The sequence below is a fragment of the Cololabis saira genome, chromosome 15, assembly GCF_033807715.1.
Source record: "Cololabis saira isolate AMF1-May2022 chromosome 15, fColSai1.1, whole genome shotgun sequence".
Classification (NCBI taxonomy): Eukaryota; Metazoa; Chordata; class Actinopteri; order Beloniformes; family Belonidae; genus Cololabis; species Cololabis saira.
The window spans coordinates 7,166,025-7,411,304 of record NC_084601.1 but is presented as its reverse complement, the minus strand read 5'-3'; the positions used below and the strand labels follow the sequence as shown (position 1 = coordinate 7,411,304).

Sequence of the window (245,280 nt, the reverse complement as noted above, 5' to 3'; positions counted from 1 at the left end):
GGGTGGGCCAAGCCCTTTGTGCCCCGTACGGGCCCTTACTGCTTATGTTGCTGCCACCGCGCCTGTGCGACGGTCGGAGCAGCTTTTTATCTGTCATGGTGGCCCTAACAGGGGGCGCGCTATTTCTAGACAGCGCCTGTCCCACTGGGTGGTGGACACCATCGAGCACGCCTACAGGGCCAGTGGCCGCCCCTTACCAGTGGGGGTGAGGTGCCACTCGACCAGAAGCGTCGCAGCTTCTTGGGCTGCCCTGAAGGGGGTGCCTCTGGAGGACATCTGCGCAGCAGCTTCGTGGACGTCGCCGGACACGTTCTCCAGGTTTTACCGGATCAATGTCGCCACTCCCCAACCATTGGGCGTGGTTCTACTCCCGGGTCCTTCTGCCCCTGATCAGTGAGGTATGTGACCGGGATTCTATGTGACATTGTTGGTATTCGTCATCCAGTGCTTACAGCACCGCCTGGCGGTCAGTAGGGACGAAATAGAACGAAAGTTACGCCTGTAACTACGGTTCTATGAGTCCCGGATGACCGCCAGGCCTGCCGGTCACTCCGAATCCTCGTGCTCTCGCGAGAAGATTCTAGGAGCCGATCCCATGCTTGACCCCGGAAGATATACCCCTTCCGGGGGTCATGCAGGGGTCACGGGTGACGTGACATTGTTGGTATTGTACTCGACATGCGCATGCGCGAGGGGAGATATCCAGTGCTTACAGCACCGCCTGGCGGTCATCCGGGACTCATAGAACCGTAGTTACAGGCGTAACTTTCGTTTTACTGCTATTTCAACATTTAGAGTCATCACCAGAAAAATAACACCAGAAAAATAACTTATTTGACAATTTTCACCTGTTTCAAGTAAATTTTCATTTGAAGTAGAAAAATCTGCCAGTGGAACAAGATTTATCTTCTCATTACAAGCAAAAAATGTTGTTCCACTGGCAGATTTTTCTATTTATTTCAAGTGAAAATCTACTTGAAACAGGTGAAAATTGTTTTTTCCAGTGATGAGTCTTGTTTTAAGTGTAATGAGATTTTTTGACTAAAAATTAGACATTTTAACTAGAAATAAGACAAATATTATTGTTAAGATTGTGAGTTTTTGCAGTGATCCATTTTACTTATCCTGTGAAGGACAGAGTCATATTGATAAGTTCAGAAAACTGTTTTTTATTGTTCTGTTTTTATGTATTTGATGTAAGCCCAGTGGATATTTAAAGCTTACAGAAGGCTGCATTTAACTGCTGCTATGTCATTCCTGCAGTATTTCTGCAGGTGTTTTGGTCACTGCCATCATTTGTAATATATTATATTATTTGTAATCAGCACAAATTATCTGTCCCCATATGATAAAATCCAACATCCCCCCTGATTATTTTTTACAACTCGAGTACTGTTTATAGGTCAGTAATTATCAGAAAGACATAATGTTTTTGTATCTTTATTCTCACACTCTGCAGGACTACATCAGATCTGGAAAACTTCCAGAATCACATCCTCATGCAGGGAAGCGGTTCTCCTAAACTCCAGCAGTGAATCACACGCAGACTCTCCCAGCACCAAACAAGGATGGACACAAGATGCTACTGCTACTACTCATTGTATTTATTTACAGTAACTTCTTACACTGTTTCATAGTTCACTTTTTACTATCAGTTCATTATTTTCAGTTTATTTCTCTACTGCTTTATTTACAATTGTTTACTTTATTCACAGTAATTTATCCTGTCATACAGTTGTTCATTACTGCTACTGTGATACAGATTACTTATTGTTTATAATAATTTATAGGATAACTGCTGTCACTATGCAAACGACAAAGTTCAAGAATTTTTCTATTTTCTGAAAGGTGTGTAAATAAAAGTCTGTCTTGTTTTGCACAAATGTCTTTATTTTAAACACACACAAAAACAACTGTACAGGAAAAAATGGAACAAAAGAAACAATATCAAAATATTTGCAGTAATCCTCATAAAGGGTCCATTCTACAGAAGACTTAGAACCCTGAAACCAGTGTACTGTCCCATTGGGTCTGGAACGGTGTCTCTTATTTTACAAACACAGCAGGTTGCTATTACCACTGTGTTGCAGTGGTATTACTAGTGGTATTATTATTATTATTATTATTAGAGTGGTATTACCACTGTGTTGCAGTGGTATTACTAGTGGTATTATTATTATTATTATTATTATTATTATTATTATTATTATTATTATTATTATTATTAGAGTGGTATTACCACTGTGTTGCAGTGGTATTACTAGTGGTATTATTATTATTATTATTATTATTATTATTATTATTAGAGTGGTATTACCACTGTGTTGCAGTGGTATTACTAGTGGTATTATTATTATTATTATTATTATTATTATTAGAGTGGTATTACCACTGTGTTGCAGTGGTATTACTAGTGGTAATAATAATAATAATAATAATAATAATAATAATAATAATATTAATATTATTATTTGAGTGGTATTACCACTCTGTTGCAGTGGTATTACTAGTGGTATTATTATTATTATTATTATGGGCATGCCAAGTAGTGGCATGACCATATTGCATTCGTCCAGAATGGCCCAAAGGGCAATGTTGCTAGCAAAATGCTAACAAGCTAAAGCAATGCTAGATGCCAAAAACGCTTATTGCTCGGCAGAACTTTATCGTAGAGACATCGTTCAAACACTCAACCACTCGGCCCGATTGGCCCTAACGGACCGTACAAACCTCATTATGCCAATTATTACATTTTTTTTTTTTAAATATTTTTTATCCCTGATTTTTTACCATTTCATCACCCAGTGCTCCTACCTAAGTGACAGTCCTGGGCATTGCTCCCTCTACCAACCCCGGGAGTTCCTGCACTGAGGTCAGGTCTCCTTCTTAACCTGAGGAGTGAGCAGGCCGCATCTTTTCACCAGACAGGGTGGGGCTTCTCCGGCCGAAGGATCACGTTATTCTGGCCGCATCCTCCCCACCCCATCTGGCGCCCCGGTTGGCCAGAGGGGGCAGTAGAGCCCAGGACTGTTGCATGTTTTTGTGAGGGTAGGGTTTTTGTAAGATTAGCTACTCAGGGGAACACAGGGAGAACATGCAAACTCCACACTGAAAGGCCCTTTCACCAACCCCACCCAGGGTGAGGGTTGAGGGTTCCAACCCCACCAGGGTGAGGGTTGAGGGTTCCAACCCCCCCCAGGGTGAGGGTTCCAACCCCCCCCCAGGGTGAGGGTCCAACCCCACCCAGGGTGAGAGTTGAGGGTTCCAACCCCACCAGGGTGAGGGTTCCAACCCCACCCAGGGTGAGGGTTGGAACCCCACCCAGGGTGAGGGTTGAGGGTTCCAACCCCACCAGGGTGAGGGTTCCAACCCCACCAGGGTGAAGGTTCCAACCCCACCAGGGAGAAGGTTCCAACCCCACCCAGGGTGAGGGTTGAGGGTTCCAACCCCACCAGGGTGAGGGTTTAGTTTAGTTTTAGTTTATTGTTTTGCACAGTTTTTAAAAAAAATATACAGGAAATATCAATGATAAACACTTTAGGTGCAGGAAGAGGCAAAAAACCCAATGGGCTTATTTGAAGCCTCCACCGAAGATATTAAAATTTCATGTCAAGATTAACATACAAAAAACAGAAAGTATAACTACAAAAAAGTGATGGCAAACTAATAATGCAATATATAAATAATAAAGAATAAAGACAAAAAATAAGTGTGTGTGAGTGTGCATGGGATATTGTTTTTACAACTTATATTATATTGATTCCTGAGCAAATAAGACTGTACATGTCACTATGAGTGAAACACAAAAAAACAAAAAAACAAAAAGAACATGGATACATAAACAACAATACATTGGGAAAACAGTTACAAAACAGCAGTCAAGTGGTCCTTCAAACGTCTTTTGTAATATTTCAGAGAGGACGAGCTCTTTGCCAAGTGGGAAAAATGGGGTTCCAACCCCACCAGGGTGAGGGTTGAGGGTTCCAACCCCACCAGGGTGAGGGTTGAGGGTTCCAACCCCACCAGGGTGAAGGTTGAGGATTCCAACCCCACCAGGGTGAGGGTTCCAACCCCACCCGGGTGAAGGTTCCAACCCCACCAGGGTGAGGGTTGAGGGTTCCAACCCCACCAGGGTGAAGGTTCCAACCCCACCAGGGTGAGGGTTCCAACCCCACCAGGGTGAGGGTTGAGGGTTCCAACCCCACCAGGGTGAAGGTTCCAACCCCACCAGGGTGAGGGTTCCAACCCCACCAGGGTGAGGGTTGAGGGTTCCAACCCCACCAGGGTGAAGGTTCCAACCCCACCAGGGTGAGGGTTCCAACCCCACCAGGGTGAAGGTTGAGGGTTCCAACCCCACCAGGGTGAAGGTTCCAACCCCACCAGGGTGAGGGTTGAGGGTTCCAACCCCACCAGGGTGAAGGTTGAGGATTCCAACCCCACCAGGGTGAGGGTTCCAACCCCACCCGGGTGAAGGTTCCAACCCCACCAGGGTGAGGGTTGAGGGTTCCAACCCCACCAGGGTGAAGGTTCCAACCCCACCAGGGTGAGGGTTCCAACCCCACCAGGGTGAGGGTTGAGGGTTCCAACCCCACCAGGGTGAAGGTTCCAACCCCACCAGGGTGAGGGTTCCAACCCCACCAGGGTGAGGGTTGAGGGTTCCAACCCCACCAGGGTGAAGGTTCCAACCCCACCAGGGTGAGGGTTCCAACCCCACCAGGGTGAAGGTTCCAACCCCACCAGGGTGAGGGTTCCAACCCCACCAGGGTGAAGGTTGAGGGTTCCAACCCCACCAGGGTGAAGGTTCCAACCCCACCAGGGTGAGGGTTCCAACCCCACCCAGGGTGAGGGTTCCAACCCCACCAGGGTGAAGGTTCCAACCCCACCAGGGTGAAGGTCCCAACCCCACCCAGGGTGAGGGTTCCAACCCCACCAGGGTGAGGGTTCCAACCCCCCCCAGGGTGAGGGTTCCAACCCCATCAGGGTGAGGGTTCCAACCCCACCAGGGTGAGGGTTCCAACCCCCCCCAGGGTGAGGGTTCCAACCCCACCAGGGTGAGGGTTGAGGGTTCCAACCCCACCAGGGTGAAGGTTCCAACCCCACCAGGGTGAGGGTTCCAATCCCACCAGGGTGAGGGTTGAGGGTTCCAACCCCACCAGGGTGAGGGTTCCAACCCCACCCAGGGTGAGGGTTGAGGGTTCCAACCCCACCAGGGTGAAGGTTCCAACCCCACCAGGGTGAGGGTTGAGGGTTCCAACCCCACCAGGGTGAGGGTTCCAACCCCACCCAGGGTGAGGGTTGAGGGTTCCAACCCCACCAGGGTGAAGGTTCAACCCCACCAGGGTGAGGGTTGAGGGTTCCAACCCCACCAGGGTGAAGGTTCCAACCCCACCAGGGTGAAGGTCCCAACCCCACCAGGGTGAGGGTTGAGGGTTCCAACCCCACCAGGGTGAAGGTTCAACCCCACCAGGTTGAGGGTTCCAACCCCACCAGGGTGAAGGTTCCAATCCCACCAGGGTGAAGGTCCCAACCCCACCAGGGTGAGGGTTGAGGGTTCCAACCCCACCCAGGGGGAAGGTTCAACCCCACCGTGCCCCCCAATTATTACAGTTTTTGCGATATTTACCTTTCTTTTTTTTTAATTTCCATTTGAATTTGGACACTGGTTGCTAGGCAACAGGTTATCGCAGAGACATCGTACAAATGCCCCCCCCCGACCCAGCAGCATGTACCAGTACCAGAACTAACATGCCCCCCCCCCCCGACCCAGCAGCATGTACCAGTACCAGAACTAACATGTCCCCCCCCCGACCCAGCAGCATGTACCAGTACCAGAACTAACATGTCCCCCCCGACCCAGCAGCATGTACCAGTACCAGAACTAACATGTCCCCCCCGACTCAGCAGCATGTACCAGTACCAGAACTAACATGCCCCCCCCCCGACCCAGCAGCATGTACCAGTACCAGAACTAACATGCCCCCCCCCGACCCAGCAGCATGTACCAGTACCAGAACTAACATGCCCCCCCCCCCGACCCAGCAGCATGTACCAGTACCAGAACTAACATGTCCCCCCCCGACCCAGCAGCATGTACCAGTACCAGAACTAACATGTCCCCCCCCCCGACCCAGCAGCATGTACCAGTACCAGAACTAACATGCCCCCCCCCGACCCAGCAGCATGTACCAGTACCAGAACTAACATGCCCCCCCCGACCCAGCAGCATGTACCAGTACCAGAACTAACATGCCCCCCCCCCCCCCCCCCGACCCAGCAGCATGTACCAGTACCAGAACTAACATGCCCCCCCCCCCGACCCTGGGACTGTTGCAGGACCATGCTTACTGGTTGCATTACTGACTGCAATGCCCAAAGGCAATTTGCTGGATACAATTCACACCTACTGGGTTGATTGTGGGGTGTTGATGCTGGTGCAGCAGTACTGGGAATGCTCTTTGAGGGTTTAACAGTGGCTGGTGGAGTAATGTGGAAGCCATCTTCACTACAAACCACTCTTATCCCGTCATACGTTGAAGTAGTACACATAGTCCAGCTCCTCGCCAACTGGGAAAGGGGGGACAGAGGATGTAGACCAGAGGATTAAGAGCAGTAAGGCCGAATGTACTGCCAATATTACATGAGACAAAAAAAAAGTACCTGTGGAAACACCTTCAACCTCCAGGAATGCATCCTCCAGAGAGGTTTCACTGACTGCAACAACTCCAACCCCAGCAGGAACCTCATCTTCATAGCTGTCATAGTCAATATCTTCATCTGTAGAATGGTGAATATTCCCCACTAAGTGCATTTCAGTGGGGCGACATCCATACCAAGAATTATCTTTCACCAAAATACATTCAATTTTCCCGAGTTGATCTTCATAAGACGTTTGCCTGACTCCAACCCCTCCAGCTCCTTTAGAAATGTCCTCTTCATACTTATCGCAGTCAGTGTCACCTGCAGGACAGCAGTGGACAACTACGGTCAAAACTCACCACAAGTATCAAGTGGAACGTCTGTGTGGCTTAGTGACGCTAATACTCCCGTCAAACCTGTAAGCTTCAAATGTAACTTTTTGGTTCTGAAAAATAAACAATTGACCCTAATATTTGTGTTAGATCATACAGCCTAAATAATCTTTTCATGTTTTAAAAGAATCTGCATGTATGATTGAGAGTCCATATTTGTTAGAGCCAATTTATATTGTTGTGCTTTCCATTGAATAACAGGGGTATGTGAATTGTAGTGCCATGTTTGCATTGTAGGTGGTGTATGGAGCCAGGGAATACGTTTATAAAGGTGTGGCTGATCACGGGCAGGTGTGCCGGTGAGCACAGTTTTCTGACCGTTTCACTTTGGCTTAGCATGGTTGCAGTTGGTCTTACAGTTTTACTGATCTCATGCAAGTTATGCAATATAAGTACATGTAGTTCGTTGGTGAAAAAGGAGCTTCTGTGTACCAATAAATACCCCTTTTAGAGAATCACAAAGGATGTTTATGGACACTCATTCAAACAACTGACATGCTGCCCAAGGAGACGTGTCATCTGTTTAAGGTCAATCAGCAGTGGCTTGTAGGAATTGTTTGGGTCAAATCAATTCAAGTCACAACAATATTTGAAATAAAAACAACATTAACATTGTGAAGTCAGTGTGACAGTAACATTTATGTTTGTTCCTCATTCACAAAACTTCTGCACATGGTCAGAGGAGGGTTTCTGTTTGAAACTGAAAAGTTCAATACCACTGATATTTTCATGAATGATGAAATTTCACTCTGGTCAGTTTCTGCACAAATCTGTTTAGCTCACATTTCATGAATGGGGCCCAATGCATGTAATAGGAAGTACAACTCATGGAATATGAATGAATTATACTTTTTGATATGGTCAGAGTGGTGTAAGATATCCTAACCTGAAACAAATAGTTATGATAGTGGACTCTAATGTATTGTATTGACTATGATAGTCTATGACAGACTTTGTGCTGTTCTACCTGGTCCCTTGCAGTCGATGGCCCAGTGTCCGGTCCCTTCACATTTGTAGCAGGTGTCACCATGACGACTGAGCTGAGATTGAGATTATTTCTTAAATCCTCTCGTGACTTACATCCAGAGTAGCTTTAAGTATGCAAACAGGACGATCCAGCTGTACCATTTTCATTTTGGTTTTGAACAATAATTTCTGAGAAATAGCGATGAAACAGTGTGTTTGTGACTAATTGTACGTTCAGATGATGACAAACTCCATCGGTTCAGAAAACATACCTGTTTGCGTAGCGCCATCCCTCTCAGGGCATAACCTTTGACATGTGATTTCTTCTTCAGATTTATCTTCACAAAGTTCCCCTCTGAATTTTTGATAAAAAATAAACATTTGAGGGCAGCAGCACAGAAGTTGTCATGTAAAGCATGCATGCACAGTAACAGACCTCCTTTGATTCAAGGACCTTCTGGGTTGAATTAAAATCAGCTGGGACTGTTGCAGGACCAGGATCACTGGTTTCTGCTTATCTGCTGCTTTTCCCTTTGGCTTGTTTCAAACAGCGGGACTCTTATACAGGACTGTCTCAGAAAATTAGAATATTGTGATAAAGTCCTTTATTTTCTGTAATGCAAAAATGTCATACATTCTGGATTAATTACAAATCAACTGAAATATTGCAAGCGTTGTATTATTTTAATATTGCTGATCATGGCTTACAGTTTAAGAAAACTCAAATATCCTATCTCAGAAAAATTAGAATATTCTGGGAATCATAATCTTAAACTATTGCGCATGAGTTGTAAAGGTAACACAGGGAAGAAAAAGAAAACAAAGCATATCTTTCCTGTGTTCTTCAGTGTCTTTGGTTAAATATCTTAGTTCAACATTCATCTTTTCAAAGAGGGCAGCGTGTCAACCAGGAGGTTTCCTGTGTCTGAGATGGTGACTAGGGATCCGCCTGGGTAGCAAGTGTTGGCAATCTCCATCCAGGGAGAGAGGAGGACAGACATTTTTAGGGGCTGTTCATCAGCCCATGCAGAGCCTTCTGCATCTGCTAAACACAAATACCAGTCTGGGATGCAGCACACCCAGACACCAATCAGTAAGGGCTCACTACACCTTTTTATAACCTGAGGGAGCTTTTGTCCTTTGTATCGAGGCGTTAACAAAGAATGTGAGATCATAATACATGTGGAATCATATACACTAGATTTCTTTCCCCCTCTTTTTAATCAATATATTTTCTAAATGTACTGTTAGGGCTGTTGTCTCACAAATGCTGAACGCGGTTAGCAGGATTGGTGCAGGATTTGACCAGCTCTGCAGTTTAATTAAAATATTTCTACATAAATATATTTGTAATTGTGTGCAAGCAGTGGCATATCTGATTTTATCAAGTAATCTTTAGGAGCATTTAAGGCAACCTGAATTAATTTAGAGAAAGTCTCTTTTTCTCCCAGAGAAAGAACCCTGCACAGATCCAGAATCCGTGCAGGGTTTTTTCTAATTAAATTATCTAAATCCAAAATTGTCCATTTCTGATCAGAGTGCTTATCATGCATATATTAAGAGTGGTTCTGTGTGGCACCGTTTTTCTGCCCTTCATCACTGAAGCTTTGATTACATTTGGTACCTGCTTATCAAGTTACTTTTTATCAGAATCAGAATCAGCTTTATTGGCCAGGTTCGAACATTGTCCAACAAGGAATTTGACTCCGGTAATTTCGCTCTTAGTATTAAAAATAGACAAACAAATAAACAATAAACAAATGTGGTATTTCTATGTACAGTATAAACATTGCAGCAGTTTGAGGTAGTGAGAATAAGTATAACCTATTTTAACAGACAAAATTATACAAAAAAATACAAGAAAAAAATTATACAAAAGATACAAAGTGAGAGGTGAAGCAGAGTGAGGCAGACATGATTATTAAAGAGAGAGATTATCTTATTTTTAATAGTCAAATTATTGTGACCTTCTGCTTTCTGATTAAAAGTGCACTGCATTTCAGCTACTCTGAAAAAATACATAAATTAATTAAATGGGACACAACAGTGTAACGAATAAAAATACTTTATTGTTGGAAGCACATATAAAAATGGAGGCCGTGGAGGTCAAATTGTATCAGAATTATTACAGCTTTGATAGCAAGGATTGACATAATTTGAATTTGCATTTTTTATGATGATACATCAGTTCATTTCAACTGTGACACCTCATGGAAGTAGGCACCTACCACCTTGGTTCCCTGAAAGTAGTTTGATCTGAAAAAGAAAAGATGAAAAGGTTATTTATGACTGAAAACCTTCACATAAACTTATATCTGCACTTTAAGCTTAGCGAACTAACAAAAAACGCAATGTAGTTTCTTCTTCCTTCACCTACATATTTCTCTTTCTGTATACATTTAAAAAGAAGTAAACAGTATATTGACAAACTTGTTGATCTTTTCATTCTGGGAGTGAGCTCCATCATCAGAGGCCCCTAGAGGGAGCAGCATGCTGTTACCACCTGTGGCCTCCTCAAAGGTCATGGTCACAGGGATGCTCCCACCCTCACGCGTCATGTCAGGCTCAACACCATGGACTAAAACACAGGAGACCAAACATGTTGTATTATCATATATTTCACCATTTTAGAAGATGATTAACTACTAAAAAAGAAAGATTAATAATTTATATATATATATATATATATATATATATATATATATATATATAACAACATGATTCTTTTTTTTTGACAAGTTCACTACCTTTGACTACCCTTATTTTGTTACCATTTCAACCAATTGTTTTGGGGATTTATTTTTTGTGGTTACCTAACCTAAAGGCCTTTTTTCAATCATTAGCTGATCTTTGAAAGGCTAATTAGTTGCTTCAAGATGTAAACAACGTTTTGTTGTCATGGCTACTGATCATTACAAATGTTCCAGAACCAGTAGAAATCTTCCAGGCATATCATCATAATATATATATCATAATTTAAATTCAACTCAAAATACTTTATCAATCCCAGAAGGGAAAGTGATTAAATTGATTAAAGCTAATCAGAACGGGGGGGGGATGCATAAGATACGAAGAAAGACAAACTGACCGAACCACAGCAATAAATTCTTTCCATGGGAAATAAATGCTATTTCATCACTCCGTCTCACCTGTCTTCGTAGCCTTTCGACCAGCTATATAGTGAGGGTGGTTGAAGTCAGCGACCCAAGCTTTGTTTCCATGACCCATTTCCAGTGTCAGTTTGTTGGGGCTTTCAAGTTCATCAAACTTCTTGTGTAAATAATCCTTAACCTTCACAGTTAAAGAGAAAAAACTTAGGTGAGAGCACCAACAAGGCGTTTTTCTAAACAAAATACAATGTCAGTTGTTATTAACAACTGACAACAAAAGAAGTTATAAAAATAAAAGCCAGCAACGGACTTTATATGGCCTGTATTCTATCCAACAGCTTTTATTGTATTGCTATCTAAAACTACAGTTGGTTGGATCGTAATATGCAAGCAATATATGTAAAACAATAAATTACTTAATTACTTAAATTACCCCTACTTGAACCACAACCTTACTGTGGTGGAGGGGTTTGTGTTGCCTGAGTGATCCTAGGAGGTATGTTGTCGGGGTATTACGCCCCTGGTAGGGTCTCCCATGGCAAACATGACTTGGTGAAGGGACAGACTAAGAGTGGTTCACAAGCTTATCATGGCAAAGAGAAGATCAGGGACCGTTACGTCACCCGGATCGTCACCCGGATCGGCTTCACCGGGGCCCCTCCCTGGAGCCAGGCCTGGCGTTGGCGACGTGGGTCCGCCTTCCCGTAGGCCCAGCACCCGCAGGAAGGACCGTGACAAGCCGGTGCCATGTGGGCCGGGTAGAAGTCTTGGTGAGGTCCCTCGACAACCTAATCCCTGGACCAAAACCCTCTCAGTGGGGACATGGAATGTCACCTCGCTGGGGGGGAAGGAGCCAGAGCTTGTGCAGGAGGTTGAGAGATACCGGCTAGAGATAGTCGGGCTCACCTTCACACATAGCTTGGGCTCTGGAACCCAGCTCCTTGAAAGGGGCTGGACCCTCCTCTACTCTGGAGTTGCCCAGGGTGAGAGGCGGCGGGCTTGTTTATAGCCCCTCAGCTCAGTCGCCATGTGTTGGAGTTCTCCCCGGTGAACGAGAGGGTCGCTTCCCTGCGCCTTCGGGTCGGGAAACGGTCTCTCACTGTTGTTTGTGCCTACTGGCCTAACAGCAGTGCGGAGTACCCGGCCTTCTTGGAGTCCCTGGGAGGAGTACTTGATGGCGCTCCAACTGGGGACTCCATTGTTCTACTGGCGGACTTCAACGCTCACGTGGGCAATGACAGTGATACCTGGAAAGGCGTGATTGGGAGGAACGGCCTCCCCGATCTGAACCCGAGCGGTGTTTTGTTGTTGGACTTCTGTGCTAGTCACAGTTTGTCCATCACGAACACCATGTTCAAGCATAAGGGTGTCCATCAGTGCACGTGGCACCAGGACACCCTAGGCCGGAGGTCAATGATCGACTTTGTCGTCGTTTCATCTGACGTTCGGCCGCATGTCTTGGACACTCGGGTGAAGAGAGGGGCTGAGCTGTCAGCTGATCACCACCTGGTGGTGAGTTGGATGTGCTGGTGGAGGAGGAGGTTGGACAGACCGGGCAGACCCAAACGGATTGTGAGGGTCTGTTGGGAACGTCTGGCTGAGCCCTCTGTCAGGGACATCTTCAACTCTCACCTCCGAGAGAGCTTCTCTCAGATCCCGGGGGAGGCGGAGGACATTGAGTCCGAGTGGACCATGTTCTCTGCCTCCATTGTCGACGCGGCGGCTCGAAGTTGTGGTACAAGGTCTCCGGTGCCTGTCCTGGCGGCAATCCTAGAACCCGGTGGTGGACACCGGGAGTACAGGATGCCGTCAGGAGTCCTACCGAGCTTTGTTAGCCTGTGGGACTCCTGACGCAGTAGATGGGTACCGGCAGGCCAAGCGAGCCACAGCTCGGGCAGTCCTGGAGGCAAAAACCCAGATCTGGGAGGAGTTAGGTGAGGCCATAGAAGAAGACTTTCAGTCAGCCTCGAGGAAATTCTGGCGGACCGTTCGGCGCCTCAGAAGGGGGAAGCAGTACTCTGCCGGCACCGTTTATGGTGCGGGTGGGGAGCTGTTGACCTCGATTGGGGACATCGTTGGACAGTGGAAGGAATACTTTGAGGATCTCCTCAACCCGACTGACATGCCTTCCCTTGAGGAAGCAGAGTGTGTGTACCTCAAGTCTCTGGATGTCGTAGGGCTGTCTTGGTTGACACACCTCTGCAACATCGCATGGAGGAAGGGGACAGTGCCGCTGGAGTGGCAAACCGGGGTGGTGGTCCCTCTTTTTAAAAAAGGGGGACTGGAGAGTGTGTTCCAACTATAGGGGGATCACACTTCTCAGCCTCCCCGGGAAAGTACGCCAGGGTACTGGAGAGGAGAATACGGCCAATAGTTGAAACTCGGATTCAGGACGAACAATGCGGTTTTCGTTCCGGTCGTGGAACACTGGACCAGCTCTACACCCTCCGCAGGGTGCTCGAGGGTTCATGGGAATTTGCCCAACCAGTCTACATGTGCTTTGTGGATCTGGTGAAGGCATTTGACCGTGTTCCTCGTGCCATTCTGTGGGGGGGTGCTCAGTGAGTATGGAGTCCGGGGCCCTCTACTGAGGGCTATCCGGTCTCTATATGATCGGAGCAGGAGTTTGGTTCGCATTGCCGGCAGTAAGTCAGACTTGTTCCCGGTGGATGTTGGACTCCGGCAGGGCCGCCCTTTGTCACCGGTCCTGTTCATAATTTTTATGGACAGGATTTCTAGGCGTAGCCAGGGTCCGGAGGGGATCCGGTTTGGGAACCTCAGGATTTCATCTCTGCTTTTATCGGATGATGTTGTCCTGTTGGCTTCATCGGACCGGGACCTTCAGCATGTGCTGGGGCGGTTTGTGGCCGAGTGCGACACGGCAGGGATGAGAATCAGCACCTCCAAGACCGAGGCCATGGTTCTCCATCGGGAAAGGGTGGCGTGCCTTCTCCAGGTGGGTGGAGAAGTCCTGCCTCAGGTGGAGGAGTTCAAGTATCTCGGGGTCTTGTTCACGAGTGAGTTCATTAGTGATGGAGCGTGAGATTTACAGACGGATCGGTGCAGCATCCGCAGTTATGCAGTCGGTGTACCGGACCGTCGTGGTGAAGAATGAGCAGAGTCGAAAGGCGAAGCTCTCGAGTTACCGGTCAATCTACGCACCTACTCTCACCTATGGTCATGAACTTTATGTAGTGACCCGAAAGGACAAGATCGCGGATACAAGCGGCTGAGATGAGTTTCCTCGGCAGGGTGGCTGGACGCTCCCTTTAGAGATAGGGTGAGAAGTTCGGTCACCCGGGGGGAGCTCGGAGTCGAGCCGCTGCTCCTTCACATTGAGAGGAGTCAGTTGAGGTGGCTTGGGCATCTGTATTGGATCCTCCTGGATGCCTCCCTAGGGAGGTATTCCAGGCATGTTCCACCGGGAGGAGACCCCGGGGAAGACCCAGGACACGCTGGAGAGACTATGTCTCTCCGCTGGCCTGGGAACACCTTGGACTCCCCCCGGAAGAGCTGGAGGAAGAGCTGGAGGAAGAGCTGGAGGAAGTGTCTGGGGTGAAGGAAGTCTGGGCATCCCTGTTGAGACTGCTGCCCCCGCGACCCGGAAACGGATAAGCGGCGGAAAATGGATGGAATAAATTACTTTTTTTTCAACACAACCCAAAATCTAATTACTCCAGGTAGGGGTTTTTTGTATGATTAAATGTACTTCTTTTTTAATACATCTATGACTGCATTGTTTGTTGTGAAAAAGGTGACAGGCATTGCAAAAGATGTTTATAACTCCATGTCTTTTGGAAGCTGAAAAGGTCCCAGTGCTTCAGCTCAGTGGGCCACCCAGTTATAGTATATAAACAGGAACCAAATACCCACACATTGCTATAGTTGTGGCAGCTAGCACTGGTATTTTATTTTGGAAGTTTGCTATTAAGGTTGTCAATACAATATTCATCCAGAGAACGGTGTAACCCCCCCCCCCCCCCCCCCCCTCGAACATCCGCCACACTGGGGTCATAGTCAATGTAATGTTACCTGTTTTTCCACCAAATCAGGGTCCATGTCAGGTACAAGGCGGATGGAGAACTTTCCATTGACCTTGCGGGGGATAACAGTCTTGGCTCCTGCTTCAGAAAAGGCCCCTGCAATACCATGAAGAGAAAGAGCTGGGTACCTCCAGCGGTGCATGAGGATTTGCTCCTACAGCAGATACAAAGTACAACGGTTAGTGACTCAGATGATACAACACTTTCTTTTTAAACCAGTGAACATTAAAAGTAACAAGTAATTTCCTTGCCTTTGTATCATGCAATGGCTTTTTAACTCCCACATCTTTGCAGAATACACCCAAGTCAAAATCCATGTTCTCATACAGCTTCTCCTCCTCTTTTGTCAGTTTGGCCACATTGTCGTACATCCCAGGGACCAAAATCTTTCCCTTCTTATCAAGCAGGGAACCTATGAAAAAGTGCATATATTGGTAAGAAATACAAATTGGTAATGAAACTCCTTCCAACACCAGACTTGGATTAGCTTATCATGATGTAGCACAGTCATGAGCATCACTTACCCATAAGTGCAATGAGGTCAGTCATAGCCTCATGAACCCCGCCACCAAACGTGCCTGAGTGTAGGTCACTCCTACAGCCCTCCACCTTTAAGTTAAAAATGAAAATGGCTTTTTCACATCTTGTAATCAAATAGTCTCATAATATACCACACAAGACATTGTCCTGCAACTGTTTAGAGCATCACAGTAGAACTCCACCTCAATCTGGAAATAGCAGATTCCTCTCAGACCGTAAGTGATGCAAGGTTTGGTCTTGCCCAGCCAGAAATTGTCAGAGATGCAGACATAGTCGACGCCTTTTAAAAATTTGTCTTTTTGAGAAAGCACAAGTTCTTCCAGGCCCTCAGATGCAGACTCCTCCATCCCTTCGAAGCAGAACTTTAGGTTTATGGGAATTTCCTGCAACATAGAGATAGACATGTGAAAATAATACTCTTGCACATAATCATAAACTCAGTCGTACCTGATCTTACATGTGATTGGCTTACACGATAGGGTAGAAGAGCTGTTAGGGTTGGGTTTGTTTTTTTTCCCAGAGTGTGAGTTTCAGAGTTTCAAATCGAAAAGCAGCGAGAGAACGCTGCCAAAAATCACATGATCGCTGTGTGGACGAAACTTGAAGGGGGAATGTTGCAGAGTTACAAAGTTTTCAGATCTCATATTAAGAGGTTTACATTTTTTTTTTGCAAACATAATGTGGTGGGAGAACAGTGCCACATTTGAAACTGAAAATGTAAGCTTGAAAAACAGCAAGGGTGCAACAAGAGATTTGGATCTCTGAAACTGTGAAGCTGAAACTCTGTAATATAGATGTTGAACTTGTACAAAATTTACAAAATTATGTTTGCAGAGATTCAAATCATTTTTCAGACTTTCAAAACTTTATTTCAGATTTTATATGTTCAAACACTGCAAGCTTGCAACTGCAAAACTGCAAACACAAGCTTTCAACACCTTTTCTTTCAGTTTCAGATTATGGCAGTATTCTCACCTCATACAGAATTACCTCTAAAAAGATAATTTTATGATTTCTTTCAGCAAATAGTAATAAATCATGCTTTAATGGCAAAGAAGCAAAACAGAAGCAAGAACTGTACCTGTTTAATCTTCTGATGGGCCTCAATGCAGTTTAACCAGGCCAATATTGGACCCTTATCATCAGTAGCTCCTCTTCCATACAGCTTGCCTGCAAATAATCAAATCAAATAATACATTCTTCTCATGTTTTGTTCAAAAACAAGATAGTGTCACAAACATGAAAATATTTTTTTTTCAGTCATCTACATTTCCAAATGGGAATAACTAGCGTGATTAGATTAGTTCATGTTCACAAAGAAAAGTTGGAGGCAGATATAATCAGTGCTGACCTAGCATAAAAATCATAAGAGGAAGTAACTACAAAATTGTTTGTCAGCTGACTGTCTCCAGATATCATGTGAGAAATGTATCAGTGCCAGTATTAGTGAACCTCAAGCTTTAAATGATTTGAGCTGCCATTGTGTAATTATTTCAAATGTCTTACATAAACTGAATTGCAAGTGTCTCTTAAAAGCAAAGTCTGCAGATAGGACAAAACAGCTGTATCCTAAAAAGGGCTGGATTTGGAAATATAAAGCAAGAGGTGATATGATAGTAGGTATGATGACTATTGCTACTCAGAAAGTCCCTAAGGGATTGCTATACCGGGACATAAAGGTTTGGACGCGTGAACTAAATACACATGAATTCTGTCACATTTTAACAGTGTTTATTCCAATATAAAATCCAAAAACGTGTGCATGGCTACACGGTCACAAACTGTGTGCTCATCCGGGTCTCAGTCACCTGCAATCAATCTCACCTGCACCCGTGAGCTCACCTAAATTCTCTCTTGCACCCATACACCACCTAGCCTTCAACAAATGACAACAACAAATAAACAACAAACAATCAATAATCAAACATATATAATGGCTGCAACACACCGGCTCCTTATTGTTCAATGGCTAGACATAATTCCAATCAAACAAACAAACCATTATATAGCAATATAGACAATATTGTTCATGTTTATTAAGTTTATAGTCCATGTTTTAGTCGAATATGAATTCTGCTCTAAGTTCATTATGAAGCCTCCTTAAAGTTCAATTAGGATAAGAACGGTGTGGAAACCTTCGTCATCCAATGTCTGCTGCTGCAGAACTGAGGTAAGTATCTTTCTGATCATTCTGATGATCCTTTCCCACACTCCTCTGTGGTTAGATGTCACTGGTGGATTGAAGCTCCATTTGATTTCATCATTTAGAAAAGCTTTCTAGATTTTACTGTGGTTCAAAGCAGCATGAGCCTCTCTCAACTCCCTCTCTGCTCCAACAAAATGTGTTCCATTGTCTGATCTCAGGTGTGAAACTTGACCCTGTCTACACACAAATATGCGTATTGCATTGATGCACGAATCTGTATCCAATGAATAGGCATTTTCCTTTTTCTCTTTTTTACCTTGTCTGCACACATATTAAAATTATTAATACCATGCTGGTAAAAACCTAAGGCATATATATGTGCATTGTTACTATATTTAATATACACACACACACACACATATATATATACACATATACATATATATATATATATATATATACATATATATATATATATATATATATATACATATATATATATATATATATATATATATATATATATATATATATATATACACACACACACACATACATACATACACACATACATATTCAAACCCAGTGTTTTTTTTTTGTTTTTGTTTTTTTTGGGGGGGGGGGGGGTGACATCCGCTGCTAAACCAGGAAGCGAGAACACAGAGGCACACGTCGAGCACTGGAAAACCACAAACGAAACACGAAACCGACACAGAACCGGCCAAAACACGAGCAGCAACCGTCCCAAATCTCGAGAACAATCACAATCTGAGCTAAGCTACCGCGATTAACTAACCCCAAAAACTACAGAGCAAGCATGCAGGTGAACAAGCTGATGTGTATGTGTGCGTGTATGTACAGTATATGTCTGTGTGGCTATGTGTGGCTGTGTGTGTATATGCATATGTCTGTGTGTGTGTGTGTGTGTGTGTGTGTGTGTGTGTGTGTGTGTGTGTGTGTGTGTGTGTGTGTGTGTGTGTGTGTGTGTGTATGTATGTCTATGTGTGTGTATGTGCGTGTATATGTATATGTCAGGCATTTTCCAAATGAACAGCCCTGCTTGACATGAATGTAAAGATGACACAATAACGTTTCACCAAGCTGCATCCTCATTTCACCTCAACAGGTCCAAAATAATCCACTCCAACATTACTGAATGGAGGAAGGTCTATGGGCTCAAATTAATTCAATTTCAATTCAATTCTATTTATATAACGTCTAATACAACAGATGTTATCTCTAGACGCTTTCCAGAGATCCAGAACATGAATATAAACATAAACATAAACCCCCGAGCAATTATTATATAAACAATGGCAGGTAAAAACTCCCATAGTGGGAGAAAAGCCTTAAGCCAAACAGTGGCAAGAAAAACTCCCCTTTAGGAGGGAAGAAACCTTGAGCAGGACCAGGCTCATAAGGGGGGACCCTCCTGCCGAAGGCCGGACTGGGGGAGTCAGGGACGTCAGCAGCACACAGCAGGCAGGTGGAAGCAGCAGCGTAGTGCCGAAAAACAATATATATCCCCCCTCACAAAAATAGAGACATTTTTTTATCAACAAAACAAATTAAAAAAATTCAAATAACAAAATAACATATTTGAACCATTTTTCAGACAATAAAATAACAATAACAATAAAATGTAATGTAATGTGTAAAGATGTAAAATATGCTTTGTTAATGAGAGAATACGTTTCTTATTTTTGTGAGGGGGGATATATATTGTTTTTCGGCACTACCTTGTTCTCTATAGCTGATATAACATGAATTACTCCTATGTGGGATCTTATTTTTGCCGTCTGAGAAAATTAAATATATTATATTTGGTGCCTAACTGTTTCCCAAGTATATTAGTGCGTGTGTGAATGAATAAATGAGACGCAAAACGTAAATTTCTTTGTAGAAAGGCGCTTTATGAAAATAAGTCCATTTACTTGTATTAGTTTGCAGCCCAGTCTTGCCACATCCAATATGGCGGCGACGTCAGTAGGCGATGCAATGATCTGATTGGCTCTCCAGAAACCCTTTGAAACCCGTGCCAAAGATCGCTGATTGGCTCTTAGTTTTGGCACGTCAAAACACTGCCATAACTCGTAGTTGTAAAAAAAGTTTGTAGCTTTTGAAAAAAAGTTTGTAGCTTTTGTAAAAATAGTTTGTAGCTTTGTAAAAAAAGTTTGTAGCTTTGTAAAACGTTTGTAGCTTTGTATCTAGAAGTACAAATATGTTTTGCAAGTACAAATATTTTTTGCACACGCACAAAATATGTCTACAAGTACAAATATTTTTTTCACACGCATAAAATATTTTTACAAGTAAAAATATTTTTTGCAAGTACAAATATTTTTTGCACACACACAAAATATTTCTACAAGTACAAAGTTTATTTACAGATACAAAATACTTATGGCATTAATTTGAGCCCATAAAGGTCAAGAAAAACTCTTTCTTTAGGCAAACCTGCCATTTTTTTGCTCAGTTTTCCCCTTTGCTCTTTCCTCCACAGTTTGAGATGACCTTTTTTCACTGTAGCGTTAGCATTTGTAATCCAATAGTTTCAATGCAATGCAGAGAGAATGTGGTTTCTGCCAGCATGACCCAGCTGATCATGGATGTGTTTCAGGATCAACGAAGACACATGCTGCTCCTTGTGGAGAAGACTGGATGTTTGGTGCTTTCAGGCATTGCTGCTTTACTCAATCGTCCTCCAACTCTGAGCAGCCCATCCTGCAGAATAGGATCAAACTTATAAATAGTGCTCTCTCTTTTCACTGCAGACCTGCCAGATGTCAATGCTTCAATTTCACTGTGAAACTTTTCCTGCTGACTGAAACGAATGATGGTTGTTTCTACTGCATTAAGATCATCAACAGACAAGTTCTGTCCACCCAGTGTACTTTTCAGCTGTTGCATTTCATGCTTCACATCAATTTGAGTATCTCCATTTTCCAGCAAAAGCTTCCTATTCTGACTCAACTCCAGTAGAGTCCTCCTCAACTTCATAAAGTTGAACCTTTTAGCTTCTTCCAATCGGAAAAATACAACATCAACTGATGAGTGGGATTTGTGATGTCTTTCACTACAACTCAAAATCCAATATGTTTTCTGAGAAATTCTGGTCCTTCAATCCATCCGTTTGGATTCAGCAGATGTTCCGCCCTCAGTCCCCTTGAGGCATCATCTGCTGGATTTTGTGCAGTATGGATATACCTCCACTGTGAGACATCTGATAATTCTCTCATGGTAGATATTCTATTGGCAACATCCATCCATTATCTATACCCGCTTTATCCTTTGCAGGGTCACGGGGGTCTGCTGGAGCCCATCCCAGCTATTTTCAGGCGAGAAGCAGGGGTTATACCCTGGAGAGGTCGCCAGTCCAATGCAGGGCCACATATACAGATAAACAACCAGACACACGTACGGGCAATGTAGAATCACCAATTAACCTAGTTAATGTTAACCTAGTCCATGTCTTTGGACTGTGGGAGGAAACCGGAGTACCCGGAGGAAACCCACACAAGCACGGGGAGACCATGCAAACTCCACACAGAAAGACCCTGCTGGGCCTGGGAGTCGAACCGGGGACCTTCTTGCTGTGAGGCAACAGTGCTAACCACCAAGCCACCGTGCTGCTATTGGCAACAAAGATGTGAAATTGTTTGTCCTCATTTCTGATGTACTTGAGGACTGAGGTACTGTCTGTCCAAAATACAGACTTCTCCAGTTTAAGTTGCAGCTCAGCTTGAAGCATCCTATCAACTCGGACTGCAAGAACAGCAGCTGTGAGCTCCAAGCGGAGTATTGTCATCTGCTTCAAGGCGTCATTCTAGCCTTGCCAAGCACAAAAGCAACATGAATACTCCCTCCATTTTGCATCCTGATGTAACTGACGGTACCATAGGCTGGCATCAGCAAAGTGATGTAGTTGAACACTTGTTGGCTGTTCAAAGTCCTTTTGTTTAAAGCATTGACTGACCTTAAAGTCTGTCATCCTTTCAAGGTCAGCCAACCACTTTCTCCACTGTAGTTGGAAAGCTTGAGGTACAAGACCAACCCAGGGATATTTCAGGCGACAAAGCTCCTGCAACATCACCTTTGCCACAAGTGTTAGTGGTGCCAAAAATCCCAATGGATCATATACAGGGCTGACAACTTGACAAAATTCCCCGTCTGGTGTACGGTTGCTCTTTGACTGCCAGTCTGAACTTGAACATATCAGTCTCGACACACCACTGTAAGCCAAGAACCCTCTCCAATGGCAATTTGTCTCTGTCAAGATCCAGCTCACACATTTTTTTTTTTACCTATGCTCCTCTGATATGGCATGCAACACTCCAAGGCTGTTGCTGGTCCATTTCGTCAACTTAAAACCTCCTTTTTTGCATACAGCCATGAGGTTCTTAACCATGAGCCCAGCCTCCTCCTCCGTAGGCAAGCTTTTAAGCAGGTCATCAACATAAGAATTGTGATTCACTATGCTTATCACCTCCTCAGGAAAACTGTGCCTCTTCTTTTCTGCTGTTTTACGAAGAGCGTAGCACGCACAACTGGGTGAAGATACAGCACCAAAGAGGTGAACTGTCATGCGGAATTCCAACAGCTCTTGAGTTAGATTCAGATTCAGATTCAGCTTTATTTGTCCTTTGCAAGGAAACTTGTTTTCACCCCCGTACGCCACACACAACCTCAAGATACATAAATACATACATTTCATCACCCACCCATACACATTAAACAGGAACACACATTTAGCGACGCAATCTAATTAGTTCTGTTATAGCAGAGGGGACGAAGCTTCGGCTGAACTTGACCCTCTTCCAGGTCAGGGACCTGTACCGGCGGCCAGATGGAAGCAGCACAAAGTACGGGTTTAGGGGGTGACTGGGGTCCTGGGTGATGGTGAGTGCTCTGCGTGTTATGGCTATGGTGTTGAGGTCAGAGAGGATGGGGGTGGGGAGGCCAATGATTTTGGCAGCTCTGTGAGTGATTTGTGTCAGTCTTTTTGTGTTGGGGGATGACAACATGTTGAAGAAACAGGAGGAGCAGTAGAGGAGGATGGGCTGAATTATGCTCTTGTACAGTAACAGTAGGAGGTGGGGGGCCACTGAGAGGGCTCTCAGTTTTCTGATGGCAGAAAGTCTTTGTTGGCTGCGTTTATGGATGTCGTGGATGTGTGATTCAAAGGTGAGTTTATTGTCTATAATGAGTCCCAGGTATCTGAAAGTATCTATCACCTCTACGGCTTCTCCGTTGATGCTGATGGGGTTGTGGGTGGGGAGGGGGGTTGACTTGCTTGTGCTGGGGGAGGTGATGACCAGTTCTTTGGTTTTGGACACATTGAGGTGCAGATGGTTGTCAGAGCACCACTGTGTGAGGTGAGAAATGGAGTTCTGGTATTCTGTGAGTGAAGTGTCTAAAAGTCCAACTACGACAGTGTCATCTGAGTATTTGAGATATGTGTTTGTGGGTGAGGGGCTGATGCAGTCATTAGTGTAGAGGGTAAACAGGAACGGGCTCAGCACACAGCCCTGTGGGGAACCGGTGTTGGTGATGGCGTATGATGATGTCACGCTGCCCACTCTGGTGGATTGTGGTCTGTTGCTGAGAAAACTGTGAACCCAGTGGATGAGGAGTGATGGGATGTTCAGGTGATGGAGTTTCCTGATCATCAGGTGGCGCTGGACGGTGTTGAAGGCGGAGCTGAAGTCGATGAAGAGAAGTCTGGCGAAATTACCGGGGGTTTCAAGGTGTTGGAGGAGTGAATGAAGGAGGCATGCCACAGCATCCTCTGTTCCCCTCCTCACTTTGTATGCAAACTGGCATGGATCCAAGTGTTGTTCAATAGATGGGAGGATGATGTCAAGAACCAGTTTCTCCAGGCATTTCATCGGAATTGAGGTTAGTGCGACTGGACGGTAGTGGTTGGGCTCTGAGGGGCGGGGTTTCTTGGGCACTGGGATGATGGATGTTTTCCACAGGGTAAGTACTGTGGCCGTCCTGTAGGACTCCGAGAAGAGGGAGTGCATGATGGGGGCGAGCTCCGTGGCACACTCCTTCAGCACCCGCCCCTGGATGCCGTCTGGCCCTGGGGCCTTGCCAGGTTTACATCGGCCCAGCTGCCGACGTACATCCTCCACCCTAAAAGGAGCTTGATGCACTGGCTCCGAGAGGGGGAGGGTCTCCAGCAGCGCTTCACACTCCTCTGAACAGTCCATGGTGTCGAAACGGGAATAAAAAGTGTTCAATGACTCAGCAAATGTTGTAGGGTCATTTATTGCAGCTGACTTGGGTCGTGGGTCCAGGCCCGTGAGTGTTCTCACCTTCTGGAAAGCTTGCCGGGTGTTCATGGAGCTGAATTCTAGTTCCAGTTTTTCTTTGTATCTGAGTTTTGCTTTGTAGATTTCATTCTTTATCTGTCGTGTTATGAGTTTAACTGAAACCCAGTCCTGTTGTTGAAATGCCTTCTGCTTTTCCTTAAACTGGTGCTTGATATGTGGTGTAATCCAGGGTTTTGAATTTGGATATTTCTTGAAGACCTTTACTGGAATTGTTGTGGAAATGCAAAATTGAATGTAGTCCGTGATGACAGAGAGCCTTTCATCCAGGCTCCCACCAGAAAAGACGTCCCAATCTGTGCAGGCCAAGGAACCCTGCAGCTGTGTGATGCTGTCCTCCGACCATTGGGGGGCGCTGTATGTCTTGGGCATGAGCCTCTTCAGTTCGCCCGCAGTGTTCCTTTCTTATGATGGCGTACCCCATGATGGAGAATATACCATACTTTGCCATCAGGTTGCTTCAGTTGATGTTGTGGCAGTCTCTCGACATATCCCTTGCTAATAATATCCTCAAGGAAAGATTTATATTGACAACGGAAGGCTTGATCCCTCAGAAACCTTTTTTTCAGCCCACAGCTGTAGCGGAGCCAGAAGGGGGGCGAGCGCCCCGGGGCCCACAAGCTCATAGGGCCCAATGAGAGGGCCCCGTTTTGTGTGATACGTTCATATATAATCGTAAATTGTAGGCTATAATTACGATAAAATGTGCATTGTGCGGCCAGTGTAGGCTAATTCGTACTTTACAACTATCCTGAACGCATCGGGCCGTGAGCTGATTGGCTGTAAAGCCTGATTTATGGTTCCGCATTAAATCGACGCAGAGCCTACGCCGTAGGGTACGACGAAGCCTACGGCGTAGGGTATGCGGCGATGCGCAACGTACGTGCGCATTGCCACGTATCCTACGCCATAGGCGCTGCGTTGGTGTAACGCGGAACCATAAATCAGCCTTAACAGTTACAGCCAATTTGTCGACTCGCCAAATTTGCGAAGAGTCGACTGCCATTGGTGAGTCAGTGTAACCTTCATAAATAATTTCTTTATCAGAATGTTGTGGTAGCTTCGACCACCTGCCTATTTGAATGAGCTTTGTGTTGTTGTCAACTAGACCGCAGAGTCTATTCTCTGTTATAGAGCTCAGAAATTATGTTATAGACCGCTGTGTCTATGTCTATCTATATAGATTGTGTAATTTTAGACCAGTTATGTTTTTTTTTGTATTTAAGCTGTATCAAAGATGGAACTGAGTCAGTCCGTGACTATCTGAGTTTTCAGCGCCATGTGATTGACAGCTATCAGGCCTGTTTGTGTGTGTGTGTGTGTGTGTGTGTGTGTGTGTGTGTGTGTGTGTGTGTGTGTGTGTGTGTGTTCTTCTGAACAAGTTTGTGACTTTACTCTGCTTTCTGCAGCATAGGCCTATAGACTTGCTTGGCTCAATAAAATTGAGAATAAATGTTTGATGGGTAGGATGAGGTGTTGTTGAACGTTAAAATGACTATCATAAAGGGCCCATCGAGAATGATCCACCCCCTCTGTACTGAGACCCACGCTCCGCCACTGGCCCACGGATGCGTTGTTCAGCAACACTGAGGTTATTTGGAAGCACCAGCATCAGTCCTATATAGAAGCTTCATCATGTAATGCTGATCCTGCAGCTTGACTGAGCTAGCAATAATATCCATAAACCTCCTTTCTTTTCTGGACATTTCTTCTTGCTTTCATCTGAGGTTCTCTCATTAAAATCATGATTATGCTGAGTAATAAGCAGCTCTCCACTGCTTCCTTGAAGAGGTCCATTTATTACCCATCCCAACAGGGTTTTAATGGCATAAGGACCTTCTCCAACACTACTTCTTCATCTGAGATAATATTACAAGTGGACACAGGCATTTTCTTCCGAGTTAGGACTTCTGGAAGGTAATAGAATTGTTTGTCACAAAAAGAAGCAATCTCCAAGCCTCGGAGAATAAAGCTTGGGACTCTCTGGTCTAGAGCCATTGTAGGCAATTGAACTGTAGTTCTCCTTACATTCATTTTCAACTTCCTCATCAAGCTTTCAGAGCAAAAGGTTGATGTGCTTCCTAGATCCAAAAACACATACAGGTATGTGTAAATGATTTTATCACCTTTAGAGGCCTCTACATGCACTGGGAGGATACTAAGAATGCCATCACTGCTACCAGGTCCTGTATGTCCACAAGTAGAGACAAGAGTATTGTCCACCAAATTTTCCTGGAATGCGTCTGTGTCTGTGTGCTTTTCTTTATTACTGATGTGAAGAACACTAGGATGCTTTTGGCTGCAAACTTTGCAAGTCATGCTCTCGCAGTCTTTGCTCATATGCCCACTGCATAAGCAACCGAAACAGATGCCTTTCTCCTTCAGAAAGCGAATCTTTTGAGTATATGTCTTCTTCCCCAGCAGCGGGCATTGTTCCAACCCATGATTACAAGAGCAATACAAACACAACTTTGATTTTGTAGACTGACCCCTTTGTCTCTTGCCTTTGATGTTCACTGCCATGTTTTGAGCTGTTTTCTGATCAGCTGTTACAACAGTTGTGGCAAAACTATTTCCCCTGATCTTTGTTCTTGCCTGTAATTTGTTTTTGTCCCCAATATGGCTTGATTTTCCATAGTTACTGTCTTGCAAATCTCCAAAGATGGGATCAAATGCAATTTTTACTTGTCTTTCAATGAAATTTACAATGTCCAGAAAACAAGTTCTATGCTGATTGCACTCCAGTAATTCACTTGTTCTTGCTCGCCATTTTTCCTTCAACTTGTAAGGAAGCTTTTGGATTACAGCTCGCATATTTGATGGCATATCAAGCTCCTTGATGTATTCCAACTCTTCCATTGCGTTGCAGCACTCACGCAGACAGAGTGAATAAGCTTGCAGACCTTTGACATCTTCAGCCTTTACTGAAGGCCATCCAAGCACCTTTTCCACATATGCAGCAGTGACCTTTAACTCATTTCCAAAATGCTCTTGCAGCAACTCCATTGGTGCTGTGGCTGCCCTCTTGTGTACTGCTGAAGGAAGTACAGGCAATCTCCCTTGCTGTTGGTCTTGTCTCCCACACAGTGCTGAAAAGCTCTGATGAATGTTCTGTAGGAAAGAGGATCTCCATCAAAAACTGGAATTTCTTGGAAGTGCACAGCTCTGTTATCTGGTTTTGTTTGTGTAATAGACTATAGAAATGACTGTCCTGGACATAAGATGATGGTATATACAGACTTGAATCCAACAGTTGTGATGCTGCTCCATGTGCTTGAAATTCTGATGAATGAATATTGGTTACTGCTTTAGGTACTTGTTGACATGGTTGTGAAAGAGCTTGCACATTTTTTTGTTTTAAAGACAAGTCACTCTTTTTCCTTGCAGCCTCTGGTAAGGGATTCAAATCTTTGGCATCAGGATTTAAAGGTGTATATTTTTTCTTAGGTCTTGCACCTTTCCTCATATGTAATTCCATCCCACTTGTTCCTGTACTTCGTCCATGGTTGCTCATTTGACACTGCTAGTTTAGCAGTGGAAGCTGCAATTTCTGTGTCAAGTTCAAGCTGTTCCTTTTTCCTCCGCTCAGCTTGCTTTTCCAAATCATGTTTTTTCTGCAAAGCAGCAGCACGGATCTCAAGTGCAGTGTTCTCTGCTTCAGCTTGAATGCGTTTGGACGAGATAACAGATGAACGACCACTCTTTGAGCCTTCTTTTTTTAAGAAAATATGGCTCAATAATTTCAGGGAATCTGCTAAGCCAAAATGAAGATAGTGTACTATTAAGAAGGGAACTGGTAACAGAAACTTTGAAATAAATCAAATCACGTCTTGTCTTACATCTCGAGTAAACACTGGCCAGGGCTTTCAACACAGCTGTTCTGTTGGAACAGTCTCACTTTTAAGGTCATGTTACTGAAAATGTCAGACCAGAAATAAAAGTTGTTCTGCTCTTACCATCCTTTTCCACCAGGGTGAAAGGCTCCGTGTCCCAGCCGTCTTCAATGTGGGCTGGCATGACATCAAGATGACCATAAAAGCACACAGTTTTCTTCTTGGGGTCTGAGCCCAGACACCCCAGGAGAATTGGAGGGTAGGGGATCTCTCCTCCAGAAGGAAGCTGCAAGAAAAAAAAAAAAAAAAAATCATTTCAGTGAAGATTTGTGTAAAATATAAGTGCACAAACAGGAAATAAAGTTTACAAACTAATAGATTTTCTCTAACCTTCTGTTTGCCATTGTCCATAAACTGTACTGTCCCCCCCAGCTTCTCAATGACTTTGGCTGCCAGTTCCAACATCTTCTTGATCTCCCCACGTTTCTCGGGCCATGCAGACACGCTCTGGACACTCACCCATTCTGCAAGGCGCTGGAAAAGAACAAATTAATTTTATATACAGAGAAAATGCCTTTTGCAAACATGCAGTGGTTATCTCTTGTTAGTTATCTGTGTACAACGTAATTGCTACAATAGACAGAAGAGCACATTAATAAGATCCTGAAGTAAATAAAGATTAAGTGTCTCTCAAAATGATCATACCTCCACATACAGGTCGTGGTGTTCATCCACATACTTGAAAAGTGCTGGAAGATGAGACATTTTTGCCAACAGCAGGAGCTGAGGGTTTTAGAGGCAGAATGGTGAGTGTGGCAGTGCTTTACTGTCTTATCTGGCTGAGAAACCCCACCCTCCGGAAAAACTGCTCACTGCTGCTGTACGTCTCCTTTCACATGCACAATTGCACAAACTGCAAATTTGTCAGACTTTGTATTATGCCATTTCTCACTTCTCCCTTTACAACTACATTGCCATGATCAATATTTGTGAGAATATGTGCGAATGAGAGAATATATGCACCATGTAAATGCCACCTTTACCAGTGTTGTGCCACAGAGGGGCACTGTTCCAGTTATCAAGAGTTAAAAATAATTTTATTCAACAATTATTAATAAAGTAGACTATTTATCAAATTGAATTATCAAGATGATTTAATCCTCGTGGGGCACCACCTGGCTTTAACCAGGAAAAATGATTACTTTTGACAGCAGAAATCAGTCTCAGAGATTATGGATTATTCCACCAGAACAGTAAGGGCTGTTATTACTGGTGAATAATGTTGAAGGCATTTACAGTTCGGCTCTAGCTCTGTCAAACAGCCACTGTGACCAGAATTTGTATAAAACAACACAAACAACTTCTCATTAAAATCAAATCAGTATTTACTCACATCCAGGTGCCAAGCAGATGGAAACGCGACACCATTGAATAAATACTGATGGCAACTACGTTAAAACATAAAACACTGATTAACAAGAAAAACAACAAAAATGAAACTGCATGAATGAAAAGAAATCGAAAATAATACGTGATACAAAACGATCATCTCTGTTTCAAGACAACGTGGCCAGCCAAAGATGGCTGCGGTATTTAAAGATGGCGGGGCTCTGTGGTATTTAAAGATGGCAGCGCCCTCGCCACGCCACATACAATTAGACCGGATGACGAACACGGCGTTTAAAATGTGAATAACTGGCGGAAAATGGCGCCACACAATAAACAAACACAATAATGATGATAGTGCACAGTAATACGAACAGTAACTTCTCTCTACTACAAATCCTCTCCCAGAGTGATGCAGAAAAACTAGTTCATGCGTTTGTATCTTCTAGACTGGATGACTGTAATGTGTTGTTAGCAGGATGTCCAAGTAATTTGCTGAATAGGCTCCAGCTGATCCAGAATGCAGCAGCACGAGTGCTGACAGGAATCAGCAGGAGAGACCACTTCTCTCCAGTGTTAGCGTTGCACCATTGGCTACCTGTAAAATTCTGAATCCAATTTAAAATTTTATTACTTGCATATAAAGCCCAAAACGGCTCAGCTCCGCAGTATTTACAAGACCTAATAGTGCCTTATGTTCCTGGCAGGGCTCTCCGCTCTCAGAGTGCAGGTTTACTTGTAGTTCCTAGAGTATCTAAATGTAGATTTGGAGGGCAGGCGTTCTGCTATCAAGCACCATTACTATGGAACCAACTTCCAATCTGGGTTAGGCTGGCTGACACCACCTCCACCTTTAAAACTAAACTTAAAACCTTTCTGTTTAGTAAAGCCTATAGTTAGTGTTTAGTAAACCTCTAGCTGGTGTTGGTAAATCTCTAGGTAGTGTAAACTCTAGTGTGTTAGAGTCAGTAGTCATAGTTGCAGCTATAGAACAAGACTATAATAGTTAGTCTCAAATATAGCTTTGCGGTAGATATGCTGCTATAGGCCTATGCTGCAGGGGGGCATCGACATGATCCGCTGGGCGGTGCCTCTCATCCTTCTCCTCTCCCCTTCCTCTCTTTTCCATTTCCATTTTAATTTATTATAAATATCTCATAGCTATCGTTTTTATCCATCGCTCCTGTAGTTTCTTGTGCCGGCCCCCCTTTTTTCCTCTTTTGTGCATGTTTGCAGGCCGGAGCCTCGGGAGCTGCGTTCTGCCCTGCGGTCCCGGCCCCCCCCATCCCCGGTCATCACGTTGCTGCTTCCACCTGCCTAGGTGGATGTCTGCTGTGTGCTGCTGACGTCCCGTCCCCCCCGGTCATCCCGTTGCTGCTTCCGCCTGCCTGCGCTCCCCCCCCCCCTCTGGTCATCCCGCTGCTGCTTCCACATGCCTGCTGTGTGCTGCTGACGTCTCCGACTCCCCCAGTCTGGCCTTCGACAGGAGGGCCACCCCTTATGATCGAGGTCCTGCTCAAGGTTTCTTCCCTCCTAAAGGGGAGTTTTTCTTGCCACTGTTTGGCTTAAGGCTTTTCTCCCACTATGGGAGTTTTTAACTGCCATTGTTTATGTAATAATTGCTCAGGGGTTTATGTTTATGTTCATGTTCTGGATCTCTGGAAAGCGTCTAGAGACTACATCTGTTGTATTAGACGCTATATAAATAAAATTGAACTTCATTAAATACAAATTTAGCTCTGAACCGCTCTAGATTACACTGATCCCCAGAACACATAAAACCTCATGCCTCCCGGGCTCCGGATCTGGGCTGCGGGCTCTGTCGACAGCGGGTCATTCAGAGTCTCTCGGTTCCCGGCTCCTTCCCCTGAAACGAAACGGGACAGCGGTGGGGAGCCGCCTCGGGCCGGGCCGTGCTTTCGGATCGAACGGAGCCTTCTCATTTTCAAAATGCAGCAGCCAGAATTTTAAAGTCCCTTCACTGGCTCCAGTGTCCGTTTTAGAGTGGATTTTAAAATTTTAATTATTACTTTTAAGGCTCGTATGGGGCTAGCTCCTGATTACATAGCTGACCTCCTGACCCCATACGAGCCTGAACGCACCCTGAGATCCTCTGGTGGGTCATTCCTGGCCATTCCTTGGTCCAACTTAAAGACCAAGGGTGACCGGGCCTTTTCTGTTTTAGCCCCTCGCTTATGGAATGACCTGCCGGAGGAGATCAGGGTAGCTAACACACTGTCTTCTTTTAAGTCACTTTTAAAAACTCACTATTTTAGACTTGCGTTTAACTGATTGTATTATTTGTCTGATTTTATCTCTCAATTGTGTCTTAATATTGTACCAATTGTTTGTTTCCTGTTTTTAATTGCATGTAAAGCACTTTATGACTTGTTTTGGAAAAGTGCTCTTTAAATAAAAAGGTATTATTATTCTCACGTGCTTCTAGGCGCTGCAGGGGCCAGTCACTTGTCTGCCGTCGGTCGCCGAAGTGCGGGCGTCACGGATCCAGGAAATGCAGCTCATAGCTGAGGCGAGACGCCGGCCGGCCGTCCTCGAGACGTCCCGATTCCTGATATAAACAGAAAACTCAGAGCGGGGAAAGGGGGTTTCAGTCAGAGCTTTTAGTCGCAGTGGGCTCCCATCTTATGGCTGGTGAGTGCGTGGGCACCACAGGCTCAGATGGCGGGATGCTTCTCGCTGGGTCTGAGAAACTTAGAAAGGAGAAAGTTTGTGGGAGATCGGGGCCGCAGCTTCAGCGTGCGGATCCCCCGGGCCAGTCCCGATGCGGGCGCGCCTTGGACCCCCCCCCCCCCCAGAAGAAGACGTGGTCCTGACGAGCTGGACAAACTGACCAGCTGAGACGATGAAGACACACACACACACACACACACACACACACACACACACACACACACACGTTTTTGGGGTTGGTTAGTCGCGGTGGATTGGCTCAGATTGTGATTCGATCTCGAGACTTGGGACGGTTGCCGCTCGTGTTTCTGCCGGTTCCGTGCCTGTTTTCATGTCTGTTCTTTTTTTGCCGATTTCCAGTGCTCGACGTGCACCTCCATGTGTGTTCTCGCGTCCTGGATTGGCGGCGGATGTCACCCCCCCGCCTCCCAAAAAAAAAAAAAAAAAAAAAGGGGTCTGTATGTGTATGCATATGTATCTATATTAATGATAAATATATTAACATTGCACATATATATGCCTTAGGTTCTTACCAGCATGATATTAACCATTAATATGTGTGCAGACACAAAAAAAAAACAATTTTGACTCAATGTTCTTCCAGCGAAGATGAATTTAAGTGATGCATTCTTTAGAGAAAAAAAAAAAACTGGTTTCCTATAATTTGTGAATCCATTAATCATTTTAGGCAATAATGGGGTGCAAGTGTTCACAACAACATTTGAGCACTACTGTTCAGAAAGGACCCAAATCAGAAAAATCAAATATTAAACAAAACACCACACACACCCCAACAACAACACACACCCCTAAAAGACACATGGAAATGGACTGACTGACAGTAATAATGCATTTTAAAAAGTTCATTTTATTTTTTCAGTCCATTATTCTTATCCAGTGTGTTTGGCTGCAATTCTGGTACCTAGAAGGAGAGTTTTGATTAAGACAATTGAGGGGGGGGTAAAAAAAGAAAAAGAAAAAAAAAAAAAAGCAGTACTACATGTGCAACGCAATAAAGATTAAAGACTCACTTTTCCATCAAAGCACCGTTCTTCACACATCTTTTCTGATGGCCTACAAACTTCTACTGAGCACATGAAATTGATCTGAAAAAGATTATTGATTACAACATACTGGTACCTCTCGTCAATGCCCAAGTCTCAAAGTTTGCTGTATCTTCAGATGTGGAATAAGCAGCAACCACCACCATAATCAACATTTGCTTCATCCATTTAAAAAAAAAGGTAATATAAAGATTTACAGCTACTCACTTCTTCATTGAGATACAAACTTGTCTTTTGATCCATGAAGTGAAACGCATTCACAACAAAGCGTCTTTGATGATTATTTGGTGTGCCTTTGACTTTAAGGACGGCTACAGTGGGATCATTAGGATTGGCACACCTGGAAACAAAAAGGAATAGTGGTAAGATCGTACCTGAACAATGATGCAATTGATTCAAGCAGCAATGCTTACCCTTCATAAACAAGCACCAGAGCATTTGATGCAGAGTCAGGGTAGGCCAAGCAGTAGTTAACCAGAATTACTGCATCTGGTGCAGGAGAATTCAAAATCAACTCAAGGTACACAGGATGGCCAAGGAGGACCCGCAAGGGTTGATGGTGTGTGGGAAAGTAACTTGAATATGTATGATCTATTGGAGGATCATGTAGAAAGATTTTAGAGCAAGATCTGTAGACTCTCAGTCCAGCCAAACTGATCAATACAGTTCTTACACCAACTGATATTGTACATAAATAAACCACCTGACCTTTGGCAAGTCTCAACTCAACACCATAAGGACTGTTGGAGATTATTGCTGGTGGCATTTTGGTAATTGAGGTCCTTGGATTAGCGTAAGTAGTCTTGACCATGTAGCCAACACTGGCCATTGATTGCTGAGTAATGCCATGCTTCTTGTATCGACACTCGATCAAGAACCTACAGAACACATGAATCAGTTGGTCACAGCATACAGTTAAAAAAAAAGTAATTCAACCACTATTGCAACCATAAAAGGCACGTTTGCTTAAAGGAGTTTGCGTATGAAGACCTTACACCAACCTGATTGGATCAGTTCTGGTAATTAGGCCATATTTCAAGTTCAGAACATGGACAGCGGTGTGCACCTCAATCAGATGGATCTTGACTTCACCAATATCCTATAAAGAAAAACTCCACTTGCATCAGGCTGCAGTTGTATGTATGCCGTGCAACTGGTGTGACCCAATAATTAAAATAAATAAAAAAGGCAATAAAGTATAACGTGGTGGTGAGGGGGGGGGCAAAACTCACATATGAACGAGCTCCGCAGTCTCTGAATTTGATCTTAAAGATGGCAACCTTGTCATTTACAATGGCAGGTTTGCAAAGTGGCTTCCCGGGAATAACAAGTGTTTTCGGGTCTACAGGAATGGATGCACTACTGTTGCGAATGGCAAAAACAAAGTGTTGATCTACAGTGCATTCTGGAGACAAAAACAATTAAATGGATTATTCACTATTAGAGAACACCTTAAAATGATTGATTTATACTATATCACCTTAAAAACAAAAGTCTCACCATCCAGTTGGTAGTAGCAGGCAGGTTTATATAAATCTGCACAGCATCCTCTTTTCTTACAGTTTGAGGCAGATATTCCTAGGTGACCACAGGGTAGCCGCTCTCTAGTGTGAACCGCACAATCTAGGGTATTTTTTTTTTTTAAGAAAAAAATAAAAGTTAGTTTACTAATGAAATACCCAAAGGCGATTTGCTGGATACAATTCACACCTACTGGGTTGATTGTGTGGTGTTGATGCTGGTGCAGCGGTACTGGGAATGCTCTTTAGCATTCCCAGCATAGAGGGTTTAACAGTGGCTGGTTTGCCAGTCGTCAGTGGTGCAGTGGTTCTAGGAGCACACTTTGTGGGTTTGGGAGTGGCTACAGTTGGAGTGATGGGTAATTTGTTGCAGTTTGTGTCTGTGGAAAAGGCACGAGGAAACAGGCCAGAGTCAAACTTCATACTTTCCACACAAAATACAGTAAACTCTCGGGCACGGCCAAAGACGTCAACTGACAACTGCAGACTATATATCTGGGGAAGAGAGAGAAAGAGAGAAAAATCCTGTCATGAATTCTAGATAAAATAATCCATGATGGTAAAACAACATTCATGCAGGCAGATGCAATATTTTTTCTGCAACCTACATCTTCAGTGTCTTCTCTCACATTGCAGCCTGTGAACGGTATCGTCAAGGTGTTGTTGGCATGATTCACATGATAGCCACAGTACTTGTGTGCATCCATGACAGAAATATTCTTCAAACCTTTTGGGGTGGGAAGCCAGGAAAAAAATAAATAGAGGCACATCTTAGAAATCGGACATTAAGAAAATGTAAAAAGAAAAATCAATTTAAAGTTCAATACCCACAACTTGGACCTCGGTTAACAGGCCTGGTGGCAGAGTAATGTGGAAGCCATCTTCACTACAAACCACTCTTATCCCGTCATACGTTGAAGTAGTACACATAGTCCAGCTCCTTGGGGGGACGTCTACAAACAATACCTGGAATCCACTTGCTGTAGCATCAGGCCAGTGTTTTGTATCAGACTCTACTTCGCCCACCTGGTCAGTCATTTCAATGGTTCCAACACCTTTTGTATCTGGATTTTTATCTTCATAGTCATCATAGTCAAATTCGCCAACTGGGAAGGGGGGGACAGAGGATGTAGACCAGAGGATTAAGAGCAGTAAGGCCCAAATATACTGCCAATTTTACATGAGACAAAAAAGAAGTACCTGTGGAAACACCTTCAACCTCCAGGAATGCATCCTCCGGAGAGGTTTCACTGACTGCAACAACTCCAACCCCAGCAGGAACCTCATCTTCATAGCTGTCATATTCAATATCTTCATCTGGAGTAGAAGGGTGAATATTCCCCACTAAGTGCATTTCAGTGGGGCGACATCCATACCAAGGATGAGATTTCACCAAAATACCTTCAATTTTCCCGAGTTGATCTTCATAAGAGGTTTGCCTGACTCCAACCCCTCCAGCTCCTTTAGAAATGTCATCTTCATACTTATCGCAGTCAGTGTCACCTGCAGGACAGCAGTGGACGACTACGGTCAAAACTCACCACAAGTATCAAGTGGAACGTCTGTGTGGCTTAGTGACGCTAATACTCCCGTCAAACCTGTAAGCTTCAAATGTAACTTTTTGGTTAATTGACCCCAATATCTGTGTTAGATCATACAGCCTAAATAACCTTTGCGTGTTCCAGTGAGCAGCCAGTTTAACTCCCCTCAATTTGCTGTTGGTGACCTTAATACAGACATTGACTGGCAATGGGTGTAGAGATGGATTAAGGTCAAGGACACCCTGTCCTTTCAAAAGTTACTGCTTAATCTTGAACCTCTTAAAAATGACAGATCCTTAACCGCTTTAATGAGCCCGTCGCAATTTTACTGTAACAGCCGTGTGTACTATAATCCAGTCAAATTTATACCTTGGAGGAAGAAAAAAAAAAAGCCAGGTTGTGTGGGCATTACTTTGTAAACCCTTGATGGATTGATGGACATCATTCGTGATATTTTACCCCAGGAAGTGATACAATCATAGGTTAGATTTTTCCAGGGCTTTTAGCCCCAAATCCAAATTCAGATACTGAATATTAATGTGAAACGGCTTCAAAAAACATCATACAAGGGTATTGCCGGCAGTTGAGGACATCCAAGGATTAGCCCAGACCTTTTTATGAGTTCAGGGACCATCCCCAAAGTCTTTTTGTGCAAGATCTCCAATTGTTGTATATTCATATATTGCTCATTGTACAACCCTACAGACATGTTAATCACACGATTCAGGCCACCAACACCAAGTTTGTTTCCAGATGTCTACAATAACATTTAAAAAAAAAAAAAAAAAATCTAATGTTGCATTTTTTGTATTAAGCAAGTCTGACAAACATGTCCAACAGAGTTCACTACCCAGTCTGCTGCAGTTTCCCCCTCATCACCTGCTTGTTTCTCTTTGCATCAGTAGGTACTGCCACTCTCCATTCAGCTGAATGCTACCACAGACAACTCATACATACATACATACTCAACATATTATGACATTTAATGTATATTTTAAACAGGCCTTGAATGTCTTAAAAACAATCTAAAGCTTGTTTTTTCTACATGAATCAGAAATTCAGCCTGTGGGCCCTGTCTCTAGTTTTACCACTTCTAAAGCCTTTTTCTGTGCTTCATTTTAAGGGCGGGGGGGGCTATGATAATGAGGGTCTGTGCTGATTGGCTGCTTGAATGACGTGTAGGAGGGGAGGAGAATAAGCCTCGCTCCGGCCAGAGCAGCCGGCTGCGTTGTACACAAAACGTGTCCCATGCAAGAAGCTTCTGCGACAAAATCAATTCCATGGCTTTATTTTTTTTGTATTAGACTGTCCTAACTTGCCGCGAGTTTAACAGTTTCAGTGTGGACGGAGAGCGTCCGATGTCACGCAGCTCGACGCGATAGTCGGACGCTCTCATTCAGTTACACGCTGTAAACGGATCTTAAAGGTATTGTGACATCATTTTTAACATGCTTTTAACACTATTAAAAGTCTTGGCCAACATCCCTTAAATGTGTCTAAAAGAGTGTAACAAGAAAAACTTCACTCTAGTACTCCATTCTGTCCTTTTTATGACAGTGTTTTTTTGCACCGTGAAAAACGGGTCCTTTTCCCCCTTTCCTGTCAATCATTGCGCCGCTCCTCCTCCAAACCTCTTCCAACCAACCGCTACACACTTCTGCCAGCGTCTCCACACACACGCGCGCACACCAAACCACAAACACCGACACACACAGCCCAGACAGGGCGACTACAGCCCGGGGATGAAGTCCAACCGGGACCAGAGGACCGGGACCGCAGCTCCCCGCGAGCAATACGCTCACAGCGGCGTCGGAGAGTTAAGCCGGGAGCGACAGGCGAAGCATGCACGGAAAAGCAGCAGGGCGAAGCAGACAGTCCACAGCAAACAATCACAAAAATAAAAGGCATGTAAATAAAGTGTCCCCTTATCTTAAGTCCAGTCAGTGGCCACGGGTCTTCTTAGCAGTTTTCCTCCGGTGATTAAAACAAAAGGGGCTCTAAACAGCTCCGTGTTAAGCCTGATTTATGGTTCCGCGTTAAATCGACGCCTACGCCGTAGGCGTCGGCGTACGGTGCGCGTCGCCGCGTAACCCTACGCCGTAGTTACTGCGTCGGTGTAACGCGGAACCATAAATCGGCCTTTATGATGCGCTGGAGAAGAGAGGAGGCAGGGAGCTGGGTGGAGGGGGCGGTGATTTAGCGGATCGTTACGTAACGATCCGCCACGAAACCAGGTGCGCCGTTTTTGCACAGTTATGCGGAAAATCCCAGAAAGCACACAATACACTGAATGTTAAAAGTTCGTTGTTTTTTGGGTTGTTGATGTCAAGACACCCAACACAAAAAAAGAAATCAAGAAAAATGTGTTTTTCATGTCACAATACCTTTAAAGCCTGATCAGCCTTTAGTCAGCTCGTCTTCACAGAGGAAGATTTCTCATCATTTCTTATGTTACAAGACAGATGAATCATGTTAACTGTAAATACATGAAATAACTGTTTTTCCTTTCTTTTTTGTTGTTTTGTTTTATTTTTTCCCCCTTTACACTGTTGTTCTACTACTCCTCAAGTGTGCTTTATATCCTGTAAACCTATGGGTGGGGGGGTGGGAATGGTGGACTCACTCAATGTTTCAGCTCAACAATGCACTTTAACATTTTGGGGATGAATGTGCAAATTGAAGTCATGCATATGTTCTGTACTTTTCATCACTGTGGGATAAATGTAAAAAAAAACAATAAAACATCTTTACAAAAAAATAAAATGAAAAAGAAAAGGGACAGCAGAAGGTGGAGAGAGGTTAAGTGAACTTGAATAGTATATATATATATATATATATATATATATATATATATATATATATATATATATATATAGTAAACATTTGCAAAGAAACTCAACTATTAGCAACGCAACTGATACAATAAATTAAAAATACTTTGCAAAATGCTATAGACAGTCTCTACGGAAGAGTATTAGGGCCAGGCAGAAGAAAAATAGAGGTTTCGAGGTCGATAATGTTAAGTACAGTTTCGAGAAAAAAGTCGAAATGTGGGGAAAAAAGTCGAAATGTCGAGAATAATTATTTGAAATTAGTTGAAATGTTGATAAAAAACGCAAATTTCGACTTTATTCTTGAAGTAAGGAGAGAGTTAAGTGAACACAAACATAAAACCTATAAAAAGATCCCCAGACAGCTCGCAGCAGTGTTACCTCCCGTGAAAGTGTCCGGTCCCCCCCACTGGCCAGTGGAGTAAAACCTGAGAAGGTCACTGTGGTTGATCCGCACCCAGGATCCCTGGACCTGGACCGGCACCAGCAGCATTACAGTCCCGCTCAGGACGAGCAGCAGCTCGGCCTGCAGGAGAGCCATGGGTCCGGAGAGAAGCGGCCACGGCTGCACAACCGCGGCTATAAAGACTGATTTATGGTTCCGCGTTAAATCGACGGCGTACCCTACGGCGTAGGCTCTGCGTTGGTGTAACGCGGAACCACAAATCAGACTTAAACACGCAGCCTCCCGTCAGCGCAGCAGGGGATCAATCAGGCTGATTAGTTGCACCTGCTGGCAGCAAATTTGTTAAAAGTAATGTATGTACACATAAGCTCTGGAGAGGTCAGCTTTCTCTGATGACAGAAAATATTTTACATTGTCAGTACCTCCAACCAGTACTCGAGTTGTAAAAAAAAATCAGGGGGGATGGTGGATTTTATCATATGGGGACAGATAATTTGTGCTGATTACAAATAATATAATATATTACAAATAATAGCACTGACCAAAACACCTGCAGAAATACTGCAGGAATGACATAGCAGCAGTTAAATGCAGCCTTCTGTAAGCTTTAAATATCCACTGGGCTTACATCAAATACATCAAAACACAACAATAAAAACTGTTTTCTGAACTTATCAATATGACTCTGTCCTTCACAGGATAAGTAAAATGGATCACTGCAAAAACTCAAAATCTTAACAAGAATATTTGTCTTATTTCTAGTTAAAATGTCTCATTTTAGTAAAAATCTCATTACACTTAAAACAAGACTCATCACTGGAAAAAACAACAATTTTCACCTGTTTCAAGTAGATTTTCACTTAAAATAAGTAGAAAAAATCTGCCAGTGGAACAAGATTTTTTTGCTTGTAATAAGAAGATAAATCTTGTCCCACTGGCAGATTTTTCTACTTATTTCAAGTGAAAATGTACTTGAAACAGATGAAAATGGACAAATAAGTTATTTTTCTGGTGATGACTCTAAATGTTGAAATAGCAGTAAAACCACATTCATTGATGAAATGACATAAGGGATGGAAAGGGGGGATGGCAGTTTTACAGGGGGGATGATTCTGACCTTTTTTATTTCAGGAGGGATGCCATCCCCCCTCATCCCCATTACTGCCTCCAACCATTGTTGCACATGTTAAATTTTGCACATTTTGTTAAGTCAATATTTTGTCCAAAGAGGATTAAACTTGAAACTTTTTTGACACTTTATACTGTGACTGTTTTGGAAGGTTGTTTTTTTCCAAGATTAAAGGAGCTTGAGGCAGGATTTATGAAAAAAATCCATATAGGCTACATTTTAAGTTTTCTAGTAATAATGTCAGATGAAGCGTTCCAAACCTAAAAGAATGAGCCCTCTAGTGTATCTCTCCTTTGCCTTGAACAGGCTGTGTGCTGCAAAATGTGCTGCAATTCGGTCCCGAATTTCCCGCGCTGGGCTGCGGATGTGACGTCACATGACGCTGCATGCACGTTCTCCCCGTTCTCCCGTGCCGGCTTCACTGTTGGCTGCAGTACCCCCAACGGCCGTCGTGGTGAAGGGTGGCGCTAGAGAGTCTCATTTCTTAAAAGGAGCCTCAAGCTCCTTTAAAGTATGAACATTTTCAATCACATTTGTATGTTTCCACTCCTGTGTGTTCTGTGTTGTGATTAGTAGGTTTATTTTTCCTTGAAAATGTGTGTGTTTGCTTGTGCATGTGCGCATGCATCTGTGTGTGCGCACACTTCATGCCCCCTGTATAAGTCAGTGCCCCACTGGTGCCACCCCTGTCAAAAAAGTCTGGATATGTTCCTGCCTGCTGCCTGGTTGCTTTGGCACCTCCAGACATGTTTCCTAGGCCACTTTAAATCTTGTGGTGACACACCAAAACTAAAGGCCAACATTTCAGAGTTGTGTTCTACTGTCGCAGTAAAAGACACAGAAAACTGCCAGACTTAAAGGAGCTGTCTGTAAGAAATGTCCAAAACTGGTACTGCAGTCACTTTCAAAATATTGTTGAGCGGCGTGTACTCTCCCCCTCCTCCCCCCGACCAGAGGTTGCCAGGTAGGCTGCAGAATGCAGCAGGAACGTAGGCTGCCATGGCTGCGATAATTAGAGCCGAGCTGGCAACCCGGATGCCGAAACAATCCTGACTTGGTGATTGGGAGATAGGTGGAGGGTGGAGCTTCAGAAACAATAGTGACTTGGTGATTGGGAGATAGGTGGAGGGTGGAGCTTCAGCCCAAAACAAAAAATGACAACAACATCAGTTGTGGGCTGCAACTCCTCTTTTTAAACTGGAATATCCTGGCTTGAGTGATGTTGTCAGTGACATAAGTATTTGAAATGAACATGATTTTTAAATGTCTGTTGACATATCGGGGTCATTTTATGATTAGTTTTATTATTGCTCTTACATACAGCTCCTTTAAGTAAACACCTGCTGATATACTCTGGTTTATTGTGTTATATATTTAATGTCACTAATAGTCTAATGTGCAGACTAATAACTGTAGCTACAGTTAACATTTTGAATTGCACAACACTTGTGTTTTATTTTGCAATTATATTTGGCAAAAGGTGTACATTTATTGCAAACAAAACAGTGGGGGGGGTGCTCATCAGGACTTTACCAACAGAGAGGTGGTGTGTGTGTGTGTGTGTGTGTGTGTGTGTGTGTGTGTGTGTGTGTGTGTGTGTGTCTCTTGCCTGCTAGCTGGTTTTGCATTTGTGATTAAATGCATAACTAAATGCAACTAACCGAGCAAGAAATGTTATTATGTAGCCTAAATACAAGTTATACCTTCGAGTTAATTATTACCAGCTAAAAGCCAGATTGCTTTAAAAAACACATCCATTCCTTATTAGAGCATAGATTTCTACATGGTTTTAATTACCATCACTTGATCAAGTCTTAAGCCACACTTGTGTTTCTTTAAAGAGTTAGTACTGCTGTATCTGCTCTTACTAGCTAATTTTGGTGGTTGTATAATTTTTAATCTTATGCTTGTCAATAAGCGACACATATGATTAAAATAAAATATGGTAAATAGGAATTTAAATGGATATTCTGTAATACAAAATGTATCTACACCATTTATTTCTGGTACTGATACAAAAAAAATTCTGGTTCAAAAGAACATAAGTGATAAATCCAATCCTTTTACAATAATAGAAATGCACAAGACAACATCTTTCTGTGATAAGACTTTAATGCATATCACAAGTTCACAAACACTCATGTATTCGTAAGACAAATTAAACTTACTTTACTTTTAATAGTTATCATTTATAACAAAAAAATCTTTCCTTAATTGTGTCCTCTATAGCAAATAAAATAAAGTATAGAATGCTGTGTGTTTAGCAGTCACTCAAAAGGAAAAAAAGAGATCACTTGTAGGAATTTGCTTTATGTTTGGGTAAAAAGTTGAAATTCTTCGGTACGGGTCCAAGCACCATTTCACTGAAAAGATGATACCACACATGTTATATTAGAAATAAAATAGAAATGCTTTCATTTAGCCTCTACAGGCCATCAGGTCACCCACCTTTTCGTTTCATCTCACTCCCACCTCTGGGGTGTACATTCTTTTCACTTTAAAAAAAAAAAAACTATTTATGTTAAGCATAGGATAAAAAGTTGAACTCGGATTTCTAGGAAGTATTTTCACAATCGTTATTTTAATAGCGGGACTCTTTCCAGCGGCGCCTGTGTAAAGGAGCGCGGTTTAAGATTAAGATTCCCAGAATATTCAAATTTTTTGAGATAGGATATTTGAGTTTTCTTAAACTGTAAGCCATGATATGCAATATTAAAATAATAAAAGGCTTGCAATATTTCAGTTGATTTGTAATTAATCCAGAATGTATGACATTATTTTTTTTTTAATTTTTTTTTTAAAATTGCATTACAGAAAATAAAGAACTTTATCACAATATTCTAATTTTCTGAGATAGTCCTGTAGGTGTAGTTAAGTAAGTAGATCAAATCCATTTAACTGACAGGGCCATGATTGTTATTAATTTAATTTCAATCAAGATATGCTGAAATAGCCCCAAATAAATATATTTTACATGTATTATACATAATGGTTTTATATTAACTTGAGGTTAGGTATATTACTTATCATGGTCGTGACATTAATGGAATAGTGTTGCATAGAGATGTCTAAGGAGAATGATAAAAACGAAATCACATTATGGGCACTTTTTATTATTTCACTTTAGTTTATAATTCATCTTCATTGTGGCATCATATAACACTGTTTTTAGTCATTTTTGTGCACTTTTCAGCTCATTATATTGTATTTTTCTACATATTTGGGAAGACAAGGTGTATCCACATGGGATTACGTCAGGTTTGTTTACGTCAGTGGCCGCTGTTATTGGTCCAGCGCGACCACGTGACGCAGCCGCAGCGCTCCTCGACACAGGCGCCGCTGGAAAGAGTCCCGCTATTAAAATAACGATTGTGAAAATACTTCCTAGAAATCCGAGTTCAACTTTTTATCCTATGCTTAACATAAATAGTTATTTTTTTTAAAGTGAAAAGAATGTACACACCAGAGGTGGGAGCGAGATCCTCTTTCTAAAGACATTTACGTGGTTGACCTGACGGCCTACTAGCTGCAGATACATTTCCTAGAGCCAGTTTTGTGCTCACCTTATCCTGACCCAGTCTGCAACATTTTGACTGGCCATCAGCGACTCTAAGTAGGTCCGGCCCATGTAGTAGGGAGGTCTCTCGTTGATCTTCTGGGGCACTCGCTCCAACAGGCCCACGGGAATATATCTAGAGAGAGAGACAAGTCGGGAAAAAGAGCAATGCTCAATTTCTATTTAGTTTGAAAGCCGGATCGTGTTTGTTGGATCACCAGACTTTTGTAAAAGGTTTAAATAAATAAAAAATCCCCCCTGTTACGAAGACTCACATGGTGGGAGTGGAACCTGAGATGCATGCGAGGCAGTCAAATATTTTGACATGCAGTCTAAGCTCATCTGATGCCACGCACATTCTCGTATTTCACTCAAGCTACTGAGCTGTGAATATTACTTACAGTACTCCCAACAGAAAGGTTGTAACATTTGGAGGACCGTGATGTCGCCCACCTGCACATGAAGGAGAGCCACTCCAGCAAGAAGTTGCGGGTTTTCTCCACGCCCCGAGTGTCGGAGCCCCAGTGCTCCAAGCCAAAGTTAGTGAAATCTTTGAGCATGTCCAGTCGCTCACTGGACGAGATGTCCCAGTGTCTGCTTTCCTTTATCTCAGTGAAGATCCAGGGCTTGATGAGAGCACCCCTGGAGACATCAGAGCAGACCCCAAAAACTGAAGCTCAAACGGCAGAAAATTCAGTGTTTTTCTGATGAGGTTTCTGTTTGGATTTACTTTCCTGACATGTATGAAAAAAATAAATAACATAAATTTAAAATGTATTATGGACGCTATAAGAAGGAGGGTTTTGTTTTTGTTTTACACTGTACTGGTAACACATTTGACTGTGTGTGAGCTCCAAATGTATGTGTCACAATCTTTTATCCCTGGCTACAGCTGTACTTGTAAAATGTTTCCATTGTTTCTTCTTTACAGTGTGTAAATAAATCAAACCTTGCAATCATGATGCCAGAAACACTAGTCTCTCTCGCTTTCATCGCATCCTCATAAGAAAGAATGTCTCCATTACCTAAAAACAAAACAAAAAGTCATCTAAGTTTACGTCTTTCGCAGTAAATCATTGTCCAACAACATTTGAATGGTTTTACAGTCCGTTACACTGAATCCACGGAGTTCGTTGTACAGGACTGTCTCAGAAAATTTGAATATTGTGATAAAGTCCTTTATTTTCCTGTAATGCAAAAATGTCATACGTTCTGGATTCATTACAAATCAACTGAAATATTGCAAGCCTTTTATTATTTTAATATTGCTGATAATGGCTTACAGCTTAAGAAAACTCAAATATCCTATCTCAAAAAATTTGAATATTCTGGGAATCTTAATCTTAAACTGTAAACCATAATCAGCAATATTAAAATAATAAAAGGCTTGCAATATTTCAGTTGATTTATAATGAATCCAGAATGTATGACTTTTTTTTTTTTTTTTTTTTTTTTTTAAATTGCATTACAGAAAATAAAGAACTTTATCACAATATTCTAATTTTCTAAGACAGTCCTGTATATTGTGGTATTTAACTTATCTACGTTACACAAAGTTAATATGGCAACAAATACACATACCAAAAAGTGGGACAGGACTAGCCAGCTTGGCGCACGTGTCAATATAGTCCCAGTCAGCCGACTTGGTGTAGCGCTGCTCCCTGGACCTGCCGTGCAACTGGAAGGAAACAAAAATCAGTACCATTATTGAAACTGATTCATTTTTATGGCAATAAAAATGACACCATAAAGTAGGACAAAAAAAACCAAAAAAACTAAACATGACTGAAACAGGAGCTTGTAAAAGCATCTTATGACTGGACATTATAGAGATTAACTGTAAGAAAGGGTTACATCCCCACAGAATGTGGCTATTTCACCTTTCAGCTTTCAAACCCAGACTAAGTGTGATTTCTCTTATAATGTTTTTCCAAAATAAGATTTTCAACAAAAACAGTAATTTAATACCCATCTCCCCTTGCATGCTACTACTTACAGTGATCATAGAGACATCCCAGGTTTTCATCTCTGGTATGAGCTTGTGTGCCAAGTTAGACTTCTCTTGAACGCCGGTGCGGATCTTCACCGTTAAAGGAACATCAAGGACCTGCAGGAAAACACCCACTTTTGACCTGTTTCAACATTAATGTACACACAATCCATCAATATCAGAGCTAAACTGTTCTCACTGTTAACATTCGCTTTGAATCACCACTTGTTGCATTTCCTCATTAACACAAAACTGGTTATAAATGATTAAAACATTGACGCAACCCTCACACACATGGAATTTAATGCAGGTAAGTCATACTCACGTAATTCATTCCTTTTACGATCTGTTCAAATTTTCTGGTTCGCCCCATTAAACCACAACCTCCACCCTGATAATGAGAAACAAACAAAAATCATTTGTCGAAGAGTTTTATATTCACGTTTCTTAGTTCCTGTCATCCTGACTCATCATACTGTACTATCAAATACAAATTACCAACTTCTGTCCCTTTAGTTCACTTCTACTAATAAACACACTCTCAAGGACTACTTAAAAAAAAAAAGCTTGAAACTTTCATTATAGGCTAAAAGACAACATGTATGTTTTTTTTTTTTAATCCTAATGTGTGCTCTATATCACCAGGAAGAAAGCAACTTATTGTGCTGATATTTAATATGGTAGTTTATAACTAACTAACTGAGCATTAATATGAACCAAATGTTACAGGACTGTCTCAGAAAATTACAATATTGTGATTAAGCCTTTTATTATTTTAATATTGCTGATCATGGCTTACAGCTTAAGAAAACTCAAATATCCTATCTCAAAAAATTTGAATATTCTGGGAATCTTAAAATGTAAACCATAATCATCAATATTAAAATAATAAAAGGCTTGCAATATTTCAGTTGATTTGTAATGAATTCAGAATGTATGACTTTTTTTTTTTTTTTTTTTTTTTTTTAAATTGCATTACAGAAAATAAAGAACTTGATCACAATATTCTAATTTTCTGAGACAGTCCTGTATTAATAAGGATTTGGAAATATTTCACACTGCAGCTTGTGTGTATAAAGTTTCAACAAAATCTACAACAGTTTAACATTTACCTTCCTGTAAACAAGATCGATGGGACATCCAGAATTGATGTCCACAAAATCAACTTCAGTGTAGCGATTGATGAGCTCTGCACACCGCGTCATCGTATCGGGGAAACATCCCTCAACCTGAACACAACATTCAGACGTCAAAACCGGGACCAGCTTCATTCTTACACAAAAACTTCTTACAGAAACAGACGCTGTAAAAGTCTACTTGATGTGTTGAGGAAAAAAAAAAAAAAAAAAAAAGAGTGAAATATCTAAGATCGGATCACCTGGACACCAAAAATATCTTCACTCTCGTGTCTCTTTAGGAGCGCCCACTCCGACTGCTGGCCCTGCAGCAGGTTGGTGCACATGGCCATCTCCCCACAGGTGATGTCTGCACCAAAGCGCTTACAGACGCGTCGAAAAGGCAGGTTTCCACACTGACGAAACAAAACGCCATGTCAGGTCTGAACCACATTTTTTAAAGTTAACGTTCAACTTCTACACATTTCAAATATACAGGACTGTCTCAGAAAATTAGAATATTGCGATAAAGTTCTTTATTTTCTGTAATGCAATTAAAAAAAACAAAAATGTCCTACATTCTGGATTCATTACAAATCAACTGAAATATTGCAAGCCTTTTATTATTTTAATATTGCTGATTATGGCTTACATCTTAAGATTAAGATTCCCACAATATTCAAATTTTTTGAGATAGGATATTTGAGTTTTCTTAAGCTGTAAGCCATGATCAGCAATATTAAAATAATAAAAAGGCTTGCAATATTTCCGTTGATTTGTAATGAATCCAGAATGTATGACATTTTTGTTTTTGTAATTGCATTACAGAAAATCACAATATTTCTAATTTTTTGAGACAGTCCTGTACATATTTCCTTATTTTGGTACTTACAGTCGTCAAGGGAGCGAGGTAGAGCTTGTCTCGGAAGTCGACCTTAAATGTAAAGAAATGAATGTTAATCCTGCACAATTCTAATATATTATTAGTGAGTCTGACACGCTTGGAGCTGATTTGTACATTTATTTAATCAAAAAAATGATTAAAAACAGATTTATTGCCATGAAAGTCAAGGGGTTTGGGAGGGAAGAGCTGAAAATGATAAAGATATACCTGCTTCTTTTCACAAGAGCGTAACTTGATGACATCTTCATCAGTTAAAGGGCCCATAGTCTTCACGACAGGCTGTTTATCTGGATTTCCCTGCAAACCGTCACAGTGCAAACATTTAAAAAAAATACTTGCATATAATATCCTAAAACAAAAATATATATATTACTGACGTGACTAGTGGAAGGACTGAGTAAAGACTCGTACCTGGGATTCAGTAGAAATATCCTGCTTTTCCCCTTTTGGATGTGCAGATACTTCATCTGTACAAGCGTCACCTGAATCAACCACAGAACTGAATGATAATCACCAAATGTAATTTGGCTCAAAGCTTATATTCACATAGATAATATAATCCAAATATATCCCTGGTGTCTGAAAAGTCAAACGTATGAAGCTAACAGATAATACACGGCTGACGTCACATTGTATTAAATTTTGAGTAAATATTTATTCACACAACACATTTTGAGATTCAGCTTAAGCCAAGACACGGCTTCGTATGCAGGGAATCCACCCATGAACCTTTAGGACCTCTTTCTATATACAAGCTCTAAGACTAACGTATAAATTAAAGTTAAGGGAACACTTTCACTGCACCTACCATTTCCGTGCTGCTCTTTTTTGTCTTTGTTTTTCGAAAGTGTTTTCAGATACTCTTCTGACTTTTTGAAGGCTACCGAACGCTTCCTCAGACTGTTCTGAAGGTCCCTGTCCAAGTTGTTCTTCACCACAGTCCTGCCTTTGCAGGCGTCGACCAGATCTGCCTTCTCCATGGTTTTGAAGTCGGGCGTAGTGTGAGCCTTGGCAAAGCGGCAGGTCAGACCATATCCACACTTTCCAAATGTGTCGTAGATGTAACAGCGTTCCCCGATGTCAGGAAGCTTAGAGGCCATGTACTCCGCAACATCATGGGAAAAGCGGCACTTGTCTCCAAAGCTGCATTCCTTGTCCTACATGGATGAGAAAGTCATGATAATAATATATTAATCGTATTGTATGTAGTTGTTTTTTTTGTAAGGATGGTTTAAGTTTCATACCTTCACGACTGAGAGACACAGGCGTTGGTCATCATAACTGGCCGGCTTTTTGTGTGGCCTTGACTTATTCTGCCCACGAAGTTGTTTACTGTCTGATTTCCCATCTTCAGTGTCAAGTTTGATTTTTTTTGGTTGATGTTCCTCAACAGATGTCCCAGTAGTCTCATCGACTTGGTCTCTTTTGGAGCCCTGCCACTCTGAGTCTATATACTTGTGAAATTTCTCTTTGGTGGTAAAGAATCTGGAAATACAAGAGTTATTTTAATAATATTTACCAGAGGTGGAAGTTTTCCTGTTTGGCCTCTAGGAAAGTATAAACTGGATTCATTCAGGGAAATGGTATTCTTGATCATTTTCTTTCCATAAAAGACAACTGTTACGTCCAACAGGAACAAGTCTTTCTTCTTCAATAATGGGTTTGAATTTCCACCCACATTTTCTAGACTATGTCTCTTACAATCCCTGATTCTATCATGGTCAATAAGTACAAAACACACATCAACCAATTAGACCAACATTGTTATGGCATCTTCGTGCAAACCTGTTGGAAAATAAATTTTGCACAAGTGCAGCAAGATAATGTGTGAGATAAATTCTGTGTGTCAAACAGAAAAGGACAACCATAAACACTATGCAATTCAACCTTTTCCAAGAATTTGTGTCTCTTAAAAGGCCCTTTCCCAAAGTCTCCCCAATTCCACTGCAGGAACCTTGTTGTAATCCAAGTGCTTAATGAAGACTGGTGAACCAGGCTAGTAATGGTGATCAATGTTAACTGCAGTTACTGAACTAACATCCACCAGTGTGCAGGGTAACGTAAATGACTTACTCTGGTTTGAGGGAAGCTTCTCCCTTTACGGCCACATCCGTCCCTTTCTCGGTTGTTTCCACCACCGTTGTTTCCTCCACCACCGCTTCCATCACACCTTCACAATCTTTTCTCAAATCCTTTACCTGAAACATGTATGATAAACATACATTTTCAACAAAGTTACAGGTTAAGAGCAAGACTGGAATCAATCTCACATTATCAAAAGATTAAACTTATTGCCAAATATAGGACACTTGTACAGTACTCTGGTCTTTTCTTTCAAAAGCACCTCCGACTTTACTGTATCTTAGAGGGAATTTTTTTTTAGACTTTCCAGTACTAATGTGACAATTTTTCCCAAAATTTCCTGACAAATTCTGTTTAGTTTTTTTTCTCCCACATGCAAAACATATGAAAAAGTGCAATACAGCACGTGACGTTATTAACAATTGTTTACAAGTGCAGCTTTTCAGAATCAGAATCATTTTTATTGGCCAAGTTTGAACATTGTCCAACAGGGAATTTGACTCCGGTTGTTTTGCTCGCTGTACCCAGATTTAAAAGTAGCAAACAGTAAAGTAAATAAACAAATGTAGGCACTTATTGTGTATATATGTATTGTGTATATATACAATTAGAGAACTGGAAGGTGCAGCAGTATGAGGTAGAAAAATGACGGCTCTAAATAAAATAACATATGTACAATTTATTTTTATTTTTTTTAAGTGACAGGTGCAGCAGAATGAGGCAGACATGATTGTTGCCGGAAGGTGCATTGTTACAGAATGTGATAGTTATTATAATTAATGCTATTATTGTTATTGCAAGGTGATTGGTTTCTCTGAAACTCTATTAATTGTGAGAGTTCATCAGAGCAACAGCTTGGGGGAAAAAACCTTTCCACCCAAAGCAGTTAATTCATGAAAATAAATAAATAAATTGAGGAAGGAGCAAAAAAGCTCCTGGGTAAAGTCCTATTTTGAAGTTCACTTCAGAGCTTTATCTTGACCACTTCAGACAAAGGTATTCAGATTCAACATTCAATCAATGATATAATACAGGACTGTCTCAGAAAATTAGAATATTGTGATTTTCTGTAATGCAATTACAAAAACAAAAATTCATTGGATTCATTACAAATCAACTGAAATATTGCAAGCCTTTTATTATTTTAATATTAATGATCATGGCTTACAGTTTAAGAAAACTCAAATATCCTATCTAAAAAAAATAGAATATTCTAGGAATCTTAATCTGTAAGCCATAATCAGCAGTATTAAAATAATAAAAGGCTTTATCACAATATTCAAATTTTCTGAGACAGTCCTGTATGTAAAAGTATATCAGCCTAAAAGTGCCAGGTTTTTAACTCTTATTGTTAATACTTTAAGTGCATTCCATCATGATATTTAGACTAGACTTTCAGTTCTATAGAATTTGGCATCAAGACTTCCTACTAATGTTTGTTGTATATAATGGAACTATTTCCTGAAACTGAATGAAAAAACATGAAAGTGTCGTTTGCTCAGACACTGAAAGTCTCACCGTTTCTGTGCAGCTAAACTCTACTCATTCTGCAGCCTATTCAGCTTCAAAAGCACAACTATGTACTGTAAGGTCAAACGTTGATACGAGGCAACTTACTTACACGTTTTCTTTCCGTAAACTGAAGTTAAACAGCTACTGAAACATGGCTAGCCCTGCTAAAAGCAAAACAAAAACACTAAACTAATAACGTAAAAGCACCGAAGGCCCTGGCTTGGTCACTTGTGTAACGCGTGTCTATGACTAAGTTAACGTTTATGAAAAGTAATAAAAAAATAATACAATGATTGTAATCAGAGCTAGTTTGCTACTCCAACAGCAAACGTGCAGGAAACATTGTGCAGCGGTTAATGGATTCCGTCATAAACCTATTGATAAATGGTTCCGTATCTTGACGACCTTACACTACCCTGGATTTGCGCAAATCCAGGGGTTTCAAATTCACATGCAATTTTTTGGGTCTCAAATATTTTTTTGCATTCAAACACTTTTTTTCTTTGATTAAAAACTTTTTTTTATTGAAGTGATTTTTTTTCATTGAATATATTTTTTTCTTTTTGAAGCAACTTCTTTTTTGATTAAATGATAAAGTCACAAATGTCCTACCCATAATATGGCCCAAACACAAAAAAACACTACTTCAATCAAAAAAGTTGCATCAAACAAAAAAAAACTTCACTTCTATCAAAGAAAACATTTCCAATCAAAGAAAAACAGTGTTCAAATGCATTTTTTTTGTCTTAAATATTTGTTTACATTCAAACACTTTTTCTTTGATTGAAATAATTTTCTTTGATTGAAGTGAATTTTTTTTTAATTGAAAATATATTTTTTGATTGAAGCAATCTTTTTTTTGATTGAATAATTAAGACACAAATCTACCTCCATAACGATGCAGCAGGAACTAGAACTAGTACCAAGTACAACAATTCTACTAAAGAGAGCCAGACAACCCATCATTGCAGGAGTAATAATATATACCGGTATATATATATATATATATATATATATATATATATATATATATATATATATATAATCATCACCAGCAAAATCCTGAAGTATAGGCAGCAGAAATTGGCACTGCATTGGATAAATAGTTCAGACAGTAAATATTAATGCTAATCAGAAGTCTAATAACATTTCTCTGGTCTTGAGCATCTAATTTACACGTTTACGTCATGATCTATAATCAAAAATAATGTAGCTACCCTGTTACTCTAGTTTCAACCCTGTTACCATATAATGTTAATGAAAAATAATCATAAATGAATTCCTCAGCTTACAAGGACAATAGGTTTATTGTCCTTTAAAAAGTTTAAGTAATCATATTAATTATTTATTAGAGGAAATATTTGAAAGGAAATACTGAAATAAGTAACATGCCAATATTGAAAAGTTGGGAAAGATGGATTTCCAGTTAGTTAATTTCATTTTTAACCAAATCAAATGGTTTGTCAGTTATAATGTTACTTTCTATACTTAAAGTTAAAGGACTTATAGTTTAAAAAAAATTAATCACCTTTTTTCAGGTACCTGAATGTTGGTAACAGGGTTGCACCAAATATGGCAAATAACAAATATAACATAAAATAAAAAATAGGCCTTTGATGCTTGAAAAGGTTTATTACCTATTATTGATGAATCCATAACAGAAATAAGAAAGAGGTTTATTTTTCAAAAATTTTGAAGCCTAAATATCCTCCAAATCTGGAATGACCCAAAGATGTTTTTGTCCATCTTCTTGAAAGTAGATATTTTCTATACGAGTATGAGTTTATGAGTTACGCTTATACAGAGAAACACCAATGGAAGCACCGACAGTGCTACCTTTATAGGAAATTCAGTTTCTTTTGCAAGAAACTGTCACTGGGAACACGACTATTGACTTCATGTACAGTAGCAAATCTTAAAAGTTACTTAAAGTTAAATCATTCTGACTGTGTCATACACAACAAAGACCTAAAGACATTATTATAAAGGTTTACTTGTGTACTGGCTGCGCTAACACATGCTGAATATGAAGTCTGTACAGATTATGGCTAAATTTAACTTGTTTTTACAAAAACACCTAAACTTATAATCCATTTCGCTTAAAATGCATCAAATCAGAATCAGTAGTTACACATATCAAAACTAGTACATCATTATTTCTATGCCTGTCAGGCACATTTTCTTTTTTCCTTCTACATGACACCCCAAAACAATCTTGTAAATGAGAAAAACTGGACAAATATTTTACGAAATTGCATGTGCGTTTTAACGAAAGGATGATCTTTTGTTCAAGTAAAAATCATGTTCTTGTCAATAAATACTTAATATCTAATCTGAAACAAGTTAATTCAGTCAATCGATTCAATCAAGTATCAGAAAACGAATAGAAATCAGTGTTGAAGATCAAGATCTTTCCACCCAGGGAAAAAAATAAAAAATGTTCTCAATAGAATTGAAAAGTAATCTCTGGAGCTCTTATGATTAACCTGAAATTTTACAAAAGAGAAAATTCCAGCATTTCTTATTTATTAAATTTAAAATCTTAGATGATCAAACATTAATATTCTAAACTGAAGAAACAAATAACATTTATTATTGTCTAACACCACAGGAGAAGCAGCTACATTCATCCATCTGATGAGGCATTAAGCTTTTCCATTTTTGCAACAAATCGCTTCCGACTAGTGTCCAAGATGTTGATACCATTTTTTTCGAAGTCATATCCCACTTTGTGCAGCTCCCCCAGTCGCCCGGTAATGTTCTTCGTGCTGTAGTCCAACACCTTGGGCTTCTTGACGATCTGCTCCATTGTTATTCCTCCTTCCAGAAGACAATCTATTTTGGAGCTCAGTGTTTCTAGTCCAATGTAGAGAACCAATGGATAACTGATGATCAATTTCTTGATGTCATCTTCCTGACAGCCAAGTTCAACCATCTTCTGCTGAAGGCTGTTAAAATTCTTTTTTAGATACTCATTTGACAGGTCCAAAATTTCCGCCCCAGGGCCTTGAAGAAGGGCCAACAGTTCAGAATTGCTCAGCTTAAGAGACTCTCTCAGGTTGTCGATGTTTGACCTGACTCTTTTAGTGCTTCTGATGAGAATATAGACGTTTCGAGATATAACCGTTTTTGCAAACTCTTCTGGATTTCTTCCACCGAGCTCCAAACAGATATTTTCCAGAAGCTGGACCATGTGCTTGTTGAGCTCTACGCTGTTGGAGAAGGTCCGTGGTGCCGTGGTCAGCAACCGATGAAGGTCCTTGGTGTTAAGTCCCAGTGAGATTAGAAAATCTATGTTCTTCTTCAAGTTGTCGTTGTCACTGGAACGGAAGAAAGACTCAGGTGAACGATCCAGGATTCTCACGATTTCTGCATCGGTGTTGAACACATTTCTCCACAAGTGCCAGCGCTGTTCCAAGTGATCGATGGAGCGGGTGATGGCTCGGGGATAACGGGACACTATGCCGGCGATTACTTTATGGTTAGCACCTTTTTGCTGAAGGAACCGAGCAACGCCTTTCTCGTTGGTGAAGACTTTACGCAGCACCCCAGGCTGACGCCGGCGGGCCATCTGCACATCTACACCCATTACATTCAAGTTTTCAAGCAAGGATTCGTTCTCTGGGTTTGCTGGTGGCTTATTTGGTCCATTATTGTCAATGCAAAGCCTCCTCTGAAGGCAGACTGATGTCAGCTGGACAGGAACAAGCTTCAGACTCCGAAATATCTGGAACTGACAGAAGCCGTGGAGGGCCTTGACTTGATAAACTGCAGCCATTTCTACTGAGGAAGGCAACAAATCTAGTCAAAGAAACAAAGAAGACAGAATAACTCGTTATTTGAGCAGGTATACAATGGAGGTTGGTTTATATATTTACAGGACTGTCTCAGAAAATTAGAATATTTAGATTTTTTCTGTAATGCAATTACAAAAATGTCATATATTTCTGGATTCATTACAAATCAACTGAAATATTGCAAGCCTTTTATTATTTTAATATTGCTGATTATGGCTTACAGTTAAAGATTAAGATTCCCAGAATATTCTAATTTTTTGAGATAGGATATTTGAGTTTTCTTAAACTGTAAACCATGATCAGCAATATTAAAATAATAAAAGGCTTGCAATATTTCAGTTGATTTGTAATGAATCCAGAATGTATGACATTTTTGCATTACAGAAAATAAAGGACTTTATACTTTATACATTCATATCACGTGATTTATATGAAGTGTCAATACGACACTTTATTATAATTTTGACCAAATATTTGCTTCAAACTTAAAGGAAAAAACAACTTCCAGAAGTGCAATAATAAACCTGATGCGAGGCCACCAGTTTGATCAAAATAAATATTCCTTTTTACGAGGATCTTTTGATTGTAAAATAAAATAGTCTCATCATCGGATCTGCCGGTAGATTGTCACTTACTTTCGTTTTTCACCCCAGACTGAATGAATAAAAAATACGAGCCATTCCGTTTAGTTTTTTCTAGCAGTATGATATATCAATAAAGGAAAAAAGGAGGAAAAAGAACTCATACCAAACTGGGACGTTTCATATTTCCGACCAACGTGTTTAAAAAACACTACTAGCAGAGAGGTTAAACTCGGAACATCTCGCGAGAACTGTTTCATGAAAAGGTAGGGAAAAATAAATTAGAGCCGCCTAGCGTTTGGGAGAGAAGTAATTTTCTTCATCAACCAGCAGGGGGCAGAAGAGGTTTATGTTTTGACAAGAGTCATATGGCGAGTAAATAATTGTAACTAGAAATCGCAAACAATTATTGTTATTATTTCTGCCAAATGTAATTTATTAACTTAACTTTACAACTACTATATACATCCTGCTGTGATGTAGCTAAATTTGACAAATACAATGAATTAATGAATTATAATTTTGTTTTATATAATCATTTTGCCAAAATTAGTCTAATTAGTCTAAAAAAAGACATATTTTGGTTGGAATCTTAACATATACACACACACACACACACACACACACACACACACACATACACACACACACACACACACATGTATATATATATATATATATATATATATATATATATATATATATATATATATATATATATATATATATATATATATATATATATATATATATATATATATATATATATATATATATGTGTGTATGTATGTATATAGTTGCATTCACCATTTGTTTATTATAACCTCCAAAAAATGTACGGAATCATGAAAACAGTGCTTTATATTCTACATAATGAACACATTACTATTTTGCACTTATCATAAGTCAGCTCATTTTTGAAAGTACACCATTGTAGAACGGCGTAGTGTTGATTTCAGGCATTAAAAGTTAATTTGACCTCAGCCAGAGCTGCTTTTCTTGTATATGATACAGGCTCACAAAGCTCGCAGCTGGAACCCCCTTGATCACTCCTCTCTCTTTACTGATGAGTCCCACCACTTATGAATATTTTAAATTTAAACAGCACAGTGATAGCTTCATTATGCAGACGAGCGTTCACTCTGCTGCTCTGAGACTGAACTGACCTTGTTTTAGTCCCTCATTTGTCCACACTGATTGTATAGAAAACCTCATTAATTTTCCATCATCAATACATCACGATAAATGTTTATTTGCATTTAGATCAACTGTGTCCAAATTTCTTTGTTCTTTTAACAAGATGTATAATATTTCATTTATTTATAGAAGAACAAAAAGAATAAAAATAAGAGACCTATGAAAAGAAAGGAAACATTAAAAACTTGCAACTCACAGCACGGCTCATGATCGGCCCACCAATGTGTGTATTCATGGTTTCTGTCAGTTAAAGTGGGCTTTCATGGTGAAACATTACATTCTTTTTTTTCTTATTTAACTGGTTGCATAAGAATTTAATTTACATGTGAGAAATATTCGTACGACTGTAACATACTAGTGTTTTGAAATGCACCAGGAAATCATTAGTGTCTTCAGATGTGCAAACTTGCTTGCTTAATAAATATATATATATATATATATATATATATATATATATATATATATATATATATATATATATATATATATATATATAATATTTTTTTTTTCTTTCTGTTATGTCTAAATCATTATTTAAATGAAGGAAAAATAGTCTTGAGGTATGTGTCCGAAGGGTTTCAGTGTTTTGTTTTATGTCAGCTCATGTCTGATTTAACATTTTAGTGGATGGATGTTTTTTAACTCAATTGTTTTCTGCACTCAAGTGAGTGAGTGCAGAGTGATTCTCCCTCCTCCCAATTATGCTTTTAAAAGGAAAACCAATTACTTTTACAAATTATTACTTTCGCTTTTCTTCTTTCTTCCTCTACAGTTACTCCTGAGCTTATATCAGTCCATGCATGGATATAAAAGCGGTTAGGTTTCATTGTTACATAGACTCCTATCCTGATCCATTTGTTGTTGTCTCTGCAAAGCTGCGTTGGTGACAGCAGACACTCTATACCCCCTGGGTGAATCAATAATTTAGAACCCAACGAAACTCTCAAGTGTTAGTTTCTTGTAGGTGCTGTTGCTCAGGAAGAGGTGAAAACACGTTGATGAAAATGTCCAAAAGACGATGGGTGGAATTGAAGATCTGCCAGACTATAAGCTGTTCAGCTCCTGTCAGCCACAGACGCAGATCGTCCTCTTCTGCTGCTGCAGGTACAGTATGTTTCAAATCAGCAGAGAAACAACAGAATGGGGATATTTTGTTGGAGCTGTTATTTACAAGGCTGTCTATTTTAGAAAGCTAATTGAACTGCAAGGGAAAATGAAATCTTCTAAAACTTTATTAGCTCTGTTTATAAAATCAAGAGCAAAAATGTTGTCATGCATGTGAAATTTGATATTTGATCAATCATATACAAATGAGCCAAGTCAATACTCTCAAGCTGTAAAAGCTATTATATATATATATATATATATACACTAACTCAGCTCTACATTTAATATTTGTTAAAGAAATTGTAGACTAAAAGCAACTTCCACCAGGGCTCTATGATTAAAATATTGACTGCCATCACTTTCAACTTTCATAGAAACAGAAACAGATGCAAGTGTTTCAGATTACCTAGTGTCCCATCCAGCCAAGGCTGCTCAAATGTTTCCCCCTGAGAAATAATCTTAGACTACACTCGGAATAGCTCAGCCACATCTCTTGCTGTTGTAAGAGATGGGGTGAAGCTTCTTCGAAAAGTGAAGAATAAAAAGAAAAAAGAAAACTCAGTTTCCCCTCCAGCTCGGTTTCAGCTACAGAAACTGAGCAAATATGATGAGCAAAATTCCTGTAAATGTCAATGTAACATTAGCAAATTACATTAATTTAAATAAAGTTAATAATGTAAAAATGTAGGAAATGTACATACACTACACAGCGAAGATGTAACATTTGAAACATCATCATTTAAAAACTACCGGTACAGTACAGTAGGAGATATGAATTATTAAAACTTCTAAAATACTTGTACATTCACAAATTCGGCTTTAGTTTAATAATATTTACTTTGCTTTACTTTGAAATGAAAATACACGTTGTCCACACCTTATTAACCGTGTTTAAACGATTATGTAACTCCATAAATTAACTGCATATAAACTAAAAAACGAAGGGTCCCGCTGTTCGAACGAAACTAGATGATATTTCCGACAGTTTTGAAAGCAACACGGGCAGTGGGCGTGGCTACGAGCACATCCAGCAGACGTCATCACCTGGGTCTCATGTTTACGTGGAAAACATGGCGGCGGACACGGACACCCAACAAGGAGAGAGCTAGTGACAGCGATCTTTAAACCACACCAGATATGTCTGCAGTTTAGGCTTGAGAGATTCCTCTAGGATACTTCGTATGAACCCGTTTCTGTCTTGTTTTAGCCACAGAGACTGCGGGGATGGAAGACGAGGAGCGGCAGAAGAAGCTCGAGGCCGGCAAAGCAAAGGTATGAGGATCAGTTTTGATCAGTCTTTAACTCATCAATGATTATTTTATTACTTGACATTTTAACTTATCAATGTGGGGGGACTTGCGGTTGTGTGGGTTCGGCGTGTCAGCTGTCTTGGCTCCCTCCCCCTCACTCAGCTGTCAGTCCCAGAAAACATGCGTCCTGCTCTGACAGCCGGTGGGAGGCGAAGCCGACGCAGAGCCTACGGCGTAAGGTACGCGTCGACGCGCAACGTACGGTGCGCGGCGACGCGTTCCCTACGCCGTAGGCTACGCCGTAACCCTACGGCGTATGCTCTGCGTCGATTTAACACAGGACCATAATTCAGGCTTTAGCCCTGCTGCTGCTAACCACAGGTGCTTCTATTTCAGTTTATCTCCTTCTTTTCCTATATTTCTGTGAATGTGTCTAGCAGTATCAACGCACACAGTTATTGAGGGCTTATAAACGCCACCTGAAGTGTCAGGCTGGTGTAACAGGATTTGCAGGGCATATCCCCACAAGCCAGACGAATGATTACTTCACTTGTCACGGCTGCGTTGTATTTTCTCAACCTGCAGAATCCGCAGGTGAACCTGGACAACCCCCATCGTGCCCAGTAGCTCGTTAGACAACATTGCAACAAAGAATGACACGTGATAGGAAGTTTTCCTTCCATAACCGATTAAAATCTCGTGGATTTTAATAGACTTCTCAATGCTCTTACAGTTCTGAACTATGGCATGACCTTGCTGCAAATCTAGTGTCTAGACTCAGACAGTAAAGGCTTGCAGGACTAAAGCTGAAGCTGCTAAGAACAACATGTATTGACTGCAAGTTAAGTGATACAGTGGGTGCATGGTATGTGGAGTGTAAAGTATGTGACTAAATGGGTCAGGCATTAATGCATCAGAGTGGAATTAGACTGTATGTGTGTGTTATACACACACATACATACAGGACTGTCTCAGAAAATTAGAATATTGTGATTTTCTGTAATGCAATTACAAAAACAAAAATGTCATACATTCTGGATTCATTACAAATCAACTGAAATATTGCAAGCCTTTTATTATTTTAATATTGCTGATCATGGTTTACAGTTTAAGAAAACTCAAATATCCTATCTCAAAGAATTAGAATATTCTGGGAATCTTAAGCTGTAAACCATAATCAGCAATATTAAAATAATAAAAGGCTTGCGATATTTCAGTTGATTTGTAATGAATCCAGAATGTATGACATTTTAGTTTTTTTAATTGCATTACAGAAAATAAAGAACTTTATCCCAAAACTTTATCCCAGTATACAATTACAGTATGAATTAGACAGTCCTGTAAATTTACATGCACAAAGTTTCTGTGGCCTCATGGTTTCTCTTAAAATTAAATTTTTTTTCACTCAGGATTCTGAATAAACTATCCATTTTCACAAAATACAGTTAGAGAATTGGTATGAATTCTGTCAAAGACATGCGACAGAGGAGGTTGTTGTGGAAGTGATATCACAGTGCTGCAGAGAGGCATTTACTATGCTGTTTGAAGACTCTTCTTCACGGCAGGTTTCAGATTAGAGCTTGTCCTCTAAGCTTTTAGGTTTGCACAGTTGGAGAGACCATGTGAAAGACCATCTCCCTGGTTTTGAGTCTGGTATTTTACCTTAACAAAAACAAACCAAAGAACTTTCTTTGCTACAAGCTGGTTTTACTGCTGTTTGTTCCGTGTCATCATGTCCTCACATGCAGTACTGAAACATTTCAAGATGCTCCACTGAACAGCTATCACTCATAATGTTTTGCAAAGATATCTAGGACATTATTACTTGTGACGTCAGTCAAATGAAATCAAACTGAATCCAACGTCATGCATTTGAGAGCAGTGAAATAAATCCACTGCTTGAGTAAATATATTAAAATTATTAATGCTATTGGTATTTATGTATGTTTAGTGGGTTACATGGCCTGTCTTTTGCCTTTTTCCCAGGTTAGCTCTTGTGCTTTTTCTGTTTCAAAAAATAAAATGCAAGAACCAGCGACTGACTTAGCGATGCATGTGAACAATGACTTTATGCTGACGTCTGACTGAAGGGCAAGCTGTCAATCAGCCGTTTTACGTTACCAGTCAAGTGCCTACAGAGTCAAAACAAACAATAAGCATAGTGAACGTTGTGGGCTGGTGTTGCTGAGCCATTGTTCCACATCCGAGCTGCACATGTATTCTTTCTTTCTTGTTTCTCTTCCAAATTGAACATGTTGACAAGTGTTTATTCTGTCAATAATAGATTTAAATTTTTTTCACGACCTTGTCTCAGCTCTGCTGTTTTTTGATTTTTAAGCTTACGAAACTCTCTTTGAAAAACACATCGACCATAAAGCAAGACGCCAAATATGGAAAAAGATGTAGTGTTCAAAATCAGGAATATGCTTCAGCAGGATGTAGAATTTAGTGGTGCTATCAATTAAGCAAAACATTGGAAGAGAGAACTGCATTGCTTAGTTTTACTCTACCTTACAACATTGAATGGTGTCTTCAGAGGATAGAAAGGACTTTTATTGCTGCTTACCTTTTTGTGTGGAGATTTATAATATTCTTCACAAACCTAATTCTGTCATACTTATTAAATTGAAAAGCTATTGGTTCTGATGAATACAAAGCTTTTTTTATGATTATATCCAGACCAAAATGCAGATAACACTGCTACTTTTGTTACTGCATCCAGAGAATATACAGGACTGTCTCAGAAAATTAGAACATTGTGATAAAGTTCTTTATTTTCTGTAATGCAATTTAAAAAAAAAAAAAAAAAAAAAAAAAAAAAAAAAAAAAAAAAAAAAAAAAATGTCATACATTCTGGATTCATTACAAATCAACTGAAATATTGCAAGCCTTTTATTATTTTAATATGGCTGATTATGGCTTACAGTTTAAGATTAAGATTCCCAGAATATTCTAATTTTTTGAGATATGATATTTGAGTTTTCTTAAGCTGTAAGCCATGATCAGCAATATTAAAATAATAAAAGGCTTGCAATATTTCAGTTGATTTGTAATGAATCCAGAATGTATGACATTTTTGTTTTTGTAATTGCATTACAGAAAATCACAATATTCTAATTTTCTGAGACAGTCCTGTATCTGTATTTTCTCATGTTTCAGATAGGTCAATGTCACTGTCGCAGCTTTTTAGGACACTTGATCTTCTTATCTTGGCCCTGAATAGTTAATCTCTCAGCTCCAAGTGTCCTCCCTTCCTCGGTGTGATGAATGGACTATAACTAGCACAGATTACATAGCTTATTCATTGGCTTAATTCACACTGGTTGCTTTTACTTTTCGATTATAGTTGTTATTGACTACAGCACTATATCAAAACAATACGTACTTAGAAAAGTCATTTGCTGTAATAGTGTGCTGCTTTAGCTGCTTGAATTGCTGGAGGGTTTAACGTGATGTGTTGGTCCTACAGTCCCCAGTCTCATTACCTGGATCATTACGATACTTATCTTTAGGACAATCAAGGGTATACCTTTTTAATGAGATGTTTTTAGTTTAGTTTAGTTTTTAGTCAGTGAGATAATGTTGCACACGAGTGAAACTATAGATCTTGATATCAAATGACTTTTCAAAAAATATTTACACTGCAAAAACTCAAAATCTTAACAAGAATATTTGTCTTATTTCTAGTTTCTAGTCAAACAAATCTCATTACACTTAAAACAAGTGTCATTACCAGAAAAATAACTTGTTATTTGACAATTTTCACCTGTTTCAAGTAGATTTTCACTTAAAACAAGTAGAAAAAAATCTGCCAGTGGAACAACATTTTTTGCTTGTAATGAGAAGATCCACTGGCAGATTTTTCTACTTATTTCAAGTGAAAATTTACTTGAAACAGGTGGAAATTGTCAAATAACAAGTTATTTTTCTGGCAATGACTCTTGTTTTAAGTGTAATGAGATTTTTTGACTAAAAATGAGACATTTTAACTAAAAATAAGACAAATATTCTCGGTAAGATTTTGAGTTTTTGCAGTGTAAGGCTTAGAAAAGCTGCGTCAGATTCTTTGTAAAAGCATCAACAAGTATTAGTTTCGTTTTTTTTTTCTCTTCCCACTTAAGTAGGTCTGAAGCAATGCATTGATTGTGTTGGTTGGGCCCATCGCAGTAATGGCCTGGTGGAAAGATCGGTCTGTGTTGGCGTGTACTCTGGCCCGGGAGAGGAGACTGTGGCTGCGGTTTTTAGCAGAGTCATGCTGGATGAATAAATCGGTCATTCCCAACTGATATCTAAATTTATGTGGTCTGGTGAAAATAAGAGTATTATTGTCAGCCTATGTCTGGACTGTCTCAGAAAATTTGAATATTGTGATAAAGTTCTTTATTTTCTGTAATGCAAAAATGTCATACATTCTGAATTCATTACAAATCAACTGAAATATTGCAAACCTTTTATTATTTTAATATTGCTGATCATGGCTTACAGCTTAAGAAAACTCAAATAGCCTATCTCAAAAAATTATAAATATTCTGGGAATCTTAATCTTTAATTGAATTACAGAAAATAAAGAACTTTATCACAATATTCTAATTTTCTGAGACAGTCCTGTAAATCATAGGGACAGCAAAGCCTCGATGGCATTCATGTGTAGATGCACATATGGATAACTATCAGCACATTTTCTTACTTCTATTGTCTTACCTGCTTTGAATCTGTTTTGGAGAATGTGTTTAGTTTGACCTCTGCACAAGTCCACATGGGACTCGTCAAATATCATGAGATGTTTGCTGAATTTGACAAAGTCCGTGGTGGATTAAAATGGCAAAATTAGCTTTTAAACAGAAATAAATTGAATAGTAATTTTCAGTTTTTGTTACAAATACAGACAAGATAGAAGTCTGAATGGGTGTGTTTCTGCTTCAGTGGAACATGGACAGCTCCCTCGATCTTATCCTGTTATTCTGGGTTCTGGGGGGGCACAAGAGTTGCATCAACCTTCATCACATACTGTCGGTCATATCGGTCCGTGGCTACCGTCATGTTGGTGCTGACTGTGCGCTTCCTCTCTAGCCTGCAGTAAATTGCTCTTTTCTTTAGTGCATTGGAATTTTCTGGAGTGGCAGCTTGTGACTGGACTTCATATGCCAACAAACGGGCACACAGTTTCCACCTGGAAAGACCGTTATGTTTTACCTGCCCGAGACAGCAATGCACTAAACTGTGCCTAATCGCCAGGAAAAAGAAAAATGCGTAAAACAGAATAAGTAAGCCTGAGGCCGAGGAGACCAGTTGCTGGAGTTTTGGCAGAGGAATGCTGCCCTACTCTTTTCTAATATAGGACTCGATCTGCTCACCAATCCTTAGTCCTCTTTGTTGTGTTCTTGTTTCATAATGTATCAAATAATTTATGCATTAACACTTTGGTAATGGATGCTGTCCGTGGGTTAGTGTCCTCATGCAGAATAGGACAAGGCCTTCCTTGAAAACCATTGTCTGTGTGTGAGTATATGTTGCTCAAAACACTCTATAATACAGGACTGTCTCCTAAAAATTAGAATATTGTGATAATGTTCTTTATTTTCTATAATGCAATTTAAAAAAAAAAAAAATGTCATACATTCTGGATTCATTACAAATAAACTGAAATATTGCAAGCCTTTTAATATTTTAATATTGCTGATTATGGTTTACAGTTTAAGATTAAGATTCCCAATATTTCAGTTGATTTGTAATGAATCCAGAATGTATGAAATTTTTGTTTTTGTAATTGCATTACAGAAAATCACAATATTCTAATTTTCTGAGACAGTCCTGTATACTCTGCCCTACTTTTTACATCCAGTGAGTCACTGACCTGCTGCAAATGATCCTACTTATGTGCAAGTTTTTCCTCCAGGTGTTTATTTTTACTCCCACATATTTGTCCAGCTTTTTGTTGCCCATGGCTCAAATCTTTTGTGATTTGTTGTGGCCGTCAAAGTCAAAACAACTGATATTTTTTTAAAGAAATGGTGAAATGTCTCACTTTCTAATGTTTTTATTAACATTTTACACAGAATCCCACCCTTTTTAAAAAGATAAATGTATCTATTTCAAGCTACATCTTCACTTAATCTGTGTTTTTTTTAATTAGACAGTTGTTTAGATAAAGTTATTTTGAAAACTGAACTAACTAATGAAGTGTTGGACTGCACAATATATGGAAAATATATCATCATGGCAGCAAAAGATGGCTTGAACTGCAATGAAATGACTATTATGTGTTCAGGTCACAAGAATTCACTCTTAACGTCAATAAAATATTTGGCGAGTCGGCTGGACTCTCCCGAGTTGACTGCCCTGGTGTAGATAGTCATGGTGGAGATGTTGACGTACACAAAGGGTTGTGTCGTGATGACATGAGTGAAAAAAGGCGCAGCGAAAGTGTGTATGAACAAGATCAGTCTGTTCAGACTGGTGATCTCAGTGTTTCCACTTTCTCTGAAGTTACACGTGTACGAACGCATTTAAATGTTTAAAAAAAAAAAATTAAAAAGAATTAAAATACATCATTACGGAAGAGTATTAAGGCCATGCAGGAGAAAAATAAAAATAATAATTTAGAGGAGGAAGATTTTTTTTTCATTATGCACTTCGAGAAAAAAGTCGAAATGCCGAGAAAAAAGTTGAAATGTCGAGATTAATTTTGAAGTACAATTTCGAGAATAAAGTCGAAATGTATAACTTTATTCTCGAAATGTCGACTTTATTCACAAAATTTCGACTTTATTAACAAAATTTCGACTTTATTCTTGAAATTGTATTTCAACATTAATCTCGACATTTCGACTTTTTTCTCGAAGTGCGCACTAAAAAAAAATCTTCCCCTGTCAAATATTTTGTCTCCTGCATGGCCGTAATACTCTTCCGTACATCATGGACATAATTACATAGGATATACATTCATTTATGTCATTGCAATCCAAAAAGTTTAACCTCAGTTTAGCTTATTTTACAACTGAGAAAAACAAAGAAAATCAATAGGAGGATAGATGATAAGCTTTTGCTGGCTTTAGTTACTATTTTAGGCTACTATCAAACCCCTGCATGTTTTTTTTTTAAGTGTGGACATGATGTGTGTTGAAATGTTTTCAGACAGCAGATGGTGATACACCTACGTTAGTTTCCCAGATGGTTTAGAGCGACGCGGGCTTCACTTCTCCGTATGTTCAGCCAGTCCTCTGCTCTGCCCTGCCAAACAGGGCAGCTTGCCGTGATAAGCAGATCAGCGAAAGGCAGAACTCTGGGTGATTTCTGCTGCCATCCCCTCTGTATATGCTCCACTTCTGCCCCTGTGTTCCTCCTGACTGAACCAGAATTTAAAGTTTTGCCCTTTTCTTTTGTAATATCGCAGCTTTGTGGCGCTCTCATGCTGTGAAACAGGCCTTCATTCATGTTCAGTTCTGCTTTGCCCTGGTTTTGTGTAGATGAAGCTCCTCTCGGATACAGATATAAGTGCTGGACGAGTGCTGTCGTGTGTGGAGGTGCGGAGGCTAAGAACAAGCACCCGTTGGGCTTTTAAGCTACATGTAGTAGGTGGAAACGTGACCATGAAACCCACTCGTAGTTCTGTGGTGTCGGCCTCTTACCTTTTGTACAGCATCACCAAACCGCAGTTGTCAGAAACAACTGGCTTGTGTAGTGGTTGAAGCTGCAGGAGTGGGGCCAGCCGTCTGTGTGATGCAGTTGTGAGTTTAGTTACTGATCATTTATAGTTTTGACATTTATTTCTGCATTTTTCAGGGACTTACCTGAACAAAGGCAGATGTTCTGTATGGTTTATTGACTCTATGACACCGTCCCAGCAGAGAGTATTTCAGTTTATCATTTTATTTAGTCTAACCAGTACTGGAGTTGAGGGGGGATGAGGGGGGATGGCCTCTCCCCTGAAATAAAAACAGTCAAAATCATCCCCCCTGTAAAACTGCCATCCCCCCTTTCCATCCCTTATGTCATTTCATCAATGAATGTGGTTTTACTGTTATTTCAACATTTAGAGTCATCACCAGAAAAATAACACCAGAAAAATAACTTATTTGACAATTTTCACCTGTTTCAAGTAATTTTTTACTTGAAATAAGTAGAAAAATCTGCCAGTGGGACAAGATTTATCTTCTTATTACAAGCAAAAAAATCTTGTTCCACTGGCAGATTTTTCTACTTATTTCAAGTGAAAATCTACTTGAAACAGGTGAAAATTGTCAAATAACAAGTTATTTTTCTGGTAATGACTCTTGTTTTAAGTGTAATGAGATTTTTTGACTAAAAATGAGACATTTTAACTAGAAATAAGACAAATATTCCCGGTAAGATTTTTAGTTTTTGCAGTGCAGCTTCAGATGAATTACAAAGTGTAATTCATTATTCAGCAAAACCTAAGCCACAATCCAGAACTGCTTCAAAAAGATGGTAAGCAGAGAAAAAGTGGGCATTGGGAGCATTGTGTGCAGTGAGGGCTATTTTGTTGGCAGAACAAAGATTTCAAGTGAAAATCTACTTGAAACAGGTGAAAATTGTTGTTTTTTCCAGTGATGAGTCTTGTTTTAAGTGTAATGAGATTTTTTTTACTAAAATGAGACATTTTAACTAGAAATAAGACAAATATTCTTGTTAAGATTTTGAGTTTTTGCAGTGATCCATGTTACTTATCCTGTGAAGGACAGAGTCATATTGATAAGTTCAGAAAACAGTTTTTTATTGTTGTGTTTTGATGTATTAGATGTAAGCCCAGTGGATATTTAAAGCTTACAGAAGGCTGCATTTAACTGCTGCTATGTCATTCCTGCAGTATTTCTGCAGGTGTTTTGGTCAGTGCTATTATTTGTAATATATTATATTATTTGTAATCAGCACAAATTATCTGTCCCCACATGATAAAATCCACCATCCCCCTTGATTCTTTTTTACAACTCGAGTACTGAGTGTAAAAATCCATTGACAAATGAATACAGTTGTGAAATAAATGAACAGCTCAACTTCATGTTACATGTAGAATAAAACTGTGGTCATCATCAGAGTTACTAAAGCTGTACTAAAGTAAATGCTAATCAATCCAATAGACGTTGCAACATTTCACAGGATAAGGAAGGATTTCTCGTCAGCTGATGGAATCAGTCTGTCTGGTGACGGACAGACAGACTCCAGACTCTGTCTGCTATTCTGTATGTGCTTGTTGCAGAGCTGCATCACACAATGTTAAGTCAGTGTTTCAGAAGTGTTATTTTATTACCGTGTAATGTCGGGTGTTTGCTTCTCCCCTCCTGTATTACACGCTCACACAGGCAGTTGAATCGGCGAGCGGTCCATTAACCGTCTGCCCTCCAGAGAAACAAAACAGCCCAGAAAAGCTAAACTTGTATGATGATTTGTGATTTTGCAAGAGAGTTGAGCAGGGATTAGCATGGTATCCTTGACAACAGCTTGACTTAAAAAAAATGTATCCACCAGTGACCCCTGCTGTCACCGCAGCTCACCTGTCTCTCCTGCTCATTTGCTGCCATTCATATCTAATGGATACCATTAGCACTAACTGTGCAAGCTGTGTAATTAGTATTATCATTTCCATGGTGATGAGTAAATGGAAGTGAGTCAAGAGGCTGCTTTCTGGGCACGATAAGTGTGATTTCACAGGAAAACTGTGAAATCACACGTTAAAAATGAGCAACCAGTCATACAGGTATTTAAAGGTTTTCTTTCTTGTCTCAAAGACTAAAATAAACCTTCCCCGATCCAGCATGGGACATGCAGGATTCAGCCATGGTTTTGCAGGTCTTATGTCACTGCAGAATCTTCTTTGAGTTTTGAATGGTTTGGTAATAAAATCGTGTTATACATTTGAGGATATAATCTAAGGAGATTGAGAAACTGACAGACAAGCATTGGCATTATTTGCTAAACCAAATAATCAACTTTTTAAGAGTGCAATGATTTGTTTTCACAGGTAATTGACATACTGTAGCCTGAAAATGCAATCCCTTTAGTCAGGATTAAGTCCTGGCGCAGCATGTGCTGGGTCATATGGGCGCAGTGAGGGAGGACTCATTTAGAGCTAACGGGGATCCTAAGCATGCCGAAGCATGAAATGTTTCGCTTGAATATCACGAAACTCTGTCGATTTAGAGTAAGTTCAGTCGTATTTTCTCCTTTGGTGGAAGTGAGTATGTCTCCGGTGCTGGTCCTGGTGGGGGTTTGAATTGAGAGGCTAAAGGACGTGGATCTTGACCGAGCAGCTGAAGATATGGGTCAGATAAACAAAGATCTTAAAACTGGCCCAAGGACTGTAGACTAGAAAAGCATTAAAACGGATGATGGCTTGTGTTTTTTGCAGAGCTTTTTAACCTTTCTGAGAACATGCTAAATTTTTTTATATTTTATATTACCTGGTGCCCTCTTTGCTTTCCAGCTAGCTGAATACCGCCAGAGAAAAGCGCACGCCGACTCACAGAAGAAGCATAAAAAGAAGAAGAAAAAGAAGGCCGCCGAAGGCTTGGAGGGCGACTCGCAGGGAAGGGTGGAGGACGACCCGGACCGGCTCGCAGGAGGAGAGGACGACTTCGGTGAAGGGAGAGATGATCCACAAGGACATGAAGACCCACCCACAACAGAGTTTACCTTCACTAAGACTCTGAGAAGTGGAGAGACCGTCAAGCATGACCACACCTATAAGATAGAGGTACATACTTAAACCTATTTACACACTACTCTACACGACAGCACAAAGTTACTTAGAATAAGCTGGTATTTATTCAAAATGTGTCACTCATTGAGTACATGTCCAGTTTGAAACATGCATTACCTTTAAATGAAAAAGAAAAACAAAGGTTTTGTTCTTGCAAAAGGGGCATTAGGACAAAATTGACCAAGATACGGTTCACTGATACAAATATTGTGCTTGATCTACTTAAAAAAAATTTAAACTTTTTGCATGAGATTATTATGTAGATCAAGAAAGACTAGTCTTTGTATAAACTACTTAATTTTTTTGTATGTAAATAATACATTTTGCAAGTACAGTCAATTTAAAATCAAATCAAAATTAAGTTGACTTTACTTGCAAAAATTAAGCTTTACTTGCAAATGAATTTCATTGGTCACTTGACCAATAAAATTTGGTTTGTGTTCTGCTTGACTTTATTAGCATCAGTCTTATCCTCCCACTCAGTGAGAATGTTGATGCTAAAAGCAGTTATTATTAGGTCACAGTAATGTGAAAAAGAAAGTATTTCGAAGGTTTTAAATGTCAGGGCTAATAGAATAAAAATAAATTGTAATCTTATCATATCTTAAGATCTGACGCAACCTCAGCTGAACATCAACCCGTGATTTAGTCCTCCAGGGTGTTTGTTTGGTGAAATAGAGCCAAGCAAAAATACAGGAGTTTTGAGTGGGAAAAAAAATGCTATTTACCCGCTAAATACACTGCAAAAACTCAAAACCTTACCAAGAATATTTGTCTTATTTCTAGTTAAAATGTCTCATTTTTAGTCAAAAAATCTCATTACACTTAAAACAAGAGTAATTACCAGAAAAATAACTTGTTATTTCACCTGTTTCAAGTAGGCTAAATTTTCACTTGAAATAAGTAGAAAAATCTGCCAGTGGGAGAAGATTTATCTTCTCATTACAAGCAAAAAAAATCTTGTTCCACTGGCAGATTTTTCTACTTTATTTTAAGTAAAAATCTACTTGAAACAGGTAAAAATTGTTGTTTTTCCAGTGATTAGTCTTGTTTTAAGTGTAATGAGATTTCTTGACTAATAATTAGACATTTTAACTAGAAATAAGACAAATATTCTTGTTAAGATTTAGATTTTTTCCAGTGTACCATAAGAATTAAGCAGGTAAATAGCAGTCAAGTTGGTGTTCTTCTTAAGTCAATAATCACAAACTAAACAGATGTACTAGTTTTAGTGGTTTGGTGCTCTGGAGCATCACGGTGAGAGGAAGGGTTTTAAAAGCCACTCCCAACTAATTTAAGGTCCATTTTACTGTCAAGTGGAGAACTTTTACGTCATTGGCCAAATGGTCCAAGGAATGGACATTGTTGGAAGTTCTTCCCAAAGTCTGTCCTGTACCACCTTGAGAGATGAGAGATGGGCTCATGATTGTTGAATTAGAAAAACTTTGGACTTCTTTTACATCTACAGGATCTGGTCAACTTTCAGTCAATGACTTGACCTTGAACTCATGTAATAATTGAGTCTAGAGGACCAAAATCACAAGAACGGCATTAAATCTATTACAGAAAAGCTGGAAAAACAACAAAATCATGATGTTGCAGTGCAGAACTCAACAAGTATGAAATCCAGTGGAGGGAGCTCCAAAAGAGCTGTCCATTTATAGATGCAGACAAACCTCTGACCTGACGCAATTTTTTAAGAAATAAATAATGTCTGTATTCTTTTAAGCTGAATTATATTTAACTAATTCGAAGGCCTTGTGAACACCAAATGATTTTTTTTTTTTACTGAAACGTTGAAAGTGAAAGAGGGAGTACGTTCTCTTGACAATTCTCCAGTGCCTACGTGGACTTCCAAAAGGTTATAAGAGGACTATTAAGAGTTTTCATAATGATAGATCTGTGTGAAAAAGATCATTGTGTCTGTTGTTACCTGGAGTCTAATGAGCCTGCTGTTGCTGTCATGGCAACCAGTTCTAGTGGGAGCCGAGTAGGGATGCAGGAGTTTCAGCAGTAAAGAGAAAATAGTTTACGTAGTTTTTTTAGAATTTTAAAATGTATAAAGTATGCAGAAGTCTAGACCTACAGTTTATATACCAGTTTTGTTGATTTTCACCATTTCACCAAACAAATATCAAATATTTAATGGTGGAGATGATCAGGAATGATAACAGTCTGGGCTAAGTGTAATTGGATAAATATACATTTACATTTTTATCAATGTAAAAAAATGTAGCATTAGCTGAAAAATCCTCTAGTAGTGCAAAAACAATACTGGCTCTGCTGCAGTCCTTTTTTTTTTATTATCATTGGTGTTTCTACTCCCTAAAGGATGTAGTCCATTAGTCGAGCCCGGAAATTATAAAACTTGACCAGGGTTTCTGGTGGTGTTGAAAATATAGCCAATATAGCTTTTGCATAATAAATCTTTAACAGATAACATTTTCAGACATTCTGTTTGAAACCCAACATTGCAGAAAACATATAATCCAGTTTAATATTGACTTAATTTATGACAGATAAGTATTCCTCAGTTTGCAATTTATTGGAGAGTATCTGAAAATGCAAAATAGTTTCAAGCTCATGAAGACTGAGTCCTCTGTCATTCACATTCCTGTGCAGCCACACTTTCCTTGAACCCAGTGTATATTTGCTGCATTACATGCCCACAAAGCTACTTGGTTGCCACGGTGACAGACAATTTCCTTTAAACCAGATGCGTCAGTCTAGGTGATCCATTCATACGGCCTTGCAGAATAAATCTTGAGCTCTAAAGGTTGAGTGAATGCATCATAGTTTGCTGTACAATTTTTTTTATTGCGGGGTGGGGAGTGTTACCTTTAGAGAGAGGGAAAACATTCTCTCCATTTAACAAAAAAAAAGGATGATGGGACATTTTTATTGTTGACTAAAAAGGAAGTGCTTTGCATCCCCGACAGATTAAACATGCTAGTCCCCAGACTAAAGCAGAGTGGGTTGTCTCAGTTTATTTTTTTATTTCTTATTTTTTAATCACATAAAATAGAAGTTTGATTTCTTGTCAATTTTAGTTGCCTTGTGAAAATGTTTGTCCTTATCTAATGAAACATTTGGCCTCGGCCTGGTGAAGCTGCTCTCGGTGAGCAGAGGGAAACATAACACAATCCATGTTTCCATTCTCAAGACATAGGGGAATTATTTAATTAAAATACTTGTTCGTTTGGGCTTTAGCATGTAAAGTTTGTATTAAATTCACTTATCCTGTCGGTTAAGACTGGATTTTATAGTGTAAAGATATTGATAAATGCAATTTCAGTAGTTTTGAATCATCTTGTGAAACCAGAATTCCCTTTTGTCATGGAGGTCACATTTGCAAGAAACTTAAATATGATTAAAGCTCAATGTCTAATCCATTTTAAAAGCACAAGAAGGTTTTTGTGTTAGCTTAATTAATATTGGCAGTCACTGGAATTTTCATTAAATGTACCAAATATAAAATTAAATATAGCAGCTTCAGTTAAGTAATTAATTGAAAATACTGAAAACCTTTCATGCTGAACAATGATTACATTTAAACAGTTGTTGCAGTTATGCGTGGAATTTATTGAGAAAGAGGGAAAAAAAGGGAGTTTTGGCTTCAGTGCTTCTTATGCAATTAGCTAGAAATTGATCCATCCCTCCATCAGAACCGGTACAGGTCTTACTGTGTCCGTTACCCCGGTAACCGTGGCCAGGTCTGTCCGTTACCCCGGTAACCGTTACCCCGGTAACCGTGGCCAGGTCTGTCCGTTACCCCGGTAACCGTCACCCCGGTAACCGTGGCGGCCCCGGTATCTGCGTGAGAGAGGCACAGCTATCGCACAACAGACAGAGAAGTGAAGGCGCGAGTAAGTTGTTCACATTTTCAAGCTAAATCGACTTTTCTCAAGTTACAAAGTTTTGTTTAAGATTTATGCATCCTTTTTTTTTAGATGGTAAAGTTTGCTCCTCTCTCTGAGGTCGTGTCTAAAGGCTGATTTATGGTTCCGCGTTACACCAACGCAGAGCCTACGGCGTAGGGTAAGCGGAGACGCGCACAGTACGGTGCGCGACTCTGCGTACCCTACGCCGTAATTTAACGCGGAACCATAAACGCAGTTCCCGCTAAACCTCCGTTGAACAAACCGTGTGTGATGACCGTTGCAAGTTCATAGTTCTGATGAACTAGTTCAAAGTTCCGTTAATCACATAGTTTAAAAAGGAATAGTTCACGTTCATAGTTCACCATTTTCACTTTGAACTAGTTCAAATTCAGTTAATTATATTTTTAGGTGTGCGAATGAAACGCCTCCCCATCCTAAAACCGTTCACTGTATATCAAATCAAATCAAACGTTATTTGCAATGCGCTTTTCATGCATAAAAATGCAACACAAATACAATCATGTATTGTCCTAGTGTCCCTCAACTTTACTCAGAGGCTGTAAATCTCCAACAATGTAGTCCATTATCAATGCTACCTAGCTGTTGCTGAAATCAAACCCCTGAAGGCTGCAGGCAGTGTGACGTGGGTCGTTTTATGAATTTTGTTTGATTGTCAAGGACTACAGATATTTTCTCACAGTGGACAGATGCTTTAACTCCACATGACGTTTCAAATGTGAAGGTGACGAGACAGACGTTCAGACTTGTTTTCTCAGCGCAGGTGGACATAATTTGCACAGAAAGGTTAGATTTCTACCGTCGGACTCTTTGGGAGACGATGTGTAAAATTCCCGCAGATAATGATAAGCTGAGGCATCAACTGCGACTCTCTCTTCACTGGTCATGTAAAGACTGCACCGGGCTCGGGCCGCCGTTGCCATGGAGACGGTGCCCGTTGCTATGCTAGTGTGCACTGCATTGTGGGTAATGTAGTGCGAAGTCGTCGTGTCTTCGAGTATTTTAAATGTGGTGAAATGTATTGTGTAATAATTGGACGTAAACAGTGAAGCTGAAACTCACATACAGGACTGTCTCAGAAAATTTGAATATTGTGATAAAGTTCTTTATTTTCTGTAATGCAATTTAAAAAAAAAAAAAAAAAAAAAAAAAAAAAAAAAATGTCATACATTCTGGATTCACTACAAATCAACTTAAATATTGCAAGCCTTTTATTATTTTAATATTGCTGATTATGGCTTACAATTTAAGATTAAGATTCCCAGAATATTCTAATTTTTTTAGATAGGATATTTGAGTTTTCTTAAGCTGTAAGCCATGATCAGCAATATTAAAATAATAAAAGGCTTGCAATATTTCAGTTGAGTTGTAATGAATGCAGAATGTATGACATTTTTGTTTTTGTAATTGCATTACAGAAAATCACAATATTCTAATTTTCTGAGACAGTCCTGTAATGTGAACAGTTCAAATTTCAGTTCGTTATCTGCAGATCTGAAAAAGTTAATGTTCAAGTTCTTTATTTGCAAATATGTTGCGTTCAGTTCAACGTTCTCACAGAAATGAACGTGTTCATTTGAACTCCTTCATGCACAACACTGGTGATGACGTTGCTGGTACGAGCAGTTTCCTTAGGCTCGTCAGTTTGTTTATGATATGGGGTCTGCTTCTTGCAAAGCCCTGGTCTATCGTTTTTGTCGGACAATCGTTGTTCGGACAATGGACCATCTTTTATGGTTACTGTGACATGCTGGTCTATGGCGTCTCCTGCTCTGAAGCAGAGTCGCTTCTAGTCTCCCCAGGTGCTAATTTTGCAAATATAAGTGTGACCTGCTTTGATCAGGTGAGTTACCGTGGGGTCAGCTTGACACGCGAACTGTGCCAGTTAATGTAAAAGGGACAGGCGACATGTCAGATTCAGGTATCAAACACGGGGTATCTGCCAATCTAAAAGCAGCAAAGTGTTGTGTGTGTGAGAGGGTGTTATTTCAGATTCAGATGACTTTATTAATCCCTTCGGGAGGTTTCCTCGGGGAAATTTACATCTCCTTCTCACACACACAGCACTGTCATTTACAAATCAAACACCCATATAAAGATAAAACATTAAAAATAAAGATAAAATAGAAATAAAAGATAAAAATAAAAAGTGCAGTGCCATAAAAAGAATTATATGGATAGAGAAAGTGTTGTGTAATAAAGCACAAGTTATTGTACACTGACTGACCCCCCACAATCCTTCTATTTCTTCATTTTTTCACGACATGTGAATATATTGGTACAACATTTTCATCTGAGGGATTTGGTTGCATTTACATAACTTTTTAGAACTAGTGAGGACCAGATGATGTTTCTTAGATGGGCAGAAGAAGATGGATGAGTGGATAGATGTCCTGATACCTCAAACCTTAGAATTGCACTATTTACATTTCAGATTTTACTGTATGTATTTATTTATTTATTTCTTGAACTGTGTTAAGGTTTGCAAAATTTAAGAAATTGCAGTTATATAAGGACCCCTGACGTTTAAAAGCAGAAGTCCACAGTACATTTACATGGAGTGCACTGATTAAAGTCATTGCTGTCTTATTGTTTTCTTAATTTTTCTGAGTGAGACCTCCTTTTAAATGGTTTGCATTTGTCACACCAGTTTACATATGTGGTATTGGTTAAATGATTTTACTTTTCCTTGTTTGCAGCCAGAGAGTGAAGTTTCCACCACAGCTGAGGATTACTCCTCAGAGGTGAGTTGACCTTTCTCAAAACAGAAATCCTCACTTTGAGACACAAACCTACTTTCTTCAACATATGACAGCATATTATTCATGCTGCATAATATCCATTTAGGACCTAATCTTTGGCTTACCTCCTGTTTCCGTTTCTGGACTGTTCTTCAGAATAAGTCAGTGTTGATTGAAAATCATATTTAACTCGAAAATCTGTATTTAAAAAAAGAACAAACGACTTTTTTAACTTCCTTTCTTTGCAGCTTAATGATATTAGACACTGCTTATTTTTTTTCATGAAAACAGGATTTTGATTTTCTCTTTGGAGTAAGTGAGACGAGTAGATGATTTAATTGTGAGTGTAGTCCAAGCCTTAATTCTAGTAAGAGTATTGTGGCATTTGATTCTAGTATCTATCTTTTAAGGAGAGTAAATCTCACTAATTAAATAGAGAAGATCTGCTTTGAAGCTCAGAAATGATTCCTGAAAGATTTGGGCACCACAGCAAAGTTCTTGATGTTTGACTCAAAACATTGTGAATTAACAGGTAAACGGATGCCATGATGAGATGATGGAGAACCTAATGATGTCCTCAGAGGATTTAATTTGGGTACAGTAATATGATTGAGCAGCTCTTTTGGCTCTGCTTTGGCTTTGCTAACAAATCTACTTGCTGCTGGACTTGTTTAATTTATTCTGCACGATTTCTTGTAACGCACTAACCACATCTGTTCTGTGCTGTCCTTACTTAACTGTACTGTATAAGAATATATAGTTTATAGTATGTATTGAACATTATTCTGTGTGAAAAGATTGAAAAAAAAAAATCCTTATAGATGGGAAACGTTGAAAGAAACTGACAGAAGTTTTGGATGGAACAGGGCTTTGTGACATTGTAGAGCTGTGAATTAGACGTAGCAGCTGCAGGAGAACAAAGGAAAGGAAGTAGTGAGGATGATGTGGGAACATGAAAAGCTTGAAGGAGAGAGGGAAGGAGGTGTCTCACAAAGAACTGCTCTTTTTAGATTCGCTGAGGTGATATTTGAACAAATACGGAAGCTGGGGAGATGCTGATCATTTCATCCTGGATAAATGGAGACTTAACTCGGAGAAGTTAAAAAAAACATGCCAAATATTACGACTCAAAGCTAGAACGTCTTTTCTTTAAGTAGTGTGATGTAAACGTGTTAAATTATTTTGTTTGAAGCTTTTTATAAAAAAATGGAAAGCAACTGTCATAACTTAAACCTGCTCTTTAATTCACACAGCAATTCCAATTAAACCCACTTATGGAATTTTTGATAAGAAGCTTTTAGAAAACAGTATTTCAAAGCTTAGGCAGAATATTTGTTGTGCTCTAGTGAAATTGAAAGGCTGCAAAACAATCGTTTAAAGAAAATAAGAGATCCATAATGGCAATACAGGACTGTCTTAGAAAATTAGAATATTGTGATAAAGTTCTTTATTTTCTGTAATGCAATTAAAAAAAAAAAAAAAAAAATGTCATACATTCTGGATTCATTACAAATCAACTGAAATATTGCAAGCCTTTTATTATTTTAATATTGCTGATTATGGTTTACAGTTTAAGATTAAGATTTCCAGAATATTCTAATTTTTTGAGATAGGATATTTGAGTTTTCTTAAGCTGTAAGCCATGATCAGCAATATTAAAATAATAAAAGGCTTGCAATATTTCAGTTGATTTGTAATGAATCCAGAATGTATGACATTTTTGTTTTTGTAATTGCATTACAGAAAATCACAATATTCAAATTTTCTGAGACCGTCCTGTATACAGCCAAAAAAACAGCTCTTCCTACATGATTTAGATTAATTTGGAGCTTTAGAGAGCAAGTTATGTCAGCTACTTGAATTGTTCTAGTAGGCAAAGAAAATTGAGAAATTTTGATTTAAAGTTTTTTTACTTGCATTTTCCACATCTGATTATTTTAATTCCAATGACCTTGCAAGAAACATTAAATGCTGTTCTGCTGGTACAAGTGGTATTTTTCTTCTGTTTCAGGCTATACATTACTAAGACTGTAGCTGATGGAGCTTCATCATGTCAGAGCACATCAGACTCATTACCTGCTGCTCTTCATGCGGCTCCTCTAACTAAAAACTGCTGCTTGTCCGTGGTGACACAGTCACTGGTGTAGATCGGTGTAAATGCTGTTTTAGCTCTTACCTGTCTTCTTGTTCAGGAGGAAGTGGAGCCCCTGCCAAAGGTGGCAAAGGGCCACGCAGACGAGGACATGGAGGATGCTCTGGAGGCCAAGACCCAAGCTGTGGAGGAGCTGAGTCAGCAGCTGGAGGAAATCAAGTCTGCCTTTGGCCCAGAAGGAGTTCAGCAGGTAAATGTTTCATTTCTGTAATATGTGCCACTGTTCAGTAGTTTTTGTTTGTCCTCTGATGTTAACGTAGTTACCTTTTTTGAGAAAATTGCATTAATGCTGTCACAATACTATTTCCTACTAAAAGGTGGAGTGAAGATGCAAACTCCAGCCCCTTAAACGAGTTGAAAAGATGAGTTAAAAAAAAAAGGACCTCTTAGTTGTGTTTTCACCAAAATATCCCAAACATTTCAATAAGAATTCAGGAAATTGTGTTAGCTTTTGGAAAAACCTTCTTTAAGTTTTTTCTGTGAACCAAAGTTATATGTTTTTCATTTGTAAGACTTGAGACTGACTTGCATTCCTCAAGGGAAGGTTGATTCATTCTAAAATTCATCTTTGACTGTCCTTGAAATCTCAGGTTTATGTGTTTCCACATAAACTGGCACGACTGCTTGGTTCAGTAGTGCGATATTAAACTTAGAATAATATAGGTACGATTGTTTGATAGTCACAACCACATTTATAAACAGTTTTCATGGAAGTATTCGTTGTTGTTCTGCCTACATGTTTTGTTTTTTTTCACAGTCGTAAATGTCTTCAAAAGATTTGCCTCAGTTTTATCGCAACTTGATAATGAAAGCTGATGTAAAAGAGGCAATTTTATTCACGTCACTGCTTCACATTTTAGCTCCAGGACTTTGAAGCAGCTCTGAAGCAGCGGGATGGCATCATCACCCAGCTCACATCTAACCTTCAGGAGGCCCGTGAGGAGAAAGACGAGATCATGAAAGAGTTCTTGGCGCTCACAGAACAAAGCCAAAAGCTGCACATTCAGTTCCAGCAGGTGAGAAAGTTTTTCTTTTCATCTGTTTGTTTCTGCAACTCGTCAGCCATTCTGTTTATCTCGCCCCTACTTCTTATGCAATTATTAACCTATTTGAAAGTACATGTAGATGCATAATTTAGGAAAAAAAGCTTTGTGGCTAAAATCTTTTATAACAAAAAAAACAAAGAAACAAACAATCGGTGCGTCAGAAATGCTATACTAAACAGTATTTACCAAAAAATATACTTAAATTTGGCACACTTTTGAGTAAATATCAGTAGTGGGCATTAATTCGGATGTACTATTAAGAGCGCACACGTCACTCCCTGCCGTTGGGAGGAAGTGACGTGTCACAGCTGCGGTAGCAGCACCGCTCCGCTATTTCCCGTTTATTCTGGCCGAAACAAGATGACATTGTATACAGGACTGTCTCAGAAAATTAGAATATTGTGATTTTCTGTAATGCAATTACAAAAACAAAAATGTCATACATTCTGGATTCATTACAAATCAACTGAAATATTCCAAGCTTTTTATTATTTTAATATTGCTGATCATGGCTTACAGCTTAAGAAAACTCAAATATCTTATCTAAAAAATTTAGAATATTCTGGGAATCTTAATCTTAAACTGTAAGCCATAATCAGCAATATTAAAATAATAAAAGGCTTGCAATATTTCAGTTGATTTGTAATGAATCCAGAATGTATGACTTTTTTGGTTTTGTAATTGCATTACAGAAAATAAAGAACTTTATCACAATATTCAAATTTTCTGAGACAGTCCTGTAATATTATTACAGTTTATACGAATATTATAGTATTAATATTATATAATAATATTATTATACTTATGACATATGCGTATCACTTAGCAACCAAACACTGCTGCATTGCATTGTGGGAAGTTTCTGCTCGGCTAGTGTCCATCAATACACTAAAAAATTTCTCCGCAATGAGTATGGATAGTATACTATTGAGTACGTTGTAATGTTTCGGACGCATTAAAAAAACCTTGCATACTCATTTTGCATACTCATTAGGGTGGAAGTATGCAATTTCAGACGCAGCCAATGACTTGATTTTTCTGACTATCATCTTCTCTCACTGCCAATCCCAGCTGCAGGCAGGCGAGTCGTTGCGGAACACCAGCCACAGCAGCACAGCAGCCGATCTCCTGCAGGCCAGACAGCAGCTCGTTCAGTATCAGCAGCACCTGGATCAGATGGACGCTGAGGTCAAAAAGCACCAGGAGCAAAGCAAGGAACATCTGGAGCACATCAGCCGGCTCCAGCAGCAGCTCAGCGGGATGGAGATGGTGAGAAGTTGCCTTGTGTTACTCTCTGTACGTTGTGACTGATTGTATCTGCTCGATTTAAGCGGTTGTGCATATTTAATTTGCCTTTGCAGTCAGGAAGAAGATCAGAGGAATCATTTGCGCAAAGAATAGATGAAAAGGACCTGCTGATTGCTGAAGGAGAAAAGGTCATTTTGAGTCAGGAGCAGTTGCTGGCAGAGTTGAGAACAGCAAAGGAGTCTTTTGCACAAACACTGAATGAAAGAAATCTGCTAATTTCAGAGCAAACTGAAATAATCACAGAACATGAGCGGTCATTAGCCCTGCTCAGAGAAGAACTTACTCATGCAGGGAGGACTGCAGATGAGAATATTCTACACGTGTCAGATGATAAAGGATGCATAACGGAGCTACAGAGGGTCATTTCAGAACGTGACTCTTCCCTCACGCAGCTGGAGGATGAGCTGGAGGCCTCTGAGAAACGCCTGCACGACTTCCAACAGCAAGTGGCCGCCAAGGAATCTGAGCTCGAATTGTCCTTGGATGAGTTGGAAAGCACAAAGTCTGAATTAGTAAATTGTAAAAGTGAAATGGAGAGTTGGAAATTGCAGTTTGAGACAGAGCAAAAGGAGCTGGGAAGCTGTAGAAGTGAACTTGCAGCTTCCAGGCAGAAAGAGCGGATGTCATCTAATGAAGTCATGCAACTAATGGGCACCGTAGAAGATCTGCAGAAACGTTGTCACCAGGGCAGCCTCTATGAAAGTGACACCATTCAAAAAATGCAGGAGGAGACTGTGAGGAATCTTGAACATCTCAGGGCTGAGCTGGATGAGATGTATGGCCAGCAGATAGTACAAATGAAGCAAGAGCTAATTCTGCAGCATGCAACTAGACTGGAGCAAGTGACTGAACATCATCGTACTGAGATTGAGCTCCTAAAGGCGCAGCAAATATTCCAAAGATCCACTGGCAGCACAGAGGTGGAAACTCTTAATGCTAAGATTGGGGAGCTTGAGGAGACGTTGGAGCTGTCTCAAGCAATGAACAATAAATCTAAACACGAGTTAACTCGAATCATCCAAGAGAAGCGCAACCTGCAGGGCAAGGTCGACGCTCTTTTTCAGGACCTCCATTCAGCTAAGGAAAAATTGGAGCTGGTCTCCCAAAATGTAATCTCTCAGGAAAGTAACCGGAGTGAACTGCAGCAGCTCCAGGAGACCATTGTCAATCTAAAAAGTGAGCTGTCTGCTCTTAAAGAAGCTGCAAAAGAAGCAGAAACGAAACACGAATCTGAAACAACCAATTACAAGATCAAGTTGGAGATGCTGGAACGGGAGAAGGATGCTGTTCTGGACCGCATGGCAGAGTCGCAGGAAGCAGAACTGGAACGGCTCAGGACCCAGATGCTGTTCAGCCACGAGGAAGAACTCACTCATCTCAGAGAAGAACTCCAAAGGGAGAGTTTCCTGAACACAGAGAACCTTCTCAATGAAGCTGCTATCAGACACGAAAAGGCTCTGGACGAGCTGCGTGTTAATTATGCGGAGGAGCTGCATTTGTTACAAAAGGAGAAGACGAGTTTTGCCATGGAACGAGATGAACTTTTGCACCAAATTCTTGGGCTCAAGGAAGATCTGAAAATGGCTTTGCATAGCTCTAAAGCAGATGCACTTGTGCAGCAGCTGCAAGAACTTCAAGTGGAACTGGAGGAACTTAGAAAGGGGGCACAGGAAAGAGCTAAAATACAGAATGAGTTTCAAAAGTTACAAAAAATGACAGAGATGCATGAAAACCAGACACAAGAAAGAGAACACTATTGGGAGGATAGAATGAAGGAGCATCAACTTGAAAAGGAGAGTCTTACAGTAGAGAATAATAAAATACAGCAACAGGTAGTGGAGCTTCGTGATGAAGTAGAAAGACAGAGGACTACTTTCTCATTTGCAGAAAAGAATTTTGACGTAAACTATCAAGAGCTAAAAGAAGAGTACACTTGTCTCATTGAGGCGAAGACCCAGCTGGAGGAGAGGACACTGAGGGATACACTTGAGTTTGAGGCGAAAATTGCCAGCCTTCAGTCCCAGATTCGTGAGCTAGAGGAGACCGGCAGAGATATCAAGATGGAGGAGGCAAAAATGGTTATGGGCGAAGCTGTGACAGAAAAAGACTCTACAGAGTTAATGGAGAAGCTTAATGTTACTTTGAGGGAGAAAAGGAGCCTGACTGAACAACTTTCCGAAGTTACTGAACGGTTGATGTTTACAGAAAGCAGAGTAGGAGAGTTGGAGAAAGAGCTGACGAAAGCTCAACAAGAAAACGAGAAGGTGATCGCACAAACCGAACACACTGGTAAAGAATTTGAAACGAACCAGGAGATTACGAGAGAGCAGATGACGGGGAAGGATGCCCGGAGAAAAGCTAAGCCTCAGGAAAAAGAGCAAGCTGTTGAGTCAGTTTGTCCTTCGGAGGATCATCACCTTGAGATTGAATCTCTACGAGAGGAGACAAAGACTCTTCAGTCCCTCTTGGATGCCGCTGTAAGAGAAAGAGACAGCATCCGGCAGACTCTGGAGCTCCACAGGCTTTCACACACTCCGTCTCCAGCGGCGGTGCACTCCTCGGGGGAGGGACCTGTTGAGGGGCGATCCTCCCCGCAGAAGTCCACAGCCTCCGGGTCCAGCAGGCGCAAGAGACGGCAGAGGCTGAAGCAGGAGCGCAAAGCGGGCACCGCTCTTTCAGACAGCCGGGAGGAAAGACAAAGGGAGGAGGACGAGCAGGCTGTGGTGGAGGAAGAGAGAGCCAGAAGTGCTGCAGAGGAGGAGATGCAGCCTCAGATGCAGAGCCAGGTTATGTCATGTTCACCAGAGAGGGTGGACGAGGAGGACTTCACTGACGGGTACCAGGGAGACGGAGGCAGAGACTACATCAACAAAACGGTACGCACTGACACGTATCTACTGCACCGCACTTCACTTCACTAAAACTCCCCAGCTGCTTTTCTCTCTGAACGAATGATTAAAGGGCTTTAAAGAAAAAAAACAAAACACGAAACGTGCATGAAAGAAAGGGAAGGGTTCATTGAAATTTGCATGCATCACTTTCACAATTAATACAGTGGGGTTAACACGGTTAGCAGTTTCATTAGAAATCCACGGACCACATTCATAACCAGAGCAGAATGTGATCATGAAGGGACGGTAACTGAAGCATTTCAGCTCTGACATGTTTTTTTTTCTCTAGTAACGGGCTTGATTGCAAATTGCCTGAGAGTCTGCAGGCTTGCTTTGAAAGGTACAATTTTTGCAGGCAAGGCAGGCTGCTGTGTTTATAGATAACTATTCATTTTTTAAGTTTCTGTTGAGCAATCATTGGGGTTTTTAATATAAAAGGGAATGGTGTAGAATAGAATAGAAAGCCTTTATTATCATTATACTTCTACAATGAAATTAGGCATGTGCACATGCGCAATTGAAGTTTCAAGACCGCACGCAATAACCTGCTCATTTTTATGTAAAAAAAAAAAAAAAAAAGGACACCATACAAGGTAGCACTGCTTTCATGTAATGGTGTTCACACTCAAACTGAATATTTGTTGGTTATAAAAAGGCTGAGAATATAGAAGAAAAGCAGTCTTCTGATAGCCTTGAACCATTTGTGTAGAAATGTGTACATTCTAGTTTCTCTCCATCCTGCAGGGAGTGAAGGGTTTAAGGTGAGAAGCCATTTTAACCCAGTCACTTTGTGTCCGTGTCACTTCCAGCCGTGTCACAAATACACAAGGCAAAGGATTGTGTATGATTGTCTGCCATTTCACATCTGTGCTTCATAATGCTAATGTCACCTCCTGGGTTGGAAAACGATACAGCCTACAATCTTATTTTCACTGCCAAAAACACTTGGTGGCGTTAGGAAGTTACATCTTAATTAGATATTCATAAAGCTTTAAAATTTATTCATTCATGGGTGAAACAGACGTAAAAATAAAGGTAATATGGACATCATTGAAAATCACTGGTTGATCATTTTAAGATATCCACTGTTTCTCTGTTCCTCTCAGGAAGTGATTGATTGTGATACATCTCATCCTTTTGACCATCATTGTCCTATTTGTCTGCAATTATATTTAGGCCATACGTGAGACTTTTTAAAATTAAAGATTTTTTTTTTTTTTGCTTGCTTTCTTAGGGGAGCAGACATGGGCCGGGCAGCCACCCAGAGCTTGCTCCGTATCAGAGAGCAGAGGTGGATGCAGGGAGCACTGAGCATGTAAGGGTTCACTTAAGCTCACATCCTGGCCTTTGTTTTATCACCTGCTTTGATTTTTCATTCACTCAGGTTCGATTAAACGTGGGCTTAAAGTTCTTACACGCTACTTTTTTTTTTTTTTTTTTTTTTTTTTTTTTGCAGTGTTTTCTGGGAAGAAAATTGAAATTGGACTGTTATCAAAGCGAGCGTTTCTCAACCTGTTGAATCCCACGTTAAATACGATGCGATAAATTCCACATGTTCATGTTCATGTTCATGTTCTATTTGTGAGGGAGACACACCGGACATTGTCATGTTAGGTTTGTTCTGAGCTCACTGTAAAAAAAAGAAATAAAGAAAAAAAGTTTATATTCCTTATAGCTGATAAACAATGTATGTTTAACAAGTCTCTTAGCCCTTTCATGCCTAACATATGAAATAACACCCCAGCATTTTTTCTCAGTTTAAGTTTTAATTATATATTGAAATGAAAAACACTTCCAATTTTGTATTTATTAATGTCTAAATAATTATTTTTCCTATCAATATGAATATATTAGATAGGTTTGGTCCTTTTTTGATAACAGAGATCTCATAAATGAATGTATCAAATATGATACATCCGGCATTATAGGGTTAAGAGGACTAAAACAATAAGAAAATATAGAAGATTCCCTTCATTTGGAGAGGATTCGGGTAAAACGTGAAAGCCAAGACAAAAACAATATCCCACTCTGGTATCTGTGGAGTGCTCTCGAGTGCAGCAGGAGAGGATCTCTGATGGTCCCTGAGGCAGTTGTTCAAATTCTAGCTCCAGCTGCTATATTGATGATGTGCAAAAACGCAGCCATAAAATCTAAACACATTTCTGAAACACCTTGGTTAATGGATGCTGTGAACAAAATGAAAAGTTTCACATTAAATGTTTTATTTATGTATTTGATATGATCTTGTTGATTCGTCACACAAGAACACGCTGTATATTTAAAAAAAAAAACAAAAAAAAAAACAGTGCCATGTTCCTCAGGGATTTTTAAGTGCCTGAAATGGTCTGAACATGAGATGAGGCATATTGAATACCTTCAATAAAAAGCTGTATGATGCAGTGATTGTTGGGTTGCGCTTGCAGAGGGACGAGCATGAGGCTTTTCTGATTTTTACATGGTATATGTTTCTTCTTAACGTACCTGTTTTTGTCGGGGGGTTTTTTTAGAAGTAATTCTGTTCTTGGTTATTGTTTCTTGTAGCAGCAGCTGCCATCTGTTGGAGCTGAGCAGCGCTGATCTGCATGCTTCACGCATCAGCATCTGAACGTTTGTGTGTTTTGAAAAACGAGTTTCGAGGCAGATGCAGTGCAGTCAGTTGCATCATAACAAAGCATTGTAAATGCAGCATAATTAAGATGTAGAGTGCGCTTTAAAACATCTGACATCAAAGGTAACGCCGTCAAAATTTCTGAATTATGTAACCCCAACAAATTTGTGCTAATAAATTATGCACAATTAGAGAAGGAGGCCCTTTGTTGAGTTTTTTGTTTGTTCCCGGTTACAGGAGTGTTGTCAGCAGACCACTCTGGTAGGAATAGTATCGATGGATCTGTTTTAATGAATCATTTATCACGTGTGATTTGTATTTGGGTGTGCCACGCTGCATAATTGAATTTGCCCTCAATGATAAGTGATATGTTATACTTTATATATGTCTCCGCAGTATAGACGTCATTGTTTTTCATATATCACTGTCAGCTGGTGTTGTTTAGTTACATTATAAAATGATCAAATTCCATATGTACGTTAAATGGCATGTTTCCCTGTGGATGAATCCATGTTCACGAGTTTATTCCTCCTTTTCTCGTGTTAAGGGCGAGTGCAGGCTGCGGATGGAGGCTCAGCGCCTCAGCATGTCTCAGATTCATGCTGCCCAGCTTGAGCTGCTGCAGGAAGAAACAGATGCCTGCACACCCTCTCTGGACCAAAGTGACCAAGGTGAACAGATATTTAGTTGGATGAACTATGGGTGTGTTTGTTGGCAAGTGGTGATCCCATTAGAGACGCTTTTGATCCATCGCTGACGATCGAGACAGAACAGGATTCAAACCTGCTGGGTTTTTCCTTTGTTTTTCCTTTCTGTAATTTACAGTTCACTTGTTGGGTTGCCATTATTAATGCTGCGTTACCGATTGCCTTTCTCAGGTGGACGAAAAACCTTCAAATACCAGAACATCATACAGGCTGTTTCAGAAGAATGCAATGAGATCATTCAGGTAATTATTGACCAAACATATTTTCATTTTCAGAGCAAGATCTGCAAGTATTTCTTCATATTCTCATCACATGCAACCTTGTCACCGTCTGCCTGGTTTTCAGTCTTTCCACGAAGTTTTTGGTGAAGGATTTTTGGAAAGTGTCAGCACAGAACGCCCGTCCCTCATTTCTGTGGAAACACCAGTAACAAGTGAATCCACCTCCATTGTCTTTGAGGCCAGAGGTACGCGTCATAAAAAGTGACAATTTGATAAAACAATAAGCAAGTATTGAATATGTGTGTACTCAGTGGGCTGGAATTAGTTTATACATAGAAAAATATATTTGGCTTAATAATTATTTGTGCGTTAACTGCGGACCCATTTACATATACTGTAATTTAACAAAATAACCAGATGTATCTCTTTATGATGCTTTGTTTTTGTGTAGAGCTACACAGAAATCTTCTGCAGCTGAGAGAGAGAATTGAGCAGGAGCATCGTCAACTTTCTCAGCTCCAGACTCTGCTAAGAACTGATGGGAACAAGGTAAAAACGTACAAACCGCAGACATTATCAGTGTTTTTGAACATGCACCATTAACGTTGAAAGTATGGCAATGAGAAGTATAGTTGGACATAATTGTTGCACAAAGCAAATCAAAGAGCTTGAAAAGATTAAAATAGATATTAAGAATTGTCTGAAAATAACTGTATGAACATAAAAAAGATGTAAACACTTCCATAAAGTATTTTTTAGCTTGAAATATACTGTATTGGTTCTTGGTGTAACATTGGTGACAGAAAATATTTAAGTCAACATATTTTATATTGAAATAATAGGAACAGCTATCATATCGTGAGAAGTTGGTTTTAGGATCATATCATAAATGTTCTGTTTCAATCTTAGATAACAGAACTGCAGACGGCCTATGACGACCTGAAGAGCAGGAGTGAGAAGGAGATCTCTGACCTGCACGTGCAGGTTGTTACATTAAGCTCTTCCTCAAGCGGAGGTAAATCTGTTCACTCCTCTAATGAAGACTTAAAAAGCACAAATGTCAGGTCACAGGATTGAAGAAAACGTCTGCCATGACTGTAATTTGAGATTCTGTGTTATACATGATATTTTTGTCTTTTACTGTCTGTAGTGCGGGCTTCAAAGTTTAGGTTATCATTTAACCTAATCATTTAATTATTTAAACCTGTATTTGCTTCATGCTTCAAGCATATTATGTTTTAGATTTTGGTTGTAGGAAATAAAATGGTAAACTTTCTTAAAATGCAGACTGTGGTCCTCAATATGCTTTACATGTTCACATGTAATGACGTAAAAACAGATAATAGTAAATATTTTGCTGACTCTGCTTACAAAATATACAACTGTAAATGACTATTGGTCGACAATTTTTGTTTTCTAAATGTCATATCATATCAGATTATAGTTTTATTACACATTTATATTATACATTTATATGGGAAGACTAATTCCTTCTTAATTTCTAGCAGCTGCAAGTTTTTATAACAGCAGGAACCAATTTCCCCAGATTCAATTCAATTCATTATTTAAAACCTTGAATCTTTGCCTGGTTTAGATCTGGAGGAGAGGGGGGCTGCTGCTCCGTCCTTCTCCATGGAAGTTCAGCGTCTGAAGGCCGAGGCCCAGGAGAAGCAGCTTGGGCTGGAGGAGAGTCACCGGCAGGAGATGGAGCGTCTCCGAGCGTACTACCAGCAGCAGGCCACCGACACGGAGGAGCGCTACGCCACCGAGCTGTTCGTGCTGCAGCAGCGGCTGCAGGATACCAGCGGCGCTGAAACCTTCTACAGGTGCTGCACCGCAAAAACACTCACTCTCAGCATCTCTGTTCATTCCACAAATCTGTTTTATAAAGTTGAAGATACTTTCTGGATATTTGTATTTTCTGGCAGACTTGAGTTTATCAGTTGGTGCACCTTGAAATGTTTCTGGATGTGACACTTGACCTGCTCTATAAACTGAACTTTACAGCAGAGGAGCTTTCCGTTATTGTGCTTGACCGACTGATTGATTGATGGATTGACCGAGACTGTATGTTATTTTGGAGAACAGTATAAGCCAGGGTTCATACGTTTTGAAAAAACCTGGAAAAGTCATGGAATTTGAAAATGTCATTTTCAAGGCCTGGAAAAGTTTTGGAAACATGAGTTCACCCCAAAAGTTTTGGAAAAGTCATGCAATTAATTTTTCTCACTTAATGATAACATTTAGTAATAACAGCCTATAAAGTAAGATTTAAAATTGATCAATAAATATTTCGTATTGAAAAGTCTTGCGCGTTCTCATGCGTGACGTGTCTAGCATCTTGCGCATCATGCAGATCGGATCGAGTGACCACATTTTCCAACAGTTATTATTACAGTTATTACAGTTATATTAGATTACTATATACATATATACATATATAACATATACTCCATATACTACAACATAGTGTTGGTATATCAGTGTTAGTTTAAACAAATGTTTATTTTGTATAAACCATAATTGTCATTAGATCTCCACTGTGGTGACTTTTTACATAGTTTTATTTCTATATTTCATTCATACATTGATGTTTTAGAGGTCATGTACAGGACTGTCTCAGAAAATTAGAATATTGTGATAAAATTCTTTATTTTCTGTAATGCAATTTAAAAAAAAAACAAAAATGTCATACATTCTGGATTCATTACAAATCAACGGAAATATTGCAAGCCTTTTATTATTTTAATATTGCTGATCATGTCTTACAGTTTAAGATTAAGATTCCCAGAATATTCTAATTTTTTGAGATAGGATATTTGAGTTTTCTTAAGCTGTAAGCCATGATCAGCAATATTAAAATAATAAAAGGCTTGCAATATTTCAGTTGATTTGTAATGAATCCAGAATGTATGACATTTTTGTTTTTGTAATTGCATTACAGAAAATCACAATATTCTAATTTTCTGAGACAGTCCTGTATAGTCATGGAAATGTGTTGGTTAAAATGTGTATGAACCCTGATAAGCACACTGAGCTATGAGACTGTCTGCTCTAAAGAAAACTTCAAACACAAGCTTGACTTGGCATCCTCTGCCCTGGAGAACCTTTCAGCTGCTGGCTCCAGTTCAATGTAGTTTGTAGCCTTAAATGATGAAATATTCACTAGTGATATTCAGGCCTTTTGTTGGCTCTAACCAATACTACCTCTTTAGAGCTGCTCGGATGGCTCTATGATGGAAGTGAGCCACAAATATGCTTGTAGAAAATATTATGCATGAGAGCTGTGGGAAGTAACGCATTTCAGGGGGAAAAAATCCATAACTCATGAACTTGTGTATAAACACACAGGTGTCAAATTAAGGAAAAGGCAATAAATGTGTTTATCTGAGGTAGTGGGCTCCCGAAACAGCTTATTGCACATTGATATTGTTTCTTCAGATGATGGTGTTTGAGAGCACTGATGGATCTTTGTTCTGATTTGCACCTTTTTTTTTTTTTTTTCTAAGGACACAAACAGGCTGAAATCATTTTCTTTCATCATCATCTTTTTGAAGCAGTTCTGGATTGTGGCTTAGGTTTTGCTGAATAACGAATTACACTTTGTAATTCATCTGAAGCTGCACTGCAAAAACTCAAAATCCAGGAATATTTGTCTTAGTTCTAGTTAAAATGTCAAAATTTGTTGTCAAAAAATCTCATTACACTTAAAACAAGAGTCATTACCAGAAAAATTACTTATTTGACAATTTTCACCTGTTTCAAGTACATCTTCACTTCAAATAAGTAGATAAATCTTCCAGTGGAACAAGATTTTTTTGTTTGTAATGAGAAGATAAATCTTGTTCCACTGGCAGATTTTTCTACTTATATCAAGTGAAAATCTACTTGAAACAGGTGAAAATTGTTGTTTTTTCCAGTTGTTTTAGGTGTAATGAGATTTTTTTTTTTACTAAAAATGAGACATTTTAACTAGAAATAAGACAAATATTCTTGTTAAGATTTTGAGTTTTTGCAGTGTGTATGTACTCACTTTTTAAGATTTTACTATGTCCTGATGCCTGAAACTACGTGACTCTTTCTATTACTGTATACTTTTAATGTAAAAATATCATAAATAGTATGATATTTTATATCGCAGATGTCTTTAGCATATACTGGTTCATGTTTATCAACAAATCACTGCAGAAACTACTTTCTAAGAAAGTAAAAATGCCTTATTTCAAGAAAATGTAAGCCTTTTTGTAGACAATTCTGCTAGTTGTAAATATTATAGACAAGAAAATGTCCTTACCCTATCGGCAAAGATATTTTTTGCTTAGAATAAAACAATTTTGAATATTCGGCTTATTTCTAGAGTTCTTAAATCCTTTTATTTACTGACATTGTATTTTGTCTTTCCAGTGCTTCAGAGTCCAGCACTATGAGCGTGGAGGAGGAACTGAAGGTATGGCTCCCACGTTCAACACCCAGCCTGCACAGCCATGAACTAAAATGTGCACATGTATTAAGTAGTTAAGACAGTAAGGGTTCATGGGAGGGGGGGCTTTTAGCTTGAGGCTAAAATGTGCTCTAAATCCCCATCCTACTAAAACTCCAGAGGCGGCATTACGAGCGGACCTATATCTAATGATTAGAAGGATTGGACGTTACATAACAGCGTTTTAACTAAAAGGGCTGACTGTAGTCTTGGTGGCTGCACGAAAGGAGGATTCTGTCTTGCGTGAATGAGTTACCATTTAAGGTTACCATTTAAGCCATCTCCCGCACTCGTATTTCTAATTTCTCTCCTCTCCCAGTTTGTCAGTTTTACGCCCTCCAACCTCAAAACTCGACGACTCATATTTGAGGCTCTGACATCTATATGCAGCACTCACAAGGGATGAGAGAAGAGTAGGAGCCAGACAGAAAAAAGAAAATCCAAATCTGGTGCTTTAAAAATGTTCATTTTGACTAAGCTTAAAGGAAGTGGTACCATAGAAGCTGAATGACTGGTAGTGTGTTAATGGAAACATGTAGTCTGAAGGAGTGTTTCTAGTTCAAAGCTTGATATTTTACCAGAAATAGCTTATGTTTTCAAACACATTTCACTTTGTAATTGATCATCTTCTCCTCTCTGCTCTTCTCTCAGGACTTGAGTGAGGAGGAGCTTTCAGAGGGGGGCGCGGGGTCGCGCTGGTCCGTCAGGTCTTCTGGTTTGACAGCACAGCTGAAAGCACTGAGGAAGGCTCTCTACCACAAGTATCTCCAGGAAGTGGGAGCTCTCAAAGAACAGCACAGCAGTGAGTTGAGGAGACTGAAGGAAGAAAGGGAAGAGGAGAGTAAAAGACAAACGTTTCGGGAGCACGGAGAGCGGGATCCCCTCAGTGCCCTTACCACTGGAAGTTCGTCGGAGAGCTTTGGCCTGGTTGAGGAGAGACGACAACGGGAGAGAGTGGAAGAGGCAGTTGCTAAGGTTTGGTCATTTCTGTAATTGTTAACTAAATAATGTTGGTACATTGAATTATTCATTTATTCAACTAAAAGTGTGATTAGGACCATACTAAAAGAGATCACAGACCAGACATATGCTTTATTAGAAGTGTTAAAGGGGACCTATTATGGCATTTATATTAAACAGGCCTTGAATGTCTTAAAAACAAGCTTTTGATTGTTTTTTCTATATAAATTAGAAATTCAGCCTCTGGGCCATGTATTTATCTTTACTTTTTCTAACCTCATTATCTATATGGGATTCTGAGTGGGCGGGGCTATGATACTGAGGCTCTGTGCTGATTGGCTGCCTGAATGATGCGATACACCGCTACGAAAAAATGGCGGAAGCTCCGGCCGGCGGAGTTAAGCCTGAATTACGGTTCTGCGTTAAATTGACACAGACCGTACGGCGTAGGCTCTGCATTGGTGTAACGCGGAACCATAAATCAGCCTTTACACCGTGTCCTAACTGCATGCGATGCGAGCGAGCGTCAGCGACAAAATCAGTTCCATTGCTTTATGTTCTATTGGACTGTCCTAACTGTCCGCAGCACTGCAGCGCCGTTTTGAGCTGAACATTTGTCGGACACGCTGTTTCTATTTTCTTGTCGCTCGTGTTGAAAGCCGGTTGAAAGCGCTGTAGGAAACGGTCACGGATGAAGAACGGCTGATCCAGTTAGTTGAAATGAGAAGTTATCTCTATGATACCTCCACATTTCACTACAAAAACCTCAATAAAGTGGCAGCTGCTGGAGGGAGATGGACAGAGAGCGTCCGATGTCACGCAGTGCTACGATAGTCGGACGCTCATTCAGTTACACGGTTTTATAGTTGTGGGCGTGGTTTCACGCATCGGAGGCCGAACTCTGCTCCTGTCGTGACTTCATGACAGGAGCAGAATCTGAACGGCTCGTAGAAGTCACATCAGACTGGACGGCTCATCCGGGCGGCTGTACAGACACTGCAGAATTTGGTTGCTTTCCTCCTTCTCTGAGTTGGCAGGCTGAGGGGAGACCACTTTATATATGTTAAAGCAAGAGAAAATGTGTTTTTCATAATAGGTCCCCTTTAAACTTAATTGTGTCTTGCATCAGATAGAATTTTAAAGAGAGCATATTTGGATCTCTGTTTTCTTAAAGGCCATAGTTCAGATGTCCGTGGAGTTTGCACAGCAGACTGAGTTGGCTCGAATCAAGAAACGTGCTGTCCGGATAAGTGCGCCCATGCAGACCCTGTCGGATGAGGAAGAGATGGAGGAGCAGACTCCCAGGGCCTCCCCCACCACAGGTGCCTGGATGGAGGTTTGGGAAAGAGTACGACTGGAAAGGGAACTGGAGGAGAGGACTACTGAGATCAGAAACTTAAAGGAGGAGCTGCAGGAAACTAAAACAAGACCTGAGCAGGTTAGTGTCGCACATCATTCAGCTTTCTCACCTCGTCTGATGGTTGCTTTCCACTAGTGATGCACCAATTGTTCGGTAACCGAAATTGTTCGGCCGAAAATGGCAAAAAAACACTTTCGGTGTTCGGTGGAATAAGTGGAAAAAAAAACGAACAATTAATAACGGCGTTGTAAAATAACGTAACGGTTGCACCACAAAACATAAATCGTTGGCCAACCAAAAACTAACCCCATAAGAATTTAACTAACATTCACCAGCAGGTGGAACAAAAACAACATAAATCAATCTATTACAGGTTTAGATGAGGAAATCAAACGTGGAAGAGCGTGGAGTGAAGTGGTGCAAACATGTCAGCAGTGTGGAAGTATTTTAGAGTGGCAAATAATAATACAAGAATGGCTGTTTGCAATGAATGTTCTGCTCAAATATCTAGAGGGGGCACATCTGCAAAGTCTTTCAGCTACAAGTTTGATTTATCATTTGAAATGATAAAAAACCCTGAGCACTTTAATGCATTTTTTATTGTTAGAAGGCCTATGTTACAATGTTCAGTCAGTTAAGCCTAACGTAAGCTCAAAGATGGCCAAAAAATGTATTTTGCTCATTTATTTATTTTAAGTTATTGTTCTTTGCTGGTATAATGTCTGCTGGAATATTTAAGAAATGCTGGGAAATTAAAAGAAGTTCAGTTTTTTATGTTCAACAAATGTTTTCTACCTTGTAATTTTGTAAAAGATTTTTTTCTTTTAAAAGCATGCCTAAATCAAATGTATTTGATTTATGCAATGGTGAAAAAATTGGCAAAATAAATGAAAAACTGCGAAGAACCATGTTCGGTAATGTTCGGTATTCGGCCAAGTGTTTATTATTATTTTCGGTTTCGGTTTCGGCCACAGATTTTCATTTCGGTGCATCACTACTTTCCACTCCATTTTCAGCAACCAGCCCACAAATTCATTAAATCCACCTGACCGTCTTCACTGGGGCTGTATTGTTAATTTATAAATGGAGTGGTGCAATGCAGTTATTGCTTCAACTGCACCGGGTTGTGTGTCCATATCCTGGATGCATCCTTTCTCTTCAAAATAGCAAAATCACGCAGCAACACACAAACCAGACCAATTTGCACCCCTAAGAAAGCTTTAACAACTTTCTCTTATGCAATTCTCTTTATACTATTTTCTGATACATTCAACTCTTTACTTTGTCTGTGATTGGTAGATTTAATGGCTTGAACAGTTCTATAAATAATCACAAACGGCATCCAGTTTCTTCTCAGTTTCACAACAGCACATTGATTTTTTTTAGTCTGCTCTATATGAGATTTATATTTTAGAATCTGTTTTGTGTATAATTTCATCATCTTCCACTTGCCCTGCCCTGGCTTATTCTTTTTTGAAGATCTAATCCTGCTTGGCTTGCTTGGTTTTCACAATCCATTTTTGCATGATTAGGCTTTGAATGGGTGATAGTTGTGGCTGTAAAGGGTCAGCGCTCTGCAGGCAGAGCTGCCACAAAATAGTCTTCATGGTAATAATTTATATTGGGAAAAATAGCACAGATATTAATGCATGGTGGCTGCTAGTGATCAGTTTTTATGATAAGAAACACGATCCTCTACTTTACTGAACAACTTAAACTGTTATGTATTTCTACAAAGTGTTATTCTTTCCTTGATGCTCCCGAACCAACTTTATTCTGTGAAAGTAGCACACAGGAAAGAGTCAGGGATGTTTTTGAGGTGAAGAACAAAGTTTAAAGGGTGCCTTGTTAACATTTGCATGGTAATTTGCAGGGTTTTAATTTGTTAGAAAGGCGACTAAAAATATCACAAATAATCCCTCTAAACTGCCGGATCTGATATTTTAGGTTATAATTTAGTACCACTTATTTTTCATGTAGTATTATACAATCATGAATATTGTAAGAAGTGCTCAATGTGTTAAACCACTTTTTACAAAATGTCACATATCAGTCATTAGATCTTGAAATGAATCGCCAATTTACTGGTGTCACATTGTAGTTGTTATGTCATTACAAATGGAAATATTAAAATGGGTTTTGTCATGGAAAAAAGGCTACAGTTCCATAAATGTATAAACAAGATTGAAATCATGGCTGAGCTATTCCTGGTGAGACACCAATCTAAGTAACCAGATTGTGCTTATTCCAGGAGCATGGGGTCAGACGATCAATACTTTGAGTTGCCTGTCATGGCGTGACAAAGACTTGAGCGTTGCTTAGTGTTTTATTCATAAGATGCAAAGTTACAGACAGTTGAGTGTAAGATCAGCATGAATAGTGTCCTCGGAGTTCTCCAGCAAAGATTTTGTCTCCCAGAGGTAGATAGCTTAAACAATAACACTTTTTTTTTTAATGAGAAATAATAAAAAGTTACTAGAGGACACATTTTGTATTTATCCACGTCAGGTTCATTCTTTAATTAAAAACGTGGCCAGTTTCTTCTGCAATCTTAACACAGCGAGTTGCACTGCTCTAATGTCACCAGCAGGGGGAGCCGTTGCCGCTGCGAGTCCCCGTGCTTCAGGTGCACCTGTTGCCATAGCAGCACAAAGACAGTAGTGTTTCCCTCAGCTCCAAGGGAATTAAAGTGCATCTTTGTGTGTGGATGTGTCTAAGCGCTTGGAAAGAGGCAGGGTTTCTACATATGCATCACTGCAGTTTATTTGAATTTACTTTTACTACTGCATGGCACACACAGGCACACTGTCCAGTGCTGTTGACTTGTCAGACGTCGGTCTGTTTTGCTGAAACTCTGCAATGACAGGGCTCTTGTCTGTGTTATCTCTGCTGCCTGTACAGGCGTTAATGAAGAAAAATGACAGCGAAGGACAAATTGAAGAAACAGGAGACACAGATGTCACGAAACAAGCAGGAGGACTAAACATTCATCCAGAGAATGATGAGTCTTCTGATAGAGATACTGAAAGGTACAACGGCACTCGTGCTATTTCCTGTTACTGTACATACACTTCATGCAAGTTACAGCATGTTTAGACTTGTTTCCCTTCCTTTAGCCTAGCAACTTTTATTTTATTTTTTTGAATATACTTTTCTTCACTTTCAATTGTACACTGCTCTTGCTCTTCAGGAACCTGCTGCATAAAATCAACCAGAACCTGAGCGAGGTGCTGGTCGACATCCTCAAGACGACTGCAGCCGCAGAGGAAACTTTGGGTCTCCACCTGCAAAGTCTATGTGGTATTTCTGGTGGCGCGCAGAAGCCCGAGTCCACCTCACAGAGAGAAACCTGGCAGACAGGGAACGCTGAGCCCCTTTTTACAGGTGAGTAACGTCAGGATTTACAAAGAATTTGGTCGTATTTTTTTTTTTTTTTTTTTAATTTCTTAGTAATTGTAGGTATGAGCGGCATTTTAGCTATGAAGCAAGTAACAGCAGAGAGAGGAATACAAAGATCAAACATCAGGGTTCCTACGGCTGCTTGAAAGTCCTTGAATTTCAATGTTGTGTTTTCAAGGCCTGAAAAGTTCTTGAATTTTAGTTTAAGTGCTTGAAAGTGTTTGAAATTATAACTGTCTTTCACAAAATTGGGATCAGACTGTATAGTTTAGTTATTACAAGGAGAAATAAAATCAGTAAGATGAAACATAACTAGATGTTTACAGCATGATACAATGTACATAATTGTGATAAAAAGCGGAAAAAATAATTATGAGTACATATATTCCAGTAGATATTTTACCCCACAGATAAGATGCTTGAAGATTTTGAAAATGACCCTTGAGGGGGCACGGTGGCGCAGCTGGTAGTGCAGCCGTCTCACAGCAAGAAGGTCCTGGGTTCGATTCCCGCCGGGGGACGCTGTGGGTGCTGAAGTGCGTGTTAGTTCCCCCATGACTTCAGCGCCCACACCATGGGTGGGGTTGGCGAAAGGATCTTTCTGTGTGGAGTTTGCATGTTCTCCCCGTGTTCCCTTGGGTAGCGAATGGGAGCTACCCTCATGCACACAGTCCTGGGCTATACATGCCCCCTCTGGCCAACCGGGGAACAGATGGGGTGGGGAGGATCCGGCCGGAATAACGTGATCCTTCCACGCGCTACGTCCGGCCGGAGAAGCCCCACCCTGTCTGGTGAAAAGATGCGGCCTGCTCACTCCTCAGGTTAAGGAGGAGAGCTGAGCTCAGTGCAGGGCCCTCCCGGGGTTGGTAGAGGATGGCAATGCCCAGGACTGTCACTTAGGTAGGAGCACGGGGTGGTAAAAATGGGAAAAAACCGGGATAAAAATATAAAAAAAGAAAAAAGAAAATGACCCTTGAAAGTGCTTGAAAAGTGCTTGAATTTGACCTTGAAAAATCATGTGTAGGAACGCTGAAACATGTAATTGTGTACATGTTCTGTGTAGTTCCTCCCTATTAGAACAAAAAATGTGTTTGTTAAATTCAAGATGACATTTTGTTAACAGGAGCTTCAAATCACTTTGATTTTTATTGTCTGGAAATCAAAAAGTTTTTGAATAATTTGATTTAAATCTCACATTTTGAATAGTTTTTAAGAAAGGACTTTGAGGGGGTGTCTGGGTGCTCACTGTGTATGTGGGTGTCAAGGTGAATATGAGTATTAGTGTGTAGTTGGATGTGAATGTCTATCTTGATGTGAATTTACAAATTTAACATTAAAATAATATTAGCTTACTTTCTGCATTACTTTATATGTATATTTGGGCTGGTTTTTATTAGGGGCAGACCAGCACAACAAACTAAAAGCACAATGGAGAACAATTATGGTGATGAGATGCTTCTAAATAATAACTGAGGGTTGAACTGAGGAAAGGAAAGGAAAGAAGAGGAGAAAAGGAGGGGTGATGGGCACCGCTCAGTGGATCATGTTGGTGTCCCCCTGCAGCGTAGATCTATAGCAGCATATCTAAGATGAAGCTCCCTTTAAGACCAGCTGCTCTAGTCTTGTCCTGTAGCTGCAGCTATGACTACTGGCCCTAACACATTAAAGTTTACACTAACTATAGGCTTTACTAAACTAACGTTTTAAGTTTGGTTTTAAAGGTGGAGGTGGTGTCAGCCTCCTTAACCCAAATTGGAAGTTGGTTTCATAGTAATGGTGCCTGGTAGCAGAAGGCCCGTCCTCCAGATTTACATTTGGATACTCTAGGAACTACGAATAACCTTCGTGTTTATGTAAATTTACAGATACATAGATTTATACTAGTGCTAATGTTGTTATGCTCTATATGGTTTTAATGGTTTTGACATATCTGGAATTAATCAATAAATGAAAATAAGTAAATAGATTTAAGTATCAGACATATTTGGAAGGCTCTGAACAAGTTCTGAACAAATTGCTAACATTGCTTTTACAGCTATATGGATCTTAACAATAAACAAGGGGATTAAGCTTCTGTTTATCACCTTTTTTTCCCTCAAAGTTGCTGTTAACTTTTTTTTTGTGGACGATCAATAGTTGGTGTCAAGCTATTTGATCAAATGCAAGTTAAAATCTGGAAGTTAAATCTGTATTTCAAATGGCAAAATAAATAATTAATGCGGACAAAATATAGTCTCATGAGTCAAGAGTCTCATGTTATCAAACCAAAATATTTGTAGTTATTGAAATCCCCCAAAAACAAAATCAATTGATTGGGCGCATTCACTTATTTATGGTAATTTATGGTGTTTATGTTCAGCTCTCTGCTTCTACATACACTGTTCGATAAGTGTATCCGCATGAGGGGCATCTTGAAATCACAGTGGATGAACAATACAACCTTTTAATTGTTACACAAGATTTCTCTGCAGCTCATTTTCCAGTTGTGCTGCTCTTGCTTCAGAAGTTAACTTAGTCATTCTTGGATGAGAGGCAGGTCATAACTGGCTTTATCACATACTGAAATGCAAATTCTTGTTGGTGCTCCCGGCATCACAAGTCAGCATTTGTATGTACACCGATGCAGCACTTTATCTGTTAAACTCACAAAACTTGAAATACAAACATTATTGACATAATCATATAAAAGTCCTTGTGTGCAAACGTGTAAGAACTAATATCCTTCATCTACTGCCATGTGGCTTCTGTGCTACATTAATGCAGGAAATAACTTAAATTACTCAGTAATAATAGTGCCACTATGTAAAAATAAAATGAACATCTTGCATAATAATAGGTGTATCTGCTTATATTCTTCATAGCACCAAGTGTTATTTACTTATATCCCGTTAACTTAGTCTAAATCAACATCTGATATAGCTTAAGTTTCGCTCAACACTGCCTCTGTCTTTAATATCCTGTAAAATGAGGACAGTTAAATAACTAAAAGTAAGGAACATAATCTTCCAGGTGCTTAAAGTCCCATATATGATTTCAACTGGATGATCTGCCCCGTCCCCTCATTATGGGGATATATTTACTGTAGCTCTATGTCAGCTATCCTATTTCAGTAGAATTTTTCACGATTTATGCCTCTTCATGGAATGCGTTGAAGGTATATAAATGTTTCAATAAAATAACACATTTCTGTATCCTGCTGCTGCAGAAAGCTGCCAGGGCAGTGAAGGCGATGCGAGCGTGTGGTCTGGGACGTCGGGCGCTGACCCGGGTCCTGAGCTGTACCAGCAGATGATGGACACGCTGCTGCTCGGGGCGACGCCTCAGCTCCAGAATCAGCAATATCTGATGAGCATCAGCGTCCGACTCCAGAAAGCATTGGAGAAGATGTTGATGGCTCTCACAGACACCACTAATCAGGTAGAAACAAACCGCTGTTGCTTAGATGAAGTGTCCACTCTTGTGTGCGCCACTGGTTTTATGGTCTGGATTTGCATGACAGTTTATCAACAAAAGTTTTCATGTTTAACCGGATTACTGGAGAGCATAGCAACGGTCCTTTGTGTACTGCTAAAGCAACACTCCAGAGGTTTGAGAGGCTGCATTTAAATGACCAAGCTGAGGAGTTTAGAAGGAGTTATTCAACTTTTATTGTTGAAATGGGGACCTTGGACACCTCCGCCACATTTATTTCACTCAAATGATGTTTTTGTTTTCTATGATGAGAGGCAGCAAAATACAAAAGAGGCCTGGTACTTTATGGATTGAGGAATGAACTATTATTCAGTACTCAGCTTAATGAAAGAAACTCTTGTACAGGTGTTTATAATCTTTTGTCACCTGCTATGACGACAGGAGGTTAAACTGATTGTGGCAGGTTTTGTGTTTTAATATCCTTTAGAGCTTTACAGCTTGGTAAATCAGTATCGATGATCCTCTTGGAAGTTTTAATTACCTTCAGAACCTCGACTTACTAACTTGAGCCATGCACATGCCATTTCAGTTTTTGAAATGTCTTACATTCTCCTGAGATTATTTCTTCTTTTAAAAAATAAATGTGATTCAGTTTTCTTTTACCAGGAGATCAGTGGTATATTCAAACACAGGAAAAACCCACGGATCAAATTTCACACATCTACTTAATGGATTCACCAACTATTTCACTCTTATTAATAATCAGTTCTAGTCTGTAGTTCTTTATCCAGTAAAACTGCCTCCTCTGTGGTAGAAGTTTCAGATGAATCCCCAAAACAACTGTCCTGCATGCGTTTCTGACATGAAGTTACCAAAAAACAGAAAGCTCCAGTGACACATTTAGGCTTTTGTTGAAACATTTAAATGTCCGCTCAACACTGCTACGCCACTGTGTTGGGCTCCTGCGTCTCTTCATAGAGACGTAACGGGATGAGATGGCAGAATGTGTCCGGCAACAAAGTTGGGACTGTCTAGAATTCACACACAAAAGAGCTGCCTCATTCCCAGTGGTTGCCTATAGATACAAGCAGCATTTACGCAGAGCTTTTGTCTCGCCGAGCGGCCTATCAGAGACGAGTCGCGCATAAACGACACCGCTCCCCCACGGGGCGTCCGTGGAGTCCTCCCGCTGTGTGTGGCGTCGGCTCGCAGAGAGCGGGCCGGCTTAACTAGGCCACCGAGCGAGCTACTGTAACTGGCTGTGCAAGTCGTCCTCCCTCAGGCTGGAGTTCGTGCGTTATTCACACTGAAATGGCTTGTATCTTGGTGATCTAAAAATAGCTTTAAAGAAATTTCAGGCCAAGCCTCTTTGTTGTTTCAGGATCATCCACATCAGAGATGTCTTTTAATCTTAGTCATCGAATCATGTTGATCTTGTTTGTGGGTATTCTCATGGGTTTTAAATGACAGGTTACAGGCGTATTTAATGTTACCGCCTATATCACCTCTATGTATAATGTCTCTAGTTTATTGATGATGACAGTTTTGTCACTAAATATGTCCCTATTGGACTATTTCTGAAACAATACAATTTATTTTTACCTTTTTTCTGATGTATTACAAAAACAATACGAATACAGGAGTTCAAAGAAATACTTTAACATGACCATAATCCTAATTTGTTGCCATCATAAGGAATTATAAACTAATTACAAGCTAATTACAAGTTACACACCACATTTTTTCCAAGTACACACAAGTAACACCACAGTGACTCCTCTAATGGTTCATTCATTGATTTTCCTGCTGATATTGATCTGGTGTACATTAGTCTAGAAGCTGTTGTTGGAGTATCAGGTTTTGAAGCAGCAAGATTGATGCAATTACTCTAATCAGGAATTTTAAATGTTCTTTTTTGAGCCACAGCTGTAAAACATTAGATAAAGGAAGGTGTTTGTTCTGTCGTTACTGTTATCTACTGGTGAGATGTTAAGATCGCTCATGTGTATTACCCTCGACTAGCCGGAATGACTGAAGTGTAGCTCAGACCAAGAGGCAACATGTCAGGCCGTTTTAATTGCTTCTTTTGGCAGCAAGAAAAGAATCTGGTTCGACAACTCTGTGTAAGAAGGGTGTGTGTGACGTCTGTGGTTATGTGTGTGTGTGTGTTCAGGGAGTGTCTGTTTCTGGTCCATTTGCAAATCTACCTGGTCTACTGAATTGAAGCCCCACCTTTCTCCACTTTCCCCTCCCACTTTTTTTCTGCACAGTATCCTGCTGTCTCCTTTGAGTGTAGGAAGTGGGGAAAATGTTCTCTTGTAGAAGCTTCAATCTTTCTTGGGAAATCTTCAATTTTGGTTAATTTTTTTTCTTTTTCTTTTCAAGGGATTAGATGAAGTGAGTAAGTTATCCAGCTTGATTAAGTAGGGAAAGGAAGTAAGGAGGAGAGAGCGGGTAAAGGACTCGACCTGAGTGCTGTCACTTCACCCTCAGCTCACTGACTCTCAGACTGAACAAGCGAAGGGGCCCCTGGGAGTCCTCAGAGGTCTGGGTCGCTACAGCGGCACGGTATTGTTAATGAATCTCCAGGGAGAGAGGGAGCAGAGAGCGGAGGGAGAGGAGAGCATATGTGGGGGGGGGTGAGCTCGACTCGGCGGCATGACACTGTTTTCCTGGGAGGAAAGAAGGTCAGAAGAACAGAAGACAGGACTGGGACGCCACAAACACGACATCGACAGGAAATGCTTGAGTTTGTGTTTACACACCTGCTGTTGTCAGACTCAGGAATGGCCTTAAGGACGCAAGACGCATATCTGATTCCCACATGCTGCCAAAGATGACAGTTTCTCTCAGGACTACAAATATCTTCCCCTTTACTGGATTATTTATTTTCCTTCTCAGAGTTCACCTGGAACTTGTTCTACCTCAGTCAGACAGCATGCGATTGATATGACGTGAGCGTCATCCTCTCCAAAGGTGTTTACACTTCCTGTGTGTGTGTGTGCGTGTGTGTTGGTGTGTGCCGGACGCGTAGAGACTGTTGCTTGGAGCCATCCACAACACTGCTCCCCTCGGACTTGATTCTCACTCGTGGTTTGCACATTCAGCTGGATGGATCATGGCAAATCGAAAGCACTTTGGATGAATCCAGAAAAAGCTCAGACGCAAGAGGACGAGATCGGGAGTTGCACCTGTATTAAGTGATTTACCATGGATTCCTACCGCTCTTACTGGAACTCCAGCAGGCAGAGCAGCACGTGGCTGGAGGGGGAGGATAAGGATGTGTACGAGGTGGAATCTCGCGTACCCCTTCCCCGACCCTTCCCGCTTTGCAGCACCTTAAACGCCAAAAACGCCGTGGTGGTTCAGACACAGATCTCCCATGTCAATCACAGGACTAATGGTCACCTTCTTAAGGTTGTATCCAGAATCTCCTTGCCCACTCCTCCATATACAGTAAGTTTAAACCTGTTGATCTACCAATGTGCTTTGTTTAAATTGTCATATTTGAGCCAATACTGTGTCAGTTCACAGGTTCATTTCTCTCTGTTTTCTGTGGTTCAAGTTTACACATGCAGACATGGTGTAGGGTAGATGTCATTCCACGTAGGCGCTCAGCGGCTCAGAGGAGCAGCACCTCTCTCCAATCATTAGTTGAATGATCATATGACTTGGTCTTTATGGCAGGCTCACATTACCACTTCCCTGTTCCTATCAGACCTTTGCTCCGAGAGATATGAAAATCTATGGAAAGTGAGTGTCAGACTGCTGTCGGTTTATCGCACTGTTATGGTTCCCTGGCAGTTTTACAAGGAAAATCTGCCCTCTGTCACCTGAGCAGCAGGGCGTTCATATGCCGATGACGACTGTGTCTTAGTTCTTGGTTGTTCAATCTGAACATAAGCTCATTGTGTTGTTGAAGTTGACTGTGTGGGTTTACAATACTAGCAATTTTATTAAAAGTTTATTTTTTTTTTTTTTTTCACATGAGCTGATTGCAGCCTAGATTTGTATTTATCTTTTGAATATTTTTAGTAAATATTCTAAGTTAAGAAGTCTGGGCTTTAAGTATAATATGCCAAATGTGAGATAGCAAAAACATGTTAATGCACTGCAAAAATTCAAAATCTTACCAGGAATATGTCTTATTTTTAGTTCAAATGTCTCATTTTTAGTCAAAAAAATCTCATTATACTTAAAACAAGAGTCATTACCAGAAAAATAACTTGTCATTTGACAATTTCCACCTGTTTCAAGTAAAAATTTTCACTTGAAATAAGTAGAAAAATCTGCCAGTCGAACAAGATTTATCTTCTCATTACAAGCAAAAAAATCTTGTTCCACTGGCAGATTTTTCTACTTATTTTAAGTGAAAATCTACCAGCGCTTGAAACAGGTGAAAATTGTTGTTTTTTTTCCAGTGCTGAGTCTTGTTTTAAGTGTAATGAGATTTTTTTGACTAAAAATGAGACATTTTAACTAGAAATAAGACAAATATTCTTGTTAAGATTTTGAGTTTTTGCAGTGTGTTTGTGTCAGTTTGGTTAAAAATTAATGAATTCAACAAAATATTAACAGTTAAGTGACTTAGTTCACTTTTTACAATCACACAAAGTTATTTTTTTATTTTTTAATGATAAAACTTTCAATTGTAAAAGCTCAGACCCCCCCCCCCCCCACACACACACACAAACACACACACAAACACACAGACAAACACACACACCCGTATGGTCCATCCACATGTTTCTCCATGTCTGAGATAGTCATGTCTTCTGTATTTTCTCTCAGCTTGAACATGCCCGGATGACCCAGACCGAGCTGATGCGGGAGTCCTTCCGCCACAACCAGGAGATCAGCGAGCTGCTCCGGAAGCAGGAGGAGCTGCAGGAGAGGCTTGCAGAGGAGGCCCGGACCCGGGAGCAGCTGGCTCTGGAGCTCCAGCGAGCAGAGGGTTCGACTCTATTTTAATAGATTTTATTTTACCCACTCATTCATCAAACATGCTTTCTGTGAATTGCGAACATATGAAAGGCATGAAATACGAGATAGATATATTTTTTAGCTCCATTTAGAACAGAAAAGAATAGAACTTTATTGATCTCCCAGAGGAGACATTCAATTGTGCAGAAGCAAACACACACACTCAACGGTTTTTACAAAATACACATGAAAGTATGCCAAGGTATAAAAAAAAGTATATCTTAAAAAAGTAAAAATAAAAATAAGCAATAAATAGCTAAATAATTAAAAAAGAGCAATATAAAATGTAGAAAAATGAGCAATGTACAAGAGAAAATACTAAACCCAAAAAAACGGATAATATATACATGTGCAAAAATACCAGCGAGGTATTTAGAGGGAGAAGGTTATTGCACTTTCAGAGAAACAGGTTATTGCACTCGAGTGGCTAGAGTTGGTTATTATATAGTCTGATGGCTGTCGGGATGAAGGACCTACTTGTCTGTTTTTACTTGATCATGCTCACATCCAGGAGCATGTTTGTAGGATTTATCATAGAAATTCTCTTCACAGCAGCTTCTTTATACAAAGAACTGTAGAGCTCCCATTTCCTCTGTAGACTTGGGAACACTTTTTTGTTTGTTTGTTTAGTTTTTTCCTGTGGAATTAAGTGAAAATGCTTTAGCGCTCATGTTCGGGGGAGGAGGCTGTTCGGGGGAGTGATGGCATCAGCTGTTTCAAAAGGGAGTATAGGAGTGTGAAATCCCCTGGGATGAAAGTTTAGCAGTACCGTAGTCTGTCAGCGTCTTTCAGTTCAAGTAAAAACATTTTATTGCAAGATAATCCGAAGTAAAAAAACGTTTAGCACACCGGATATGCAGAAAGGTGCGTCGGAAGAGGAAAGCTGCAGCCAATTTTAAAAAGAAAACTCCCGCACACCTTCTTCTCAATAATCAATAATGATTTCTGTAAAGCGCTCTGGGTGCCTTGAAGGGCGCTATATAAATCCAAGTCATTATTATTATTAGGGCCCGAGCACTGAAAGTGCGAGGACCCTATTGTATCTGTGATGTTTATTATTATTATTATTATTATTATTATTATTCTCGCCGTAAATAAATTGCCTTTTTGGAGGCCTTAAAATGCTGGAAAACTCACCAAATTTTGCACACGCTTCCAGAGTCGCGTAAAATTACGTATTTTATGGGCGACAGGCATGGGTCCACAAGAATGGGCTCTATAGCGCCACCTATTTTATGTTTTTTGACGAGCCCCACAATATGGTTTGACTTACAGCAAGGACCTTTATGTGAGTATTATATTAGACAAAGAGCTACAAAAAAGTCTTTTGGACCCATGGTCTAAGTTACACAGGAAGTCCGGCATTTTGAACAGAAAATGTCATTTTTCATGAATTCTGATCATTTCTAGGCCTCGTACTTTAACGAACTCCTCCTAGAGATTTTATCGAATTGGCTCACAACTTGGTTTGTACAATCTAGACACATGGCCGACGCTAAATTGCGAAGCTTTTAAGTTTCTGCCAGAGGGCGTGATTGTAGTGATCCGGCGAAGTTTGAGGTCATTTTTAAGCTTCGCCATCAAACATCAATTGGCTGTAATTCAGCAATACATGATTTGATGTGGTCGAAAACGTATGTGCATGATTGTAGGCTGAGCCTGAACCCATCTATGGTGGAATATTCAGGATCGGTTGTAGCGCCACCTGTTGGCACCAGGAATTGTCATGTCTTCTAGTTTGCATCTGTGCTCCAAACGAGATCAGTTTCTTGATCTCAAAGTTGGTCAGATAATAGGTAAGGCATTGACGATGAGTGACAGAGAAAACTGTAAGTTTGTGTCAAAGGGCGTGGCCGTTAGAGGTTGTCAAATTTCGGGGTCTCGCCATGAACATAAAAGTTGTTGTAACTTAAACATAATTGGTCAGAATTAACCCAAAATCAATTCATGTAATCAGGCTTCCATTCTGAACAAGTGGATATGACAATCTTGGATGAACTCCATAGCGCCACCTTTTGGTCAGGTATACATTTTTCATCAAATTATGTGCTGTAATGGCTGTTTCGTTCATCCAATCTTAATCCAATCGACACATATGATTGTCAGTAGGTCCCTTGTTGACCGTGTCGCGTATCGTGGTCGTAATTTGAAAGGAATTGGCATTTTTATGTCACTCTGTATTTCTGGTAAAATATTAATTAAAAATCAGAGATTTTGTGTAAGGAAAATTAAATGGCAGTTTCAGATAGCTTACAACAGGACTAAAAAATCATACACTGGAACATATTATTTTTGAAGAACTCCGTCACTCTAAAAATTAAAAAAATGAACTAATAACATAAAAAGCTATGTCTTTGTCACAAAATGTCAAAATTGACATCCGACTTCATAGATATGTTGTTTACTATAATGAGAAAAAATATCATGTTAATTCCATAAGTCAAAGATACATGAGTGATTTTTAAATAATATTTATGTGTGATCAGGCTGCCTGACATGTTGATCTCTCAGTCTCTCAGCTCCAGCAGCTCCAGCAGAGTGGAGAGGGGAGGGGCTGAGCTCCCGCCGGGCGAAGGTGTTTGGAATGCGTGCGCAGCTCCCCCGGGGGCGGGGGGGTGGGGGTGGGTGGAGGGGGTTGGGGGGGTGGAGTTTGGAATGCGCGCGCAGCTCCCACGGGAGGAGGGGCTGGTGTTCAGCGCGGCCGCCATCTTGGTCAAGGCGCCGCATTGACTGCCTGAGAACATCGGGCGTGGCCGCCATCTTGGATCGGTTTTTTTTTTTTTTTTACTTTATTTAAAAGAATTATCACAAAACAGTATACACGAACAGTATACAAATAAAAAACAGAACATGTGCCAGGGGTGATGTTTGTTATTCAAGAAGATTAAACGTAACACAAGTCTACGGTTTTAAAAGCCTTTTCATTTGTTGATTTTAGGATTAATTTCAAGTAAAGTTCCATTTCTTTCTGGAAAACAAAAAAACAAGGGGTTTTCTTTGAAAATTTACTCTTATGAATATGGAATTTGGCAAGAAATAAAAACAGATTTATCAAAAAGTAACATTTTCCTTCTTTTTTAGAGAAACAATGGAAACCAAAAACAACATTTTCCCAATATAAATTAAAATCTATACCAAAGGAGTCAATAATAAATTTGCTAATATCTGCCCATAGTTTTTTCGAATGAGAGCAAAGCCAAAATAAATGGACAACTGTTTCTGGATGTAAATTACAGAAGGAACAATTTGTATTAATGTCCTTTTTAAATTTCTGCATGTAATGGTTAGCAGGATCATATTTATGTATGATTTTGTAAGAGACATCCTTAACCTTATTTGTGATTAAAAACTTGTTAGGAAGCATCCAAGTTTTTTTCCAATCAATATGATCTGTGAAACGATTCCAATAAACAGTAATATTAGGGGTAGCAACAATATCTTTTTGAAATAAGGCACGTACCCTTTTATTATTATTCTTTTGGGTCAGTGAAAAACATATTTTACCTATTGGGGAGTCAGTTGAGAATGGGACAGTCACATTTCTAGACGAGGAAGTACAACTGTTTTTAAAAAGCATTAAGGTGCCTGATGGAATAGCATTGGCGACAACTGAGAATTCTTCAGGAGTTATTTGAAGACTATGTCGTGATGAAAAGTCTCCGTAAGACAGCACAACTCCTTCCTCATTTAGCAGCGGACTCACCAGCCAGATCCGGTTCTGAAACCAGGTTTAAAAAAAAGGATTTATTTCTAACTAGGATATCTCTATTGTTCCAAATAATATAACGGTCGGGTGAAAAGTTATGCTTATAGATAAGAGTCCATGCAAGGAGGACCTGTTTATGAAATACAGATAACTTAACTGGAATTTTTTCTACATTATAATTACAAGACAGTATGAAATGAAGGCCTCCAAAACGAGAGAAAATATGGTGGGGAATAAAATTCCAGATTGAGGTGGGATTCTTCATAAAATTTTTCGCCCAATTAATTTTAAATGTATTGTTTAAAGTTTTAAAATCCAGGAAATTAAGCCCTCCAGATTCATAAGTATTCATGACTATACTTTTTCTAATGTAATGTATACGATTTTTCCATAGGAAATTAAAAAGCATCTGGTTAACAGTTTTACTAATTTTATTATCTAAATGTAGTGAGATAGCAGCATAAGTTAGTCGAGAAATTCCTTGGATCGGTATCGCTTTGACTCCAGTGCGTTCACTTCTATTGTGGAAGGAGGTGTCTGCATAAGTAAAATAACTATAACTTGCTTAATTTTCAACCGATTTTCACGCAGTTTTCTTTGTTACAAACGGCAGACATGTAGCTACGATACAGGATGCTTGATGTACGTTAAATATGCAGGCTTTCATGCTAAACTACGTTCTGCAGGTAGTCACACTACTGGTTATGCTATTCAGGTATACACACACACACACACACACGCACACACACACACACACACACACACACACACACACACACACACATATATATATATATATATATATACATACACAAACACACACACAATATACACAAAACAAAATACAGTATAGCATATTAATGAATGTATTAATATATTTGAATAACAGACATAACAAACTTAAAAACAAAAAACATAATGGATGACAGCATACAATTGTCATAATGGAGCAAAAAAAAGAAACATTTGGAAGGAGTGTGTGTGTGAGGAATTGTATTTTAGTGTTATAAATGAAATTATATAATAATGCAATCGCTATGATATATAATTTTACAATATAATACAGTCAAAAATATATGAAATGAAGCAACATACAATATAATAATACAATATGCTATATTACTGGGTACGCTAATATGATATAACAACATGTAATATAATATGGTATAATAGATTAATATAATATCATACATTCTGGACCATGAGATACAGCTGTACTGTATGATCGTCGTTCATTTGAGTGATCTGATTTTAACTACTATCCTCTCATCTGTACCGCCATGATTTTCTCTGTATGTGTGTCTCTGTCTTTCTTTCTTTCTTTCTTTCTTTCTTTCTTTCTTTCTTTCTTTCTTTCTTTCTTTCTTTCTTTCTTTCTTTCTTTCTTTCTTTCTTTCTTTCTTTCTTTCTTTCTTTCTTTCTTTCTTTCTTTCTTTCTTTCTTTCTTTCTTTCTTTCTTTCTTTCTTTCTTTCTTTCTTTCTTTCTTTTTATTCTTCTGACGAAAGGAGGTCCTTTTTTGCCCCCCTAAACGGCCCAAAAAGTCATCAAATTTTGCACCAAGCCAGGCCTGGCGATAAATTTGATTTTTATGGTTTGCATTAATGGGCGTGGCCTAACGGCTCAACAGCGCCCCCTAGAAAACCTTTCTCTGCCATAACTTTTGAAAGGTTTGACATAAAGAGTTGTGGGTGGTGTCATGGGACTCGGCATTGAGTCCTTGACCATAATTGGTGAAAATTAGCCCCGCCCCTTCTTCTGATTGGTTGTCCCTATTTCCTGCTATAACTTTTGAATGTTTTGACATAGAGTCGTGGGTGGTGTCATGGGGCTCTGTAATGAGTCCTTGAGCTTCTTTGGCCTTAATTAGCCCCGCCCCTTCTTCTGATTGGTTGTCCCTTTTTACTGCTATAACTTTTGAATGGTTTGACATAGGAAGTCGTAAGTGTCATTTCTGATATGCTTATGGGGGGTGGTGGCCGTGAGTGCGAGGGCCCGTTCATCGCTGCTTGCAGCTTTAATTATTATTATTATTATTATTATTATTATTATCATTATTCTCACCGTTCTCGTGTTTATAAACACGTTTTTATAAACATGAGTACGGTGAGAAGAAGGTGTGCGGGAGTTTTCTTTTTAAAATTATTGCAAGATAACAAATTGACATCATTGAGCTGTTAAGCTTCATAAGACGTCACTATGAAGCACAAATGCTTCATCATGGATGTCGCTGGGAGCAGCAAACTTGCTCCTCTATTCATGTCCGAGCCAGCTGGTCCAGGAGTGACAACTGTTGCCACACATGCCAGACTCAGTCCACTCTCTGTTCTCCTTGGATCTTCATGCTTTGGAAGTTGCTTTGTGCAAAAACCATTTTCTTCATGTTGGCTTTGTTAACAAAGAACAGTGGTGAGTTTATAGCCATTTACAATCTTCCAGTGTTCTTTACAGGGCTTAGATCCTGTTACCGTGTTTGTGTTCAGTAATCCGACAGAGGAGCTGCAAATATTTGCAGATATGAAATAGCCTTATACATTCTATAGATGATCACAGCTGGTGTGAAAGAATATTTTGGCGAGAAGAGTTGCACTTAAAGTTAAATAAGTCTATGTTCAGTGTAACTTAGCCCAAGTGTTCTAAATCACAAATGTGTGCTTTGGTTCTCCTTGGCAAAAGAAGCCTTTTAGCTTTAGAACCTTGGTTTGATCGCAGAAACAGTCTCTAAAATGGAAAGAAATAGCCAGGAAACCCCTAAAGAGTCAAATAAAAGCTATTTATCGCTCCATTTCACGCTTTTCATTAAAAAGAACAGACAAATAAATTATTACAGTAGCTGCAAAGTCAATCTGTCAGTCAATTTGTCAGCAGGATTTGCAGATATATTGGAGGGTAAATACTACACCCATTATGTCATCTTACTCTTGTGTAAAAGAAAACAGCTTTGCCTGTCTGGTCATGCGATGTGCTGCTTCTTTAACTGTCAGGGAGAGTTTGAAGTCTGCTAAGCTGGTATATCTTAGATGTGTTTTTGCATAAATGCAAGTGAGTTAGAGAGAAGCATCACTCCTCCTGTCCAGGTAAATATTCAGGGTGTGGCGGGGGAAAGACTCAACCTTTACAGATCCTCTTTCACTGATGGAACATATTAAATGTCAGTGTTTTCAAAAAGACAGGGTGTCCTAGTATGTTTGAATCAGGTTCTGTGGCTGACAACTGACAACTGACAACTGAGTACTTTAGGGAACGATCACTGCTTAGATAAGTGTTTTCCACTCCTGGCCCTCAGGACTCACTGCCTTGCAAGTTTTAGATTTTTGCCGGCTTCAGTACTCTGGGAAATACTGCTTTAGACAAACGTTATGCAGAACTTTAGTTCCTTCATGCCTTCCAAGTGTCTCCCATCTTCTTCACTCTCAGATGAACCACAAACCAGCAGAAAACATATTCAAAGTCTCGCTTTGCCAGAGTTTTGGAAAAACTTTTCCCATCAATGTTGTCGTTTGTACAGTCCTTTTTTTGTTTTCTTCTGTTGGATTCCATTGTGGAGCATAAATGCTTGCTGACCCGTGACAGAGCAGGACAGTAATGAAGCATTTGATTGTGTTTTCAGCACGGTCCTGTAGTTCATGTCATTCAAAGTGGGTCAAACATTCTCACTTGTCTTCGTCTGCATTTCCGGGGATGCTTGTGCACTTACAGCGAGGCACTTTTACTATCCCAGGAAAACCTGTGCACGTTATCGGTGCCACAAGTTCTGCAGACGGTATTAATCTGACCTGCTGTGTTTAATGCATTCCTGTTTAGTGTTTTAAGATTACACTCAATTCAGCTACATTCAGTAGTAGTTCAGTAGTAGTTTGGACTGCACGCATAAGAAAGAGGTGACATCACACTCTTACATCCAGATAAATGAAAATAGTTCAATTTTTTTGCCCTTACCTATCCACTGGGGAATTAATGCATGTGATTGGAAACTTGGCAAGCATCTCTGCATCTTCATCATTTGATAATATATTATTATTATTACCGTTTTGAAAACTAAAATAAATTAAAAGTCAGAATATCAGTATGTTTGGATTTTTCTGGCAGTTGGGATAAATGTACATGAATGGAGAATATTTTTCTTCATACACGCACACAAACACTCTTCACAAAAGTGTTACGGAGCACCTGTGACTCCTCCTTGCTGCAAGTATCATTAACATGAAACATTAATTGTTTTTTGGCAGCAATAAAGCCTAGCAAATCATCTGCAGTGACCTATTGAAATGAATAATTCAATTCTCAAGTTTTTTATTCTCTGGAAGTGAAACTCTTATGAACAGTTTGCATAGATTACACTCTCTATGACTTCCAGTCACTAATTTACCACTGTGTGAGTCTAGTCATGACTTCTTTTCCACTGAGGACAGAGTGTGCCTGGTGCAAAGCCTTAGTAAATATGGGCCAATATGTCTTTGTTTTCTTTTTAGCTTCTGCATTGTCGGTTACCTTGGATTCTGTATCCTGCTGTTAAGTACTTAGGTGTCTGTATTTAGTGACCTACTGTAGGAACAGTAGCTGGAACTGGATGTAAAAGCTTCACCAAAAGAAAACCCTGATATGGGCATGCATAAGTTACTGTTAACCTTCATAACTGTGGGTTTTTGGTTGTTTTTTTTAACGCAGGTGTCATAGATGGCTACACGGGTGAACGAGCTGCACTGGAGGAGCAGTTGCAGCAGAAGGAAGAGGTCCAGCTGAGCCTGGAGCAGGAGCTGCAGGTGAGGCACAGAGAGAAAGAAACATTACTTGATTGCAGGATTGACACCAGCAGACATGTTCCTTTCTCACCAGAAACATTGACAATATACAGGACTCTCTCAGAAAATTAGAATATTGTGATTTTCTGTAATGCAATTACAAAAACAATTCAATTCAATTCAATTTTATTTACCGGTATATAGCGTCTAATACAACAGATGTTGTCTCTAGACGCTTTCCAGAGACCCAGAACATGAACATAAACTCCCGAGCAATTATTACATAAACAATGGCAGGTAAAAACTCCCCTAGTGGGAGAAAAGCCTTAAGCCAAACAGTAGCAAGGAAAAACTCCCCTTTAGGAACCAAGAAAAATCTAATATCCTATCTCAAAAATTAAAATAATAAAAGGCTTGCAATATTTCAGTTGGTTTGTAATGAATCCAGAATATATGACATTTTTGTTTTTTTAATTGCACTACAGAAAATAAAGAACTTTATCACAATACTCAAATTTTCTGAGACAGTCCTGTAGTTAATTTAACACAACTCTGATGGAGAAGACACACTTCAGAGCTGAAAATAGTCTAATGCAAATAATACATTCTTAAAAAGCTTCAAATAAAAATCAGTTTGTTTGAAGTTGGGAAAGCAGTGATGTCTTGTGAAGAATTAGAACAAAGAAAAATAAAAAGAATGAAAAATACAAAGTCTCAGCAGCCTTAACTTGTACAGTGTGTGACAACATACATGTAAATCCTCTCTGCAGGTTACAAGCAGCCGGCTGCACGAGTTGGAGCAGGACCAACTTCAGATACAGGAAGACCGTGAGCTGCTGTCACGGCAACAGGAGGCCATGAAGGAGGAGGCGGGACCACGTGAGCTCTGTACGTGTCAACACGCTAAAGGAAGGAAAAGAATGGGGATTCTAAGATTATTTACAAATTGTTATTTTATTACAGCTGAAGGGAAAATGTTAAGACAAGGATTTCCTGAAGTGGAAATGTAATTTTAGTGAGGACTCATTTTAATATTTGTGAAGTTTCTTACAGTCAACCACGCAGTTACTCTAGCATAAACTTGGCCCCTTGAATGTTTCTTTTTCTCATTTCGAGCTTTAGTGTGAATATTGTATTAAAACAAGGTCATGTGCATTTTAAAGGTTATTTGATTCTTGATCCAATGTAAAACATTAACCTCAAGATGGTTAGTTTCATTTTTAAAGCGCACACTAGTTGTGTATCTGTTCAACAAAAACCGACGGTATGCACTTCTGGTGAGTCCTTGATTAACTACACATTCCAGTTTTACATTGTTCAATATTGAATTCTTTTATGAGCTGTAATTAAACTGCATCTTTAGTTGTGGCAATAAAAACCCAGGGTTGAAAATTGAAGGAAAAATGAATATACTGAAGGATTTTTCCTCATAACAAATCTTAGTCAACTCTGCGGCTTATCTACATTAATTTAACACCTGCAAGTCTTTAAAGCTTGAGCACTCTATCCTCTGATTAACCAGTATATGTCAACCATTTTATTATAAATCCAGTGTTTGCTGATAAAAGGTTGAGTATTACTATTAAGGAATATCTTCTAAATCTCTTTCAGGAACCTGTTTTCTGTTTTATTATTCTCTCTTAAGGCTGGAGCATTTACTGCGAAACAGAGAAAAGCACGTTCTTTCCATCTTCACCTCTTTTCCATTCTTTTATCAAAGAGTTCTGCTGTTCATGACAAAAAAACAAAAAAAACAAGAGCATGTTAAATTGCTGTGCTTTCTCATTCTCCTGTAGGCCTAGTTGAAGCTGCAATGGTTGCAGCACCTGAAGCAGGTGTGTCCACTTTGAGCATGGCTCCTGGCTCATATCTCTATGTTCTTGTCTAGCTACGTGACCGTGCGTCTTTAAAACCCTAATCCAGCAACTCACCAACAAAGCTTGACGCTTGCTTGCTATGGCCTCACACTTATCACAATCACTAACCTGAACTTAGGCTTTTCATTTTGACCTTCTTTTTTTTTTCTTCCCCCATCCTGGTTTGTCTTTTCTTAAATGTCCTGGTTTTAATGTCGGTGCTGATTTTTAGCATGATGGAAATTTAACCTTCAGACAGTTGTATGTAGCCATTACTTCCTGATCACCAATTGTTTATTCTCCTGTCAATGTTCACATGTTGTCATTTTTACCTGTTTATGCTCCGTTTTTCTCCTGAGCGGGATGATTGGCTGTTCAGGAAGTCTTCTCCCCCGCCTGTTAAAGCTTTTTTAGGCATGGGTGTTGCAATGTCTGGAGTGTCTATGTGCCCCATCTGTCATTTGCACTCTGTCACCCTGTTACTTTTGCACTAACCAAGAGGGATTTGATCCTTGATAAAGAGGTGTGGGTCGTTCACTGGTGGCACGGAGTCCTAATGATGGGGGATCACGTTTGGTAACGGTGCTATTTGGGAAGTTGACTGAGATGCACGAAGAGTCTGTTGCTAGCCATTTATTCAGTCGATGTGTTTATAAAATTCACTCCGGTTTAATAAAATTGCAAGATTTTCACAAAGAAAGGTTTTGCAAAGGATGATCGATCTTTAAGCCATAGTTCCTCAGTCTGATCCCATGGTGCACAGACTCTTCAGTTTCATCTCAGCATCATGTCCTCATGGCCAGAATCAAACTGGATCGATTCATTAACAGTGTTGCTGATTTTCCCTCCACCCTGCATCCTTTGTGATGACCTGCAGACCTGCTGGATGAGACAGAGAAGCTGATGAAGGAGAAGGTAGACGTGCAGCGGCAGGCGGAAAAGGAGAACTCTGACCTCCTGAAGCAGGTGAAGCTGCTGGAGGCCGAGCTGGAGGAGCAGGTCAACAGGGTGATTGAGCTGGAGCACGCCCGGATGACGGAGAACGGAGACCTCCAACAGCAGATTCAAGCCCAGGAGAAGCAGCTGGAGAAGAACAGGAAGTTTCTCGACGTAAGTGACGAATAAAATGCCTCGAATGTTGTGGCACAGTTGCAAATATCGTCAAAAATGTTAACAAGAGGGTTGGGAAGGGTCCTTCAAACAACTTAATGTGGTGTCGACATGGACTGATCCATGCTCAATCTCAGTTATAACATCTTGCATTGTATCTAGTTCTGATCATTTTTGACATTTGTGGAAAAAAACCTTCTTATTGCTGCTTGCTGCATTTAATATGATTAAAATTACTATGTTGTCACATGAATCTGAAGGGTTTGGAGCAGGTAATTAGGGCCCGAGCACTGACAGTGCGAAGGCCCTATTGTATCTGTAGGAATTTTTCTCATTCTCGTTTTTGTTTTTATCCTTGTTTTTCTTCCGACGAAATGAGGGCCTTTTTGCCCCCCTAAACGTGCCCCAAAAGTCACCAAATTTTGCATGCAAGCCAGGCCTGGCGAAAAATTTGATATTTAATGGTTTGCATGAATGGGCGTGGCCTAATGACTCAACAGCACCCAATAGAAAACTTTGTGCCTCAAGCCCCACAATATGGTTTGACGTACATGCACGAAAAGCGGTACACACCTGTATGATGGCGCAACTTAAAGAAAAGTCTCTTGGTGGCATGGCCGAAACCGAACAGGAAGTTGGCCATTTTGAATTAATCGTGTAATTTTGGCGAAATTTATGCCATTCCTTAGGTAGTTAATACGGCCCGAACCGTAACGTGCACCCAGGTGTGTTATACATCAAAATCAATGACAAGGGCTGCAGCCACTGAAATGTGTACAGGTTTTTTCATTTTTACTTACTTCAACGTAAGTTATTTTTAAAAATCCCCCCCCCCCCCCCAAAAAAAGAAAAGGTTAGTGTTTCATTTGTGTCACATAGATAGTCAGTTTTTTCTAAAATCCGTGTTTTTCTGCTTCCAGGAGCAAGCTGTGGACCGAGAACACGAGAGGGACTTCTTCCAGCAGGAGATTCAGAAACTGGAGCAGGAGCTGAAGAGTCCGCAGAAGCATCAGATCAACTCCGAGCAAAGGAATCGAGAGGTAACAGGAGGAGGCTTTTCTCTGCCGTGAAATTGGATATTCAGATTTTGAATTTTGCAACAGTTGTTTGTCAGCCAGCGAACAAAAAACCTTCTCCAATTACAGGTGCTCCCATGAAAAATGATAACAAACATTTGGGAGTGTCTTCCAGGTGAAAGGGACAGAAACAGTGTACTTTGGAAGTTGTATAATTGTTGGTTTACATTTCCGTGATAATCCAATACATGTGAATACGGTGTGAAGCTGAAATAAGATGCTAGCGAGACAGTTTGAACTCTTTTGGTCAAAAAACATTGAGGTGTTGAGATTTTTGTGCAAATGCAGTGTTTTGATTGTGTTTTTCAATAATACGTGCTCAGAGGGGATGTTAACCTAATCGCTCAACAGCAGCTGTCCATATAATGTTTTATACCTATAGACTCTTGACTAGTCGCCACTATCGGCTCGTCTTGTTCTGGAGCAGTAATCTCCTAAATCTTTCTTTCAGCCTCAGCTGGCGGCTGTTCTCAGTTTTCAGCAATGCTGCTCAGCCAGAACCAAACAGACGTTTACATTTAGAAATCAAGGTTAGCAGCTATCTGGTGAACAGAGCAGAGAAATATTTCCATCAGGAATTGTTGGAGAGCCTGCTGGACACAAAATACACAACACAATGTTCTGATATGTTCTCCATATAACTTTTTGAAAAAGAGATGTTTCTTTACCTTTTTCTGTTTGGTTTTTGTTTTATTAACACACAATTTGTTAATATAACAAGGGCTTAAAGGAATATCAGTGATGTGGTTTGTCAGAATACCACAGAGTTTAATTACCAGGTCTCCTTTCAGTACAGTCAGTACTGTCAGTACAGAAACCAGTTTTACAGGGCTGGAGCAAGTTGGGCGACTCTACTCTACCCTTCTTTCTTTGTTCATAAAAAGTCAGTACTTTTTGTGTAACTTATATGCAATTATATGCAATTCCCACCAGATCACATTATTGTCACGTGAAACTGGATAATTAAACTCTTTAGAGGAGAGGTTGATGGACATTTGATGGTGTTGGAACAAAATATGTCCTCAACAAAATAGCAGAATATTAATTTTAATGTACATCATTTCTTTTAATTAGTCGTAGGTGTACTGAAATTGTCTCTATGAAGACCACTTCTGCGTTTCTAAAATTTAAAGGAAATGAAAGGTAATGTACAGCTGTGCAGAAAGCTGAGTGATGTTTTACAATAAACAGCAAACCTTGAGACATTTTGCATCATGGATAACATCCTCTTTATGATCCCATTCAGCAATCAGTACCAGTCACAAACTCAGGTACATTTGTAACAGTTAAAGTCTAAAAACGTCACACCTGAAACTTCATCCTTGTTGTATGTAAGCATTCTGTTGATAATATTATTTTTTAATTAAGAAGAAAAATTTTCTTGAAAGTGATGCCTGTAAAGTCAAACAGATCATTCTGTTGTTGTGTTCGTGCATGTCAGCAATTTTGTGAAGAAAAGGCCCTTTCAGAACAAAACGCAGAGGCTGCAGAATCAGTAACTGTCAGATTTGTCTTCACGCGTTGTATATTTGTGGTTCTGTTTGGCCTCTGGCCATCATCTGTCCTCCAGCTCACTCTGGACACGGAAAAATATCATTCTGACCAGAACTGTTGACTGATTACAGCACAGTTCGGTTTAAAGTGGTGTAACTTGCCATCAAACTAATTTCCAGTAAAGACACTAAAATGGGTCGTTTTACATTGTGTAAACTAAATGAACAGAATCAGCTTAGAAGATTAAACTTGCCAAGATTTGGTTTTATTTTATTTCAATAATGTCAAGAGGTATGAATATCACTTCATCACCTTTAGTGTTTCATATTCCCCTGCCTTCACTGCTTCATGTTTAACCCAAATGAGCTCCATAGAGATGGTTAGATACGTTTTTTTAGAGTTAGATAAATGTATGATTTCAGCTTTGATTAATTCCATAGTTGACTTTCAGTTTTCTGGCTTCCTCGTGCTTCGTACCTTTGCTTGTACTTTACAGTTACACCCTGAAGTGAAAATCTACCGTATCTGTAATCTCCACAGGCTCCTGTAGCATTTTCATCACTAAGCGCTTTTTCTTCCTTTGCTTCCCTTCTCACCTTTTTAACGCTCCATCCTGTGAACCATTATGCCCTCGCCTTCTTTCACCCATGGCTATTGCAGGTGGATGGAGTAACCTCTAAGGTACTGCTTCTAGTTTCATGCAGAACTAAAAACAAATCTCCTGAGAGCCTTTTGTGCACTTTAACAATCCCGCCCTCGCATCTTATTTAGTCCCTCTTTTTTCCCTCCTCTGGTTTGTTTTTGTTTTCCGCTGTGTGTGCCACGAAACCTTACTGTGCTCCATCCTGTCGTCTGTCAATCTGCTCCAGGATGAAATTCAAAAGACAAAAAAATCAATAGTTCTCTTGGCCTGAGTCTAAATCAGTGTTAAACAAGCTAGTTCCTCAGGTCCAAGCTTGCTTCGTTTGCTTGTCAAACACCATACCCTCTTTCTTCCCTTTGGGAACTAAATCGTAAGTTTTAAGAACCTTAACTTTCAAATCAAACATTGTTATTCACAAATTCTGGAGCCTACTTTCACGCAGCATGTCATTTAGACGCCACCTTCAGTGTTCACCAAAGAATTGTATATAATTGTCCGAAAAACTAAGAAGGTCTTAAGGCTGAATTATGCTTCTGCGTCAAAATGACGCCGTGCCTACGGCGTGTGGTTTGGATCGACGCAGAGGACACGCCGTCACCTGCGCCGTCACTGACGTGCACCTCCTGAAAATTGTAACTACGCGTCGAGGAGACGCCGTCCACACGCAGACGGAGAGGGCTGTGATTGGTTCGTTTGAAAGCGAAGCATTTCCGGTTTCCGGTTTGAATCAGTAGTGAACTTCCAGGGCTCTTTTCTTCGTTTATATGTGATTTTTTTTGTTTTTGTTTTTTGCACAATAGTTGTCCTTATCTCTTTGATTTACTGTGACCGGAAAAAGTCGGATAAACCATTCAGAAAAAGATCGCTAACTAGCGGTCGCGGGGGGTACTGCACCGCGACCAAATGAAGAGACGGAGAAGTCCGAAGGGTTCAGCACGGCGTCACGGCTGCGGCGTGTGCTCTGCGTTGGTGTGACGCAGAAGCATATTTCAGCCTTTATGCACCTTCTTTTTTTCTGTTAATTAATTAATCAATCAATCAATCAATCAATCAAATTTTATTTATATAGCACCTTTCATCCAGGTACATGAAATACAAAGTGCTTAACATTTTGACTGAAAAATAAGCATAATAAAAACAAAATAAAAACTGGGAGACCAATGCACACTGACATACAATATAGTTAATTAAAATTAAATAATGATAAAAGTTCAAGAATTAAGGCTAAAAAAGAATCAGTTCACAAGAATAAAATATAATAATAATAAAAACATTACAAGAAATAGAAAAATAAATAAAACAAATACCTCTAAAAAATGTTAAACAGAATAAAACTATAAAATTTGATGCTACATAAAAGCCAGACCAAAGAGATGAGTTTTTAGTCTTAGTTTTTATTATGTTTTTATAAGTATGATTTAGTTTTTATAAGTATGATATTCAATTTTATGTTAACTATAGGTGGAGGCACCTGATAAGCTCTTTTGAGTTTTCGCCTCTTCCTGCACTTTAATTTGTAAAGTTGGTAATTTTATTTGTGTAATGTTTAATTGTGCAAATAAATAAATCTAAATCTAGTCTCCGTTTAAAAAATGTCCACATTTCCAGCTCCTCTCAGATCCTCCGGCTGTTCTGCAGTTTTGGAGCATAGTGGCTAAAAGCAGCATCACCAAATGTTTTAGTTCTACTCTGTGGGAACAGCTAAAAAGGAAGACATTGGACAGAAATTCTTCCACAAATAAGCTGCATACTTGAACCTGTTTGATCAGTTATGTTTAAAAGAGTCTGTCTTGTGATGGAGTAGTAATCATATTTAATGGTGGTAAGGTTTGTTTAGTTTCCCTTCCGTTGTGTTATCATCCTGGTTTTCTGTTATATTTGGTCAGTTTTCTGACCAAATGAAGGACTCTTTGTTCTTTGCTCAGAAGCCGTTTACTATGCACATTTAGATTTTTGTAATAAAAACACATGAATGTGATTCCTGGTTTATCCCCCCCAGCTTCCCTCCTGTGTCTGTTGACATTTCTTCTTCCTCATCATTCATCTGCTCATCTTCTCACGTCTCTCAGGTGGATCAGTTACTTGTCTGTTGCTCCTGGATTGTCTAACACTTGTGGTTTGTTTCACCCAGAGGGAAACCTCCGTCTCCCCTCTTTTGCTGCTCCTCTTTTCATCACCCCGCCGCCCCCCCCCAGGTGGATCAGCTGACTCCCCCTGCTAGCTGCACATGTACCAGCCACACTGTAGCCAACGGTGTATGAGAGCAGATCTGGTTAAACGACCACCTCTATCCCACCCCCCCCCCCTCTCTCCCGTCGTTCCTCACTGCCTCTCGTCTCCCGCCCAGGTGGAGCAGCTCAGCTCCCAGCTGAGGGAGAAGGCGGATTGGTGCAGTGAGCTGCTGCTCAGCTCCGAGCAGCTGCGTCGTGAGTTGGGAGAGCGAGACGAAGAGATTGACAAGCTGGAGAGCCGCATCCGCGAGCTGGAGCAGGCCCTGCTGTCCAGCACCGAGTCCCTGGAGAAGGTGAGAGGAGGGGAGAGGGGGAAGAGGGAGATGACGGTTGCCCTGGAGACCAAAGCAGAGAGAAAGCGTTTTGAACAATAGCTGCAGAGCATGACAGAGGGCGGGTGTGTGTGTGTGTGTGTGTGTGTGTGTGTGTGTGTGTGTGTGTGTGTTTGAGAGAACATGTAGATGAGGTGACAGCCAAAAGGAGGAATGGGAAGAGGGCTGGGACATGCAGAGAAGAAGAACAATGTGTGGGTGGCTCTACTTCAGCCACCCCAGCAGAATGCTTTGGCTGATAAAAACTGATTTATGGGCGGCGCCGGCCCACGGCTGCAGCTTCAGGCACCTGTCTACCCACGTCTTATGTAGTTGGTTTGTCTGTCTTCTTTGGACGGGCTGTGCTGAAATTTAGTTCGTTGTGCCGGGACGCCGGTGTTCTGCCAATTTCTGCTACCTGCCGAGAAATGCTACTTTGTGGTTCTGCGCATGCGCACAATCGATTTTCAAAGTTTGATTGGCACGTCAATCATTTCTTGCACCATGTAAAATGGATAATATGGGATGTTGAGTATCTGATCCTTCAAAATACACTACCCATGACATGAATTGCATTACACTTTGTGAACATTATACAATAAAGAGGGAAAAAAAAACAAATTCTATCGCTTTATTTGATATTCATTCAGTCATTCTCCTTTATTTAGACAGGCAGGTCATTCATAACACATTTATTTTTTAAATTAAATTTTAAATTTTTTAAATTATTATTTACAATGACGGCCTGGCAAGAGACAAGGGCCACTTGGGGGGAAAGGAAGTGGTTTAGGGAGTAAAACACGGTAAAAATGTAGCTCTACAAAGGTAGAAAACCATTAGGGAGCATTTTTTGGCAAAGCAGCAAGAATGGCAGAACACCGGCTCAATGACAAATGAGGAATCTTGAATCTTTATGGCAAATAACTGTTAAGATTCCCCCCCCCAGTGTTCTTAGATAGCTGTGGGAAGAGGATCGAAAATGTTTTTCAGTGCTGCTGATTATGAACATCCATTGTACCTCGAGTCCTTGAAGGTTGCAAGAAGCTTTCATTTTCTGCTTTTCTGCGCATGATAAAAAATAAATAAATAACTGCTGCTGAGCAAAACAGTTTTTTCTTTTATGTGTTTGTTGCAGGTTGATAAAAGAAAGCAGCATGCGTCCATCACTGAGGCAGGACACTCCACACTGGAGACTCAGTTACAGACGGAAAGAGAAGCTCTGGAGCGGAAGGAGAAAGAGGTAGTTGGCTCCTCAGTTTGTGCTCCGAGGGAGAATACCTATCTAATATCACTTTTTGTGTTTTACCTGTTTCTAGGACCTTTTTCTCAGAAGTTGCGAAATATTTCCCTGAGGCTGATGTTTCCTAAATTGAATGACTTTGACTCAACTGTGTCATATCTGTCAACAGCCCTTAATTTTTAAGATTCGAACTTGCACTTGTTGCATTAAGAACTTTAATGCCAGTAATTGTTTGTATTGGAGCTTTAAGATACTAAAGGAAGTAAAAGTGCAATATAGGAGAAAGAGAAGTTAATCTTCCAGTCACGTGTTTCTATTTCAGTGTACTTTCTTAATTTAAGGAAATAAGGTGAACACATTTAGAGAAAAATATACAAATAAGTCATTATCTCATACATTTTATTTTATTTTAGCCCAAAATTACACTACGTTTTGTGGATTAATATTACGCCTCCAGCCGTGGTTGTTGCCAATGCATAAAAAGTTGCAACCTCTAATAAAATCCAGCTTCCTTCTGGGGAAAAAAAACCGTATGTGATCAGTATGTAACTTTTTGTTTTGTCAGATCTGTAACCTGGAGGAGCAGCTGGAGCAGTTCAGAGAGGAGCTGGAGAACAAGAGCGAGGAGGTGCAGCAGCTTCACATGCAGCTGGAGATCCAGCGGAAGGAGATGAGCAGCCAGCAGCAATACCTAGAAACCAGGGACAGCATGCTCCAGGTACAAGGACCACACACCAGTCACATATTATTCATATTGTTTCAATCAGACCTTTGTAATATAGCTGTCTTTATTTGATACATTTTATATTTAATTTGTTGTGTTCAACACAAGCTTAAACTTGAACATGGCTGCTTGTAATCTTAAATGGGTTATAGATATATGGGTCTTTTTCATACAATATCAAAAGATCTGCTCATAAAATACAGAGAAAAAAGATCTTTGCTCCAAGGTGATTTTATTTTGGATATTCTTAAACTTTTTCCCACCATTTTGCTATGCAAAGCTACCTGCTGCTGTCAAACCCTTGTTCTCTTCTCAGCCTAAATGATCAGTCGTCCAGCACAAGGCTGACTGTGAGCGTGTTTATTAATAGCCGTTACGTTATAATCTCTGACTTTTAAGGTGATGGAGGAGAAGGACAGAGAAATAGCTGTTCTTAATGAACAGATCTCTAAGCTTCAACACACGGAAACAGCCTTTGATAACAAGGTAACGCAATATGCGTATGCGAAATAGAACCTGGTCTATTTCCAATACACATATCTCCGTGGACGTGCATCAGTGTGTGTGTTCTCCGAGTAGCCTTTTATTTTAGTGTTTCTTGTTCTTCATTGGGACCCCTTTTTTTGTTTGTGGTTGGGTTTTCTTTGTTGGTTTGGTTTGCGTATTTGATCCAAAGCGTTGTTTTTTTGTCGTGAGGTGGTAATTTGCTCATATGATGTGGTTTGATAAACGTCTGAGTCCCTATAAACTGTTTACAGTCTGCAGTAATTGTTAAAAAATGATAAAAATAGGAAGAAATCTCTATAATTTCAGATCCAGACTCATTCTCAGTCGAGCAGGGGCTCAGATGTTTAATTAAATAGTGGGACATCCATGGTTTTGTTAAGTCCAACATCTTTAAGATGTATTGATGATTATTTTTTTATTTAATAGGACATTGACGAGAGAGATGAGCTGATTAAAGACCTGGAGTCTCAAGTGGAGTGCCTGCAGAGCGAACAAGAGCGATTAAAGAGAAATAAGGAAGAAGAACTTGACCAGCTGAATGCAGTCATTGAGAAACTCCAACAGGAACTTGCCAATATTGAGCAAAAACAGGTTGCAGAGGAAGATGAAGATGCTAAAGATGAGCCAGAAAGCAGCACAGTGGGGCCCAGTAAAGAAGAGTACAATGAAATGAAGCGGAGGATGGACCAAGCCCATAACGAGATCCACACGCTGAAAACAGAGCACAGCAAGCTGCTGGGGACGTACCTGCGCTTGAAAGAGGGCACGGAAGCCTTAGCGGAGAGTGAAAGACTAGACACCTCAGATCTGGAAGAAGCTCTTAGAGAGAAAACTGCAGGTGTCGTGGTCTTGCAGGCGCAAGTACAAGCTCTGGAGCAGAGCGCGGCGTCCAGAATGGAGGAGCTGGGGAGCAGAATCCAAGAGCTTGAAACCTTGGTGAATGAAAAGAACTCTGAAATTAATCACTGTAAGCTCCTCGTAGAGCAAAGTCAAAGTCATGCAGATGATCTCCAGCGCAAGGTCTCTCGTCTGGAGGAGAATCTGAGGGAGAAATTGGCCGAGGGGCTAGTAATGCAAGCCACTCAGGAGGCCTTCCAGCAGCAACAGAAGCAGGCTAAGACACCGAAACCAGAGCAGGAGGCACCGAGACAAGCTGAGCCACATGTTCACGGGTTTAGTGATGTCCTAATACCCCAAATGGATTTCAGTGGGATGGGTGAAGTAAAACAAGCGCCCACAGGGAAGGTGCTTCATCTCACGCAGAAGCTCCGGGATCTGGAGGCGGGACTCAGCGGGATGCAGAAAGACCAGGAGCTGCAGAAGCAGCTGCTCTGCAGCTCCGAGGAGGAGGTGCTGGAGTACGAGAGGAGGCTGGCTGGGCTCATGGATCTGCTCAGTCAGATGAAGACCGGGACGTCCCAGAGGACACCGGGGTCTGTGGAGGTGAGAGTTTGGTCAACAAGTGTTGAAGGAAAGCTCCGTCAGAAAATACACATCCTAACACATAAATCCATTGTTAAATAACCAGTTTATATATATATATATATATATATATATATATATATATATATATATATATATATATATATATATATATGTATATATATATATATATATATATATATCTTTATTTAAACTCGAAAACCATTGAGGGCGAGCCCTCATTTACAATGACGTCGAGCAATACAAAAGTAAAAACAAAAAAAACAATGAGTTTTCAGTTAACATCCAGCTTAAGGTCATGTTCAGAAACGCATATTGCGTATTGCACATACAATGCAGTATACAGGACTGTCTCAGAAAATTAGAATATTGTGATAAAGTTCTTTATTTTCTGTAATGCAATAAAAAAAACAAAAATGTCATACATTCTGGATTCATTATAAATCAACTGAAATATTGCAAGCCTTTTATTATTTTAATATTGCTGATTATGGCTTATAGTTTAAGATTAAGATTCCCAGAATATTCTAATTTTTTGAGATAGGATATTTGAGTTTTCTTAAGCTGTAAGCCATGATCAGCAATATTAAAACAATAAAAGGCTTGCAATATTTCAGTTGATTTGTAATGAATCCAGAATGTATTGCATTACAGAAAATCACAATATTCTAATTTTCTGAGACAGTCCTGTATAGTGTACATTGTTTACTTGCTGATGATAGATGGTAAACTACAAAAGTGATTGTACTCTGATCCCGCCACAGGCTGTGGCTGCATTCTGCTGCAGTGGCACATCACACTATGGGATATATTATGGAGTTTCTGGACATACGCTGCTATTTCTTGCATACGGGAAATCGTGCGCTCGCTCGCATCCTGCATATGACGTACCGTATGTTGGAAAATCCAATATGCTCCCATAGCATAGTATGCAGTTCAACCATGGACTGACTTGAGTCAAATGTGTTGGGGAATATCGGTACATTTTGATCACATCCCTCTATTGTGTCAACATCAACTCTGGAGATTCAGATAGAGATATCTTACACAACTGGAACCAAACCTGTCCTTTTGATTGTTAACCTTTTTGAATGAACATTTCTGAAGAGAGGAACACAGTGGGTCCCTAGCCTCATGCAGACATAAACATACATAGCGATTCTTTATGTAGGGACCTATATATTTCTTTCTTATCAGCCTGAAAACAAAAAGCATGGTCTTGCATGCCTACAAACTCGTGTCGCTTTGAATCAAAAGGTCATTTACGTAAATGGTGTGTCAGAGAGCATCTTTGCAATAACACACCTTTGTTAGACAGCAACACGCAAACGTGAGTCTTCCCGCCATTCACAATCATGATGAAGGTAAAGTTTAGCTTACCGGTACTAGTTGCTAAACAATTTAGAGACCTCTTATTGGGCGTGTTCCATCCACCAAAGACGTGGTATAGAGAAGATGCTCTTCTTTTCTTTTTGTATTTCTTTTTATTCACATCACATCACATTCACATCCATTCACATTCACATCATCATGTATGCTACATCACACATCTGTTGTCTGTCCTAAATGTCGGAATAATGTTTTTGTTTTAAGTCCAAACAATGAAAAGAAAGACAACCCAACAAAAACTACTATGTACAAGTGGGGAGTGATCTTTTCAACATAACACAATCATTTACTTTAGAAAATAAAATCAGGCCTATGGAGCGTGACGTAGTTGAAGATGCTCTTCTATGCACGATTCATGTGAATGACATTATAATTAAAATGATATATGTTGCCAAAAAGTGATTTGAGTTTGCAGGCATGGTCTTGACCAATGTTGTCCTTTATTTTACTTCTAATGGTGTGGATATTGTGTGAAGCAGATGTTGTGAGATCAGCCTTTTATTAGCAGACTAAAGAGCCAGTCAGTGGTGTAATTTAAAGTCATTGAAGTTACGTAGTTATTCTCACTTGTTGCACAGTATAATATGTAGAGATGTCCTTCTATTGGATTGGGTTAGCTGGTTTATAGTGAAGCTGGTTTACTTCAAAGCTGCAGAGGTCCTGGTAAATAGATGCATATTGATCCGTAGTTTGAGGTATACAGAGAAAAAACAAGTAGCACAGCCTCTTTCAGTTCTAGGGTTGTACAAAAGAGATAATACAAAAAATCTTTTGGTCCTTTCTGGATCTGATCAGGTACGTAGGATGTCTGTGATGAGACTGTGTCATTATCTATTGAACAAAAAGGCTATGTGATGAATGTGTGAAAAACAAATCCCATTATTCATTAACTAGTAAAACCACTAATGGCAGGAAAAGCTTGAATTAATAGTTTTCTCTCCTCTTTACAATGTTCATTAAATGGGCAAGCATTTGTTTAGGTACATCTTTGTTATTGTACTGCAGAATAAGTTTTGTATGGTTTGTGATCAATACAGTATCAAATCTGCTTAATTAACTCTACCAAGTTTGTTCCCACTCTTTCTTACTGAAGAGTATTAGGGCCATGCAGGAGAAAAAATATTTGAGAGGGGAAGATTTTTTTTTTTATTGTGCACTTCGAGAAAAAAGTCGAAATGTCGAGATTAATGTTGAAATACAATTTCGAGAAAGAAGTCGAAATGTTGAGAAAAAAGTCGAAATGATGAGAAAAAAGTCGAAATGTCGAGATTAATGTTGAAGCACAATTTCGAGAAAAAAGTCAAAATGTCGAGAATAATGTTGAAGTACAATTTTGAGAAAAAAGTCGAAATGTTGAGAAAAAAATTCAAAATTTCGTGAATAAAGTTGAAATGTTGAGGAAAAAAGGCGAAATTTTGACTTTATTCTTGAAATTGTATTTCAACATTATTCTCGACATTTCGACTTTTTTTCTTGACATTTCGACTTTTTTCTCGAAGTGCACAATAAAAAAAAAATCTTTTCTCCTGCCTGGCCCTAATACTCTTCTGTACTTTCTCTTTCTCTTGAGGTTTAAACGACAAAAACACATTGTGGTTGTTTTGATTGTGCTTGACAGGGAATTGATCAACACAGTTCTGATAAGTTTGACCTTTCCCTCAGGTCTCCACCGATGAGAAGCCAGCGGTGTCAGAGCTTCTGCAGGAGCTGCAGGAGGTCAGAGACGAGGCCTCGGCCACCAAAGAGCAGCTCAGGAACCACAAGCAGGTCTGCAGCAAGCTGGAGCTGGAGCTCCAGGTATTTATTCTTCTATTTCTTGCTACATTACAATTAGAAAGTTGTTTCTTTTGTTCAGAAATCATAACAAAACTCATTCTTTTCTTAACAGGAAAAAACTGCAACGCTAGAAAGACTTCAGGTTGAACTTCAGAAGGTAAATATATACATTTCAAAGTTTTGAAAGCGTCAAACATGCTTACCAGTGAGTCAAATGTAATGTGTGGACCTCGTCTCTGTAGAAGTCCCTGAGTGGTGTAGAAGACCCAAAGGTACCAGGGCTTGAAGAGGAACTGGTGAAGGCTCAAAATGAAGCGTCTGCTACCAAAGAAGAGTTAAACAGCTGCAGGGAGAGTTTGGAGAAACTGCAGGAGCTGCTGCAGGTACAGAACCAGTACAGAACCACGCAGACGTTTAGTTTCAGGCACCAAGTTCAGGCAATTCTGTTAAAATTCAGTAAAAGAAAAACCTTGTTTTGTTTTAAAATGTATTTTAAAATCTGTCATATCACGTTATTTTTGTAGTACTTTGGTCATTTTTGTGTTTATAGAAAGCAATATGAAAAAAAAGAAACTTTCTGCAGTTTGGTCTCAGGAAAACAATTCTGCAAAGCATTGATGTTGCACTCTTAAGTAATGTTTAATCACTTCAGATTGCTATTCAGATGTGAACTGATCAATACACTATTAAGATGTGTGCAGGTAATAAGTTGCACTGAAACATGAATTAAAAACCTAGATTTAACATTTTGATTATTCAAAGTCTATATTTCTTTTTTTTTTTCTTTTTTGAACATATATTTATTGATTTTTGTAATATAGTAACATTCAACAACACTTATAACATCAAAACAAATGGCAGTATGTAAAATAAATAAATACATTTGTACCAAATATTAATAATTAATTAATTAATTAATTAATTCAGAAGTGGGGGAAAAAAAACGAAAAAAAAAAACATAAATATTAAACAGAGTATTGTGTGATGTGGATGTACCATGGAGATATTAAAGATACATTTATGTAGTCAGACAAATTGTTCTACATTAATAATAATAAAGGAAAAAATAAATTAAAATAAATAAACAGCAACAACAAAAATTTCAAATGTCTGTGACATCATGCATTCCTGAGAACCAATGAGGTGTTATTCCATTGTCCTATTTTTCCACAAAGTCTATATTTCTTAATGTGAATGCATGCAGCATCTGAGATCTTTGATCTTTTTTGTCTTGTTTTGTTTTGTTAAACAAAACTTTATCTGTCAAATGGTATATTAATGACAAAAATAAATATGTCCATACTTTTGTTACTTTCAGCTGAACCAATTAGCCGCTGGTTGCATCTTCATACTCACCCTGCTGACATGACTGATATCAGCTGATTATATTTTACATATCGAACCCTCAGTTCATACGTACTTTTCTAAGTTTGTTAAACTGTGTTCACTTTCTTTTCAGGAGCGAGAAATGACCATCGCTCAGCTTAAAGGAGAACTTTTCCAGGTAGGTTATAAATGTGTAAGCATGTGTCTTTGGCACTGGACTCTTTGTGAGTATATTCTCTAAGGATATCTGTATAATATTTAACATCTTGTTCCATGGTCTTCAAGGTAAAAGCTTCGGAGGACGGATCTGGCAAGACTGAGCTCATCCAGGAGCTCGACCAGATCAAAAGCCGTGCGACTTCCACCAAAGAAGAACTAAGGAGCTACCAGGAACTCAATGAAAAACTTCAGGAGGATCTCAAAGTCAGTGACGTCTCTGTTTCTAAACTCAAAGAGGAGCTCCAGGAGATGAAGAGTAATGTGGATACCACCAAAGAAGAACTTGGCAGATACAGGCAGCACAATGAAAAACTCCTCGAGGAGCTTCACGTCCGTGAAGTTTCCATTTCAAAGCTGAAAGAGCAACTCCAAGAGGTGCAAGCAGCCCTGATGAAGACAGCAGAACTTGTTCCGTCGTCACCCTCTCCATCTCCCTCCCTAACTCCATCTCCTCAACCTCCTTCTTCTGCCTCTTCCACGGCACAGCCCAAGAGGAAAGGAGGCAAACAGCCGGCCGCCAAGGGAAGCAGTGCTAAAGACAAGCCATCCCTGTCCAGGAAGAGCTCCGCTCCTCACAGTCAGGCCTCCGGAAAATCTCCAAGCCCTCGGCCGAGCAGCAGCAGCTCAGCGCAGCGTCACGTAGCCGTGACGGACTCGTTCGCACAGACCGAACCGCTCCAAATGTCCGATCTCGGACCGGAGAGCAGCTCTGCCACCAAAGAGGAGATAGAGGACGTGATCGGAGAGTTCCAGGAAAAGATCGTGCAGATGCAAGAACTCCACGCTGCAGAAATTCTGGACATGGAGGCCCGGCACATTTCTGAGAGCGAGAGCCTTCGCAGGGAAACGCAAGCGCTGGAGAACGAGTGCAAAGCCCTGAAAGCCGTGATCAACAAACTACGCTCAGCTGAGGTGGGGCAGAAAAACCAGGAGGAACCTTTATCCTCACATTGAATCATTTATTCCTGTATAGTGGGATAGAACGTTTGTATTTGGTCTTAAAGCAAATAGACTGGTTCAGTCAGTACATTAGTAGCTGTAAGGATTAGTTCCAGGCTTTATTCAGCAGAGATTTCTTTCACTCTAATAAAATGGTTTCTCACCCGTAAAGCACACAAAGAGACTTAACTTAACCTTTTCTCATCTTGTCTAGACTCCCACTGCAAGACCAGACCGTGCTACATCACAGTTTAAAGACGGCTACACCAGTGGTAAGAGCATATCTGTTCACTAGACTCACTAAAGCTGGGCATACACTGTGCGATATTTTAAATTGTTTGATTCAGCCCCATCTCAAACTGCACGACTAGATCGCTGAGTTCAAAAGTTCACAGCCCACGACGAGTAATGGTCTCACACTGTACGTCCCGATGCTCTGATGCTCCGTCTGCTCACCCTATACGTTCATAATCCTCACGTCAGACTTCTGTTACTGGAACTGCAACGTCAAAAAGACATGGAAGAGGAGGAACCCCGAAGTGGGAGACACCGAAGATGCTCAGCAAAAACAAACGCGCTACCTTGGCAATTTGTGCCATTCTGTGTGGCGATAAATCAAAAAAGAAAAGACGACGTCGTGTTTGGACAAGGAATTGGCTGGGCAGACGTGGGCAGTACGGTCTTTCAATCCTTGAGCGAGAACTGGAGATAAGCAGCAAGTTGTATTGGTCTAACGTGCTATATGTAGCCGTTGCTGCCACATATAGTACGTTAGACCAATACTATACGGTATACGTACGTTTTGGCACTTTTTCTGTCTTTTTTTTTTATTGCGCAAGCTCTCTGTGAAAGGATGAGTCCAATCGGGTCGTAGCTGCTTCAACTGTGCGATTCCTTCACGAGGAGCGACCAGGATTTCAAACACGTTTGATTTTCTTGCGAGAACACGATTTGTGATTGGGAGCTCGTCGTGAGGTGTTACTCTCTCGTCGTTACCCCACGTAAACTGCACGAGGCACGACCAACAATTGGGTCGAAATCCGGCCCGATCCAAAAAAATAGTCGCACGAGTGGAAAATTGGTTCAAAACGAGCCAACAATCGTGCAGTGTATGCAAAGAATCCCCCCCAAGAGGTTATGACTTCATGTTTGCTTGTGAATTTTGGGTTTTTGGCTGAATAAACTATTGAAAGAAATGAATAAACAACATAGTGCTGAGAGGGTTGTTTGGTGGTCTGCGTTCAGCCCTGCCCTTGTAGTTGAGGTGATGGGAGGCCTCATGTGTATATCAGTTGAGCATGTATGTTTTTAAATGTTTGGTTGTATTGTTTTCTTGTCACGTGCAGACAGCAGCTCAGACTACAGCCAGAGGACTGGATACGACCTCCCCAGCTTGCAGCAGGAGTTCAGGACCACTCCAGAGGGCGCCAGGAGAGAAGCCGACGATCCGCTGCCTGACCGGATCAAGGTAAAGACGCCCTGAATTATGTGAAAAAAATAATACTAAACTCTAACTGTATTCTATGCTTAAGCATTTTTCATTTGTGTGTTGAACTAGTCATTGCTCCGTGAGGTGCACCAGGAAGGCATGCAGGTTCTCTCTCTGTCAGAGCTGCCGCTCCCTGAAGGCGAGCCAGGCAGCCAGGTCGACGTCGAAGGCTCCGTGAGGGAGAGAGACGCCCTGCTGGCAACCGTGGAGTCCCTTAAAAGCCTCATCACCCAGATGCAGACACACAGGGAAACACAGGTACAGGAATCCTCAACACAAAGCTTGATTAGTCACTCGCTTCTCAGAGCACATGACAGACGAGGATATCAGGTGACACACTCATCCATTTTCCTGTGTCCTCAAATACTTTTATTCACTGCAAAAACTCAAAATCTTACCAGGAATATTTGTCTCATTTCTAGTTAAAATGTCAAATTTTTTGTCAAGAAATCACTTAAACAACAGTCATTACCAGAAAAATAACTTATTTGACAATTTTCACCTGTTTCATGTACATTTTCACTTGAAATAAGTAGAAAAATCTGCCAGTGGAACAAGATTTATCTTCTCATTACAAGCAAAAAAATCTTGTTCCACTGGCAGATTTTTCACTTATTTTAAGTGAAAATCTACTTGAAACAGGTGAAAATTGTTGTTTTTTCCAGTGATGAGTCTTGTTTTAAATGTAATGAGATTTTTTTTGACTAAAAATGAAACATTTTAACTAGAAATAAGACAAAAATTCTTGTTAAGATTTTGAGTTTTTGCAGTGTTCTTGTGAGGAAAAGCTTAGCTTAACATTTTTTTACCAGGAGGAACTCTTCCCTGTCTCTTTCTTCATTTCTGTGTACCTAACTTGCCGCAGACATCAGGCCATGCAGACTGGAGGAGGGATCTTCTGGACGCGGTGCGGCAGGTGTTTGTGAGGGAGAGGAGCGTGCTGAAGAGCGCCCTCTACAGCCAGCTGGACCTGCTGGACACGGGCGACGCCATCATCCACCTCAATCAGCTGGAGCGCAGGCTGGCTGAGCAGGTCGGAAACTCACTCCTTATTAGCCATATCAGTTCAGAATTTCCACTGCAAAAACTCAAAATCTTACCAGGAATATTTGTCTTATTTCTAGTTAAAATGTCTAATTTTTAGTCAAAAAATCATATTACACTTTAAAACAATAGTCATCACCAGATAAATAACTTGTTATTTGACAATTTTCACCTGTTTCAAGTACATTTTTAACTTGAAATAAGTAGAAAAATCTGTCAGTGGGACAAGATTTATCTTCTCATTACAAGCAAAAAAATCGGCAGATTTTTCTACTTATTTTAAGTGAAAATCTACTTGAAACAGGTGACAATTGTTGGTTTTTCCAGTGATGAGTCTTGTTTTAAGTCTAATGAGATTTTTTTTGACTAAAAATGACACATTTTAACTAGAAATAAGACAAATATTCTTGTTAAGATTTTGAGTTTTTGCAGGGTAGTAGTTGTGCTAATGAGTTCTGCTTCATGAGGGCAGAAGAAGTCAGTTTTTAGGTGTGCTTATCTTTCTTTTTCTTTCCTTTTCCTTTTCTTGCGTTATTCCCTTGTCATCATTTGAGCCGGTCAGTAATCAGAGCTTTTGTTTGTGTGGTCCTGATGCAGGACGCCCATCACAGAGAGGCCATGGGTTCACTCAAGACTGCAGAAAGGTCAAGTCTCCTCTCTGAGATCCAGCAGCTCCGTGCTCAGCTCCAGCAAATCCATCAAGGTGAGGCCTCTGAATAGAACTAAAGTCACGCGTGGACTGATTTTTCCAGTTTGTCTGTTTTTTTTTTTAATTCGTTTAAATGAATGTGCATTGATTTGTATCTCTCTTTCTTTTGTTTAGATACCCAGTCTGACCTCCCGTCAGCAGGTGAATGTAGGAGGAAGGAGCAGAGAGAGGGAGGAGCCGCTGGCGGAGCAGCAGAGACCAACAGGCTGCTGGTGGACGAGCTGAAGGCTGAACTGTCCCAGACTAAACTGGAGCTGGAGACGACACTCAGAGCCCAACATAAACACCTCAAAGAACTCGACACGCTCAGGTTACATTTGAATCCCACATTTATCCTAGAAAAACTGTTTAATTGGAAAATGTACCCAGCTCTGCCGGGTTCTTTCAGGTTCTTCTTGGCATGTTCTTGAAATAAGATCTTTAGAGTCACCTCCACATATCAAACACACAGCAAAAACTCAAAATCTTACCAGGAATATTTGTCTTATTTCTAATTAAAATGTCTCATTTTTAGTCAAAAAAATCTCATTACACTTAAAACAAGAGTCATCACTGGAAAAAACAACAATTTCCACCTGTTTCAAGTAGATTTTCAATTAAAATAAGTAGAAAAATCTGCCAGTGGAACAAGATTTTTTTGTTTGTAATAAGAAGAAAAATCTCGTCCCACTGGCAGATTTTTCTACTTATTTCAAGTGAAAATTTACTTGAAACAGATGAAAATTGTCAAATAAGTTATTTTTCTGGGGATGACTCTTGTTTTAAGTGTAATGAGATTTTATGAATAAAAATGAGACATTTTAACTAGAAATAAGACAAATATTCCTGGTAAGATTTTGAGTGTTTGCAGTGCAGATCAACAGACTTGAATTGATGCACTAAACTATTAAAATAATTTTTAAAAAAGGAGCATGAAGAGGAAAAGCTGTAAAGAAAAAAAAGACGATATTGTTGGGTGTTTAGTATCTGCATGCTCGTTCATATCAGAAAGAAGACACTTATTTAGAAATAAAGTCAAACAATTAAAGTTTCCTTATTGGAGATTCAAAGTAAACACAGATCCAACCTCTCAGAAAAGAGATCGAGCAATGAAGAATACTTGATTTTGTTGAATGCTTCATTTGTCACTAGTGAACAAGGCGTAAAAAAAAGGGTTGATTATTAAAATGATCTTAATGTGTCAACAGGGTTGAAGTATCACAGAAAGCTGCAGAGGGGGAAGTACTGAATGACCAGCTGATGGAGGAAAGGAAAAGGACCAGAGACCTTCAATGGGCGATAGAGAAGGAGAAATGTCGAACTGGGAGAAATGAGTCGAGCAAACAAGAGGAACTGGAGGTAAAACCACTTAAATGTGTATATTTGGTTGTTTGATGAAAGTAAAGTGTCCTGCATGTTAGAAATGATCAACCATGCCAGTTCTACTTGCATTTCTTGGTCATTTTAGCAACATTTCTTCCATTTTTCACCTAGGACCTGCAGCTGTCTCTGGAAGAACAAAAGACGTGCGTGGCCCAGCTGAGCCTGGCCCTGGAGCAGGAGCAGCAGACGACCTCCCAACTCTCCCTGCAGGCCGAGCAGGAGCGGCTCAGCCTCTACAGACAGCTGCAGGAGCTGCAGGTCCAGCTGGAGACCGAGCAGGCCAGGGCTCAGGAGATGGTCTCTGCCCTGGGGAGGGAGAGGGAGAGGAGGACTGGACTGTCCTCCGACACCGGCCCCTCAAACGGGAAGCAAGCCAGTGAGAATGAGGAGGAAGGAAGTCTGATGGAGAGACTCCAGAGAGAGCTGGACGACAAGCACATCCAGGTGGGACATTAATATCTGCACATGGTAGAAATGCAGATGAGTTTTTTTCTGCAATAGAGCATCAGTAACACTATACCGGACTGTCTCAGAAAATTAGAATATTGTGATTTTCTGTAATGCAATTACAAAAACAAAAATGTCATACATTCTGGATTCATTACAAATCAACTGAAATATTGCAAGTCTTTTATTACTTTAATATTGCTGATCATGGCTTACAGCTTAAGAAAACTCAAATATCCTATCTCAAAAAATTTGAATATTCTGGGAATCTTAATCTTAAACTGTAAGCCATAATCAGCAATATTAAAATAATAAAAGGCTTGCAATATTTCAGTTGATTTGTAATGAATGTATGACATTTTTGTTTTTTTAATTGCATTACAGAAAATAAAGAACTTTATCACAATATTCAAATTTTCTGAGACAGTCCGATGGATGGATGGATGGATGGATGGATGGATGGATGGATGGATGGATGGATGGATGGATGGATGGATGGATGGATGGATGGATGGATGGATGGATGGATGGATGGATGGATGGATGGATGGATGGATGGATGGATGGATGGATGGATGGATGGATGGATGGATGGATGGATGGATGGATGGATGGATGGATGGATGGATGGATGGATGGATGGATGGATGGATGGATGGATGGATGGATGGATGGATGGATGGATGGATGGATGGATGGATGGATGGATGGATGGATGGATGGATGGATGGATGGATGGATGGATGGATGGATGGATGGATGGATGGATGGATGGATGGATGGATGGATGGATGGATGGATGGATGGATGGATGGATGGATGGATGGATGGATGGATGGATGGATGGATGGATGGATGGATGGATGGATGGATGGATGGATGGATGGATGGATGGATGGATGGATGGATGGATGGATGGATGGATGGATGGATGGATGGATGGATGGATGGATGGATGGATGGATGGATGGATGGATGGATGGATGGATGGATGGATGGATGGATGGATGGATGGATGGATGGATGGATGGATGGATGGATGGATGGATGGATGGATGGATGGATGGATGGATGGATGGATGGATGGATGGATGGATGGATGGATGGATGGATGGATGGATGGATGGATGGATGGATGGATGGATGGATGGATGGATGGATGGATGGATGGATGGATGGATGGATGGATGGATGGATGGATGGATGGATGGATGGATGGATGGATGGATGGATGGATGGATGGATGGATGGATGGATGGATGGATGGATGGATGGATGGATGGATGGATGGATGGATGGATGGATGGATGGATGGATGGATGGATGGATGGATGGATGGATGGATGGATGGATGGATGGATGGATGGATGGATGGATGGATGGATGGATGGATGGATGGATGGATGGATGGATGGATGGATGGATGGATGGATGGATGGATGGATGGATGGATGGATGGATGGATGGATGGATGGATGGATGGATGGATGGATGGATGGATGGATGGATGGATGGATGGATGGATGGATGGATGGATGGATGGATGGATGGATGGATGGATGGATGGATGGATGGATGGATGGATGGATGGATGGATGGATGGATGGATGGATGGATGGATGGATGGATGGATGGATGGATGGATGGATGGATGGATGGAACTTTATTCATCCCCGAAGGGAAATTCAACTGTCCAGCAGCTCATCAAAACATAAAAAACAACCACACTTCCACTCAGACAATAAAAGCACATTAATATTAAAATAAACATGAAATATAAGGTTAAAAAATAGCATATAAAGTGCAAACTAAAATATAGTCCAGTTGTGGCAGAGGTGAGTGTGTGTGTGTGTGTGTGTGAGTTCAGGAGGAGTTAAACAGTCTTATTGCTGTGGGGACGAAGGATCTCCTGAATCGCTCCGTTCTGCAGCAGTCAGAGGTTAATTTATTAACTTCAACCCAATGTGATATTGTATTCCTCCAGGTGGTCCATCTCCTCAGTCAGGTTGAAGTTCAGAGGCTGGAAGTCGTACGAAAAGAAGAGGAGCTGACTCTGCTGAATCAGAGGTCCAGCCGGGACCAGCAGGTGCTGCTGGAGGCTCGGGCCAAGGCCGAGAGGCTGGAGGGACAGATGTCAGAAGTCCAAGAACAGCTGGATAGAGCACTGGAGAGTAAAGTTCTTTTGGAGGAGGAGAGGGAGAACCTGACAGAGAGGTTGAACCACTTTGGAGAAGCCCGGGGAACTGGAGCTCTGCAGACTGACAGTCAGAGTGTGAGTCTCACTAAATGTACTTCCTACTGATGCTGTCAAAAGGTCATCAATGATGTTGGTTATTACTATCTAAACAGCAGGCCACTGGCCGGACCCCCCCCAGCACGGCTCCTCACTCGGACGGTTCTCCAGGCCCCGGTACGGGGCCACACCAAGGGCCGTGGCGCACGGTGGACAGGATCGTCGGGAAACTCCAGCTCGTTTCTTCAAAGATCGGCAGCATCACGAGCAAGACTACCGGCAGGTGAGCGTCACAACTATGTACTTAAATGTATTTTCATTTCCTTTGATAGGTTTTGTGTACAAAATGCAAGGACAAGAACAGGGTTCATACGTTTTGAAAAAACCTGAAAAAAAGTTAAGGAATTTGAAAATGTCATTTTCAAGGCCTGGAAAGGTTTTGGAAACATAAGTTCACCCCAAAAGTTTTGGAAAAGTCATGGAATTTATTTTTCTCACTTAATGATATTATTTAGTAATAACAGCCTATAAGTTAGATTTAAAATTGATCAATAAATATTTTGTATAGAAAAGTCTCACGCGTGACGTGCTTAGCGTCTTGCGCATCATACAGATCGTTTATTATTACAGTTCTTAGTCATATTAGATTACTATACAACACTACAACATAGTGCTGGTATATCAGTTTTAGTTTAAACATGTGTATTTTGTATAAAACCATAATTGTCATTAGATCTCCACTGTAGTGACTTTTTACATAGTTTTATTCCTATATTTCATTCATACATTGATGTTTTAGAGGGTCATGTATAGTCATGGAAAAGTCATGGAAATTTGTTGATTAAAATGTGTATGAACCCTGAAGAAGCACACATTCTTCTCTCTTTTTTGCAGGCATTTTATTTTTGATACAGTCAGATTTGAAAATCGACGACTATTCACAAAGTTAATTTTTGTATTTCTTTACAGGCCGTCCACAGAGGTGGACAGGGAAGAGTTGTCATGGATACAGTCCAGCGTCAATGAGGTCATCAACATGCTGCAACAATCCCCAGGTCTCCCCTCCATCCCTGAGGTCAGTACATGTTGGTCTGTGAATGAACATGTGTGGGTTCTGGTGGAAGTAATCCAAACATGCATGAAAGGAACAAGCAAAGTATGCAAAGCCAAAACAAGTGTTTCAAAAAGCATATTCCAGTGAGAAGCAAAACCTCAGTGTGATGAACTGCAGTCAGCTGTTTTCCAGGAGGTGACTGCTGGTTTACTTTCCTCAGAGCGCGTCCCTGCTGGCGGGAGGCTCCTCCGGCTCCTCCAACGGCCTGACGGAGCGGCTGCTCAGGCAGAACGCTGAGCTGACGGGTTTCGTCAGCCGTTTGACCGAAGAGAAGAACGATCTGAGGAACCATACGCTGCGCCTGGAGGAAGAGCTCCGACACTACCGGCAGAGCGGACTGGGATCAGGAGACGGCGTAAGTTCATCATTGGGGGGACAGAAACACTCGGACAGAAAGAGCATGCAGTTTCTTTGCAGGTACTGTATTTTCTGGACCATAAGCCGCACCTGCATACAAGCCGCATCCGCTCTATTTAAAAAAAAAGATATGCAAGCCGCAGATATTTATGTCGTTAGATTAGATATTTACTACATGTACAGAAGGATTTAGAACTGTAAATGATGTACATGTTTGTACCTAAATAGATCCTTTCCTAACAGTCTTTTAACACGGCAGCAACTTTGCTGATTAAAACGGGACAGAACCAAGAGAAAATAACCAGTATTTATTTATCTATTTATCTGTTTGAAATCTGCTTCTACCTACTTCTATCTGCTAAAGAAGAAGTAGCGTATTCTTCTTTGCATTTATTTTGTATTAGTTTTGATTGTTATTCCGGTTAGAGCCCCCCGAGCGGTGGAAGAAAAATCCACAGAATAGCTGCACCTTTGTATAAGCCGCACGGTTGAAAACCTATGAAAAAGGTAGCAGCTTATAGTCCAGAAAATACGGTATATGTAGATAAAATTAACTGTTTTCTTTCATGCAGGCCTTGTGTATCAGGGGTAGTGATTACTCCAAAGAAAATATAATATACCGTATTTTCGCGACCATATGGCGCACTGTGTGGAAAGGCGCACCCTCAGTTTTGTGTGTCATTTTTGGTTTTAAAACACACATGGCGCACCGACCCAAAAGGCGCCGTCTACGGAGACGGAGCTGCACACACGTGTTGCAAAACACACACGCTAAAAATAGAGCGGAAGCAAAACTTAGTTTGATATTTTATTTCACTTTTCACATCAATCAAACCCTTCAAAGGTTCATATTCTGTTTCTGCATTAAAGAATTTTAAAAAAACCACCGGGGCGCTGCACATAAACCTGTCTCAGCCACTGATCATCTCCTCATCCATCCAGCCCTTTTCATTTCACTCTGGCTGTAAAAGTCTGTTTAGGCAACGCTTTTCTTTTAAAAATCACCATAGCCGCAGTTTCTGTCCATCAGCGTGGCAGGCAAGCACAAGATTAAATAAACTTTTCATACCCCGTTGTGCTGCGGATCCCGACCGCGCTGGACCGGGTCCGCTCCCCGTCTGCTCCCTCGCGCTGGACCGGGTCCCGGTCCCGGTCCGCCCCCCCCCCCCGCGCTGGTCCTCCTCCGCTCCCCCGCGCTGGACCCGCGTCCCGGGTCCCGGTCCGCTTCCCGTCTGCTCCCTCGCGCTGGACCGGGTCCCGGGTCCCGGTCCGCCCCCCCCCCGCGCTGGTCCCGCGGCGGTCCCGGGTCCCGCGTCCCGGGACCCTCGCGCTGGACCCGCTCACACACACGCGCTGTCGGGGAGCCGGTACCGGTTGTATCCGGAGCTCCGCTCCGGTAATTCAGCTGCGCCAGTCCGAATTTCCAGACCGGTCTCAGCTTCTTGATCATCATCATCCCTTCATCCAGACACCCCTTTTCATTCGTCCTTATAATGACTCCGGCTGGAAACGTCTTATGCAAAGTTTTTCTTTTAAAAATCCCCATACAGTTTCTGTCCATCAGCTGCGCCAGGCCAGCGCCACATACATGAGAATGTGTGTGTTTCGCTCCGCGAACACACACACACACACACACACCCGCGCATGTCGGGATCCGGTACCGGGTTTGTAACCGACAGATTTGGCTGCAAATCTCGGAGATGGAAGCTGATCCGACCTGACACGTACCCCAGAAATCTCTGCTCTTAAAGCGGGCAGGAACCAGGTCATCGGACCCGCTTTGGGAACCAGGAAGTCTGGCTGCAGCAGCGCCCATCACCGCGGCTTTAACCGGGGAAAGTGACCGGTTCTGACCGGCCGGGACCGGAGGAGCCGGCCTGCACTGGTAGTAGGGGCTCCCGGGGAAAGACCACCTGCATTTCAGCCGGATTTGCCGCGGGGAACCGGCGATCGGACCCCGCAAACCCACGGCAGGTGCATGCTCGGTTCCCGACATGCAAAACACACGCTGCAGAACAAGTGTGCTTATTTAAAAATATAGCGGAGCAAAACTTAGTTTGATTGTATTTTATTTCACTTTACACATCAAGCAAATCCTTAAAAGTTTTAATCATCTGTTTCGCATTAATCAGCTCAGTGGATGGTCTCATTCAGCTTCACCCGCCCCCTTCTCTTTTTACCGTTCTCATGGTGGCCGGCCTGACATTACCGTAATTTAGGTAATAGACACGGCGCACCGTTTCTTAAGGCGCCCGGCACATTTAAAAAAAAAAAAAAAAAAAAAATGTGCGCCTTATGGTCGCGAAAATACGGTATATCTATTTATGTACATTTTAACTGCTAGTTATTTCATCCATAGTTGTTCAGAATCAATAAATATACCTAATAAAGTAAACTGTGTTTTTTCTTTTTCTCATTCAACAGTCCAGCAGGAGAGGAGTGTCAAAGACGGACTCGACAGGAATGCTGCTCTCTCAGGAACGCGAGGCTTGGAGCCGGGAGAAGATCCGTCTGGAGAAAGCTTTACACGTCGCTCAGGCCCAAGTGACCCGACTCAGGGGGGAGATCCGATCAGACACTCTGAGAGAGATAACCGGGCCGGAGGCCGACAACGCTACACTGAAGGTCTGCAGGAAACAGCTGAGGATCTGTCTCAGTTCAGCTCGTCTCCATACAAACAAATACATTATACACTGCAAAAACTCAAAATTTTACCAGCAATATTTGTCTTATGTCTAGTTAAAATGTCTCATTTTTAGTCAAAAAATCTCCTTACACTTAAAACAAGAGTCATTACCAGAAAAATAACTTTTTTGACAATTTTCACCTGTTTCAAGTAAAATTTCACTTGAAATAAGTAGAAAAATCTGCCAGTGGGACCAGATTTATCTTCTCATTACAAGCAAAAAAATCTTGTTCCACTGGCAGATTTTTCTACTTATTTTCAGTTGCTTGCTTAAGCTACTTGAAACAGGTGAAAATTGTTGTTTTTTTCCAGTGATGAGTCTTGTTTTAAGTGTAATGAGATTTTTTTTAACTAAAAATGAGACATTTTAAGTAGAAATAAGACAAAAAATCTTGTTAAGATTTTGAGTTTTTGCAGTGTAAAAGATAGTGTTAAATTATGATCACCACCAAAGTGAAATCACTTTGAAGAAAGACTCATCTGTTTCTCCTCTGCCATTGATTTCAGAGGATGTACGGGAAGTACCTGAGGTCAGAAAGCTTTCGTAAAGCGCTCATCTACCAGAAGAAGTACCTCCTCCTGCTGCTGGGCGGCTTCCAGGAGTGTGAGGAGGCCACGTTAATGCTCCTGTCCCGGATGGGGAGCAGACCTTCGGTCCCCAGCCTGGAACCCCTCGGCCAGCGCCACCGCGGGCTGACGCGCTTCCGCTCTGCTGTCCGAGTCTCTATCGCCCTGTCCAGGTCGGCTGCTGGAACGTTGGGGATCTACATGTTTTTAAGAGGGATAACATTTAATTAATTGTTTTTTGCTTATCTAGAATGCGTTTCCTTGTGAGGCGATGGCACAAGGCCGCAGGGATGAGCTCCACGACGGCCAGTAACATCAACAAGAATGGAGCAGGTCGGAGAAGCAAAACTAATCAAGTGCTTTGGATTCCTCGTGTCATCATTGAGAGGAGATTCTTATATTGTGTCTCTTTCAGGTCTGGAGGTTCGGGACTCGCTGTATCTTCACCCTGGAAATGTTGAGATCCAGAGGGAGAGAGGAGGGGGTGAAGGCGTCTCCAGCAGCAGAGAAAGAAGTGGACACGAGTCCCCGCGATCGGGCGTCTCGTCCTCCCATCACAGGTAGGACTTTTAAACTGATGTAGATGATGAAAAGGCCACGTTTTACTGCTCTGCACTGTTCCATTAGCCATTAAACCTTTGAAAAAACAACAATTTTGTTATATTCTTACATTTATTCCATTATTCCATCCATTCTGAGCACAAACGTGACTTTAAGACACATCTGCCGTTGATAGGATTTAATGTTTGCTTAGTTCATAAACTCCACATTGTGTGTTAATGATTTTGAGTCTGCTTGAAGACCCAGTTGTTTCCAAGTTGCAGATGTGTAGCTGTTCATTTTTCATCTGCAGCTTGCAACCTGCTCCATTTGTTGCAGCTGAAGAAAAAGAGTCCCATAATATAATGTATAATGCCTCTAATTCTGTCCACAAGAAGTTCTCTGTGAAGAATATCTGATCCGTAGTTCTCCACAATCACCCACAGGCTCTCGCTCGTTGGATGTTCATATTGACCTGTGTTTTTGATCAATGCAATAAGTTGTTTTGAAAAAAAAAAAGGAATTTCTTTGCAGCTACCAGCATCATCAATCGTTTATAAATTAAATAAACAAACCTTACTTTTATAAAAACTTTAAAAGTAAAATGCCAACATTTATACACAGTTAGAGCCAAATTTGGGATGTTTTTTCACTTCAAATTAAAAAAACAGGAAGTTTCTGTTGCTGTTGCAGCAGTTTGGAGCCTGATGACTAGAATCATTATCAATTTTTTTTTATTTTGTTTTGTGAAGAGAAGAGAGATCTGATTTGCCTTTGAGAGAGAGCAGTTCAAAGAAATCACTGAAAGTCTTTTTTCCATGACATTGTTGAATTTATATTCCCCTGTGATCCAGGTCTGGTCCAGGTTTCTTCCCTCCTAAAGGGGAGTTTTTCTTACTGTTTTGCTTAAGGTTTTTCTCCCACTAGGGGAGTTTTTACCTACCATTGTTTATGTAATAATTGCTCACGAGTCATGACACAACTGGTGTTGTAATAGACGCTATATAACTGAAATTGAATTGAAATTAATATAATTTCCAACTGAATCCTCTGAGAAACATAACCAAAACCAGAATGTTAGCAGCTGCTTTGCTTGTTTGTCTTTGTATTACCCTAAAAGAAACGTTCATAATTTCATCTCAAGGACTCTTTAGCCTTTAAATGAAAATATGAACGTTTCTTTTTCCAAGTTCTGCAATTTCCTACTTTGTTTTACTCAAATGACTTGACAGGAAAAAGATGATATATTTTGCAATGTGCAAAGTTGATCCTGTTTAAAAACAGCTGACTTGAATCTGCTTTGTTCTTTTTCTGTGCAGGTATCACTTGGTTGCAGAGCACGGGCCTCTCACGTGTTCCCACCTGCAGAGCTACGACCCCGACCGAGCCCTGACCGACTACATCTCCAGACTGGAGGCCCTGCAGCGGCGGCTGGGCAGCGTGGCCTCAGGTAACACCAACACTTCAGCTGGATCACCGTCTTAAAACAAGTTATTTAAGCTGGATTTCATCCAGAGAAAGATTGTACAAGAGTCTATTCATCACCTTCATAGTAACTTACAGATATGGAGGTTGTACAGGTTCCTCATCATCAGAGCTGGGTAGAGGAGCCAAAAATTGTACTCAAGTAAAAGTACTGTTACTTCAGAATAATATGACTCAAGTAGAAGTAAAAAGTAGTTATCCAAATAATTACTTGAGTAAAAGTAAAAAAGTACTTGGTGAAAAAACTACTCAAGTACTGAGTAACTGTTGAGTAACGTCTGATTTATTTTTTTAACACAACCATTCAAACAGACAAAAGTACAAAATAATCATCTTCAGGAAAATTAAATCAATAAAATAAATTAAAATTAATTTAAAAAAAATAGAAATTAAAATAATCTTAAAGTAAATTCAAGTACTTTAATAAATAATAAAATAATAAACGAATAAAAAATAAATTAAGCACAAGTAGCACAAAATGTCAAGCCTTTGTACTTTTCTTTTTTAACCAGGCAAAACTAGAACAAGCCCATGAACTAATAGAAACTCTGTGTGTGTTTGAGTCTGTGTAAATGTGACAAAACATGCAAAAACAAACATTTTTCCCAAAGAATCACCCAGTGATGTCATGAGATTGACATGTAAGTGGAGGGGATAAAAGAAAAGTAACAAGCTCAACGTAGCCTAATGTAGCGGAGTAAGAGGAACAGTTTCTTCTTCACAAATCTACTCAAGTAAAAGTAAAAAGTATAGTGATTCAAAACTACTCCTAAAAGTACAACATTTCCCAAAACTTACTCAAGTAAATGTAACAGAGTAAATGTAACTCGTTACTACCCAACTCTGCTCATTGATGTTTAAATCAACGTCCCTTTACTTGAAATCTTGTATTTTAAGGTCCGGAGTACCAAACTGGTTTGTTTTCTCTCCAGGTTCTTCTTCGTATGCTCAATCGCACTTTGGCTTGAGAAGATAGATGCTGACATGTTCCCATGGCTTGAAGAAACTCGGTTGCCTTTTCTCCTGCTGAGTGCTCTGCTGTTTTCTATCATCCTGCTGTGGACTCGATATCTCCATCTGGACCAAAACAAGTTTTTTTTATTAGTGTACGAAACGTTGTATTCAGGCTTTCTTGTTGCCAGCACTTGAAAAACAGCTACGTTTGTTATTTAAATGGCCTCTTTGATGTGGGTGATCTTCAATCGTGTATATTTGTCTAATGCTTATTTAAAGACTTTGTGATTAATTTATATGTTTGTGTTGTATGGGTGGAGCGTTATGTAGAGAATGTTTGGGTTTATTATCGAGGAGGCTGCTACTGGATATTCTTCACTACACTGTGTTTTGTTTAGGCCGGAAAGACTACAGAATAAATTTGTAGAGAACGTATTTTTGTAAAGCGTAGGAGCTTTGAATTTCCGGGGTATTTTGTCAAAAACTGAAATAAAGAGGACTACATTATTTCAAAGAGGTTTCCATTTTTACTTTTTACTAATACTAAAGAAGCATTTACAGGACTGTCTCAGAAAATTTGAATATTGTGATAAAGTCCTTTATTTTCTGTAATGCAAAAATGTCATACTGTACATTCTGGATTCATTACAAATCAACTGAAATATTGCACGCCTTTTATTATTTTAATATTGCTGATCATGGCTTACAGCTTATATTAAGAAAACTCAAATATCCTATCTCAAAAAATTAGAATATTCTGGGAATCTTAATCTTAAACTGTAAACCATAATCAGCAATATTAAAATAATAAAAGGCTTGCAATATTTCAGTTGATTTGTAATGAATCCAGAATGTATGACATTTTTGATTTTTTAATTGCATTACAGAAAATAAAGAACTTTATCACAATATTCTAATTTTCTGAGACAGTCCTGTAAGTTAGCTCTTTTATGAGACGGTAAGTCGTGCAAACTTCCATTAGGAAGCAACATGATGTGAACCTAAGTAGTTGAATTAAAACAATCTGAATTTCCTGTTAAATGTGCATTTATGTTAGCACTCATGGAATTTGCCTATTTTGTCATTAATATCCAACTACTCCACTTCAGTGGAAGTAAAGGTCCTGAACTCTGCTCTCTTTATCTACGTTGAAAGTAGTTTAATTTGTATGACATCCTGTTGTAAATTTGTATGGACGTACAGTAAGATGGCAGGAGTCAGGGAGGAAACTGCCTGCAGAAACACCTCACTATCCTATCAGTCAAGCACAATGACATGTTTCAGTCTTGTCAGAAGCTTAAAATAGGAATTTATTCTGACAAAAGTTGATTGTCCTGAGTGGTATTTAGCTGCAAACATATACATTTATATTCCATTCAAACACAAAACTGTTTGATTCACGTTTTGGTTTATAATCAAAGTTTGGTTCATAATTTAAAATTCATGATGACATTTACACTCCTTGATGTCTTCTGGTAGACATTCTGGCTGAGTTCAAGATTCAATATTCTTTATTTATCATTATAAATGATAAATAACAAAATCCATTTCAGCACAGCCTGTCCAAAGAGAAGAAAACCAACAACGTAGGACATGGGTAGACGGGTTCCTGAGGGAGCAGCCATGCGTGGGCGCCGCCTTTTCATCACGGTAGGTAAGAAAAGGATAACGTAGTCAGCCGTCCAAGGCCGGCCAGCCAGGGAGACAATTCAATTCACTACAATTGCTTTGGGTCACGCTGACTCCAGTCATTTTCCATCTGCTTAAAGTGTCTGGTACATTTCACGGCGACTCTGAAACAGCCGAATCGTTATATCAATACCATTGCTCCCACCAAGGTAAGAGGATCACCGCTCAAAAGAAACCTCCCTGGAGAAAAGCTGCATGGGTCAGAGCTGGAAAAGAGAGTTGAAAGGTGGACAAAGGTGGTGGAAAACTAAATTACAGCTTCATTATGACATCTATAAAGACAGACTGAGCATATATGATACAGAGCTGAGGAATGCAAGGCAATCATATTTTTCTGATATCATGGCCAAAACAGAACAATAATGCACTTTGTTCACTCCTGTTACAGGCTAACAAACTCCCTGAGTCAGTGGACCCTGAACTTCTATCCAGCCGTGCCTGCAATGAGTTTGCTTCTTTCTTTTGTGAGAACATTCAGAAAATCAGACAGTGAGTCAGTCAGTAACCATGGAGACAACCATTATAATCTCTCATAAGAACCTGGATGACGTCAAACACCACCTGAACTTCACCACTTGCTGCCTTGATACTCTGCCAACAGGGTTTTTTTAAAAGTGTTGCACATTGTATGTCGTCAGATCTTCTCAACGTTGTAAATACGTCTCTGCTTCCAGGTATCTTTCCTCAGTCCCTAAAAACCAGCTTTCATTAAGCTACTTTTAAAAAAATGAACAGTCCAAACAGGTCACTTTTAAACAGTTAAAGGTCCATATCAAACCTCCCCTTTCTTAGTAAAATCATAGAAAAAGCTGTTTTTCAACAGCTGTAGAACTTCCAGTCACATTTCCGTCCACATACACCACTGAGAGCTTTAGTAAAGATCCTCTGCTCCGATACGGATAGCGGTAATATTTCAGTCTTGGTCTTACTGGATCTCAGTGCTGCGTTCAAAACGGTTGACCATAACATATTGATAGGCAGGTTGTAGAAGTGAGACTTTCTAGCACTTGCCTGGTTGTCCTATCTAAAAGACAGGGACTATTTTGTGTCTTCAGGTAACTACAAATCGAACTAACAAAACTGATGTGGAGTTCCTCAAGGTTCAGTGCTGGGGAATCTGTTTAACTTGCCCAAATTATGAAAAAGAACTAAATGTGTTACCATAACTACGCAGATGACACACAAATCTATATAACTACCTCGCCAGGAGACTAATCCAATTCAAACGTTGATCAAATGCATTGATCAAATTAAAGAGGGAATGTGCCACAATTTTCTTCAGTTAAATGAAGACACAACAGAAATAGAAAATCCTGATAGCAAAAATCTGGGAGTGGTTCTTGACTCGGACCTGAATTTTGATAGCCACATTAAGACAGTAGTGAAATCAGCCTATTATCACCTAACAACATATCTAGGATTAAAGGACTGATGTTTCAGCAGGATTTGTAAAAACTTTTCCATGCTTTTATCTTCAGTAGACTGGACTACTGTAACTGTTCTCACAGGTCTCAATAAAAAAATCCATTAAACAGCTGCAGTTAGTTCAGAACGCTGTTGCAGAGTCCTCATAAGACCAAGAGAGTAGACCTTATAACTCCATTTCTTAGATCTTTACAATGGTATTCTATCTGTCACAGAATAGATGTTAAAATCCTGCTGCTGGTTTATAAATCTCTGAATGGTTTAGAGCCAAACTATGATCTCCTGGTCCATTATGAACCAACAGGAACCTCCAGGTCGTCAGGGTCACGCCTACTTTCTGAACCCAGAGTTAGAACCAAACACGATGAGGCAAAGTTCAGCTTTTCTGCTCCTCACCTGTAGAACAAACCCCCAGAATGCACCAGGGCTGCTGAAATGCTCCGTTGTCTTAAGTCATGGTTGATAACCTTTTTATCTACTGCTGCACTTCAGTAATTCACCATAATGTACTGCAACCTTTATTTCTTGCAACGTGTTGGTTTTAATCTTGTAAACTTGTTTCTGTCTTTAATACTGCATTTAAAAAAATGTTTTTATATAAAGTACATGAAATGTTCAATACAAATAAACTTGCCTTGCCTACTTAGTCAGATTCATCATGATTGATTTCTATAAATCATGAGGGTATCAGGTTATTAGCTCCTTAAGAGCTACAAAAACATATGAAGGTATTATTTTACTTCATATGCATGACATGGTTTCATTTTTTACTGTACCGATGTAAACGTCTGTTAACGGGTTACTTGAGAAAATGTGATTCCAGCATAGGCTGAGAAGACTAAATAATGCATATATTTTTAAGATGAATCATATAATTCCTCAATCTTAAACATTTGTCATACTTTGAATCAAATATACGGTTTGAAATTGTTTGCATCACATTTATTTACATCTGTCATCGTAAAGCAGTCAAGTTATTTTCAGAAACAAGCAACCGTCACAAATCCAGTGAATTAACGCGTCCAAACTTCACATCTGAAATGCAGCAGTTTAGTTGATACTGTAGAATAAACTTCAAACATCTCGCAGGCAAAGTGTCTCAAAACCTGAGTAAATTGAAAAACAGCTTCTGGAGTATACAATGTACTCGTAGGTGCCGTTTTAGGAGAGACCGAATTAAAACAGTTTAAGAATTCACTCAAGAAAAAATAATGATGCATTTAGTAACAATTTCTACATTTTTGATTACAAAACACCATCTTTCCTTTACCGACATCCAGTTACAATATAATTGTTTTTTCCATCAAGTTACTTACAATTTTAACAAATTATCTGCAGTGGAAGATCTTAGGAAAGTAAACATTTTTTAGATTTCAGAGAGATTCTAAAGGAGATAGTGGAGGTATTTTTTCAGTAAAAGAAACAGCTTGCATCCTAGCTATTTGCCACAAAACTGTTAAAAACATAAAAAACCCAAATGTTATGGTGTAAATCTTGCAAGTGTAAAACAGTCTGGGACAGACGCAGTCTGAATTCAGTCAACAGTTGTGCTTGCAAGTCAAAAGGCACTCGATTACAGTATATCTCCATTTATTTCTCCAAGAATCCTCTTTGTGAACATGAGCGTCAGCCAGGAAGCTGCAGCCTGACAACCACGTATTTCATATAGGAAACACCTACAAATGATGCTGCAGTTCAAATAGCTAAACTCCAGACGTAATAAAACAGGATAAAAGGACAGGGTTGACATTCGGAGCGAACTGTGTTTATTCTACATTTTCTTCAATTCTAGTCCCAGGATGTCAGAACTTCAAACGCTAACAAAGTCACCTCTGCGTCTTTGTTTCTCACGCCTCTTCCATTTGCTTCTCTCACTGTTTCCTCCGGTATCTGATGATGGGGTTGTGAGGGGTGTGAATCATGGTTGTGTAATTGATTGAGGGAAAATATCCATCCACCAGGTCGAAGTCAAACATGCGCAGCATGGTGGACCAGATTGTTTTGATCTGGACGTAGGCAAAGTTTTCTCCGATGCAGCGATGACGGCCTGAAGACAGAAGAGAGGAAAGTTTGGATTAAAGACGGTCCTCAATGGCTTGAAAAGGTACAGTGATTAGAATCCGTGAAATAATAGCGGTCATACCGGCTCCGAACGGCACGTAAGCAAACTTCTCCCCCGCGGCGGGGTTGTCTCCGATGTATCTGTCGGGCTGGAACTCCATCCTCTCCACCCAGGTGTCCCGCAGGCGCTGGTTGACGGTCGGGGACACACACACCTGGTGGCCCATGGGGATGGTGTAACCTGCAGCCGTCTGACAGGGAACACACATGCTGGCTTTAGTCTAGTCAAGTCAAATTTATTTGTATAGCACATATACAAACGGCTGTGCTTCACAGAAAGTGCTTAAAAAGCGAAGACATAAAAAAGGACAAGAAAAGGGCTAAGAGACAAAATCTGGATAAGACAATATAAAAAGACACTAATTAAAAGCAAGGGAAAAAAGGTGGGTCTTTAACTGAGATTTAAAAATATGCAAAGACTGGGCTGCCCGGATGTGCATATAAACGTGTCATATAAACAACGTGTCATACAAACATCCTCAGGACAAACGTTGTTCATTATAAAAAGGTCAGTGACTTTCAGATCAGAACAAGAGCAAGTGTAGAGACTTTACCTGAGTGGTGCGAGCCATCCTCATCATGGTCATGATGGGCGGCCGGAGCCTCAACGTTTCCTTTAGGCAGCGCTCCAACAAGCTGAGGTCTTTCAGCTGAGGATGACACAGGTAAAAGTTAAAGACATTAAAATCTCATTAAAACCACCTAGAAGACTCATTTATATTACCTGTATGTATATCAGGTTTTAAAGGATGTCTGAAACACCACTTAATTTTTGTTTCGTAAATGGAACTGCTCTGGCATAAGTAATGGATGTACTGACACATTTCATCGTCTTGTGTAATCTCCTTGAAATTATTTTTTGTTTGTGTTTATTTGGTTTGTTATTTAGTCGTTTGTTTCTCAATTATTAAATTGTATCATTACTCATATATCCGATCATTTTTCTTTTGTGTAAATTATAATTATAATATATAAATAAATAAATAAAAAAATAAATAAATCAGCTGAATCATGTTGCAGTTGTTTCTGTAGTTGGGCCCAAGGTATGAAATGCAAGAGGACCAAGACGACAAAATTTAAGAAAATACAAGAAAATTATTTAACTTCACAAAAATTTACTTTACTATATACTGATACTAGTAATTTACTATATATATATATATATATATATATATATATATATATATATATACACACCATATTTTCTGGACTATAAGCCGCACCTGCATATAAACCGCATCTGCTCTATTTTCAAAAAAATAATTAAAAAAAGATATACAAGCCGCAGATAGAAATAGAATAGAAATAGATAGAATAGAATAGAAAGCCTTTATTGTCATTATACTGGTACAATGAGATTAGGCAGCAGCTCTGTAAAAGTGCACACATGCAAAGATATTTATGTTGTTAGATTAGATATTTACTAGATGTACAGAAGGATTCTGAACTGTAAATGATGTACATGTTTGTACCTAAATAGATCCTTTCCTAACAGTGTTTTAACACGGCAGCAACTTTGCTGATTAAAACAGGACAGAACCAAGAGAAAATAACCAGTATTTATTTATCTATTTATCAGTTTGTAATCTGCTTGTATATATATGTATATATATATATATATTTATTTATTTTATTTATTATTATAAAATGCTTTGTTTTCTTCTTTAATGTGAAATATTTTCTGTTTTGTTGTTTTCTGAATAGTTTTGTCTTTTGCCTCATTGTGTTTAGTGTTTTCCGAAGTATTTCCTGTTCTGATTGTTGCTGGCTTTTTGAATACATTTATTCAAATTTATACATATTTATCACAATCTTAAGCAATAAATAGTGTGTGATCTAACCTGATCAAAGTCCAGAGGAGGCAGGTCTTCTCCACACACAGCCTTCTGCTCAGCGTAGCATCGCTGCTGCAGAGCTTTGTCTCTGGCCAGGAAGAATCCCATCCATGCACTGGTGGTGGACGACGTGTGCTGCCCTGCCAGCAGAAGGCCGATCAGCATCCCTGCAATCTCATCGTCATTCAGGGGCCGACCATCTCTGCGGAAAGAAAACTGTTGCAGTTTTAGGGCTTCCCCATTTGTAGAAATACACAATCTACTGTAGGTTAGTTTTCAATGATCTCTCATCGACTGTAGCCGTCTTACTTGTAAGTGGCATCAATAAGGGTCTGGAGGATGTCGTCTACTTTTTCTCCACATCTCCTGCGTTTCTGGATCACCTTGTAGAAGATGTTCTTGATCTCATTGTGAGCTTTGTCCCGTCTCCTAAAACAACACTTGAAGGGTTACGGTTCCTCCAACACTGTGGTTTTAAAACTGTCACACAGTATCTAGAAGTTTATGCATGCCCACCTACAGTAACACCAATTTCTGTAAATTGCTTTGTCCAATTTCTATAAGATGACATCGTAATCCTAAAACATTTTTAAGGATTTCTTTTGCGTTTAGCAAAGTTGAACCTTGTTTTTAGTTCAGACTATGACAGGTGCAACAGTGGCTGCACTGCAAAAACTTAAAGTCTTACCAGGAATATTTGTCTTATTTATAGTAAAAATGTCTCATTTTTAGTCAAAAAATCTCACAAGAATAAATAGAAAAATAACAAGAAAAATAACTTGTTATTTGACAATTTTCACCTTTTTCAAGTAAATTTTCACTTGAAATAAGTAGAAAAATCTGCCAGTGGGACAAGATTTATCTTCTCATTACAAGCAAAAAAAATATTGTTCCACTGGCAGATTTTTCTACTTATTTTAAGTGAAAATCTACTTGAAACAGGTGAGAATTGTTGTTTTTTCCAGTGATGAGGAGGAGTTATGTTAAGGAAAGATTGGGTTTGTTAGCTGGTTAGGTGCAATGGGAAAATCTGTAGCCTAATAGTGTAAACTAGCAGCTATTTATTATTAATATTTATGTTTAATTTATAATAGAGGTAACAAAGGGGCAGGGTTAAATAAGTTTTATTTCTACCTGCTCCTTTTCGGACACTGTTTTTTTTCCCTGTTTGTATTACGTTTTTGTTGTTGTTGTTTTTTTTCTGTATGTTTTGAATTTGTTTAAAATTTTATATTTTTCCCTTATGTGTTTGAAATAATCAATTCAATCAATCAATCAATAAAAAATGAGTCTTGTTTTAAGTGTAATGAAATTTTGACTAAAAATGAGACATTTTAACTAGAAATAAGACAAATATGCTTGTTAAGATGTTGAGTTTTTGCAGTGTGTTGGCGTATGTGAAATGACGGCACCTACCTGAAACTGGGGAGAGGGAGCCAGGTGGGCAGGAGCCAGGCGGCATGGCTGAATCCTCCGTCCAGGTCGGCGTAGAGCTGGGCCACCCGCTCAGTGAGCAGACCCCGGATCTCCTTCCCATGCAGACACGTGCTGGCCGTCAGGATGATCAGCTCCGACAGAGCCTCAAACAGGTCTAACGGAAAAGGTTCAGTCAGTCACAAACCAGTCCAACAATGACCCAAAACATTGTAATAATCCTTCGCTGTTTCCTCTCATTATTGAAAAAAAAAAAAATGTTATTACATCAGAAAGGCTTTTATTGGTTAAGCATTCGACTGAACAAGTGTGGACTCAAAAACACAGCAGCATATTTTTGATGACCAGATGTGTCAAGTAACAAAGTACAAATACTTTGTTACCTTACTTAAGTAGAAATTTTGGTTGTCTATACTTCACTGGAGTAATTATTTTTCAGACGACTTTTTACTTTTACTCCTTACATTTTCACGCAATTATCTGTACTTTTTACTCCTTACATTTTAAAAACAGCCTCGTTACTCTATTTCATTTCGGCCTTTAAAAAAAAACTATCCAGTTAAATTGCTCCATCCGGATAGAGTGAATTTGGTTGTGGTTGTTTCAGATGTTCTTGTCCAGTTTTGTTCTTACATCCGTTCCCTCAGATTCCTGCAACTAAACTTGGATGTACATTCCAATAAAGGTTAGGATAAATGATAACATGCCTCTGAAGTTTGACTTTTTGCACCATTACAATACTTATAGGCAACTAGTCATCATATCTGCTGCTCTCTGAAACACATGTTAATGCTCAATAGTACACATATATGGTTCTTTAATATATTTGCATTATACTAAGATTCATTCATTTTCAATGGCTTTTTTCCCCCTTACATTACTTTTACTTTTATACTTTAAGTAGTTTTGAAACCAGTACTTTTATACTTTTACTTGAGTAAAAAACTTGAGTTGATACTTCAACTTCTACAGGAGTATTTTTAAACTCTAGTATCTATACTTCTACCTGAGTAATGAATGTGAATACTGAAGACACCTCTGTTGATGACCTCATTTTAACTGATCAAATCTTCAATCTTATGAATTGTGAAACATCTTACTCCTCTCGCCGCTGTCTCCCCATCTCTGAAAATACTCGATCGTCTCTGCCTCGATTAACTTCACGTGCTCCTTAAAATGAGCAATGTTCAGTCCAGTTTTCAACATCTTCTTTTGTTCCAGAAAGATCTGCAACAGATTCAATCAAACAAGCAAAAAAAGCTTTAGAGCTAGTTGGATTCAGCTGAAATGAACCAGTGATGGGCGGTTTGGACATTTACAGGGTTCGGCACGTCGTAGGCCACTCCTTTGCCGAACACTGGAGTGGTGAGTTTGGAGTAAACGTCCTCTGCGTTCAGGTCATCGTTCTTGCTGTTGAACATCAGCGTTGCTGCTTCGCTGCCCAGCAGGTAGGTGAATGTTTTCCCCACCATGGTGAAGCTGAACACGGGGCCGTACTGCAGGAGACAGGAGGAAAACAAGGGATTCAAAAATTACAAAATCAGGAGTCAAGAGAAAAAATATTTGATTCTTTTGCCTTTTTGTTGTCAATTTCATCTTTTCCGACCTGTAATTAGGTCCTCTAATAAACCTAGGGTAACCTTGGACATTTATGTTCAAACAAGACACATTTGTACCCTCCATGAGGTAATGTATTGAAAAAAATCTTATTTATCCCATGGTGAACACAAATCAGAAGATTCCTTTTATTTTTAATTCAACTAAATACAGGACTGTCTCAGAAAATTAGAATATTGTGATAAAGTTCTTTATTTTCTGTAATGCAATTTAAAAAAAACAAAAATGTCATACATTCTGGATTCATTACAAATCAACTGAAATATTGCAAGCCTTTTATTATTTTAATATTGCTGATTATGGTTTACAGTTTACATTAAGATACCCAGAATATTCAATTTTTTTGAGATAGGATATTTGAGTTTTCTTAAGCTGTAAGCCATGATCAGCAATATTAAAATAGTAAAAGGCTTGCAATATTTCAGTTGATTTGTAATGAATCCACAATGTATGACATTTTTGTTTTTGTAATTGCATTACAGAAAATCACAATATTCTAATTTTCTGTGACAGTCCTGTATATAATAAAACAAAAGTGTCATGAACAAAAACTGGTACACTTTAGTAACAATCTCTGTCGAGACGTGATCTCTGTGAGCTCTTAGCTTTAAAAGAGCATTTTTGAGCGGGTTTTGGATCAATATCTGATTGAGGACCGATGAACTGATTGACTGAAGCCATCAGCTCTCCTACGCTTTAACACACTTTATTAAAGGTCTTTCCTGTGAAACCTGCATTCTTCCATCAATGGAAAAAGAGGTGATGACACGAACTAATAGATCCAGTGTTGTGTTGTTAGTCTAAAGGACACTGGCCTATAGAGTTTGTGGGTTGCAGTTTACAACAACAACAAAAAGGGAATCCACTCTGGCTTTTGTATGTTTCTCCTACAATAAATATGTTATTATATGTATATGTGTGTATGTGTGTATATATATATATGTGTGTGTGTGTGTGTGTGTGTGTGTGTGTGTGTGTGTGTGTGTAAGTAGATATATATAGATATAGAGCAGATGCAGTTAATAGAGACAGTATAGTGTAAATAAGTATATTTATATGGGCATGTGTGTACAAGTATATAGAAATATTCAACTATGTGTGTGTATGTATGTATGTATGTATAGGTATGTATGTGAGTATAATTAAAGTATATATAATAATAATAATAATAATTATTATTATTATTATTATTTAGCAGTGTGAGTACAGTGTGTGAGTATTTATAAATATGGGTTAAATGATTAGTAAATGGGGGAAGGATTAAATAAGTTTACACCTCTTACTACTCCTTTTTTGCACATGTAAATTAAGTTATCAAGTGCTAATGGATGAAATTCTTTTTGTTGTTTTGTTTTCTTAAACTTCTCTTGAAGTGTTGTTTTTTTTTATTTTACATGTACAAAAATAAAATAAATCAAATCAAATAAAAAAAAAATGTCCTGTTGGGCCATCGTTCCTAGAGCCTAGTGTTGGCTGCTATGATCAGACAGACAAACCTTGACCCTTGAAAGCCTCTGGATGTTTCCTCAGCTTCTTGATCTACAACTCGCACTCTTTCTCTGATCAACCTTGAAGTGAATATTCTCTCGTGGCCACTTGAGTCCCAAAGACTTTATACTTAATAATATTTGCAGCAATATTTTATATTTATATTTTAAAGTGAAATCATAGTGAAATTAACAACAAATACTGATAACCTTTACATCCAGGATCAAGTTATCAAGCTAAAACCAATAATTAATTTAATTTAATTAGCAACAAGCTGCAAATTCAAAAGACTACTTACTTTTTCATAAGCATTTTCAAGAAATTCAATGGGGCTTTTCCCAAATGCAATGGCATGCCCAAGGAAGGGGATGCTGGAGGGGATGTAAGGTGGATATTTCTGTAGAAACATGATAAAGACATAGATCAAATGAATATGCAAAGTGTCAACAATTCTACTGAATATGTAATCTTATGTGATTTTACCTCATCCTTGTCAGAAGATTCCTTGACCAGCAGTTTAGAGATATAAGCCAGAGTGAGAGTGATGAAGGAAGCTGCCAGCACCACGGAGGTCAGGTTGTCCTGCACTGTCCCCACAGTGTCTTCCAGCAGCTTTGTGCTCATTTGGTAAAAGTGCATCGACATTTTTAACTTCTCCTCCAGAAACCCGCTCCTTTACACGCCAGAAGACCCAAAAACTGCCCGAGCAAAGTGAGGATGAATCATAGAGGAGCCTTTAAAACGTCTCTACCTGTCAATGCTATGGTCAGCACTGCTCCGGCCCCCGCCTGACCAACCCTGGCTTCTGATTGGATGATGAGGAGATTTCCCTCAGCGTCCTGGGCTCTGATTGGCTGATGAGGACACTTCACTCAGCCGCCCAAGGCTCTGATTGGCTGTCGGTACCTGAAGCGATGTCTTGCTATATGATGTCATACCAGCAGGACGACGCAGTTGGGACCCATAAGGTTTTATTTACCCCACCAACCAACTTACAGGACTGTCTCAGAAAATTAGAATATTGTGATTTTATGTAATGCAATTACAAAAACAAAAATGTCAAACAGTCTGGATTCATTACAAATCAACTGAAATATTGCAAGCCTTTTGTTATTTTAATATTGCTGATCATGGCTTACAGTTTAAGAAAACTCAAATATCCTATCTCAAAAAATTAGAATATTCTGGGAATCTTAATCTTAAACTGTAAGCCATAATCAGCAATATTAAAATAATAAAAGGCTTGCAATATTTCAGTTGATTTGTAATGAATCCAGAATGGATGAGATTTTTTTTTTTTTTTTTTTTTTTTTAAATTGCATTACAGAAAATAAAGAACTTTATCACAATATTCTAATTTTCTGAGACAGTCCTGTATATCCAAATTTATAGACATTGATAGCAGATGTGTATTTTGTAAACATGACGAAGAGACCATCATACATTTGTTTTATGAATGTGAACATACTTTCAAATTTCTGGAAAATAATTTTTTGACATACAAACTAAAAATGTAATTAAATTAAAAGCTAAAGATATCTTACTATATTAGGAAAACCAAAATTACAAAATTCCACAATTGGTCAACTTAATGATTCTTATTGCTAAGTTTCACATTCATAAGGCAAAATTCTCCAAATCCTGTCCATCCTTAGTTCCCTTTAAAGTTGATTTCAAGATGTATTTTGAGACGATACAATTGATTAATAACAATAAATGTAATACCACTGTCAACCTCATAAAAGAAATGTTTATTGATATCTGAATGTATTGCCTTCCTATTATTATTTAGTTTAATTGTTAATGTCACGAACTACATGCACTTTATTGTAGTTTTTTTTGTGAATAGAATAATTTTATATTTTTTGGACTATGATGATGCCTATGTATGTTTGTGTTTTTATATTATTGAATTATGTCTGCCATTTATTTTAATGTTATTGTATTTTCTGAAATTGAAATAAAGTTTCATACAAAAAAAAAAGACCCATAAGGTTTTAAAACTGCGTTCACTTCTTCACCATCATTTTACTATCAGTAATTTAAGTCATATTCGTTAATAGGTTTTTAAAGTGAATATTATTCCTGCTTTCCCCGCATAGTCTTGTAAACCTCACAGAATTCTGCAGGTGAATGGTAAGTAATTCCAAAAAGCATCAATAATTGCATGGTTTTATTATTTCTAGATAAAAAACTTTTGATTATAAAGTATTTGCACTTGCTGACTATTTAGAGAAAACATGGGATAAACAAAAAAAAGTAACATATATGTGAAAATATCCATTCTGGGTTTTGTTGGGGAGAAGGAAATATTAAGTATTTTTATTTGATTTATTTATTTTGTTTTTCTGGTGTACATTGTGCAGCTCCCAATTAAGTGAGTGTGATATTGTATATTGATGATTTTCTGTTTCTGGTGTCTTATAATCCTGTAAGGGATGGGTCTTCAGACATGACACAAAAATAAAACTCATTCATTCATTCTAGATAATTGATATTTGCTTAGTTCAGCACAAAAGAATCTAAGCCTCGCAGTAGGAAGTTAATAGTCAGCTAACCATTGCGTCTCTCCTTTCTGTTCTTTATTCTCTGTCTGATCTCTCTCTTTTCTAATAATTGCTCTGGGTTCATGTTCTGGGTCTCTGGAAAGCGCCTAGAGACAACTATTATGCTATATAAATACAATTGAATTATCTTATCTTTTTTTGTCTTTTTTCTTGGAGGCCTTTACATTTGTCTTTAGATACCTACCTATGTTTTATAGTCTATGTTATGTCTATACACTGTAATGTGGTTGTGGTGGCCGTGTTAGGTACTATGGGAGTCCATAATACACAATATGTCATAGGAGGTGAAAAAAAAACAACAGGTAAATAACAAATTGATTTACCATGACAAGTTATCAACCAAAGCACGATTTGAAGAAGTTAAGATTCTCACTGACCCGGTCCTGCCACAGATCGCAGGATGTGTCCTCTTACTTTTGCAGAAAAGCTTCAAGCTAAACTTCCAAAAGTCGTATCTGCAGTTCATTGTTTTATGTGTCTATTTACGTGCCACGCAGGAAAACATTAAACACTTACTCCATCATCTTTTCAGTAAATTGCAGCTAGGTGAACACATGTGCATATAGCTACAGAAAAGTATCCAACCATGGTTCCATATGCGAGTTACACAACACAATACAAACAGGACAAAAAAGTCACCCGAGAGTCCAACATACTTTTGGAGTCTAATGAGGCATGTCATAGTGTTACTTAGTTTGAAAACTCACATTTCTGTGGAGGCTTTGTGCTTCAGATTGTTGTCATTTTGCAATATTCATCTTTCAAGCTCCTTGACTTTAGGAGTTTTGTTAGCCAGTACTTGAGTAAGGTTTAGGTTCACACCTCACAGGACTTCTAAGTCGAATAAAACTCATAAGATGATAGATGCTTTTCCAATATTTGTCAGACTAATGCGTCTAAACTGCAATTACCAACACATTCTGTTCATATGTCAATCAGAGGTTTATTAAAACAAGCATTAAATAATAAACATATTTACACAGAATCAAAACTCAACAGTATACATAAAATTCAATCATGATTTATATCAGTTAGCTTTTTGTTTTTTACAAATTGAGGCAGTTGTAGAGAGACCAACTCTCCCTCCAGAATTCCTGCAGTCAGGTGATGGTCAGCATGAAGAACCTGCGCTTGGGATTTGGCAGATGTGTTTCTTTCAACACTTTTCAGCCATATGCGTATTTATCTGTAGAACCTTTGTCATTTGGAGTCAAATGTCCACTCAGTTTCATCAAAAGCTTCACAATAAGGCCCGCCTGGAAAAATAATGAACATGAATGAATAAAAAGCAGTTCATTTATTTTTTTAAACACGCTGCATTTGAAACCTCACATCAGGCTAGTTTTAATAAACCTACTTTAGATATAAATCCTAATCTACCTAGATAAAATGCTTGAAACTAGAACCTTGTTGAATTTGATGACATCTAGGAGCAGTTACCTGTTTTGTGTGCACAATAAAATTCATTTTGTTGTCCCCACTGTGTATCTGGAAGTACTGGTCAGCATGTCCAAGCTGCCACATGAATGTGCAATACTCTAAACTGATGAGAAGAACCTGCAAGAGAGAACATTTACATAGCACATGTTCAATAAACCCACAAAACAAACCTGACATTCCATTAAGTGTTGGAAAAAAATACTTGTGGCTTTCAATTGACAGACCAAGGGCCAGTCCCAATCCCCCCCTAGTCCTACTTTTCAGCACTATCCCTAAATTTTGCGCATTCCCGTGAGGATAGTGGTGTCCCAATTCCTCTTTGCATCTAGGGCTAGTGTGTATGAATCTAGCCCTTCACAGCGAGGGATTTCAGATGCTGACTCGCTGACCGAGGGCCTGAGAAAATTTCCCAGAATGCTTTACGTCATCATTTGCAGACTGAATCAAACAAAAAAACATGGCGGACATTTCTTATTTTTTTGTGAATAAAATCAATATTTTGAGTTAGTTTCTGCATAAAAATGCATTTTGATTACATTTCTAGCGAGAAATATATATTTTACTTTCATAATATTCACTCAGTGAATGTACATAATCACTCATTTGCCCGTTGTTGCAAAGTCTTTTCAGATCTTGCCAGAATAAAGGCTGATTTATGGTTCTGCGTTACACCAACGCAGAGCCTACGGCGTAGGTTACGTGGCGACGCGTGCCGTACGCCGTAGGCTCTGTGTCGATTTAATGCGGAACCATAAATCAGCTCCCGACCCGGCGGCTCTTCTCATCCCGAAAACATCGCAGCAAATTTCTTAACAGGCGTTATTTGGATAAACTGAGCCCAGGTTGGGGATCTTAACGGTTAGTTTTACGCCTGAAAAAATATTAAAACTTAATAAAGTGGCATATTAACAGCACTACAGCTGAAATTAAAACAACTTCTAGCTCTGGGCTTCCTGATATGGTGTGACGTATGTGCAAACGTCACTACCAGTCACTTACGTACCCGAACGTAAACCACACAGTGAAGTAGCAAGTGGTGTCCCAATCCCTAGGGAACATTACAAGGGCCCTAAGGTTTGTGGCTTCATTTTTAGGGCTAGTGGTAGAAAGTAGGGGTGTTTTGGGATTGGCCCCAAACATTAAAAATCAAGGGTGCAGCAGAATGTACCTTGGTCTCCATATTCATGAGGTGCAGTCCCTTCGTGTTGACCCCGACATACACACGGATGACTTTGTGGTTGCTGGCACTGGCCTTGGTGTAAACCTGGCCCGTAAAAAACGCTGCTCCATAGGTCGGGATGTCCCAGCAGTTCTGCAGGAAGAGTCTCTGCAGATGGTGCATCTCTTTGCTCACTCCCTCGCTCGTGCTCAGGGCCTGTTCAGGAGGACAGGACAGACGGGAGGACGGGTCTACAGTCACTTCAGGGAGCAGCGTGATTTCATTTTAAGAATTGAACAAGAAATACAAGTGTACCTTGTATTCATGAAGAATCCTGTTGGTCCAGTGGTAAGCTTTGCTTTTCACTTTTGATATTGGTAAAATTGACTTCAGGTTTTCCTCGCTGTTTGTTTTTAATCAATTAAAAGAGAAAAATGGTGTGAATTGAAAATGTAAAAAGCTCAATTTAAGATTTTGGTGTGACATATGATTTTCAATGAAAACAAGATCTTACTTGAGGAAGCCTTGCTTGTGTTTCTTGCTCTCATAATTGCCATAGATGATCTGCAGGAGGAGGCTGGCCAGTGTGATCAGCTTGCTGTCTGGAGCTGGAAAGAAACCCTTCAGGAGGCAGTGACGAGCCTCGTCGAACAGAATGAGGATGGCCAGTGGATCTTCCACCTGAAGTAAAAGATTAAGTGGCCGAGTCAAGACGTTTACAGACAACCTATAAATCTTTGGCTTTCCGAACAAATCAAAACCTTTAAACATAAACCTTTTTTTCTAAATACAAGCAGTAGTCGAGTTGTACAAAAAATAAAAAATAAAAATCAGGGGGGATGGTGGATTTTATCATATGGGGAGAGATAATTTGTGCTGATTACAAATAATATAATACATTACAAATAATAGCAGTGACCAAAACACCTGCAGAAATACTGCAGGAATGACATAGCAGCAGTTAAATGCAGCCTTCTGTAAGCTTTAAATATCCACTGGGCTTACATCAAATACATCAAAACACAACAATAAAAAACACTTTTCTGAACTTATCAATATGACTCTGTCCTTCACAGGATAAGTAACATGGATCACTGCAAAAACTCTAAATCTTAACAAGAATATTTGTCTTATTTCTAGTAACAATGCCTCATTTTAGTAAAAGAATCTCATTACACTTAAAACAAGACTCATCACTGGAAAAAACAACAATTTTCACCTGTTTCAAGTAGATTTTCACTTAAAATAAGTAGAAAAATCTGCCAGTGGAACAAGATTTTTTTGCTTGTAATAAGAAGATAAATCTTGTCCCACTGGCAGATTTTTCTACTTATTTCAAGTGAATATTTACTTGAAACAGGTGAAAATTGTCGAATAAGTTATTTTTCTGGTGTTATTTTTCTGGTGATGACTCTAAATGTTGAAATAGCAGTAAAACCACATTCATTGATGAAATAACATAAGGGATGGAAAGGAGGGATGGCAGTTTTACAGGGGGATGATTTGGACCCTTTTTATTTCAGGAGGGATGCCATCCCCCCTCATACCCCCTCAACTCGAGTACTGAATACAAGATACCTTTTTCTCAGCATCAAGATGCAGTCGGACATCCCTGCGAAGGAAGAGCTGAGGCGTTTCTCTTTGAGGATCCAGGACGGTCAAGTCCGTGACGATCTCTGTCCAGATGCGAAGGTGCTGCAGAGGCTTGTGGTACGGTTTCAACTGCAGGTCTGACACAACGATAAAACACCATTCTTCTTCTCATGTTGCAACAATAACATTTCTAATATGCTGGAAGTGTATATACCAGTACACTGTAAACCTAATGGCAGCAAATTAAAAACAAAGTGGTATTGAGCCTGAAAGCTGAAATAACATGTCATGTGCATGCCAGGATGAATGTTTTCCCAGCAGAGCACTGCTTTAAACATGGAGAAGCACTGTTGTTCACTAATCTTATGGCTGAAATAAAAGCGCATCTCCACTGAAGTTGAGTGGGCAGACAAAAACATACATGGCGGTCCCCTATGCGCTGAACATTGACACTCACGGAGGTTCTCCGAGCAGATCCAGATGGTGAAATACTGCTGGGTCTCCTGTGAAAGCCGCATCCCCTCCATTATCTGCTGCACCGTTGTGTTGTTGCCATGTTTCAGCTCCACGGAGCGATAGGAGCCGTCCATGCGATAGATGCGCACCTTCTCATACTGTGGAAAACACAAACAGAAAATTAACAGTCAAACAGATATGAGCCATCTGCTCCCCTTTTCATTAAATATTCATTATTATCCGTCAATAAAATTAACATTTTTCAAACATGTTTATTTATGTTCAAATTTAAAAATGATATACAAGATCTTCCTTCTTCTTTTCATAATTTCTTTTGTGTTAATTCCGATATTCATTCTTATGCCACAAGGCACAAAGATGATTTTAATTTACCGTTTTGTAGAACATGGAAACATCAATCTTCCCCCACTTGTGGAATTCACTCAATAAATCTCTTAAATCATCACCATCCTTGCCAATATTTAAAAAAAACATTTAAAGAACTTTCTTATTGTTTCATCTTTGTACTGTTTATTATTTAATCTGAGTTACATTTTCTTTTGTGTTTTTTTTTTTACTCCCCCTTGTGTAGCTTTTGTTTTGTTTTTTATTCATATATGGAAAGGATTCTATAGAAGCCACCAGGCTTCTTCCTTTCCTTGCATTTATTTCAATGTTTTTACATTTATTGTTCAATTTGTCTTATATTGCTAAATAAATAAACTAAACTAACTAAGAAACTAAACTAAACTAAAAATAAAGCCACTTGCTATTTAAAATCTACACTACACCTCCAATTGTGCTTGATGAAACAGCACCATCTAGAGTGCCGTTTGATGTGAGTTTCACATTGATTCATATTTCCCTCAAATATTTATATACTTACAACACATTACATTACAACACACATTACAACACATTTTATACCATAAAAGTCAAATTAGCATCTGTAAAAACATTCTTTAAAGAGAGGTGCACCGGCTTGACAAGCAAAGCAACAAAAAGCTTACAAGGACAGATTTATCCGTCTACTGTAAAAGCTCTCGTAAGATAAAATTAACGGAATGCCAAGCAATATATTATTGGATCAGACGGACAAAAATAACTATTGTAAGGCCCATGTTAACTTGCTGTGCGTTGCTATCAAACTGCTAAATCCCCTAAAACATTTTTTTTTTCCCACAGCCTGATTTTCAGTACAGATAATATGAGAGGAGCTGTGAGACTCACTGGCTTGCTGATGGCCTGCTGCAGAAGTTTGATTGTTTCCTCCCATTCATTCTGCTTGTTCTCCTCACACACCTGCAGAGGGGATCTCTTCTGCTGGTCCTCTATGTGCTTGTTTAGGGAGAAACAATGTCAAAATGGAACAGTAATTAACTAATGCTTTAATTGCATTATGGCTTTTTTAATATTTAAAGTGTGATATACTGTAATTCCATTACATTTCTAAAATAACTCAATAATGCACACATCAAACCTTTACAAAATCTTATTCAATGAACTTAAGAATGGATTTAGTTTAAAATTAGCTAATTTAAACCATAAAGTAACCAGGAAAACATAGTATAGCATTTGCCTTTTCATTTGCAAAATGTAAATAGTAGCTATAGTTGCATTTTATCAAAGATAATGTATGCTTCATTATAGGGGTGTAACAATATATCGTGCCACGAAATTTTGCGATACAAAAACATCACGATACGTGTCGTGGAGGTGACAAACTATCGCGATATTGGATTATTAATATTAATAGCTTATATTGTGTAGACTAGTAACGCGCAGCGTATTTTTGCCGACCGCGCCTCGACCCGCGGACAAAAAAAATAAAAAATCTTCCTCCCCTCAGAAGAAAGTAGTACCGTTTTGGTCCCGATCACGGGACTCTTGCAGGGTTTTGAGCTCTGAACTTTTACTGATGTAAGGCTGGTGTAGAGTTAAGCCTTACCTTATTAAATTAAACCTTTTTAGTAGGATAAACACGGGGACAACTTCTGCTGAGTTCCAGTGTACTTTAATGTCCCTCAACAGTGTAGGATTTTAGAACATCAACACAGCACCTAGTGCCGTACTGTGGCGTATCACTCCGCCCAATCTAAAACAGACTAATCACTACAGATAAACTGACTAGTGTCATTATAGTCCCTGATTTACATCAGAATATAAAGAATATATTTATGAAATAATGAACCCTGAATTACCAAAATAACCTTCTTAACAAAAATAAATCTCCTCTTACACTTATAAGGTGAGCATGAATCAATCTGTTTTATGATGTAAAATTGTATGTATTTATTTACTTATTTCATTTTAGTTGTTAAATTTATGGAAAAGAAAAAAGTCAAATCATAAAGGAGAGAAACTATTCAGTTTGTGGCTAAATATTTGTACTTGTATGAAACTGAAGATGCATAACGCAAACCTGACATTTACTTTTAGTTCAGTTTGTGGAAAATGGTTGGCCTGGCTTTCTCTTTAAAACGTAACAGTAACAGCAAACGTACAGTATTGTTTTGTATTTTGTGTCTTTCAAATAAAAGACCATTTTTCCAGTCATATGTTCCTCATTCAAGGTTGTAAAAAAAAAATACTGCTATAATATTGTATCGTATTGTTATCGTGACCTCAATATCGTGTATCGTGTATCGTATCGTGAGATTAGTGTATCATTACACCCCTACTTCAATATCAACATATGAATCCATAAAAATAAAGAAGAGGAGGAAAACCCAGATTGTTGGCTGTCCTACCCGGTCGATGTCGGGGTGCTGCAGCAGCAGCTGCACGATTTCAACGTGGCCTCCTCTGGCTGCAAAATGCAGCGGGGAGCTGAGCTGGCCGTTCAGCAGGTTGGGATTACAGTTACCTTTCTCAAGCAACAACTTGCTCGCCTCCACTTTACCATGCCTGGATGGAAACACATACACCTCAAACTTAACACAAATTCATCTTATATGGGACACAATTAAACCTAAGAAAATAACTTCTAGACGCTTCTTTCTTAGGGACTGAGATGAGTCAGACTCACCAGCAGGCGTAGTGAATAGGAGCCCAGTGATCGCTGTCCAGCTGTTTGACTGAAAACCCGCTGTCAAGAAGCTTAGAAAGCAGCTCTGTGTCTCCCTCACAGGCGCTGCGGTGCAGAGGAAAATCATCCACCCACTGGTGTTCACTATTAACAACAAGAGTTTGAGGTGGGGGAGGTGAGTTAACACACAGAGGAGCAGAAGTCAATTGTAGATCACAATGACAGTGTAGTTAATGTAAGAATAAACCCTCACTTTTCTTCTGTCAAACAATTGGGGCCATGTTGCCACTTCTCCCTATTGGGGATCTGGATTTTTGAGTAATCAGGTGCTCCAAGCCCAAAGTACGGGTTGATGATAACTTTGTCCACCTGTGGACAAAATGGAATGAGGGAATTCAAATTTCAGTACAAAGAGAGTTAAGCCGGGCAGACACTGTGTGATTGTCGGCTCGTTTTGAACTGATTTTCCACTCGTGCGACTATTTTTTGGATCGGGCCAGATTTGGACCCAATCGTTGCTCGTGCCTCGTGCAGTGTACGTGGGGTAACGACGAGAGATTAACACCTCACGACGAGAGATAAACACCTCACGACGAGCTCCCGATCACAAATCGTGAGGTCGCAAGAAAATCAAGCGTGTTTGAAATCCTGGTGGAAGGAATCGCAAGTTGAAGCACCTACGACCCGATTGGACTCATCCTTTCACAGAGAGCATGCACAATCTCTGATGTCACGTCAAAAACTATTATTTCTAGTTTAAAGTGTTGCAAATTTACATTACAAATCATGTTTTAATAGCAGAAAAAAAAGACCCACGTCTGCCCAGCCAATTCCTTGTCCAATAACGACGTTGTCTCATCTTTTTTCATTTATCGCCACACAGAATGGCACAAATTGCTCAAGGCTGATTTATGGTTCCGCGTTACACTAACGCAGAGCCTACGGCGTAGGGTACGTCGTCGATTTAACGCGGAACCGTAATTCAGTTTTAAGGCAGCAGGTTTGTTTTTGCTGAGCATCTTTGGTGTCTCCCACTTCCGGGTTCCTCTTCTTCCACTTCTTTTTGAAGTTGCAGTTCCAGTAACAGAAGTCCGACGTGAGGATTATGATCGTATAGTGTGAGCAGACGGAGCATCAGAGCATCGGGTCGTACAGTGTGAGACCATAAATCATGGACTGTGAACTTTTAAACTCAGCGATCTAGTCGTGCAGTTTGAGATGGGGCTGAATTAAACGATTTAAAATATTGCACAGTGTATGCCCAACTTTAAAGGTTCAAGTGGCAAAAAAAAACAAACAAATACTTTTCTGCATTATAGGATAATATACTGTAATATGGTGAGATCTCTTACCCGATTGGTGTACTGCAGATCCGAGCCATATAATGGATTGAGGACGCACATGTCTGCCTTCTCCAGGGACATCATCTTACTCTTGATTTCCAGAGCGGTGTAGCCCATGTGCAGGTCCTCGTCGCTCAGCTTCCCCTCGTTGCTGTAGGCCGGGTTGCTCACGTTGGTCTTCACTCGCTCAACAGGTGCCGGCCTGAAGAGAGCCGGGATGGCGTGAGGAACAGTGTGCTGTTCTGCCAACCATCTGTGGAGGTCAAAAGAGACAAAGCTGAGGTCGGTTTTTGTCCAGATCCTGAACAAGAGTACCATATGTAACAGACGTGTCCTCACTTGTCTAAGGCCAGGAGCATCTTGGAGGTTGTGGAGCAGAAGTGGGGGCTGGTTTCACTGCACACACGCATGATATCCTGGAAGCAGTAAAAACTGGGGCTCCCAGGGTTGTGGATTGGTTTGCTATTGTCTGTTCAGAAGGACTCGTAAATCTACTGCACGTACAGCAAAAACTGTACTTCATGAAATCAGTTTTGTACAAGATATTTTCTGCTCACCCTTAACACTGACTGGCACCACAAAAAGAGATGCTTCTTTCCCTCCATAGTCGCCTTCAAGAGCAATCTTCACCACACGCTTTCCTGCAAACCACAATGATTCAGATCAAACTTCCAGATGGGGTTATATCAGTCATTGTGTGAAGATGTCTCAGTCTCACCGGTGATGCCTGGGTTATTGGAGATGGGTCTCAATGTGTCTTCCACATAATCTAGGATAGATTTGGATTTGTCCCCTGTTTTGATCTTTGTTGCCAGAAGGACTTTTTTTCTTTTCTTCTCCTTCCCCTCTAAAGGCACTTCTTTCAAAAGGATCTTTGCATGCAGAGAAAAAAATATAAATGTGAATTTTAAAACTCTTAAAAAAGGCATTGTTAGTTCTGGTAGCTGTTCTCATTTTTCTAAACATTGATTATTCATTGAATACTGTGTCAAGGTGTAACTGATAATTGCCCTATTGGACAGGTAAATTGTACTTTATTTTTATTTTAAAAGTAAGTTTTCCTCTGTATATGGGTCAATGACGTGACGCCTATATTTTCTGAAAAACAGATTTTTTTTCAATTCAAAAAAGGTTTAAATGGATAAAACCTGTCCCACATATGGACTCACTTGAAATTTACAAAAGAATACTAGTTATTTGAAATTTTGTTGTTCTAAGCGTCAAAATGTCATGTGGTGCGACCGTCCGACCATGACTCTTGTTTTGAAAACCTTTTTTGAAATCAGTCTAAATGTATTTAAATCAATCTTCTGCCCTATCTGGCATGATTTCCAAAATGTCTTGTAGTGTGTAAGATATACACATTTGTATTTATATTTCCATCATAATATACAAACAAAGTTTGACTGATGATGTCCATTTTATGAAATATCATGTGGTGCGACCATTAAAATAACAACCATTTTTGTATAATACTGAAAAAGATGTCAAGATGTTAAGAAAATTAATTTATTTTAATATGAATCACGTTTGCACCACATGGCCTTTTTTTAGCTAGTGCCAATTCATCTTGACAAAAAACTAAATTTAAAATTTTTATATGAATGTATGTGTACACAACATTCTTAATGTTTGAACTACTGCAAATAGATTTTTTTTATTATTATTTTAAAAATGACCTGTTGAAAATCCTTATTCGTCATTGACCCATATACAGTAGTATTAATTTGACTAGGAAAAAAAAATGTCACACACCTCGTAGGCTTTGGGTCTGTATTCCTTAGAGCTGAGGCTCACTTGATTCTTTGGACGAATGACAGCGACGAACACATCTTCAAGGCTGTCCTCGTTGCCCATCCTGCTGTCCTTTCCTTAGACTCTGGGAAACATCCAACACGGAGGCCAAATACTGTGGAGAGACATGCCTGAAACAACAGATCACACTTCAATTAAAGCTGACCCATTACACATTTTGACACAATATTAAACAAAACTATAATTGATTTATGCTTTGACAGGTTTTTTTTTCTACCATTCTGACCATTTGTTAGCTTCTTTTAGATTTTATTTCCTTATCTTAGAGCAGTGGTCTTCAACCCCCTGTCCTGCATGTTATATTTTTCACTGCTTCAGCACCCCGATACAAATGACTGTGTCATTAACAGACTTGTGCAGACCTGGATGACAACCTGATGACGACCATTCATTAGAATCAGGTGTGATGATGCAGGGAAACATGTAAAACATGCAGGACAGAATCAGAAAGAAGTTTATTGCCAAGTAGTTTAACACACACAAGGAATTTAGTGTGGTGATTGGTGATTGGTTTATTTTTCGGCAAAAGAAATGTTGTTTTTTTTTTTTTTTTCTTTCCTTTTCATCTTGTTCTGTACAAGCCGAAATAAAGATTCATAACATAACAATACAAAAGAACATATAATATTAAAAGAAAAAAAATGTACAACATGTTGGTTTTAAAGTGCCGGAGTAATGGGGATATGATGGTGTAATAATGCAGGGAAACATGTAAAACATGCAGGACAGGGTTGGAGACCACTGTCTTGGAAAAATCATACAAAAACCTAAAATCTCCTTTACATTACCTTTAAAGAACAGATTGTAATCCTGATTTCTGTATTAAATGTAGCCAAGAAGAAGGAACTATATTACACTGCCTATGGAGTTGCCCCAAAATTAAAAAATTCTGGGAAAAAGGTCATACAAACTGTATCTGATATTATCTCTATCAAACTGCCAGTCTGCCCTCGGGTATTTATCTTAGGACTATTTTCAGATGAGTTAGGAGTGTCCGGTGCGAATAAAAAGATTGTCATTTTGTGCTAAACTTCAGGCTAAACACTGAACACTGAACCTCCCGTAGTTAAACATTGGTTTAACAGTCTTTCCAACGTTCTAGCCATAGAGAAGTTAACCTGCCACCAAGGGGAAAATACAGAGTTTCTTTAAGTTATGGGGACATTTTATTAAATATCTTGAAAGTCACCAATCAGGAAGTGTATAAAGAAAATGGAATATTCAACACATCAGCTCTATAGGAAACGCAGGGTCATATTTTTTTTTAATTTATTTATTTTATTGAATTTTCATTTATTCATTTATATATTTTTTCAGTAGTTATTGGTTTTGCCTTTTCTTTTCTCTATGAATGTGGACATGTAAATCATCATTAATGAATATGTCATGTTAAATCTGAAAACCCAATAAATCTAATTTTCAAAAAAAAAAGAACAGAACGTAAAGACCAAGGGTTAATACCAAATATATACATAATCTTTATCAACATTTTGATGATGTATTTTTAAATGAGAGAATGAGGCACAGCAGTGATGCTCTAGTTAAGTGTTGTTAAATCTGCATTTATTCATTTAAGCCGTCAGCAAAAATCAACACATTGGTAGAAGCTTCCTGCAGCTTTTACAAATGTGAGTGAATAGCTCACTTTGATATATTTTGTTGGTTACACAATCATTGTTTCACACACTCGTATTCAACAAAAGCAAAAGTTGAGTTCACAGGAAGGTCACGCCCCGGAAACTGAAGTCTGTAAACTTTAAACTGTTATTCTGAAACTGTCAAATATTCTTTACTTTACGCTATATTTCGTGTTTCCACATGCGTCACATGTCGACATATTTTCTCCTGTAGAAGCAGCGCAGTGTTGTAGTTTAGTAATGAAGCAGCAGCTGTAGCCGCCGCTACAGCCCCAGCTCTTTTCCGCTCCAGGCAGCCGCAACTTACCGAAAGAGACGCGACTTCTCCTCCAGCAGACCCGACACCACCCGTCTCGGCTTTATGGGTGTTTAAAACAGTTCAAAGCTAAGGGACTTGCTCCAGGTCTGCCCTCGGAGCAGTGTTTGGATATTGAGGTAGTTCCAGGCCTTTAATGCGGGGCTGGGCTGCAGAAGAGTCTCTGGCAGCTGCACGACAGAGGACTCTGCTGGTGAGGTGGACTCATAGGCGGAATCACTCACGGGAGGACTCCAGGCGGATTTATGGTTCCGCGTTACACCAACGCAGGGCCACGGCGTAGGTTACGCGGCGACGCGAACCTTACGCCGTACGCTACGCCCTCGGTTTAACGCGGAACCATAATTCAGGCTTCAGTACTACAGGGTAAATATCCCCATAGGTTCAATGTTTACACTGGAAATATCAAGCGTAGGTTAAAATATGCCCAAACTGAACTGGTTGCCTGAGTAAGTAAGACATATACAAATTTTAAAAAATTTTTAAAAAAGCAACACTTAATCAATTGAAATAAATAAATATATATATGTATATGTGTGTGTACGTGTATACAGGACTGTCTCAGAAAATTAGAATATTGAGATAAAGTTCTTTATTTTCTGTAATGCAATTAAAAAAACAAAAAAGGCCTTCCATTCTGGAAATCAACTGAAATATTGCAAGCATTTTATTATTTTAATATTGCTGATTATGGCTTACAGTTTAAGATTAAGATTCCCAGAATATTCTAATTTTTTGAGATAGGATATTTGAGTTTTCTTAAGCTGTAAACCATGATCAGCAATATTAAAATAATAAAAGGCTTGCAATATTTCAGTTGATTTGTAATGAATCCAGAATGTATGAGATTTTTGTTTTTGTAATTGCATTACAGAATATCACAATATTCTAATTTTCTGAGACAGTCCTGTATGTGTGTGTGTGTGTGTGTGTGTGTGTGTGTGTGTGTGTGTGTGTGTGTGTGTGTGTGTGTGTGTGTGTGTGTGTGTGTGTGTGTGTATATAATATATATTCTATATCATTGATTTTTACTGTCTGCATTACTTTTATACTTTTATTTCCTACATTGCTTTTATTCTATATCATTGCACCTAAATGCTTTTATATGATCATCTTTATCTCTTATTCTTATTTGTTGTTATTTTTATCTTTGTATTTTTCATTTGTTCTTACCATGTCTATATTTAATAATGTTTTTTTACTGCTGTGAAGCACTTTGCTGCCAGTAATACACACTGTCACATTGCACCTGCTGCACAGTGTGTGTGACCTACGACTCAGTGCATTACTTTTACTTTTTTATATTCAACATTGCTTTTATCCTATCCTAGTAATTGTTCTATAAAGGAACTTAGAACTGAATTCTGTATTATATCATTGCACCTAAATGTTTCTATATGATCACATTTATCTTTCATTTTTATTTGCTATTATTGTTTATTTCTCTATTTCTCATTGTTCTTAACATGTCTATATTCCTACTGTGAAGCACTTTGAGCTGCAATTCTTGTATGAAAGGTGCTATACAAATAAAGTTTATTATTATTATTATTATATATAATATTATATATATAATGTGTGTGTATATATATATATATATATATATATATATATATATATATATGAGGTCTGCTCCAACTGTCAGCTCCTTTAAATCAGGGTTAAAAACATTACCGTTTACTCAAGCGTACTCCTAAATTAAACTTACCTGCTGTATTCTCCTGCCCTTATTTTTAACAGCTTGTGCTTTTTATTATTTTACTTCTTTTCTTATCATCTTACTCTTATTTGTTATTTACTGTCTAATTGTGTCTTGTCGCTTTTAATGTCAATGTAAAGCACTTTGAATTACCTTGTGTTGAATTGTGCTATATAAATAAATTTGCCTTGCCCATATAATTACACTGACATTTCTGTCAAAATTATGTTTTTACTGATATTTGGTAAGTTTTTTTCTGTCACAAACAGGTTTATTTTACAACGTACCTAGTAGCAACAAGATAGTTTAGCAATGTTGCTAGGCAACCAATAGCATTTAAGGAAGTTGTTTCATCAGCACAAACAAGTTCTGAAAAATATTTTGTGTGGAGCCCCACTGTCACGCCGATTAGCCAGGGATCTATTGTCAGTTCAAGCTGCTCACCATGCTTTACATTTATGCAAAACTTTCTCTTTCACATCTCTTTATGCTTCCTTTGTGTATCAGTAGGTAACAGGGTTTCCTCGGGCCCATCCAGAGCCCAGGAGCCCCAAAATGTCAATTAAGTACAATTCTGAGAAGCCGGGTTGGCTGTTGTCCTTGATTTTAGTCCAAATACCTAAGCTAAATAATGAACAGCTCATTATTAGTTAGTCTTTGTGAATAATCCAAGATAAATAACCTGATTTAAAAAATATGTCAAACTATTTGAATCGTTTAAAAAAGTTTTTTTTTTTTCTTAACTTCAAAATTCTGAATTTATCCTGGAATGCAACAGGATTCTTTATACATTTTCAAGGTTGTGATCACAAGAAACTGCATCCTTTACTTATAGTTATGCAAGAAGGATATTAAGGTTTAATGACAATACGGTTACACCTCCATTTAACCAGTTGGTTCCATTTGTTCAAGTTTGTTAGTCCAGTTGATGCTTACTTCTTAAATAAATCTTGATATGCCTGCATTTTCTCAAATTATTTCTCAATAAATCTTATTCTCATTTCTCAATAAAACGTATTTGAGTTATTAGTACAGTTTAAACCATTTGAACCTGGGATCAATTACACATTTTATATTTATGCTATACATGTTGGTTGTCCACACTTGAACTAAAATAAAAATGCTCAAAAACATAACCATCCAATGTATTTATTTTATTTATGGTATTGTATAAAACTTCAGCATTGATTGATTTTGACACAAAGCAAGGTCAAGCTGTAGTAGACACTGAAAATAAAACACATTCAATACAATAATGAAACTACAGCCACACAAACTTTGGTTGAAGCTTATGCTGACATAATAAGTGCTGGCAATAATAGTTTTGATTTTATGTATATTTTATTACTATACAAGTAGTTTTTTTACACAGACATTACCTGCCGGACAACGTTCAGTGTGATTTGTCTTTGCACTGACTGAGAACTTCCTGCATCTTGTCCTGGATGTCTATCACCCGTTGAGCCCACTTCTCTCGCACCTCATCTTCATCATCCTCTGTGACTGTTGTGTAGCCCATCAGAGCAATGAGACCCATGTGAAACAAGTGAGCAATGTGAGAACAGCGATGCTCCATGATTTCCCGGTCACCATCACAGTTGTCCAGGTACACCTTCAGCAGAGGTCTTCCAAAGAGTGAGCCTGTACCCATCACACCGCGGTAGTAAACATCCAGGCTCATGTCGGACTTGTCTCGCTCATAAATCTTTTCAAAGGTCTCCATGTAACGCTGAGAGTTGTCTGGATCCTTCTTCACTTGTGCCACCATGCTGTTGAAGGCGTTGTATTGGTGCTTGATGTACTCCTCGTACTTTCCATAGGTTTCGTTCACCTCATCGATGCGGACCTTCTTCAGACATTCTTGGTTCTTTTGGGAGATGCTCTCCAATTTCTTGTGAATGGCTTGGAAGTCCTTATCTAGAGGGTGGCCCTCCTCATCCGTGAGGCCCTTGCGAGCCACTCCGACCAGCGAGGAGACGATGCCAAAGATGGGGTCGATGGAGGAGGCGAAGGAGGACACCTTCTCCACACACTGCAGAACTGTGACTGCAGTTTTTTTGATTTGTTTACCGTCAGCCATCACTTCTGGGGGTTTTTTGCCACATTAAAATCCGCACACAGAGTGCGTCTGGAGGCTGCAGAGTTTAAAAGAGAAAAAGAATTACACCTCAACACATGAAATCTCTATTTTGCTTAGCAGACTCAGTGCTGGAGCAGATCTTTGTTCCATCTAAAAAAAAAGTGCTTTATTTTCTGTAATGCAATTAAAAAAAAACAAAAATGTCATACATTCTGGATTCATTACAAATCAACTGAAATATTGCAAGCCTTTTATTATTTTAACATTGCTGATTATGGTTTACAGTTTAAGATTAAGATTCCCAGAATATTCAAATTTTTTGAGATAGGATATTTGAGTTTTCTTAAACTGTAAGCCATAATCAGCAATATTAAAATAATAAAAGGCTTGCAATATTTCAGTTGATTTGTAATGAATCCAGAATGTATGACATTTTTGTTTTTGTAATTGCATTACAGAAAATCACAATATTCAAATTTTCTGAGACAGTCCTGTATTGTCACTGAATGGCCCTACCACTTAGTAGATTATTAGTTTATTTTACTTATTTATTCAACACATCTAATCAATATCAAAAGTAGGAAAAATAGGAAAACACATATAAAAAGGCCTCTGCTTAATCTGTCTAATTTGACACACAGTTCTAAGGCATTTTCCCTTAATTTGACAAACATAGAGGAAGATCAGTGGCATCTGAACAACAGAAAATAGGTAAAACTCAACTCCCTAAAAAAATTTATGTTTTTTTTTGGTCTTTTGTAAACCGACAAGTGGTTTATAATCCAAGACCTGCAGCTGAAATCTTTAGGATGGACAATTTACAGAATGTACCCTTTTTAAGATATTTTAAATATATCTTAAATGTTAGGCAATAGCTATTTTAATTTCTCAGGCTGTTGATTAAAATCAAATGCTAGAGCATATTTTACATAGTTGTGACATTAATCATCATCCCTTTCAATCTTGTCCTGCTGGAACAATTACTCAGGAATAACAGTGGGTGTGTTTTCATTAACAAGTCAAACTGGAAACACATACATGGTTACAAGTCCTGACTTTTTACGTATCACTAGCTACGTATTATTTTAGCATCATAAAATGAACTCTGGTAACCGTTTCATTGCCATTATTAAATTAAATTAAGGTTTTGTTTTCAAGCTTGTTCCCCATTTCCTCATTCTCAGCCACTAATACATGAATAACCAGTCAATTGACTCCCTGATCCAGCTTTTACACAGATTTTAAACATCCATCAAATTAGACATTACAGACTTCAGAGGTAATCAGTATGTAGTCTACTCACCAAAGATATACGTTGGTATCTCTGTTTATTGTGGCCGTCTGACTTCTGTCTCCACCATTTTCCACCCCAGTCAAATAAGGACCGCCCCTCCCTGCCAAATAAGGAGCGAACACCAGGAAGTGACTCACTCATGCTTGATGCTGATTGGCTGAGGGACTTCCTGCAAGTGCACAGTGGTTGGGACTCCTCAGAGCAGTGGATACAACAAAAATAAGAAATCACAAAAATAAGAAAAATAGAGAAACATATGTTCTCATCAACAAAGCATATTTTACATAAACATATTTACATTTTTTCAAGTAACAAAATAACATTTGAACCATTTTTCAGATTTTTTCAGTTATTTTATTGTCTGAAAAATGGTTCAAATGTTATTTTATTGTCTGAAAAATGGTTCAAATATGTTATTTTGTTATTTGAAAATTTGAAAATTTGTTTTGTTGATGAGAAAATATGTTTCTCTATTTTTCTTATTTTTGTGAGCGGGAATATATATTGTTTTTCGACACTACCTTGTTCTCTATAGCTGATATAACATGAATTACTCCTATCTGAGATCAATAAAGTTCTTATTTTTGCCATCTGAGAAAATTAAATATATTATATTTGGTGCCTAACTGTTCCCCGAGTATATTAGTGCGTGTGTGAATGAATAAATGGGACGTAAAACGTACATTTCTTTGTAGAAAGGCGCTTTATGAAAATAAGTTCATTTACTTGTATTAGTTTACCACATCTTGCCACATCCAATATGGCAGAGACGTTGACGTATCGCAGCAGCGGGCAAGAACACTCGATGCGGCGTCTACATATATATGTCTATGCTACTACAGGCTCTGACGGTGGTAGTGGGTGTTTTCATTTCCATTATGTTGGGTTAATTGTAGTGTTGTCCATCTTCAGAACCACCTTGAGAAACCAAAGAACATTTCACTTAACAGCAGAGAAAGTCAGTATCATTGTTGACTGGCAGGAAACAAATAGCTTTTTATTGTCTTTGTCAAGTGTCAAGCACACTAGTGGAGCAGGCGGGGGGGCAGAGGGGGCCCCGGGCCCACTGCTGCGTGGGGGCCCACGCCGAAGAGGAAAAAAAAAAAGTGTTCTGAATAAAATAAGGAAAGTTGGACTATATAACTCTTGCGTTTGTCGCAGTGTCGAGTAAAGGGCTGCACCAATACAAAGTCAAATCACATTGCCTGACAACGCCACCTCGGGAATTTCACCCAAAGAATTATTTAATATCTCTAGTCAAGACACACAAGTTCGTTTACTCAAGGCAAGAGACGTGAAATCCAGATACTTTATAAAAATAGGTTTTATTACACAATGTTTTAAAAGAATACTAAAAAAACCAGTCATGAAAATAAAGAGCAAAATAAATAAGGGGCAGGAGCTGTAGCGTACTGGTGCAGAGGGGTACTAGTGAAGGGAGTGGGAGTCTACAAAAATGAAAGATATTAACGTAAAAATAATTAAACACTCAACCACACGTGGCAAGCACACAGCACACAAAAGGCAAGGACTCCACCCAGGTCACCAACACCACCACCGGCCTACAGCAACTGCAAAACAAACAAATTGTTACAAAAATAATCATATAATAAACATGCAAAATAAGACAAAAGGGCAGGTAACTACTACACTAAAAACACTGCCCGAAATGAAATAAACAAGGTTAAACAAACACTGGTCCCAAAGACTGTTAAACTAAATTAATTAAAAGAAAACGGCACTGTACCGCCACATTTATTATCGGGGTCAAGCCGGGAACTGGGCGAGACTTCAGGGGACCCCAGCAGAGCAGACAAGCATCGCAGTGAGGACAAGGCAGAAGAGCAAGCAAGCAAGCAAGTGGGAGAGCAAGCAAGCAAGCAAGCAACAAACTGCAGCAGGAGACGAAACAGCAGCGGCTTTAATCAGCTGGTGGTTCTGACGTCACACCACCGGGGACTCCGTCAGCTGATGAGCCTTCCTACTTCTAGTAGGTTCACACAGGCATAGAGTGAGGGAGAGAGGAAACCCGCACGGTCACCAGCATTTGTCCGTGACCACACTAGTGTTCAGCCAGCGTGGATAACAACCATAGTAGAGAGAGAGACCTACACAGGAGATGCTAAATCACGCAACAGGAGCACGGCATTCAGTCGCCGCTCTGAGAGGCAAGAACGTCCGGGGCGGAAATGACGCAATGGGGGAAGCGCAAGACACAGGGAAAGCTGCCACTTATATACACAGCTGGACCAATTATTGGCTACCAGCTGTGTTGTGTTGTGATCGAATTCATCACGCCGGGTTCTTTAATTGAGCTGGAAAAGGTAAATAAAGACACAAAAGACTTGGGATAGAATTAAAGAGGGCCTCATGAGGGAGATCGGCAGAGCAAAGCTCCTGCAGCCTGCTTGGTCAATCGTCCCGCCAGATCTGCCGGTCTCTCGTCCTGAGAACAAGTTTTATTACACTTGAGAAAGGGGGGAGAGGGGTGGCCCAAGTTTATTGCTCAGGGGCCTCTCTCATCAGTGTCTGGTACAGCATGGTACTTTCAGTGAAAGTCAGAGGAATGCACCTTATTTTTACATACAGAAAGATTTAGTTAACAGCACATGGAGTTTACATATTCAGTTTGATTTTAAACTATTCTTTATATAATCAATCATAACGGTTGATTAAGGGCAGCTCCCTCGTTCTGCTACATTCTACCCCCCCTTTCTGCATCGTCGTCCCGACGATGAACAAACCGAGAGCAGACTAGCTCCAAGGTCTAAAGATGGCCTGAACTGAGTTGGACACCAAAGCAGGAGCAGCGGCTCCCACTCGTTCATAAGGATAAAGTTGTTTAAAAAATAAAAATAAAAGAAATAGTCCCTTCTCCCCATGTGTGTCTGCCTGTCATGCACGGGTTCGTGCATGCGCATTTTGTCTGTTTACTTTTAGCCAGTTGTCGCATCAGAGCCTTAAAGCAGGAAAGTCATGCTGAGTTTCAGCAGCTGAAGTTGATTAAAAACTATCTCCGGGCAGCATGGATGAGGCCAGACAATCAAACCTCACCTTGCTCTTAATCGAGAGGGACTCTTTTATTTTTTTAACAATAAAGTTGCCATTTGTGAACATTCAGTGTTGTGATTTATTTACAGTTAACATGATTCATCTGTCTTGAGGAATTGGAGAAAAGAACTGTGGTGTACCTGTTTAGAATTCAATTAAATCTTCCTGTGTGAAGACGAGGTGACCCGGTCAGGCAACTAAAGGCTGATTTATGGTTCTGCGTTACACCAACGCAGAGCCTACGGCGTAGGGTACGTGGCGATTTAACGAAGAACTGTAAATCAGGCTTTAAGATATGTTTACTTTGTGTAACTGAATGCGAGCGTCCGACTATCGCATCGAGCTGCGCGACATTGGACGCTCTCTGTCCACACTGAAACTGTTAAACTTGCGGCCAGTTAGGACAGTCTAATACAAAAAAAATAAAGCAATGGAATTGTCGCAGAAACTCGCTCGCATGGGACACGTTTTGTGTACGCAGCTGGCTCTTCAGCCCGGAGCGACGCTTTGTTCCCTCCCCTGCTACACGTCATTCAAGCAGCCAATCAGCACAGAGCCTCATTATCATAGACTCCCCTCCCCTCAGAATGAAGCACAGAAAAGAGGTTAGAAGCGGTAAAAATAGAGACATGGCCCACAGGCTGAATTTCTGTTTTATGTAGAAAAAACAAGCTTTAGATTTTTTTAAGACATGTTTACCTGTTTAAAATAGGCATTAGATGCCATAATAGGTCCCCTTTAAATTTATAATGATTATTGTTTAAATAATAATGATATTTGATTCTTGTGCACAACTGTCTCCTGACATCACATTGCCCTGCATAAACACTGCTGGGTATGGTAGTCACAGGACCTGGGCACCTTGAAATCACTGAGTTGACCATAAAATTATTCTGTATGTCGGAGTATTCTAGATGCAAATGTGAGGCCAACAGTCTGGTGGAAAGTGCTTGGTCAAAACTGGGTCATGCAACAGTTGAAATGATCCAAAACTACATCAAAAGCGCTGAAAGAAATAAAAGAATCTGAGATGTCCTAATCAAAGTCCAGAGCTCGGCCAGATTGAAATACTGTGGTGGGACTTTGGAAAAGATGTACAAATACTCAAGAATGTTAATCATCAAAAGAAGAAAAGAATGGGCCAAATTTCCTTCACAATGAGGAGAGAAACTGAGAAAGTCATAGAAGATACAACAAGTTAATTAAATTCAATTCAATTCAATTTTATTTATATAGCGTCTAATAGAACAGATGTTGTCTCTAGACGCTTTCCAGAGATCCAGAACATGAACATAAACCCCCGAGCAGTTATTACATAAACAATGGCAGGTAAAAACTCCCCTAGTGGGAGAAAAACCTTAAGCCAAACAGTGGCAAGGAAAAACTCCCCTTTAGGAGGGAAGAAACCTTGAGCAGGACCAGGCTCATAAGGGGGGACCCTCCTGCCGAAGGCCAGACTGGGGGGTCAGGGGTCATCCATACAGGCAGGTGGAAGCAGCAGCGGGAGAGGGGGGGGGGGCTGGTGGGGACCGCAGGCCAGCACGCAGCTCCTGAAGCTCCGGCCTGCAAACATGCACAAAAGAAAAAAAAAAGGGGGCCAGCACTACGAATCGACTACGAATCGGGAAGGAGGGGGAAGTGACGTATGCCGTAGAGCAGTCAAAGCCGTAAAAATGTGTAGTTTTTTAGTGTGGCAGGGTTCCTACCATGCACCTCAAAGTTACATAGTGCCAGTGAAGGCGATACAGACCCCTCAGACCATGACAGAGATGTCATTAAACCTGTTGGAAGTTGATGTACCATCACAATGACTCTGGAAATATGATATTAAGGTGGAAAAGTTACATAGTGCTGCTTTAATATGTCCACTAGCGGAGCAGGCGGGGGGGCAGAGGGGGCGGCCGCCCCGGGCCCACTGCTGCGTGGGGGCCCACGCCGAAGAGGAAAAAAAAAAGTGTGCTGAATAAAATAAGGAAAGTTGGACTGTATAACTCTTGCGTTCATAAGGATAAAGTTGTTTAAAAAATAAAAATAAAAAAAATAGTCCCTTCTCCCCGTGTGTGTCTGCCTGTCATGCACGGGTTCGTGCGCGCGCATGTTGTTCTGTTTACTTTTAGCCAGTTGTCGCATCAGAGCCTTAAAGCAGGAAAGTCATGCTGAGTTTCAGCAGCTGAAGTTGATTAAAAACTATCTCCGGGCAGCATGGATGAGGCCAGACAATCAAACCTCACCTTGCTCTCAGTGGAGAGAGAAATCGCCGTTGATAAGAGCAAAGTGATTGAAAGGTTTGCGGCGATGAAGAACTGGCTGATGGTTCGTAAATAGTTCGGATTTGGAAAAGTTTTAAAATTAAAGTTTTTGCATGTAGCTTAGCTCAGACTGTGATTGGATCTCGAGATTTGGTACGATTGCTGCTCGTGCTTTGGTCGGTTCCGTGTCGGTTTCGTGTTTCGTTTGTGGTTTTTGTTGCAGATTTCCAGGGCTCGACGTGAGGCCTCATGTGTTCTTGCTTCCTGGTTTGGCAGCGGATGTCACCCCCCACCCATAAAAAAACAAAAAAAAACAAAAAACACTGGGTTTGTATGTGTATATATATGTATGTGTATGCGTATGTATGAGTATATATGTATATATATTAAATATAGTAACAATGCACATATATATGCCTTAGGTTTTTACCAGCATGGTATTAACCATTAATATGTGTGCAGACAAGGTAAAAAAAAAAAAAAAACAGTTTTTGCATGTTGGATCGATCAATGTGCTGCTACACATTCTGCATTAGGCTTTTTTGTTTAGCAATTATGTTTGAACGGGGATGTTTAGGCCACAAGGGCCCCCCCTGGGCTGGGACCCCTGCTCCGCCCCTGTGACATGGGGACACTCGCAGTCACTGCTGGAGACTACTTTTAGACTCCAGGAGTTTCAGAAGAAGGGTCGGACTGGGGAGGGGTCTTTGCACTCTTCTTGAACTTCTGGAAGAATCTCCTGATGGGTCCCTTCTTCTTCTGCTTCTCTTTCTTTGTGTTCTCCAACTGCACTTCCAAACTCTGAGTCTGTCCCATCAGGGCCTCGATGGAAGCCTTCTTCTCCTGCTCCGTCTTCTGCAGAGCCTCCTTCATGTCAGATATCTCCTGCAGGAGGCAGGACTTCTCTCTGCTCCACAGCTGCATCTCGTTGAGCAGCACCTCCTGCGCCTCCTGCATCTGCTCCTTCAGCTGGAAGCTGGTCTCCACCTGCGCAGCCAGGAGGAGGGACTTCTCCTCCTCCCACTGGCGCTCCTGGTTGCTCATCTCCTCTTTCATGTCGGAGATCTCCTCCAGGAGGAGGGACTTCTCCTGGGCCCACTGGTGCTCCTGGTTCCTCATCTCCTCTTTCATGGTGAAGATCTCCTCCAGGAGGAGGGACTTCTCCTCCTCCCACTGCTGCTCCTGGCTGCTCATCTCCTCCTTCATCTGCAGCAGAGCAGCCTCTTTCTCCTCTTTCATCTGCATCAGAGCCTCTGTTTCCTCCACTCTCTGGGTCCAGATTTCCTCAGCTTGCAGTCTGCAGGCCCTCTCGGCTGAGACGGCCGCCTGCAGCTCGTGGATCTCTTTGGTCGCATCTATGCGCAACTTGGCCTTTTCACCAACTTCTTTCTCCTTTTGAGCTCGTTGGGATTTGAGCTGTTTCTTCACCTCCATCAACTCCTTATTCTTATTTTGCAGCTGAGCCTGTAACTTTTCCATCGCCGCCTTCATGTCGCTCATCTCCTGCCGTTGCTCTGTCCATAATCTCTCAGAGGACTTCCTCTGCTCCCTTTCGCGGCACATGTCCTCCTCCAGGAGAGAATCTTTGTGTTGCTCTTCTATCAGGTACATGATATCGTCCGACATTTTCATGGTCATTTTTTTCAGTTCCTGGATGCGTTTGTCCTTGTCTTCCAGTATTGTCTGAAACTCGGACTGTGACATCGGGAACCCGCAGTCTTGACTGCGATGGCGGCTCTGGTCTCCTTCCGCGACCTGCTGCTTCTTCTCGTTGGCAGACTGAACATCTGGAAGTCCAGCAGCTGCAACAGGTTGTTCAGGTGCAGCTGCAACAGGTGGTTCAGCTGCAACAGGTTTTTCATTTGCAGCAGGTTTTTCAGGTGCAGCTGCAACAGGTGGTTCAGATGCAACGGGTTGTTCAGGTGCCGCTGCAACAGGTTTTTCAGGTGCAGCTGCAACAGGTTTTTCAGGTGCAGATGCAACAGGTTTTTCAGGTGCAGCTACAACAGGTTGTTCAGATGCAGCTGCAACAGGTTGTTCAGATGCAACAGGTTTTTCAGGTGCAGCTGCAACAGGTTTTTCAGGTGCAGCTGCAACAGGTTTTTCAGGTGCAGGTGCAACAGGTTTTTCAGGTGCAGCTGCAACAGGTTTTTCAGGTGTACGGCGTTTACGAACCACACGCTGAGGTTTCGGCGCCATCTGCTGCCAGGCAGTCACCGTCACCGGTGGCTCCTGCTGAGACCTGCGGGCCATCTCGGCATAACTTGCTTTCACGGGCTTGTACATCTCTTACTTTCTGATATTTTGGTCGGAAACGCTTTTTCAAACAATAGCTATTCGCTTCTATTCTCTATTATAGAGAATTACACTGAGTCACTCAGTATAATTGAGTAGAGAACTATTACTGAGTAGAGAACGATTATTATGGAGTAACTTTCTGATATTTTGGTCGGATAAGCTTTGTCAAACAATAGCTATACGCTTCAAGGACTGGTGCGTGCGTGTACTTTGACTGATTCAGTAAAGTTCTGGATCTTTCTAACAGCGTTGCCTTAATAAAGGTTCTGTTGCTTTATTTCGTCACCTGCGCTGACGTCACGCTGACGCAGTTTTGTGCAGAGCAGTGGATAAAACAATGATGCCTATGTATGTTTGTGTTTTATATTATTGAATGATGTCTGCCATTTATTGTAATGTTATTGTATGTTTCTGCAATTGAAATAAGGTTTCATAAAAAAAAAAAAAAAAAAAAAAAAAAAAAGCAGTGGATAAAACAGTGGCGACAACTTTTGATCTCGCCGTCAGAGCGGTCACGTGGTTCAGGTAAGCCCCGAAAGTTCCAGAACAAAGCCGCGATGTATTTAAATGATGAATGTGACAATAAGAGCAAGTGTCCGTCTGTGAGAACAAGTAAAATAATTAAAAGACAATGTATGAAGGCTCTTAAATCACAGAAAAATATGTTTGTCATTACGGAAGAACTTTTTTTTACATTTTATTTTATTTAACAAAGACTGCATTCCTACGGAGCCCCAGAGATGACATGGAGGAAAAAAGATATAATTCGTTCCCACAAAATACTAATTTGTGGCCAAGAAATATTAATTAGTTCCCCACGAAATATATAAAAAATATTTTTTATCAAAGACATATCAAGATTATTACTGTGGGTTGATTTTTTACCTTTTGATTTACACACTATGTCAATTATTTATTTATAATTAATAATAAATAAATAAATATAATAATACATAATTAAATTAAATATAATAAATACATAGTTTAATTATTTATTTTTCATCAGTTTATTTAGTAAACATTGAATCTGAAATTATGTTGATTGTATTGTTATCATCCCAGGTTTTCTTTTTAAGGGAATGAATAGAATTAGCTAGATTTTTAAACACATTAACAAAATATTCATTGAATTGGTGTGCTAAAGGTTTATTTTCCTTAATAATTGTATCATTATTTGAGTAAAAGTAAGAAGGATAATCTTTTACAACTTTTTTCTTTTTAATTATTTCATTTAAAATCTTCCAAGTGCATTTGATATTCGTTCTATTTTTTTCTAATAATTTACTATAGTACTGTTTCTTGCAAGATCTCATGATATTGATAATTTTTTTGTATATCTTATATTTACTTTCATCATCCTTTGTTCGAAGTTTTAAAAATTGCTTATACAAGAGATTTTTCTTTTCACATACATTCTGTAGCCCCTTTGTTATCCATGGTTTGTCCACATACCGTTTGTTACCTGCTTTGGCCACAAGAGGGCAGTGTTTATCATATGACTTGGAGATAATGGAAATAAATGTTTCATATGAGGCAGCACGTTATTTGTCCTCCAGATCACAGGTCTTTTTAAATGGCTGCCTGTCCAGAGGGCTTGAGTGTGGCGTGCTGCAGGGAAGTTGCCTAGAACCATTGCTCTTCTCGGTTTTTACTAATGACCTATCTTGGGCTACCAAATGTGCCAAAACGGTTCTTTTCGCAGATGATACGACATTATATGCCACAAAATCTTATCTTGATGTCTTTAGCAGAGAACTAAAAGTTGTGCATGACTGGATAATTTGTAATGGACTTGTGCTTAATATTTCCAAGACAAAATGTATTTTGCTGGGAACTGGGCACAGGGTATCTACAAGCCCAAATCTTGATCTAAAGTTGTGCAATTTGGCAGTTCAACAAGTTGAAAGTACTAAACTCCTTGGAGTGATGCTGGATTGCACTCTGTCTTTGTCTCATCAAATTAATTATATTATTTTAAATACATTTAAATGTACCTGCACATTGTCCTTTAAATAAATAAATAAAATAAAATAAATAAATAAAAGTCTGTCATGAGCGTGAAAACCCCAGTGTTTATAAATGAACAGATTTTTTTTAGGTATACTGTTCATAATTATAACACTAGAGGTTCCAGTCAGCTCAAATTACCAATTCCAAGGACCAATCATCTTAAAAGATCTTTTATTTATAGATCAGAATCAGAATCAGAATCATCTTTATTGGCCAGGTTCGAACATTGTCCAACAAGGAATTTGACTCCGGTAGTTTCGCTCTCTATGGTATAAGGTGAACAATAAACAAATGAACAATAGACAAATAGACAATAGACAAATGTGGAATTTCTATGTACAAAAATTATAAACATTTTAAGGTGCAGCAGTTTGAGGTAGTGAGAATAAGTATGACCTATTTACAATTTCTACGGACAAGAATTATGCAAAAATACAAGATAAAAAATTAAAATTGTACAAAGAAATAAAAAGTGAGAGGTGCAGCAGAGTGAGGCAACATGAATATTAAAGAGGGGTGCTGGATGATTTATTTATATTTTGATGATTTATTTATATATTGCACGTGTTTGGTTACTCTGAGACTGTTATTTGTAAGAGTTCATCAGAGCAACCGCTTGCGGGAAGAAACTGTCTTTGTGTCTGGAGGTTTTGGCGTACAGTGCTCTGTAGCGCCGTCCAGAGGGGATGAGTTGGAACAGGCTGTGTCCCAGGTGTGAGGGGTCGGCAGAGATTAGACCTGCCCGTTTCCTGGTCCTGGACCGGTACAGGTCGTCGATAGATGGGAGGTTAGTCCCAACTATCCTCTCTGCAGACCTGATTGTCAGTTGCAGTCTGTGCCTGTCTAGTTTGGTGGCCGATCCGAACCAGACAGTGATGGAAGAGCAGAGAACAGACTGGATTATTGCAGTGTAGAACGTGATCAGCAGCTGCTGTGGCAGGTTAAACTTCCTGAGCTGCCGCAGGAAGTACAACCTTTGCTGCGCCTTCTTCCTGACGGAGTTGATGTGGGGTGGATCGCTTGAGGTCCCGGGAGATTGTGGATCCCAGGAACTTCAAGGAGTCTGTGGAGGAGACGGTGCTGTTGAGGATGGTGAGGGGGGGAGTGGCCGCTGGTTTTTCCTGAAGTCCACTGTCAACTCCACTGTCAAGATCAGTGACTTTGTGGAATAACCTGCCTCAAAACCTCTGCTGCATATACAAGAAATGAACTTTTAAAAAGAATCTTAAAGTCTACTTAACATTGTAAAGTTTTTGTTGTTTGTTTGTTCTTTTTGCAGTCTGTATTATTTAATAGTTTTCTATACTTTAATGTAATTGTATCTAGTATCAAACTTGGCCTTGTGCATTGTGAGTTAAATCATGTAATCACTTAGTATTTGAAATTGTATAATTCTGTATGATTTTTCTTTTTTTTTGTGAACCCCAGGAAGATTAGCTGGTTGCTATGGCACCAGCTAATGGGGATCCTTAATAAAATAAAATAAAATCAAAACCTGGGGCCTGTACCTGTAAGAGCTGTAATTACAGCCAAGAGAGACTGGTTGTTCTGTTTCATTCCCTCCTGACTGCCAGTGGCAGTAAACAGAGTGGATATGTCTCCTCGCGCTCCGCGCAGGTCGAGATTTAATAACAACAGTGTCACGTGAGTGACACTGTTGTTATTAAACCTGTGCGTCTATAAATACCGCCCGGTAGACTACATCCGACCTCTTGAATCTTCTCGCTGTTAACCTGACGTACATCGCGGGTTAATCGCTCCGTAGATCCGTGTTTCGGATCTATATTTTTCTGCAGGTTCGGGGAGGTAAGCTCAAGTTGGTGGTGTTTGACAGCCTGCCTGTGACTCTTGGTCGGAGCGCACGTTGTGCCCTCTAAGGCTGTGGTTGTCAAGCCATCTTACCTCTCCCTTTTTCCATCGGGAGGATTCAAGCGCCCGTGTCTCGGGCTGGCTCGCTCCCCAGCCACACAAACGGTCTTGAATTGTTTGTGCTGAGCTGATTCCTCCACATGCTAGATGTCCCAGCCGCGTTCAGTTGTCCGCCCACTGCTCTCGTCTGTTGGTTCCTAGCCTGGCTTGGTAAGTATTTTTTACTTAAGCTTTAAAAAAAAAAAAAAAAAGTATATATATATATATATATATATATATATATATATATATATATATATATATATATATATATATATATATATAAATGTATATAAATGTGTATATATATATATATATATATATATATATATATATATATATATATATATATATATATATATATATATATATATATACATATATATATATATATATATAAATGTAAAAAAATATATATATTAAAAAAAAAAAAAAACTGAGGCCGGAGGTTCCGGACGCGTTCTGTGGTGGCCACAGTTCTCGCTTGGATTGCCTGGCTCCACACTAAATTGTTTGGATTGAAAACAGTGGTGTGGGGAGTCTGTTAGATGTTCTGATCGAGTCACAGTTCTCGCCCAGATTTCCTAACTTCCTAACTTATTTTTTGGAGGAAGCGATGATGGCTTGTACATCGTGTGGCACTCTACTGTTGGTAGAGGATGGCCATGAATTGTGCCCCCAGTGTCTGGGGGTGGGGCACCTGAGGGAGGCCCTCTCCGACCCCTGCATCAACTGCAGCATTTTGCCGCTCTCGGTGAGAGAGGAACGGCTGCGTCAGGTGGAAGGCCTCCTGTTTGGGAGCGACCTCCCAACCTCTGGGACCGCTCATGTCAGTGCAGGTTCCCGCAAAAAGCAGCGGGACAAGCGCAGAGCGGGGCCCCATGATGAGCGCAGTGGCCCTGCGCAGAAAAAGGCGAGTGATGCTCCCTCACGCAGTGAGATGGAGGATTTACGGGCTGAACTGGAGCAGCTTAAGGCCTTAGTGAGGGAGCGGGCTCTGCCCTCCCCACCTCTGGCGGTCCCCTGGGAGTCAGATTGTGGAGACGATGCTATGTCTACCAGGGCTTCAAACTCCATGTTTCAAGGCCGTGACAGTGTGTTTAGCTCTGGCGAGTATCCCTCCCCTGAGCTGCCGTGTCTGGTGGTTGACCCAGCTAGCATACAGGCATAGGCTGGCTCGGAGACATCCCTCAGGAGCTCTGGGAGCACTGAGCTGGGGGAGGGCCCCTGCCCTTTGCAGGCAACACTGCGTGCGGCCCTGGCTAAGGTTGGGCTGGATGATGCACCCGCTGCCCAACCGGCGAGCAACCCATTCTTTCGCCGGACTCCTGTAGCCCCGCCCTTTGATGTCCCGCCCTCGCCTGCTTTTTTGCAGGAGCTGCGGCGCTGCTGGGCAGATCCAAAGGCGTTTGCCTACCATGGCAAGGATGCAAGGACTTTGGCCTCCATGCGCCAGCGGAGCAACATGGCCTGGTTCACATGCCTCCGGTGGACCCGTGTATCGCCTCACTGGTCCTTTCACCAGATGAGGCGCTCAAAGATAAGGCCCGCTGTCCTAGGCCTCAGTGCCGGGTAACGGATAACCTTCTCTCGACGGCTTATGATGCGGCAGGCCGCATGGCTCGCATTGGGAACTCCCTCTCCGTGCTCCTCCTCGCCCAGTCCCAGATGTTGCAGTCGGAGCATGAGGGCGGGGAGCTGGGTGACACGAACGATGCTGCGCTCCAAGCCTTCGGGTTGATGACCAGAGAGCTTGGCCGCCTGATGTCCACCCTGGTGGTGACGCGGCGTCAGGTGTGGCTGGCGCAGGCACCCATGTCTGACGATTGCAGGCAGACGCTACGGAAGCTTCCTGTAGTGCCGGGCCAGTTGTTTGGGCCAGAGGCAGAACTGGCGTTGGAGCGCAGGAAGCAGTCGGGTCAGGCATCAGAGGCCTGGGATCGTCGGAGTGCGAGCATGGGACCCCCAGCTCAGCTATCCAGGAGACGGGGCGCACAAGACCTGCGCCGCTCACATCCCCCGAGCCCCCCTCCGCAGCCCTGGCAGCACAGCTGGGTTGCTGGGGGTGGTGGGCGTCAGCCCAGGGGCACACACCCTCCACCTCGCCGGTCTCAGCGGGTGCAGGGGCAACACCAGCGTCCCCCCAAACCCCAAATAATCCTCGAGGCACTCTATGAGGGCCTCGGGCCGGCGGTGGGCAGGTTTTCACATCAGCACCTGGCCTATTGGGCAGCCCATTCTCAGGATGTATGGGTTTTGAAAACACTGTCCCAGGGCTACAGGTTGCAGTTCCGCCGCCGGCCCCCACCACCCTCAGGGGTCAGGGAAACCTCAGTCAGAGACCCCGGGAGGTCCCTGTGTTTGTCACAGAGATAGCCAAACTCTTGGACAAAAAGGCCATCACAAGAGTTCACCCACATACACAGAGCAGTGGGTTTTACTCAACATACTTCCTCATTCCGAAGAAAGACACTTCTCTTCGGCCTGTGCTGGACCTTCGGGGTCTGAACCAGTACCTGAAGGTCCTCCCATTTCGGATGCTGCGTACACGCGACGTCCTTCACTCTGTCACTCCAGGGGAGTGGTTCACCTCCATAGACCTCAAGGACGCCTACTTTTACACCCAGACCACAGACGGTTTCGCCTTTCAAGGCCATGCCTACCAGTTCACCGTCCTGCCTTTCGGCCTGTCCCTGGCTCCTCGCATCTTCACCAGATGCATGAGGGCGGCCTTGACATCGCTATGCCTGTCGGGGGTGAAGATTCTCCCATATCTGGACGACTGGCTTATATGCGCCCCCTCGCTCCAGGAGACGAGCTGATGACATCCAGGGTCCTCACACATATCGAGGCTCTGGGCATGTCGGTAAATTGGGAGAAGAGCTTGTTGCGTCCTAGGCAGCAGACCACCTTCATCGGCCTGTCCCTCGATTCCGTATCGATGCAGGCACGCCTTACTGCAGAGCGGGCGGAGCGGATTCAGGACCTGCTACGGTCCTTCCGCCTCGGGATGAGGTTGCCCGTCCACACATGGCTCCGACTGCTGGGGATGCTGTCGGCGGCCTCGGCTGTGACACCTCTGGGGCTGCTGCACCTGCGCCCCCTGCAGATGTGGTTCAACAGCCTCCAGATGGACCCTCGCCTTCACAGGTGGGTCAAGGTCAAGGTTACACACCAGTGCCTTATTCATCTCCACCGGTGGCGGGACAGCACCTTTCTATTGCACGGTGTTCCTCTCGACTCAGTCCCTTCGAGGCGAGAGGTGGTGACAAAAAATGCCTCACCTCAGGGTTGGGGTGCGGTATGGCAGAAGAGGTCAGTCCAGGGGGTTTGGGGCCCTCTGTGGCGGGGACGGCACATCAATGTCCTAGAACTCCGGACTGTCTACTTGGCGCTGAGGCACTTCTTGCCCTTTCTCAGGGGCAAGCATGTCCTTGTCCGGACAGACAACACTTCGACAGTGTTTCATGTCAACCACCAGGGGGGAACCAGGTCGCTGGACTCCTTGAACGAGGCCCGGAGATTGTGGATGTGGGCTCATCCTCAATTGGCCTCCTTGAGGGCAATGCACCTCCCTGGCAGAGCCAACGTGGTGGCGGATTCCCTCTCACGCCGGTGGCTGCCCCCAGGGGACTGGCGGTTGCACCCCCAGGTGGTGCAAATGATTTGGGATCGATACGGGGAAGCCCGTGTGGATCTGTTCGCCTCGGAGTGTACGACTTATTGTCCACTGTGGTTCTCTTTGACAGAGACCAGTGCCCCACTCGGGATGGACGCTCTTGCCAACACTTGGCCGAGAGGCCTCCTTTATGCGTTCCCTCCGATTCCCCTGGTGATGCCCACGCTTCACAGGGTGAGATTATCGGGTCACAGGGTCCTCCTGGTGGCGCCCAAGTGGCCCTCGAGGATTTGGTTCTCCACGCTCCTCAGCCTGTTGGACGGGGAGCCTTGGCAGCTCCCAGTACGGTCGGACCTCCTGTCCCAGCTGGGCGGGGAGGTATGGCATCCCTCCTTCCGAGCCTCTGGGCCTGGCCGTTGAGAGGGGAGGGTCATTTTTGACGCACCTTGAGCCCTCAGTATGTGAGACCTTGCAGAATGCTAGAGCTCCTTCCACAAGAAGGGTGTATTCGCATTGCTGGGCCGCTTTCTCCTCCTGGTGCAAGGACGGGGGTTTTGACCCGATCTCCTGTCCGTTACAAATTGTACTGCGGTACCTGCAGTATCTGTTTGAGGCAGGCCGGGCGGCCTCGACCTTGAAGGTGCACGTAGCGGCTATTTCTGTCCACCATGGCCACATCGATGGTAGACCAGTTGGTGCGCATTACTGGGTGGCACAGTTTCTGCGGGGTGCCAGGAGACTGCGCCCCCCCAGAGTGCAGCGTGCAGCGGCTTGGGATCTGCCGCTGGTCCTGCAGGCCTTGGGTGAGGCGCCCTTTGAGCCTATGGCAGGGGGGTCCTTGGGGACGACGTCTTGGAAGACCGCCCTTCTGTTGGCTGTTACGTCTGCCAAGCGTGTGAGCGAGCTCCACGCCCTTTCAGTCAGTCCTACGTGCCTTCGGTGGAAGGCGGACAGCTCAGGAGTGACCCTGTGGCCAAATGTTGCTTTCCTGCCAAAGGTGTTACCCCCTGACCATGCCAATCAGGCCATAGAGTTGGCAGCATACCATCCTCCCCCGTTTGAATCCCGGCTGGAGGAGCGGGCTAATTTGCTGTGCCCAGTCCGGGTGTTGCAGCTGTACCTTCAGGCAACACAGACCTTTCGACGCTCTGAGCAGTTGTTTGTGTGCTACAGGGGGGCGCACAAGGGCCGTGCCCTGTCGAAGCAACGACTCTCCCACTGGATTGTTGAAGCAATCAAACAGGCTTATGACGTGGCAGGTAGACCTGCCCCTTCAGGCGTTGTCTGTCATTCCACCAGGGGTGTGGCCACTTCCTGGGCGGCAATGAGAGGAGTACCTTTGTCGGAGATCTGTGCAGCGGCATCCTGGACGGTGCCGTGCACCTTCTCCAGATTCTATCACCTTAACGTGGCCTCTGGGTCCACGCTGGCTGCGGCCGTTCTGCCTTTGGCTTCTGCGGCTGACCACTAGGTGGGTGTTGTTCCTCGTGACAGTGCTGGTATGAGTCATCCACTCTGTTTACTGCCACTGGCAGTCAGGAGGGAATGAAACAGAACGTAAGTTACGGATGTAACTATGGTTCTGTGAATTCCTGGATGACTGCCAGTCACACCGGTCACTCCGAACTTCCTGCGAGAAGATTCTGGGAGGCCGGATGTAGTCTACCGGGCGGTATTTATAGACGCACAGGTAGCCTACACGTCACTCACGTGACACTGTTGTTATTAAACAGCGCGAGGAGACATATCCACTCTGTTTACTGCCACTGGCAGTCAGGAGGGAATGAAACAGAACCATAGTTACATCCGTAACTTACGTTATCAACAATGGATCAAATGAAAGCAGCTCCAATAAATGAAAAGCAACATATGTTGAAGAAACTTGCAAGAGTGTCAAACATGATGTCTAAAATATTACCTGCTAAATATGGATCAAATGAAGGCAGCTCTAATAAACAAAAAGCAACTTGTGTAGAAAAAACTTTGAAGAAAGTCAAGTATGAAGACTTTCAAATATTACAATTTACAAAGGGATCAAATGATGCCAGCTCTAGTAAAGATGATGCAACATCTGACCCAAGATGTGGAAAAGAAGACGAGCAAGATACCTTTAAAAAACTGGCTGCCACTGACAAATCATATACATATTCCTGTGTAGAAAAAAACTCTCCAGCAATAAGACCTGCGAGCAAAGAGCAGCAGGATGAAGAAGCAAGGCAGCTGACTGAGAGATTAAGGGATGAAGTGAAACCCTTCAAAAAGACAAGAAAACAGAAATAAACTAATTCAACACACACCAACAAGATGACCTGCATCTACACAAACATTTCCATTAGCAACACATTCCACACATTCCACACATTACCACACATTAAGGACAATTCTGTCATAGTGCGTCTCCATGACAACAGTGAAAATGATCACGGTGCTGCAGGTAGCATCTTTTATTATCCTTTACCACTATCATGAAAGGTCAGCAAGTGGAGTTTGTGGAGCGGTGTAAGTACTTTGGGTCTTCAATCTTTAATAAACTACATGTTAAGATAACTCTGACTTGCTATTAAGAAGGGTCAACAGTATTTAATCTGCTTTTATGTTTCACTTTCCTATGTTCCCTCCATTTTGCTGCAAAAAAAGTCACTTTGGGGACAAAAAGAAATGTAATAAAATAACTTTAGATGGTAGTTTCAGTAGTTGGTAGTTTTTTCCTCTTTGAAGCTGATACAGTATATTTACTTTCTGAGCCTCAGCTGGTGAATGTGGAGACAATATTTCTAGAGGTGATGGCAAGAAGGAGCCTGCTGTCAGGAACAAGGTCTCTCTTTTTAGCAGTACAACCTAGGGATGGGAATTATTAATCGATTATTGATGATAAATTGTTAAGATTTTTTTTTCATTGTGTGGAATTTGATAATTTTAACTTGAAGCAATGAGCTGATGAGCTACATACGGCGATGAACACATTGAACGATCCAAAATGCAAAAACTTTCATTTTAAAACTTTTTCAAATCCAAACTATTTACAGTATGTGTGTGGCCTCATCGTAGCACCATCAGCTGGTTCTTCATCGCCGCAAACCTTTCAATCACTTTGCTCTTATCAACGGCGAAGTCCCTCTGGATTGAGAGCAAGGTGAGGTTTGATAGTCTGGCCTCATCCATGCAGCCCGGAGATAGTTTTTAATCAACTTCAGCTGCTGAAACTCAGCATGACTTTCCTGCTTAAAGGCTACACTTCTGACACGACAACCGGCTAAAAGTAAACAGACAACAACTTTATCCTTATGAACGCAGGTGTTACAAAGTCCAACTTTCCTTCTGTTATTTAACTTTCTCAAAAACTGATGATGTCACAGTTATGAGTTATTGATGAGTTAGTCATAATATACAGGTGAAAGTCGGAAAATTTGAATATATTGCAAAACTTCATTCGTAGTAAATTCAACTAAAGCTGAAACAAATATATTATTTCCCACTACATTCAAAGTGATGATGATCATGGCTCACAGTTTATGAAAACCCCAAATAAAAAAAATCTCAAAAAATTTGAATATTTTATGAAATCAATAAAGAATTCAATCATCAAAAGTATAACAAATAAAGGTTTAACATATCTTGCTTTGCATGCAATGAGACTATGTAATGTATTAGTTTCACATTTTAAGTTGAATTATTGAAATAAATTAACTTTTACACCATATTCTAATGTTCCAACCTTCACCTGTATCTATATTCTACATCTGGGCTGATGTGGACAAACATAGCATAGGGTTGTCTGTCTGTACAGTCATGCAAGTTCAATGCTATTAAAGTACTTTGAACTTTAAATCAAAGCATTTTGTTTTTTCATATAAAATAAATACATTTCTGTGCATTTTAGAAGTTTTGGGGATGTACCTTTTTTTGGCGCCTGCGCTGCTGAAATCTGGGCGTCCCTTATTTCTATTTCTGAAAGGTGGCAACCCTAGCTGTGCCAGATGGTGATGCAGGAGCACTGGACACTTTCCAGCACACATCTGTGGAAGGAGGCCAGGACTGAGATCCCAGGCGCTGGTGTGCCTTCCTGACCGGGCTGGAAGTGTTGGTGCTCCAGGTAACGTCATGAGAGATGTGTAACTCCAGGTACCTGAAGCTATCACAAAAACGTTTTAATATTGTTTAAATCATAATTTAACAAATCATATTTCAGACCTAGTTCTGTTTGGACCTTCACCAACAAACTACAATGAATGTTCAGGAGGTTTGCTCTTCTACTTTGTTTAATGACAATCGCCAAGGTTTTTTACTGGTCTTCTGTTCGCAGGTAAAGATCGAGAAACGCTACAAAACATCCTGGATTCATTTGGGCTACATATTTAATTTACAGTGAAGGAAATGTAGCTCTGCTCATTGTGGGTGTACAGTTTGTCTAAATAGGTGACCAAATACTGCTCAACGTGACAAGGTTGCGCAATGTTTGACTTTTGAGGGGAGTGACTTGTGATATGAAGTGGAAAATCTGTCCCAAAATAAATATGGAAAAACAAGTATTGTACACACATTCTTGTGAGGTGTCCTTGCTCAGGACTCTCTCAGCGTGCTCCCACTGAGGGGACAGGCTGTCCTGAGATTCATTTGTTTTTCCCTGGGATACCACAATATTCACTTTGTACAGGTTTGGTTTTGATGACCTGACAGCATGAAACATTTAGTATACGTATGCTGTTTCAATAACAGTCAAATACAATAACATTAACTTCTGCTAAACCCAGTATGGCTGTGTATACCTCTTAAACCTGCTGATTCAAATTTGGTACGTCAAGATGATCCAAATGTGATACGATTACAAACACAAAATGTGTATGTATATGTGTGAACATATTTGCCAGATTGTATTTCAGTGTGAACAGTAATAGTTCAGAATGACACTGTTCTGACAGCCTTTTTACAGATTACCAGAGGTGTCAAGTAACGAAGTAAAAATACTTTGTTACCTTACTTAAGTAGAAATTTTGGTTATCTATACTTCACTGGAGTAATTATTTTTCAGACGACTTTTTACTTTTACTCCTTACATTTTCACGCAATTATCTGTACTTTTTACTCCTTACATTTTAAAAACAGCCTCGTTACTCTATTTCATTTCGGCCTTTAAAAAAAAACTATCCAGTTAAATTGCTCCATCCGGATAGAGTGAATTTGGTTGTGGTTGTTTCAGATGTTCTTGTCCAGTTTTGTTCTTACATCCGTTCCCTCAGATTCCTGCAACTAAACTTGGATGTACATTCCAATAAAGGTTAGGATAAATGATAACATGCCTCTGAAGTTTGACTTTTTGCACCATTACAATACTTATAGGCAACTAGTCATCATATCTCCTGCTCTCTGAAACACATGTTAATGCTCAATAGTACACATATATGGTTCTTTAATATATTTGCATTATACTAAGATGCATTCATTTTCAATGGCTTTTGTCCTTAATGGCTTTTTTCCCCCTTACATTACTTTTACTTTTATACTTTAAGTAGTTTTGAAACCAGTACTTTTATACTTTTACTTGAGTAAAAAACTTGAGTTAATACTTCAACTTCTACGGGAGTATTTTTAAACTCTAGTATCTATACTTCTACCTGAGTAATGAATGTGAATACTGAAGACACCTCTGCAGATTACATAGTTAATTTCCATCATTATTATCAAAGCTAGACAGAGGTTCAGTGTTTTTGCATTTAATAAATAATACATAAAAAAGGGCTAATCAAAAATAGCCTTGAAGAAAGCTTTTTTAGAGGATGATTTTGGACTCCCCCATCCATCCCCCACCGTCAGGGATTGGCACTGCTGTGCTCCCACCCTGCTCTGTGGTCACAGCTCGGCTGCTCATCTGTGCTGTTTCCCACAATAGTTTCCCAGGTTGACACTCTTGCTGTATTTTCACTCCAGTCCCTGCTGTTGCCCTTGTTCTGCAGGTCGTACCCAGGCACCCGGGCTGTTCTGGGTAAGGTACACGTTCTGATTTCAGGTATGCTCCGGGGTATGTAGAGGAAGACATGCAGCGGGGTACACGCAGAAGTGCTGGATAGTTTGGTTCAGCTGGGATTAGAAGGGTTTAAGTCTGCCATTGAATCAACTGGCCACTGTGAGCTGAGGCTGACCTCAGGCTGGACCAGAGTCAAATTGTTTCCACTGTTTGTTTGGTTTTCATACTGGCTGATACTTTCCTGAACAGAAAACACGTGTTAATTTGCTGAACGCTTAAATATTCAGAGCGGATAGCAAATAAATATTGATTTTAACACCTTTTTTTTTATACATCCTGCACTGCCTCAATGTGCAATTACCTGTTAACATATGTATTGAGCAATATCTTTTATTTGGTACCCGTAATTAGAAATGCAGGCACATAGAGAAATAGATAGAGAAAAAACATTTACAACACGTCTTCCTCAAAGGCTCAGTTTGAGTGATCTCAGTCTAACCTGGATGTATTTATAAGTATTAGTAACTTAATATTGCTCACAATGTTTATGATGTATTAGATTCGTGTCTTGCTGTAAATAAGTATCTAAAAAGTGTAAACTAAATGTTTTTATTTTTATGTTGCTTTTTTCTAAGCATAAAGTCACATTTGTTTTCAGGAAATCCTGCACAAGGACTGATCTCATGGAAGGTCCAGTGAAAATGCATAAACTGTTGCCACGGCTGGTGCTCTTGCTGGGGTTAGTACAGTCATGTGTTCCCATGCTGAGGCAGAAAGCCCAGCAGTTAGATGTCATAAGCTTAAACTGTCTCTGGAACGCTTTTATACATACAAATATACATGAAATACATACATATTTAGACATTTCTACATCTGGAATATTATTATTTTAGTTTTTTTCCTATTGTTCAGTGTACCTGTGATCTAACTGATGTTTCATTTTATTTTTTGTATCTTTTTTTTCATAGTGGTTTTGCTCTCATGGACACCACACAAAATGTGTAAGGATCTATATTTAAATGTTCAATTTTAAAAATGTGTTTTTTTTTTCATTAACAGTTGTGGTTGAATTTTAAAAAGACAATTCTGGAGGTAACCCAACCCAAAGACTAATCTTGTTAGTTAGGGACATCAAAACAATAGGAATCAAAGCATATTTGAGTTGAAAGGGAATCAGCATTTGCAGCAAATTGGTAATTCATGTAGCATTTGAGGCAATTGACCTATCTCAGAATTTATACAGAATACGTTTTTAACCCTCTTACATCTGTCCACTCAAGTAGTAGTTGAAGTGATCCTTACAGACAAACCAAAGTACCTTTAACTTTGAATATGTAAGTCTTTTCACATACCTAGATCATTACTTATTCATGATAAACTAGGCATGTGTTGAACTCTTTTATTAATTTCAATTCAATTTTATGTATATAGCGTCTATTACAACAGAAGTTGTCTGTAGGTATTTTCTAGAGACCCAGAAGTTTGTATACTTTACCATTTACTAATTAAAAAATGTATGGTTGTTTTAACCCCAGAAGGTTTCTTTATTCTTGATCATGTTATTTTCAACAAGACTAGTTTTAATTTTTAAATGTTGTCTTTCAATACCTTCAAACCTTTAAAAATCTATTCATTTCTATACTGTTTCATATATATATATATATATATATATATATATATATATATATATATATATATATATATATATATATATATATATAAGCCTTACATGCTTATACCTGACAAAAACCCAAAATCTTACCAGGAATATTTGTCTTATTTCTAGTTAAAATGTCTCATTTTTAGTCAAAAAAATCTCAGTACACTTAAAGGAGCTTGAGGCAGGATTGAGGCAGGATTTATGAAAAAAATCCATATACATTTTAAGTTTTCTAGTAATAATGTCAGATGAAGCGTTCCAAACCCAAAAGAATGAGCCCTCTAGTGTATCTCTCCGTTGCCTTGAACAGGCTGTGCGCTGCAAAATGTGCTGCAATTCGGCCTCCGAATTTCCCGCGCTGGGCTGCTGATGTGACGTCACATGACGCTGCATGCGCGTTCTCCTCGTTCTCCCCGTTCTCCCGTGCCGGCTTCGCTGTTGGCTGCAGTACCCCCGACGGCCGTCGTGGTGAAGGGTGGCGCTAGAGAGTCTCATTTCTTAAAAGGAGCCTTATGCTCCTTTAACTAGAAATAAGACAAATATTCTTGTTAAGATTTAGAGTTTTTGCAGTGATACTATATAAACTAAATCTACATTTTGTTTTTAATTATTTATTCATATTGTTTTAAGGTACTCTGCAATTCAGAGACCTGACTATGATGACACCCCCAACCCAGAGTTTCTCAACCCTTCCTGGATGTCCAGCATCCCTGACGAGCAGCTGCTGTCTGAGGTCTCCATGCCGGGGACCCACAACGCCATGGCCGTGTACGGAGGCGTCTACGCCGAGTGTCAGACCTGGAGCCTGGCCTCCCAGCTCCGTGCTGGCGTTCGTTTCTTAGACATCCGTGTGCGTCACATCAACGGAAACCTCACTATCCACCACGGGGTGTCGTACCAGCGAGCACACTTTGGCCAAGTACTGGAGGGTGTGGTTGACTTCCTGCACAGCTATCCCAGTGAGACAGTACTGATGCGGCTGAGAGAGGAGCTGAGTACGACCAATAACATCTACGGTACCGTGGTAGAATTCATCCATCGCTACGCTCGCTGGGACCTGCTGTGGCACAGCCGGCTGGTGCCAACCATGGGCCAGGCCCGAGGGAAACTCATCATCCTGCAAGAATTTACAGGCCCTGACTTGGGGATGCGCTACACTTCCCTGGACATAGCTGATGACTGGAGGGTACGAGGAGGTCATATTGTTTTTATTCCTTTTGTATTAACATTTTATTGTCTATCAGACTTTATACATCCATAGAAACCTACGGATTCTAGTAATAGAGTCCCTGTCAGAGTTATAGTAAGAACCTTAACAGCTCTTTTATGAGCAGCTCAAACTGACAAATAGATTGTTGTCCTGCTACAAATTTCATATCTCCTTCAAGCTATATAAAGATACAAAACAGCAAGATATAAATCTACACTTTTTACACAGAATGGAGAAAACACAATAGGTTTTGAAATATCTAGCTCCCATTGGTCGTTTATATCGTTGAAAGAAAATAGAGGTTATAGTAGGCCACGTGAAAAGGAGTTCTTTGTATCTGCACTCGATTGCTTTCCCTCAACGACCCGGATGTCTGGCACAGTAACTCCAGTAAATTGAAATTGAATTGGAAGAACTGAATTTGAATTGTGAGAACTGAATCTCAAAGTATAAAGAGAGTTGAATTTTCAGGGAGGATCAAATACAGCTTCAGAACAATTGAATTCAATTTCATAATGTTACATTCAGTTTCAAGTTTATAGAAATTCAGTTCCAAACTAACAAATTCAATTTCAAATTAAAGCTGCAAGCAGCGATGAACGGGCCCTCGCACTCATAGCCACCGCCCCCCATAAGCAGAAATGACACCACCCACGACTTCCTATGTCAAACCATCCAAAAGTTTTAGCAGAAAAAAGGGACAACCAATCAGAAGAAGGGGCGGGGCTAATTCAGGCCAATGAAGGTCAAGGACTCAATACAGAGTCCGATGACACCACCCACGACTCTCTATGTCAAACCATTCAAAAGTTACAGCAGGGAATAGGGACAACCAATCAGAAGAAGGGGCGGGGCTAATTTTCACCAATTATGTTCAAGGACTCAATACCGAGTCCCATGACACCACCCACGACTCTTTGTCAAACCTTTCAAAAGTTATGGCAGAGAAAAGTATTCTAGTTGAGCCATTTTGCCACGCCCATTAATGCAAACCATGAAATATCAAATTTATCACCAGGCCTGGCTTGCATGCAAAATTTGGTGACTTTTGGAGAACTATCAAATATGGACCAATCAGATGAAGGGAAGGCGCGCTTTTTGGCGTCTAGCGTCGCCACGGTAACACTTTTGAAAGAGAAAAGTAATGCGCATAGTCGCAACATGGAGACGCACATTTTGATGTATAACACACCTGGGTGCACGTTACGGTTCGGGATGCATTAATTGCGGAAGGAATGGCATAAATTGCGCCAAAATTACACAATTAATTCAAAATAGCAGACTTCCTGTTCAGTTTCGGCCATGGCGCCAAGAGACTTTTCTTTAAGTTGTGGCATGATACAGGTGTGTACCGATTTTCGTGCATGTACGTCAAACCGTATTGTGGGGCTTGAGGCACAGGGTTTTCCGGGGGGCGCTGTTGAGCCATTAGGCCACGCCCATTAATGTAAACCAAACGTTTAGGGGGGCAAAAAGGCCTTCCTTTTGTCAGAAAAATAATAATACGAAGAATTCCTACAGATACAATAGGGCCTTCGCACTGTAAGCGCTCGGGCCCTAATTATTCAAATTCAGTTTCTAGTGGCACATATTTCCGCCCATACCATTGGTACATAAATCACAAATATCTTCCTATATTTACACAGACTGGGTTAATATAGCATGAACATTTTTCACGGTATACTGTTGTAAAGTAGATGTTCTGCAGTAAATGTAAAAACATTCAGCAAAAAGTGTCATGGCCAAGTACTCACATTAATAGGAAGATACTCTCCATAAACAGGCTCCAGTATTCTTCCTCTTGCCAAATGATAGCCAAGATAGGATCCGGAGATGAAGCAGGATTAAATGGATGGACCAAAACAAATTTAGGAGTAATAGTGTGTTTGGTGTTCCCTGCAGGTACCCACGCTTCTGCATTTGGAGCAGAAATGGCAGAGTGTCTACGAACACTTGGAGGCAGCGCCTACAGGAAACATGGAGCAGATTTTTCTCACCTTCAGTAGTGGAACTGGTGTGTTTGCACACCCCAGAGCGGTTGCACAGCGCATCAATGCACAGCTTTATGATTACCTGCAGGCCAAGACGGTCCTGAACCAACGGCTTGGAATCATATGCATGGACTTCCCCGCTGCTCCCATTATTCAAATGATCATTGACTTTCAACTAAAAGAGGTCACGAAAAGGCATTTCCCCAACAACTTCCAAAAAGGCTGATCTTAAATACGAAGCTTCACCATTGAAAAAGAAGATGGTTAAACAAACGACTGCAAATGTCTCAGCCAGATTATTACAAAAATGGATGTGATTAAACTCAAGCAGGATTGATCAGACTTCTTCAGCTGAGGAATCATTTTGAAAGGTAGACTTTTGTATCTCTGAAAAATGGAAACTAACTGACTAGCTAACTTAAATGTTTTAACATTCACTACACATCCTCCTACAAGTTGAGGTAATACCAAAACAGGTGCAAAATAATGGGTCTTTTACGCTAACAACAGCCTTTATGTCTTGTGGTAAACATAACATCACATATTTCACAGGCACTGTGTTTATTGTTGGTGAAGTCTGGTAAAATAGATAATAAAAAGCATCTCACAAATAAAATAAATAGTCTCCATATGTGTCTTTGCTAATTTTGCTTTATTTGTAGTAATCTGTATTATGCATATATAGTATGTGCCAAGTTTGATGAACTTGCATCACTGACCATGTATGAAATACAAACATGGAATACAAGCTTAATGAAACTATAGTGTGGAGGAAAATGGGAGGGACTGTGCTGTGGTTTGTGCTTAAAGGTAGGTTCAGCAATTTCTGGATGACGTCACATCTACTGATATCACAACAAAACATCAACAGGAGACGGAGAACTAGAGTTTCTCTCTCCCTCCATCCGGTGCTCCCTGAGAAATGCTTCATCATAAACTGTAGCATTGATGCCTCAATGCACTTCTACCTTTAGATATGCAGCTGCATGACTAAATGAACACTAAAAGCTTTGATTACAACATAGGTAACAATAATGTCAAATGTCGTGGTTTTGTTAGTGTCAGCTACTTTACTAACAGTAATTTATTTATTTATTTAAAGCAGCACAATGTAACTTTCAGCTTTTGTTGAGTTTGGCGGCTCCTTTGGACAAAAGCGGTAGTGCTTTACCAGAAAGAACTACATTTCCCATGAGCACCAGCACGTACTGCCGGGAAACTCCTGTCCCCGTCGTGTGCATTTGTTTTGACGATGAATGAAATAAGACGGGACGGACTTTCAAAACTACTTTTCTGTTTTCAGCGGCCGTTTGCAGGATGGATAGCGAAGAGGTAATGTATCTATTTTTGGCTAAACAATATAATATGACGAAGTTGAAAATCTTTTATTAGTGAAGTCACCCCTGCCCCCCTGTCCGGTTTCAGCCAGATAATGCGCCCCAAATTACAAACTCATACGCTCTGGTTTTGTTCTACTGCACCTTTTTCCTGTCACGTTTTTTAGAGGGACTTCGTCATAAATTAGTAGTCCAACATACTTACTGACAAAATAAAAAAATACTTTATAACCTTTGAATAACTGAATGCCCATTCCTTATATTTTGCAGATCAGCCCTGCACAATTTTACACTTCTCAGGAAAAATACTAGAAATGTTCTATACATTTTCTTTGCATTGCATTCTTTCCTCTAGTGCTGTAATTCTATTCAATTGTATTATTAGTTTATAAAGCTTCCTCATTGCGAATTACACATTTTTATGATCACTATTATTATTCTATGTGTCTGTTGTTGATATTGTCAGTAATTTTAGAATTACCAAAACCAGGCCAGCGAGTGAACGCCGGGCCAATCTTTATTCTTGTCCAGGCATTTAGTTTGTTAATCTCCCGCTTTCCTTTTTTTTTCGCCTCCTCCGATAAAACTTTTATTTTCTTTGGTTTTTCCGCTGCTTCGGCCATGATACCAGCTTCTGCTGAGCTCTGCGCTCCACGCCCCGCCCAGCTTTGGTCTGGACTACGAATCGGGAAGGAGGGGGAAGTGACGTATGCCGTAAAGCAGTCAAAGCCGTAAAAATGTGTAGTTTTTTAGTGTGGCAGGGTTCCTACCATGCTCCTCAAAGTTACATAGTGCCAGTGAAGGCGATACAGACCCCTCAGACCATGACAGAGGTTCATTAAACCTGTTGGAAGTTGATGTTCCATCACAATGATGATGATGAAATATTAGATTAAGGTGGAAAAGTTACATAGTGCTGCTTTAAATATTTGTATCCCTGATAATGGGCATTGCTCTCTGTCAACCCTGGAAGGCCCTGCACTGAGCTCAAGCCTCCTTCTTGCTTGAGGAAAGAACAGGCCGCTTCTTTTCACCAGACAGGCTGGGGTTTCTCTGGCCGGACGTAGCGCGTGGAAGGATCACGTTATTCCAGCCAGATCCTCCCCACCCCATTGGGCGTCCCGGCTGACCAGAGGGGGCAGTATAGCCCAGGACTGCTGCAGGATTTTGTAGCTCACATTAGCTACTCAAGGGAACACGGGGAGAACAGTTTATTTTTACAGTTACATAAAATTACATCAAATTTAACTATTCTTCAAAAAGTTCTAGGTAACAGAAAGGTGCACATGATGTCTGCGCAACCTCACTGATGAGACCTGATAAAGTTTGGCTTTTTTTGTGAAGACTGAGCCTTCATGATTCTCATGCAGTTCTCATTAGGAAGTAATTAGCATCTCTAACTGATGTGAGATTACATTTATCTTAGAAAATTTAGAAAAGCACTTTACAAGAAAAACAGAATGCCACTATGTGGTTGGCCTGTGCCTTAAAGAACACTATGCCTGCGAAACACATCAGATGACGAAGTCTGATCTTATCGTAATTTCCTCTTAGACTCGAAGACTATTGCAAAACGTTTGCTGAAATGATTGAAACGGCCTCTCCACATCCTGCCAAAAACAGCAAATGATGTGAAAAAGGCTGTCACTCTGCTCAAAACGCAGACTCATGTGTAGAGCTCGGCTTGTGTAGTCCACAAGAAGAAAAAAGCCTTTAAAGTCTTCTCTCCCAGCTGGACAGGTACGATAGCACACTTCTGCTGTAGTGCCGCCTCATGGTTGTGTATTACTTTTTTTAACTTTTAAAGTCATATAATCTTCGTTTCAACAGATGGACCTCAGACCTCAAAGTTCCGTACTGATTGCAACAATTGGTTAGCCATCTTTTTTCTTTTGTGCGTAATTGTTTTTGTGTTCAGCAGTTCCTTGACCCCTGTCTCTTTTGTGTTGCAGTTATGGTGAATATTATTTGGTGGATGGTAATGATAGCAGCCATTGGAGTGGGTGGGTTTATCCATTTATTTGGTGACTAATTCACACGTTTTGCTATATTGACCATATTGTTTTTTTATATATATTTATTTATATATTTGCTTTATCACAGGGGCCACAACTCTGAGCCTGTGTCCTGTGCAGCCGTACATCCCCATTTACCTGCTGGTACTGGGGGCAAGCAGCATCATCTCTCTGTCTGCCACCTACATGAGCAGGACTAACACGGATGGAGCCGTCCACACCTTCACTTTGACCTGTATGGTCTTCCTGCATCTCTTCAGTTTTGTCTGGTTGATAGTGGGTGAGCGACACATTTACATCTCTGCACTGCACGAGTACTTGGCATGATGTGCGAATCTGAATAAAACAGACAGCAATGAATAGTTTGTCAGAACCGCTTTAATCAGAAATAATGCAAATGTAGGAAATCTTGAAAGTGAATTTTTTTTTTTAATGATGCCAACAATGTTTGAGAAAAACGTACTTCAGCGTTTCACAAATGCACAGGACAAAATTCACAAATGCACAGAACAATTCACGCGTGCGTAGGACAAGATATACAAATGTATTTTTGATGCACACACAAATATAACCTGATTTACAAACGTTTTTTTGTCTGTGAGCTGTGCTGGATTTGCGAGTCTCCCCTGACGTGACTCAATCCACAAATACGTTTTTTTTTTTAACACAGAAGGATCTGCAACCAATCAGATATCTTCCTTTGTTTCAGCCAATCATAAGAGTGCACCCCACGTGGGGGACGATTTACTTGTAAACCAATCAGATTAAAGAGGCGGATACACCTGCTGTTTGAACTGCGTTCGCCTCGTTGGCTTAGAAAAGTGATTCAATATTTCGAATTGGTGGAATAAAGATAAATAAACAGCAACACGGGATAGAGAGGAGATCACTGCTCTGCTTTTTTCTTGTGATCTCGGTAAAGAAAACAGCGCGATCAGAGATGGTTTGTCGGGCCGTTCAACCAGAGCCGTCAGGAGACTGGAGAGCTCTTAGTCCTGCCGATGCAGCAAATGATGATGAGAAACAGCGGAGATATTTCTGTATTTGCTCCGTTTCGTTTCACGACGTGTTACAAATACTGTGCATTTGCGAATTGGTGTGTGCATTTGTGAATTTTGTCATCAACTTGTATGAAGTATAAAGCTCCCAAAAATGGATTTCTCTCTAGATATTGGTGAAAAGTGACAATTATGAATGTTGCTTCATTACATTGTATTCATTCAGTAGTCACCTTTATTCAAAGAATGTAACAAGTGAGGAACACACTGGGAATCAGTCTTGCTCAAGGAACCTTCGACAAGTAATTTGGGAAAATTGGAAACCAAGTAGCAATCATCTGACTGAAAGACAACTGAATTTGGTCCTGACTACAGCTGTACACATCTGCACAACCAATCATAATTCTGCCTTTTGACCATGGACTCAGATGACGGTATGGTTATCACGCCTGATCAAACCACAGCGAGTGGAAACAGCATGCAGATTTCTTAGGTATAAAGCCAAAGCTATGGCAGAAAAAATAAGGCTCATTATAGACCAACCATTCATTAAACTTTGAACTGAAAACACCTCTTTGTATCTGTGCTTTTATCTTGTTTCAACGTGTAGTTTCATCTGAACTGAATGTTGTCCCTTTTTGCTACCTCTAGGCACCTGCTGGATATATTCCATATATCCTCCAAATTACGCTGGACCGGATCGGCACTGCCACAAGACAACCTACCAGTTTGCCTTTGTTGTCACCACACTGCTGTGGGTTATTATGGCCCTCGTGTTCTTCTGCGGCGGCTGCTTTGCTCTGCTGACCTGCTGCACCACTATAGTTGCAACACGCCACCTCATACCCAACCGTGTTAGCTTTTATGGTGCAACATCAGATATTACAGACTCTTCTTCCGGCAATGTGTGATTTACATCTTGGTTGATGTCTGTAAAATACTTACAGGACTGTCTCATAAAATTAGAATATTGTGATTTTCTGTAATGCAATTACAAAAACAAAAATGTCATACATTCTGGATTCATTACAAATCAACTGAAATATTGCAAGCCTTTAATTATTTTAATATTGCTGATCATGGCTTACAGCTTAAGAAAACTCAAATATCCTATCTCAAAAAATTTGAATATTCTGGGAATCTTAATCTTAAACTGTAAGCCATAATTAGCAATATTAAAATAATAAAAGGCTTGCAATATTTCAGTTGATTTGTAATGAATCCAGAATGTATGACATTTTTGTTTTTGTAATTGCATTACAGAAAATAAAGAACTTTATCACAATACTCTAATTTTCTGAGACAGTCCTGTAATGTCGAAATTACCTTTGTACAACTAATGACACAATTTATGATTTCCGTGCTGAGGATTCCTATTGGCAGCTATTGAAGTTTTTTACTATGTTTAAAAGGGCTTTGCAGCTGCAACCATTTAAACAGCGTGTCACAAAATCGTTAAATTTTTCCACCTCTTAAATGAGTGGGGAAAGTAAGCTAACTTTCCTTGATAAATGTCTTTTTGCAACAGTTTGATATTTGCTTTTCAATACCAGCACTACCTTTATTCAACAGTTATTCTTGACAGGTTGGTATGGTCGTCTGTGTTAACTGCTTGGACATTATTTCCTTCACATGAATAGCACTATCAGATCACATGCTTCCTGTGTACGCCAAGGCAAAACATTTTGAACTGAAATAAAATTACTAAGATGATCGAGTGGCAGCCCATGTGGGTTAAATATTGAAGCAGATAAATGGTTATTTTTGTGCACTTATACTTTTGAGCTGATAAAATAAAACGGACATGTCCAGCTTGAAACAAGACAAGATATACACAATAGGTTTGGTGAGACAGGTGCCCAGGCCAACACAGAGTTCAGGGGGCCAGGGCACTGGGCCAGGCAGACCGGAGAGACAGATCAGGGGGCCGCCCTCGAGTTCTCGGCTCAGGCCTGGACAGAGCTCTCAGTAGGGTCCTGGGCAGAGGTCTGGGCAGAGGTCTGGGCAGAGGCCTGGACAGAGGTCTGGGCAGAGGCCTGGACAGAGGTCTGTGTTAGGGTTGCCACCTTTCAGAAATAGAAATAAGGGACACCCCGATTTCAGCAGCCCAGGCACCAAAAAAGGGACATCCCCAAAACTTCTAAACTGCATAGAAATGTATTTATTTTATATGAAAAAATAAAACGCTTTGATTTAAAGTTTAAAGTGCTTTAATAGCATTGAACTTGCATGACTGTACAGACACATCAGGGTCAGCGATCATGTTTGTGTGACATGACACAACCGTCTTTGTTGCTGTGCAGATATTGATCTGCCTCAGAGGCTTTCAGATTGTCCATTGCTTTTCCATCTATTGCCATAGATTGCACGAAGTAGGAGCAGATCTTGCTGTCTGTTCTGCTGGGCCGTGTCGTCATGTTATCCTCCCAGTTCTGCACTGAATTCGGGTGGGGGAGAGTAACGCCATCTCCAGTCAAAGTACGGTAGTAAAACCAATTGCAATTACATAGTTGTCGACAGTAAAAGCTCACGAGCAGCGAGTCTTTGCTTTAGGCTAGCATCCACGCCGCTGTGTTTACACCGGTAGAGGCCGCGCAAACCACTTCCGGCGGAAATTAAATGCATTTGTGTAGGTAATGGCGGCGCCCAGGTCTTGGCGCGTAAAACTTGTCTATATGTAACGGAGTAGGATAATAGTGATTAAATTATGCAAAAGTAGTGCAACACTGCCATCTATTGGCGCAGTGGTTGGCGTGGGATCGCACAGACCAGTGAGGATTTCACTGTGGTAAATTGTGCTCTTGCATGGTCCGGGATGTTTATTGATTTTATTTCGTTCCAGAAGTTAATGTTTTGATTTTTGCAGTGCAATATACTTACAAGGATCAAAGCTAACTGTCTGTAGCAAAGACTGTGATTATTTGTTACTAAAATTGTGTGTTTGAAGATCGGATAAACGATTTTTTTTGTGTTAACCTAGCTTAATTGGTTGCACGTGTTTCATGTTATTCAGATGGTTTCCTGAGACCTAAATGTGTGTTGCAGGTAATATAAATGTATTTCTTATTTTTATCTGTTTTTGATGCTTTATTGTGCAATTTTGTTATCTGCAGTTGAGTTTATCATATAGTTAAATTAATGTATTATACCACTATACGATCGCACCATTATCATTTTATTTTGCAACATTACAATGTAGCCTATCTTTTTGTTTATGGGATCACTCAGACCAGTGAGGATTTCACTGTGACGGTATCCTGAGACACTGCAGATCCCCTGTCTTCATACCACTGTTTTAAATATGTGTTGCAGAGCTGAGGAATAAAGATACCTGTATCTACCTGGTTGGCGTCTGTCTTATGTGGAAGCGACTGTAGTGTGGAGCTGCATCTTCTCACATACAGCTGTGACCCGTCACATGTAGCTATAGCAAATAGTAAATACTTGGATTAAAAAAGGAAAACAGTCTCAAACACAACTTAACATGTTTGTTTATTTTATTGAAAGGATTGTTTAAAGCTTCAGCAATTACTGATTTAGAAACAAAAGCAGAGTCAAGTTGTCATGGACACTGACATTAACATAGTCAGTACAATCAACAAACTGCAGCTATAAAAGCCTTTCCGGACAACGTTCAGTGTGATTTGTCTTTGCACTGACTGAGAACTTCCTGCATCTTGTCCTGGATGTCTATCACCCGTTGAGCCCACTTCTCTCGCACCTCGTCTTCATCATCCTCTGTGACTGTAGTGTAGCCCATCAGAGCGATGAGACCCATGTGAAACAAGTGAGCAATGTGAGAACAGCGATGCTCCATGATTTCCCGGTCACCATCACAGTTGTCCAGGTACACCTCCAGCAGAGGCTTCTGACCTTTAAAGACTGTGCCTACACCCATCACTCCGCGGTAGTAAACACCCAAGCTGTTTTCGGCCTCGTCTCGCTCATAAATCTTTTGAAAGGTCTCCATGTAACGCTGAGAGTTGTCTGGATCCTTCTTCACTTGTGCCACCATGCTGTTGAAGGCATTGTATTGGTGCTTGATGTACTCCTCGTACTTTCCATAAGTTTCGTTCACCTCATTGATGAGGATCATCTTCAGGCATTCTTTTTTCTTTTGGGAGATGCTCTCCAATTTGTTGTGAATGGCTTGGAAGTCTTTATCTAGAGGGTGGCCCTCCTCATCAGTGAGGCCCTTGCGAACCGCTCCAACCAGCGAGGAGACAATGTTAAAGATTGGGTTAATGGAGGAGGCGAAGGAGGACACCTTCTCCACACACTTCAGAACTGTGACTGCAGTTGCCTTGATTTGTTTATAATCAGCCATCACTTCTGATTTTGTTCTGTCACGTTAAAATCCACACAGAGTGCGTCTAGAGGCTGCAGAGTTTGAAAAAAAACAACAAAAAAACATTACACCTTATTAAATGAAGCTGTACTTGGCTTAGTAGACTCAGTTTTTAAGCAGAACCAGTCTTATATCTTGTGCCATCTAGCACCATCCAAAATATCAAGCTCAAAAATTAACAGCTGAACATGAATATCGGCACAAAATATCAGTGTGTAATGTTGTATAGCATAATGTAAAAACTCATTTTGAAAGGCTCCAATCCCATGAGCCTATACTTAGTAGATACGTTGATTTTACTAAGTCAATGCATCTAATCAATGAAATGTAAGAAAAATAGGGCAAAACGCACACAATGGGATCTTTGTGAATGGAAAATTAGTTTCTTGTCCAAAACCTCCAGCTGAAATCTTTAAACTGGGCAATCTCAACAACTAACATCCTTATTGTACATATTAACCATCGGGCAATCAAACTTCTAATTTCTCATGCCATGGATCAAAATCAAATGGTATAGCATCTTTAGCATCCATCAAATCAGATGTTACAATCTACAGAAGCAATAAATGTGTACTCACCAAAGATACAAACGTTGGTACTGTATCTGTGTCTTTTGGAGCCCTCTGACTTATATTTAACCAGTTCCACACTAGTGTAATAAGGACAGCCCCTCCCTGCCAAATTTGGGAACCAGCTTGACCAGATGCATAATCTATACTTCTCAGTTAACGAAAAGGAAAGTCATTGTCATTGATTGATTGACTGATTCGCAGGAAACAAAAACCTGTTTTGTTGTTTGTATTAGTTCAAACACTAAGATGTTTTTAATACGTGTTCAGATAACTTGACCTGGGTTTGAGGAAATTATACCAGGATAACTGACATGTGAAGACAAGTTGGTGTTTATTTAGATTTTTTTTTGTTTTGATATTTTTATTAGGGGGTAAGGCACAGTTGAACAGGAATAAACAAAAAAAAGATATACAGTCTACCTCCTTTTTTTTTTTGGGATTAAGAACAGAACAAAAAATCCACACAAAACAATGACAAATACACGAAAATTATTATATTCTTATATATAAGTAATATTTAAGTATTTAAGCTAAACAGTATGAATTAAAAAAATAGATGAGTAAAAAGGGGGAAAAAAAAAAAAAACCCAAAAACAAAAGAAAAGTAAATAAAAAGATAAATAAAAAGGAGGAAGAAAGAGAGGAATGAGAGAAGAGAGGGAGGGGGGGGATCAGTCAATCAGGAGGCAGGGACTGGAGAGAGTGGAAGAATGTAAGAAAGGGAAGCCACTTATTATAACATTTGTTGCAACTACCCTTCAGTGAATATTTAATCTTTTCCAGCTTCAGAAAAAACATGGTGTCGTTGAGCCACTGGGTACTAGAAGGAGCCTTAGTCGACTTCCAGTGGAGAAGAAGGTGGCGTCTTGCCAGTAAGGAAGTAAAAGCCAAAATGTCTATTTGGTTTGAAGTAAACCGGCCATGGTCCTCTGGGAGCCCGAATATGGCAACATGGGGGGAGACTTTTATGTTCACCGAGAGTATTTTTGACATGGTGTCAAAATAATTCGACCAAAAGCGAGAAAGTAGTGGGCAAGAGTAAAACATATGGGTTAAATTGCAGGACGAGGCATGACATTTGTCGCATTCGTCAGTGACACTGGGATAGATCTGTGAGAGTCGAGCTTTAGAAAAGTGGACTCTAAACAGTACTTTAAACTGTATAAGTGTAAGACGAGCGCAGGATGAACTTGTGTAAATTTTTTTAAGAGCAGCGTCCCACCAGTCATCCTCCAAATTTAGATCCAGTTCATCTTCCCAGACAGCCCTAACTTTAATAACTGGAGAGAGATCGAAAGACAGAAGGTCATCGTAAACCTTAGAGATCAATGATTTTTGAAGTGGATCATGGTTTAAAAGCACCTCCCACTGTAGAGTCGGCGGAGAGGATGGAAAAACTGGAAACAAAGCTTTAGCGCAGTGTCTAATCTGAAAGTATCGAAAGAGATGAGAAGGCGGGAGATTAAATTCACCTGAGAGATCTGCAAAGCTGCGAAAGATACCATCCTTGTAAAGATCTCCAAAACTTTTCAGGCCCTTATTATGCCATATGAGAAAGGTTGAATCTGTAAGCGGAGGTCGAAATAAATGATTGTTCAGTAATGGAGCTAAAGTAGATGCTGACTTAAATTTGAAGTGTTTCCTAAATTGATACCAAATTTTAAGTGTGGAGTGAACCACTTGATTATTTGTAAAGACAGAGAGGTTGGATGGAATAGATGAGGTAAGTAGAGCAGGTAAAGAGGATGAAATGCATGACTGTGCCTCCAATTTACACCATGGCATATTCACCGATTTGAACCAAAATGAAATTTTTTGAATATGTGCTGCCCAATAATACAGTTGGAAATTGGGAAGTGCCAGTCCGCCATTGAATTTACATCTCTGAAGTGTGGATTTGCGGATTCTAGGAGCCTTCCCACACCATAAGAAGTCAGAAATAGTTTGATCAATTATTTTAAAAAAGTGTTTTGGTAAGAAAAGTGGAAGACAATGGAACAGAAATAGAAATTTGGGCAAAATATTCATTTTAACTGCGTTAATTCTTCCAATTAATGAAAGAGGTAAGCTTTTCCATCTATGGAGGTCAGATTGAATTGTAGACATTAAAGGTGAGAGATTAGCAGAAAAAAGAGAGCTTAACGTTCTGGTTACGTTGATCCCAAGATACCTAAAGCCGGAAGGACTAATCTTAAAAGGGATATCTGACTGTACGAGCTGTGTTGCTGAGTCATTAATGGGATAGCATTCACTTTTAGATACGTTCACTTTATAGCCTGAGAAAGACCCCAATCTCTGGAAAGCAGATAAAATTGAAGGAATGGAGAGGACAGGATCCGAGACATATAACAGTAAGTCATCAGCGTAAAGTGACAGCTTATATTCTGTTCCCAATCGGGAAATCCCAGTAAAAGTGGGGGAGGACCTCAGAAAGATTGACAGGGGCTCTATAGCTAGTGCGAATAATAGGGGAGAGAGGGGACACCCCTGTCTGGTGCCACGGGCTAGAGTAAAAAAATTGGACTGAATGCCATTAGTGGAAACGCTTGCTTGTGGAGACGTGTAAAGGAGACGAATCAAAGAAATGAACCCATTCCCCAGCCCAAACTTCTTCAGTACAGTAAATAAATAGTCTCATTCAATCCTATCAAATGCCTTTTCAGCATCGACCGAGATTACGACTTCAGGTGTTGTGGTGACAGTTTTAGAGTGAATAATATTTAAAAGTGTCCGCACATTAAAGAATAACTGTCGCCCCTTAACAAATCCTGTCTGTTCATTTGAGACAATAGTTGGCACAATGTTCTCCAAGCGATAAGCCAAGGCTTTAGCAAGGATCTTAGCATCTACATTTATTAACGAAAGAGGTCTGTATGAGCCGCAGAGAGTTGGATCCTTATCTTTTCTTATGGAGGCTTGCCTTAAAGTGGGAGGGAGAGTGCCATGTTCCAGTGATTCCTTATAAACAGCATGCAATAAAGGGGACAATTTATCCTGAAATTTCTTAAAAAATTCCACTGGAAATCCATCAGGGCCAGGAGCTTTGTTATTTTGCATACTTCTCACAGCGACATTAATTTCTTCTACCGTTAATGGCGAGTCAAGATTTTTAGCAGCATCGGAGCCTATAACAGGAAAGTTGAGGCTATCTAAGAATGAATTCAATTCAGTGGAGCCAGATGGAGATTCAGACGTATATAAAGAGGAATAAAATGAGTGAAAGACAGAATTAATGGCGGTGGGATCCTGATGCAATGAGCCTGATGAATCTTTTATCTGAAGGATCATACGTGAGGCTGCCTGGCGACGTAACTGATGAGCCATGAGCCGACTTGCCTTGTCTCCATGTTCATAATATACGGAGCGTGATCGTAAGAGAAGTCGCTCTGCGTCATTAGTGGTAAGGAGATCAAATTCAGTCTGTAAATCGACACGTTGCTTAAGAAAACTGGGAGAGGGGCAAGTAGCAAGTTGTTGGTCCAATTTTGTGATCTTAATAGAGAGTTCTTGTAATTTGGCTTTCCGGGACTTATTCAAGTGAGCAGAGAAGGAGATAATTTGTCCCCGCAAATATGCTTTTAATGATTCCCACAGCATTGAAGATGAAATTGGTTCCATATCATTTTGATTTATAGAGATGTAATCATCAATTTTAGTTGTAATAAAATTGGTGAACTTATCATCTGAGAGAAGTAATGTATTGAACCTCCAAGATGTTGAGTAGCGTGGCTGTGAAGAGAACTGAATATCCAAAGAAAGAGGAGCGTGGTCGGAGATCACAATAGGATGATAATCAACAGGCAGTACTTTGGGAATTAGTTTAGCATCAATAAAATAATAATCAATCCGAGAGAAAGATTGATGCATCTGAGAAAAGAAGGAATATTTTTTGGTACAAGGGTTATAAAATCTCCAAGGATCGGTGCAACCGTTCTTGGACACAAAATCTGAAAGAGACCTCGACATTGAAGAAGGAGTCAGATTTCGTGGGCTGGAGCGGTCTAGTTTGGGGTCAATTACGCAGTTCATATCCCCGCCAATTATAAGAAGACTGTCGTTCAATGAGGGGAGACATTCAAAAAGCTTGTTCATAAAGTGTGGGTTGTCAAAATTGGGGGCATATATATTAACTAATAATATGGGAATATGAAATAGCGAACCCGCCACAATTAAGTATCTGCCGTTTTTGTCTGAAATCACCTTAGATGCTGAAAACTGCATTGACTTACCAATTAATATAGCAACCCCCCTGGCCTTAGAGTTGAAATCAGAGTGAAACACCTCAGAAACCCAGGGACATTTAAGTCTGACCTGGTCTTTGGTGCGCATGTGGGTTTCCAGAAGGAACACTAAGTCAGCTTTAAGACGTCTCAGGTGAGCAAATATTCTCGATCTCTTAATTGGACTCCCCATGCCTTTAATATTCCAGCTCAACAACCTCACAGAAGTACCAGTATTAGTGGCCATATGTTAAATTCCTAAAGATAGAGATGTACCGAATGCGGATCCCCAAGGAAGGAAAGGAAAGAAAGGGATGGAGGGAGGAAAGAAAGAAAGAAAGAGAAAGAAAGAAAGAGGAAAGAAGAAGAAGAAAAAAAAAAAAAAAAAAAAAAAAGGGGAGAAAAAATAAATAAATAAATAAATAAAAAAAAGGGGGAAAATTGAAAACAACAACAAACTTAACCTACTGAACCCCCCACCCCCCACCCCCCAATTGCACTTACAACGACCCCATCCCCAAACGATGGAGAACCCAGTGCAAACTCCAGAAGGAGTCAGATCCCTGAAAAGAACACTTACGGCTTTAAGCATAACTAACAAGATAATAACTAACAAGCTTCGTGTTGAGCTCCTGCAAGCCCAGCAACATTAACAGAGAGGTACAACCAATCACGACCAAGTTAAACTGAAAACCACATACCGTGTATATATGGGAGAGAGAAAAAAAAAAAAAAAACCGACACTGATGAACTGAAAAAAGTTCAACTAGACTTTGAGCGACGTGATGAAAGCGCTGGCCTCCTCTGCCGACCTGAACTCCCTTTCTGCGCCGTTGTGAGTGATGCGGAGGCGGGCGGGGTACAGCAGACCGTAGCGGATCCCCGGGATCTCGCGGAGCCGGCGGCGGACGTCATTAAAGGCGGCTCGGGCACGGGCCGTCTTCTGGGTGTGGTCGGGAAAGACAGAAAAAGTCAACTCTCCACACGTAATCCGTTGCTGAGCCCTGGCTCGGCGCAATATATCCACACAGTCTGTATGATAGTGCAGACGGGCGATGATGGGACGAGGGCGCTCTCCGGGCTTCGGCTTCGGCTGGAGGGTGCGGTGCGCCCGGTCCAGGAGAGGCTCCTTCTCCAGGCTGAAAGCCTCCTTGAGCAGAGAGGGAATATCCGTAACAGCAGAAGAGGTGGAAAAATCTTCAGGAATTCCCACGATCCGTATGTTATGGCGCCGGGATCTCGCCTCCAGATCCTCGCATTTACCATCCAGCCTCATCAGTTCAGCTGACAGATGCTCCACTTTAGCCTGTAAGGTTGTGATGTCATCGGTGCAGGATGAAAGAGATGTTTCCATTTCAACCACGGTGTTCTTCAGAGCGCGCACATCAGACTGGATGTTTGTAATGCTTTTTGATAATTCCGACTTCACCGCTTGCAGCTCAGTATTGATGCTCGACAGGTTTTCATTTAAAGCAGCCTGAAGCTCCGCTTTAAAAACAGCCGCCATCTCAACGCGGAGTGATGCGAGCAGCTCGGCCTTAAAGTCGTGTGAAGGAGCGGAAGGAAGATGAAAAAGCTGTACCAAAAATAGATATTTTTAAAGGTTGTTGCAGGAGCTCAAAAAAACACGTCCTAGTCCATTAGTCGCTACACCGGAAGTCCTTCGTGTTTATTTAGATTTAATAAAACAAATGAAGCCCAAAAGTACACCAAAACACAAACCTGTAAATAAGAGCACAACAATTTATACAACCAAAACAAAGGCCTTCCCATACCCAAAGCCACACACTCCACTCAAAGGTACTGCAGGTTGGACGACACTGACACTGAGGTGGTCAGAGGGAGGGGGGGCAGGCCAGGATGTCAGCAAGCGTATAGCAGACATCTACACAGACATGTGGAAGCAGCAGTGGGATGATCAGAGGGGGGGACTGCAGGACAGCACGCAGCTCCCGAAGGTCCCGCCTGCAAACATACACAAAAGAGAAAAAGGGGGGGAGCACAACAAACTACAAGAACAATGGACAAATATAATGGCTATGGGATACTTATAATAAATAAAAAATGGAAGAGGAAAAGAGAAGAGTGGTGAGGGGCACCGCCCAGTGGATCATGTGGGTGCCCCCTGCAGCATAGGCCTATAGCAGCATATCTACCACGAAGCTATGTTTGAGACTAACTATTATAGGCTTGTTCTATAGCTGCAACTATGACTACTGACTCTAACACACATGGGTTTACACTAACTAGAGGGTTAATAACACTAACTAGTGGTTTACTGAACACTAACTATAGGCTTTACTAAACAGAAAGGTTTTAAGTTTGGTTTTAGAAGTGGAGGTGGTGTCAGCCTCCTTAACCCAGATTGGAAGTTGGTTCCATAGTAACGGTTCCTGATAGCAGAACACCCGCCCTCCAAATCTACATTTGGAAACTCTAGGAACTACGAGTAAACCTGCACTCTGAGAACGGGGAACTCTGTTAGGAACATAAGATGGACAAGTGGACAGTGATTGAGAATCCAACTGTATGCTCCGAAATTGGCAGTGGGTGTTTTACTTGTATCTGTGTTCATTGTAGCTTTTTCCATCTTCAGAACCAGCTTGACCAGATGCATAATCTAAAATTCTCAGTTAACGAAAAGGAAAGTCATTGTCATTGTCATGACTGACAGTCTCGGCGGGACTCCCGCCTTCCTCAGAGAGTGTCAAGTGGTGGGAAGTGACACGTCTTATCAGCTTTTGTTACTATGAGGGCTTGACCAACCTGTCAGGTTTAACAGGCCAAAACTGTCAGTCTGAAGTTAAGAACAACAAACTACAAGAACAATGGACAAATATAATGGCTATGGGATACTTATAATAAATAAAAAATGGAAGCGGAAAAGAGAAGAGGGGTGAGGGGCACCGCCCAGTGGATCATGTGGGTGCCCCCTGCAGCATAGGCCTATAGCAGCATATCTACCACAAAGCTATGTTTGAGACTAACTATTATAGTCTTGTTCTGTAGCTGCAACTATGACTACTGACTCTAACACACTAGAGTTTACACTAACTAGAGGTTTACTGACAATAACTATACTGAACAGAAAGGTTTTAAGTTTGGTTTCAAAAGTGGAGGTGGTCAGCCTCCTTAACCCAGATTGGAAGTTGGTTCCATAGTAACGGTTCCTGATAGCAGAACACCCGCCTTCTAAATCTACATTTGGAAACTCTAGGAACTACGAGTAAACCTGCACTCTGAGAACGGGGAACTCTGTTAGGAACATAAGATGGACAAGTGGACAGTGATTGAGAATCCAACTGTATGCTCCGAAAGTGGCAGTGGGTGTTTTACTTGCTCTGTGTTCATTGTAGCTTTTTCCATCTTCAGAACCAGCTTGACCAGATGCATAATGTAAAATTCTCAGTTAATGAAAAAGAAAGTCATTGTCATTGATTGATTCATTGATTCGCAGGAAACAAAAACCCGTTTTGTTAACTTGACCTGGGTTTGAGGGAATGATTCCAGGATAACTGACATGTGAAAACGAGTTGGTGTTTATTTAGGTTTAAATAAAACAAACCTGTAAACAAAAGCACAACCCTTGACCCTTTAGCCTCATGTAGTCGCTCTACTGTCAGGAATCTGGGTGTGATTTTTCACTGCACTCTCAGGCCCTGTTTACACGTAGCAAAAACGGTGGTGTTTTCATGCGTTTTGGCCGTTCGTTTACACAAAAACAAAGCTCAAAGTCACCAAAAACGATAATTTCTGAAAACTCCGGCCAAAGTGGAGATTTGCAAAAACCCCGTCTTCACGTTTGCTTGTAAACAGAGAGAAACGGACATTTAGAAACATCACCACCATCATGTGTGTGACTTGCGTTTACAATTGGTTTGGCTACTTTGATCATGATGGATGCTGTTAAAGTAGTGCTGGTTTTTACATTTGTGCAAACACTTTTCGTTTGTTTCTCCTTCGGCAGGAGGGTCCCCCCTTACCTCCTTAAATCGGTGATTCCTCTGTTCTCGGTACTCAGATTAATCCTTGACTCCGCCTGCTAGTACTGCTCTGAGTCAGAAAACCTGTATGAAGACACGTTTTCTGGTTTCTCCCATTGCAGGCCACTCTACTCCTCTGGATTTTCTTACTAAAACTTTTTTTTTTAGCTATAATCTGTGAAATCTGGTCCCTAAGGTTTTAGTCCTGCTTTTGGATATGTTCTGTGTTAGACTTCACATAACAAGCACTTGACAGAAAAGTCATAAACCGGTTTATTAATCACAACTCCCATATATGGGTGGCATTATTAAAGCAATAGTGTAGAAAATGGTCTCTTATCTCATGAATATATAAATTCAAATAATTTCTATTGGAACATTAAAAAGGTCATATTTAGCTTAGAAAAGAAAACATACTGTACGAGTCATTTTCTGCCAGATTTAAGAAGCCAGTTCTCTCCTTATCAATGTGTGGATGAAAGCATTGTGTTTCTGAAGACTTCGATCATGTTATAACTTGATTTTATTATTGATATTAATTAACTGAAAACATTTCTGAAACATTTGAAAAGAAAAGTAGAAACAAAAAAATCGATAGATAGTAGCCCAATTAGATCCACATAATTATTTTATTTATTTTAGCAAAAACATTACATCCACGAAATTCAATCTTGAAAAATTATCACTGTTCCAAAATTAGAAAAATATCCACGTGTCCTCTATTGAAAAAATTAAAGCAACACAATAAAAACAAATACAAACTAACAAATAAACCAAATTTTCCCAGTAGTATACGGCTGCAGACCCGGAGGCAGCAGATCTGAACCGCAGTTCTAGACGTCACAGAGACCCCTACTGGATGACTGTAGAACTGCAACTAGTAGAACTGCACTGCAACTAAATCAGCGTTCCACCTTAATAAATATATGAAGATTTAATTGATAATGAGGCATGGAGCTTAAATATGAAGATTTAATTGATAATGAGGCTCAATATATGAAGATTTAATTGATAATGAGGATGGAGCTTATAATTAAAGAACTTACTTCCAGGGTAAACGGCAGGGATTCGTAGCTCATTCAGCACTATTTCAGATGTCATTTGTAGAGCATAGGTCTTTGCTGGTAGGCTCTTTTTTTTGTGGCAAGAGATTTAGATCATAGGCAGCACCAGTAGGTGCAGTTAAGACTGTTATCAAATTAAGGTGAAATTTTAAATTATTTCTTTAAATCATGAATGAGGCAATATAAAAAAATTTGTCTTTACTTGTTTTTAGCCTAATGACAATAAATATATATTTAAACACTGAGCAACCATAAACATCATAGATAATGTCGTGATTGAGGCTTGGTATTTTACCATGTCTCTGCAGGACTGTTATATGCACAGAATTATAAAGGTGTTGCAATTGCGTGAATATGAAAAGAGACTGGGACAGAGAAGATGACAACTGTCTTGCCACTGACAGAGAGGACTAAGATGTGGCGTTTAGTGGGATATATTACCCCCAAAACTTGAAGAGCATTGATCAAACCCACTACAACATAGTGTATTTGGGTGTCAAGTCCTCACTTTTGTTGTAGTAATTGTTAAAAAAAGAAATAAAGAAATAAAAACACTTTGATATACTGAAATGGTAAGTATGGTAGTATTAAGTCCAAAGTTCCCAAACAGAACAATATAACATTTATTTAACAATATAACTTGGGGTAAACAATTAGAAATAAAAACACTTTGATATACTGAAATGGTAAGTATGGTAGTATTAAGTCCAAAGTTCCCAAACAGAACAATATAACATTTATTTAACAATATAACCTGGGGTAAACAATTGTCTCATCTTGATGAAATGTACAGTATATAATATATATTCAGTGCAGGTGCAGTCACATCCCACATTAAGGAGATCTGCAGAGAAAAAAAACAGCTGAAAAAACACTCAATACAAATCACAATCAACACTCAAATACTTAAGATTCTGGAGCATAGCAAATTCATTATATTGACATTAACAGCATTACCTACCATTTGAATAGTGCCCCTTCCTTTTTCACACAGTGAAAGTGAAGATCCCGTTTTCTCCATCTATGCATTCACTGTCAAGGTGGGAATTGGCTGTAATGTCCTTATATTTGTTTAAGTGCTTTCTTTCAATGTGTCTTTTCAAAATTTTTTTGTGCATGGTAGTCTGGCATGTGGGGCATTTTTTGTGGAGTGCCAGCTTTATGCTAGACCTTCTCACCTGTCCACTTGGGGTGGCTAGGCTGGTTGGTGCCAGGGGGGTGGTGGTGGATGGTGCCTGGGGGGTGGTGGTGGTTGGTGGGACTGTAGGGTTGGAACCTGGTTTCTTCTTGCACCAATGTATATGTTTAATAAAATCGTCTTTCCGTTTTTTTTTTTTTTTTTTTTTTTTTTTACCTTGTCTGCACACATATTATTGATTGATACCATGACGGTAGAACCCAAAAGTGTATATATGTGCATTATTACTATATGTAATATATACATATATATACGCACACATACATATATATGCGTACACATACATAAATATACACATACAAACCCAGTGTTTTTTTTGTTTTGTTTTTTTTTTTTTTTTTGGGGGGGGGGGGGGGTGACGACATCCACTGCCAATCCAGGAAGCAGGAACACACGGAGACACACGTCAAGCACTGGAAATCTGCAACAAAAAACCACAAACAAAGCACGAAACCGGCACGGAGCCATCCAAAACACGAACAGCAATCGACCTAAATCTTGAGATCTGATCGCAGTCTGAGCTAAGCTATCGCTACCGCTACCTAAACCCAAAAACTAGAGAGCCAGCATGCAGGTGAACAAGCCAGTGTGTATGTCTATGTGTGTGTGTGTGTATGTATATGATCATGCATGTGTGTGTGTGTGTGTGTGTGTGTGTGTGTGTGTGTGTGTGTGTGTGTGTGTGTGTATGCATGTGACTAAATGACTATATGTGTGTATGTGTGTGTGTGTGTGTGTGTGTGTAATAAACCAAACAAAGCTCCACCTGAAGTGTATCTATAGTGGGGGAGGGGGGGGAGCAACCCCGCCACCCGCGAGACCAGAGGCCGACAAGGAAGAGCCCGGAACCCAGGCCACCGGCAACCCCACAGAGGGGAGAAGTAGGAGGGAGGCAACCCACCGCCTGCGAGGCCCCCCCCCCACCCGGCGGCGGCAGAGGGGGCCCGCGGACGGGGCCCCCACGGCGCGGAAAGAAGCAGCCAGGGATCCCGCGGCGGCGGACCGCGACCCAGGCAATCCCCGGCCACCCGGTCCGGGCCGGACACGCGGCCAGGAGGCCCTCACCCTTCAGGCCAACGACCCCCACCCGGCAGGGGGCCAGCCTGCCCGGAGAGACAGAGCCGCCCCGGCCGCCGACGCGGGCAGGCGCACCCGTCCCCCACGAAAGTGGCCCTCCAAGACCAGAGGGGCGCCCCGCCGTAGAGGCAGCGGGGGGGACCGGAGACGGGCCCGGAGAGAGGGAACCCCCCAACAAGGCGACACCCGCGCAGGCCCGACAACGGAGGGCCCCAGACCCAGGCATCCCATTCATTCATCCATTCACTTATCCGATACCTATACTAATAATAATATAATATACTATACATAATAATAATAATAATACTAATAATAATAATAATAATAACCATCTTTGTATAATATAATATTGATAAATTATTAAGTTTTTGATGTCCTGCCAATGGAGGCTAAAATCCTCCATGGCAGGACCCTTCCATACCGCATTCTCACCGACACAGACATACAATCACGCACCGTTTCCCCCTCCCCGGGGGGGTCCAGCACCGCCAGAAGGCACCCCAGGCTGCACGGCGGGCCCCGCCAGGCCCGGGTAACCCGACCCACCCGTCCCAGGCCCAGGCCGGTGAGGGAACGCGGGTGATGTGGGACCCCCTCCCGCCCCTTGTGTTGAGTGCATGTGATTAATGCCATAAAAACAGGGAGGAGGGAGGGCCAAGTATCGATTGACACCGACCCCCCCCCCTCCCGAACTACGTGTCCATGTCAAGTGTATTTATAAAGTGTTGAATGTGCAGTGTCTATTTTGCTGTTAAAACCGTGAGGCGGGGAGTGCCAGGCCCCGCGGGACAGTGCCCCCCACGACCCGGACCCCCCGCCTTTCGCCTATGTGCGTATGAATCGTGTAGGGGGGGCAAGAGGGGGAGCGGAGGCCGAAGCCAGGAAGCAGGACCAGCAAAGCCGGCCCTGATAAGACACCCGCATCCCCCCACCGGCCGTCCAGTAGACGGGGGCCGGCCCCCCGAGCCAGGCAAGGGCCCCACCGTACCTCCAAGGGCGCCCCCGGCGCCGCCGGAGCCCCCAGACGGAGGGGGAAACGGTCCAACATCCTCCCATTCATACTGACAACATAAGACATAGATACCTGGGAATGGTGCCACCCCGCCGTCGCGCCCCGCCCGTGCACCCCCCAGTCAGGGGAGGCCCGCTCCCCGGACCCGGCCCCACCCCCCCCCCGAGGCCACCCCGGCGGACACCCCAAGGGTCCCGGAGTCCCCACATCCGCAGGGGCACTTGGCCCCCGCCCAGCGACGGAGGACCAAGGCAGCAATGCCCCCCCAGCGCAGACAGCCACCCCCCACCCAGGCAGGGCCGGGCCCTCCGGGTGGGACCCCCACGTCCACGGCCCCGCCCCCCCCCGGGAGGCCCGGAGACGCCCCAGCCACAGCCCCCCGCCCGAGCCCTCCCCAGCCACCCCCCCCCCCACCGCCATGAGGTAACCCCCCCCACAGGCCCCCAAGGCCCCCACCGGCTAGGGACAGGGCCCCGCGCCCCCCCCCACCGCCCCCCAGGGGCCACCAGAGGCCCGCGCCCCAGACCCCCCAAGCCGACCCCCAACGGCTACGAGATCACCACCCCCCCGCCCCCACTAGGTAACGAAGCCAATAAACGGGGACCACAGAGAGTGCAATTCAGCCGAATGTTGTTCAGTGGAGGCAGACATTATCTCACTACTAATATGATCTGATAAAAGATTCCTAAAATGGTTGATACATAAACTGGATTTTTGTTTCCAATTTACTAGAATGGTTTTCTTTGCGATACATAAGGCAGTGAGAACCCGGTGTGTCCAATTAGGATCTATTTGAGTGTCTCCCAGGTGACCTAATATACATACCGTGGGGCACACTGGGATTCTGTGGTTGATCCATGTGGATAAATCCTCACAAATCTCCTTCCAGAACCTCTGTACCGGTGTACAGAACCATAAAGCATGCATATAATTATCTGGGGTGTTCTCTGTGCACTGTGAACAGATATTAGAGGTGACAAAGCCCATCTGGAACATCCTTTGTCCAGTATAATGTATTCTATGAAGAACTTTGTACTGTATAAGTTGTAGGTTTGGGTTTTTAGTCATAGTAAACGTATTTAAGCATATTTGTGACCAAGAAAACTGGTCGGTATTCAGAGAGAGATCCGCCTCCCACTTAGAGATCGGGAGAGAGACTGAATCGTCCAGTTTAGACACTAACCTGTAGAGTTTTGATAACAACTTTAAAGTGCTTAGATTCAATAAATCTATTATCTTAGCGGGAAGTTGTAAATCTAATTGGCTAATTTTGTATGTTTTATTTATTATTGCCTTAAGTTGTTGATACTCTAAAAATGTATTCCTGCTAACTCCGTATTGAACAATAAGTGTATTGAAAGGTACAAACTGTCCTCCTACAATTACGTGCTGTAAGTACCGTATTCCTTGATCTCTCCATTGAACGAAGTTAACCATCTTTTTATCATTTTTCACGATGTCTGGGTTGTTCCATATGGGTGTACGGTCACATGGAAAAAGTGAAATTTTAGCTATTTTAAGAAATTCCCACCAAGCTGATAAAGTTGTGCTAATATTAATGCTTTTGAAACATTGATGCCGTTTTATTGTTGAACTGCAGTATGGACAGTGATAATGCAGCTGCGGCCGACATCCCAGTCCACATCTGTGAATGGTGTATTCTTAAACATAAGCACATAGATATAAATATTATTATATAATCAGTTTTCCATTACAAATTGTCACTTAAAAATAAAAATCCTGCATCAACAATGAAGTTCCAGCATGCACTACATGCACACACACAGGGAGAATGTTTTCAAACTTTACCTTCATGGCTAACAGCTCTGTTAAAATGAAGATCCATGTGTATCTGACATTTGTTCAACGGGGAGGGGTAGTAAACTGTAGGGCTGCAGAATGGACAGTGGTAGTTATTGCAGCATGATGTGCATCTGTGAAGTTGGGGCAAGGCCCTTCCTTTCTGGATTGTTATGTGTACCTAAAAAAAGAGTGTTCAATTAGTCCAAGTTAATATTTTTACACTGTTTTACAGACAAAACTGGGCCAAAACCTAATAACGGACAAATATACATTTTCATCTTATGCACTGGATTAGCTAAATTTCTGTCCACAAAATATCTAAATATAGGCTATATAGTGATATAAATGTGAATAGTTATATAAACACACATAATGTATAATATGAATAAAAAGATAAGTTAAGATATTCCTTCAATTGTCCCACAATGGGGAAATCCACAGTTACAGCAGCAACTGCACAGTTGATTGAAGAGTAGCAATAACAAACAATATATGAACAATGAATTATTGGGACGAAAAAAATAACAACCCTAACAATAATAGTAAAAATATATAATCAATATAATAACCATGACATTATTTACAAGATTAATCTTGGTAATGATTGGTAATATACCAGAGATCATGTTCTTATTGCACATAATAAATGAAAAATATATATTGCAGACAATAGAAATTGTGCCACGTAGTATTAGTGCTACAAAATTAGTCTTGTAGCAAAATTAGCTAGCTAGCTCAAGTTTCATGTTTATATATATATATATATATATATATATATATATATATATATATATATATATATATATATAAATAAATAGGACCTTCATGCTTTTCTCATGTAATCCACATCACAAGTAAAACATTTTAGCCTACGCACTTTTCTGACTATCGTGGCAAATAGAGTCATTAACGTTAATTTCTCTGTCAAATTTAACTTAACAATATAGTTTGTGGATCATGTTAGGCATTTCACTGATTGATTAAATCACTTTTGCAGATCAATTAAGTGCCAATATATCTTGAAAAGAATACACAAAAAATGTGATTCACGGTAATACTCACACTCCGGTCGTCATCCATCTTGAGAAAAGGAGAAAAGAGCACGCTGCCGGAAAAAAACGAGAAGTCTCGATCTGAACTGTTGATTTAGTTGCAGTTATAAAGTAATCCAGTAGGGGGCTCTGTGACGTCTAGAACTGCTGCTCAGATCTGCTGCCTCCGGGTCTGCAGCAATAGATCCATGGTCTGCAGCTGCAGGTCTGCAGCATGGATGTATTATAGAACGGTCTGCAGCCATACCTATAATACATCCATGAGCCATACCCTTCTCAATTTTCCCCTTTATTTAACAGAACCCTCTTTTGCTTTTTTTTAATACTGGACTGACCGAATGGATAGCTTATATTTGATATTGCCTGATTACAAATCGTATTTTCAAATCTGTTTTCACATGTATCTACAATCATGACAATATAACGACATCTCCTATTAAAAAAAAAAAGAAAAGGTAGACACCATGTTAAACTCAGATTAAATTATAAAACTTTCAAATGTATGGATATTTAGTTCAGGCATTATTTTGGATTCCCGTGTAATTGAATTGGCTTTTACGTCCTGACGTCACTGACGCAAACAGCAGCAGCGCAGGTTAGCATTGTTAGCTCACGTGTTTGCAGAAATCAGGTTTTTCCGTCTGAATTGCGTGAATTGAGCGCTGACTGCTGCATAATTTATAATTTCTAATTTCTGTGGGCCGCCTGAGTGAGGTGTTTTGCTGCTGCGGGTGTTTAGGAGTTGAGTGAACAAGCATGTGGACCTGGAGCCGCCGTGTCCTTCAGGACCTGCTGCTGCTGCCGGTGACCAGGAGCTTCAGTCTGACTGCTGCTCAGGTCAGTCCCTGCTCCCAATACTCTCTTCCTTTATAGTCCATGGGCCAGACCAGATATCAGAACCACTCAAGGTGATAAAACTTAATTATGATTTTTGAAAACATCCATGTCTGTAGATGATATTTTGGTAAGATAACCCTTCCTGAGTGGCAGCTGTATCATAGTTATCAGCTCATGAAGTTACCCACCACCTTCAGGTTAATTGATGATTCCAAATTGGGTGTATTATACATTTCCTGAATCCTTATGGTCCTGTGAGTATTCCAGTTTTAGTATTTTGTGTCTCTGTTGTTCCTAGTTGACACAGGGCTAAAACATAGTATATCATTTAGGCGAAAGTTGTGTAAAAATGTGTGTTGTTTATAGTTTAAAGAGCTGCAGTGACCTCTATGTTGGTCAGAAAGATTCACATCTTAGCTTGAATGAATGCTTAAAAGGTCCCCTTTAAAATGATACCAAAGACAATATTGTGAAACATTGACAGATATCCCGTACATGAATATAAACCAGGATATGCAGCAGCATCTAAAATGTAATTTTCTGAAGGGGATGAATTTCTAATTTATTTAGCAAAAACAATCAAAAGCTTGTTTTTAAGACATTCAAGGCCTGTTTAAAATAGGTATTAAATGCCATAATAGGTCCCCTTTTTAAGTTTTACTACACATCATGACGTTTTCAGAATATATTTATCTTTTGCTAGCATCAGCAAGGACAGTGGACGCTTAACATAAATTTAGATTTTTAAGCTGACAGCAGAAATCGTGCGAAATCACCTTTTCTCTTTGTTTTTTTCTTTGTCTTTTTTGTGTGTTTCTGCAGCAAACAGTTGTGGTGGAGAGATGGTGGCAGGTCCCTCTTTCCAAAGTAGGCAGGCCCCCGAGGCTTCACCCCCGAAGACATAGAATCTACAAACTGGTGGAAGACACTACACACACACCCACTGAAAAGATGGAGCTCATCCTGACTCAGAACATACCAAGTGAGTCTCTACAGTATCCCCGATGGCTTATGAAATTTCCAAGGAAGTCACAAAATGTGTAAATGCATTTCCTCTGCACTTTGTTATTAAAACATCAGAACTCGGTGGGCGCGGAGACACCGTGTTTGTGAAGAAGTCTGTAGGTCGAAATAAACTGCTGGCCCAAGGTCTCGCAGTGTATCCATCAGCAGAGAATAAACAGATGTTTTCTGAGGAGTTACGAGTACGTATAAGGTTTAAATACTTGCATATCTATCCTTTTGTATTGAATAAAATATTTAGCCAGCTAACTGTCTTTTTCTCTGTCCTTGTTTTTCAACACAATAGCTTTTGCGGGAGGGGAAGCCAGAGGACAGAATCCAAACCCGCACTGGACAAATGGTGAGTTTTAATCTCTCGGATGTAGTTCATTTACTGAAAATGTTATTTTCTTCCTGTGATTTAAAACAAGAAAGGGATAAGAGACTAAAATCTTTCACCTTTTAACAAAGGGTATTCTTGTCTTTTTTCCAGACTGTGGAATTCCTTAAACGATCCAAACTGAAGATAAACAAAATGCCCTCTGATGAATTCCAGCTGACCAAAGACGTCGTCTGCCGACAATTTGGCAGGAAGGTTGTTTTCTTTATCAGTTTCTTTGTTAAAAAGAATATGCCCGATTATGTATAAAGTGACTGATTGAATATAAAAACAATCAAACAATTTTTTTCTTTACTTTTCTTTAGTTGGGAGTTTTTCTATCACCTCACACACTGAGTCTTCCATTTGAACCAATTAAGGACTTGGGCGAGTACTGGTGTGACGTTACGGTAAGATTTGATCCTGGTGTACCTTCATAATGTCTGTTTAGTTAAACAGTTGGAAATGTTAAAAACTATTTTTGACAAGAGTTTCTTTAAATGTTCATGTAAAAAAAAAAAAAGTGTTCTCTATTCTAGGAAAATTGCAGTAGATACTTTTTAACAGACTTTTTGCTTTTTCAGCATATGGTTTCTTTACAGAATTTTTTTTCATTTACAGCAAATAACTAGGTACAGTTTTGTTAGCTCTGTGCTCAATTCTTCTGTCAAGCCATTTCATTAACTTAAGTAAAACAGTAGTGTCTACAGGACTGTCTCAGAAAATTAGAATATTGTGATAAAGTTCTTTATTATTTTTTATTCATTACAAATCAACTGAAATATTGCAAGCCTTTTATTATTTTAATCTTGCTGATTATGGCTTACAGTTTTAAGATTCCCAGAATATTCTAATTTTTTGAGATAGGATATTTGAGTTTTCTTAAGCTGCAAGCCATGATCAGCAATATTAAAATAATAAAAGGCTTGCAATATTTCAGTTGATTTGTAATGAATCCAGAATGTATGACATTTCTGTTTTTGTAATTGCATTACAGAAAATCACAATATTCTAATTTTCTGAGACAGTCCTGTATAGAAAAAACTATCCTAAACAACTTTATCTAACTTTTTAACCCACATCTGAATGCTCTAACTGCACTTATTCAACAATTTACTACATCTACTGTGGCTTGATGGGTTTTCTTCAGATCTGTTAAATGTAATGTTTAAAAAGAATAATTTTGTTTTTTTTCTCTCAGGTTAATGGTGTAGACACAGTTCGTATCCCCATGTCACTGTTGCCGTATGAAGACCAGTCTACGAGGCACCAGCAGCAGCTGAAGGCAGAGCGGCGGCGACAGGCAGCTGCAGACGTTAACGAAGCCGCCGCTCTGGAGGCCGTTTCTCCTGCAGTTGAACGGGAAGCTGGTGAGGACTCTGAGAAACAAGCTGCAGGAGGAACAGCTGCTGTTCAGGAAACCACAACAACCACAAAGACGGTCCAGGACACAACAGCACCTCAAAGTGAAAGCCCAGATAAAAATTGAAGAACTCTAAATCAAATGTTCACATAGAACTTGGGTGTAAGTGACAGCAGTCGTCTGTGTGCTGGTTCAAGAAATCCAGGGGAAAAATGTTGATGAACAAGTCCCTGTAAATGTTTGTTCTATTAAAACAATAATGTCATATAAAGGAAACACTTGTGATTAATCTTCAAAGTCTGGTGTCAGTACATGTGCTGTTCTTAGTATTGTAGACAGTTTATTTTTTTTAAGATTTTAATTTCAAAACTTAGTGGGTTATGTCAAACCTTTAACATGATTCATAAAGGAGCAACTTCTAGCATTTTTGTGATAATGGTAATAACCTTCAGGACTCCAAATTAAGGAGCCAAGAAAGACATTTATTTATGAATTAAACTGTACAACATACATAGCGTAAAAGGTAAAAAAAAAAAAAAGTACCAGATTCTTGCATGGGAATGGAAATGCACCAGTCTCCAGCTGGTTCAAACTTCTGCAGCTAAATTATCTGACCCAAAGGGTTTAAACACACTGCCCCATTAGTCGTCCCCATCTGCTTGCTTGCTTTTAGAGTTCAGCTTAAATTAAATATCCTATTGCTGGCTTTCAAAGCCCTAAATGACCTTGCACTCTTATACAACCGACTAGAGATCTGCAGATAGTGCCTTGCAAACATTTCCCAGGTCAGTTTGTGATTTGACCTTTTCCATTAAAGCCCCCACGAAACTGCGTAGTCCCTTAAATCACTTCAGCAAAAGCCATTGGCAGAACCTAATTTTATAACAAGACACTTATTATTGCCGTCTTGTGAGTCCCCGTCTGAATGAGCGCACCTCATCCCTTCTTGGAAAGCACTTTCCTATTGAGAAAAGTCCTACGTAAATAATATTTTAGGTTAATACCATTTTTTTTGCAAATCAAATGTGAATCACCACCTGTAACTGTTCATATTCAAAGGTTTTGCAAAGTCCTACATTTATAAAATATACTGTATTTAGAAACAAACTGACACTATTGAAAATGGAGTTGTGGGTCTTTTGCTCCGGCATGGGAGAAAGACATGACTATAATACAGAATCACAAGGTAAACAGCCATAAAGAAAGCTGGACAATGAAAAAGTCTGCGAATGTGCATCTATCCATGAGAAAACAGAAACCAGAGATGGATCAAGCGGCGGAAGTTCGTTGGATTTTTCCCCAAAAAAGGAGTTTGGATTCAAAACAGTCATTTCCTAAAATGGACAGGTGACATTGACAGGAGAAGCTGATACAAAAAGTGAAGCTAAATAAAAGTGTGGTTACAGATTTCTGACACTCCCAGAAAACAAAAAGTCTATGACTCTATATATGACTCCCACTTGGAGATATTTTCACAGTGCCTATCAGGTATTACTCACTTATCCACTTACAGATACTGTACAAAGGGTGGAGGCGAACAAAGGTAAAGATGCTGTTAAATGTTAAAAATCTGATGGTTTTGTGGTCTCTATCCCAGCTAAAGAACTAGTTGAAATTTCAACTTCGTATTTGGTTCTCTGCTAAAACAAAATAAAAGAAAAAACAACCTTAAATAACATAGATATGCAAAATTGTTCTCACTAATTTAATGTGCAACTGTCATGATGGTAAGGTTTTTTAATAAATGAATAAATACTTAACAGAGACATACTACTAGTGCCTGATTACCAGAGAACCAAACATTTTAGGAGACATGCTTTATATCAAAAACAAAAGTCATGCCTCAAAGTAAGGAACGAACTGGAAAAATACACATTTAAAAGGGGGAAAACACCTGGAATGGCCACGTAAATATTTTTTTCCACTGGCTGACCATCCACACTTTCAATTTATTTGTGGGAACTGTCCATACATTTATTGTAAACTACTGTACCAGGTTCTGCAGGTGGAACTGGACTTTCGATATGAGAATTACGCTTTATCAAACGGTACAGAGGAGGAGAGCAGGAAAAGAATCTGTGAGAGGTTTGTACACTTGTTTTTCCTAAACACTCTGTCTTCTTTCATGTTAATAAATCTGGACGTCTCTATTTTAATCTCTTATGATGTTTGTGTATGCAACCAGTCCACAGTTATGATGCTCAGAAACCATATTTGGCCTGAGTCTGTCGGCGGGTTAACTTGTTTTCTGCCCAACTGTTTTTCAGCTCCAGCTCACGTTCCTTTGCCTGGAAAACAACAGTTGAATAAAATCACCACGTGTGCCGACAAACTCAAACAAATTGAATGTGCCCTATATCTCTGTGTACTACCCATTTCCTTTTGAGTATTCAACTGCGAATGGCACTTGTAACAACTCTACATTAAGGCCCTGTCCCAATACTCCCCCTACCCCTACTTTTCAGTCCTACCCCTAAATTTTGCGTGTTCCCGTGAGGGTAGTGGTGTCCCAATTCCTCTTTCCACCTAGGGGGAGTGGAGAAAACGAGTGTAGTGGCTACATGGGCGTGGTAGGTTACTACGGCGTAGGTTACGCGGCGACGCGCACCGTACGTTCGCGTCTCCGCGTATCCTACGCCGTTAGATCTGCGTTGGTGCAACGCGGAACCATAAATCGGCCATGTCCGTCACTCATCTGCAAGACTCTGCTCTCTGTTGCTCCGTTAACACAAAGTAACATGGATATTCAGAAGTGGTTCCAGCACAACCACGCCAGCAAGTTTACAGGACTGTCTCAGAAAAATAGAATATTGTGATAAAGTTCTTTATTTTCTGTAATGCAATTAAAAAAAAACAAAAATGTCATACATTCTGGATTCATTACAAATCAACTGAAATATTGCAAGCCTTTTATTATTTTAATATTGCTGATTATGGTTTACAGTTTAAGATTAAGATTCCCAGAATATTCTAATTTTTTGAGATAGGATATTTGAGTTTTCTTAAGCTGTAAACCATAATCAGCAATATTAAAATAATAAAAGGCTTGCAATATTTCAGTTGATTTTTAATGAATCCAGAATGTATGACATTTTTGCATTACAGAAAATAAAATGAAACTCCGTGCTGAGATTTAATGAATGATCCATCTAGCAATATTGCTGCTGCATATATCAACATGTAAATAACATACCAATATCACTGTAGGCTCAAGTGCACACTAGTAATATATTAATTGAGCAATAACGCAATTTATTATTTTTGTCTGGTAAAAAGCCTTAGCATTGCGATGCAGTGCTGTGCTTAAAAGCTATTGTCAATGTTCAATAAATTCATGATGTTACCAAAGCCAATGAATAATCATGTTAAATAACTGTGATCTCACTATCAATCAACAATGATTGTGATTCTTATTTTTGCCACAGATATATAGATAGAGAGAGAAAGAAATAGGTCTGGGTGGTGAGAACATAGAAAAACAATTAGCTATTCTTCTCAATCTGGCTGAAAAATGGCTTAAAACATTTTTGCCTCTGCAACTTATTGCAGCCAGATGTAGCCTAATGTTTTAGGTATTTGAGCACAAGTAGGCCAAATGCATCAATTCAGAACCACTCATCAATATAATCTGATCCGATTGTAGTTGATTGTAGTAGATTGTATAAATACAACCCCCCCCCACCCCCCCCTTATTTTTTTTTCACTCACGCGCCTCGCGGGATAGATAGGGGCCCACTGACATTGAGAGTGTACAGGGCCCAGAATTTGGTGCTACACCCCTGAGTGGCTATGAATCTGTCCCTACGGATCGAGGGTTTTCGGATCCTCACTAGCTGAACTAGGGCCAGAAACATTTCCTAGAATGCTTTTAGTCGTCATTTGCGGACTGAATAAAAAAAAAAACATGGCGGACATTTCTTATTTTTTAGTGAATAAAATCAATATTTTGAGTTAGTTTCTGCATAAAAATGCTTTTTGATTACATTTGTAGCGAGAAATATATATTTTACTTTCATAATATTCACTCAGTGAATGTACATAATCACTCGTTTGCCCGTTGTTGCGAAGTCTTTTTCAAACCTCGCCAGAATAATGGTTCCGCGTTACACCAACGCAGAGCCTACGGCGTAGGTTACGGGGCGACGCGCGCCGTACCCTACGCCGTACCCTACGCCGTACCCTACGCCGTAGGCTCTGTGTCGATTTAACGCGGAACCATAAATCAGCTCCGGAGCCGGCAGGCAGAAATCTCGAAATTTTCGGGGCAAATTTCTTAACAGGCGTAGCTACAACTGTTAGATTTCATCTATTAAACCAACATTTATCTTCCTAAATGATTTATTTCAGCCAGAGGTAATTCTCCACAGAGCTGCAGGTTTCTCCCCGGGACGACGGCGCAGGTCGACCTGGCGATCACGTCTGTACTCCGGCTGCTGCTGCTCCCCGGACCGGCGGCTCTTCTCATCGCCGAAAATATCAGATCAAATTTCTTAACAGGCATTATTTGGATAAACTGAGCCCAGGTTGGGGATCTTAACGGTTACTTTTACGCCTGAAAGAATATTAAAGCTTAATAAAGTGGCATATTAACAGCGCTACAGCTGAAATTAAAACAGCTTTTGGCTCTCAGCTTCCTGATTTCAGTGGTGGTGCTGAAAGTAGGAGTAGTGGGAGTATTGGGACAGGCCCCTGGGAAGATTTCAAGTGCCCTAAAATCTGTGGCTTCTTTTTTAGGGGTAGTGGTAGTGAGGGAGGGCTAGTGGTAGAAATTAGGGATTGGGATTGACCCTAAAACTACACAAATCAAATGCTCAAAGCTTAATTTGAATTTTGCGTTTGTCTGGTCACTCACCTGATGAATGAGATACGTTATCTGATGCTTGCGTCTCTGTTGTCCTGTGGGTTGTTCTCCTCTTTTCTGTAGAAAGATAAAAAGTCTCAAGGTACTTTTTAACATTTCACACAGTATTCTTTATCATTCTAATCTTTACATCTTCTATTCAAACAGTTATGCATCATTTTTTTATGAGCAAGAGAAATCCCTGCAGGGACAGATTGTTCGTGCTTTTAGATAAAGAACATTTCTCTACCAATTCTGACATCTATTACATTTTTACTTCTACTATGGGACTTATATGGTTTGTACAGTTGAGTTTTTTTCCTCTGATAGCAGGAATCAAAAAGTGCTGGAAAAATGTATGAAGCATCTATCTGCTCTTGTTTGACCATCTTAAGAAAAAAAAGTCTTTACACTTTAATGTTTTCACTGTAAATTATACAAATAATTCAAATCATGTCATAGCTGGGATAGCTTAAAAAGTTCCCTGTTTGAACCAATAATACACAAAATAGCACATGATCTCATTGTCACATTAAACACTTGATAAAACAAACTTAATCCAAGATTACGAGACCACTATTACACCAAATCTTGTGGTATTTCGCTCTATGTGAAACATGCAAAGACAGAAATGCATGCAGCCCAGTTACAAACAACAGCCATGTTCACCTTGCTAAAAGACTGGCGGACTTGCTTTTCCTCTGAAATATTTTTGGTCATCCACTGCTGATTTCCACTTAGCTGGTCGTCCCCTTTGATATCCAGAAACTTCACTTCCTCCTTGCCTCGATTTCTTTTACCCTGTAGCCGCATGAACTGCAGAACATGGAGGAAACGGCAGTTAGAAAACAAACATATTAATAGCATTTACATCCTTGTGTTTCAGCTTCAACCAGAGGATGACAGAAACAACAGAATCATAATTAGTCAGAACTAGGGTTGCAAAGGGGTGGAAAATTTCCGGTAAATTTCCGGAAACTTTCCGGAAACTTTCCATGGGAAGTTAAGCTGGGGAATTTTGGAAATATTCCAAATTGGAAACTTTCCATGGGAATTATGGGAATTTATGGGAATTATTGGGAATTTATGGGAATTAACTGGAATTTAAACAAACTGTGTCATATCCAAACATAAATGTAAATATTTATTTTGTCATAAGCAGATATCCATGCAAGATAATACAAAAAACATGACATTTCAACAGATTTATTTGAGTAGAACTTTAGTTTTTATTCTTGTATGAACAATTATTTTAATGAACAACAAAAACATGAATGTTGAGTAAATACTAACTCACCCCACTCCCCCACCCAATCAAAAAGTAATGCAAGTTAAACATTAATACCATTATAGATCAAATATATTTACCCCATAATATTATCAAAACTTACTTGACTTTATATAATCCATAAAGTCAAGTGTGGCTTCAATAGTCTTTGAGCTCAAATGTGTGGCCTCCAGGCTTCAAGAAATCACCTGTGCATGTGATGGAGGAATGCACAGCAGTGCATGTACGGGGCGTGGCCTCAATAGCCCTGCAGTAAGCAATGTGCTGTGTGCATGTGATTGAGGAGTGTACTTGCATTAAATCTGGTTGTTTTAGCCAAGACTATGCTACAATATATTTCCCCCAACTATATTTAAGTTCCCTGTTAAGGGCCAACCTTCAATTCTGTAAATTTCTTATTTATTCCCGTTAATTCCCATATATTCCCGTTAATTCCCATATATTCCCGTTAATTCCCATGGAAAGTTTCCAACTTTGAAAATTCCCGGAATTTTGCAACCCTAGTCAGAACTCACTCTTAAACTATACTTAAAACATATTGTTTGATACAACAATAATAGAATAAAATTAGGCAAAGAATTGTTGTGCTTTCTTACCGCTTCATCATCAAATAGGGCTGACTGCCCGGGTTCCTCGGCCTCCGTCAAGCCGGTGTCGGGATCGGGGTAGTATGGCTGATTATAGTATCCCTGGCAAAGTTAAATAAAAAATAAATAAATACAAATTCAGGACATTACTTTTTACTTCGAGATTTAATGATGCCATCTACTGAAGGTCAAATTTACATTATGATACAGGCAGGAAGTTTTGTTTTTTTGCATAATTATTGCTTAAGTCACATTTTAAACTGTACAGGACTGTCTCAGAAATTTAGAATATTGTGATTTTCTGTAATGCAATTACAAAAACGTCATACATTCTGGATTAATTACAAATCAACTGAAATATTGCAAGCCTTTTATTATTTTAATATTGCTGATCATGGCTTACAGTTTAAGAAAACTCAAATATCCTATCTCAAAAAATTAGAATATTCTGGGAATCTTAATCTTAAACTGTAAATCATAATCAGCAATATTAAAATATTAAAAGGCTTGCAATGTTTCAGTTGATTTGTAATGAATCCAGAATGTATGACATGTTTGTTTTTTTTAATTGCATTACAGAAAATAAAGAACTTTATCACAATATTCAAATTTTCTGAGACAGTCCTGTAATAGCTAATGTCAACCTTTTGTTCAATAATCAGTTTAATCACTAAAGTAAAGTAAAAACTGTGAGTGTATTCTGCATGTAAAGCTACGTGGGTGTTGTATATATGGGAATGATAACAGTTATACCTGAGGGAGAGCCTCCGGGCCTGACAGGGGTTGATTATACTGATATTGAGCTCCCCATGCACCTGCTTCCTCACTGCTACCCCCAAAGTCTAGAGGGGCATCTGACTGCCCCGGCTCATCAGCGTCTGGATCTGGATCTGGATCTGCATAGGGCAGGGGTTCAGTGGGTGCTCCTGGCTCAGTATCAACAATTGGGACGACTGCAGGGAGAGGCTGGGAGCTCTCGCCTAGAGAAAAGTAGTTCTGTGGGGTTATGTCCTCCTCATCTTGGTCATCTGTGGCTATTTGTCTGGCCACCTGCAGGGCTGCGGACTTAGCTGCGGCTTTGATAGCGGAGGGGGACGGGCTTGAACCGATCAGACCCTGTGCAGGACCTCCGGGTTTGGATGCCTTGGGTTCTTGTCGTCTGGTGAGTGCATGAGGTATCAAAGGTCTGTCTGTCCCTTTCACCGACATATTTTTGGGCTGTGGCAGAATGGAGGACAGGCCGGAACCTGCACCCTAGTGGGAAAACAGAACATGGGTTGAGAGTTAATAAATGAAAGGCAGCTACATCAAAAGAATATTACAGTGCATATTATACCAGGGGTTTCCAATGCCGGCCCTCGTGACCCCTTGCCCTGCATGTTTTAGATGTTGCCTTGCATCAACACACCTGATTCTAATTAATGGTCCTCATTAGCTTGTCATCAAGGTCTCTGTACATCTCTGTTGATGACACAGCTCCTTGTGTCACGGTGTGTTGAAGCAGAGTAGCATCCAGAACATGCAGGGCAGGGGGGAATTGAAAACCCCTGTATTATACAACTGGGATGCCATAACAGCCATCATATTTCTGCAGCCTCAGGAACGAGAGATACGTTTATGGTGTACCCAGCAGAAAATGATGGAAGCTAGTTCAACTCCAATGTTTTGTCACAAACCAGATCTTTATTGTGTGCATTTGTGTACCATAATCAGTACTCGAGTTGTAAAAAAAAAAAATCAGGGGGGATGGTGGATTTTATCATATGGGGACAGATAATTTGTGCTTATTACAAATAATATAATATATTACAAATAATAGCAGTGACCAAAACAGCTGCAGAAATACTGCAGGAATGACATAGCAGCAGTTAAATGCAGCCTTCTGTAAGCTTTAAATATCCACTGGGCTTACATCAAATACATCAAAATACAAAAATAAAAAACACTTTTCTGAACTTATCAATATGACTCTGTCCTTCACAGGATAAGTAAAATGGATCACTGCAAAAACTCAAAATCTTAACAAGAATATTTGTCTTATTTCTAGTTAAAATGTCTCATTTTAGTAAAAAAATGTCATTACACTTAAAAGAAGACTCATCACTGGAAAAAACAACAATTTTCACCTGTTTCAAGTAGATTTTCACTTGAAATAAGTAGAAAAATCTGCCAGTGGAACAAGATTTTTTTGCTTGTAATGAGAAGATAAATCTTGTCCCACTGGCAGATTTTCCTACTTATTTCAAGTGAATATTTACTTGAAACAGGTGAAAATTGTCAAATAAGTTATTTTTCTGGTGTTATTTTTCTGGTGATGACTCTAAATGTTGAAATAGCAGTAAAACCACATTAATTGATGAAATGACATAAGGGATGGAAAGGGGGGATGACAGTTTTACAGGGGGGATGATTTTGACCATTTTTATTTCAGGGGAGATGCCATCCCCCTCATCCCCCCTCAACTCCAGTACTGACCATAATGTGATTATAAGTTGTACCTGAGCGTGTGGTCTCTTGCTTGTTGGTTCATCATCATCCGAGTCCGACTATGGATAAGAAACATAGACCATGAAACAAAAACCTCTTGTATCACAGTATTCATCATCAAATGTGTGAACTGCCTCCAATACTCACGTCACGTCTCTGGATCTGTGGCACGGGGATTTTGACAGGTTCATTTCGTTTCCTGGGTTTAGGCAGACTAGAGAACAACCCTCCTTTACCCATGTGAGGGTTGGAGCCATCGCCCCCAGCTCTGATCCCCCCTGAAGGGTTGGATCTCGTCTCCTTCCTCGCTGCTTCCTTCCCTCCTCCTGATACAGATGTTTTTGGAGCGGGCAGGCGGGAGAACAGCCCTCCTCCGCTGGGCTTGCGTCCTGCTGGTGCAGGAGTGGAGGTTTCCTCCGAGTCACTGTCATCACTGCTGCCGTAGGCGACCAGGGACATGATGGTGAGTGTTACTGAAGCGGAGAAACCTGCAGGAACTCGTGGACATGGATGAACACTTCTCCTCCAGCTGGACCGACTATCGCCACGAGTTACCTCAGATTAAAAAGGTACGTGAATGTTTCTTTCCTCACTCTTGTAAAGATGAAGTTATTCCAGCAGGAGTTTCTGGTTTTGGAGGAGACGCGGCTTCGTGAGCTGATTAAGTGGAAACACCGATAGCTACTGTTAGCCAGGCCACCGCACTGAGCCTTATAAACGGGCTGTTTCGTCCTCAAACACGTTCAATTAGTCTCAAACTATTACCGCACATAAAATAGCATCGAGAAATGTGTTCTTTTCCGTCTCAGTGCGGTGCTTTAGTGTTTTGTGATGCTAGTAAACTGGACTCGTCACTTGCTGGACTCCATCACTCCCGATTCAGCTGCTTCTTCTTCGTCGTCTGCTTTTTTGGCAGATGTTCAGCACCGGCAGGGGTTTTACGCCCCCCAGCGGCAGAGGTTCGTCAGTCACTACACAACGTCTCGGGAGAATGTCATTATTTCATGTTAAAGGGGACCTATTATGGCAGTGGTCCTCATTCCTGGTCCTCGAGAGCCGCTGTCCTGGATGTTTTTGATGTTTCCCTGCATCAACACACCTGATTCTAATTAGTGGGTCATCACCAATCTTTCCTCCAGGTCTGCACAGTTCTGTTGGTGACACATCTGTATCAGGGTTTACTGGAGCAGGGAAACATCAAAAACATGCAGGACAGCAGCTCTCGAGGACCAGGAGTGAGGACCACTGTATTATGGCATTTAATGTCTATTTTAAGCAGGCCTTGAATGTCTTAAAAACAAGCTTTTGATTGTTTTTTCTATATCAATTAGAAATTCAGCCTCTGGGCCATGTCTTTATCTTTACCGTTTCTAACCTCCTTCTCTATGCGGGATTCTGAGTGGGCGGGGCTATGATAATGAGGCTCTGTGCTGATTGGCTGCCTGAATGACGCGATACACCGCTACGAAAAAATGGCGGAAGCTGCGGCCGGCGGAGTTAAGCCTGAATTATGGTTCTGCGTTAAATCGACGCAGACCCTACGGCGTAGGCTCTGCGTTGGTGT

At 40.3% G+C, this 245,280-nt stretch overlaps 13 protein-coding genes and 1 long non-coding RNA gene across 25 annotated transcripts; 4 read left to right on the top strand and 10 right to left on the bottom strand.

The window, feature by feature from the left end:
* Positions 1–10,043: 10,043 nt before the first annotated feature.
* LOC133461450 (cytosolic non-specific dipeptidase-like) lies at positions 10,044–28,849 on the bottom strand. The gene is made up of 11 exons (XM_061742368.1): positions 28,707–28,849; positions 28,392–28,535; positions 28,125–28,287; positions 16,769–16,857; positions 15,870–16,070; positions 15,672–15,756; positions 15,399–15,559; positions 15,137–15,301; positions 11,144–11,285; positions 10,425–10,572; positions 10,044–10,250 (listed from the first exon to the last, which is right to left on the bottom strand). The coding sequence occupies exons 1-11, from the start codon at positions 28,764–28,766 to the stop codon at positions 10,184–10,186; spliced, it is 1,425 nt and encodes a 474-aa protein (XP_061598352.1). The 5' UTR covers positions 28,767–28,849; the 3' UTR covers positions 10,044–10,183.
* Positions 28,850–31,884: 3,035 nt separating this feature from the next.
* LOC133461410 (uncharacterized) lies at positions 31,885–39,575 on the bottom strand. The gene is made up of 14 exons (XM_061742312.1): positions 39,416–39,575; positions 36,064–36,165; positions 35,863–35,979; positions 35,490–35,768; positions 35,271–35,389; positions 34,857–35,157; positions 34,643–34,765; positions 34,375–34,547; positions 34,144–34,241; positions 33,851–34,020; positions 33,556–33,733; positions 33,350–33,482; positions 33,110–33,184; positions 31,885–31,956 (listed from the first exon to the last, which is right to left on the bottom strand). The coding sequence occupies exons 1-14, from the start codon at positions 39,573–39,575 to the stop codon at positions 31,885–31,887; spliced, it is 2,100 nt and encodes a 699-aa protein (XP_061598296.1).
* A 3,114-nt stretch (positions 39,576–42,689) lies between these two features.
* dus3l (dihydrouridine synthase 3-like (S. cerevisiae)) lies at positions 42,690–52,067 on the bottom strand. 3 transcript variants are annotated; one of them, XM_061741802.1, is made up of 16 exons: positions 51,834–52,067; positions 50,208–50,332; positions 49,379–49,619; positions 48,943–49,291; positions 48,546–48,616; positions 48,342–48,431; positions 48,123–48,164; positions 47,494–47,646; positions 47,228–47,344; positions 46,441–46,506; positions 46,122–46,232; positions 45,707–45,803; positions 45,075–45,150; positions 44,579–44,767; positions 44,133–44,261; positions 42,690–42,932 (listed from the first exon to the last, which is right to left on the bottom strand). In XM_061741802.1, exons 2-16 carry the CDS (start codon positions 50,297–50,299, stop codon positions 42,860–42,862), a joined length of 1,896 nt encoding a protein of 631 aa, XP_061597786.1. In that variant the 5' UTR covers positions 50,300–50,332; positions 51,834–52,067; the 3' UTR covers positions 42,690–42,859. The 3 variants fall into 3 exon arrangements, with proteins under 3 accessions (XP_061597786.1, XP_061597785.1, XP_061597787.1); XM_061741801.1 differs by having other exon boundaries at positions 51,838–52,067; XM_061741803.1 differs by having other exon boundaries at positions 51,735–51,851.
* Positions 52,068–53,881: 1,814 nt separating this feature from the next.
* LOC133461449 (transcription termination factor 1, mitochondrial) lies at positions 53,882–56,311 on the bottom strand. The gene is made up of 2 exons (XM_061742367.1): positions 56,273–56,311; positions 53,882–55,529 (listed from the first exon to the last, which is right to left on the bottom strand). The coding sequence occupies exon 2, from the start codon at positions 55,504–55,506 to the stop codon at positions 54,355–54,357; it is 1,152 nt and encodes a 383-aa protein (XP_061598351.1). The 5' UTR covers positions 55,507–55,529; positions 56,273–56,311; the 3' UTR covers positions 53,882–54,354.
* Positions 56,312–59,480: 3,169 nt separating this feature from the next.
* Positions 59,481–148,774, top strand: akap9 (A kinase (PRKA) anchor protein 9). Of its 7 annotated transcripts, none has more exons than XM_061742361.1 (55): positions 59,481–59,682; positions 70,102–70,371; positions 76,976–77,020; positions 77,550–77,612; positions 79,210–79,359; positions 80,030–80,185; positions 81,287–81,484; positions 81,577–84,399; positions 85,649–85,729; positions 87,570–87,693; positions 87,901–87,971; positions 88,075–88,195; positions 88,402–88,499; positions 88,860–88,965; positions 89,545–89,776; positions 92,355–92,397; positions 93,082–93,405; positions 94,565–94,828; positions 97,652–97,779; positions 97,941–98,134; positions 101,355–101,566; positions 106,352–106,514; positions 114,916–115,010; positions 115,760–115,877; positions 116,786–116,824; positions 117,723–117,955; positions 118,876–118,995; positions 123,516–123,692; positions 124,846–124,950; positions 125,516–125,668; positions 126,074–126,160; positions 126,608–127,624; positions 130,676–130,810; positions 130,902–130,946; positions 131,032–131,172; positions 132,249–132,293; positions 132,401–133,246; positions 133,488–133,545; positions 134,620–134,741; positions 134,832–135,020; positions 135,628–135,795; positions 136,404–136,509; positions 136,630–136,825; positions 137,703–137,853; positions 137,989–138,321; positions 140,309–140,596; positions 140,674–140,840; positions 141,527–141,632; positions 141,832–142,026; positions 144,453–144,653; positions 145,222–145,454; positions 145,532–145,614; positions 145,697–145,841; positions 147,141–147,271; positions 148,239–148,774. In XM_061742361.1, exons 1-55 carry the CDS (start codon positions 59,635–59,637, stop codon positions 148,280–148,282), a joined length of 12,186 nt encoding a protein of 4,061 aa, XP_061598345.1. In that variant the 5' UTR covers positions 59,481–59,634; the 3' UTR covers positions 148,283–148,774. The 7 variants fall into 7 exon arrangements, with proteins under 7 accessions (XP_061598345.1, XP_061598344.1, XP_061598343.1 ...); XM_061742360.1 differs by lacking the exon at positions 59,481–59,682 and adding an exon at positions 69,718–69,819 and having other exon boundaries at positions 140,677–140,840; XM_061742359.1 differs by lacking the exon at positions 59,481–59,682 and adding an exon at positions 69,718–69,819.
* A 3,505-nt stretch (positions 148,775–152,279) lies between these two features.
* LOC133461041 (lanosterol 14-alpha demethylase) lies at positions 152,280–160,632 on the bottom strand. The gene is made up of 10 exons (XM_061741799.1): positions 160,353–160,632; positions 160,168–160,266; positions 158,084–158,260; positions 157,865–157,991; positions 156,747–156,921; positions 155,640–155,759; positions 155,337–155,532; positions 154,050–154,145; positions 153,518–153,686; positions 152,280–153,421 (listed from the first exon to the last, which is right to left on the bottom strand). Exons 1-10 carry the CDS (start codon positions 160,512–160,514, stop codon positions 153,246–153,248), a joined length of 1,497 nt encoding a protein of 498 aa, XP_061597783.1. The 5' UTR covers positions 160,515–160,632; the 3' UTR covers positions 152,280–153,245.
* Positions 160,633–163,371: 2,739 nt separating this feature from the next.
* krit1 (KRIT1 ankyrin repeat containing) lies at positions 163,372–175,405 on the bottom strand. Its single transcript, XM_061741798.1, has 17 exons — positions 175,215–175,405; positions 173,211–173,380; positions 172,174–172,327; positions 172,013–172,096; positions 171,795–171,924; positions 171,465–171,708; positions 170,366–170,481; positions 170,113–170,256; positions 169,835–169,991; positions 168,315–168,422; positions 167,086–167,242; positions 166,614–166,765; positions 165,550–165,716; positions 165,351–165,438; positions 165,045–165,251; positions 163,877–163,993; positions 163,372–163,692 (listed from the first exon to the last, which is right to left on the bottom strand). The coding sequence occupies exons 2-17, from the start codon at positions 173,310–173,312 to the stop codon at positions 163,603–163,605; spliced, it is 2,217 nt and encodes a 738-aa protein (XP_061597782.1). The 5' UTR covers positions 173,313–173,380; positions 175,215–175,405; the 3' UTR covers positions 163,372–163,602.
* Positions 175,406–178,055: 2,650 nt separating this feature from the next.
* LOC133461039 (protein rapunzel-like) lies at positions 178,056–180,397 on the bottom strand. Its single transcript, XM_061741797.1, has 2 exons — positions 180,306–180,397; positions 178,056–179,057 (listed from the first exon to the last, which is right to left on the bottom strand). Exon 2 carries the CDS (start codon positions 179,000–179,002, stop codon positions 178,316–178,318), a length of 687 nt encoding a protein of 228 aa, XP_061597781.1. The 5' UTR covers positions 179,003–179,057; positions 180,306–180,397; the 3' UTR covers positions 178,056–178,315.
* A 20,579-nt stretch (positions 180,398–200,976) lies between these two features.
* si:dkey-266f7.9 (uncharacterized protein LOC100006223 homolog) lies at positions 200,977–206,877 on the top strand. Of its 4 annotated transcripts, none has more exons than XM_061741794.1 (5): positions 200,977–201,411; positions 202,052–202,132; positions 202,362–202,394; positions 203,684–204,239; positions 206,166–206,877. In XM_061741794.1, the coding sequence occupies exons 2-5, from the start codon at positions 202,077–202,079 to the stop codon at positions 206,478–206,480; spliced, it is 960 nt and encodes a 319-aa protein (XP_061597778.1). In that variant the 5' UTR covers positions 200,977–201,411; positions 202,052–202,076; the 3' UTR covers positions 206,481–206,877. The 4 variants fall into 4 exon arrangements, with proteins under 4 accessions (XP_061597778.1, XP_061597779.1, XP_061597780.1 ...); XM_061741795.1 differs by having other exon boundaries at positions 200,977–201,435; XM_061741796.1 differs by lacking the exon at positions 200,977–201,411 and having other exon boundaries at positions 201,489–202,132; positions 203,684–204,249; positions 206,166–206,413.
* Positions 206,878–209,250: 2,373 nt separating this feature from the next.
* LOC133461254 (transmembrane protein 272-like) lies at positions 209,251–211,548 on the top strand. The gene is made up of 5 exons (XM_061742101.1): positions 209,251–209,331; positions 209,422–209,464; positions 209,544–209,594; positions 209,695–209,886; positions 211,256–211,548. The coding sequence occupies exons 2-5, from the start codon at positions 209,422–209,424 to the stop codon at positions 211,513–211,515; spliced, it is 546 nt and encodes a 181-aa protein (XP_061598085.1). The 5' UTR covers positions 209,251–209,331; the 3' UTR covers positions 211,516–211,548.
* Positions 211,549–214,230: 2,682 nt separating this feature from the next.
* On the bottom strand, positions 214,231–214,931 carry LOC133461081 (protein rapunzel-like). Its single transcript, XM_061741848.1, has one exon. The coding sequence runs from the start codon at positions 214,929–214,931 to the stop codon at positions 214,239–214,241; it is 693 nt and encodes a 230-aa protein (XP_061597832.1). The 3' UTR covers positions 214,231–214,238.
* Positions 214,932–229,495: 14,564 nt separating this feature from the next.
* On the bottom strand, positions 229,496–231,144 carry LOC133461051 (uncharacterized). The gene is made up of 3 exons (XR_009784164.1): positions 230,944–231,144; positions 229,888–230,059; positions 229,496–229,739 (listed from the first exon to the last, which is right to left on the bottom strand). It is a non-coding gene; the product is annotated as an uncharacterized LOC133461051 (long non-coding RNA).
* A 355-nt stretch (positions 231,145–231,499) lies between these two features.
* mrpl9 (mitochondrial ribosomal protein L9) lies at positions 231,500–234,790 on the top strand. Its single transcript, XM_061742350.1, has 7 exons — positions 231,500–231,770; positions 232,593–232,752; positions 232,851–232,975; positions 233,080–233,133; positions 233,266–233,367; positions 233,478–233,561; positions 234,353–234,790. The coding sequence occupies exons 1-7, from the start codon at positions 231,690–231,692 to the stop codon at positions 234,638–234,640; spliced, it is 894 nt and encodes a 297-aa protein (XP_061598334.1). The 5' UTR covers positions 231,500–231,689; the 3' UTR covers positions 234,641–234,790.
* Positions 234,791–234,829: 39 nt separating this feature from the next.
* On the bottom strand, positions 234,830–244,654 carry prcc (proline rich mitotic checkpoint control factor). The gene is made up of 7 exons (XM_061742349.1): positions 243,864–244,654; positions 243,728–243,775; positions 241,983–242,483; positions 241,239–241,331; positions 240,024–240,170; positions 239,367–239,432; positions 234,830–236,802 (listed from the first exon to the last, which is right to left on the bottom strand). The coding sequence occupies exons 1-7, from the start codon at positions 244,173–244,175 to the stop codon at positions 236,716–236,718; spliced, it is 1,254 nt and encodes a 417-aa protein (XP_061598333.1). The 5' UTR covers positions 244,176–244,654; the 3' UTR covers positions 234,830–236,715.
* Between the last annotated feature and the right edge of the window lie 626 nt (positions 244,655–245,280).

Excerpts from the sequence above, each read along its gene's own strand:
- LOC133461450 (XM_061742368.1), bottom strand. The coding sequence starts at position 28,766 with ATGTCTCATCTTCCAGCACTTTTCAAGTATGTGGATGAACACCACGAC. Across the intron at positions 16,071-16,768 it reads CCCATCAGAAGATTAAACAG|GAAATTCCCATAAACCTAAA; the intron begins GTACAGTTCTTG and ends TCTATGTTGCAG. Across the intron at positions 15,560-15,671 it reads TGACCTCATTGCACTTATGG|GTTCCCTGCTTGATAAGAAG; the intron begins GTAAGTGATGCT and ends ACTTTTTCATAG.
- LOC133461410 (XM_061742312.1), bottom strand. The coding sequence starts at position 39,575 with ATGGCTCTCCTGCAGGCCGAGCTGCTGCTCGTCCTGAGCGGGACTGTA. Across the intron at positions 35,390-35,489 it reads AACCGAGGTCCAAGTTGTGG|GTTTGAAGAATATTTCTGTC; the intron begins GTATTGAACTTT and ends CCACCCCAAAAG. Across the intron at positions 34,242-34,374 it reads ACTGCGGAGCTCGTTCATAT|GATATTGGTGAAGTCAAGAT; the intron begins GTGAGTTTTGCC and ends TTTTCTTTATAG.
- dus3l (XM_061741802.1), bottom strand. The coding sequence starts at position 50,299 with ATGGAAGCGGTGGTGGAGGAAACAACGGTGGTGGAAACAACCGAGAAA. Across the intron at positions 46,507-47,227 it reads TCGATCTTGTTTACAGGAAG|GGTGGAGGTTGTGGTTTAAT; the intron begins GTAAATGTTAAA and ends TCTCATTATCAG. Across the intron at positions 44,768-45,074 it reads TCTGGCATCATGATTGCAAG|GGGTGCTCTCATCAAGCCCT; the intron begins GTTTGATTTATT and ends TGATGTCTCCAG.
- LOC133461449 (XM_061742367.1), bottom strand. The coding sequence starts at position 55,506 with ATGGCTGCAGTTTATCAAGTCAAGGCCCTCCACGGCTTCTGTCAGTTC.
- akap9 (XM_061742359.1), top strand. The coding sequence starts at position 69,766 with ATGCCGAAGCATGAAATGTTTCGCTTGAATATCACGAAACTCTGTCGA. Across the intron at positions 125,669-126,073 it reads CCAGGGACAGCATGCTCCAG|GTGATGGAGGAGAAGGACAG; the intron begins GTACAAGGACCA and ends CTGACTTTTAAG. Across the intron at positions 142,027-144,452 it reads GACTGGGATCAGGAGACGGC|TCCAGCAGGAGAGGAGTGTC; the intron begins GTAAGTTCATCA and ends CTCATTCAACAG.
- LOC133461041 (XM_061741799.1), bottom strand. The coding sequence starts at position 160,514 with ATGTCGATGCACTTTTACCAAATGAGCACAAAGCTGCTGGAAGACACT. Across the intron at positions 154,146-155,336 it reads CTCCTCTGGACTTTGATCAG|CTGAAAGACCTCAGCTTGTT; the intron begins GTTAGATCACAC and ends TGTCATCCTCAG. Across the intron at positions 153,422-153,517 it reads TTACGTGCCGTTCGGAGCCG|GCCGTCATCGCTGCATCGGA; the intron begins GTATGACCGCTA and ends TTCTGTCTTCAG.
- krit1 (XM_061741798.1), bottom strand. The coding sequence starts at position 173,312 with ATGGGCAACGAGGACAGCCTTGAAGATGTGTTCGTCGCTGTCATTCGT. Across the intron at positions 171,925-172,012 it reads GGTGCCAGTCAGTGTTAAGG|ACAATAGCAAACCAATCCAC; the intron begins GTGAGCAGAAAA and ends CCTTCTGAACAG. Across the intron at positions 170,257-170,365 it reads AATTGTTTGACAGAAGAAAA|TGAACACCAGTGGGTGGATG; the intron begins GTGAGGGTTTAT and ends TGTTGTTAATAG.
- LOC133461039 (XM_061741797.1), bottom strand. The coding sequence starts at position 179,002 with ATGGCTGACGGTAAACAAATCAAAAAAACTGCAGTCACAGTTCTGCAG.
- si:dkey-266f7.9 (XM_061741793.1), top strand. The coding sequence starts at position 202,011 with ATGTTGCTTTTTTCTAAGCATAAAGTCACATTTGTTTTCAGGAAATCC. Across the intron at positions 202,133-202,361 it reads CGGCTGGTGCTCTTGCTGGG|TGGTTTTGCTCTCATGGACA; the intron begins GTTAGTACAGTC and ends TTTTTTTCATAG. Across the intron at positions 202,395-203,683 it reads ATGGACACCACACAAAATGT|GTACTCTGCAATTCAGAGAC; the intron begins GTAAGGATCTAT and ends TATTGTTTTAAG.
- LOC133461254 (XM_061742101.1), top strand. The coding sequence starts at position 209,422 with ATGGACCTCAGACCTCAAAGTTCCGTACTGATTGCAACAATTG. Across the intron at positions 209,465-209,543 it reads CGTACTGATTGCAACAATTG|TTATGGTGAATATTATTTGG; the intron begins GTTAGCCATCTT and ends TTTGTGTTGCAG. Across the intron at positions 209,595-209,694 it reads GATAGCAGCCATTGGAGTGG|GGGCCACAACTCTGAGCCTG; the intron begins GTGGGTTTATCC and ends GCTTTATCACAG.
- LOC133461081 (XM_061741848.1), bottom strand. The coding sequence starts at position 214,931 with ATGGCTGATTATAAACAAATCAAGGCAACTGCAGTCACAGTTCTGAAG.
- mrpl9 (XM_061742350.1), top strand. The coding sequence starts at position 231,690 with ATGTGGACCTGGAGCCGCCGTGTCCTTCAGGACCTGCTGCTGCTGCCG. Across the intron at positions 231,771-232,592 it reads TCAGTCTGACTGCTGCTCAG|CAAACAGTTGTGGTGGAGAG; the intron begins GTCAGTCCCTGC and ends GTGTTTCTGCAG. Across the intron at positions 232,976-233,079 it reads TGTTTTCTGAGGAGTTACGA|CTTTTGCGGGAGGGGAAGCC; the intron begins GTACGTATAAGG and ends TCAACACAATAG.
- prcc (XM_061742349.1), bottom strand. The coding sequence starts at position 244,175 with ATGTCCCTGGTCGCCTACGGCAGCAGTGATGACAGTGACTCGGAGGAA. Across the intron at positions 243,776-243,863 it reads CACAGATCCAGAGACGTGAC|TCGGACTCGGATGATGATGA; the intron begins GTGAGTATTGGA and ends TCTTATCCATAG. Across the intron at positions 242,484-243,727 it reads GCAAGAGACCACACGCTCAG|GGTGCAGGTTCCGGCCTGTC; the intron begins GTACAACTTATA and ends TTTTCCCACTAG.